Source organism: Chaetodon auriga, chromosome 8 (assembly GCF_051107435.1).
Source record: "Chaetodon auriga isolate fChaAug3 chromosome 8, fChaAug3.hap1, whole genome shotgun sequence".
Taxonomy (NCBI): domain Eukaryota; kingdom Metazoa; phylum Chordata; class Actinopteri; order Chaetodontiformes; family Chaetodontidae; genus Chaetodon; species Chaetodon auriga.
Window position 1 is genome coordinate 4,225,618 of NC_135081.1, and position 288,358 is coordinate 4,513,975.

Genomic DNA, 288,358 nt, shown 5'->3' on the forward strand with positions numbered 1-288,358 from the left:
ATTCAATCCCAGGCTCATCCAGTCCACATGTCGAAGTGTCCTTGGGCCAGATACTTAAGCCCCACTTGCTCCTAATGCTGTGTCATCAGTGAGTGCGTGAATGGGTAAATGTGGTGTGTTGCAAAGCACTCTGAGTGGTCAAAGTAGACTAGAAAAGTAATATTTCCACAGCTGGAACTGGGATACCAATTTAAGGTCACTGGACAACATTTTCACTAAGTACTCTTTATTTACTCACTATTATCTCTGAGACTTAAAACATTTTTTAGAACTCTATACATATGACTTGGTCTACATTGAAAGACAGTGTCTGTATACACCGTTAGATACAAATAGTTTTAATGCATTAAACTTATGCTATGGTGTGACTGACTTGAGTTTTTGATTGTTTGTGATAAGACCATTTCATCTGTAGTGGACACATGCTTTTATGATGAGCAAGCATTTGCCCCACCTCTGCCTGCTTCTCTTTCACTTTCCTCCATTTCTTTCCATGTTTGGAGACAAGTCGTAATGAGGATGGATCACCCTCTGTCACCTAGGTCAATGATGAAGCATATTCAGGCTCTGCTGAACTGGCATCAAGAAGAACACACACCTTTATCAGTTCCATTAACTTGGAGAGAACATAGAATGACAGGAGCTTGTGCAAAACTTATCAAACAGCCAATCAACAGACACACAGATGGGGTCATCAAATGCATTCTTGTCTTCTAGGTAGTTCCTGCTGAGTAGAGAGCCAGAGCTTGTCTGACATTACACTGACACCTAGTTCTACTGATCACCCAGGGCGTCTAAAGCTTTTCATTTCAGTCTTCATTAAAATTACATGGAGTGATGTGGTTGCTCCAGCGGATAAAAACTGGCAAGCAGTGACAGCAGCTCATCATCTGCAGCCTGTGGAAGGGGAAAAGACCAAACTCAAGACACAAAGAGTGATTACTGTCTGAACAGATCACATGTGTTTTCTCTAAAACACAATTTGTTCTCAGTGATTGCAACTAAATAGGTGTAGCCTCCCCCACATTCAGTCAAGTCACACCTGGGTTGATGGGTCTCAAGACTCATTTTCAAAATCAACACAGGCTTTTATTTTTGATCCTAGAGAAGCATTCTCATCCTGTGCCATCTGACAAATTCATCAAAAAAGGGCCATGGAAAAGTTAATTATATTAACTTATTATATCACAATATTAAATTGTGAAAATGTATGAAATAAGTAAACATGAATTTGTACACTAGATTTGCAGTAAAAGGGAAAATCACACACTTTGTATATTATAAGAATTTCCTTCACTTAATTCTTTCCTTTTCTTCAGAAGAAATTACAACTACAACCCACAATATTAAAAACAAGAAGAAGTTCTCAGCTCTCAGCTCTCTCTTTTGAAAAATTCCCTGACATGGGCAATTATATTTACAACCAGTGAATAACTGAAGTGTCTCTACTTACGTATTGTAAAATAATCCCATTGTTATTCCGTATTTTGACAGTTTACAACATAAATCCGAGCGAATGAGTGTACCTCTCCAGATGTAGAACTGTTAAGGCATCTTGCTATGGTGAATAAACTCAGAGGTCAAAGAAAAAAAGTTTACGTTTAGCTGCGTTTCAAAACCTGTTTAAGTGCGCGGGCGGTCATTTGTGTCTATTGCTAACAGCATAACTCCTCCCGCGCGGGCTGTCAACATTTTACCAAACGCGCTAACCCTAAACACCCAGGAAGTGACAGCAGCAGATACACATCCGTGATTGAGTCCAAAGCAAAACAGAGACAGGAGTCGTAAGCGAGAGCAGCGAGCTCAGGAGAAGCAAGCGTGTACTCTCGACGAGCAGACATTTAGTAATATAAGACGTAGTTAAACTTCCCAGCTGTTCTGTGGTTTTAACGATGTCTTTTAAAACCGAGAGCCAAACACTGACGACTTGGGTGTTTCTTTGTGCCGTTGTGCTGACCGTTAGCTTTGTTAGCCATGGAGAATGCCAAACAACAGCACCGCAGACGCGTAAGTTGAATGTTCGTTTGAAAAGCAGTAAAGTTAACGTTACACTCGCTGTTTCGGTTGACAAAGGTAGAGTTTCGTACGGTAGTAAAACATACTTTAATGTCAGTTTATAAATCAATTAGTTACCCTTACTTGTTTGAAATAGTGTTTCAAAAATACGTCACAGTTGAATGTGCCTGGCAGGCTGCTGGTCTTGACCTACTAGCACTGCTATCATGACTGTTTTTTTTCCTTCCGAGTAACATTAGCTACTTTTCTGCTTCTCTCTCTTTTCAGCCTGCTCTGCGCACAAAAACTGTGACACCTGTGTTCCACAAGCAAAGGTGAGGGTGCCGGCAGTCATTTGGGTGCAGTTTCTGAACGACGACACCAGACCTTTGCCCGAAACATTCAAATTGTTGTCATAAATAGTGTTTTTATGGTCCTTTGTTTGGCTGCACAGTCAGCGGCCTACTTTACCTCCCACATGAATAAAGATCTAATCTACTTTAATCACCAGGTTCCTTAAAACAGTGATCCCAAGGGGCAATTAATCCATTTTAACAAAATGTCAGCTTGTAAATACTGCTTATAAGTACTTCTACCATCAAATACTCCACTAAAATGCTGAATTTTCTACAAAGCTGAAGTACTGCTTGTGTGACATTTTTATGCATCTAACTAGTTTACGTGAAGATTTTTCCAGTGATTGATAGAAACGCTATTTCAGTGCGCATGCGCCGATAACCAAATATGACCTCTTTTGTATCGAGTTTGGTATGACGGTTTTTAAATGCAAATGTGAATATAATATATTAGGGCTGCAGCTAAAGAGTATTTTGTTTTATTGTTGATTAATGAATTAGTTGTTTGGTCTAGAAAATGTCTGAAAATGCTGAAAAAGGATCAGTGTTTTCCAAATTCAAAGATGATTTCCTCAAATGTCTTGTTTTTGTCCACAATCCAAAGATGTTCAGTTTACTGCCATAGAGGAGTAAAGAAACAGACGATATTCACACTTAAGAAGCTGGAATCAGAGAATTTTGATCTTTTTTTCTGAAGAAGTTCTCAAACCGACTAAATGATTGTCAAAATAGTTGTCGAATAACTTTATAGTTGACAGTTGATCAGCTGTCAGATACATTCAGGACAATTTTCATGACAATATTTGTTGATCTTCTAGTAAAAGCTTCTAAAATAAGGTTTTGATTTGAGTAATGCTGTGACAAGTTATTATTTTCATTATGGATTAATCCTGTGATTATTTTCCCCATTAACAGTTTGGTATATAAAATATCAGAAAAGTCAAAATGCCTCTTTAAAATGTTTGCTTTTTCTGACCAGCACTCTAAAGTCCAGAGATATTCAGTGTACTATCACATCAAATGCAAGACTGCAGAAATCCTTAGAAATGAAAAGCTGGCACCAGAAAATGTTTGCTGTTGTAGTTTATTTCCCTGCTATTTCTGCCAAGCCCACTCCCTTGGCTGTGGTTTCGCTAGATAGTAGGTAAGGACAGTGGGAATCTTGTTCATCCATACATGCACATCACTAATTAGATAACCAGGCATTTGGTGTTGCTTCTTAAATTACTTACAGATTATTTTATTCTTAATTCAATAAATTGACCAGTTGTTGCAGCTCTAGATTTGTGTATTGAATGGGAGATTTTTAGTGGAACCATGACATGTGGAGGATTGATGTTTGTGTTTTGTCTGCACAGTGTCTGTGGTGCCTTACCACCAACAACTGCACAGAATACCCAGTGAGCTGGTTGCTGCCTCCAGCGTCTGTGTGCAAGTTGTCCCAGGCCCGCTGGGGAGTGTGTTGGAGTGAGTTGATCCGTTTTATTGTGATACATCTACTTTGCTGTTTCATTTGTCACATTACAAGACTGAAATCAATCATCCCACTGGTGTTGTAAACAGGTCGTTCTTGTTCAAAAAGGAAACATGAAAATGGTTCTATTGGATTCCATCAAAGAAGGAAACTGGTGTACAAAAGTCAAGTACTGACTTATTTTGGTAATCATGGTATTGAGTTTCAGAGAAACTCAGTGCGGGGGACAGGAGGGGGACTGATGTAAGGAAGTTGATGTAATGGTTCAGTGCTCTGAAGATGTAGCACTTAGTTTCCATTTTAACATGCAAGAAAGACCGGTGACAAATATAATACATAAACTGCCTCAAATATGTATAGCAATAAGAAAGATGTCCTTAGAAATAAAGACAATGCAACTACAAAGAAGTAACACAACCAATGGGATGTTTTAGCTGAGCGGAGCTGTTTGAAAAGATACTATGTGAGACGAGTCAGCTAAAACTTCCTGTTGCTCTCACTTCATGTTGCTTCACTGTCATTGAAAGACTACGGCTTATGATCTGACATCTCATTCCTGTGTCTCTCTACCTGCTTCCTCATTCTTACAGAAAGTAAAATCAGCGTTTGGCAGGGCGGTCCCCTAATTTTTGAGTATCACCTTAGGGATTTTTATGGCTCCAAATTTTTCAGATGAGGTCATTTTTAAGTATGGTATAAAAAAGAACAACTAAATGAAGCTCAAGCGTATTTCACAAATTTTATCACAGGCTTGAAGCTCAGCTAATTCACGTAGATAAAGACAGAGGAGTAGCCCTCCTTTAACATTTACAACATGAACCATATAATATGTACATGTACGGGAAATAACTATAAATATGCAAGTAAATGAAACGTGAGAATGTGGTAAACAGACCTGCTTGCCCAAATCAGAGAAACTGACGTCATTTGCTGATATTAACTCTGGACAGTTCCCGCAGAATCAGGTCCAAATGTTGTCCAGAGTCATCATTTCAACAGTGTAGTGTAGCACACTTGTCTTTGTCAGACACGTTCTCGCGCTATGGAAATACTCAGTTTGGTTTAGGCCATGAGGAGCAGCTATACTGTGTGCAGCGTCATCAACATACCCACTTGCTCGCTGTTTAGCAGGGTAGCACTGCACACACTGCTACGGAAACAATATTAGCAAATCTACTACTGGTACTGGTGGACATATTTCTACCGCCACACAGTAAATCGTCATACTGCCCAATCCTAATCTGCATTAAGATAACCACAATCTCTGTCTGAAATCACAGCATTTTGTCTTTCATAAGCCATCCCACCCTCCTTCCATTATCATCTGCTGTTTCTTTTTCTTTCTGTTCTATGAATTTCACTTCTTTTTACACTCATCCTAACTTAAGTGGAATGTCCCCAGTAAGGCTCACAGATTCAACTGGGGCTTTTCAGAAAAGAGTAAAATTACAGAGGAAATGGGATAAAGAAAATGTAACCAGGGCTTCAACAAACACGTCATTGTTATTGGCCGTTTGTTGTGTTTTTTTACTGATTAGTCCAGACTCATGTGATAGTGATTGGTGGGCAAAGAGCACAAACCCAAGAGCCTCGAGCATTGAGCAGCATATGACTCGATAACCTGTTCCCTATTTAAAAAACTTGCTAACTGTCAAACTGAAAAGAATGACAGATCCAGGTGTGGAGACAGTAGCAGTAGTGGGGTGAAGGGTTATGGCCAACATTTTAATGTAGTGAATGTGCTCCAACCTTGTTATGCAAAGTTGTGGAAAAGTTGTTAAGGCCACAGTTGGACACCTAATTTCAGGATGAGACTGACCACAAAGTCCTCACTAGCTTCCTAGCTAGTACACTACACAGAAGCAAATGAAATGAACATACATGTACAAACCTTTCATTGTTTTAAAAGCTGTTCAAAAATGTTCAGCTTTCTGTAAAATATCAACAGAGTCACCGCCGTCAGGTTGCTTAGAATGAAAATATCTCTGCTCATACATGGGTTGATAAATTTGAATGCCTTACAGAAGTAGGCAACTGATTTGTATCCTTCGTCTCACTGTGATCATTGCTGCTATTTCAGGTGCTTTGTCACTGACTTGATAAAGAGATTGTATTACTTAAATGTGTCACCAGTCAAAACTGATAAACACTTAAATGCTGCTGGAGTTGTCTCTGGCCTTGGCACAAAGTCCATCACTAAGTCTTGGTGTCATAGTTATGTTTTCACTGGAAATGTGCAGCGCCTAGTTTCGTCAATAGTGTGATGACTTGTAGTGTTGCCAAGCAGTCAGCGGGTGGCACCATTGTCATACAAGATGAGTTTATATTGTCATTTAAGGAAAGGAGGACTGAAAGTGTCAGATTTCAGTTACTATATGATCCTAGAATAAATCTTTTTCTTGTAAAATATTATATGAATATAATATATTATTTTTCTTTTTGTGTGATTCAGTGAACTTTGAAGCCCTGATCATTTCCCTGGCCGTCCTGGGTGGAACCATCCTCATCAGCATCATTGTGTGCTGCTGTTGCTGCTGTTGCTGCAAGAAGCGTCAATCAGGGTAAGGTTGTATGACAAGTCAGTGGCAGTGTGGTGCAAATGGAACATATGTTTTTGAGTTGACAAAGTATCAGAAAGCACTGACAGTGTATATACCTGTAGGCTATGCAAACTAGACTGAGACCAAAAATCATGTGGTAATGATGCAGTCCAGTGAACAGCAAGTCTGATGACAGCCTCAAAAAATAACTGTACGGTAGAGTTAACAACTCTTTGACACTGTCAAAAAAAAAACAGCTGACCATGATGAGATTCATAAAGACAACGTTGAATATGTTTAGGTTGCAACATTTCATTTTAACATTAACATTCTAACATTTGATTGTTTAATCAAAGTAACTCTTAGCTTGTAAAGAAATGAAAGAAAATTACCCAAATCTGTTGTGTTAGCCATCAGAATTCTACCTCTGTGATGTTACTGCTGTGCTCAATTAAAATGAGTTCTTAATTACTGTGGTGAACAACAACTGAGCAGTGAGCTTGTAGAGTTGAGCACCCATTAATCAGGGCTACATTCACTCTTGTAGCTTCATCCTTTTAACTTCCTGTGTGTGTGTGTGGGGGGGGGGGTGCTCTCATTGTGCTGGAGAGAAATGAAAATGTCATGTCAGTCAGTCAACTGCAGACTGGCCTGTCACACACTGACAGTCCTGTGGGTTTAACAGTCTCGTTCATGTCTATCATCTGACAGAAAAAAAGGGATGAGGGGCATGCCTGAAACACAAACACATGAAGTGTCTATTTTACATTTACCTACAGGCAATTTAAGTTTCTCACTTCCTGATTTCTCCACTTCCATTAAATGAGATAATTTCATGATCAAAGGTGTCACACATTGTTTCTCTAGTAAAAGCTTACTTTAACTTTTGAACATCACTTTTCGTTTGTTTCTCAAGCTGCAGAGACAATCCATGAAGCAAATGTAAATCATGCTCTGGAGAATTTGAATCACTGTAACCTATAAGTTGTTACGCTTTGTGAAAAGAATATCCCTCAAGCAATTGAGGCAATTTGTAGGTGTATGCAATTTGTCACATCCAGAGGAGTGTGTTTTTGGTGCTCCCTGGTTCTGATACTCTGTTCATGCCTCCTTATGTCTTAAGGCCTGACAGAGATGAGGAGAGATTTGCCAGGAAGAGAGAGGAGATCAGACAGCGTGCTGAGGAACGGTAAGAACTTCACCCCAGGCTCAAGTGAAAGTGGGTTTAAGCTGCTGGAAAAAAAATAGAACTGTGTGTATTTGAACAGCAGCTTCACATGGCAGTAATTTCTCTGCATTTTAAAACTCTTTGAGTGAAACTAATATTATTATATGGTTTCATTGTCATGACTAGTATGACGTTACTCGTAGCCTCTGGTTCAAATGAAAACCACAAGATGCAAACGTTGTCGTGCTGGGAGATATGATTGAAATTCTTCTCACAATATCAGAAGGATGTTTTTTCTGAGATCTATATAAATTACGATACAGTAAATGTGAGCTAAATCACATATATAATATTGTGTACACTCAAATGATGCCCTCTTACTGTCCGTCACTAAAATGCACTTTAATGGGAAAACGGGCCTTTATGCTCTCTGTCCCTGCAGCAGGGAACCACTTGCAGAGAGATCTGCAGCCTTATAGACTCATCCTAATTAGGGCATTTACAAATGTAGTGAAGGCTTTGGTGGCAAATTCAGTTGGAATTTTTAATTGCATCCCTAGCTAGATCCTCTTCCTCCTGTCTGTCTTAGGCATATGATTCTGTAAGTTGATACTGTCTCTTTTGTTCTGTGTGTTTTTAATTTTTATGTATATGCTTGTCTAAACACTGTGATGCTTCCAGGTCTCCCTTGAAAAGGAGATTTTTTTTTTTTTTGTTTTATCTCAGTGGGACTCACCTGGTGGAATAGAAAAAAACTTTTATTTATTACTCCACAAAATTCTTCACTTCAGTAACTCATTTAGTTTGGTTTTAATTATAAATTTGATTTGGACAACAGAAATTTGTATAACACGATGTGATGATATCATTAAAATATAATGACACTTAAGAAACAATACTATTGAATTGTTGCCCAGCTCTGGAACATAGATGTAGTTAATTACAGTTTTCTAATGTATTGTTCTTCAATTAAAACAAGAGAGAGGAGCTCCTACCACTGCTTTAAAATTCTCTAAATATATTTTAATTATTGAAAATATATAGATTCATTCACATCTGGATCCAGATGTTTATCATAATACGTATAGTGATTTTTGGAGAGTGTCTAAACCCTGGGAATATCAAAGTATTGAAAGGGGCTTAGTAATGGCCACTTGAAGAAGCATTATTCCTGTAGCACCATCTCATCCCATTTAGCAGGCTGTGTGCAAGGGGATGTGTTACCTGAATTTGGTTTCACTTGGACATGTCTGTCATGCCTAAACCAAAAAAAGGAAACCGTCCATATATTTAGCACATTTGGTAGAGAGTGACAGAAATTTCTAGGATGGTGTAAATATGTTCAAATATCACTGGGCGATATGGCTGAAAACTGTATCACGACATAAGTGTTTTATATCGGTCGATATTGATAATAATATTCTTTAGGACCTATTTAAAATAAGGACCAGGAGAAAAATACATTAAATTTAAACATTTTTATTTTAAATTTAACCTTCCTCTGATTATAATCCCCTCAGCTATCAAGGCAGAAAGAAAAGGAAATGTCAACACAACAATGGAAAACACTCAAATAATAAATATAAATAAAAGTCTAAAATCACAATGAACACTTAACAATTAAGGTGCAAAAATGAAGAATACGTTACAAATAAGTGTAATAAAATAGTGCAAAGTGTAAAAATGTAAACATAGAGAAACCTGAGAACAAAGTGAGAGAATAAAGTGTTTTAAAATATGTGCAGTGTTTTGTAAACATAGCAGAAATTAAAATAAAACTGAGGTAGACTTTACATCAGTAACATAAAAAACAAAGCTGATACAGTACAGTTCTCTTCAAGTTATTCTTACTCTAAACATACTTGAACAATTCAAGTATATTTTCACTCCAGGTTTTGTGCTAGGAACACCAGCTTGTTGACCTTTGGTTTTAAAGCTGCCTTGGTGCATGTAACAATATTACCCCCAGTACTAAAAATTCTTTCTGAGGAGGTACTGGGATGCACAAGTACTTTTTCGCAAGCTGAGACAGTCGCGGGGTTATGTTCATGTAGCCTCCACCAATGCAGGCATTTAGACTCACTGTCTGCATCAGGGCACATCAGGTACCTTTCCAGCTCACTCTCCACTTTTTGTTTTTCAGTGAGAGGCAAGGCATCCTCTTCTTGACACTGTTTTATGAAGTAGCTCCCCAATGACTTCCGTTGCTTCTTCATGCCCAGTGGCAGAGGTGGTCCACTGGCTGCTCCCCCTTCTTCACCTTGGTCAGCTGCTCCCTCAGAAGGCCCTGCCTGTGACTGGCCTTGGTCTTCATCCATGATCTCAGACACTGCTCTCATTTTAATGGCCCCTACCTTCTCTGGTCTGATGTACTGGGTTTGAACCTAGGGTCCACAAAGGTAGCCATGTCAAGGAGATCATCTGTGTCAGGGCCAGCATATTTCTCATCGAAGTAGGCCATAATTTTTGTCTTCAGCTCTTTTGTGAGCTGAGTGTCTCCCTCGTTGACTTTCAGCAAATTGGTACGGAAAAGGTGGAGCACAGGCTTCACGTACAATACTGTCACATATGACTCCCCAGAAAGAGTCTGTAAACTCCAGGAGAGGAGTTACGGCCGCATTCATTGACTCAAGGACGTCAATATCCTGCCATGTTTGGATCAGGTGCCTGTTGTTTTTGTCAGAAGACAGAACTTCAGTGATGGCCTTTTGTTGCTCAAGGACCCTTGCCACCATCTTCTGTCTTGAGCCCCACCTGGTTAGTGACTCTGTGACCACCTGGTGTGTGGGAAGATTGAGACGTTGCTGTGCTTTAGCGAGCACACTCTTTTTCTTCCACGAACAAGAAAAGATAGAGACCACTTTCTTGCACACGCCTACGGCCCTGTCCACTCTTTTATCCTTTCCTGCGGCACCTGCAGAACGCCAGTGTAAATAACTGATAATAGATCAGGATAAGTCATGTGAGTGTGTAAAGCTGCTTTCATAGATAATAATAGTAATAATATTTATTATTATCATTATTATTATTATTATTATTATTATTATTATTATTATTATTATTGGAATCAACATGGATGACGAGCATTAAAATGACAATGCTACTCACCAATAGCAAAGTGCAAACGATGGCCAAAACACTGCAGCCATGTCCAGTCGTTCAGTGAACTTGCTTTCACTACATTTGCCCCGCTGTCGGTGGTGATGCACACCATTTTGTCTTCAATCAGAGTCCAAGACAACAGTGCCTCCTTCAAGCCTTCTGCTATCACTTCTCCTGTGTGGTCGTCGGAGAAATATGCGGTCTCAGGGCACCTGGGTTTCAAAACCCATTCATGGTTAATCAAATGAATGGTCAAGCTAATGTATGGCTCAGAAGTATGGCTTGACCCCAGGTCAGAAGTTGTTGCAAAGTACTTGGCTGACAATATTTCTTGCTGCACAGATTCTCTGCACATCAAGTGCAGCTTGGGAATGGCAGTCTTTCGGCCAGGTATGACATAGCATGGGTCAAGCATGTGTAAGAGATTTTTAAAACCTGGCTTCTCCACAGTGCTCAGTGGAAGCATGTCTTTAGTTGTATGATATGCTACTGCCTCCGTTATGTCTTTGTACCTTTTAGATGATTTGTCATAAGGCACTGAAGCAGAGTACCTCTTCATGGTGGTCTGCTGCTTGTGCAGTGGTGCTGCGGTTGCAGATGTTGTTGGACGTTGGTGAATACGGCTGTGCTCCAAAAGGTGAGCACAGCTAAGGTGGTAAAACAAGTTTGTGGTATTACCGGTCTTGGTGGGGATGACGGTCTTGCATAATTTACAGACCACATTGGTCTGACTACGGTCCGACTTATAAAATCTAAAAACGGTCATACTGGCGAGCTGACTTTCCCTGTTTTATCGACAATTTCTTAGCTCACTGCAGCGCTCATTTTCTGTTTCTCATCTCACTCCACGCGAAGGATCAAACACTAGACAACAAGATGGCGCAACCAAACTTGATACTGTTACATGATTGGTTATTAGCATGTTACTCCCACTGATCAGTGATTGCTCCCTACGTTGCTAGGTTACCAGAGAGCGAGTGCCTTTGTTCATGCAACCAACCTTGCTTTGCAACTTCTGGTTTCTTCTGACGAAGAAAAAAATTATCGAATGTTTTATCGAATGCATTTTTTATTGATATTGATTACATGTCTATCGCATATCGTTATTCTTTTATGGCCTAGTCCTACTACCTACTTTACCTCAGAGAAAGAGAGGAAGCATAAATTGTTATAGAAATGATGGTGTCATCTGCACCAAAAATTCATCCTTTGGGGTGCCCCTTTAGTCTAGAATCTAAGACTCTGACCAGGGGCTGCAACGTCCCTGAGGCGACTCCAGATAGGGATCTTCGCTTCATCATTCTCCCCCTCCTTTCCTGTCAACTCTCTACTATTTATTAAAGTCTTAAAATTTCTCTAAGAAGCAATTTTGGCTCGTGGCTTTTGACTAAATTTCATTGAAATCTTGGTGGTCTTTCAGAAGGGGTTTTTCAGATATCCTGCAAACTATCTGATAGACAGAAAAACAGGGTCAAATACATAACCTCCTTGGTTGAATTAATAGCAGTACTAATACTATGTGTTATTTTCATATTAAAAGTTCTGTTACAATCAAACTAACTCTGTCATCACATCAGGTTGAATGGCACAAACCAAAAAAAGATAATGAATGAATAAGAAGATAAGATCTGATCCTATTCTTTCAACAAGTTGGATGTTTTGGCCTCTTGGATATCCCAGCAGGACCTACAGGGGATTTTCCTGCAATGGAATAGCTTATAGTCCCCAACAAAAGGCCTCGTTGTATGTTTGGGATTCAAGCAACTGGTGTGTGTGTGCAGCCCCAACAAGTCCATGTCCCAGAGGAGGAGCTCAGTGTTCCTCTACTCACATCCCAAAACACCAATTGGATTGTCAAGGCCGAGCAGCTGCTCTTTGGTAATGTGGTCATAAATAGAGTGAGCTACATCCTGTGGAGTACCATGCACTGTCAAAGAAACAGTGTGTTAGTCACTTAATCATACAGCAGTGTGTTGTAGCAGTCAGTAGACCTGGAAGCCTTCCTCTTCCTGTGCTCCATAAATGTTTCAGCCTCATCGTTCTATTTAGTGCCTGTGTTCCCAGTGCCTTCATCCTCCAAGGATGGCTGGGTGATGTGTTGGTAAGCGAGGCAGTCGTGCAGAAAGATAGTCAGTAACTGTGGTTTATCATCGTCACAGTGCTGGGAACACGAGAGCTGTGGTTCTTTGTGTGTGTGTATGTGTGAGTGAGTGAGTGTGTGAGTTGAACTATCCAACCTCTATGAGCTTTTCTCTCATGTGCCAAAGAATCTAGTCAGGGTTTCCTGCAGCGAGCATGATCAAATCTCCGAAGTCAGAGTTAGTGCAGTGACCTACATAGAAGCAGTTCATGTTGTGAACAGGACTTTCAGAATAGATCGGACCCATCATGGCAGAGGGTAGTGCCTCTAGATGCTGCTGCCTTGCCTCTGGACAGCCAGCTCACAGCACTGAACCTTCATCCTCATCTGACTCTGGGGGAATTATTAATTAACGGTCTGTGAGGGATTGACCCATACAACTTTTTGAATGCTAAGTGATATTACTGCTCGGAAAAAACACAGGATTGTTTTTTTTTCTGATATTTTTGTTACAAGTTTGCTTTTGTCAAGGTAGGAAAGCCTTGTGAAACTGTATTTACTCCACTAAAACTCTGATTGAAACCCAAATAATAAAGCTTATTTTCAGTAGCTAGTTGACTTTGCTATAAGGCCTTCTTAAGCTACAGTTATGCTTCTCGGGGCTGCAAACATATATACGGGTGTTGTTTGTACATGATTGTGCCTGTTTCATTTGTACATGTTGAGGGTATACTGTTGATGTCCAATAGGAAGCAGACAAAATGCTACAACTGTGAAACAAATGGGAAAGAACTTGGATTTATCAACATAAATGAACAGTATAATATAGTTATAAGTTATAAGTAAATTCCCAACAGACTGTTAGATCAACCAGTCAGCTTGTCTGACTCAGTCTTGATAGCCTCAGCATCAGAGCACTCATGTTTGTTTATAGTTCCATTAATTCAAATTGAATTCCTCCGCCAAAATGCCACAACCCCAGCAATGCCTCAAGCAGGGATACAAGTTTAATGGCAATAATAATACAGAAGGCCACCAAATTACAGCATGTGACTCTTTTGTATCTGATAATAATAAAATACCAGTCTTATCTGATCCATTTTAGCTGACCTTGAGCTTTCCATTGACTGGATAAATGTGGCCTCTAAACCCAGAACGTCAACTGAACTTTCAGTTGCAGTGCAGTGAACACTCCCTCACCCTATCCTCAAGAATTTTGAGAGGCTCCTCTTTAGCAATGTTATTTTATGTATTATGGTGGCACTGTGTTGGACACCATCTCTGCCTCTCTCATTTTTTCCACTTGGAATTGTGTGTCCTGACACACATATAACTCGTGGACAGGTACCAATGATAATCTTGACTAGCAGAGCCTTAAATGTCTTCTGGAAGTGAAGCTCTCTGTTTCCTTTGTTCTAGTTCAGCATTTCCAGAGATGAGTGCTGGAAAAGATTCCATCCCTTGCTTATCTTGTTTCTGCTTCCCTTTTTTGTGCTTCCCCATTTCACTTGTTGAATGCAGCCATATTTATGTAGAGGGAGTGTGAACATGTCAGTCAATTAGCTTCATACAAGCCAGCGACAGGGCGGGGGGACAGATGGTAGGCAGAGCTCAGCCACCCTCATTGCTCACAGATCACTACCTGGCAATGAAACACTGACGGATTTACACCAGTTCTTTGTGCAGAGATGAAGTGAAGTGACGCCCCTGGAGGTCCAGAGTACAAAACCTCCTCCCATGCTTTTGTGGCTCCTCAGAGAGGCTGAGTGAGGGACTGACGGCAGGCCTGCGGCTCTGTTTGTGTTTGACTGCCAGCTAAACTGTAGCATCAAAGTCTGCAATGAGTCACTTAACGCTCCACAACAAGCCAGCGTTTAAATGCCATCATGAATGCAGACGTGCCTTTTCATACTTGGTTGGCTGTTATGGATGAAGAGATATTGAAAAAAGGTATTTTCCCACAGTTTATTTTTGCATTTTTCACCCTGCATGTTGTTGTGGCTCACATTGACGTTTTGTACAAATGATACAGTAAATAAATGGACTCTGTAGAGCTGGGTGATACAGTATATCAATATGATATTGATAGCATAAAATGAGTCTATACATCAAATGGGAGTTCCTGTAATTTTGTCTTTTCCTGGTCACTGGTGCAGTGCATTATGGAATGAAATCATTTCTCTACATTTTGTATTTTTTTTAAAAGCATAATTAAGTATTTCCTAAATATCATAGCTTCATCAATACAAAGGTATGAAGGGAAAAATAAGTCTGTTGTCCAGGCCTATTGCTATGTGTGTGGGAAAAGTGACCGCTTAAAATGGATACAAAGTCCAGTATGGTGGTCCTGCGAGCAGATTTGTAGTGGAAGCATAGCTTTAGATAGGTAAGAAATGTCATGTTACTGCAGCCTGCAGTTGATGTGTGTGTGACAGGTTATTAAAACCCTCATTTTCACTTCATCATAGCACCCCTTCCTGTGCCAGGGACTGTAAACCTACGTTTAACTTTCATTTCCCTGAGTTTCATTAGACTCTGATCTATCAAGGAGACCAAACCAGAGGTTTGTGACGCTGGGGCAATGGCACATGTTAGCTGTTAGCTGCAACCCTTTTTGCTTTCCCTGGTACGTATTTGGGATATGTGAGCAAAAGGTGTTCCTTGATGTTTACCTGATTTGGTATAACTGGTGTAAATAAGGTTGGGAAAGTGTATACAACAAACTAGATCAGCTGGTATAAATCCACCAGTACGTTCCTGCCAGTCTTTGAGTTAAAATCTGTTTTCACATCTACCATGTTTGACTCGAACAAATTGGTGCATTGTTTGCTAAGTTTGGTTCATTATACCTGCTGCGTCTCGGGCTCTGGTAGGATGTGAAACAAAAGCAGACCAACCACAGAATGGTATAATGGCAGATACAGTTTGAGCAGTAATTCAAAAGCTAAACTGAAAGTCTACCTGCTGACTGTAGACTGTCAAAAAAGTGATCTGAAGAAAGTGTCATCACCAAAACTTTCCACTGAAGAAGTCAGCTGTTGGTCCACATGACTTCATGTGCACACCTCTTGGTTCATTTGTAAAAAGTGATACAGATCAATAGTAAACCACACCAATTCATAAGTTGTCCTCAGGCCTGACCAAATGAACTCAACAACAGGTGTGAAATAACTGTGATCTTTCTTCTGTTTTTTTACAGGAAGGGGGAAAGAAAGGCAAGGCACGATGAGATCCGCAAGAAGTATGGTATGTATGAGTCTGCATCATATTACCATTTATTCAGCCTCTTTAATGATAGTCTGTCCCATCTGTCCCTGAGGTGTATACATCTGCTTTACTTGAGTTGATCAGTAAGTCTCGGCACAGTGCTGGATGTAGACGACCCCTCATTTCTGTTCCGTTCATGTCAGCTTTGTCTCACATGCATGTGAATCAGTTTCAGATTTTCCAGGACAATGTCATTGACTTGTCATTCCCATACCCTGTGCCCGCAATGCATTATTCAACAGTATATGTCTTGTCCTCAAGGTAATTCAGGCCACGTACAGGCTATACTAACTCCTGTCTGCTTAAATCAATTTAAGCATAATTTATCATACACTGGTGTCAAATGGAAGTCCCCTCATGGCTGTGAGCAGGATTGTACAGGTCACTGAAGCAACAGACAAAGAGCAATCTTGTTAGCATAGCTTGTACCATACACTGTATTTGTCTGTGTGGAGCAAAAGTGACATGCTGCAAACCTGGTGCTATGGACAAAATGGGGTGTGATGTAAAGAACCCCAAAAAGTCCATCTTGCTCAGAGGCACAGTGCCATTCATTTAAGTACTGGAGCACACCTGTGACACACACCTGTGTGCATGTGCATGGTTAAGTTGTAGCTCTTTTCAAAGGATGTGTAGCCGCTGTTCCAGTGGTGGCAAGTTTACATACACTGAAAACTGAGACTGACCACACAATCAAATGTTACACTGACTTCATGAGTAGTCATGTTGAGGATACTACTCAGCAGTCAGCCAAATATCTAGCTCAGTAGTATTAGGTGATACTATGGATGTAATTAATATAGCATTAAGCAAATTCTTAATTATTTAATGTACTTAATTGTGCCAAGCAACTGTAGCTGAATTTGCAGCCTGATCTCCTCATGGCATGTCTTCATCGAATATCAGCTGATAGCGGTCAGCAGCCAGTCGATCTGGGCATCCCTACTATTCACCCTTTTAAAGGATCAATCAGGTTAATTACAATTTGTTTCCTTATTTTCATAATTTTGACCATTATGATAACATTGCAATCATCAAGTTAATTCTGAAGGTCTTGGAACATGGCAAGACAAGGCAAGAAACACAGGCAGTTAGATATCAAACAGGTTGTAAACAAGCTAGCAATTTAGCTGGATTATCTAAAGCGCTTTGTGTGGAGGTTAAACTGACAGTGAGCTCACCCATAATGTCAAGAATAATCCCTCACAGGAAAACTGGAGGCATGCACAACTGGCCTTTGTTCTCTCCTCCAAACAAGTCTGGCTCACCCAGGGGGAGTGAGATGGGATGAGATGTGAGCTATCAAGTAAAACCCCTGACTTCAGCATCCAAACCACCAGAATTGACACACTGTAGCACTCGTTAGTGAGGATCATAGACTAAAATGTGTATGGAATGAAATCCCTGCCTTTTAAAAAAAAAAAAAAAAAAAAAAAGAGCAAATAAGACTTCATTTAAAGTATGTATTTAGATTTCTAAACCTGATAATTGTCTGCATGCTTGTGTTTCTTGCCCCATTGCACTTTGACATTGTCATGTTCTCAGAACAATGTTATTGTTACTGATGGGAATTGTGGCCAAAAACCAAACCCAAGTTGTAATTCGTCAGAATTATCTAAATAGTACAAGCTGTACGTGCTGCGACAGAATGAGGCAGCATTCAACATTTGCATTTTAACATTACACAGGACAATGATGGCCAATACAGTGGCAGACTGATCAATCACCTGAAGCCCAGTGTAGACATGGCTGGGGTTGATGTTTTTGAAATGCCCTCTTTCAGAGTTTTGTTAAAGGGGGGATTGCTCATTTTCTACCATTCATGTGGGAACATTTTCAATTGTGTGCAAGGAATTGCTTCCCATTACTTCCCATCCTCATCTGCTGATGTGTCATACAGTTCCCTTGCAGCATTAGTGAAGTTAGATGTCAGGTTACTTGGTTTTTATGTATGGACAACATGACAGAGTGATGGATGGCGATCCGTTCCTCAGGCCTCCTGCTCTCATTAGTTTACTTCCACGTGGATTGCAGACAAGGCTGCACTTCTTCTGTAAAACACAGTCCAGGGAGCTGCATTACATCCGCTGTGGGAATAAACACTAAGTTGTGTTATTTCCTAAAAGCAGTTGCTCTCAGTTGAGAATGAGAATCATTTAAGATGACTGAGGATTCTCTGAATGAGTGACAGGAGGTTTTCCACCAAAATGATCAGTTGAAATTATCCCAGCGAGGGAGTATGAATTATAATTCCAGTTGTGTAGTTCAGGAGTGAGATGACGCTAACCTGCACCCCTCAGACTGAAAGCAGTGTTATACTTAGTGAGAATTCCTTTTTGTCAAAGTTTCACACAGACAAAAAAGATGCACAGAATGTGAAATGGCTTGCCCACCAGGTTAAAGGAAGAGTTTCCCATTTTGGAAGTGAGATGAGAAGTTTGAATCAATCTCATGTCTTAGTGTTAAAGGCCTCTGAAGACCCCTCTTAACATTTATTGATTTATTGATATTATCCAAGAGCCAGAATCAGACACTGAGTGGGCTGGTCTTTCAGAAAAAAGAATGTTTTCACTTTCACTCTGGACATACTAGAAAATGCTCAATACAAAACCCACAGTTCAACTAGCAACGAATGAGTCCTTATCTCAACAAAAAACTCTTTTGGAATCCCAGGAAGCAAACAAAAATACTCTGTTGGCCAACAGAAATAAACCCAAATGAATTTTTCTCTAACTCACTCATTTAAAATATATTAAGGCTTAGATTTATGTGTAATTATGGGCATGGCCTCTTGAGTGACAGCTGTCTACTAGGTTTCAGCTACCAGGTTTAATTCGGCCTGTTCAGCTCCACCCATGCTCCACTTCTGCCCAATTTTGAAATGGCTGGGAGTTTGGCGGAGTCAGGCACTGCCAGATGGTGACAGCCGGAGCCTCTGGTACTGGGCTCGACAATTGCTCTTTAGAAACCTATGGGTGACATCATGGAGACTTCATCCATTTTTATACAGTTTAACGTTGGCAAGCTAATCTACCATCTAATCTCAGGATGGACTGGGCTGCTGAGTGATGTCAGATGCATGCATTTTTCCAATTCACTGATATTCTGTGGGCCAGACAGGGCTGGCGGGCTGCCACTTGACAATCCTTGATAGGCTGGGTCTGGATTGACTTGCCACTCGGTCTGGATGCGGACTTTGAGAAGGCCTGGTACAACCTCTCTATTCTTGAAAGTAGGAGAAAAGGGTTGCACACACTGGCTCCATCAACATTTCTCCTTTAGAATGATGTTTCAGCCCACAAACCTTCAACAATCATACAGTCAAACTATCTGACCTCTCCATGCTAACGTCTCGTGGTCTTAAAGTTTGCGTCAGCAAAATGAATTTGTTGGAGGAAGCCTGTATCTCATGACCAGTTGATAGTTTAGAAATCCTCAAATTCCCCTTGCTGCAGTTGTTAGTCCTTCAGCCCAGCTGTTGTTTTGTCAGCAGTATTTATGGTTTTATAGTTATTCATCATATGCCTCTACTGACATGGACTGACAAATAATATATACACACACGTCGATGACTTGACATATTGAACTGTGTTTCTGTTTCAGACAGCTTTGAGTTTGTTGTTAACATACCATAGCTCAGGGAAAAAAACACTCCATGAATCACTTTATTTGTCTTCCAACAAAAGTACACATTCCTCTTTTAGTATATGAGCAACATTGATAATAAATGTCTTTCTACTGGATATGGCAAGTCTGACAAAATGCACAGAGTAATGTCAACAGGGTTATCTCGGCTTGGGTCAAAGCGCGCATTAAACATGAGGCGTGGCATTTGAAAGATGTGGGCGAGGTTCTAATGAAAGACACAATGAGTTGCATTCTGGGGTCGACTGTTTGTGAGGCTTGATCCAACGAAAAGTCAGGACATCATGACCTCTACTAATGTCATTTAAAATTGTTTGCTAGTTTGTTTTTTGATTCTCGTGTCTCGCAAGTCTCTCAATATCTTTGAACTGCAAAAGTACATTACTGTAGGAGCAGTACTGTATGTGGTGTAGTATTACAAAAATGTGATTCATTCTGGGAAGTGAAGAAAGAAGGAAAAAGTGGACAGATTGAGGAAGAGGTTAAAGTGGGTAAATTCAGCCATGCGCTGAACATCCAATTTCAACAATGTAAGAATTTCTTGGGTGGATTTTCATTTAATTGTGTATGTCCTTGGACTAATGTGTACATGTGAGAACCCGTACCTCAGAGATCCATGGGAAAGTAGGAAATCTAAGCAGAAGAACGGAGCACATCATGTTCCCTGATCTGCCATGAGCTTTTGTGTTTTCATTTCGTGTCCACTTTCTCTTCCCTGTGCAGGTCTGATCGGTGACACGGACCACCCATACAGCAGGTTTGAGAACGAGTAACGCAGCTGCACTGGAGGAGTTCCACAGGCAGCACGTTGAGCTGTTCTTCAGTTTTAGCTTGGACTGACGCCCGCTTCTCACACAAGCCACAGTACTGCAGAATGATCCAATTCAGACAAAAATGACCATATCACACCTTTCAAACAGATTTAAAAACAAAAAATCTCATTTTCTTGCCTTCTAACTTCTTATTTTTGACAGGGCTGTATGTAGGTTGGATGTTGAAGCTTGTCTTAAAACTTCCTGCAAAAAGAACAAGAGGAACTTTCATCTTCTGAAATTTCATTATGAGTTGTCTCTTTTTAAATATTGTAGTTTCATATCAGTCTTTGCACTTTGTACATACAGTATTGATTTATGAAATCCAAAATAATGTTCGTAGCTACTGCATTTGTGTTCTGACACATGAATAAAAATCATCTCTTTTAACAATGAGGTTTTGTTCATTTGTACTGCAGATTGTTTTCCAGGTACCTCCAGGGTTTTGAAAGGTTTGGTATCTTTTCAGGGCCGAAACTTAAGACAAGGATAAATCACTGAATGCAGACTGCTGCTGCCTCCTCCTGCAGTGACACTGTAAAGGGCCATACACTCACAATGGCACAGCACAAGACCGTGACAACAATTCATCAATCTCCATCACTCCCCAGGCCACACTGATGGCATCACCTGTCTTGGTGATGATCATGTCTGATACTTATAGGTTGTGCAGCGCCTGAGCTGAGCTTTTCTTTATTAAAATGTGCAGATGGGTGTAGGAAGCTGAGGCAAGAAAAGTTTCAGCAGTTCAAATTTCAATCACAGCTGCAGCCATTTTCAGTGGAATCACATAAACACTTCAAAGAAATATGAGCATAACCTGATGACAGCCATCATTTTCTGTGTGCTGTGTTGACTTGTGAAAATAATGTAAAATCAGATAATGACTCATGAATTCTGTACTCCTGAGTGATGGCTTGGTTGATGTGGGAGTAGTTTGCTGCCCTATTAGTGAATTTTTATGGATTGTTCCTGTAAATCTATTGTTGTTTTAATTGATGTGATATACTGTGGAGAAATGTAAACAAGTATATTTATTCATGTGCCCGAGTACTGCTTGCATCAGCTTTTAGAGTAGTATGATATGTTATCACAGAGTAGACTACCCAGCATGATGGAAATAGTTAAATTAGGTGCAGCTCAAACTACTTTTTTTTTTTTTTTTTTTTTTTTGTTAAAGAATCCATTCTTTTAATCGTTTGAACATATATATACAAAAATGTAACTCACCTGCCACATCCTCCTACACCCACATGGTCAGAATTGAGACAGATGCACAGCTAATGTGATGGGTTTTAGTAAAGCACACTGAGACCCCTGCATGTAATGTGCAATAAATCTTATCCCACAGCTACATTGACCAGAGATCCGTCAACCCGGTGGCTCACGCTGTAAATGCATTGTGACGTGAACATTGGAGCTCTGCTCCAATCACGCATATCTGCTGCAGCGCCTTCCAATGGCATGGAGAAACAACCTCTGCTCCATCCAGTGTGATTCCAGCCACCCACATGTAAGGTAAGGCAGCACACCTTCAGTGTGGGGTTCAGTGTGTATGCTCTGGCAGCATCAGGCTAACCCTTGTCTTCTGTTTACACTGGCCTTGCTTCCTCATTGTTTGCGGTCCCTCTGACCTCACCAGTGCAGGAAGAAGCACTCATATCTTTTACTCACATGAAAATAACAAAATACAATGTTTGATTTTAGTTAAGCAAAAGTTCAACAGCATTATCAAAAAAAAATAAATAAATAAAATAAAAATAAAAAGTATAAGTATTATGTTAAAAAGGCCCAGGCTCTCCAGGACCTCAAACACAGCACAAGGGTTAAAGAGGAGCTCCTTAAAAGCACCATCATAATTACGAGTTCACAATGTGTAGAAAATGTGTCTGGTCAGAGAATTCAGCGGAGTGTGTGACTTCTCCAGCCTTTGTGTGGAACCAGTAAAGATGCTCCTCTCATTGATTTCTCTAAGATCTCCAAATGGCCTCCAGGGGGAAGTTACAGTACCAGAGGAGCTTTCTCCGCTTACATCAGCTGACAGGCTTCCTGAGCTGTGAAATCTTTCAAATGCAGTTACCTCACTGCCATCTCGTGCCTCCGGTGCGCAAAGTTACCTTGAACGGCATCCCAGCTCTAATGCTTGTGTACTTTTTAAAAAGCTCTCTTCAGCATGTTACCATAAGGCCCACGGGTCTGTATTCTGCCTTTTCAACACATTACATATTGTTGTGTTTCACTCCATAGACTTTTTCCACAGACTGTGGAGGTGTGCTGTTCAATTCATGCATCATTAACACACACTGAATAATAATTATGAACCAATTCATATTAATGAAGCCGCACGTGCGTCTCAATTATCACTGCGCTCCAGTCAAAGTAACGGGGCCGCAGTATTCAGCTCTTTGCAGTCCAGAGACGTCTCCAGAAAGTCTCTGAACGGTGTAACTGAAGACTAGATCCAGCACGGAGCCATGTTATGGTATACATACACTGCTACATTGTTCTTTTGATGCCTCTGAATTACTCATGCAGCTGCTGTGGTGACTGCAGTACAGACATGATCAAACTGGAGATGCCAGCCAGCACATAAGGACACATGACAGAGGCAGAACTGGGCTCATGAGCTCACTGCTGCAGGATTTAGATTATTGATGCAGGGTTTGAATACCTCTGATGGCTCTAATCCCAGAGCTCCCTTTAATCCCAACTATATGCTATTGTAAAGTAACTCACAAAATATGAGAGTTATTGCGACAGAAACGGGCTGTTGGATATTATCATCAAATAACCGTCTGCGGTGAGTTTTTGCAAAAAGGCTCCAGAGAAGATAAATATACGGATTTTTTTTCACGAGAGTTCTGTGCATAATTATGATGAAATCAAAAATGAGCGCTGAGGTGTGATTTGATCAGTCATAAGATCTCAAGTTATCTGCATGGTTAGAAAACTTAAACACACCAAACGCATGAGAAAGATGTGCACAGCAGCAAACATGTTTCAGTGGATTTTTTTATTCAGTAATTTATCTCCATTATGTTCAATAAATCAAACAGGGATCACACAGATTCATCTGGTTAATCTGGGAGGTTTAAGAAGTCTGAAAGATCATCTCTGACTCCCCTGGTGAAATGAGGAATACCGCTGATGAAGCTGATGTGTGGAGATCACCTCGACCTGCACGCAATGACAGGGTCTTGCAGAGGGCAGCAGTCTGAAGCAGGAGCGCTGGCAACAATCTGCTTCCCCATGAAAATATTCCTCCTCCTGCAACACATTACAGGGCGGTGCTGGCGCGTCAACGGACAGTTTCCGGGACGAATAGCATCGCGGTGCTCCCCGGGAGTCCTCCAATCCTCGCCTCCAGGGCGGGGTCTGGGGTCGAAACCAGAGAGAGAATCCTAAAAATGACATCTAGATTGCGGTGGAGCAGAGAACAACTGGGACGCTGAGAGAAAGAAGAAAGAAGTCAGAGCTAGAGCTCATTTTAGGAGCTTTCACCAAGCGAACGCAGCAGAAAGGCGCAGCAAATTACGCACGGCTTCCAGCGTGGATGCCTCTGCTTCAGCGCCCACTTTTATTGTGTCTTTGGAAATGTAGTTGCATTCTTGAGGGAATCTCAAGAAGGCATTAGCTGTTCCAGTACTAGTTGATGAGAGAAGTGAGAGCCGTTGAGGCTCCGTTTCCTGTTTGCCAGCGCGCTGCAGCTGGGCTGAAGAAGCCCCGCAGGGCTGCCTGAACGCCGGTCCTCCGTCCCCGCTCCAAACCACAACCAGTCCGCTGCCAAACGCAGAATGTGCGACCTGATGCCAGCCTCCCAGCCCGCGGAGAAAATCGGCAAAATGAAAAAGTTGAGGAGAACTTTGTCGGAGAGTTTCAGAAGTATCGGTGAGTAACGGGACGTGTTTTTCAATTCTCCAGCTCTTTGTGCAGAATCAGAGTTGAGAAATGTCTCCAGCAGCAGCGGCGCAGACTGCTGCTTCCTCCAGAGGTGATGTCTGCTCGCAGTTGGGCTTAGCAGCCGTAGAAAATGCACATTAACTTGGCCTGTCCACATTTCCTTGAGCGGAACAGTTAGCTGTTTAAGTTTACAGAGTCAGGAGGAGATGGAACGTTTCCTGGAAATGTGCTGGAGGATTGGAGGCTGATTTCACAATTTCTGATCCACAGTTTTCCACGAACATCATCATCACAGCTGCACACAGTCATCATCCATTTTTCTGTTCAGTTACAGTCTCATGTCCAGGCTGTGCTTGACCTCAACATCCATTCCAGATCATGTTTCTGCCTCTCGATGTGAGGAAAAGAAGTGAGCCATGTTGACTCAAACTGTGAGGACCAAAACCCAAATGAGTGAACTTATTTCACAAAATGTGCCAAAACGGAATTGAGTCTGTGTTGATGCCTTTTCACAGAAGTGTGATCATGTTATCAGCCGTGTAGGATGAGGATTTTCACGTTAGATCCACTGATCAGCTGATGAACTGATTCATGCTTTGCTCTCTAAAAAGACTGAAGGTGACGTCTGTCAGGTATTCTTTAGTCAGACCATTAGTCCAAGATATTCACTTTACTCTCACATAAAACAAGAAACAAGGAATGTTTGACTTGGAAAGTGACTTCTAGGGCTGATCAGTCATCAGGTGAGCTGATGATTCATTTCCTCCACATCAGCAAAGCCATTAATTGACTGATCTGCTTTGTTTTTTACACACAGAGTAGAACAAACTCTGCACTGGTCTCTCAATGACCACAAGCATATCTGTGAGGGTTCTTTACTGTGATTTCTTGTAGCTCATTAGCCATCATGCGGACACTGAAATATCTGTGATATTAGCTGGAATCATCATCATCATCATCATCTCCAACCCTGTGTTCCAGTCTCATGTATAGTTGTTTTCATCTTACAATACACTGATTGTAAGGACACGTTTGGACAAAAATAAGTGCCATCATCATCAATATGTGTATAAAAAAAGAAAACCAGTGAAACCAGTATCATTTCTGAATTATTTCACAGTAAAGAAGAATAATATAAGCAAGCCCTGCTGCAGATTTTGTTGCCATTCCACAGAAATACCAGCTCAGAGTGGAGCCTGACCATCATGCTGTAATGGTCAGGCTCCACTCTGAGTTGGTTTTTCTACTTGAGGCCAATATTTGAGAGCTTTAAAAGCTTTGAACAACATATCACCCAGTGTTGAGTTTGTAATATGAAGTCACAGGTAAATATTTTTACAAAGGATCTCATGAATGTGGTCTTTCTTTCGTTACTGTAGTCACAATACGTACTGCATGGGACACAGGACTTGTTACTTACTATTGGACACAGGCACCAACTCTGATACATCTGCGATAGCATAAGATTAGGGCTGCAACTGAAAATTATTTTACTTTTAAATAATCCACAAATACTACTTGAAATTAAGGAGCAGTTGCTCACCCGGTAGAATATAAAGGAAATTGTGAAAAAAGCCCATTCTGTGTGGTTTTGTCTGACATGTTCAGTCAAACATACAGTGTCACCCTGCAACTGAACACTGTTAGAATCGTTGGTTCATCTGCATGTTATTTCTGCATTTTATCAATAAATTGTTGTCTGATAAAATAGAAAATAAAGTTCAGCTTGACTGACCAACAGCCTAATACTAAAACTAAAAAAGCCATTAATAATAAGCCATTAATTCATTATCATATCATATTATAGTTGGTGCCTAATTATCTGTCAGTTGACGGGTTGATTAATTAGATTTGAATTGGTTTTAATTCCACATTCAGCAGCGTATGGGCTGTGGTTTTGTGCTGGATCTGTGCATCGTCATTGCCGTCATCACGTCTTTTCCCTCCTGCTTTTTGAATCTAGTTCTTATCCAGTGATGAATGCTCGCATGTGACTGAAATAAAATCATCACGAACATACAGTCACATCATTGGTCGTCAAGGTGCAACCATCACATCTCATTTCATCTCTCTGCTTCTTTCCCTTTTTGTGTCTCTCATACTCACACACACTTCCTACTGCTGACACACACACACACACACACACACAGTAGAGTGCCTTGGCATGGTCACAGGGTTCGGTGGCCTTTGAAGCAGTGTGTGTACAGAATGACGAGCTGGATGCGGCCTATGAGAAAAGATGAGAAATGAGCAGAAGTGAGTTTGGGTCGATGTTGCGGGAGAAGAAAGATTGGCATTGACTTTTCTGCTGTGCTGATGCTCATCTCCTATTGGCCATCTTTCCTCCCATCTAAATCAACACATCTGAGCATCGATCGGGCTCTCGCTCTGCTCTATGGATGCTTTAACAAAGCGCATTCGAGAGCCAGCTTTATTGTTTATGTCCTTGTAACAGTGTTGATCCAACCGGTCCCAGTGGGCAGGCCCGCATCACATGTCAAATTATGGCTCAGTGCAACACGATGCTTTGCGGAGGTTTTCATTTTAATAGCTTGGAAGCTGCTTAATGGGCCGATGCGCTTTTCTCAACCTTTTCTGAAACATGAGCCCAGGTTTGGCCCTCATGAGTCAAGTCATTAGAGTGCTGTCAGTTGGTCGTGTGAGTGTGAGGAGGGCAGGTTGTGTTTCAAGAAAGCATCAGATGGATGATGAGGAAATTATGCATCATCTCAACATCCCCTTTAATGCATTTTTGGAAAAAGGAAATCAAATATCAAGCAAATGTCCTGTTACCCCGTGGGTCGGGGACATGACCCCAAGATTAGATAGCTGTGGAGTCTCAGAGACCACGGTCGGTCTGATCCGTGGACCTGCACAATAAATCGGGGCAGTCACAGAGCATTAACATTACTGCCGTTGAGCAAGGCTCCTGAGTTCCTGCTCCTGAGTAGATGCAGATTGGCCATCTGATCAGAGCATGGCTGCGGCGTGTGTGTGATGAAGAGTGCGTCCACATTAAGCCGACGTGCTCTCTACCCGACCTCCTCGCTGCTGTTTGCATACAGGAAGTTCAAAACTCCGCTTCAAGCCACGGTCAGACCCTCCAGTCTGCCCTCGTTCCTGCTGCCGCTGTCACTCAGATGCAGCCTGCGGTGCTCCTGCTTGTCCAGGCTGCTCTGCACTGAAGTCAGGACAGCAGAGTCACTGTCCATCCTTCACACACATAGTCAGACTTTTTTTTTTTTGTCTTATTTCTAAACATAGATTAGGACATACGTTCTTCTCAGGTCTGAATGCATGTAAGTCACTTAGTCAGCAAACGTCATGTTTTCCTCCAACACGGAGATTTTCACAGCTGGTTTTGGAGAGGATAAGTCAACAGACTCTAGTTTGGATGAGCTTTTAGAAATTGATGACAATGGTAAGCCTGTTCTGGGTGTGCTGGATAACAAAGACAGCTTTCTGTCATCTCTGACCCTCTCTGCGGTCAATACCTGATAAGCATCAGTATAGCTGATCACCTGATAGAGGTGCTGACATCACTTCTGTTATTTCTGTTTATTTGTCAGACAGCATTGTGATTGGTTTTGTCAGAGGCAATCATAAAACAGTGATTCGATCAACTGTAGGGCAGGAGTGAGTGTTTATTTTGTCAACAGGTAGCAATTATGAGCTACGATCAAATCACTGTTTTATGCTCATTCAGATGTCTGAAAACAGAGTCAGAAAAACATGTCAGCGAGACATGGCAGCTGAAGTAGGACGAATAAGAGACGTGTACAAGAACGCCCTGGAAATGTGGACATACGATGTTTTCACAGGTAAAAGGTGTTTCTAGAATTATTGTGGCACTCCTGGGGAAGCGTTTGTGCTCAGTGAAAGTTTTGTGTGCGTTCTGCAGTGAAAACACAGGGTGAAGTTACTCCAGGATGAATTATCGGCACATTCGTTTCCACTGAAAACAGCGTCTCTTTGTGAGGGACACGTTTGGCTTCTTGATATTTTCCTCACAGCTTTGATCAAAAGGCGAATTCCTTCAAGTGAGAGATGCAGTGTGAAAAACTGGAGAAACAGTAATGAGGTGTTGAAGAAGTGCCATTCTGTGTGTGTGTGTGTGTGTGTGTCTGGTTCTATAGTGAGTTTGGACAAAACTGTCCTCTGTTCACTCTGTAATCGCTTATTTTATGTCTCCCTCTCATCGTTTCTTTCTGGGAGTGATTCTGTTCTTTTCTGTATGTGCCCAGGAAGTAAATATAGTCTAAAGATTATTTGCAGTGAAGAAGAACGCTGTGACAGCGTCTCACCAGCATTAGAATCCCAATGTTTTGACAGACGCGCATTCTTCCCTGAATGCTCCAAAGACTCTCCTTCAGCACAAACAAGGCATCTTTGATATTTCTCTTAAATTTCAGAAGATCTTTTTATTCACGTCACGTGCAAAAGGTCACAGGTGATAACTGATTTAGTCTTTCTGCACGGGTTGCTATGGTAACAGGTATGATTGGTAACGTGTCATTGTGAAATGTTCTCATCTCTATATGAGGATGCATTTTCACTTGTAGTCGTGTGAAATAATACTGAAATAAAGTCATATGTTGATCATTCTTTGAAAATATTCCTATCATCTGTCTTCCAATGAGGCTCTAGCTTCACACCAAGTCATCAAAGTGATGCTATGAAATGATTACAGCGTGCAGCCGCTATCATGCCACAGCCTGTAGTTTTTAAATTTCAGTTTGTGTATAAATGAATGGCCCTCGCCTGGTTAAGCAGGGAGCTTCAGAGGTGTTGGTGGGTGTATTTTTTAAAAAATAATTGCCTTCTGCCTCTACTTTCATACTTAATGGATGATGAGATTGGTATCGATCTTATCATCTCACTTTCTGCAAGACGGCTCGTAAGCCTGTTCCCAAAATGTAGAACTATTCCTTTGATTATAATTCCTATAATGATCTGTGGGAGGTGCCGCTTCACTCAGTGACCACTGGTTTTTCTCCAGCCGTAAGGTCAGCTGTCGCAGCTGTAGTTAAATTCTGTGAAGTGGCAAAACGATACCAAGAAAGTCTTGGCTGTCAGGTTTATAGTCTCTGTGGTCTCCTCCATATATGCCCTGTCAAACATGGTTTTGTCAAAGACGACCAGCAAGTAAGTTTGACAGAAGTATAAGTATGTGATGTTTGAGAGACGCAGGCTGTGTGCTGTGGCTTACAGACACCGACAGACAAGTGTGTCTTGCTGTGGTTAGTGAGCGAGGTGATGTTGCCTCATGCGGTGGATGGACAGAGTAGTGGAGTCCACTGTTTAACTTTGAAGCACATCACAGGGATGTCTTCAGCTTATTACGATAAGATCTGAGAAAGCAGAGCACGATTCAGGGCCGTCTGCCCGAGGAGCTAACGTTAGCATCAGCTGAAGCGGCTACAGCGCAAAGCTGTCAGCTGTGTCGATAGCAGTCGGCGGCTGATGCTAAACATCATCAGACATGATTAGTTTAGTTTCTGTGGTTGTAGCTGAAATCCATGAATAGAACATAAATGACACTTTTGAGTGAAATCTGAATGTGATTATTCACATTACATACAACATGCTTTAATATATCTAATGCAATTGAAATGATGAGAAAACTGTCAATATTTATTTGAATTGATATTTAATTTTTTTTATTATAAAAATGTAACACATGAATATAAAATGCTTTCTTGTCCAGTGAGCACTAAATCTCAGATGGCAGCCAGTGCAGAGGCTGTATTGTCTACCTGCAGTCTAATCCATTGTATTGAGCGTGGATTTGCGGCTGTGATGATGCTGTCTGGAGTGTCTGGGAAGTCTTTGGAGGATGTGTGCGTGCTGACCCTCTGAGGAGGAGGAAGCAGCAGTTTAACGGCTCAGTGGTCGGGCTGACAATGCTTCCAAACACACTCTGACATCAAAAAAAGTCATTTTAGCATGAAGCGGCCCCCAGAGCATCTGTACTGCCTTTCTCATTAGACAACATAATCACGATGAGGAGTTAATAACTGAAAAATCATCCTCTGCCTGTTAATAATGCTCTCCGCAAGCCTCTTGAGCTACGATAGTGATTCAGAAATCAAAGCTGCAGAGAGAAACAAACCATTTTATTCCCCCTCCTCCTCATAAATATGAAGAATATTGATGTCAGATTCAGCAGCGTCTTCCCCTGCAGTAATGTGTGGAACACAGTGGATTGTCAGTGTGAATGTAGACATAATTAATAGAATAGCTTTTTATATATTTGTACTTCTTGAACGATTCTTTTATCACAGGGCTTTTTTTTGTGCAACCTGCATTAAAACATTGAATGCAACACACTGTACATGAATCTGTGGTTCCCTGACCTTCATAAAGAACAATTGTGGTGCCATTTTTGAGGGAAATACAGCAGCATCAGCTCTCCCTCAAGGATTCGCTGATGTGCAGGACCAATCACATGCAAGATCACCAAAAGGTCCTTCACCTGTGTCCATGTGTCTCATGACCCTCTCCTTGCACATCGTACAGGTCTCTGCAGAGCATGGACTAATAGTATGACCTGAGATGGAGCAGCCCCGCCCACCTAATTTACATATGATCTGCTATAGCTTATCTGATCACAGTGAATGGAGATAATGGGAATGCTTAATAGCAGGTGTAACTGCAAAGGTTTCCAAGTCACTGTGCCTCACCAACGTCATTTCTAGAGCTCATTTCTACAATCAGTATTTTTATTGCTGTCAAATTTCTGCATCAGGCACTCCCCAAAACAAACCTCTTATTACAACAGCACAGTTAATATTCAGTCTGAGCGTGCAGACTCACAGCAACACATGTCTATCATGAAGTATTCTAAACTCGCTTTTTCTGGAACTTTTCAGCGGCATGGTCTCATTCATGAACGAGGCTGTGCAGTGTGTCAAGGCTGTCATGTTATCATTTTCAGCATGTGTTGTTACAGCGAGGGTTACTGTTTCAGGCAGATTTCATGCAAAGACATGATGTTATATTGTAAATAGCAGCTGAATTTGTGCTGCAGAGTATGAGCTAACTGCATCATGACTGTAGAGCGTCAGATTTATCAACGCTGGCAGCCGGTCTTGGATGATGTTTGTGGTTTTAATATTTTAATCATGGCTTGAATGATGATGAATTTTTTACCACTTTTTTTTGACACATACCTGTAAAAGCTAACATTCCTGCTTGGGTAGAATATGTTGGTAATCTTTCCATCCCTGCTGCTCTCTGCCCTCACCTACTCAAACTCTTGGAGAAAAGTGAGTTCTCACCTGGAACGGTGACCTCCTCTCCAGCTCAGTCCAAACCTGGACCCTCGCTGCTTTAATGAGCGCAGAATGAATTTCAGCTGAGTGACGGGCTTCTGTGTTGCATCTCCACCGTTAAACTTTTTATTTTGTTCATTCTTCAAAAGGTGTCAATACAGGCTGTATCTGATTCTCTCTTCCTTTCTTCTTTTTGCAGCTTTCAAGAAAGAGGACAGCGGCTTTGATGAGGTAGGATGAAAAAAAAGTGAATTTTCGGGAGCTTGTGACATTGCTGGCCCAGTTTCAGGGCTACACCAGTGTTGCACGCTGTATTTTTCACTAAAATTATTCATCAAGGTCTTGTTGGCCAGATGTTGTCAGGACTGCATTGCAGTTGATTTTCTTTTTCTTTTTCTTTTTTTTTTGGATGTGAATCGGGCTGTAACTCAGTGCATATGGTGTGTAATATATTCATGTGTAGAGCATGGTGCTTTTCCCTCTCATCTCAGAGACATCCCTCAGGGTCAGTCGCCATCACAGAGCTTCTCTGGCCTGCCAAATGAGACCCCACCAAATGCACCAATCAGATGCTCTCTGCATGAGTATACCCAGGGCTCCACACTGGTTTCAAATCCATCCCACAACCATCGCGCAACATTGTGCTCACTGACACTGACTGTGTCTCCATTTTACATTCTTGTAAAATATCTGTCTCATTTGAAATGCATTGCAAACAGTGTGGTCAGCTCATTTGAGGGTGGTTAGTCCACACATAATGAGCTAATGACCAAGGACGGGAAATAATGTCCACAGATTGACAGTTCTTTGAGCAGCAATGATCAGTGATCTGCTGAATTGAGTGTTTCTCCTGCACCACACAGTGCAGTAGAATGCAGACACGTGCCTACAATACCTAAAAACAGCCTCACTTTCCTGCCCCAGTGTCAGGAAAGAAGTCAAATGAAATGGATGAGATGTGGTGTGGAAAGGCAGAGGGGCAGCATGTTAAGAGCAGTTTAGTATTACAATGTGTTTCATGCAAGGAACTCCAGGCAGCATTCATGGTATAATGTTGGGAGGTTGATTAATTATGGATATTGTAATGCTTGGTTGAGTATGGAGGCATTTGTGCTCATTTGCTTTATTCAGTGATGATTTGTGAGCATTTTTTAGGCAAATTTATGTCAGTTTGCTGACATAAATTTGCCTAAAAAATGCCCAACATGTGTTTTATAGCAATAATGGAGGAGGCTCCTGTGACTTAGCACAGATGCTTTTTGTTTGGCTTACATTTGACTCTGCAACATCATGCAAGTTTGACATAGTGCTTTATATGGCTGCAAAGTGTGAGCAAACAGCTGCATGTTTGTGCATCTGGCAGACACAGAGCAACATTAGCATTGAATTGGAGCTGTGTACAGTATGTGTCCACCTCATGAATCCAAGTCTAATATTTAGGCTCTGTTTAGCTCTGTTTTAGTTTGCACCAACTCCTGAGAAACATGTCTGGCTGTCTAGCTGCTAAGTGCTCCGCTGTGTTTGTCCACCAGCTGGTCGCTCATTGTGTCTGTCAGCTGTTTGGTGCTGGACAGGTAGTGTTCAGTGGGTTTAACAGGGCTTTTTCACTGAGAACAGCTGCCTGAAGATGCTAGGAATGAGGTTAATGAGAACAGTGAATCAAAACAGCAAAGTTAAGGGCCCTAAAACCAGAATGAGCTGAAAGATGCTAAATGTTCAGTCGTCCTGAGGGAAATGACAGAGTTGGTGATAATTCTCTGCGGGTTTGTCAGCATGAGTGATAACCTTTCACTGTACTCCCAGTCATTTGAACCATTGTTAATATAAAACTGTTAATGAATGCAGCCCTAAGCTGTGCAGAGCAGGTGTACATTAGAATATGCAGCTGTAATGTAGCCAGGAAGGTAATTTGCTGTAGTCTTAAATAGTAAATGTGCTCCTCAATTTACCAGAAGACCATTATTATTTTAGTGTAGTGCTACAGTGTGAGTCTCCACGTGAAAGCAAGCAATTATTGATGGTGCTTTTAGGAGTGGCCAATAAAATCTGGAAAATCAATGGAGAAAATAATAATGGAGAAAACAAACAGACATGCAAAACTCACATCAAAGTCTAATATCGTCATTCAGTAGCCATGCTGTTTGGTTCTCAGAATTTTCCACTGTGGTTTAAAACAACCAGCTCTGAAAAGGACAGCAGTTACCTCTGTATAAATGGCAAAACCAAACAGTTGATATCCCAGAACAGTTTTTGTCCCAGGAACACTGGATAGTGATTTTGCAGCCCTGTACATTGTGACATGTTGACTCCTCACGTTCCCTCTCTGTTTGGTCCTGTTGATGACACAGTCAGGAGGTCTGAGGATCCTGGGATGGTCTGGATGTACTGACAGGGAAATCCTGCCCGGTTGCTCTTTTGAGTTAAAGTAACAGCGAGTGTTCAGCAGTGCTCAACCTGCACCTGCCGCAGTTGGCTACCTAAAGCTGTGTCCTTGCTGTAAAGCAACCACATGGTCTCTATGCTTTTGGAAGCTTGCCAGCCTATTGTCTGCGAGAGGCAGTGGCATTGCTTAATGAATAAGTGATAAGACACCAGGGTGCTTTGTGTTGATGTGGCTTACATGTTGCCGATGCTGTTGGTTGGTAGATTCCTTTCATTATTCTATCGAAAAGACCTGCTGAGATCCAGAAGTGTGTTCAAAAGAGACCTGAGGGCAAAAACATCAGTGCAAGACTGATTGCTTTTTTATTCACATCAGAACAATTCTGACTTTGTGTTCATGTCAGCCATTTTCTATTTTTTTAAATTTGTCCTTAGCAGTGGGTAGCGGTGATATATCCATCCCTCAGTCAGTAGTGCTGTAGTGTTTGCTTTGAGTTGTTATCTCTGTAAGTTGACTTACTGTACAACAACCTCAGCTGCATTCATGTCACCCAGGCATGTTGTTATTTTCATGCCAATTTTTCTGTCACTGTTTTTCTGTCTCGGGCAAAGCAAGACCATGCCCATTCTCAGGTCTGCCTACAAGGCTGCGATTGGCTCTGTCAGAGGAAACAGCTGTCAGTGAGCACAACAGCAGACCTCTTTGGATTGCTGGAAAAAGTCAAAGATGTGGGCAGCAGTTCAAGCCTGGAACCAGGCTAATTTCTAATGACGACAGGAAATGCAGAGTACATCAGTCACAATGAGCAACCCTAAGGCAGAGTGATCATTAAAGGCAGGGATTTGATCCTGGAAGCATCTAGGTGAAAAAGAAACTTAGATGAAACTGTTTTCTCTGGTCCTTCATAAGCAGGGCTATGTATTGAACCTGTTTACCTTCTGAGAGTCAGCCATATGTTGACTGATTTAACATAACGACAGTGATTAAACTGTTGTGATGATGATATGCGGAACATTTTACAGCTGAAAACTAAACTTGTCAGCGCTCTCTGCTGACAAGCCATTAGTTGACAGCACTGGTACTTCCAACATACACTCAGCTACCAGTTTATTAGGTCCAGCTAGCTAAATCATTAAGTTCATTCTACCTTCAGAAAGGCTATAATGTTCAGTTCTGTTCATTGTATAGTTGTGTTGCATTATATCGTCTCATTCTGATTAGTGTTTCTAATATTTTGTCTGACGTATTCATATCAATGAGGGTTGGCAAAGTCAGCTCACCTCTCAGGAAGATACAGTCCAATTCATCATTACCACAAACTACATCCTCAACAATAGTCACACAGTCGACTCATTAAGCAAACTGAAAGTAGCTTTAATGAAAGAAGGATCTGCTGCGGGACTCTTGTATTAGGCTGCATTCACTTTAGCTCAGTGGACTGGTGGCATTGATATCAAAACATACAAAACAAAACCCAACTCTTTTTAAAATGTAACAAAGGCACAATATGTGTATTTCACAGAGGCATCCAAATGTCTGCAAAACATGAAACAAGGTGCGGATACGAATGGACCTTCTGAAAAGTCGTGGTTCAGAAAAATGTTTAGCGCCAGTTAATACATGACATAGATTATAGAAAAAATAAACCCAAAAGTGGATACGTTCATTAGAAGCCCACCAAGTGGCTGAAATGAGTAGCTGTCATTTCCTGAGTGGTGAAGGAAACCACTTTGTACCTTCCCTAGCTTTGGGAATTACTGTCTCTAAGCTCCAGATGCTTTTATCTGAGTAAAGAAAAAAAAAGTGAATAGTTGTTGATAGAACTGACATCCTTACATACAACAAGGACTGTCAACGGTGCATACTTAAACCTCCAAGAAACCTCACATGTGCAGTCTTGTCATGAAGTTGTCTCTTTGTTGTCGGTAATGTCCACATCTCAGCTGGTCTCACCTCAGCCAGCTTCATTTGCAGCATGACTTTTTTCTTTTTTTTTTTTTCCTTTTCACTTTTTAGCTCCATCTGATTCATGTGTCCCATATTCACCATAACTAGAAGAGAAACTGCTCTCATACTGCAGCCTCAGCTGCAGTGTGGTGTTGTGGTGCAGATGGGGCTATGAAAGAATGCTGTAAGATTTTCCCATTAAGAGAACGCTGGAGAGGTCTTTATTTTTGTTGGCAAAGGGGACGAGAGAGCTCAGATATCACAAACGTCACATGTATTTGGTAACAGGGCTGTTTGTCAAGCTTCCTGTGACTATTTGGATAAGAAGATATAGCCCATGTTCGTGTTCAGGAAGGGACTTTTGTGGTGAAACAACGTGAAGCAGACCATTTCTAGAAGTCAGTGCCATGGGAATCCACTTGGACCATTTGCTATAAATGGGCCTTGCCGCTAAAGAAGAATGTAAAGAATCTAAGGGAAAAAGGCTCCTTCCTGTCCGCCAACATGATGTTTGCAAGAAACCCAATGATGGCCCACAGCTACAGTATCAGTGTGACTGTGTATGTGTGTGGATTTATACCTTCTGTGTGTGTGAGAGAGGCAGACAGAGCCTTAGGGTTTGTTTAGCACTCATGTCTGTTGAGCTGATTATCATTTGTCATAGTGAATAGGAAACAATGTCTGTTTAAAGCATAGAGATGGCTGCTCAGAGGAGAGGTCTGGGTCCACGTTCAGACAGCAGGAGAAGCAGTTTCACATTGTTCTTTCAGAGGTTTGATGCCTTGATATAAAAAAGTGTGCAGGGAAATTGACGTGGTGACATTACTTTTGAGTAGACTTGATATCGCAGAGAGCCAGCAGGTCCTTAACCTAGCTGTCATCAGGAAAACAGAGTTCATTTTGGGCTTTCAAGATGCATGTCACCATCAGAAAAAGAATTCTTCGTCTGTCTGTCCTGTTCTCGGGAACACGATATCTCTGGAATGCCTTGAGGGAATTTCATCAAATTTGGCACAAGCACAGAGTGATTAGAATTTGGTGGTCAGAGGTCAAAGGTCAGTGTGACTGACAAAATCCATTTTTGGTCATAACTCAGGAATTCACATGCTGATTATGACAACATTTCCCATAAATGTCTCATAGGATGAGATAATTAAGTGTTTACATTCTATATCCAAAAGGTCAAACTTCCATTTCACCAAAAAACAGACTTCACTACTATATGTTATTTGAATGTGGACAGGCATGGACGTAAACTGCAGCTGGTTGCTGGAGGCAAACAGCTGTGAGGCGGTAATTTCACTCTGATCTGCCACCATTTGTCAAAGGTTGCGGTTCTCAAATTGGGCCCCATTGAGCCATCACAGGGGGCAGCACACATGACCGAGGGAAAAATGTGGAGAGCATGTGAAGAATGTGTTTCATTTAAGAACAATAACCAAAACCTCAGTGCTCGCAATGCGAACACGTGTTAAGATTGCAAGATTTATTCAGACATAAAGGCGTGAACAAGATGGACAGTTTTCTGAGAGGGAAGAGAGGAAAAATTCAAAATGTCATTGTTCATTGGACAGAATACAGAGTGCATGTCACACCCTTCCATCCAACGTAATGTCCTTCAGCCGTTTTGCAGCACTGTAACGAGGTCATGCTACTTCTGCCTTTGCTTATCAGAGAAAAACAGTCACAAGCCACACGACCACAAGAGGTCACTTGTCATAAAAATGTGAGCAGAAGAAGTTTTCAAGGAGTTTTATTGCAGGACAGAGTGCTATTCAGCCTCAAAACCTCTGACCAAGGAAGGATATCTGTGCCCCCAAGTGAGTTATTACAGATGGATGAAAGATTTGAGAACACCCAGAGCTCTTGCCCTTCTCTCCGTCTGCCTCTCACTCTAATGGAAACAGATCCGGGCTTAGTCTGAATGTGTGGTGAAAGTGCTGCATTGCACAGAAAGAGCATGTGGCCGGCTTTGATTATTCAGAATGGTCTCTGCATATCTGCTGCGTGTGTGTGGAAGCGGTCCATAACACTTAAGTTCACCAAAGTATCAGGTTTTGTTCGAGGTTTGTGTCGTCTTTGCATCTTTGTTCTTTTTCTCTTGTGCTCTTTGTCTCTCTTTGTCTCTCTCCATTTTGCCTTTGTCACACTCAAACTTCATTATCTTCTCTCCGTCCAATTGGAGCTGAATAATTTCATGTGTTTGGTGGCAGGATCAAAAATTAATGCAAAGAATGTGTCTCTTAATTACTGGAAGCCCTTGGAGAATCAATTAAAAGCAAAACGCTGTCATTAGCCGCAGCGAGCAAATCGCTGTGAATTCTGCTCAATTTTCTTGTGAAAGGGAAAAAGATCAGTGCTTCCGCGTTACGATTCTTGCTGCTCTCATCTGTTTTTGTGACAGTATGAGCCTGGAATTCTAATGTTCCATCTGCATTCACAGTAGGATTAAAGTGGACCCAAACGAATTCAACCTTGTTCATTTTTCATGTTTTAACTCCTTGAATGAACATTTCCAATACAGCCAAATCTAATTTAACAGCCCATTTATAAAACTGCACCACATGAATAGTTTATTTTTGACTAAGATGTCAGATGAAACCTTGTAAAACCAAAGTCAGAAAACTGCCACCATCCCAATGTATTCAGGTTTGCTCCGTTTTAAACCTAAGGTCCCTCTAACAGAACATGCCACTGTGTATATGTTGCTGTATTGTCATCAGCATTGGTTCAGTTTGTTGCTGTATTACTCTTGAATGTGGCAGCGGCTGTTCTGGACCAGGTCAACTGTTGCTTCACTAAATGTTCCTCTTGGGTTGATTGGTCTGAGAAAAATCTTTCATAGAGTTTGAAGAACTTTGTTGGTTTCAGAAATGCTTTTTTATTTAAAGCAATTGCACTTATAATTGCAATTATATATAATTGCACCAATATATCAATGCGGTGGCAGATGTAAAGGCTGCACACAAAATAACTCAATCCAGACTCACTCCTCTTCACACATCACCTGAACCCTCCATGTCTCCATCGTCCCCAGAGTCAGTGCTGCTCAGTGTGCTGCTCAGCCCAGTTCCGATGCCCACTTACTGACTGGTTTTCTATGGTTCTCTGGGTCTCCCAATCCCACGCCTGAAAACGTCATAAGTTCCTGTTGTGTTCTAAACACCAGCTAACCCACTAAATAGACTAAATCTCTTCTCATCGACTAAAAGTGTGAATATTAGACTATTAGGAGGCAGTCCGACTGGCTTGTATCACTAATAAACTTTAAATAAACAAGTCAAGGTCCCAAAATTAGGTTGAGAAATCTGATTCCTCACCTGATTTTTCAGCGTAATGCACTTTCCTCCCACTTTGCAGCTCTTTTGTCTTGTGCCGATGGTCAGTGATACTACACTTGAAAAGATGATTGAATTAACCGTGAGCTGCCGCTCTCATCCTGAGCTGGTTTGGAGATAGAAGCTGAAGAAGAATCAGAGTGGACAAAATGGCTGCCATGGTTTTTGATGTGTTTTCCCTTGTGAGACCGCCTCACAGGGTGAATGACAGTTTTGATCCCATTTAGCAAACATCTCTCTCAGCCCATTAAACCCTGATGAATTTAGAAATGCCACCAGCATCTGTTCTGTCTGTTTTCATAAGCTATACTGTCTGTTTCCAGCCGGGGGAATGCCTGTGCTGATTTTCCTTCCTTGTATACTGTATGTCTTTTTGGTGCAGCATCAGTCCTTCTAAGAGCAAGGTTGTAAACGTGACTGGCTATTGGCTTAAGTATTTCCAATAGAAAATTAGCATGCACAGAGGGCAAAACAGCAAAAGCAAAGTCCCTTTCAATTGATTTTCTCCTGGTTGAAGTTCAATTACCAGCCATTATTTTGACAGCTTTGAAAATTCCAATCAGTGTGGCGCGTTGATAACGCTCCCTGAAAAAGGACAAAGAAAGGCTGTTGATTAAAGCGCTCTCTGGTTATCGTCGTGGAGATCCCTTGGCTTTTATGTCCTGCATGTTTGTTGATGTAAACCTTGACATGAATTCAATAAAGTGTTGAGCCAGAGAGCACGAGAGGTGACTGGGGAGGAAGAGAAAAAGCATTAGGAGCTATCAACCTGTAAATCAGCAGAGATGAAAGACCCTCTGATGAAAGAGTGAAATGAGTGGAGTGCAACCTGAACCTGGCGGCTCAGATCAGTCCACTTTGCTGTGGAATGCCTCTTCATGTCACCCTCTGTACTCTGGATATACAGTCTGCCCACATTACCAGACCGTCAGCTTGTATCATGTAGACACATTCTCATGAAAAGACTCAGGGTCAAGGGTGACATGGAATCACGATTAGAGATCAGACACAGGCGAGGGTTTAGGAATGACCTTCAGACAAAAGCAGGTCATTTTATGGTGAAACCTGTGTAATGGTTTGTCGATGATGACTTTTTGTTTCAGAGTTCTCAGCATTTAGGCCTGCAACCAATGTTCATGAGACATTTCTAAGACTAACCCAGAAATATTTGTTTGCTATGTTAAAATGCTAAAAGGATAACTCAAATATAACTGCTTATACAACATAATCAACCAAATATAAATCAATTGCAATTTTAATCACTGATCAGTAATCTGAATCATTTATCAAGTAACAAGACAAAGAGTTTACAGCCATGTTTGTGCAATATTAGCTAAACGCTAACACCAGCAGGCTCACAGTGATAATGTTAATCTGTGCAATATTGGTTTAGTGTGTTAGCATGTTAACACTTGCTAATTAGCCCTTTGCCCAAAGTACAGGTTAGGCTGATGGAGATGTCATTAGTTTTGCAGGTATTTAGTTATAATGTGAGTACTGGACAAATTTCACAGTAAACACAGTAAAAAGGGGCGAAAATTTGCACATTCATCTGGATGTCAGGTTTCCATCACTGCTGATTGGAGCTGGACTCGAGCATTAAACCCTGTCCCACTGAGGACAAAAGCCAGATGAAAGTGGGTGTAAGCGGGTTTTTGGTTTGGTGTGAAAAAGGCTTAAGATTTTAAACACTGGAAACACTATAGGCTTGCCTGCTGGTATTTGCATTGGCATCAATTACAGAGCAGCAAGCATGGCTGTAGACCTTTCGTCTTGTTACTACACTGGCTGTCTGAGAAGCTGGTAATGACTCATTTTGATCACTGACCATCCAACCATGAATGAAAGCAGTGTGCTGTTATGATTAGCATGCAGGAATTAAGTCCTACTTTTAGAGGCTTTCCATGCCTGACAAATTAACATAAGTAACAGTCAATAACATGGATTTTATGCCATGAAACTAGCTACATCGAAAGAATGTTCAAATATCTTCCAGTCTCAGTTAAAACACATTGAAAAAATGATTACCAGTGGAAGAAGAGGGCTCAGCTCACGTTCACCTTTCAAACAAAAGTGCTTTGATGTGATTGCATTGTGAAGGACTTCACATGACTTTGGTCTTCCTCCTCAATCACCACCAGCACCAGAAATATCACACTTTATATCTGCTGAAGGACAGGCAGCCTCTGCACAGACTGTAATTGCAGACACAATGCATATCAGATAGCTATTGTCAGACACTCATTGTCACTGTCATATCTCAGACACAACATTTCCAGTCGGTGGCACGACGTCAGCCTGCTAACTAGCCGAGGATTAGAACAAGCCACGGCCCGTATGTTACATTAAGAGAAATGAGCATCCACAGCAGAAAACACTTGATGTTTTATTCATCAGAGATTTTTTTTTTTTGTTGTTGTTCATTCACTCCTTTCATACTCCTGGGAAGTATGATTGTGTGAGGTCACGCTCTGACTAGCATATTGAGCATTGCTTTCAGAATTGTCTGGCAGTAATCACAGCCGGGAATTCACACATTTTCTCATGCTGTGCTTCTAATGTAAGCCCCCTTACACGCTATCAGTCACTTCCATTTTCAAAAATGTCAGCTATAGTAGAAAAGAGATGCCTAAGTGTTGAGTCAGAGTGAGATTAGTCTTTACTTGGTCAGAGGAACAGGAAATATTTGTCTGATTTTGAAGCTTGTTCCAGTGAAAAAAACAGAAGGATTTAAATTCCTTTTCACATAAAACACACTCAATATTGACTTTATTGGTTGTATACTGCTGCCTAAGCGGCATGCTTGATCCTGTGCCAGCCTATATAGCACTCAGCTGATACCTGGCAGTCTTCCATCAGGCCTATGGAGAGACAATCAGTGTCTGATTGATCGTAGCAGCATTACTGTACAAGAGAATTTATCCTCTTGCAGCCCTGTGGGAGCTATGTGCGGTCAGCAGCAACCTTTGACTCCTGCTCTTGTTTAGAGGTAGTGATCACGTGAATATAGCAAAGTGTTGAGTGTCTGATACAGTATAGGCAGTGTGTAGTGTGTTTGAAATGAATTCCAGGTATCGCAGTGCATGTCAGGAGTCAGCAGTGAGTGTGCATATACAATAAGCTAAGCTGCTCAGTTCTTTATATAACATACTGTAATGTTGCAGTAAGCTGTGCAGGGAGTCTCCTGGGTGTCAGCAGGCAGCATCACTGTGTGGGTTGTATGTTCTTTCAACATGTGTTCATGTTATCAAGTGTTAGTATCAAGCTTCAACTGACATGTGGTTTTGATGTTTTTTTTTTTTCTAATTCTGCCAGTATTTTGACAAATAAAATTTGGTGTTCTGATATGGCCATTTGTATTCTTGTTTCTTTGTGCTTTTTTGCAAACAAGCCTTCATCAGAGCACCATGATGAGTGTGCCTCCAGCCCCAGTGTTTTAACAAATAGACAATGGTATCAAAGGGGCGATAACCAGGGATGTGCACGATTAGTTCAGTTCAGTTTCATTTTGTTTGAATAGCGCCAAATCATAACAGAAGTTGTCTCAGGACACTTTCCATATAGAACAGGTATGGACCATACTCTTAATCTACAGAGACCCAACAATTCAATTCCCCCATGAGCAAGCAGAGAGGTTGAGATAGAGAGAGGTGGAGAGACAGTGAGAGAGGCGGAGGTGCACAGCAATAACAGCAACAATGACAGCTCTAATAATAGACATTTAACTAATAATAGAATAGGATGAGCCAGTGTTTGGTTTGTCTGTCCTGGGCTACTGTTGAAGGATGGAGGTGCAACATGGAGGACCCGCTCCTTCTGTAGATATAAAGAGCTCATTGTAAGGTAACAAAAACACAATGATTCCCAACCTCAACCCTATTGTCAGGTTATCATACACTAATGGAAACATAGTTGTTGTGTGTGCTCCTGAAGACCTGGACCTTCAGTCAATGTGGCTAATCAAGGCTTGACCTTGAGTAGTGACAGATTAATTGGATTGTCAGACCATGGAGTGGATGAGTGGAAATACATGGGTATTCTTGGAATTATGCCTGTTAAACCGTTTTGTTGTTGTAAATAGTATTTTGGGGGGAATTCATGCTTTTGTTTGATAGACAACAGCAGAGAGATGATGGAAGCTGGGGGGAAAGTGACGGGGAGCGACATGCAACAAAGCTCCCTAACAGGATGTGAATCAGGGACATTGCAGCTCATGGTTGGCACCCCATACCCTGCTCGGAAGTTGTGTTATTTCTGACATCTCTTAATCATTCATATGTTAAAATTAAGGTTGCAGGTTAATCTGATACCACTGCTCTCTCTTGCCCAAACCGAACATTTTCCTATCTCTCTCTCTGGAACTATTTTTTTATGTAAGGTAACATGAGGCCAGAGATTGCTGCAGTGCTAGAAACTGAGTCAGCAGCCTGTCGAGACTGAATGAATGCACAAAAAGAAACTGTGACCCCCTTTTACACCTTGCATTAAGTGCGTTTGGGTGATCAGATTGCAGTCAGATAGTGCTTGACGGCATGAAGGTACAGGTTTAAATGCACCCAAGATGCATTGAGGACAGATTGTGATCTGATCAGCCTCCGGAGGTGGTCAGGGATGCATTCTAACCACAAGCATATATGCAATTGCATTTTCAGTCAACATAGAACAACTGCACGGGCAGAAATAACTTCAATAACTGGATAGTACTGGTCACCCATGCAAAGGAGAGGATGGTGTAAAAAGGAAGAAGAACAAAAAGAGGACAATGTGTGGACAATGGAGACACATATTACTAGCAGGTGTGAATGTGATCAGATTCAGTCATATCTAAAAAACAAGCTGGTGTAAGGGGGATGTGAATCCATTACATCAAGGCCCAGCCTCTTTAATAAGCTCAGTATTGATCTGGTGCATCGACTATGGAAAATGTCAACAGTACTATGTTCTGTGAATTCCTGTGTACAAATTGCTAATTACAAAGCAATGATCAAGGAATTTGAAAGCACAATTTAGTAATTGTAATTTAGTAATAATAAATTGACATTTTGTTATTCCTTTGTCCTTTTGGACCTTTCTTCATCTTCTAAAAAGCACAAGATAAAAGTATACTCACATTCTGTAGATATCGCAATTATCAGACCGAACACTGTGGTGACTCCCTCAAAAAAAATAACTTGCATTTACATCATGATCGAGCAGTAAAATTCTCTGCTGAACTTAAATTTTTGTAGCTTTAGCAGTGCTGTAAAGCAGGATCTCCCCAACACATTAAAATTTCAATGAATCGAGAAACTATGGCATCACAGGCTTTAAATTAGGATTTAGTATACAAAAAAACAAACAGTGAAAAGACTAAATGAAATTGGTAAAGCAAATCAAATGTTTTTTCATTGCTTGTGGTGAGGTCGGAGCGTTTCATGTATCAGAGGTGGACCACACTGGATGAAAACAGAGTTTTCGTTTAACACCAATGTCACCTTCCTATGTGTTAGTCTAAAGGTGGTCTTCAGATTTCAGTGCAGGGCAGGTTCAGGGTTTCAGCTCCGTGTTTGATAATCACTTCAAGATGTCCTGTGTTGGTTCTTGTTTGACCTCTGAGCTTGTCTTTTCTCTTTTTCTCCCTTTTTTCCTGAGCTGGAGGAAGATGTTGATAGATATCTTGAATGCTTTTGTCTCTCTCATGTGTGTGTGTGGTGTGTGAGTATGTGTGTAGGGGTGCACCACATCATGCTGCTGCCCAAAGGACAGCTCTCCACATCCCTTTCTTTGGCTTAGCACACCTTGGAGGAGAGAAATGTAGAACCAAGATTACTCATGTGTTCTTATGTGAACTGTATGTGTGTGGGTGTGTGTGTCTGCTCTACAACCTGTACATTAGCATTAGAGTAGTGCTGGTATCAGGTTAATGAAAATGCTCAATTCATCAAGCCACCAGAGGCCATAGACTAATGACTGCAAGATACTGACTCGGGGTAAAGGCTCTGACTCCAGAAATCCACTGAAGAATGCCTTCATTCTCTCTTATTTAGGTTGCATCTCCAGTACTTTATTTATGCCTGTAATTCTTGGTCAACATCAGTTGAAGTTAAAAACTTCTTGACACGCTGCACATCGCTCCACACCAACTGTTACAGTCATCAACATTATGGCAGAGAAATCAAAGGTCTCTGCATATATGTGTCATTTACATGGTGAACTGACCCCGCAGTGGGTCAATTTTAACCCAGTGTTTTTCAGTTGTATGTTCATCAGCTGGGCTCTGTTTGCTGACTGGTGCTTGGACAGGTAATGTACAGTGGGTTTATGACAGCTTTTTCACTGAAAGCAGCTGCCTGCTGCTGGAAACGAGTTTGATGAGAGTGCTGAGAACCAAAATAGTAAAGTTAGAGCCTGTAAAACCAAAACAATGAGCTGAAAGATGCGAAAACGCTCCATCGTGCTGATGGGAACTGCAGAGTCAAGTGATGATTCTCTGTGGGTTTGTTGTTACTATCAGTACCTTCCACATTACACAATGATTTGAAATTAGATAGCAATGATTGATTAGTCCTTAATACTGAGTACTGATGTAACATTGCACTCCTGTACTACAGTTTGATGCGTGGATTGTTTAAAAAAGAAAAAAAAAAACAAAAAACAAACGATCAAAATTGAATCAGCAGAACCAGAGATACAGTCTTTTTTAATGTGTAATGATGTCAAAACCTGTCATCTACGTTACCCAAAATGCAACTCGATCACTGTTGGGTCAGGTCACCCATGCAAATGAGTTGGGGTCAGGGATTTGGGTGTGTTTGTATGCTAGTAGTGGCTAATGTATGCTGGAGCTGCTAGCCTCAAGCAGAGATGAGGAGGGAGCTACAGAGCTCTGATAAACACACTTTCTAATGCCACCCTCCCAGATTTCTATCATTTTTAAACTTGTAGACTTTAAGTTCAGACCTAACACTAACTCAAGAAAGATCACTTGAGGACATCTATCAGACTTCACACAGCTCCCTCTGGAGACACAAAAGGCTTTAAATAGAGTTCCACTTTCAGTATTGTAACAAGTTCTCAAATAGAAGTAAAAGTAGTCATCAAAATTTCTCTCGTCATTGCCTACATTAGTGTCTAAGCCTAGTTTAATGCTGAATACCACCACACATTAATGCATAAGTATCTGCATTATGAAATAAAACAGGAGTTGTTGAACTTTTTGATTAAGCCAGGGATGTTTTCTCTCCTCTGAATCTCCCACTAGTCCAACTGTTAAGAGAGAACCAAAGCAGATGTGGGATCAGCAGACCATCAGTCTCATTGAATTTTGAGACTAACGTGAGCAGAAACAGCACTGAATGAAAAATGGATGCAAATAGAAAAATGGATGTGAGTAAGCTGCATTAAAAATGCTCCTTGCAGTTCTAATTGACCCCTGGAAAGTTCCTGAAAATCAAACCTTTGCCAACTTTTGACTTGACTAGTTGACAGACTGCCCAAATGCACCATTGAGGCTTAAAGAAGAGTAGGTTTTGGGAAATGTCTACATGATTGACACGTCTCCTAATACAGTAAGTGATGGTAGTTTGTCCCAACTCAACTCCAGCTAGCCTGTCTTTCCCTTGACCTAATTTGAAGTTTCTGGCTGTAGTAACTAACAAAGATGGAGAGGAGTGGTGAATTACAGCTCCACACATCCATTTTTCTGCAGCCTACTGCTGAGGTCAGGAACATAGTGGTGAGGGTTCAGATTAGGAACTTGAAATGAATAAATGAATATACTCAGTGGAAGTTAAAAATATGCATGTGTTGATCTGCTGTCCCATTCCATTAGCCCATTTTTAGCGTATAGCTTCAGTGAACTTATTAACGCTGAGTGCTGTGCATGTGTTTGCCTCCATATGAGTCCCACTGTAGTGGCTAATCCTGACTGACTGACTGTCACAGTTCAAGTTGTTACCACTAGCCATGTTTATTTGGCTCTGTCAATCTGATTTGTGACAGCTGCTGGCTAATCTGCACGTGTTAGCCTGCGAGGGCCCAGATCAGAAATTCTCCCAATATGAGGATGATGGCTGAGCTGAAAGTGAACTGAAATACTGCTAACCCTCCATTTGCTCACTCAGCTCTCGCTTCCCTCTGGAGGAGTCCATATTAAAGAGTAATTTAATTTTACTCAGTATAACTTTCCCTTCTCCTATCCGAGGATTAGCACTATCTGTGTAATTTAGCAAGGATTTTTCTGCCATCACTCACACCAGCCTCAGGGTCCCTAAGAGGTAATTCTGGGAGATGTAGTATTGAGTATATTTATAGATGAGTTCTCTCAGTCATCATGGTCAGCGGGAGGCCGAGGTGTTAGCATAGGATAGCATCTCATTATAAATTTGGAGTCTTTAATTAACCCTCTACTAATCGGCCCTGGAGGAAACCTAATGGATTAAATATTGCTGAGGTATTAAAATGCAAATGGAGATGAGGAGCTGGCCTGGTGGGCCTCTGTCGTGAAGCATGCCGTGATGATGGTGTTGGATGTGATGTCACATCCATCATGTTGAAGGCTGTAGAGCTCCCCCATATGCTCCGAGGTTCTGTGTTGTTGGTGTGTGCAGGCAGGAAATGGGCCCTGACTGTGCACCAGAAGAAGTGATGGAGGAAGGTGATTCCAGGAAATGAGACATAAGAAGGGTAATGGAATGGGATATAACTGTGAATCAGCCTGACGGTTATGTTGTGGGTTTACTGGGTTAGACAGGCACTCATGCAGATTGCACATTACCTTTGCAGATTTTAGGTGAAGACTGAAAGTGGACACCCATGCAGGCCTGTAGAAGGTGAAATGTCCATTAAACCCAACAAAAGGAATGCGTGGCAGTTTCTCAAGCTGCTCAGCCTTTGGATATAAAAATGTGAAGAATGTGAACAGAATTCACCATCCTTTAACCTTCATAGCAGTCCAGAAATCAGTTTTTTGTTATGTTTTTCCATCATTGCTTGTCTCTAGCAATGAGCTGAAAGAATTGATGTCAGCTCCAAATGTCAAGGTAAATATTGTTTTTAATGAGTGGCCTGTGTGTGGGAGGAGAGAGGAGAAATAAGATCATGCTTTCTAACCTTTGGAATAAAAGAAATACCAGCTCCTCTCTTTTGACAGAATATTTCTCTTTCCTTGTGTAAATCCGGATCCTGTTTTCACCGCAGAGAAGGGGTCACGGCCTGGTCATGGTGAGCATGTTGGGTGTTTGGTATGAGTCTGTGTACCTGCATTTGGCTATGTGTAAATGTGTTTTTGCTCCAGCATTTCACCCCCATCGTTAGACCAAGGAGGCCCTTGGAGGGAAGGAGCATGACATTTTTAGGAGGCCAGAAATGGAAGCGGGACATGGGAACATTGTACTGTGATTGGTGGATTGCAGTCTGTGTGTTAAGGTTAGATTGATAAATCATTTTGCTGTTAAATTGGGCCAGTTGTGGCCTTTTGGTGCAAACTGAATATTATTCACTTGAGGTTGTGAAGAGATACGATGCAGGATATGTTTTCATTGTAAAATTGATCATTCCTGATGTTAAGCTTTAGCTTTGACAAGCCCTTAATCTAAAACATTTTTTCTGTGACATTGAAATGATCGAATGGTTTAAGTATTTATTGAGTTAAAGACACCAATATTGGACACTACCTGCTGTCTGCACAATGAAAACGATTGGTTTGTGCTTAAAAGTTCATTCTAGACCTTAGAAACTCTACTGTATTTGTGACAAAATATCTGGACTCACTTGCAAATTTAACTGTCTCAGGTGTTGTAATGTCTTTAAACAAATTACCGATAGTGTCGCAATAATTTTGGAGCTTGACTATGAGCCCACTTTTTTAGCTTTGCCATATATCAACAACTGGATTGCCAGGAAATCAATTGATGACTGTGGTGACTTTTCCTTTCACATCACCATGAGGTTCACATTTGTGGTTTTAAGTGAAATCTCTGAACAGCTCTGAGTTGGATTGCTATCAGATTTCGCACATTCACACCTGCACAGGATGGATTGTAATCAGTTTTCATCAACCTCAGCTATACATCATTGCAGAGTCTTAGTGGCTGTGTTGTGAATTAGCTAAGTTCTGGCAGAAAAGACCAATTTGTGAGGCATCATCTTAAACAGAAAACTTAAATTCAATGTAGTCAAAGACCATATTGCACAGAAAGATGAATATGGGAATGAGGAGCAGTGAAAGCAGGGAGCCTCCTGTAGGTGGCAGGCAGCCCTACAGAGCTGGAGGCTCTCAGCTCTCATGTTGATACTGGTGATTAAATGGTGTGCAGCAGCTGGTGCCTATATTAAAGCATCTAATCACCCTTGAATGATGGCGGTGGCACGCTCTGTCTCCTCATTCAAAACTCATTTGAATCAAAGCAACAAGCATAAACATGGATGATATGTGCTGGTGGTTCCGGACCGTTGCACTGTAGAAATGTGCCAAACACACAACGGAAAAATGTCAAGTCTGAATATTTAATCAACGCAGCAACACATGCTGACATTACTGCAAAATGCTGAATAAATGGACTGCTAATCAAGCAGCTAGTTAATTCAAACATCGTGTATGTGTATTAGCTTGCATGTAGGCATACCACTGTGAATTATAAAGGTATCATGTTGAACAAAGTAAATCACTGGCGCATTGAGTTTGAAACACAAGAATAACAACACATAATGCAACGTCATCTAACATGTTCTGTAACATGTTCTCAAGAGTCCTCTTAGAAGAAACTCTTTGTGTTTCAAAACAGCCAGCCATGGAAGTTTGCTTTGTAAATTGTGGCAGTTTCAAAAGAGACATTTTGATGAAAAACATGAAGCCCCAGGAACTTAAAAAGTAAAAGTTCCCCTTGAGCATTATCACTAACCGTTCCCCTCTGCTCCATAGAGCTTCTCAGTTTCTTTCAGCTCATTTTTTTGGTATTACAGAACACAACTTTACTGTTTTGGCTCATTCTCACAGCTCTTATCAACCTTGTATGTATTACTGTATCATGGCTCTGAACAGTTAAAAGGCAGCTAGCTGAAACTCCAGGAAGTTTACTTCTTCGAGCCAAGACAACGTATATCATATCACTGCTAACAGATTCAACTAATGGGATTTAACATGTTAATTAGTGAGCTTTAAAGTTGCTGATCGGCAGATTTTGGTACAGTAAGACAGGGCGAGGCTATCCGCATTCCATCCTTGACGCGTATTACGGAGCTGATCACTGCCATTTATGCAGTGAAGCGGCTGTCCGCTCTGCTCCACAGACAATACGCTCCAAGTCTTTTTTTGTTGGATGACAGCTCAGTCTGCAGGAGGTTGAGCCAGACAGGAAGTCAGAGACAGGAAAGGTGTAGAGAATCCAGTAAATTTTCAAAATAGGACACCTTCTACAAAGTCCTGATCGTACATCAACAATAAACACAAGTAAAATGGACAAAAAATAAATCATTTAACTACGAGGCATAGTTAAATGTTAAGTCATATTGTGTTTGGGTCAAATTTGACCTGTTTCAAGTTAAAATTTGTTCCTCATCCTTAGCCTGGGAACATAGGACATTGGGAACCTAGGGCTCTAGGAACAAAGACCTCTGCGAGAGCACATTTGTCCAACTGGGAAACAGAACCCTGAGTTATGTTCCCATTACGTAGCATATAAATCTGGGGAACATAGAACCCTTTGAACATAGGAATGCCTGAACAAATAGTGCCTTTTTGGAACCTCAATGGACAGCAGTAACTTTTTAAAAATGATGAGATATGAACAATACAGATGTATGGGAAATAACAGTTGTGAATATGAGAACCATATTTACTACACTAGCACCTCAGATATAGAGGCTAATAAACATGCCCACGATGGGGTTTCATGCATTGTAATAATTAGACGAAACGTCAGCATTAAATTATATACTAGTGTCTGACACATAGCAGTGGAACTACTGTGTTGGTACACTTAACTCACTGCCTGTTAAATACTTCTCATACGCCCAATGAAATCAATGTCTGCACATCATGCAACAGCACAATGAGCCCACAGAGCAGTGAGGCGGCCATATGACAATCTTTTTTTTTTTTTTTTGTGCAGAAAGCCAGCAAAAGCTGCTTTGTTGACAGGCTCCCTTGCTGAATCTGGGTTGGCAACAAAGGATGTCTTTCATCCTCAGTGGCTGCGTTGCTATCTGCAGGAGGCTGCAACCTTCCCTTATCTAGCTCCAGATAAAGCACTTTGTCATTCAACAGTTTACCGCTACCCAAGCTAGAAGATCCTTCCCTCTCAAGTGGAGAGCTGTTTGAGATGCAGCACTTCACATTTATAGCAACACAGAAATGAGCACGGTCCCAGTCAATGTAATTTTAACCTGAGCCATTTTTAGATTCTCTCCTGTCATCGTAATAAGGAAAATGGATGGTGTATTGCTTCAATTTTTTGTCCCAAATGGTATTTTAGATGTTTTCCCACATCTTTGTCTGGACAAATTTGGTCTTCTAGACCTTTTTGGGGGCATTGAGCTCTGCTTGATTGTGGTCTTTGGCAAGTAGGGTTACATGGATTCCCAGGGAAGAAAGTGTTCTCCCATGAAACCTCTCAAAGTACATAATCTATGTAGTTTTTTGTAGGTTTTTATTGAAATTTCAATATCATTTTCATGAAGCATTCTTGATTTTTATGTCTTCTAAGCATTTTGAGACGGCAGCCATTTTCCATGTTGATGTGTGACAGTTAAAATGGTCATTGGTATTGTTTATGGTTGGGTAATTGGATGAATACATTGACTATTGGTGATTGGCTGAACACACATCAAACAGTACACAACCTTCTGCCACCTTCATGCATAAGTACTTTATGGCACTTCTTTCTTTACCAAGAATGTAGTTAAAGTTAGCAAACATTACTGACACAGATGTAACATTACTGAAATGCTAGATACTTGTCATCAACACAGATCAAGTAGCTAAATTCATCCACATTATCATTTTTTATTATTTATAGCTAAAAATTCATTTCATCTTAATTTTAATTTTCTTTGCTTTTTATTGTTTCCATCTTTACATACTAAAATATTCAATAATTAATATTTTTTGTCACCTTTTGTTAACAAAGTTAACATTACTATGCTCTTATACTGGCTTATGTGGGTGTCCAAGAGATGAAAAAATGAGAAAGGCTTGCTTAAGGATGCCAGAATTACTAATTACAAAGGAAGCTTGAGTGTATGTACTGGAGATGCTGCAGTCATATACAGGAGGGTCCTCCATGGTGACAGCAGGACTACTCATATTACTATTGAAGCTCACTCCTGCTCCCAGATTGTCAGCTCGATGTCCAGTAAAATCAAGACTGATTGCTATCTGCTTGCAGAGGTGTATTTTTCATGCTGGCTAAAAAGTGGACCCTTGGGAGACACAAAAATATGGAATACCCTGCCACAAACTGTGGCTGTCACGATAATGAATCACTCTCACATTGTGCAGTTATTGGTTGAAGGCATGACAGAAGGCCCATGCATGCATGAGCTGACCTCATCGCCATAACTCCTAAAAGATGATTGATGGACACTGATTCATTGACACACCTCATGTTACATCACTTGCAATATTTAATTTTTTGGAAATTAGTCAGTTGTAAAGATTTGAAAGTCATTCTGAGAAGTCTTTCTGAGCTGTTGCAGGGTGGGTCAGGAGTGATGTCATCCTAGATGTATTTGCCCATGAGCCCTCCCAAAAGCTGATGGTCAGAGAACAAAAATGTTCTGAGAAATACTAGAGGATCACGAGACTCTACTTAGTCATATTATCATCAAGAATCACTTCATACTGTGTGTCCTGCATTCTATACTGTGTCCTATTCAATTACTACTAATACTACCACTACTATTGCTAGTGTTAGGACAAGTGCTAATACTATTTCTTAGTTTCTGATAGCCACTGTTGCTGCAAATTTACTGTAAATACGACTACTAGCACAGTAACACCGTTACCACTACCACTGACTGCTGCATTAATTGTAATTGGACACTTATATCTTACCTTGGATAAAAGAAATTGATCATATCTCTCAGATTTGTAAGCATCTAGACTGCCTACCTGTTGTCTTAAAGATTATGGGTGACGTCTGGCCCCAAATTATATGTGTGAGATGTCTTCTGTCAATCAACCAAACAACCACAGGACAGCCACCTCCTTCAAATTCCTACAGTTCTTTCAAAATCTGTCAGTAGACCACACACTGTTTACTTTGTTCCCATTTACCCTTGTCTAGATTATACCAGATAGTGCCAACATGATGCTGCTGCTCTTTCATACATTTTTTGCTGCATGGATTTGCAGATGTGCAAGGAAAGACCCCTGTAAATACTATTACTTTGATTAATCTACAATGCTGTCAATACAAGCCATCCAACCACAGCATCTGCAGAGGTCTGTCAGCCTTATAGGGTTTTGTCTGACTTGTCATCAGGCATGCAGGCTTGGTGATCACTCGTTGACTCTTAAGTTTGCTCTGTTTTGTTACACTGCAACCACTGTTAGTGACCAGGCTGCAGTAATCTGTGAGTTCAGTGTGAGTGATGTGAACTATGTTGTCTGACATGCCCTGCAAATAGCACACACTACTGGACAGCCTCGTAGGCTTTTCCATGTTTGATGTCACAGATGGAAAGTGATGGAAGCAGTTGAGTGAAAAAAGTGTTGAGAGACCTTGAGAAAGTGGTTCAAACCCTGCAAACTCTCACATCACTGCATACCTGGCCAATAGCTGCGTCGACTGGGTGTGATTGTCAGATATTGCGCTTCGTAAAAAGTCATAGAAATTGTCAATTCAGCCATTGATAGGGGGATTCTCAGATGGTCTTTGATAAACTGACAAGCACTTTATTTTAAGAGGGACATTTTACAGTATAATGTAGAGTGATGAGGACTTTGAGCTATGCCGCAGTATGCTATATGCCAAGAAGGTAACATACTCCCTCACCGTCAGCACCCTTGCAGCCCTCTGCCTGGTTTGTGTGTCGTGTTGGCTGACTGTTAGAGTTTATTCAATGAATGTCTTGAGGATGAATAAGAAGCAGATATGCAAAGAACCCTATTTAAAATATCTGTCTTGTACATAATGCAGAAGATATTTATTGTCACTCCAGTTGTTCAGTTAAACTCTTGTGAAATTCTTTGGCTGGATGGCTCTCAGATCATTATGCATCAATTTATCCAAGGTCTTTGAAGGCTCATTTCACCAACCTGTAGGAGACTCATTGCCATCTGCTGGCCAAGCTGAGCCTTAATCCTGCCTACACTTTGTGTCAATGTGTCACCATTTATAGCACTGACAACCAGCCAGTAAACACACGCCAGCCCTTTACATTCGTCTCATCCAGAGCAGCTCTTGCCATTATCTCAGCGCAGAGCTCACATGCCTGACAGTGATGCCTTTAGACAACAATCTGCTTGACTGATTTCCACAATGAAGGCTGTGTGAGACATTTTTGTTAGCGTCAGTGCCCCCGCAGCCAAGTCTTCTCCTTTACTTAAGTCTTAAAAGCTGCAAGGGTATGTGAAGTGAAGAGTCAAGCCAAGGTCAATCCAGCTTTAGATGTCACACTTTTACAGCTCCATCCACTTTTTAGACTTTGGCACTTTCTGCAGGTTTGCTACAGTAAAATGCAAGTGCTAATCTGAGGGCCTGGAGCAGTGTTCTTAGTGATGAATAGGGATTATAGCGCTTCTTTAAATTCTGCAGCAGCTCTGTCTGTTTCATGTGCTTGTGTTGTATCATCCTGCTGATTTGCATTCTGATGCTCGTCAGCAGCACAAAGCTGCAGTTTATCCCTCATGGCGAGCAAACAGCAGACTGATGAGCTGTTTGACCACCACTATGAAGAAGTAATTGTCTGAAGGCTCATCCCCTCAGGCCAACCTATTGTTTTATGAATTAGTCTTAAATTAATTGCAACACTGAGCTCAGGAGACAAAATGTTTTCCAATAAGCAGTTTTATTTGAGAGTCGTTGTGTGTGTGTGTGTGTGTGTGTGTGTGTGTGTGTGTGTATGTGTATGTGTATGTGTATGTGTTTGTGATTTGGTCTGCTCTTCTATTGATCTGCAGGGCCCAGAGGTGGCGGGCAGCATTGAACACACTGCAGAATAACAATGACAGAGTGATGGAGGGGCAACATGGAGGCTCGCTTTCTTCTGGAGAAAAGCCAGAGGCATCAGCAGGATCCTAAATCCTAATACAGACAGTGGGAGGGAAGGGCAGCGCACAGATGTGCTATCTGAGTTGAAGGGGAAATTAGGCCAGGCACGGGTGTGAATATCACTGAACATTTGTCCACATGCACAAGCACACATGCGCACATAAACACACACAGACACAGAAACCTATATAAACAGCTGGAGTGTTCAGAACGGCAGCTGGGTGCTTCATCCTCTCTAGGTCATTCAGTTCTCCGTCATGGCCAGCGTTAAGTGGATATGGTGCTTCTGCGGCATTATTCGCTTTTGTCCTTGTCAATCGATTGGCACTTTTCTCCGAGAGGTATGTGCCAGTTTGTTGTGTTTGGGCTTTATTTAATGGACAAGGAGGAGTCAAGGTCAACATCAGGCCGAAACTCCCTCCCACATATTCTCTGTGGCTGTACAGAGCTCACTCTTAAGGAATCTGACAAAATGCATAATGTGTGTGTGTGTCCATGCAGGGTGTATGGCCAATTACACCATGCAGGCAGCGTGAGGTAGGATTCAGCTCCGAGTGTGAACACACTGGGCTCATTTTAATAGCCACCTGAGGCGGACCCTGCCGCCCTGATATCACTGTGGACTTTTCCTGTTCAGGTTTAACTATGATATCCAGCTTCTCTGGTAGTTTCTGTCTGACCTTGTTGGCCAAGCACAAGGTTGATGGTAACTCAGTGAACAGCTTCCTAATGAACGTGTGAACATACAGCCAGTGTTCATGTGACATGATTTTCCCCAGAAATTTCCTCTGAAGTTGGTTTAAAGTCAAAGTAAAAATATTATTATATAAATATTTTAGTTCTTTCTTTTTTGGATGTCGTCTTGCTCTTGAAGTAGGACTGTATGTTGGCATCTATCAGATTATGTGCTTGTGTTGAAATATAAAGGCTGTTTGCGAACTATATAGTGAAATTTACACACTGTATGGTGACCCCAAAGATCCCCACCACAGAAACCAAAAAAGCAGTGTAAATAGCATGTCCACTGCCTTCTGCTGCTACTACTACTATTGATAATTCATCTATAAAGTGCAATAAAATGTGTTGCATTTGGTATCTCTTTGGTTTTAAAATGTAAAGGCTCTGCACAGCCCTCACAGGTGTTCTACTTACTCTGATGATTAGATCTCTGCTTAGGTTAAAGTTGGACAGACCTAAACTGGGAATTTGGGTTACATAGTCTTACTGACACTTACTGGACATGAGCCATAGTTAATGTCATGAGCTACACCTGCACATTTTCCTGCCCATGCCCATGACATGTCAACACGGCAGTGAAACAGGGGTTATCTGGTGACGGGAGAGAGAAAGAAATGTGCATCCAGAACAATATATACACACCCAGGCAGTCCTCGGTCTAATTACACACAATTAAGAAAAACACTGGTGTGTAAAAACATAACAATGTAGATTTAGTCAAAAACAAAGTTTTGATGGTCAGAGATTGGTTGGAAAGGACGCATTTATCAACCTCAAGGGCCAGCATACAAGTCTGTTTACAGTGCACCAAACTAACTGTGGGTTAGTTATGTTGTTTTTATAAAGAAGAAAGTCAGTCATTTCCATCAAACTGTGAGCAGATAACCTCAAGTTTCTATCAGTGGCATAAATTTACAATCAGTAACACACAGTAATCAGTACAGAGTCTACACAGTGTCAAAAATGGGGGCTTGATAAATGAAAATGTTAAGGATTAAAGAACTGAGTGTGTCCAGGTGATTTGGGTTGTGATTTACCAGAGTATGGGGAGAACAATGGCATGGGTGTGAGCTCAGGACCAGATTAAAATCAACTGGCACATGTAATATTCAGACTCACCCCACCTTCCCAAGAGAAGACAATCCTGTCTGAATGAGGCTATTCTGAGTGAAACCTCCCACCCAATATGCATTTTCAGTTGGCTGCATGACTACATTAAATGGAAAAAAGTTTATATAGTGTGTCTTTTTGGTGTCTTAAGAAGCTTTTGAATCTGAAAAACGGGCTCGTGGCACGTGTTTGGACCTACAGGTGGGCTGGACAGCAGAGTGATGTTGGGATATCCAGGTCAGAGAAATTCATCATTTATTTGAGGTCATGGATGTGGATCAGGAGTTAGCCTCTGTGATCATGTGACTCAGCTGAATCAATCCTATTATAAAGCTGATGAATTCACAGCACAAAAGCCCTGTGATGACAGAAGAGCCAGCCGAGACTTCGCCGGTCTGTTGCTCATTTTAGTTTTAAATGATGTACATTCAACTTGAGGCGCAGTGTCAAAGTGTTCAAAGAGTCCTTATCTGGTATTCCTCATTCTGTCACCATGATATGTTTTATACAGACTGGAAGACACATGAATGTGATTTTTATGGTGTGATTTGAGATTTTGAAAAAAAAAAAAAAAAATTCAAAAATAAAATAAATGAAATACTTTGACAGGACAAGGAAGTATTCAGGAGCGTTTTGCAGGAACCTTTCATTCATGCTAAAAATGCTACATTTAGAGAGAGAGACTGAAAAATACTGAAAAATGAAATAAAAATCTTGCAATCATTTATACAAGCATTTTGTTGAGTTTGGTTACCGTATAGCACTAAAATGCAGTAACTAGGAAAAACTGAATAAAAACTTTATTGTGGCTCGATATATAGAAGTTTTAAATAAAGAATAAAATAAATGCAGTTAGCAGTAATGGAAAGGCTAGAATATGCAAAAATGGCATGTTCAATCATTCACACTGATCCATCTTCTAGTATTTAACCATAGACAATAGCTTCAGAACAACAGCATCAGATTCCAAACAGTCACATCACTTAAAGCAATAAAGTCCTTTCGATCAGTCAGGTCACAGCAGACACGAGGACATGAGCAAATATCCAGCTCAGAGAAAGGCCCGTCACTGTTCTATCACATCTGCTCCATTTCTGAGCTGTGGGTTACCAGCATCAAGGACCAAATTCCAACACAATTAGCCTTTGATGGATAAATCAATGCGTCTCCTGCCATGCTGGCCACGTTTTAATGAGACAACATCTCAGTGGTCGGATTCTGTGTGGCCTGTGGCCAGACTGTTTGCACATATTCTCTTCAGTACCCGGCTCAAACACTTTTGGTCCTCGCTAATATAACTAAAAAATACAAATGAAATATACCCACCAGAAGTGTATGTTGTGTGGAAGAATATGCTTTGATTACATACATATAGTACCTGATTCCACCCTCATGCTAAATGATGTTCACAGATCTGACTGTTGGTGTTTGCAATCAGAAGGTCACTGTTCTAAAAGTATTTGTTATAGTAATGAAGTAAAGCTAGAATGAAACTCAGACTCACTCTCTCCTTTTCACCGCCTCCATGTTTGTTAATTGGGTTTTCTCACAGTGTGCATTTGCTTGTCATTGCAGTGCAGTTCAGGAGCCAACTCTGTCATCTCAGACTTCACAGCTTTTCAAAAGCACATTAAAGCACCGTACATCAACAGCAGACCTCCAACGCTAAATTGATCATTTGCATCGCCAAACAATGTTGTTTTCACAATATACAGCACACATAGTGTGATGGATGGCAAAGCGCAAGCAAGTTTCAAGCCTCTGCAGGTTGCTTTTAATGTACCGTAATTGGAAAACAATGGCTCCCTCAAAGATAGGAAAAAAAAAATACTTAGCAACAGCTAATAACAGTTATATATGTTTTTCCCCCTCTCTCGTCTTAATACTAAGCTAAGCTAACAGTTCCTGGCTCCAGCCTCATGTTTACCATACAGACATTAGAGTAGCATCAATCTTCTCATTTAATTCTCAACAAGAAAAAACGTATTTTAATGATTGTATCTCGCAAAGTGTCAAACTATTTTTGTAAGCAAAGAACAGCTACTCTTTTTATGTTTTCTTTAATATTTGGATTATATATTCTCTATTTAATAAATGATATCTCGTGCTTGGCCAAAAGTGCACTTACACCCAAACGTTACAATGAACATGTCTGTCATTCCAAAACCATGGGCATTAATGTGCTGCTCTAACAGCCTCCACTCTCCTGGCTCCAGGCTTTCAGTAGATCTTGGCCTTGATAAGGTCTGGCTCACAGTTTGCCTTCCAGGTGATCTCAAAGGTGGTGGATGGGGTAGAGGTCAGGACCCTGTGCAGGCTACTTCCAAAAAGCATTTTTTCATGGCCTTGGCTTTGTGCATGGGGGCATTATCATGCTGAAACAGGACAGGGACAAACCCCGACTGTTGCTACTGTTGCTATATAGTATATTTCACATTTAGATTTGGAAGCCCTTCTTACACATACTAAAAAGTACTGACAGTGGGTTGGGTAGTATATATGTAGTATGTGAAATGAATACTTTCATTTTAAGTGTATTTTCGAGCCTGGTTTGTCCTGGTTGGTGTGTCCTGTAACTTCTCTGCCTCCTCCAGTTCTCATTCTCTGCTCATCACACATCGAGACTGTTCATTGTCTCTCTGCCCTGTCTCACCTCTTCACTCCTAAGCACCCCCAGTCACCCCAGTGGCTGTATGCTGTGTGTGTGTGTGTGTGTGTGTGTGTGTGTGTGTTTTATCTGCTTCCGGACCAGAGTTGGTAGGGTATTGAATAATGAATGGACCCCCCCCCCCACACACACACACACACACACTCACACACTCACACACACACACACACACACACACACACCCACACACCCACACACACACACTATTCTGCACACATTTGAACCCTATATGTGTGTTTGTGTTTGTGTGTGTGTGTGTATGTTGACAGGGTTAAATCCTGTTAAAATGCAAATAATCTCCTCTGCAGCTTTCATGGTTTGAACTGATTGCTGTCTGCCGTGGCTTGGAAATCGACTCCGGTTTAGATCCAATCGGAGCCATCATATTGTGAATTTCACACCTTCCTGCCTCACTACAACGTAATAGACATGGTGTGGTTCCTGTAGCAACAAGCCTGTCAGTCAAGGTCATCCATGACAGAGAGAAAGAGGGAGCAAGGGAAAACAGGGCGGAGAGTGAGACTGAGTGAGAATGTGAACAAAGGAAAAGTCTCCTCTATCTGATGATTTGTATTTTGTAGCGTGACGGAGCGTGACATGATTTGGGAGGCAGCTTCTTCTCTGTGGGGACTGAAAATACTGATGAATTGAGGAAAGAGGTTATGGACGTGTACTCAAAATACACACTGGCACACACATTGCTGCCACACTACTCTTACAACCAGTTATATTTGAAATTATCATTATTGACATCCTAATTTTTCTGTCTCTATTTTCTGTCTCTATTGCACTCCTTGCTGTGGGGCATTTGAACTACTACCTCCCCATGTTTATTCATCTTCACCTAGTAGTTGTTTGAATAAATGCCATTGACAGAACAAAAAAAAAAAAAAAAAAAACTGATGCAGGATAAACCACTTGTTTTCTCTCTGCAGTGCTGCTGATCTGCAAAAGTCTCTGTTAAACATACTGGTGGCAAATATTTCAGTGCATCTGTAATGGATGCAGACTTTCATGGTGATAGGAGACAGGTGATGGTGTAAAAGGACAGTCGATGGGCTGGCCATAAGTGGGATCACTGTAGTAGCATAGTGGTATGTATTATTAAGATAACACCATGAAAAGCAGCATCAACAGGACAACCCAGTGTGTCAATGTTTGCATGTCAGAGGAACGTGTGGTGGAGTTCATAAGTGGTTGTGTGCCCGATTAAGTACTTTATACTATAAATTAACCAAGTATATTCTCATGGTAAAGTTTTGGCACATATCATGGTCATTTGATGTATGTCTGAATCAAAGGATTGGCAGATGGAGTCAATGATCCCCAGTTTTTTGTAGATTATGATATTACTCACTGGATTGAGGAGGCAGTGAAATGTGCTATGTGATATTAAGTTGATCTTTCACAGCCTACAGTGCATGTACCGTTTCTGTATGTGTGCAGGTGTAATGAATCTCTCTTGGAGTTGCTTGAAGGTCATGAGCAAGTTTCTAAAGAGGTGCTGCAAGGTATTACTCCTCTCTCCTGCCATATTGGGCAAAACACATTTCTACTGATAAGCAACATGACGGCATTGCAAAGTTAGGTTATGAATTGAATGAATATATTCTTTGTTCTCTTAATGATAGCATGCTAGAGCAATGTTCAATGCTTTTGGCCAGCCGTACACCCAGGTGTCACATTTCATCTGAGGTGCTGCAGCCCGGTGAGGCAGATAAAAAGGAACCCAGCCCAATGCAGCTCATCTTCATGTAGCTTAGCTCAGATTCACACTCATTCATGTCGGGGCAGCATCACTGTAGCCTCAGCCACTAGCTGCTGCTGCTGCTGCTGCTGCAGACACTGTTTGCTTCCTTAAACTCCTCTGGGCTGTACCATCTCAGCTGAGCGGGGGTCCTCTAGGGTTTCAGGATGTCTTCACAAGCAGACTTTTTTTCCTCCCATCTGCTGCATCGCACCCATTCCCAACCCCCCCGCACCCTCCTCCCCCCGTCCCTCATGATCCGCGAGCTCACAGTCTCTCAGGGCTGTTGGCCAGAAACAACGCAGCCTCCTAATACCCTCCGCCGCCTCAGATTTCACTCCCCCCTCTGCTTATAGTACAATCTCATCATTTCCAGCTTGCGAAGGGAGCGGAAGAGAGGGAAGACAGAGAGAGAGTCAGAGAGAGAGGGAGGGAGGGAGATGTTTTGAGCTGGTTTGCAGGGAGAGAGATTGGCCTGAATGCGTTCTGTCTGCTCTTTAGAGGCATCCAGGTGAGCTGTTTCCTCCTGGAAGGTAAGAAGAAGACTGAGATTGGTGCTTATTTTGTCCTGCATCCATTGTCATTACCCACCCACCCCCTTCTTCCCTCGTTTCGGATACATCGCTTCTGTTAATGTGTGTGTGTGTGGTTGAGCATGAATAGTATTCCCCAGACAGCACACACACGTAATACTGTACGAGGCAATGTGCAGATGTGTAGGCATGTCGGCATATGTGCATTTGTAGGGCAGATTTGGATGATAGATATGTACATGCATGGTGTATCTACGAGTGTGTGTGGTGGGAGGTTTCTTTTGGGGGGGTGGGGGGTGGGGGGTAATGAGCTGTCATGCTAGCATGACAGGTTGAAAGTGAATGACCCACCTGAGTTTCAGTGCATCTCAATGGTAAGGATGTGACGAGAGACTCTGAGGAGAGGAAGGAAGTAGCGGGAAAAGGTAGAAGGCAGTGTGTGTGTGTGTGTTTCTGTTTAGCTTTATCTGCAGTTTTTGCAACAAAGTCTCAGTGCTGCCTGATGCCTGAAACAACGTCAGCAGTGTCAGACCCCCACTCCCTCTCCACCAACACCACCACTACCGCCAGTCCCCTCTGTGCTAATAGGTAGCATTTCCGTTGTGGTGATGAAATGGGTGCTGATGTTTACTGGTCTAATGGACGGGATGCTCTGCTGCAGCATTTTTCTGCTCACTCTACAATATGTCGTTCCACTTCAGGCAAATTTGCAATACGCTCGGCTTTTCTGCGCCCAGAGGGATGGAATGTGGGCACTGTAGGGAGGACGAGGAAGAGGGACAGGCACAGGCCATTTACCATCTGTGGCACTGTCTCGTGGACGCGTAGCGAGGCTTTCTGTAGGGCCATATGCAGCTCCTTTGGAAGACAGCAGGCCTGGCTGTTAGGAAAGAGAGAGAGAGAGGGAGACTACGGAAGAAAGGCTGAAACTGGAAGAGTGGAGTATCAGAGTGTCATGTGTTTGAGAGAGGATAAGTGTTGTCAGGATACAGGGCCAAATCTAGAGTAGTGTCCTCTTAACAGAAGCATCAAAGGCTCTTTTTTGGCAGAGCTTCAAATCCAAAGCTTTTATTCAGTATATGCAAGAAATAAATGTAACCAAAGCTTTTCTTCTTCTGTGTTTTTACCACTTAATTCATTTTATTTAGTCTTAGAGGTATATTGTTTTGAGGTTGCTATCAAATCTGTAACCTTGCACTGCCTGCTCACAATTCTCGCTTCTTGCATTGTGGCATGGCAAAGCTCAGGAATCATTTGTGTGGGACAGATGCCATTGGCTTTACAATGAATAAGTGACAGTTCTTATCTTCAAGGGTTCAGTGTGCTTTGAACAAACTAGGTCGTGCTAAGTGTTGTCTGACCATGTCTAAAGGCAAAAGTGTTTATATCTGTTCCAAATGGCAAAACCCTACCGTCATTGTCTCCTCCTGCCTGCCTCCCACTGTCTCCCTGATCTCTCCATGATTTCTCCAAGAACTCTGTCTCTTTTGTGAATCTTTGTAGGCTTGATGTGATGACCAACACCAGTGGCGATAAGGGTACAGAATTCTGGACGGTCTCTCCTGGACAGTGATAGTGTTGCGGTGTTGAAAGGGGGCTGCTTGAAAGACAAGATCAAACCCTGCCTACTTTCACAGCTCCATACACATGCCCAACTGCTGCTTAAAGCAGTGCTGTGATCATTGGACAGTCTGTTTTGGAAAATGATGTTCCGCCATTGGAACGGGGGTTTCAGATGCTCTTTGACAATCTAACAAGCACTTTCTTTGAAACATACCAATGCCTTCACTTCATGGCTTCACTTACTGACATCAATACCCCGTCGTCAATCTCGAAAACACTGGTTTTCTAAAAAACATTGTAATTTTTTGGTAAAGAACACATTTTGAATACATCTATGGAATAAGGGGCCATTCAGTTGAAGAATCATGTTTCATTTCATGTCTAGAACACCTAGTTTTAATAGTTGTTCATGTGATCAGGACCCTTGACCCTTAAATGTGCCTGTCTGCAATGCAGGAACTTTTTCAGGAGCCCAGTAACCATTTCAGGAACTCTGGACCTTTACCTGCATTTAGATCAGAAGAGCCAGGGACTAAATTAAGATTCTTGGCAATAGTTTCTAGTGTCATAAAAGTCCCTGCTCTGGAGGAAGTACTTTTTAATGGTTTGTGAACTATTGGGCAGACTTTTCCATCTAACTCTAATCTGTGACTCAAAGCTGTGAGCAGTTTATCCAAAGGTGCCTAGACCCACTGAGTTACACATACCCATAGTTGACTGATCCAGTCCAGTTTCAGTCTCGAACTCAAACAATTCCAGGGGACGTTCTCTACACTGAAAAACATTCAAACTGAGCTCTGGGATGTAGGCTGGCTTCATGTGCCTGCATACAGGCAGGAGATAGTTGAAAGCAAAGGTTATCTTCCTCAGTATGCATATCACCTATTTGTTTTTATCTTGTCCTCAATGTAGTGCACCCTCCAAGGCCTGTTTTGCTTGTCTCATGTAGAGGTTACTACTGGAATACTTCAGCATCAAATAAATCCAGAACTTCTCTGCTGGTTCCTAGAAGCAGAGGCCAGGATGGAGAGCATCCCTCTGGTGGAAGACCTGCAGGCCTCTGACAGCAGACACAATGCTTTTATTCAGATGCATTTCCCCAGAGTGGAGTCGATGGTACACTGTGTGATTCATATCAAGTGCCTGCAAAATGCTTAAGTGGCTCTTGTCCTAATGAGTCAGCAGTGAATGCCCAATTAGACCTGAAATCCTCACAGTTAATGCTATATTGTTATACTGATTTCATGTGGACAATGAAAATTCTGAACAGGAGACATGAGTCAGACTTTTTTTCACCAACAGCACTACACAGAACTACATCCTAATGGTTGTCAAAATATGTATTTATTGGATGGCAGCGTTGGTCTGCCCAGACTGATATGGTTCCGCGAAGAGGTATGGAGATCCTCTGACCTTTCATTTAGCACGACCATGATGTTGACATTTTTATTATTAATTTATTTTTAAAATGCAAACTAACTACGGGATGGATTGGAATGAAATTTGGTAGAGTCATTCATACTTCCCAGAATATCAGTTGCAATAACTTAGGTGGTCCCCTGACATTTCCTCTGTCAAAATTCAATGTGTCCAATACTACTTTTCAGAATTTGAGATTTGTGGGAAATTATCATACAGGAAGTGTCTTATACAAAGACACCGTCAATTTGCATTATTGGCCATTATTTTCGTAATCTGTTTCCTGTGAGTCACCCAGCCTCATGGAATTGCAATACTAAATCACTGGACTGCACCTTTAATCATATATAAGTGTATACGTGTGAATGATTAGGAAATACATTGTATACTTGCATGTGTTGCTAACAATCTTTAATTAGGGAGCTAACATCAATAAATGCAAGTATGACAATGATGAATAGTTTGGCAGATGGCAAATTAAATCTGTTGTGTTGTGTGTATGTTTTGTTGTCATGTTTCCTATCTGGACTGAATATGTATATTTATATATGTTACTGTGAAAAGCTAAGCAAGTAACTGATTTCCAAACAGCAAGATATAAGCAAGATTACTTTTTTATTCGCATTTACAGTTTCCAAATATCAAAAAAAGGAAAAAACCCAAAGCAAAAGTTTCTGCACCCGGCATGGTCAGTAATTAGTAACAGCCCCTTTCAACAGGCTTCTTGTTCTGTGAGATTATTCCAAACATACCTTTGCTCATTGTGGTCAAAAAGTTCTATTTTAAGTTCATCGGTTCACAGGACTTGTTTCCAAAAATGCATCAGGCTTGTTCCTTTGCTAACGTCTGACACTGAATTTAGTGGTGAGGACATGGAAAGGTTTGTGCACTGTTTTACTGTGCATTTGCTGCACAGTAAAACAGTGCACCACCACTCAGAGTCTGCTAAATCTTCCTGAAAGGTCTGATTTGCCTTTCCAGTAATCCAATGAGCAGTTCTCTCCAAGTTTTCTTGGTCTTCCAAACCTCAGCTTGACCTCGACTGTTCCTCTTAACTGCCATTTCTTAATTACGTTATGAACTGAGAAAAAATCTGAAAATGTTTTGCTGTCTTCAAATTGCCTTCTCCTGCTTTGTAAAGTGCTAGGTAATGGCTTCAAAGAGCCCATGGCTACTGATGTTGGGACAAGGTTTGAGGAGTTACAGCAATTTCCATCACTTGGCCTTTCTTAGCCATAATTGTACAAGCCATACCCCTAACAAGCTCTTTGAGGTCTGAGACTTTGATAAAAGTTATTTGAGAGTTCAAATCTCAAACATTTGCATGGTGCTTCTTTCCTTTGATTCCCTCTTGTGATTTTTGTGTCCTACCAGTAGAGAAGTTTTAAATTCCAACTTTGGAAAGAAACACAGCATGGAATCAGACTCAGCTCAGCTGAAAATGAATATTCAGAGCAGCATTTGTCTTTGGGAAGGAATGAGAAACTTCCCACCAGCAGTTCTGCATTTTAACAAAGTGAATAGTCTCTCTGTTTAGTGAAGTATTTTCATTATATTACTGCACCTCTGGCTCAGGTTTCACAGCCTTATATGACAGTGTTTTTGAAGATGAATGAGGGTAGAGGTTGCCAGATCTGGAAAAAAGAGAAGTTGGTGGGGTGGAGGCTTAAGTAAGGAGCTGGCCCCATCACAGCCATTCTCCTCAGTGACTGTGCCTTCTCCAGAAACCATAACAGCTGGGAAGCCAGCCAATTTAGTCATTTATATGTCGACGCTTTCTATTCTCTAGAGTCCCAATCAAAGGCAATGGCCGGCTGTACTAATCAGGAGGTAGAAGGCTGAGTCACTAACTGGCCAGAACATTTCCTCCCCCAAGAAGTCTGCTGGACCTCAGAAACCTCCTTCACTCTGCTGAAAGAAGCTGGTTGGCTGGCACTTGTCACTGAGTTTGAATGGTGAAGCTTTTTTAGAGTTAGAGATGCAGATATGGTTGGGAACAATTTGTAAGGCATCATAAGGAGCTGAACAAGGCAGGAAGTGCTGTTGATGTTTGATAATTAAATTGTCAGAGAGTGGTTACATACCCTTCGTAATTGGAAAAGAAAACTTGATTGATAGGTGTTATAGCCAAATTTGGGTTTTCTAGATCTAATGACAAAATGGCAGTATGCACTGCACCCAAGATTTGTTGTTTGTCTGTCCTGTTAATGTCAAGTGTGCCAGTCTCTCCAATATGTAAATGATGCAGCATCCTGGTCGTATACTACTTTCTATGCTTTTTCCTTTACTTTGAGTTGACAATATCACATAGATCTATAATTTCAGGACTGTGTTCTGGTTTCTGCAATGGTGATGTAGGTATTTAATTCTGTAATGAGCCGCTATCTGGGACATCAGCTGGCTGTTGGGATGTTTCATTGCACCACATATGTTAATTAAGACGCTCATCACAATATCTTAAGGCTGGTGTTCAAAATGAGCCACAGCAGCAAAGTAACAGTTACATGTTTTATTTTGCTGGTGCACTTAATGAGAGTGAGTTGCAGGGAAAGTCACATTGGCTTTGACAGGAGGCCAGCAGAACTCAAGGATATGGGAAAGTAGGTTGGTCTGTGCCAAAAATGAAATTACAATATTTCATCACAGAATAGCTCCTAAAATATGAAAACTCACACATTAATCCTATTCATATGTATCTGTGTGGAGACAAAACTACTCATCACAATCAGTCATGGTCATTAGCTTCCCTAACCCCAAAGGCCAAGGTATAGGAATGAATGTGTTGTCTAAATGCCAAAGGTGGGGTGTAAAGCCTGCCATCATCGTTTGGGTGTATAACACAGTATAAAGACAGTCTCCCTCAGAGACATTCATGATGTTCCATACCAAAACTGACGACAGAGTAGATGTGCGAAGAATGAAAAAATAGCACTTGAGAGAGAGGTGAAGAGTGAAGACAAGAAATAACTCTCCTTTTCTTCTCCAAGACCCAATTTCAAAAGTAGGAACGGGATGAGAGGAGTGGGTTTCAGACGCTGTTCAATGATCCAACAGGAATTGAATTTGAAGCAAACTTATTCCGTAAGGATCGAGGGACCATTATGGTGTACAAGGCTGAGGTACCACTAGTGCTAGCTGGTTAGGCTACACAGTGCTTACTGTGCTTAGACACCCACAGGGAATTCTCACTTGACTCTGCAGTTTTCTTCAGCTCTTTACAGCATTTTAACATCTTTTAGCCAGTTGTTTACAGCCTGCAAATTTACTCTTTTGGTTTGCTCTCACTGCTGTCCAGCAGTGGCTGCTTTGCACCAAATGACAGACAGATAAAGTTAGAGACTAGCTGCTGCACATGAAGTCAATGGCAATAAGTGGTCAGAGATGGACCAGATATGACACTTACTGAAATGTCACCAAGCTGACATGTCAGCTGACCCCTCAATCAGATCTTCTCCTGTTAAACTGTGAGTCAGTTCATCATTCCTTTCCGTTCATCCATCTCTAGTTCATATCACTGTCAGCAGGCAGTGCCCAATGCATCATACAAGAAGCTGCTGTTTGAGTAGGCACTAGCTATATTAATAAGTGAATTTATGGAGTTTATTTATATAACACTTCCTTTACAGACATCACAAAAACATTCATAAAAGAAGAAAAACAAAAGAGCAAATAAGAGACAGTGCAACAAACAATAAAAGAAGACAACCAGTTAAAATCAAGAAGCAGAAACAAAAAGTTTAAACAACTGGATCTTAATCTGCTTTTTAAAGGTGTCAAGAGTGTCCAAAAATAATTAAGTTCAATAAGGGAGAGTTCCAAAGTGTAGGAGCTACAACTTCAAAAGCACTGTCTCCTTTTGTTTTGAGCCTGGAGTGAGGAACAGCCAACTGTGATCAGAGGACCTCAGATTCCTTCTGGTATTATACGGCTGCACTAGCTCTTTAATGTAGGCAGGTGCCTGACCACACAACGCTCTAAACGTAATTACAGAAATCTTCAACTGGAGTGTAAAGATATCAGGATTGGTGTTACATGTGACCTTTTGGAAGCCTTCGTCTGAAGCTTAGACTACTAAGATAGGTGAAATGGGAGTTGAAGATGTGAGGAAATAAATACATGTTTAATCATCTCCATCACAGCTCTGGGCACAATGGGCCTGAGTTTAGCAATGTTTCTCAGCTGGTGGAAAAAATGGACATGCTGGTCAAGACCGAAAGCCTAGTCCATAGAAACGCCCAGATTATGGAGAGTAGATTTAACAGAAGATGTGAAAGAGACAAGATTTTCCATCGCCTTCGAGACAGCGCTGTGTGGAGCAGAAAGATGAACTTCTCTTTTGGCAGTGTTTAACTTTAGACAATTATATGCCATCCAATCGCTCATATAATTAAGGCAATTCAGTAGAGTTTGGAAACATTTTGAAGCTTAAATGTATAATTGAATATTGTCTGCATAATGATGGTAGGACGCACCTTTAAAATTGCTTATTATCAGCCCAAAAGGAAGAAAGTACAGTGCAAACAGCATTGGGCCAATGATAGAACCTTGGGGAACACCACAAAGAGGTTCAGTTGATTAGGAATAATTATCAACTATAAGTGAAAACGTCCTGTCTAACAGGTTCAAGGAGAACTAAGTCAAACTAATCCTGAGACAGTCACTCACCGACAGCCTTAAATCCTCAATCAGAATACAGTTGTAGGATTTTTTAGCCAGGAATGCCAATGTATTGTCATTTATTTTACCAACAAAGGAGAAAATTTTGTTGTAACAACTGCTGCAACTGAAGACATAGGAACAGCAGTTGATGAGAGAAGATGTTACTGAAGGTGACCAACAGGAGTTTGGGATAACCTCAACTATCTGGTACAAGGTTAGAAAAGTATGTAGCTCTGGCATTCTTAACCATGGTACTGAAATCAGCTGGACGTTGTTTTACATACTGATGGTGAACTTGTAGATGGAAAGATGTCTTCAAACGCTAAATTCTACAACGGGTTCTTTTAAAGGAGCAAATTAGCATGTACACACATACACACATACACACGCGCGCGCACACACACACACACACACACACACACACACACACACACACACACACACACGTGCAATTCTGAAACAAAGATGCTGAAACAAAGGCTTGTGCTCTCCAGACAGTGTGGATGGGAGGAGGATGAGGTGTTTTTTCCAGTCTGTCCTCTGGTGTATCGTCTCACTATCGTCTTGAGCCCAGAATGATGAGCCCAGGCAAGCCGATAGCTCTGCTTTGTCTCGGTGAAATTGAAATGCGTTAACACAGTGGGTAAGCCCTGAATGTGGCCAGGTTAACTTGGCTGATAGCCGTGAGTAAGCAGAGCACATAAGTAGGCTTTATGGCTGATTGGTCTTTTATGGCTTCTGTGGTTCTTGTCATACGTCAACCTAATGTCATCAGTAACTACTCCTCTGGAGATAGTTGAATTAGCCTGGGCCTGCCCACTGTGCTACTGCCTACCTTTTCCATTACTGTATGACAACTCTAAGATAAGATAGATCTTAAATGATCCCTGTGGGGCAATGGGGTCACTGCAGCAGTACAGAATAAATTATAGATAGGAACACAATGCAGTTTATCATCATTTGTTTCAGTGTGTGCATGTTTGTGTTGGCATATCAGAGTGGCGGTGGTGGGGCAGGGGGAGGGTGTGCTACTGATTAAAGAGGCTGTCCTTCAACCAGAATCAATAAGGTGTAATTGCATCCGCGGCAGGGTTTTCCCATCTTGGCAACAGAGGAAAGCCAGATGTAGCAGGGATCCACATGTTGCCATTAACCAGTGAGCACAGCTGACCTTCCTGTCCATACACTTGACTTTAAATGCTTGCACTCTTATTTGCTGTATTTATTTTAAAATAATCTATTCAAGTAAAGCTTTAGTTTTTTCACCCTTTTATATATTGGAAATGATGGATGAGAGCAATGATCCTTCATACTGTTGATTTGTTTGTTTCTTATGCCTGTACACTGCAAGTGCATATAAATAAATCTGAGAAGACCGTACCATTTGTTTTTTGCACACGCTGATTATTTTGGCTATGTTTACACATTTAACAGTTCACCAGTACATAGAGTAACTAACAACAGAAAGAGCACAACATCTATCAGTATCCATGGTGACAAATGTTTCCTGCTTAGAGTGAAGAATTAATGCTGCGTGCCCTCAATAGCTGTTAGTTGACTTCACACGGTTTCCTTTTAGAAAGGGCCGTCTCATGCTTCCAGACATCAGCAGATCACTCTTAAGGCTGCCTTCTTTATCTCTGTGTGTTTGTGTGTCTGTGTATGTCTAGATGAACTGGATCAGCTGGAGCAGTGACAGTCTTGGCAGAGGATCATCAGTGGATAATCTGCTCTCTGCCTAAGGATGTAATATAGTAATTGCAGGCAGTGATGGCTTCACAGTAATTAATAGACAATGTTTGCCTTTAAATACTTGTTACTCACCATTCTATGTGTAAATGTGAATGAGTAATGATGGCAAGATGACGTAGTAGACTTGTGGGGGTATGGAGGCCCTGTCTGGTATTTCCATCATGGTGCTTCTGTTAGTGAAAGGTGTTGGATTAATAAGCTTGCTGCAGTGCAGTGTTGACTTGTTTCTGTAGGGAAATCCTACTACTACAGTGTACCGCATTTTAGTCTGTAGTGCCACTAATGTGGCAAAGGTTTGTGCATAGTCCTACCATGTTTCAACAAGACAATACCCCTGTGCACAAAGCCAGCCTCATAAAGAAACAGATTTCCCATTTTGATGTGGAAGAACTTGACTGGCATACAGACCTAACCCCTTTAGGATCAGCTGGAACACTGACTGTGAGGCAGCTCTTATCCCTGTAGGTGGGTTCAGCATCTGGAGAAAAGCCTCAGACCAGAACAGTGGAGGCTGAACAACACAGGTGTAATGTTTGGATGTCCGCAATGTTTGTTTGGGTGTCCACATAGTTTTATAAAAGATGGGTTGTAGAAAGCTCTGAGCAAGTGGCAAATGAAAGTAATTTAAAGTTTGGAAAATACCAACGTAAACATTTAATATATTTTTCATTACTTTTTCAAAATGGTTTGTTCCAGTTAATTCTAATAAAGCCTGATATAAGGTGGCCCATGGCATGAAATAAGGATTTTTGGCATAAAATTGCTGAATACCTCACCTTGATTCTTGATTCCTGCAGTGTGATGTTCTCAGTGCTAGCTTGTGTCTGCAGTGCGCAGCAGTGTGTGATGCTTTGGATCCACAGTGCTCACTTTCATCTCAGTTGTTTTGGAAGTGAAATGTCCCTGTCCTGTTCCTGTGAGTCTAATACAACCGCTGACAGCCAACGGGTTTTATGGCTCCTCATTTTAAACAGGTTACTTCCACATATAAAGTTCTGTGTGGATTCAGTATTGAGTATACTGGTGATCCATCAAGCCATCCATTTCTCCATTTTCCGATCCCTTCACCGATCCGTCCATCCATTTCAAGGTGCTTGTTCTGGTCAGGGTCGTGGAAACAACAAAACAACAGAGTAGCCAGTAGTCTTGTCATATCTATTCTTCGATACATACTGATTTTGAATATTTGAAAGGGTTTCATTGCACATTTTATACAGTATCGATGTGCTGATACCAGCTGCACTTTCGTCTCTGGTCCCTGACAGTGAGTTGTCCACATAGTCCCTTCTCCTCTCACTCTCTTATAGTGATGTCTTGCCCTAACCCTTTACATTTGAGGCAAGTGAACAAGGAAAAGCAAAGGATAAAAGTAAGCCCATGAGATGCTACAAAGCAGTGCTTACTAAGGAAAGAAAGAAAGAAAACAAATTTCATAAAGCACCTGAAGGACGAACACGTCAAACTTTCTAGAGAACTGTGAGATTGGTAGCAGCTCCCATCTCATCATCACTGAAGCACTGAGCAGGACGGCCCAGCAAACTGTTGATAAGTATGTTGTCCTGCTGTTGGTTCAACAGCCATTTTAATTGTCAAAGCTAAGCTCCTCAGAGGTATCAGGCAAAACAGACTATTTCAGAGAGCTTGTGAATGTAAGATTCAATAACACATTCACTGGCCACGTGGCTTGATAAATCTGGGTATTTTACCAACTTGGACACAGATCCAAAATGGAACTGGCAACTGGAATCCATCCCTGCAGCAAACACAACCTTTTCTTCCTCTTGGATCTTCCAGCTCCTCCTAGGGGCTGTCCAGCTGCTCCCTGGCCAGCTATCATATGCCTCACACACCACAAAGGAGTGCTACTCCTGCATAGCATTATTTGGGTGTTATGCTCATGACATGTTTTTGATATTTCACTCAAAACCACACAGGAAAAGTAAGGGGCCACCAAATGTCATTAGTATTCATCTTCTCTGAACCATGTGCATCTGTACAACATTTTGTGCCAATCCATGTAGTAGATGTTAATTTAAGATCAATCCTGATTCATCTACACAGAGCGGTTCATTATGCCAGTGAGTATGTTTCATAGATGTTCCCCGTGAATCTGCCAACTGCAACCAAGCACAGGTGTGTTTTTTAACGCCAGAGAACAGAAACAGCGCATCTAAGAGGGGGTATCGACACACAATGCTCAGCACATAGGCTGTTAATGAAGAAAGACCTCACGGCACAAGACCAAAGCCAGCTGGGACTGACATTCACAAAAGAAGCTTCTCAGTGAGGAATCTTCATTCATGCCAGAAGCCGTGGGAAGACTGCTTCTAGTTTTAGTGAGGCAGAGGTGGAGTATAGTTTACCTATGAACATGACGATAAAGGATACGTTTGCACTTTCTCGGAAACCTAATGCACACCGACAGGCAGGATGTCCATGTACTCCATTTGGCCAACTTAGATCATTTACATCTAAAGGGACTATCATGTGATGTCCAGTGGTAGAAAAAGCATTCAGATCCTTTACATGTGTAAAACTGGCAATACCACAGTATGAAAATGCTCTATTACAATCAAAGACCTGCATTCAGAATGTGAATTTGAAAGAATTATAAGTAAAATGTACTTAAGTGATCAAAAGTAAGCAAGTGCTCATTAGTGTTATTGGATTATTATGTCATGTGTTATACATTCAGCGTTTTAGGGTTGTAGCTGGTGGAGGCGGAGGTGATTTCAGAAACGTGTCACTCTTCATCAGGAAGTAAACCTCTGTGTATTTCTAGTTCTGAAGATCTTTGGTGACCTTTTCATTGTTTGTGCCTCTGCCTCTGATGACTCTCTGAGGTGGAGTGCCTGGAACATAAGCCTTGTTGAACACATCCTTCCCAGACACTCTCATCAAGTATTGATGTCTTGCAGTGTGATAGGTCCTAAGTGACGTTATTTGTTTTTGTTTATGTGTTAATGTGCTGTTCCAGATGATAACTACTGTCAGTGGGAATATGCGTGGAACTCAAGTTTATGACAGCTTTCCTGCCTCATTACCTCATTACCTAACTCTTCTTTTCTTTTTGCTTCTCCAGCATCTTTCTCTTGAGTTTTACCTGGCCCGTTGTGTGTGCTCATGTCCTCAGGCATATTCCTCTGTTTCTCCTTCTGTTGGAATACATCCATTTTATTTATTGCTTGAAATGTTTTGATGTATAGATGAATAGAAGTTGAAAACATTAACGTTAGCCTCAGTGGCTCAAGTGCAGAGTAGTCAACTGTATTGCCATTATTACCATTACCTACCCAGCTGTTATGACTAATGAGTACAATGCTCCTTTTCATTGATTATATCTGAATATAACAATGTTATACCACTAATGTAACATCTTAATATGTGAGCTAAACTTGTACAGAAAATTAGCCAAGTTTAGGTAAAAGACTTGTTGGGTGAGCAATATATGAATACATAAAAAAGCAAATGCATTATTTTAACTGATTATTTTCAGTTATATTTTAGTGTAGGTTTTATTGTTTTATCATAAATGTTATGATTATCTTGTCCCATGTTATAGCAGTTTGTTGTTCTTATCAGCCCATGTGGGATAGGCATATTTGTATGCCTGACACAGTAAGAAAAACATTGTCATCATTGCTTAGATCGTCATCTACCACACTATCAATCGCGTTTTGAAAAGAAGTTTCCACACACAGAAGTGAGTAACGTAGTGGGAAATGCTCTGGTGTTTCCAATGAAACCTGGCTCATGTTAAAGAACAAGCCAAAGAGCTGCAAGATGACTCCTCCTTGTGTATTAGAGTAATTAGAAGTTCTTCCTGCAGGGGAGCCCAGGCCTAAATATTTAATCTGAAGGGAGCCGTGGCAAAACATGTCATGCCGCCTGCGTCTTTTGTGTCCAATATGCACAGACTGTGGTGGAGGAGCAGCTGGTAAGGTGCTTTGTCTTGGAAAATGGATTGGGAGTGTGGAGAACTATGTTTGTGCCTGATGGGCTTGTAGGAGACAATCTGTAGCATGTCTGCACAATTGTATGGATGTGTAGATGTGTGTCAGAGATAAGGTGGAATTGTGTAAATGCAGTATGGGAACAGCAGCAGCAGCAGCAGCCGGCGGTGTGTGTGCAGCAGAGCCGACAGAGGCTGGAGCTGTTTTGATCAGAGAAAAGAGAGATGGAGATAAAAAGGCTCTCATCCGAGCTGAGAGGTAGCAGCAAGGCTCTACAGGGAGGGAAGAGACCCAGGCTGACAGAGAGATGAAAAACAGGCAGGATCTGGAAGGCGGGGGCACAGTCAGTTTTTGGCTGAACACTGGTAATCGCAGATGGATTTTTTTCTTTCATGCTCACTTTTATCTTCGTCCTCTTCCTTTCCCTCTTCCTTTTTGATAGATATGTGTCACAAAGATGTCCACACGCAGCTGCCAGGGAACAGACTCGGTCATCAAGCCCCTGGACACCATCCCTGAGGACAAGAAGGTGAGAGTGCAGCGCACGCAGAGCGGCTTTGACCCGTTCGAGAAGCCCGCCAGCCAGGTGAAGAGGGTCCACTCTGAGAACAATGCCTGCATCAACGCCAAGAGCTCATCCGCCGGCAAGGAGTCCCCCAAACTGCGTCGGCACTCCAGCCCCAGTTCTGTAAGTACACCTCTCACACACTGGAGGAGCCGGCGTGTTACTTCATTGATTCACAGTTACTGTAGAATTTGATTAGTCAATACACCAAAACATGTGTCATCCTTAACTGTCATGACACACATTGCATGTTTATAACTATACACTTGGCAACAACCATCCAAAACCCTCCACTTGATGGTGAAGTCATGGGTCAAAGTAGCAAGAAAGTATCCTTGCTGCAAAGTATCACAAACAGAAAAATTACCTAATGTCTTATCGCCAAAATGAGTCTGTCTTGCCTCTGATTGGCTGGTGCTTGCATCACCAGGTGCTGGCTGTGCAACTTTGATTGTAGCTTAGATCTATTAAAAGCTCATATTCCACATAGACTAATCATCAATTAGACAAAGCTGTCTAATCCTTAACTATGTTAAGAAGGCCTAAATCATCTGGGTAAAGCTGAAGCCAGTTTGTGTAACGTTTGAAAGACCAATTCTAACTCTTTCAGATGAAAAGTTGACATTATGAGTAAAAACATGCATCCTTGCTCAATTTAAAAAAAAAACAAAGAGGTGTTGCTGCTTGGCCTGGTATGCCTCTGGTATTACTTATGGAGACTAATGTTAGCAAACTTTAGGTAGTAGACCTGTGTGTGTAACAGTAAACATACAGTACATCACCTGAGACATATTTGCTGTTTCCTGCCATTAGTCCCATTTTCACTCTCAGTCAGGCTGTCAGTGATGATGACTTTAAAGGTATACTTCAGTATTTTGAAAATTGTGCTTATAATTTGCTTTCTTGTCATGAGTGACATGAAAAGATTGATAATTAATCTCATGTCCACACAGAGCTGGAATCTTACAAGCTAGGCTCATCACTTTAGGCTACAGCATAAAGACTGGACACAGAAGGGAAGGGCTGGCCTGGCTCTGACTAAAGCAGTGTTTTGGTCTTTCTTAACAGACAACAAACTGTCGTGCTGGTTGTCAGATACACTCAGTGTGCAGAGGTCTTTCTGTAGGTCTCCATAAAGGCACAACAATACCAGACAATGATCACAACCTCACTGTGGCAACAAGCTGCACACAGCCACAGTGCCTGGCTGCTGTTCGCCAAGAAATAGTCACAGTATGTGACACCGTGAAGGGCAAAGAAAAAAGACTAAAGCAGAGGAAAGCCAGCAGCAGCAATGGGACTGATGATACAGTATCATCATCGCCGCGGTAGGCAGTCACCTCTGTTTGAGTTGATAAACAGTGGGTGAGAAAGCAGTCAATGGTTGTGCCAGCATTGCCATGGAAACACAGCTTGTAGATCTGGGATAGGATGAGGGTAGAGGTGCTAATTTTCTTTTTCTCTGTCTCCTAATTAATCACTCATTATATTTGTGGAACTTTTAAAACTCATATTAGACTTGTTTGCCATTTGTACTGTCCTGCACAGGTGAAGGAGAGAGTAATCACTATGTAATGCTATATAGTATTAACATTATCATAGCCATAATCAGAAATAAGTAGAGATAGGGTTGACATCGGTAAAAAGGACTTTTAACATTAAGTAATTAATATTATGTTCGCTATAAAGGCAATAAATATAGTCAGGCTAAATCCAATCAACGCCAATCAGATGCTTCAGAAGCGTACCTGAGAGGCAAAACCTAGGGCAAACAGTTAGCGCTCTAGTTGCTCTTTATAATGATGCCTTCAGTCGGGCTTTCGTCTTCTGAGTGCTTAAGGAAAAGGCAGGCCGCAGGCTGGAATAAAAACCAGCCATATGTCTTGAAAAACACCACTCTCACCATTTTGCTTGTCAAAATTTGATCAGATTGAATTCCGCTCCAAGCGATCCAGGCAGGGTCAGATGTGTGCCTGGAAGTGAACGTAAGTGAGTCCCCAGCCACCTTTTCCCACACACTTTTTCAATTTGTGTACACAAAACTGAGGAGGAAAGCAGAAATTGGAAGTAAAATTTGAAAAATGGCAAAAAAAGGTTTAGTGCTGGGCTGAGGTGGAAAGGTGAAGTTGAATGGCGTCCATGGAGCACGGCAACGCCTAATCACTTCATCTCGTGTCTTCTTCTTCTGCAGTGCTTTAATGGCACCGACAGGAGAGTTTATCCTCCCTAACCAACTCTATATTCACATAACAATAATAGATGAAAATGGACATTCATTTTTGAATTTTCTTTGTCATATTTTCAGGAAATTCAGTTCAAATTGTGCATTACATTGGAATAGAACGCTGGCGTAGGTGCCATTCCTTATTTCACTGGGGAGTAAATTTGGGTCTGACTGCACTTAAGCTTATTGCAGTGAGGTCACAGTAACAAGAAGGCAACCGAGACAAGATTATGAACATTTTTAGCAACTAGCTGAACTTCTTCTATCCAGATTATGACAGCAAGACACTGAGATGAGACTGTTTATGATGTTGAGGAGTAGTTTGTGGGCGAATGAGTGGAGCAAAGGGTTTTGAAAACCCACCCTGACCAAAGTAGTTAGGCCTTTGCTTGAAACAGCAGTAGTACTTACAGCCAATAAAAACAAGGGAATCACCAGATGCTTCTAAATCTGTTTCAACATCAAACTCCAACAGTGTCGACTGTAGCATGCTCTTGCTTGCCTCTGACATGGTTGCAGCTTTTCAAAACACCACTTCCATCTGTATTTCTCAGGTGTTTTGTGTTGGCAGCCAAGCTCTTTTCTCCATCTGAACCAAATTTTCCAGCCTTTGTTCCTTCACACGGTTAATTGAAGGCTGTTTACAAACAACATGATTTTCTTAATCATGCAAATGAGATTTTCAGGTTTTCTACATATGTGGTTCCTTTTTTAATTTAGCACCGAATGTGAAAAGCCTAATGAGTGTGCGCACAAATGCGATTTAATAAGTGTGATATGAGGCTTGACTGATTGCCAGCATCGCTGCAAGACACTAATGGAATGTTTCACCATGATTATGAAAATGTGTAATGTCCCTTTCATGGTGCTTTTGTTTAGACAACCCGGCCAGCCCAACTCTCTTAGCGTTCACACACAACCTCTTGGACTGAAAAATGGGACAGTGGACTTCTCTTTGGTCAGACATGGCTTGTACTTGGAGATAATGGCTTTTCATTTCAACTCTTTTTCCACTTTGGATTCAGCTCTCACTTGGTAAAAGACCCAAAATTGCTAAACTGTGATGCTAACAAATCTCTTTTCAAAGCTTTTTTTTCCCTTCTCAAAGGTCAATGGAGAAATCTTTCGGGTAGCAGGTATCTAATTTTTAGTCACAGCTGATCTTGATCTGATTAAAATGACAAATGTCACCTGCAGCACAGTATATCAGCTGTAGCTAACAAATGTGCATGAAATGCTCTCTGAAAGCCATTTTCTGTACTCAGCCAAATGTTATTTGTGAAGGAATACGTCACTTTACAGCCCTCGGTGAAATGTGTGTTTTTGTAGTTCAGACCAACACAGTGGCAGCTCTTCTCTAGACGAATGATCTACCTGATCATGTCATGTCAGTTGCAGGGGAATCTATGAGTTAAGCTTTCATGCATGTCATATGTTTTCAGCAAAAGGGAGTTGCTCATGAACAATAATCTGTAAAAGAAAGGGTGTCCTTTCATTTCTATCTTGTTCACTGCATGTTCAGGTTATAGCTACAGGTTGGTGATTTGCACATTTGACTGGATTCCATTAAGATGTGATCAACCCGAAACCCATATAAATACTCAAATATCTCTCTACACAGTCTGAACTGTTATCTGCTATAATAAAAACTTTCTCCTATTGCACATTCCCCTTTTTCATTGATCGTGGCCAATTAATGGTAAATAATCATTGTTTTCATTTTATGACACCTACAGTAGGCAAACAGTTATGTCTTGCTATTGGTCAGATGAGCTCCTGTATGGAGGAGGAGTAGCCATTTGTTGTAGAAAGGGAATCCTTTCATGGAGCATACAAAATCAGTGCAGGTACAACACTGGAAGTCATGCTTGTAGCTGTTTGGCATCAGTTGCTTAATTCAGGTTTAACCATCAGCATTACACATGTCTGAGTGTATAGAATATTCTTTATAGCCTCTCATAAACCAATGTCAGACATGACGTTTTGTTGTTTTGCCTCATTTTTGATTTGAAACAGTTGCAGTAATCGTTATTTATTTTTATTATTTGCCTTCTTTTCTGATTTAGTTGTGCTGCTGTTGTGTAGTTCCATGTGGATGAACCACTGGGATGATGCCTCATGAAAATACAGAATATATTTTTTAAATGAATGCAAAGAGGGACAGGTGTGAAATGGTCAATGCAGAATGCCGAAGACAGAAAAAAGGCTTTATTTGTGGATGAAAAATGCATGAGGAGGGAATCTCTTTGTAGTCCAATCTCACCGTCACTGAGAGAGAAGCAACATGAGTCTCTCTGAGAGGTTCCTCAGGCCACCGGGAGGAGAATATCTTTCTGGCCAACTGAGCTGCTTCACAGATAGAGTTACACTTCCTGCTTTATCCCAGGAGGAAGTCTAATTTGTTTAGAGTAGCCCTCAGAAATGCTGAGCTTATTAGAGCTGCAGAGGATGGTGAGATAAGGGAGGAGATAAAGCAGTGAGGACAGTGCAGATGTGGCAGAAACTGCACTTGGTCACATTCTGTGGAGGTGTGTGTGTGTGTTGTGATATCAGAAGCCAAATTTGTGTGGGGCCTTTTATAAGCAAATGAGAGCATGAGAGACAGTGTGGGACTTCGCTGACAAATCCACAATGCTCGATGGTGGCATTGTGCATTTGTGTATTGTTGTGTCATTGTCAAATGAACACGAGAGCTGCGTGCCTTCAGACTGAAGCGAAGCAGGTTTTCAGGTTGGAATGGTGACTGAAACAAGTATGTCCCTTAAAATAAATAAAGAATAAGAAAGCAAGTGTTATACTAAACAACGCTATTTTTGCGCTGACCTCGTTACCTCATTGCTGCCACCACGAGGTACCAGGAACCAGAATGACAGTTATTGAGTCATTGTTGCTGTTTAAGTTTGTGTGCTTTCACACCTGCACAGTTAATTTGGTTTAAAACACCTTTCAGTTCCTGTTCGTGTTTACACTGGATTTTTACAAAGGGCGTAAGAGCCATGAACATGAAGTTATACAGACTCCTGCATCATCAGCAAAATCTAAATCTGGTGACTTACAGCATGTGTATATTTACCTTGTGTGAAGCCACAAAGAGCTCATGAAGAAATAACTTACCAGCATTATTATTATTATTAGACTGTAGCCCAGCGACCATGTTATGAACAATGACTAACAGGTAGAAACAAATGAAAGAGAGGTATGTGGTACTGTATTATTTTGTGTGTGCGTGTGTGTGTGTGTGTGTGTGTGTGTGTGGAAGCGGGGCCACTGTGAGATCACTGTGTCACACATGTTTTAATGGGCTTAATGAACTGCCAGAGTGCACAGAGCAGAATACAGGCTCAGCAGTGACCTGCCAAACACACCTGGCTTCATTTTACCTGAACCAAACAGCTCTGGTATGAAAGCACCAGTTCCTGATCATCATCTGGTGATCAGTGCCGTCACTTCCCTCCAAAACGCCCAGTAAGTTGAAGTTTTAAAGTTGAGCTATTTTCCTCTTTTCATGCCATTTGGGTAAGAAGCCGTTCAGTTCTGGGCCTCATTTCCTCTGAGCTGCAGTTGTTACCTCTTTCTCTGTGAACTGTTGACAGTGAAGTGTCTCGAAGTTATGAGCTGACGATTAAATGAAAGCACTCTTCAGAGATCTTACATGAAGACTTTGTGAAATTCTCTCTCCTCCTCCTCACTGACATTACACCTTCCCGATGATGCACCGGGGAGCCTCCAGATTTTAATATGTCTCATAGACTTCTAATGTTTTCTCTGAAATCCTCCGAGAGTTTTCTTTTCTGGGTTACTGAATTCATACTTTTATATTACCTTTTCATATGTCTTTCTTTTTCCTTAGCCTACAAGCCCCAAGTTTGGGAAGGCAGATTCCTATGAAAAGCTGGAGAAACTGGGAGAAGGTTCATATGCTACAGTTTACAAAGGAAAGAGCAAGTAAGTAGCGCATGCATGTCGAATCAGGCCTAATCCAGTACTCTTCTTTATAGTTCATAAGAGCCACCCGTGCAGGCAGTGAATATTACATTTAATTATACAGGAGCAGTGCTGTAACTGAATGAATTAATTAAATGGAACAGCAATAACAGCCACGGAGTCTAGTTTTATGTAAATAATATTTTCTCTTTACTGTAGAGCTGCAAATCCCACACATGCAATGCAATTTCTTTTCTTTTAATCACTATAACATGGATGTTTTTATTCATTGATTCAATAGTTGTGTTTTTGTGGCCTGGTGCTTTCCGTCTAGGCTTTACTAATTAAATTCCAGAAAATGAAAAGTTCACACACTGTAAATGTATGAAAGTCCACACGCTCTAATCTCCTCAGTAATGATGTTCGTGTGCGTTGCTCCTCACCACAACAGCTTTGATTGGTGAGCTTCATTCAGTTGTAATCCTGTGGCCTTGTACCGGGGTCTCACTCCACTGCTGCTAAATTACATTTCATTGACTTAACAATCCTTACTGTTCTCCAGCTTGGCTGATTTTAATAGAATCTTTTGTCATGTTGCTAAAAAATCACAGGATTACCATACTCTGTCTGTCCTGTGTTGTTGCCAGGGTGAATGGGAAGCTGGTGGCTCTGAAGGTGATTCGTCTGCAAGAGGAGGAAGGGACGCCCTTCACAGCCATAAGAGAAGGTAAGAGCCTCAGACGTGGAAAGAAAACTCTGCTTAAATATTGTTGGAGCACAAAAACAGTGAAATTCTCATGACGAATTTGTTGGAAAGGACATCATTGGTCACAGCCCAAATACTGGTCCCATTCAAAGTCTGCGTTTAGCACGTATGCTCAAAAGTCCCATTAATATTCTTCCACTTAATCGCGGAAATAACTGATTTGTATGTGAGCTTGAGGCAGACATACATCCCAGAATGGATTTTGCATCAAGCAGAGGTGGCAGAGGACAGTCAAACCTCAAACTTTTAGAATTTTCATATTAAAATTCCTACTGTGTCCCCAATAATGGCTGGTAATATTACCTCAGAGCCCTCTTGTACTTTATATGAAAAATATCAGCTTTAGCCATCAAACAGAGATCTGGAGTCCCACAGGCTCCACCGAAGAGACAGTAGAACTCTTTTGTTCCTCCGTCTGTCAGAGTTTGGGTTCTAAGTAGGCCTCGCTGTTCCCGTGTAGATTAAGCTCTGCTGTTCTGTTCTGCTTTCCCCTCCTTATATCAACCCAGGCCATCAAATAATAGTGTCCCAAACGTACAGAGAAGTTCCATCATGCTCTGTGCTCATGTGTCTGACATCCTGAGACTTAGCTGTTGTCAGCACAGAGCTCGTCCTGCCTTGTTTGTCCTGTCAGTTGTGTTGGTGAAGCACTGAAGCTCTCCACTTTCAAACATTCACCTCCACGCGCACAACTTTCTTCCTTCTTTTGAACTTAGATGAGAAAATGATTCTGTCTGTTTGATCTGCGTATGATCCAGACCTGATGAAGTGAGAGCCTACGCACACACACACACACACAGACACACACGCACGGAGTCCTAACTCTCCCTGTGAACGTATCAGAAAGGCACTTTGAAATTGAACTAATTCAGCAATTACTGAGCAGGAAGCTCCCAGCGTTGATATGTGAGCAGCATTACAGACTGCTGCTGAATAAAGTAATATATCCAGAGGAGAGGAGAGTTGAGCGCGTGTGTGCGCGCGTGTCCACACTTAATAAAACTACACACACTCATGCTCATTACTAGAGATGAGGTGGGTGTATGTGTGCGAGGGAGGGGGATGGATCTTCAAACAGTGACAGGATCTTTGAGGTATCTATAGTGCTAACCTCCTGCTTACTGACAGGAGTCCTACTTTATCTGATTTTTTTTTAACAACCTTGAGGTCCTCGTACAGGATGAATGTATTCATGAGGCTTCATCACTCGCCAGCTCTCTCAGCATTTGTCCATCAAAGCTCCCCTGTGACCTTGGAAAAGAGCTCTGTGTTTGCTAAATTAATCGCATTGGCAACTGTCTGAACACCCCATTTAGGTCTCATAATAAAAAACTGGGCTTATTATGCCACTCTCACATTCTGTCCTAATGAAAGTATTTTCTGTGTTGCCTGACTATGAGCTGACAAGTTAGTCTGTCAGCTGTTTGTTTGCCTGCAAATTTGTCTCTGTGATTATGGAGAAAGCTTTGCAGTTTGTTGCCAAAGTATAATCACACCTCTGGAGTCTTTTTTCTAAAAGATATTTGTTTTCCTGTCTCGGTCAAGTATAGTGCCTTCAGAGTCCTCAATATCACCACTGTGGGCAAAAAGTGGTGGGGTATTTCTAACGAATCAGTGTCGTAATGACGAAATAGAAATGTTCATTGTTGAAGTAAATACTGTCTGTAGAAGAGCTGGTGCATGCAAACATTTTGTGTAAAACAATTTTCAGTATTGAAGATTCGGTCAGTATTTTCATGTTGGACGATGCAGCTGACTGCCTGACTTGGATGAAAATGAAAGTGTTACAGGTCGGCTTTCTGAAATGTCCAAACATTTGTCATCCTCCATTCAAGCCTTCTTAAGGAGATCTTCTGGCCATGACTCATGCTAACTTTGCAGTTGTCCCCTCTGTTATAGTCATTCAGGAAACTCTGACTCTGACAAAACAGATAATGCTGAATGGGCCTCATAAAGATGTTTAAATAAGGTTAAATTCCCTAAATCAGTGGAATCTGGTATATGCCAACATTTTTATGATTGTCTGACTTTACTTCAGCTCTGGTGAATGCCAAGTTGAGGTTGAGGCTTTATACTAACCAACTGCAGCTCTCACTTTCTCTTGGTTTGGTGTTCTAAAATGTACCCAGAGTGGCTTTGTGAGAATTTAGTAATCTGAGTCAACCTAATAATCAATTTACAGGTCATCATAAGCAAAGAGCAGGTCAAAAGTTCTCCCTCTGAAAGCTGACTATTAGAATAGAACTGAATTTAGACATTTTCCTTCCAAAGCTCATAATGTTTTTCCTTGGGTGAGGCGAAGCCCTTCCAGCGCATAGACTCCACAGTGAACTATTCAAACTTGGGACACGGACAGTTTTGCTTTCAAGCCCCAACTCAGTCAAGCGCACAGGTTTTTAGAAGTGGAGAATTTTCCCACGCAAAACTCTCATTTTTCAATTTCTGCAAACCTGTTTTCACAAAGCATTGCTTTTTATTTCTTTCAGTTATTTGCACAATCCTCCCACACTGTACTCGAAGCAAATTACACATGAAAGTCTTAACAAATCTGTCCCACAACGTGCTGATCACACCCAACCTCCTGAGTAACACTGCAAGAAGCTTTGTCAGTAAAGTAATGGGCAGTTTGATCTCCTCAACACATCATTCCGCTGCTCTACTTATTAACACTGTCTGTTTCATCATAAATGTGTTGACAAATGAGTGTGAGAACTTAGATCAGTAAATCCAGCCTGTATTTTCTTTTTTCTCTTTTAATCTGTTCCTAATCTCCTGTATGCATGTAGTGAGGCTCATAGAGAGCCTGTGATGCATTCTAATGATCCGGCTAATGAAGGCATAGATCATAGCAAGTCCTCTGGTATCTCAGTATGTGCTCCCCATTAACTCTCTGCCTGTCCGTCCTCTCTCTGCAGCATCTCTTCTGAAAGGCCTGAAGCACGCCAACATCGTGCTCCTCCATGACATCATCCACACCAAGGAAACCCTGACTCTGGTCTTTGAATATGTGGTGAGGCTGCACACTGCCACGCTGAGATCACACATTTGGACCCTTCATGGGCGGACTGCAGACCAGTCTAAAATTAGGTCGACAATCTGTTTTTAGTGTTTGTTCAAACGGGAAAAAACCCACAGTTTTAAAGGGCGCAGGGGTCACTGCTCGTCTGTGCGTCTTTTGTTTGATTGATTTGACCTCAGCGTCTGCTCGCTGACTGAGCTTTAGTTTTTAATACTCTTCCCACAGAAACATGAGCTGTGGATATTTTGATTGGCATGCTCTTGTTTATAGGGCACTTGGAGAATGTTAAAGCAGCCTGGGCTTTTTCCACTCTTTCTGCGGTGCCGTAGGATGGCAGCCAGAAGCACCAGAGGCTGGTGTGTCTATGCCCAGAACAGGAAGTCAAGCGGCCATTTTATTGGAAGGTCACTGTTTTAGTAAGTTTCCACAACTGTCCTGTCAAGTGCTGTTGACGCAAATGACAGCAAAGGATTTCTGTCCATGTGTTTATGGCCTATAGGAAAACTTCTGACCAGGAAAGGCAATTGAAATGCATACAGTGTTCAGAACTACCCTTAACTCTTCGCATAGTACCAACAGACAGCCAGTTTTGGTGGTCACATTGATATTCAGGTAATATTTGATCTTAAACTGCTGAGTGAGGCCAAATCTCTTCACCAGAACAAGCTTAGTCAGCATTCCATCACTTTTGCATTTAATGTGACTGAAGGCAGTGCAATGCCCCCTGTTGGTAGATATAACGTGTCAGAGGTTGTGCTTTTGAAGATGTGGTGAGGTGTGAGTGGAGCTCAGTGGGTTATGTTTGAATAAAAAATAAGAGCAGAGATCAGTTTGGCTTTGGAGTTTAAACACAGAAGTCAGTTAAGACTCCTCATAAGACCCTCTCTGATTATTCATATCTTTATCATATCATATCATATCATATCATATCATATCATATCATATCATATCATATCATATCATAACATTAGTACATTTATTCCGATTTTGATGGAGCACACACCTTTTGATTTTGAGGTATCAGTTGTTTTTCCATTTATGAATCCAACCTGGTGCCTAATGGCTTTGTATTTGAATGAAATGTTAAATTCCAAGCTGTGCAGCTGTGTTGGACTACTGGTTGGTTTCATGTTGATCCATCATCTTTCGTTCCAGCTGTAATCAGCCTGTGCTGTTTTACATACAGAGAGCTTTTCAACCAGAAAAATCAGTTCATTGTTCTCGTCTCAAAGCCTAATGATGATTGACAGGGAGTGGGTGACATACATAGGGAGAGGGGGCACGGAGCTGAGGGGAAAAACAATGAAATGTAGAGCTGAGAGATGGAGGAGAAAGTGTGAGATGGACAGGCAGGTCCGCGTTGGAGCATCTGTCTGAATTATTCAGTAGAGGAGGCTCTGCTGGTGTGGGCAGCAGGAGATTGTTGAGATTGTAAATATCAGTGTGATTTCAGAGCCACTGCCTCATCCATCCTCAATCTGCTTCCAAAACACAGAGGTGAAGGGCAGGCCAGTGTAACGCTGCATGTCTTATGAGTCAGTAGATGGTGGCTCTCTGATAGAGGAGACGTCAGCTCAGCTTTCAGACAAATCACCTCGCATCTCATATGGTAAACACTAGTCGAACATAAAGCAGATTCCTGGATGTCAGGAAGGAAATGCACTTTGCCAAAAGTATGTGGACACTCCTGTCCACAAATCATGGTTTATTCCTGTATGTGGAAATATCCCATTGCACTAACATTTAAAGATGTCCTATTACAGACTATTCTGCCTCACTGTGAATCATATTGACCACCACGATGTCCTGAGCTTAAACTCTCACCCTTATCCAGAACATGTTACTATTTAACACTGTGCTCTTTTGCTTTTATTTTACAGCACACAGACCTGTGTCAGTACATGGACAAACACCCTGGGGGTCTCCATCCAGACAATGTGAAGGTACAGTATGCATGATAATGCTGGACACTAGACATTTGCTAATGAGCAGCATAGTTTGAAAATGCTAAAAAGGTGTGGATGAAAAACAGGAGTGATTTTCTAACCAAGAACAGATCAGGTGGATTACGTAACAAGAAACAGACAGCAGTGGAAGAGTCGAGTCGAACTGGAACATTTAAGTAGTCCTTCTGATGGTCTACTCTAGTGGTTATCACCCTGGGGGTTCAGACCCCCCATAGGGTCACAAGATAAAACTTCAAGGTTGCATGATGAAAAGAAAAAAAAGATTTGCTGCTCAGCTATAAACCAGAGTTTGGGACACACTGGTCTACTCCACATGGTCATTTTAGCTCTTCGGTTTGTCTGCGTTTTGAAGAATCCATTCTCATTGGTGGTTTGGTTTTCATCAGCCCATGTGGAAAGAGACCTCTTGCAATAAACCACAGTAGCAACCAAAACAAAGCGCTTGCAGCATTAATAATGTGAGCATTTGTAACTTATGGTGCAGTTAAACGGGATGTTGCCAGGCAACATTTGCTGGCACAGTGTGGTGAAAAGCAAACAGGACAAAAAGTAATGAAGGCAGTACTGCAAGCATAAACTGTGGGAAGCTAGTTTGGCTAGCACGCTGACAACAGCTTTCCAAAAGTAATCAATTCTACACTTAAATCTAGTTTATTTTGTTGCATTTTATGTTGGGATGCTCATGCTTGGGAGAGAGATCCAACAAAGGTCCCCTGCCTGACTCAAAAGGGGCATTGCAGTTTATAATCAGCATCTTAAACCCTAAGCCATGGGGCCACCTCATATACTCTATCCTATCCAAGACTTAAGCAGCATCCTCCTGCTATGCTGCTTGTGTTATTTTACCGTACACTGAGATAAACAAGATTAGAAATCGTCATTTTTTTTTTAAAGAGGTCAGTTCTAGCCCCTCTTACAAACTGCCTGGACAATGGAGAGCCTCATAGTTTCATGTGTCAAGTTCAATCAAATTGAACTTAAAGAGAGTCAGTGCATGATGGAAAGCAAAAGCATCTGGCCCTGTCCCTGATAGAAAACAGTGGGGAGTGAAATGTGGCTGCAGGGTCAGGGTTAGAACCTTTAGCTCTTAGTTTCCCAGTGGTTTGTGCTGACACAAAGACCAGCAGTATGTGCCAAGCTGCAGTAATGCACCTGCAAACAAAGGGCTAATTAAACTGAAAATAATGACTCAGTTGTCTCTCTTCCAGACATTTTAGCCATTGAGCTAAGTTTTCTGAAATTTTATGTTGAAATATACAAATGACCAAATTACACATGTGCTGATTTGCATACATTTCCAGAACACAAGTCTGATCGCTGGATTAAAGCCAGATTCAGAACTCTTGTTTCATTTTGTTGATTTCGATTCAAAGGTTTTAACAGAGGACATTTTGGATAGCTCTTTTTATCATGCCATAAATCAAAAAATACTGCAAGCAGCCATAATAAAATCCATTTTCACCTGCGGAATAAAATGTTAAATAAATCAGGCTATGAATGATATATGAACAAACCCCTAAAAAACCCTGTAAAAACTTTCAAATTATAGAATAAAACTAATAGAATAAAACTGGAAAGTTTGGTGTCTGCAAGTCATGCTGAGGGGGAGATTTCTGGTTCAGGATCAGAAAAAATCTCATTTTGAGAAACAGCTATTAACGATGTGTAGTAAAATTAACTACACTACAGGTGAATAGGTGAAAAATTGGAACTAATAGATATAACCATGACACTTCCCCAGTTGCAAGACAATTTCTGGTTTACTGATTTTATGTTGAATGTTATGGAAGTTTATGTTTAGATATGCAAGTTGATGCATATTGTTCTAGATTGCATGAAGGGACTGAGTCTGTCTTGTCTGGAGAGGGGCTCAGGGTCTTCATTTAAACTATTGCAGCATTGGCCGACAGTCTGGTCACTTTCAATATTAATCAAAAGACTTTTTTTCAGTCAGAGCAGGCAGCTCATGAAAACATTATGAAGAACATTATGCAACAGGTCTTCTGCCAGCAGTCGAGGTTTGGCTACATAAAGATTAAACTCTGAGCAGCCTATATTTAAACCTGACCTAAACCTCAGTTCAATAGTTGTTACTTCCTTACATCAACCTCAACTACAGCTCAAACCATAAAGAAGCCTTTTGATTATTTTGCCATTGCTGTCATCCTAATGCCAGCCTAAAAACTGTCCCTGGCGTTATGTGGGACACGAGCCTTTGTGAGGCCGGTCGATAGTCTGATGGATCTGTTCTCTTTAGCGCAACATGAGTTAACCGTCACTCAGCGGTGTTCCTCCTGTTTGTTAGAGGTGTTGGTAACCTAAATGAACAGGTAGAGGGAAATGATGATGGAGTGAATGAGGCCATGTGATGTTGGTGTTGGTGGTGGTGTTGGGAGGTTCCATCATGCAGGAAGGTGACAGTTCAGGCTACATGTGTTATGTAACACAGCTCGTACCTTTTGCCACTGAAGATTTACATAAGTAATATGTGTTTTTCCTGCTGACTGCAGCCTCATTTAGATTCACATGAATAATTTAGGATTATTCAGAGCGAGCAGAGCGAGGTGTTGCTTGGCTCCCGCTGACTTTGTTACTTACAGAATTGGTGCGATGCCTGAGTTGTGACTTCTAATCTGTTGATAGGGCGTGTGGCTTTGTTCCTGTGCAGCCATGGAATGGAGGCTGCTGTGGTACTAGCCAGCATGAAGACAGTGCTTCTAATACTCCATCACAGTGAGAATAGCATCTGTATTCTTTTGGTATTGTGTAGAAAAGGGTACATTTAGCCTAACCTTAACCAAAAACTGGAGCTTTTCGTTATGTCTGTCATTTCTCAGCTTGTGCATTGGATTGTATTTGAAATGTAGTTTACAGTATAATGTAAATGAACATATGCTGAGATACCAGTTAATGCTCAGAGCAGCTGACAGTAATGTAATTACTCAGTTTCTCACTACAGTCCTTGTTTTGATCAGGCCAATTATGATCAGACTAACAAGGTGAAGTGGATGAGAAGATGAGCAAATGCAGCACAGACTGAGGGTGTGTTCTCCAAATGGTTCTCATCTGCAGCCCAAATACATCTCAGAAGCAGCTCAAGTGATGACCAGTGCTCTGGCTTTTCTTTGTGGAGGGGTGTTTCATGCAGAAGGCTCAGAAAAGACAGGCTTATAGTAAAAAGCCTGACTGTAGTGAGCCATAATGAAACAAGATGAAGCTGATCAAACTAATTTAACTAATTGCAGCTCAGGGATTGTTAATGGCTTCAACTAATAAGCCTGACAATATTCTATATTTTTCTAATTGTCAGCAAACTCCATGAAAAGAACCAAAATCATTTAATTGATTTCCACACAATATGACTAATCTGTATCCAAAGCCTGCGAGACAGCCCTGCAGGTGGGCTCAGACTGGAAGAAACCGCTGTCACTGCCTTTAAAGCTGACAATTAAACACAATGTTTCTCATTTGCTAAATCCATACTTCAACAGAAAAACGAAAAAGACAACTTGTGGTTTCCGGGGGAATTGCATGCTGGAATTATGTCCTGACAAACAGCTGAAATGACTGTGTATGTCTTGTTGTCATACTGAGGTTGCTAGGTTTGCAGACAGAGCAGAAGAGTGGGTGGAGGGGTAAACTGTTGTTTGTTGAGAAGTAATCCTAACACATAACTTCCCCTACAACCACAAATTACAGTACAGACTAATCTAAAACATACGTCCCTTTTAATGAGCTTCAGCTAGCCAGAGGCCAGAGCCAGGCTAGCTGTTGCCTCCTGCTTCCACTCCTCACTCTAAGAGTCCATATCTGTACTTAACACACAGACATCAGATCGATATTGATCGTCTCATCTCACTCAGAAAGTGACTACAGTGTTTTAAATGTGTGTATAATCAGTGTTGAGGATGTAATCAAACCACACACTGAAAGAACAAAGCTTATGGGTGTTTCACTGATGTGAGGTCAGCACTGATTGGCTTCTGATAAGCATCATATAGAGGTTTAATGTCCATTATTAGTGTGTTTTATGACTGAGTGTGTGGAAGTGCAGTCACTCAACCATCCTCCTATTTACTAATCAGCAGCATTAAAGCTATTAGTGCCTCCACTGGTGCTGGATCAAATTAACATTCAGAGGCACACACTCAGAAGCTCACTGCTACATAATTATTGGTCAAGAACCAGAGAGCTGCGTGTGTGTGTGTGTGTGGCTGTCTGTCTGTCTGTGAGTGTGTTCCTGCAGTTTAAAATTGAAAGTGTACTGAAGTTTCTGCTTGAACTCGATGATCTGTGGTAAAATCTATTGGCGACTGTCTTGTGCAGCACCATTAACTTTTCTCGCCCCGTGTACAGTACTTGACTGCAGTTTGTTAGCAGCACTGCTGTAATTGAACATAGTGAGCATGACCTCATCTAGACTGCTGCTCAAGTGCTCTCCTTATTAGATTATATGCAGTCAGCTGAAGGGCCGTGTCTCAATGACATTTCCATAGATCGGTTTGAAACTGACACCCACAAACCATGTCTACAAGCCCAGCAACAAGCTAGCATTTGCCCTTACAATTACATTACAGGGGAAGCTGCTGAAGGCACATTAGTCGTCAGTGTCACGTCAATATAAAGGTCCGGTCATCACAGCAAGCATCATCTGACACATGGCGGTTTACAAAAGAACAAAACAATAGTCAGGGTCAACATCAGACAAATAACCAATTCATCTCCACCTTATAAGATTATGTTGTGATGAAATTTAAATTTTATTTGGTTTTTCATTTCCTGTGAGTTTCTCAGTTACCTGGAAAGAGCTTCGTAACTTGGTACTGATTCTAGGAATAATAGAGACGCACTTCTACCAGTTATTTAAGGTAGAATTTAATTAGCTTTGTAGAGTTTAGAAGCAGTAGTTGATATGCTTGAAAAAAGTGTTTAGTTCAAGTAAATACTTCGGAACCTTCATATATATATATATATATATATATACGATCTGCAGTATATGTTAAATTTTATGTTCCCAGGAGACTTTTTTGTATGTTTAGCTGATCTGTCGCGCACTGATTAAAGTACTCTTTTGTTTATGCAAGCAATAAGAGGATCAGTTGAATCCTCTGGTTACTTATACGAAGTAACAACACATAACACACATGGTAAATGTATTGAGTTGCTACATTTTGGTGCAGTGACATTTATCTTGCATTGCCTTGCTGTTGTTTATGCAAAACGTAGCTATTCAATAACATTTCCTGTGCTGTAAGTGACTGTACAGGAGCTGACGCCTGTGACTCGTTACTCAGCACCTTTATGTCCAGGTGTGGAAAGATCACTCTGCTTTTATGTCCCTTAAAAATGTTTTCCAAATTACATGACATTTTCCTGAAGTTCCAGGGCACTTCATATGATTTCAAAACATGATCTTTAAAGCTTTTAAAAGCGTTGTTCTTTGAGAGCAGGAGGATGACGTGATGACATGATTTTTTTTGTCATATTTAACATGTCGCTTCATCGCTTGGATTGTGTTCACTGGTCTCTGAAAGTAGCTGATCTGCACACCAACACACATGCTCATGCCACACTCTGGAACACTACAATGAGCAAGGATTTATATAAGCTGTGGAAAATATTAGGGGTCCCTCTCCCAAAATCACATTTCAAACCAAATTACATCATCGCTGGTTGGCACGGCAGGGAGTTCTTTACAGTCCAGAATCCTGCTGTGTGTCCTTCAGGTGTTTATGTGTGTCCTGTCAGTTCCTGCTAACCTTTAAATTATCAGGCATTATCACTGATCATCAGTCTCTGTGTTCATATGTTAATATTATCATTACTGTATTAATAAATATAATGTAGGCTGTATAGCAGAAATATTTGAGGGGTTGTGAGAGGATTATGGTAAAGGAAAACTAAAAATATGTTTGCATTTATGTGTATTTTCTCGCAACCTTTCTGCCGTCTTTGCATTATTCTTGTGAAATTTGGAAACTTTTTGTGCAGCAGCAGTTATTCAAATTAAACAAATTCAAAAGTTTAGAAAGTCATTCTATGTCACTATTGATCATATCCTGTTTTGCACGTTGTCCTCTTCTCTCAGCTGCTCTCTATTGGGGGTCACCGATCATCTGGTAACTGGCAGAGCGGGCCCCACCCAACCCAGCACGGAGGGCCACATATTTGATTAGGCATAAGCTTTTTACGCTGGATGCCCTTCCTGACTTCCTCTGTGTATATCAGGGCTTGGGACTGGCAAATTGAAATGCATTAGACAGGGCAGGTTCAGTGTCTCAACCAAGGACACACCGACACGTGGACAGGAGGAGGGTGGGAATCAAACGGCCAACCCTCCGATCAGTAGACATGCGATGCACTGCTTTAACACTGCAGTATTGGAGAAATAAACAATACATGGACCTATTTACAGTACTCTGCCATTTGTCCATCTGCCTGAGGTGAAACATCACAACTTGTAAACCAGACTGTGAAGGAGCGTGTCTGAGGTTACGCTGCTGTTTACCAGTTGTCGGCTGCAGTGCAACATCCTTGTAGTTAACTCAGAAATTCCTGACTTTATGTCTACAGTTGTGCATGCAGCTCCGCTCTTGGCTTTCACTCATGAATGGAAATCAACAGTCTTGAAACAATAGTAAAAACACCAACATGTTTGCCACAACAGAAGTCTCTTAAAAAGCCAGAGGAGCCATGTTTGCTGAGCAGCAGCTGCTCCAGCTTTTAATTTCGTTGTCTTGGCAGTGCTTTCTAGAATCAGAGTTAAGGCTTTAAGAGGCGTATGATTTGGGGTGTGTCTGCTTGATTGACAGGTCTTTCAACCTATCACAATCAGCTGTGGTGGTTACACTTCGCTTGCTTCACCAAATATAGATTTTATGGCTTAGCGAGTACCAATATACCAACAAGCAGGAAGCAAATCCCAACTTCAAAACATGTCTATAGAAATGTTTGAGTGGCATCAAAGACAGTCCGCATGTCGGTTTATGGTGTGCGCAGTGGTGTTTCAGCAGTCCTATATTTACACACAGAGGCCCTGCAGTACAACACAGCTGCTCATTAAAACATAAGCCAAAGACAATTCTGGGCATATCTGGAACTTTACCGTCCTCTGTGGCCATTGCCACAGTGCAGGTTGATGCTGTCTCCTGATTCAGCCCATTAAGGACAACACTGTACAGATGCTTAGTGGAAAAGATTAGGGCTCTTTCCATGCCTGCTGGCAGATGGTACACACTTTTCACTCCATTTAACACTGCTTCATTTTAGCTCTCCCTCACTGATTCCACCACGTTTACTCATTTCAGCAGAATACGGCTTTAGAGATCTGTCAATGAATCCAAAAGTTTGTGTTTTGAGTCCTCGTCAATGTTGAAATCATCCTGCTGTGATGATCTGAGCTATAATTGGTTGCAGTTTGAGTTCATAGAGGAGCATTTACATTTCACCAGGCCAGAATGGATGACCGGGACAATGTTTTGTCAGTTTCTTGGTCTGTCAGTAGGCTGTTGAAGAATGTCCTCACCAGGAAAATGACTCTGTTTTTGTTCAAATAGCTAAAAGGACTTAAATTTACCTGACAAGGACCTGTCAGGCTGTGCAGTTATTTCTGTGCAGTAAAGGTTGGTGTAGCATGATGTTAGCGTAGCGTGATGTTGACTGCTTTCTCCCCTTAACCTTCACCAAATACTTTTTCCAAGTGGTCCATCACTTTGTGCCAGACTGAAACATCTGCAGCAGGGGTCAACAGTGAGGTTCAGCCAGTTTTTTCAGCGTGGTTCACTGCGGGGGCCCTGTGGATGAGCATGTATGTGATCAGTTTTCAGGGTATTTTATTTTTGAGTATTTTATTTCTATGAGAATAAAACTGATTTATAATTAGGATTAGGGTGCATTAGGGTGCCATCTTTCCCTACTAATGTGGAGTTAAAGCAGCAGATGTTCATACCCATCTAGTTGTTGCACTTTGAGACTGGAGATGTAATTGCTTGGTTATCCACACGTGCTAAATAGTGACCTGTCTCATTTGTGGTTGAAGTACTGTTGTTGTTGAAGAACGAGCTCATCAAGCCATCACTGACTGCATCTGTTTGTTTATGAGACACATATCACTGATTATTATTACTATGTGTTCGGAGGTCAGATTTATTGGGATGCACATAAGGCTTGTATTTATATTGTTATTATTGAGATAAATTATGTAGAAGTTATTGTGCAAACTCTCATTGGATAACCACAGAGAAAATTTTTGACCAGTTACACACAGAGTACAGTAATGCCAGAGGGAGAGAGTGTGATGCACGCTGGTCTGAGGCCGTCATCCAATAGTGCTGAATGAAGACAGAGTGGTCGAGAGCTAATTCAAAGAGCTAGTTCAGTAATTTAACCACGTAATACCATCGAGAGTCACTGTGACTAGACGCACTGAAAAACACTTTGAGGAGAAGACAGATTAGCTGAAAGTCAAGCAGACAAGCCAGCTCTGACCACCGACTGCTGGACAGCTCTCACCTACGAAAGCTACGTCACAGCTACGCGTAGCTTCATCAGTGTCTATTATGCAGAGTGTAATTTTACTGAGCATGCTTGTGTTTCCCAGCGGATGAATGCATCATTTGCCTTACTGATAAGACTTCTCTCTGTCAACCCTTTTGTATTGCTGCTAGCGGGACTAAGACTTTTAGACTCGTTTTGTTTTGTCCCAAATCAGTCAGTCCTCATGTCTGAGTATCTTGCAGCTTGTTAGCTTAAACCGTGTTCCATATTACCATCACATTAGCACACAGTGTCTTTCCTCTCCTCCTGTGTGCTGTGCTGTTTTCTGTCCCAGTGAAACTATAAGAACCCCAGTGTGCCGCTGTCACTTTGATACATTGCCTCATGCTTTGCTGCACATTGAATATCAGACAAAAGAGCCACATTTCACTCCATCGTACAGATAGATAACAGAGCCGATCCAATCCACACAGTTTTTTCATATTGCTTATCTTGATGGAGAGTTCTGCTTGCCCTGAGTATGATGGCACTGAGTCTTTCATCATTAGAAGAATGGCAGTGTGTTTATTGGTGTGCCGGTGATGGATTGTTGTTCAGGCAGTAGGGTCACTCCTCAGGTGATAGATTATGTTAATGAATGAGTTAACTATGATCACACGCTTTGTTTCTCCTGCAGTTATGAACTAATAATGCATCATGATTAAACAGAGGCTCTCTCGCTCTCTGTCACACACACACACACACACACACACACACACACACACACACACACACACGCCACAGATTCTGCAGGGTTTTTCTCTTCAATAAAAGAAATCTAAATTGTGATGTAGGATCAGAGTTCTTTTTCTATAGATAATTTTATGTGAAGAATGGCCGCTGGAGTATTTCCAACAATAAGATGGGCATTAAAGTATCCTGGCGGGGTACACAGGATGAGACATTTCATTGTGAAAATTAAAAAGTACAAAAAGTCAAAAGTACTCGGCTGTGGGAGGGAAGCCAAGTCCCAGAGCGCATTGCAGTCAGAGGCATCCATTGACTGAGCTCAGCTAATGACAGGGTGAAGTTAGACATTAATAAGGCACTGCACTGATTGTACATATGAAGATCGCTTTACTCTTTGTGAGGATCACTCACCAGCCTGTGAGAACAGCTGAGGAGCGCTGAAGGTCCCTTGTCGAGGCTGTCACCAGAGTTTTCTCATCTCTGGCTTGGAGGCTGCAGATTTCTAACAGAAAACCTGTGATACCAACTAGAAGTGTGGAGTTTGAAAGAGGTGCCACAGTGTTTTCCAATGTCTTCATCATTGCAATGCTGAATTATATCCATGGGTGCTGTCGTATTTACTGCCATCAGACAAAGCTGAATTATGTATAACCAGTGGCCCTGACACACATGACCCACATGAGCATTAATGAATCATCACGTGTGCGTTCTTTGTTAACAAACATGCAGTTTATTATTAAAATGAAACTGCCACTATTACTGCAGTGGCTTTTTACTTGTGAACAAGCCCAATAGTGCTGTAATTTATGTGAAAGCTGTCTAATCGTTAAGGCTTTGTCAAAAGACACACCCAGGAGACCCTGAAGGACCTGCTACATGTTGACATGTGGCCATGAAAATGCCATCAAAAAACAGTTGTAATTTAGAGCTGTAGTTAAATGTTTTTCAGTAGTTGTTGAACAACCTATTTATTGTCATGGCAGGCTTACTAGACTGTGCTGTTATCAGCTTCACTGACAGCACCTTATAAGATAACACAAACACTCTAAGTCTTCCCATTAGTAGTTATAGGTAATGTCCAAACTTGATTAATATTTTAGAACACACTATAATGTTGTTGTATGTAGCGATAAGTATTTTTTTTTTCATGTAAGTGTAAGCTGTCTAAATGTCAGAAAGAGTGAAAGTGATAAGTGACCACTGTTCTTGTTGCATCTGTATATTTTATTTCCGCTTTCCATTTCAGCCATCCTGCAGGTGCCATTTTTCACTTGTTGTAGTTCTTTTCAATCTTCTTTCCACTTTGTTCCATCTTTGTTTTCCTGCTCGCTCTAGTGGTTAATTGGCGCGGTCACACCTTTAACTGCAGGGTTCCTTTCAAGACATCTACACAGATGGACATCTCATACTCACTTATTATAGTTGGGTGAGCTCGTCTGGCAAGCAGATGTCTGTGTCAACAAGCCAAATGTTCACCTCTCACTAGCCCGTTTGACTCGTCAGGAGAATGGTGATGTAGACCTCCTTTTCATGTAAGTGGTCAGAAGTCTAAATCTGGACCTACGTACATAATTTAAGTTGAAAACTGTCCATCTTGCATACGGCATGTAGTATTATTATTGTTGTCAGAAGGGTCTATCTGAATAACCTCCACACAGTGCTCGCACTCAAATACTGGAATGCAAATGGAGCTGAGCTGTTTCAAAGCCAAAACCGAAAAAGGATAAGCTACTTTAAAGAAAGGTTTGATGTTTGAATGGAAGAGCTGACTAAAGAGAATAAAAGCATGATTTTTCTTTCGTTTTATTGCCGTGCAGTTGCGCTCCTAACAAGGCGAGGGGCTTTTCAGAAGAGTGTTTTGATATACATGAGTAAACACACATTTCCCATGCTAATTTTCAGCGCCGCAGTTCATCTCTCACAAGCTGAGTGCAGGAATAGTAAACTGTTGACCCGGTGACTCCAGATGCCAGACAGGGCCCGTCCCTGATTGGACTCCACGGTGCTTCAATCAGCTTAATTGGCCGAGACTATAGTGTTCGTGAGAGGAGAGAAATGAGAGGGGAATGCTGGAATTGGAATAAAATTGAACGCTGGATCGTGCACGCCTCATTATTCCGTGACTGACACGTCTGCAGGGGGGTGCAGAACTGCCACATCTCAGGAGGGAAACAAAATAAGTTTACTGTAGCTCTGACTGTAGGCTCATATTAGGATTTTGTTGATGTTCATTTTGGAATACATAGAGACAGCAGAAGCTACACTTTGTGCAGTATGCATATATTAAAGAGTAAATTTGTTTTGGGAAGGCAGTTTGTGTTTATGAGCTCCGTAGGCAGGTGTGGGAGCTGTGTTTAATTTGAGCAGTAAGATAATTGGCTGTAAAAATGTAAATTTAAATGCAATTACAGTAAATCTTTATTCATATGACACGTCAGCAAAGGTGCATTCATGCATTTTCATGAGCTTTTTTTTTTTTTTTTTTTTTTTTAATGAATTAGCTGTTATTATATTTGTGCATGAAACCCTCCAGTCTTTAGAGCTGCTTCCTTTAAAATCCTCAGATTGTTGTAAAGAACTACAGTAATTGTTTTGGATCTGCAGTTTTCCACAGACATCATCAGCTCAACAGTCTTAGGCCAGTCAAATGTACTCTGAGAAACAGGGAATAGACATTTTTGCACAACTGGGATTACACCTACCAAGCTGTAAAGAGGGCATGAGTGGATATCATGTCTAAGAACAGCAGTTTCATTTCACGGGAGATGTAGCTTAATTGCTGGCTCACGTTACTAAAGCTGCATAATGTGTTTTTGGCTACTTGTGGGCAGTGCAGTAAGCTGTTAACACAACAATGACATTTTACCGCCTTATAAAGTTGTTGTGCACATAAGTAGTTGTCTATATACACATACAGCAGACAGAGTTGATATTAGCATTCTTTTTCAGTTGTGCTCCTATTCTTTTTTTTAAGTTTCACTCTCCTTTTAGCTCTGCTTTGGTCTCTTTAGCTGCTAAAGGCTCCACTGTGCTGACTGTGTCTCTCTGCTGTTTGGTGCTGAGCAGGTGCTCAGTGGGTTTTTTTAGAGATCTTTCACTGAAATGAGGTTGATAGTAGCGTTGAGGACTGGAAAACCAAAGCAGTGAGCTAAAAGAGGCCTAAACGCTCTGTTAAAGCAGGGGAACTGCAGACTTGGTGATAATTCTTTGTGTCTTTATTACTACAAGTGGCCACTTTCCCATTACTCATACTGATTTAATCCAGTTTTTATATTTGAAATCACAGCTAACACCTTCCCTCTGCTTCATAGCGGAGACTAGACCAGGAAACATATATTGTTTGGTGAGAGATGAAATTGTGTGTTATTCCAGCTCCTCTGGGTCAAAGTTAGCTGATGTGAACTTTTTCTTGATGTGCTGCCTTCCTGCCCCCTGCTGTCAGCCATCCCGTCATGCTCTGTGCAATCGATTCTCCGCTCTTCACAGAAAATGAAAGGGAGGCAGCCGCCCCGCCCAGCTCCATATGTTTGCTGTGATTTCAGCAAAGTCTGTCACACCTCCATACATTTCTGCTGTCACCTTCCTCTTTGCTTTTTCACTTTCTGAAACACCCCCACAATACACTACTCCACACCAAGCAAAACTGATAAACTATATCATAAGCCGCAGCTTCTGTAGGCCTGCTGATGTCATTTTGAAGGAGGAATAAACAGTTTAATTTACTACTTATTTTCACTCTTGCCCATTAATTCAGCAGTTCTCAGTAATTCAGCTGTGAAATCAGATGGGCCTCTTAATGTCTCATCTGTTTGATCAGTGTTCAGTAGTCCAGGTGGAGGAAATGATGGTTACAGCCTTGACCGACAGCTCCACACATCTCTGTAATCAACAGCTTCTCAGTTTAATGTGAGACATGTAGACAAATGGGAGAGCAGTTATGAAAGAACTATTGATATTCATGTAGTTTATCCAGTGATATAAAAAAAATATTCCCTCTTTATCAGATCTGTCTTTGCCATGTTGTTTGTACATATAGAAATTATAGTTAAATTGATAAAAATAGTTCTTTCCCTTTGTTTTCCAGCTGTTCCTGTTCCAGTTACTGAGAGGCCTATCCTACATCCACCAGAGGTACATCCTTCACCGTGACCTGAAACCCCAAAACCTGCTCATCAGCGACACTGGAGAGCTCAAACTCGCTGACTTCGGTGAGTCGTCCGGACACCAACACCCAGCTCTGTTGAGAGTGTGTGTGAAATGTGGAAGTAGTGCTGAATGTGCTTCAGTTCTCTTATGATGGCAGACAAGGCAGTGATGTCTCCTGTGGAAAATCGTTTTTTGTGTGTTTGTGTGTTTTTAGTTTGCGATCCCTCTCTTTCCCAGTAAAACTTAAAAATATTTTTGATGACTCATCTTGAGCTCCAGGGTGGTCACATAAATTTCTCCAGTCAACTGTGCTTTGGGATGACTAGCTAACCTCACCCATCATGTAAAACCACACTGGGTAGCCAGCAGAGGAAGACTGTGGCTGAGGTCTCAATGGTTCATTTCCCCCTTATCCTCCACCTCCTGATGGATACTTGCTGTATTCTTCAATCACATCTGAAGGTTTTGGTTTAAACCGCCCATCCGGTCATGTGCTGTTTCCCTGGTAGATATGTCACATGACTGAGGATAAAGATGCTCTGACTTCCATTTCAATGTGACTTCAATGACTCTGTTTGTATCAATGAGCAGGTTTTTGTTCAGTTTAAAACTGCTTGATTTATGCCTGCAAGGGGAATAGTATGCAGCAGCTCCACACAGTTGATAAGAAAGAAAAATACTGTCACTCACTAAACTCAAAGCAATCAGGTCATAAGATTAGATAAGATAAGATAGACTTTATTCATCCCACAATGGGGGAAATTCACATGTTACAGCAGCAACAAGACAGAGTGCAAGAAGTCAGAGGACAAGAGGACAAGAAAATATTGCACAAGTGTTATATACCCTATGGAATTTACAATATATACAATACGTACACACTGAGGTAATTTAAAAATGACGATTTCACATGAAAACAGAGGAAAAATTTGATCAGGTTAACAGTTCAACTTGGATTTGAGTGGATGTTATTGTGCACTGTTATACAGTCTGATGGCTGCGGTAGCGCTCCTTCCTGCACTGGGGATGTAAAAGTCTTGTGCTAAAGGAGCTGCTCAGGGTCCTCACAGTGTGGTGCAGGGGGTGGGAGGAGTTGATGGATGTCAGTTTGGCTAACATACTTCTGTCCGCCACCTCCTCGATGGAGTCCAGTGGGCAGCCCAGGACAGAGCTGGCTCTCCTAACCAGTTTGTTCAGTGTCTTCCTGTCCCTGTCCATGCTGCCCCCTCCCCAGCACACTATGGCATAAAACACTGCAGAGGCCATCACAGTGTCATAGAAAGTCTGGAGCAGAGCTCTGCACACACCAAAGGACCTCAGTCTCCTCAGCAGGTGTAGGCGACTCTGGCCCTTCCTGTACAGGGCGTTAGTATTGTCTGTCCAGTCCAGTGTCAGGTTATCAGGTTAGAGTCATAATAACTAACACCTGATGTATGATGTATATGCACTGCTCAAAAAAATTAAGGGAACACGTAATCATCACAGTATAAGACCCAGTCAGTTGAACTTCAGGGATATCAATCTGTCCCTTTAGGAAGCACAAGTGATTGTGACTCAATTACACCTGCTTTGGTGCAACTGAAAGTGACAGCAGGTGCAATGGAGAGGCAAAAGGAATGCAACCCCCCCAAAAGGGAATGGTTTTGCATGTGGCGGTCACAGACACTTGCTCTCTCCTTATCCTTCCTGACTGACTCTTCTCTAGTTTTGAGGTCTGTAAGTGTCCTTGTCACTACTAAATAGCATGAGGCCTGCAGCCCAGTCAGGTTGCAGAGGTAATCCAGCTCCTCCAGGATGGCCATCCATACGTGCAGTCGCAAGAAGGTTCGCTGTGTCCCCCAGGACACCATCCGCCGACTCATCAGGAGCATGCCCAGACGTTATGGGGAATGCATACAGGCAAGCGGGGGCCGTACACACTGCTGAGTCACATGATGTGTTGCCGTGATGAAATTCATGCAAGTTGGATCAGCCTGCGATTTCTATTTCTTACTTTGATTTTCAGTGTGATTTTGAATCCTGCCCTCAGTAGGTTGTTGATTTTGGTTTCCGTTGACCATTGTTACATCATTTTGATCTCAACAAATTGTACAATGTACATCAGTAAAGACTTTCAACTTGAATAATTCACTCATCGTGATCCGATGTGTGATTTAAGTGTTCCCTTAAGTTTTTCGAGCAGTGTATTTTACATTGTTGTTTCTACATAACACCAAAAATATGGAGATGTCTGCTCATTCTCACATAGAGAGCTGGCAGAAGTGTTCAGGCTCAACTAGGATCAATATTATATTTTTAGTATTATTAGTCATTAATATGATTTATTGTTCCACTGTCTAAAGGCTGACTGATAGTTTTCCAACAACTAACAATAAGGCCAAGATCAGACCACATGACATCAGGCTAGTAAGGCATGACGGCTGCCTGTTTTATGCCACTGTAGAAGATCATCTCACCATGTCCTGACTTCCATAGCATGATCTGGGATGTTGAGCCGACAGAGTGACATTCATCTTCATTGTAAGCTTGAAGATGAATAATGCTTTTGGTGCTGTCAAGTGGAACAATGTGTGCGTGTGTGTGTGTGGGAGCTTATCTGTCAATTTTATAATATCTGAAAGAAAACATTACCCTATTTCCCTGTTTCTAGTAAGTTGTTTCTTATTTCACCTTTTTAATTCCACTTAGTTGTCCACCTGAGTGTGATCTCACAAACTACTTTAATCCGCTCACCTTGCCTTTCCCTCCACACAAACACACACACACACCTACATCTCTGGTCTGCGCACACACTGGCTTGCCACTGCCTGCCTCTTCCTGTTTCTCTGTGCCTCTGCTCTGTTGACTTTCTTTGTCAGCTGTATGTGTCACCTAAAAAACACAACTTGCATTTTGGCATTTTTCTCCCATCATTCCACTCTCACAGCAGCAGGTGAGCTGTGTGTCGAGGAGGCTTGTTGTTAAGGATGTAGCCTATCAAATGATTGAGACCAGTGTGGTACTAAATGACATTAGCACCAGCCAGGTTTCCCTAAACAGGAAAGGTACCAGTGTATTTACAAGAGGGACATAAATCAGAGACTGTCCCTCTCTCTGTCCCTCTGTCTCCGTTTCTCTGCGGGGCGTGGGCTGTTGTCAGGAGATGGGCCGGGTTGAGTGAGGGGAGATTGTCCACTAGTTAATCGGTGCTGTTCTCTCGGACGGATAAAAAATACAATTAAAAAATGCTAAAATGGGCCTTCAGGCATACTTTGGCAGCTGTTAATATATCTGGGTTGCCGACCCAAGTAAAGTCTACATGTTGGAAAGAGTGCAGTCTCATCCCAGGATAATGGGACTCTTGGAGAGAGACCTGCCATTTTGGGAGATTAACTTTTTGGCCTCAGCACTGGGGTGGCTTTGGATGGTCTGTTGGTCCATCCATCTGTTCAACACTTTGGTCAAGATCACAATATCTTGACAACTAGTTGACCCCTTGACCTTTTACTTCCCTAACGTTTCATTCAGTGCCTGAAAATCTACTGATATACAAAACATACATCAAAATCCAGGAGCCACCATCAAAGTTACTCCCATCTATTTTGGCCAAAGCCTAGTAGATGTGCGTGTGTGTGTGTGTGTGTGTGTGTGTGTGTGTGTGTGTGTGTGTGTGTGTGTGTGTGTGTGTTAGGAACCCCTCCTGAAGTGGCACCATATGGCTTGGATCCATGCTCAGTAAACACTGCCTACATGGTCTGTCTGGCATCCTGAGAGGAGACAAACAGACAATCCAGCCTTCTGTACAGCCCATCCATCCATCCATCCATCCATCCATCCATCCATCCATCCATCATTAACCCATCCATCCATCCATCCACTCATTCATCCACCCATCCAACCTCCATCCACCTGACCATCCATTAACTCATCTATCCATCCATCCATCTGACCACCCATCCATCCATTTATCCACTCATCCATCCGTCCACCCATCTACTCAGTGTCTGTAGTCCAACAACGGTCTTTCTTTTATCCGTCCATTAACTAAATCCCTCAAACCTTTCTTGTCCTCCACCATCCCTCTCCTCCATTCCTCTGCCCAGACAGATGGGGGGAGGAGGAAGGTGGCAGCTTCATCAATAATGCAAACCTTGTATTAGTGCTGAAACATTACTGCAAGGGAAATGAGAAGGAGAAAATAATGGACAAAATACCAAATGAGCAAGAATGAAAATCCCCGGCCTATTAGTCTGTCGCTGGAGCTGTGCTCATCGACAAACACGCACAAAACACAGAATCAGCCTTTGCCTGAGGGATGCCAGATGAGGAAAGTGAAGGCTGTTCAAGTGTGTGTGTGTGTGTGTGTGTGTGTGTGTGTGTGTGTGTGTGTGTGATTGTGATTGTGTGGCCGCCAGGGCTCCCTGTGGTCCCAGGCCTTGGCAGCAAGAATACTAACGGCCGACAGCTGAGGCCTGTGGCGCTGGTTGGGGTAAATGAGAGAGACTGAGGCAGAGAGTCAACAAAGGAGGGGCTGAGAGGTACAATAAGAGGTGGCAGAATACTCAGTGGGCGTGAGGCTGTGTAGTGACAGGATGGAGGGTACAAAGAGGAATAGATATGGGACAGCTGTAATGGTAAAATGTGTTGAGATGGGTTAAGGGTGAGCTGGCAAGTGTTCTTCCTGTCAGTCCTTGATTTCCTTTCCTCCCTTAGTGCTCATCAGTGCTTTTGCCTTCGTATTGGTGGACTGATCCATCAGTTTGTTCATCCAGGTCTGTGTTCCAGAGCAAGACAGACATTGATTATGGATATTCATTGTTCCCAAACAATTAAACTGAAAGAGAAACTTCAGGAGTGTCTTGGTAGCCAAGTGGTTAAAGTGCATGTCACGTAGTCACAACTACAGGTGTAAATCACATTTCATCATGATACAGCTTTACCATTTTGACCAACTTTTGACAACTGTAATGCCAGTTGATACCCTATATTTCATTTTGTGTGTTTTTAATGTTGCATGAATGTGGCTTGAAACACTGCAATGCTGCTATGGCCAGGACTCCCTTGAAAAAGAGATTTTGTGATCTCACTGGGAGTTAAAGGTTTAATAAAACAAACAAAAAATCTGATATAGCTGATATCACAAAGTATGCCATGATACGATTTCGACTAGACTCAATTCAGGAGCCGGTGATCGATATGAGATGATATCATATGCCCATTTAACACAATCAGTTTCATGATGATCGGGATAGCTGAGTGTAACAGCTGTCTTGGCAATATTCAGGGGGAGGAGGGAGGAGAGTTAAGAGACAGTCAGTCCTCAGCGGTCCAACAGAAAGTCATCCCTCGCTGTTTCTGCGTGGTTGATCACTGCCTCTCTTCATACAAGGCAGAAAATCAAGTTAGGATATTTTTACCAGCAGCAGCCCAGCCCTACCAGAAGTTGTAAATGAACCTCTGTAACTCTTAATTTGCTTTATGAAGGACAAACCCAGAGTTCAAATACAATGATATAAGCACATATAAAACACTATTTATTGTCAAGAGTTCTCACCTTTAATTACAGGTGCTTTTTTAGTGAGCAGCAGGAAACTATGCAACTGATCTCTTTTCGGAACTGCAGCTGAGGACAAGGGGAAAAAACAAACTCCCTGCAGCAACAAGGTTGTCTCCACGAAGAAATTCAACTCAGTGAAGCTGTTGGAAGCGTAGTTGCGTCCTTTTTCCAATGTTTATCCTAAAGATGATGATGTGGTTCAATGTTTTCCATTTCCATTTTATCCAATAAAGACAAAAAATGTCTTAAGTCCAGGACAAGGTATTCCAAACACAGCTGAATTTACAGGAAATTGTTAGTACATAGTATCTAGTTCCCAAAGGATGGATCCTGCTCCTGCATTGTACCACCACCATCAGCCCAAAATTTCCACTTCCACCCAAGACATATCAAGTCAATTAGCAGATTGTCAGTAATAGGCAGGCTCACATTTGCAAATCAAATTCACGATCCAAAGCGGAAAAACACTTTCTAATGACCTTATGGGGTTACTGCTGGTAAGGTTCTATTATTTCAAAATCCTCTATATGAGTTCTCAGTTGCCAGAGCTCCATATCCCTGCTGCTGGTTGTGGAGTTGATTCAGATGCTCCCCTCTGCTCCTCTGTGGGTTTACTCACTTTTTAATGAGCTGCACAAACACCCTCCACACAAATGAGGCTTTGACGATCCTGTGTTTCGTATCAAGGACATAACTAATTGAGGCCAACTTAAGCAGTGTGTGGGGGCTGATTTGTATTGTTTGTGAAGTTGAACTGTAGACTACAATCACTGCATCCTTCCCTCTCACACACACATACGGCACTTATAAATACTTAATGTTATATAAACCGGCCAAAGAGTGGAACAGGCATTTCTTACATTATCAGTCACACTATGTTGCCTAATTCAAATATCTAAAACACAGACTGAACAGATTATTAAACTGGTAAAGCAAAAATAGAATATCATTTAATTAAAAAAAAGTAAGTACTAGACATTAGAGTTTAGATGATGAAAAAGAACTGTACCAGTGGTTTTGTGTGTTTTAGCCTTTTCTTCCCCTCCTGATTACATTACAATAAACTAATATAACTAACTACGTACTGTAACGGTCTTCCAAGTATCTGCTGATTTTCATTCATATCATGTCAGTATGAAAAATTGTTATCAGACTCTTGAACCATTCTTGAGTTGTGTAATCCATCCCAGTGAGCATCGTTTGGAAGGAAATACGTTCACAATGTTTGCTAGGCGTTAATGTCTTTTGGTGAAACACTAAATGCAAACATACTATAACTCTGTTTATTTACAGGAAAACTCTTCGTAGCCACCATACACCCATAAGCTTCACCATAGACCCTGTTTATAGCATTTTAACCAATACCCCATTTAAATTGTGATCCCTTGTCAGCTCAGGACAAAATTCGCTCACATACATTTTTTTTTTTTTAAGTTTGCAGTACTCTATTAACAACAAAGTTTTTGCTACTGCCGCATTCGTGTCATGTGGGATGGGTTGTTGATAATTACCACAGACAATTTAGGGAGGTAATCAAAAATGACATTAATTGCAGATTAATTACAGTCATTTTGACATTATTAAAAACTTGTATATATATATCCGGTGACCTGGTCAGCCAGCGCCACTCACTCACAGAATGGTTGGTTGGTTGATCGACCACTTTGGTCCAGACTGAAATAATCTCATCAACCGCAAGATGGATTTCCATTAAGTTTTGTACAGACGTTAATGGCTCTCCGACAATGAATCCTAATGACTGTGGTGATCACCCGACCTTTTGTTTTGGGCCACCACAAGATTTACATCACTATATTACTAAAGAGCAGCTAGCCTGAGTCTGACAACCATCCACTGTCTCAACTTCAGGACATTTCTCTCCTTTTATCTGTTGGTCTGTAAGCAACACCGTGTTTGCTGTCAGAAACTCTGCCTTGACTCCACGTTATCCATCCCTGTGGGGACGAGGAGAAGATGCACCAGTGGACGATATAGCGAAGATGCAGATTAGCTGCACTGACTAGCTAACAAGCAGCACAAACATTACTTAGTTGTCTGTCTAGATAAGCAGTAAAGTATTACCTTAAGTATTGAAATTTGGTACAGAATGACGAGGCATTTTTGATAAATACTATTGAAGCAAAAAAGTATTGATCAGTACACAGCCTTAGCCATGGAATGTGGTACAGACATTCGTGTCCCCTTCAGGGTGAATTAGGATTATTTTAATAATCATCAGATTTTTTTTACCTTGCGAGGCAGCTTGATTCCAGAGATCACGCATGAGTCCGTATTGTCAGGCTTCAAGTTATTCACTTGTAGTAACTATCCATGTAGTTCCATTGAGGAGCTACAAGCAGCGACAGGCGTGGTTTAGGTGTGACAATAGTGAGAGAAGCAACTGTTCACTCAGCAACAACAACGGCAGGTCCTGAAGAGGTAATAGATGTTGCTATAGCATCAGTTATATCAGAACTGGAGAGTATTTCTTCTTTTAAAGAAAATTAAAGAATAACACTTTTCCTAATGGGAAAGATGTTTTCACTCATCTCCTCACTGGCTTTGACACGAGTCTTACTACATCATATGCTTGGTTGATCTTATTAGTTCAAGTTAGCCTGTGATAGACAGTAATAGACAGATGGTTCATACAAAATTTTGAAAGTGCCAAACAGTTTCCAAGGACAACTTTACAGATGGTTCTGTCTAACAAACTGTCTGGCATATCAGGTTACTGACTGTTTCTTTGGCATCATCATTTCTCCAGTACTTTGGTTTATGACTTAATACTAATACAATGACATTCTTATTAGCCTCAGTTGTACTTTGTGTTTAGACCTTCGTAGCAAATGTTAGTAACGTATTAATGGAAATGGTGAACATGGTGAACATTATACCTGCTAAACACTGTCATGTTGAGCAGGTAGCATGATGGTGTTATCATTTAGCATAAACCACAATTGTGCATAAGGACAGCATCACAGAGCCACTTGCATGGTTGTAGATTCTCTTTTGTATTCATAAAAAATTAATAGTTCCATTATTGATTCATCTGCTGATTATTTTCTCTTAAAAGTGTCAGAAAATATAGAAAAATGCCCTGTACAATTTCTCACAGCCTGAGGTTATATATTGATATAGCTTGCTTTATTCAATCAAATGTCCACAAGCACAGATACTCCATTCGCTATCACAGATCATTTGACGAAAGAGCCATCAAATCCTCACATTGGAGAAGCTGGAACTAGGGAGTTGTTTTTGCTTGAAAAATGGCAAAATAAATAAATAAATAAATAATTGATTATCATAGTTGTTGCAGTTAATATTCCATTGCTCAACTGCAACAAGTATGTAAGGCAATCATTTTCTTGTTTTTAAAAAGATTTGACTGGTTGCTGGTGTGCTTTTAAAGGAGGCAGAGGAGAGAGTCACTAGCTCACGGTTACCACAGACCAACGAGCCAATCATCAACAATAATCCAACTGCAATTTTGTAATTGCAGAGGTTTTCCCAGTATGGCTGCCGTGCAAATCATGGAGGTTTTTTCTTGTTCTAATGGAAACACTAAACCTATATACCAACATATTTGTGTCTCTATAGTGAAAAAGATGTGCAGGCACCTGCAGTAAAATCGAAATTTGAGCTCTAAAAGCATTTATTGTCGGAGCTAAGTGTTGGATTGCACTAAATTGAACAATAGTTTCTTTTTGCAGTCACTGAGCGTAGCCATATAGCTAAAGTGTACTGATGTGTGTTGGTGTTGCTGTGCTGTGAAGTAACAGCTGCCGAGATAATGATGTGTGAGGAGTGAAGCAATGTGACAATGGAGCTGGAGGAATGTCGCAGGCACCCGGAGCAGACTGTTTGCCTCTCCCCAGTGGGCTGTTCCACCCAGCGCCTCGTCTCAGCACGGGGACAGGTGGGCTGGTGCATATGTGTGTACGTGTGACTGGGGTGTGGATTTTTAGAGGTTGCAGATGGTATTTTGAAGTCCGTCAGATGAATCAAGGCAATGGATGTGTGTGTGTTTCTGTGTGTTTTTCAGTCTAAACCTGAGACCAGACTGAAATGAACTGTATGGTTTAATACACCAGCAGCAGGAATGTGTATGTTTGTTGGTGTGTGTCTAGCTAATGACCTGACTGGCTTCATGTCGACTACTATAATGCAGAACTCATTAAGGGTCCACTTTGTGTTGGATAATGAGCTGGGTGATGGCATGTGTACTGCACAGACACACACACACACACACACACACAGATGGAAATGAAAGAATGCTGGATGTAAACGAGGCGCACATTTCCTATAAAAATAAAAAAAAAAAATTCTTCTCCCTTTTAACAAAATAATCCTAAGTGTACAGCCCAATTAATTAAGTATCTGCATGTTTAAATTGAACAAATGTAAAGTATTGAAATCCTCAGTGGAAAAGGTTATATCAAAGAACTAAAGTGCTGATGACGGAAATCTAGTCACAGTTTGCTGTCCTTTTCCATGTAACCTCAGCTTCTCTGTCTGACTCTGTCACTTCAGTTTGACCTTCTTAGGAAATACGGATGTTCTTTTCCACTCAACAGTCAAGCAGAGCAGTATTTACCTTCTCTGGCCTCATCCATATTAAGTGTGTGTATTTCAGCTGAGTGAATGCAGCAGAAACACTCTGCCAAAGGAAGCTTTGCTGTGCAGCCGAATCTGTCTCAACTTTAGCTCTGTGTTTTTGTGACATCGCAATGCACCATTATGTTTTCGATCTGTTTATTGTGGGAAGGCTGAAGCCACAGCCTGCTTTAAATCCAGTGCCCAGTGAGTGTTTTAAAAGCACCTATATATTCTACCTTTGATTTCTTAACTATAATGAAAACAACAAATGTGCAATTCAATGGGCAAGCAAAGCACATCACCCTATAGACAGGTACTGAAGAGTGGAGAGATGTGATGAATCTTTTTTCAGTTTGGATAGATCCAAAACTAAAGGAATGATCATTTCATCAAACGCATAGTCTTCCAACAATTATTCATGGTGTAAGTGTTGAAATCACCCATATCTACTGTGAAAACGCAGCTGCCGTTGTGGAAAAGGCTCAGCAGCTTCTGCAATCAACTCAAATGCTGATAACATGTAGTCCTCTGATGCAGTTCAACTTTTCACTTGCTGGAAAAAATAAAAGCATTTGTCCATAAATATGTTAAGAGGCTGAGAAGAAATGTGATTTCTGACAAGCTGCCTGTAATCCCAGGGTTTACAGTAACTAGGTTAGTGCAGTACATGTACTAAAATGTATTATCTGATTTCCTGGTTTAACCTGATTTCTTCCAGATGCCCCTGTGCATGAAAACACAGTGAAAGATGCAGGATCTTTTGTGATTGATACATAAATCAGGCTTTGAAATTGTAGACTTGAGCTGGGATTGTTTGCCTTCTGCAAAGATACCTGTAAATGTCTCTGGGAACCTGTGCTGAGAAAGGCATTGTTAAGGTTGTTAATGTTAAGGTTGAGCTTTTTAAGGTCACAGAGGCTCGCAGAGGACCCACTGCCCAGTCCTCTCAAATTTCAGTTCAATCGATATCAGTTGATATCAATTTCATGTCTGCTCTTAAGTACAGACTTGGAGTCGTTAGCATAGTTTAGCATGAAGACTGGCACCAGGAGGAAACAGCTCTCCTGCCTCTTTCCAAGTGAAAAAAAATGCCCACTTATACCTTTAAAGCCCACTCAGGCTGTTTTCAGGCCTGTAGTTTCTTTGCTTTGTTCCAATTCAAGCACTAAGTGGGTCCAAAAGTTGTCAACAAATGCCATGCACAAGCAAGCTGTTCTCTCATTGGTCAGAAATATTACCAGGAAAATTAACAACACTTCCTCCCCTTTATTTATTTATTTATTTATTTATTTGTTTTCTTGTTCATTATGGAGCAGCAGCAGATTGTACTGCTAATGGTTGTCATTGTGTTAATGTGGTTAATATACCATTACACGAATAAAATATCCAGTTCTAGAGAGCATCTAGCCTGTGACTATAAAACAGTGTCCTGATGCATGTTATGAGAAGATGATGGGTGCATGCCAACACACATTCATGCCACAGTTGTTCTTTCGATGGCGTGTCAGGTAAACTTGATTAGATTTGATGTTGCTTTTTCCTGCCAAAAATAAAAAAGTAAAATGGAAAAAAAAAGAAAAGAAAATAGCGGAACCGATGTGCGTCCCATCAGGCAATGCTCAAGCCAGTTGTTTTGGATGGAAGGGTTGATGTGTTCTGATTGCAGAGTTCAAGTGGAAGTTTCTCATTTGCAAACATTCACAGACATGAATGCAGTTGCTATGGTTTCATCGCTTAAAGGGCTACAGCTAAACGTGGCCATTTTCGGTTAGAGCTAAATTTGTATAGAGAAGGCGTCCTCATATTCATAAAAACTGAACTACATAGCAGCAAGCCCAATTAGTGCAAAATAATGACAGTGAAGCGTAATTCACAAAATATCGAAAACTAAACTATTCCTTTACATGAGTTGTGCAAATTGAGAACAACAGTGAAACTGGTTCCCTCCATTCTGGACCAGTTGCTGTTGTCCTGTTCAATGCAATTACACAGATTTTTCCTGTGCTGTCTATAAACCTGTGACTATTACAAATAATGCATTTTGTGTTGGGGTCAAAACTTGTTTACAAGTACTTTAGTCGTCTCCTGTGGAATTGTTTCCCAAAGTATTTTAAATACCTTCTTGCAGGATGTAGTACATCTCTCAATTGAGGAGGAGGAGAAGCAGGCAGACGCTACAAACTGCCTTTAAAATCCAGATGAACTTCAAAAGAACAGCAGGCTGTTTCCCCGGGGACAGAGACTATTTTAGTCCTTCTCTTTTTCTGTGTCCTTCCTTCCTCCTGTTTCCAGCCCACCTCTTCCCATATATTTTTTGTGCGTGAGATAGTGATTTATAATTCAGTGGTGACCTTCATCCCAGAAGCTACCTGCCTGGGCAAGATAGCAAGTCAACTGGTGAACCAAAACTGGTGCCTGAAGGTCTGCAAGTGTGTCACAGTGCATGTGCATCTGAAGCCATAGGTCAGGTCTTTGAAGTTGGACCCTCCTCTGTAGTCAAACACGTTGGGGTTGTAAAGGAGAAGGTCATGGCTGGGTATCTTCCACGCCACCATCATGTTGCAGCTAACTTACAGAACAATGTACAAGGTGATCTAGATGAACAAACACATAGAAGCCACCAACTAAACCAATATCAGAACTGCTTTTTCACCCATTAACAGTTTGGAGCTGAGGAGCACCCTGGACTGCATCTGCCAGTCAGAGTTTTCATGCTGGTCCACTTGTCTTGGAGGATTTCATTGTCCTGTACAAAGTGGACCCTATTTTCCCATGTTTTTGTGTCCAAGTGACTAATGGATTGCATTAAATCACAGAAGCTCTTGATGGCTTAAAGGCTCTGAACAGTACAGAACTAGCTCTGATTGGCTGCATATGGGTCTCAGTCATTTGGCACACCAAGTGGGTGATGGCCTTCGACCAGCATGCATCGTGTGTGTGTGTGTGTGTGTGTGTGTGTGTGTGTGTGTGTGTGTGTGTGTCCGTGTATGTGTATGCAAATTACCTATAGATCAACATGCATGACCTGTCAGAAATGCTCATGGTGGTTGACTGATTAACGGTTAACTGATGACATCCATACCTCTTCCTGTCAGCGTGGGATTTGAACCCATCACTTTTTGCCTGGGAACCCAAACACTGTTTATTTACACACACAGCGGTGAGCAATCAGTAGAGAACAGTAAACAATGACAAACAGATCACAGTTGTAGCACATGAACACGGTGAGCTGAAACACTCCGGTCACCTCCGAGCTGTCTGTGGGTGGAAAACTTGACTTCTATATTTTGTTTGTAAAGCGAGAGATGGAGAAGGAACAGCTGATTAAGGTCTTACACAAGCTTGTTGTTTGGACAAAATGCTATTTCTTTTTGTTTGTTCTCCTTCTTCCTTTTTGATTTAGATATAATATCATTCCATAGCCAAAGCTAAGAATTCAAATTGTTTTGTACTTGCTTATATTATGAAGGCACTAGTCCTTAACTATATGTGTGTATATGTGTGTATATATCTCTATATCTATATATTTACACACATACACATATATATATGTGTGTATATATGACAGATTGTCAACATCTTCTTTCAGTGACTCATTGATGTGTTTTATTGATTGATTGATTGATTGAAGACATTCAGCTCATAGTGTAAAGTGTTTCTATTTTGCCCTGATAGATGTCTGGCAGCTTTATGCTGGGCTCCACCATTTAAACTGCACTTCATACCAAGACCATTCAACTGAATAAATGAATTGAGGAATGTGTTTCAGTTTTGGGTGTGATCTCTCAGTGACTGACAGACCCAGGGTCAGGTCAAAGTTCACCTTTGTTCTACTTTGACTGTGCGAACTTTTGGTGGTTGGCCAATGGAGACATGAATAAACTCTGTTTGGGGATTGACAACTGATGCTCTTTTGGGGCAGAGTGTGTGACAGTTTTGTAGCACTGAAGGTAAATATGACTTTACTGATTAGGTTACATCCATGGTTGGGGCTGTGCGGTTCAATCCAGCCAGTGAAACTGAATTTCAGGCAGAGGCTGCCGCTTCTAAGGCTTTTGGAGCGAGTGCTTGGTTGTGGTGGAAATGGGAAAATCTTGGGTTTCTGTGTCACTGTATCACTCTGAACAGGTATTTATTTTTATTTATTTTATGGGTGTTGGTAATAGGGATGCTGGGAAAAAGTAGGAAGCTAAGTGGTGTGCAGACAAACAGTTTTGTGTTATTTCCTCCAAACTCTCCAGACATGCTTTGTTCCATTTTAATTTTTACAACACCTCTCCATGTCACAAACAGGCCAACCTCCTACGGCTGCATTTTCTTTTATGATACACACACACACATGCAGGACGCCTGCAGTGGAAATGATAGCCTCTCAGTGTGAGTGGGCTGATGGCGTCTATTCCACGTTAGATCAGTGTGTGGAAATTACAGTGCTCGGCTGTGATGAATGCCGGTTGAAACTCCTTTCTCCTGTGGGTGTTCCAACACAAGGAAATGTTAAATACCCCCTCCCTCCTCTCATTTATTCTCCTCTCTGCCCTTCTTCCTCCCACACACAGGGGACTAGCATCAGGGCAGGAAGTCCTTTTTTACCAGGCTAAATGCTTTAATTAAGCCCTCCGACCACTTGGGAAGAGACAAAGAGGTAATGCCATCAGCCTCATTAAAGCTCGCTGCATCTGCACTCTGCTCTACCATTAGCTGCCATGGGAGCACTGTCACCAGATACTTAACTAACCTGGGTTTGTATCATCGCATAGATAAATGTTAGAACAGGGTTCAGAAACCCCGGAGGAGGATTTTTTTTTGTTTCTCATAAAGCTAGCTGTAGCATCACTGTTGATTAACTGCATTCGATGTAAAAAGGGCCAGTAATGTCCAATTCACTCGATGGAAACACGAGTTTTGGTCCTTCGGGTTCCTCTGACTGATATTCACATCATGTCATCTCACTGAAACCTCAAAGGTCTTCCATCATGATTTCCATTTGAAAAGGCAATCTCAGGCTTGTTGCGGTTGAATGTGCAGAAGTCAGGACAAAGACAGGTCTGCCAAGAGGAGTTTGCACACAATGCTGCGAGCAATATTGCAAGCGCCCGAGAATATAATGAGGCAATGTTTCAGTCGTTAAAATCTTTGTCAGGTGCACATCAATGATTTGGAAAAGACAAAAGCTCTTCATGGTTAAAACTTTTTGGATAATGTGGTTTAAACAAGGACTCGGATATTAATCTCCTCTAATAAAAATAAATGTCCTTTTCATGAGCAATTTAATTTAACTGAAACTCTCCAGTGGTTAAACTTCTCACCTTGCTGCAGTGATGTAGAGGTGTATTCCAGGGTTATTCAGTACAGTGTGACATCGCTGAATGTAATGTGCACTTCCGCTCTGAATGTAAATAATTGCGATTGTAATTTTCCAACCTGGTGTCCTCATCCTGTCTGATACTGTTTGTGATACTTTCACTTCAGTTGTGGTAGTCGACGGCAGAATTAAACTCCATCTGCTCACTAACATGGTCAGCAGTTGCAGCTGCAGCAGTAGCTGTGACACACAGCTCATGGAGGCCGTTGAGATTCTTGAAAAACCCTTGGTGCCTGACTGTTGCAGCATCATGCTCTTTCTCTGAAGGAATCTCTGCAAATATCAAAGTAATCCAGTCAGAGTTGTCATACATATGTGGGTACACTCCAAATTCAGAATACTTTTAATTGTACCAGTTTGCTGGAATGTAAAAAATATATGACACAAGTAGCCCACAGCTAACTCACTGACTCCATGGCAGTGTTACACTTCCTGTTTACAGCCTCCAGATTATGGTTGTCACAATTCTGTCTGATGGGAGCCCCCATTGTCAGACTTTGGAAACCTCAGCTCTACTGTGGGCACTGTCCTCTCTGTGAAACCTGTGACTTGATTAAAAATCGCAGAAGATACAAATCATGATTGTTATCTGATACCACCAGCCATCTATTATGTGTTACTATGTATTATCTATCAGACAGACTGCCCAGGAATTTGCTGAGCACATTCAATATCCAACATTTCATGTCGGTCCTTTGAGATCTGCCAATGGGTCTCAATACCTGTAGCCTTTTGTCTTATGTTCTTCTACTGTGTTGCTGTAACCACATATTTTTCATTTGCCATTTTTTATTTTATTCAAAGTGCTCATCAGAATTCTAAGATGCGCCTTGATTTTCATTTTCATGTTGTATCCTAATTCTTACAGTATGCTGCACTAACTTAATTTCCTCACACAGGACATTAAAATCTCCTGTTATCTTGAGTGCATTTCAAACATTGCTGTGTGTGTATGACCACATATCACAGTGCTTACTACAGGAAATCTGGCAGCTCCTCTCTCACTCCTGCTTTGTTTTCAGAACCCTGCTGAAGGTCATTCAATGATAATGCTTTCTGAGACAGTGTTGTTGTGTTGCTCCCCTCAGGCCTGGCCAGGGCCAAGTCGGTCCCCAGCCATACCTACTCCAACGAGGTGGTGACACTGTGGTACCGGCCTCCAGATGTCCTGCTGGGATCCACGGACTACTCCACTTGCCTGGACATGTGGTGGGTACTCCTAACCCCTGACCCTGAGATCCCCCAAAACTCTCATCATCCACTCTTTGTGTCATTTCTCCTTGATTTATTCAGGTTGTCCCATTAAGCTCTAGATGTCTCTTTTTTCCACAAGGAACTCAGAAAATAAATCATGAAGTAGACAAAAACACATTAAAACCCACTTATCTGTCGCTCATCCCAACACGAGGGTGTGTTCCCTGAATATGCTGTAGATTGTCCCTTGGATGAATATCTATTCATATTTTAGCTTCTTCTTTGGTCACGCTTCACCTACTGTATCCCTCCTCCCACTGACAGTGTGGATCTGAAGAGGCAGAATCACATTCACACTTCTTACACGCAGAGATGGAGCTCACAGATAAGGATGAAGCAATGACCAGAATGCAATGTGCGATTAACATTTGACTGAACTCTTACCAGCCTTTGAAAAGCACAGCAATAGACTCATTAGCAGGGGTGCACATAACTAGTACGCAGGTAAACATGTGTGACAAAGTCAGAAATGCATAACATCCAGCACCAAAATGCATCTTTGCATACCAGGCAGCAACTGAATTGGGTCTGTATTATAGAATTGGCGACATAAAAGCTGTTACAATCCAGCAGATGGAAGTAATGTAACACTTCCAGGGGCCAACCACCATAAAACTCAGCAGAAGAAGAAGAAGATGACAACAACTGTCATTGGTCATCAATACACTCTTATCATCTGCTTGTGTATCTTGTCAATACATTTTACCCCCTGAAGTAACCTGCTGTGACAGATGTCCAAAAACAACCATCAAGTCACTACTTTGCGTTCCGTCTCTGAAAAGCCGTCCGTCTTGAAAAGCTAATGATGAGCGTACAGAAATGTAACCGATATGTTGTTTACATCCACATCTGTCAGACGAAACAGTGTTTTATATGAACATCGTGAATTTCAGTCATCCATTATTTGATAAACACAAAAATGAACGTCAGAGGTGCGTATTGACATGAAGGGGAAGCATAGATAATGTAGAGCAGTGAATCAGTGGGGAGTCAAGTGGCTGTCTGCTGAATTTTGGGGCCTGCTCTCTGATCTATTGGAGGACATCTCAAAAACTACCTTACAACTTGACACAGACTCCCCAGTGAGAGAATGGATGTGGACTGGAAAACACTTGGCAGTGACCTCTGAGTCTAAATAGTTAATACAAGTAATCCAGATGGTATTCACACTTGAACAAGGTGGATAAATTGTCTCTTGACTACAGACACACTGGATGCGTTGCAAATATTAAGTTGATGGATCATCGTCATTTTCTATGGAGAGTAGGAGATCCGGCTGTGCAGTGCATGATGGATACAGCACGGTGAGTTGACGGACCAGTCACTGTATCTGAATTTGCATAATAACGACTCATCTTCAGCTTTATGCAAATAAGTCTGTTCAGTACAAGGCACCAGACTCATGAAAATCAGTTCAATCTGAACACACCAGGCCACTGAAGGCTCGAGCTGGAGGGTGACGTGACGAGTTGGGTGGTGCTTGGTTTTGGCTTGTTGATTTTCAACATGGCCGCTGGATCACAAACTTTCTCATATTACAGCAAAACAATACAGTAAAAACACTCAAAACATGAGGTAACAGAATCTTGATACATATTGATCCGAGCTGCCTACTTTGAAAGTTGGATCTAATGCTCATCAGCCCAGTGCGTCGCACCAGATGGACTCATTTGCATAAAACTGAGGTTGACGCAAATTCAGATAATGAAACTGGTCCGTCAACTCACCGTTCTGAATCAATCATACAACCCACAGACAGATCTTCTGCTTGCTATAGAAAATAAATAGGACACTAAAGTAAAATTATAGAGATACTGCATGTTAATGTACTTATTGTAAGAGTGAGCTATTGAAATGCAGCTTGATTAAAGTTGTGTTTAAGTGACCTCGGCCCACGGAAGATGTGTTTATTTTTTTCACAGTTGTGATCCAGTGCTACTTCTTATCAAAGAAACGCTTGGCTCGGTATAAAAAGCACAGATATGGGCACGCACAGTGGTTATATACTGAACAGCAGAACATACAGCAGAAAGATTTGGCCAAATCGCACAATGACGTTAATTAGCGGCAGCTGAGTAGAGCTGTCATATCAGCCAACTAAAACTTTCAGTTCTTACAAATTATTAAGACATTTCTGATGTAATTTAAACTGCAGCTCTTGCTGTTTCTGAAAATTCTACTCATTCAAATTGTGATTTTGATATTAAATGATTCATCAGCCCTAGTTTTAAGAATGAATGTGATGTTTTGTGAGACCAGTGTGATCTGGCTGATTCTGCTTTAATGTTGAATCCGTGCAAGAGTGACAGGTCGGGTGGAGCTGCTCTGCAGGACATTCCAGAGAATGGGAACACCTTTAGACCAAACTTTGGGGTTAATACAGTCTTTTTTGTTGCCTTATTTTATGTGTACATCCTGTTGAAAGCATGTTGTAGAACTGGTCAGCACTACTCGATGCATCTGATAACCGTGCAAGCTGTTTGTTCTATTAAGATAAGTTTTAAGATAATTATAGTTTAAATCATTATTGATGATGTTTGAAATTGGCCTGATGTGTAGCATTCATACACCAAAAAGATACAGGAAAACCAAAAATACAAACCGTAATGAATCAGAATGACTAAAAATCAAAACAGAAGAACACAGGTCCTACTTTTTACTAAAAAAAAAAATGATTTATCGACAATTATGTTCAACCTAAAATTGAACTGAGACATATATATGAATATATATTTGAATATATATGAAGTTACATCTGATTAATCTTCTGGTCTTTTTCAGAAAATAAGATTGTAAATCAAGTTGAACAGAACTGCAGCAAATGCTCGAACAGGAAATAGAAAACATGGATGCACCTGAGGTGGTGCAGTCCGTTTCCCCTTCTAGACCGGTGATTGTCCACCCAGTGTCCCACACCTCTGATGCTTCCTTCCAACAATACTGCTGCTGCACTTGCAGTCAAGCCTTGGTGACCTCCTCTGTCTGCACAGGCAGTCAGCAGGGACATCCCATGAACCCCAGCTGCATTCTCCAGCATCCAATTAAAGAACAGTTGAGGGCTTTGGGGGCCCATGAGGTAGTGTGTCTGCTTCAAGGGTATTTGCAGGTGGGCAAATCCACAGGGTGCTGTTCCGTCCATCTGAGAGTCTCACACACACACACACACACACACACACACACACACAGCACCCCTGGTCACTTAGGAAGCAGTCTCCCATGAAAAAGCATCTCTTGCAGGACCAAAAGGTTGCGCTGATCTGTCTTCCTGCCATGAGAAGCATCCATCACAGCAGCCTACAGGTTACAGGCTGCCATCTGTGAGGAGGGAGGATGTGATGGAAGACAGGCAAGAAACTGCTCTATTTTTACCTTCCTAAGCACATCACCCAGATGCAGCTCTCACACGTGTCTGTCAATCAGAGTCAACGCTGAAATCACTCGAGTGTGATCATGCACAGATTAATGTACGGCTTCAGTCGTGGTAGGCTGCGACGCAGAACGTCTCCAATTTAAATGGCAAGGCTGCTGTAGTTCTGTTGTTCTTATTGTCAACAAATCCCATGAAACTATCAAAGCAGCAGTATGCTGGTCTGTCTCTCAATACTTTCTGACTTCCCTACTACTCAGTTCCAAGCCCACCGGTTCCTGCTCAACATGTAAATCTTTAAAAATAGCTCATAAATATAGAACAGCAATGCATTGTAGTTTTTAGCAAACATTACTCAAACAGCACTGAGCACTTCAGGCAGTGGAGCTCTACGACACAGAGAAATATATCACACTTTGGATACACACACAGTGAATCGAATATTACACTTTGAGCACAGTGAAGAAATAAAAGTCTATAAATTATATTTTGTAGAGAAACTAGAATGTCTCCGTCCCCTGCTTCTCCTGGGGCTTCTCCCTGTACCTACTGACAGATAATCCAACTATCAGAAGTTCTTATTCTCTGATGTGAAATTGTGGCCCACTGTAACACTCTGTCGGGTTGAGCGGCAAAGCCTGGAGGTGCAGAGAGGAGGGATGCTGAGAGAGCCAGAAAGGACACTGTGAGCAAGTGTGCAAGGGTGTGAATGCGCACCAAGTGGGGAGAGATTATTTATTGTCTTCTTATGGAGCTAAAAGAAAATAGGAAGATAATCATTTATTGAGCACAGATGAGATCTTTGTTAGCTCAAAATATTTTCCTCTTTGTTGCAAAATGTCCCCATGCACTCGTCAGAAATGAGACAAATATAACTGTAGGTAGTGAGATCAGTGCATCGCTGTTAATGGATTTGTTGAGAAGGCAGATATTATGAGACAATGAATCATATTCTCAAACTGATTCTCTAATTTCACCTTAAAAACTCCCATTTGTTGGGTCACTGTGAGTGAGATGTCCAGCTCTCTCTTCCTGGTACACAGCATGTTGGTGGAGTCTTGTTATTTATGGACTCTATGTCACTCCCACAGATGTGTTTTGTGGTGTGAATCCTACAAATGTGTTTGTTGGCTTTCCTCTCAGCCAGGTCTGCTGCCATCAAAAGGGTTCATTAGCTGTCTGTAAGCAAACAGGCCTGTATTTACTGAGGCTAATTTACTGTGTGCTAAAAGTTAAGGAGCACAGCTGGCCACAGCGACTGACTGATTTACTGAGATCCAACAGTCACACTATCTCAAAAACTGTGCAATTACAATAACAGCAGTGCTACTCTATGCCAGACACATTCTGTGTGCAGTGTGAGACAGTAATTGCATTGAGCAATAGGAACAGAATCAGAGAGAGGACATTTCCATTAGTAATATACATTATTCAAACAGTGAGTAAGAAGCACTGAGAACAAGTCTTAGTCTGATGTCTTTGGATTTCATGTTGGTTTTCATATTTCTAGCAACACCATGTTGATGTGACAGTATTTTAATCATCACTCTCTGGAATTTGAAGAAGGTGATTTTGTCTTGTAGAACGTTTTTCATGTGAGTGTGTCTGAGACAATAGAAGACAAGATCCCATCACAATCCCTCTTCAGTGTACAAGCTAAAGGCTGCTGTGTGTGGATATGCACATGTATAAATATATATACAAATGCACAAATATACATATGTGTGTGCATTCAAACTGAACAGAAATACACCCTCACACATTATATGAGGATATATATTTAACAAAGTGATTATTCACTTTTTCAGTCAGTTTTTCAACCAATTTTCAACACGGTCTGCCTTCACCACATGTTTTCTGGCCGTCCTTTGCTCTGAATAAATGATAACCAACAAAGAAACTGTGATGGAGAGAGCCCATGCAGGCTCTGTGATTGGACAGCAAGCAGAGTACACTGATACTGTGCCTCACCACAGCCACTAGCTTCACACATTCCCTGAATTCTCTGGAGGTTTGGATTGGATTTGAAACCAGAGAGGAAAATATTTCCAGATCACATGAAATAACATAGAAACTGACTGATGTGATTACAGAAAGCAAATGTTAAGTTTGTATGGGTTGAAGTTGTATTATATATATTATGATATGAACAGTATTTAGTATTTAGTTACAAAATACTTTTCCTTTCATTTAGAATATTTCCATCAAATTATTTGTGTGTTCTTGTGAAATCTATGACAGACTGAAAACACATTTAATATTTGTCTATCCCTAAAAATGCTGAATTATTTTGAGATTAGAAGCTCTTTGAAGCTGCTTTAATGGATATTGTTAGAACAGATCACATGGCTGCTCATAGTGACAAACCAAAAAAAATAATCTTACTCTACAGTTTCAAGTTCTACAAAGTATTTTTTCCATCTTTCAGCTTGTTATTATTATTATTATTTTTTTTTCCTCTACAACTTAACTGCTGTGGGTCTTCTTTGGACTGACACAGAGCTAAATGAGAGTGGACACCCTTTCTGCTGCCCCCATGTTGCCAATCAGGTGAAAAAATGAAGGTTTAACTTAAGGTGACCCACCTTTTCTGCTTAACATAGTCACACAGTCACATTATTATCCAAGATCAGATATAGACCGTATGGCTGGCCTGACAGCAGCTGATAAAGGTACAACCCTATAGATGCAAACAGAAGTGTTTTCGAACTGACCTTTGTCCATACTCGGCTAACAGAGGTGTTCTGTTCGCTCCAGTATAAATACTGGATGCTGAGGTTACAGCTGTGTCATGGAGATGGATGGATCCCCATGTCGCCATGATACAGGAGGCCTCACCAATGTTAAAATAGATGGAATATAGAAATTTTAAGGGATGAATTTCTAGCACTCTCTCTCTCTCTCTCTCTCTCTCTCTCTCTCTCTCTCTCTCTCTCTCTCTAACCCTCTCTCTCTGTCCCCCTCTCTCCCTCCCTCCCTCTCTCTCTCTCCTTACATTACTGGTGTTTCAGCTCAGAGAGGGAATGTGCACTGAGCCAGAAAGTGAAAGTGTCAGGCAACAATAGCCTTTTGACAAATGAGCGCTGGCAACAGTTTACACACGTGTGCGCGCACACACACACACACACATACACAACCTTTTACTTCTATCCATGTGAGGACTCTCATTGACATGATGCATTCCTTAGCCCCTTACCCTAACCTTAACCATCACAATTTAGATGCCTAACCCCAACATCAACCTAATTCTAACCTAAGTCTTAACCTTCAAACAGCTCTTTGGCCAAAATGTCCTCACTCTGTTTGTTAAAATCTTGTTTGGCACACACACTCACACGTGCACACAGACACACACACATCCTTTGTCCTCACTCTTTAATGGACTTGGTATTTCTCATTGTAACAGCTCCTCACAGGTTGCACTGATCTACTGATTTACTGATTTCAACCTTCATTTACAGTCTAACAACCTCTAGGAAGAAAACAAATCAATACCTTTTCAGAATTACTTTTACTTTGAGGCTTGTTAAGGTGCATAAACAGTTAGTGGTGTCTAAACTGGATTTAGGTTAACGACTGTTAAATGCCGTTTGGGTCTTTCAGTAATGATTATTCTGTTATGTTTGGCAGCAAATCTATAAATGGTATCAGGACAAATTAAAACGATCCACTGTACCTGGAATTCTTAAAGTTCCTCTTCTGGCATTGATGAAACTGCTAAAAAGTATAAAATTCTTTCCGTGAAAACACCCCCAAGACATTAAAAATGTCCTGTCAGTCATCAGTTTAATCACCAGGTAACGTTGGCTGACATTATCGAGCGCACTGCAGATTTGTTTGGACACAGTCGATGGATAGAACACAGGAAAAATAAATTCACCAACGCGTTGGCTCATACTCGCTGTGTCTCCAGGATAAATGGATGGAACATCGGGCTTCAATAGAAGTTTTGTGGCAAAGCCCATCTGTTTGTGTGAAATTTTCAAAACAGAGCTCTGGAAAATGGCGACAGCAAAACCAAGTTTCCTCTGCCTCAGATTTTCAGATCCTTTGATACTGCATGGAGGCTAACCATTTTTCCTTCAGCATCTTTGCCACTGAAACTAAAACATGTTTCTGCCATCTTTTCGAAAACAGTGAAACTTGGCTTGCAAAATACCAATAAATAGCTACACCTAGCTTCTCCTCTGATAACTCTCATTTCACTGTACACCGTCCTGCAGATCGGCAGGATTTGTTCCTCAGATATGTTATGTATGAAAGCTGGCTGTCTATTTTTGATATTGTCATTGGTACACTGCATTTCCGAGGTAGAGATGCTCAGCCATGGTGGTGACTGCTTATTTCGCTCATGATATGTCTTGTAGTATATAAAAACTCCAAATGGACATCTTCACAAGGTTAAAAACTACATTTTCATTGGAGTTGTCTTTAAGTTGATCAAGCATTGGAGCCAGTATTGAATGGAAGGCCTTATCATGTGTCTTTCTCCTCCAGGGGGGTGGGCTGCATTTTCATTGAGATGATCCAAGGAGTGGCTGCCTTTCCTGGGATGAAGGACATCCAGGATCAGCTGGAGAGGATATTTCTGGTGAGTCACTGAGGCTGCAGTGTGCACTGGGTGTGAATGGGTTCTGATGGCAGCTATTGTAGAAAAAAACCCTCTACCCTGCAGCCTTCATCAGTGCTGCTGGATCTGCTTTTCTTTCAGTCCACTAACAGCAGAACAGAGCTGAGTAATGATAGACGTGTGAGTGCAATACCTGAGGTTCAGCATTGATACCTTACTTTAAGAAAAACTAATACTTTTCTTTTTCCAAAGCCTCTTTTGGTCATTTAACAGCACAACGCAAACTTATCAACCTCATACAAGAACATCCATCTGAGCATAAAGACAACCTAATTTTGATCCTGCTCTGAATAGTCACTGACATTCAGTAGTGGCTGTGAAAGGACATCTACATTTTGAGCCTGTTCTGAGTGTGGGCTGATGGTCAGTGGTTGAATATTGAACCTGGCCCCGAACGACCAACATGAAATTGTTTGCTGAGTAGTAAACACGTTTTGATCTAACTTAGATTTACATACAGTAAGTATTCAAAATTGTGCAACGCTCCTGTTTTTGTCATCCACTAAGATCTCTTTCTGCCCAATTAAGATGCCTTAAGCTTAAATATTGTTTTGTGCAGACACTGCCAGAGGCAAAGCACAGCGCAGGTATAAACACACCGACAACAGCTACAGTTGCAGACGTATGATGCATTTGAATTTATTTCAAAAGAAGGCCCAAGCAATTGTTGTGTGTTGTACAACTATATGTGTATTTGTGCCCTGTTGATACAGCTATGCTTGGGATTCAAAGCATAGCCCCTGTCACTGTGTCTGCCTGGCAGCTAGTGTATTTGGACAGCTAAGCTAACTTTATCTTAACTGTATTCCTATTCAGAAACCTGGTGGTCACATCTGATATGTATCACTTTTCCTAGAGAGATTATGGTATGTTTTTAATGCTGTGCCATACAGTTCAGGGAATTCATTGGAAAACAATGTCACAGCCAACATAGCGCTGTTTTGCCATCGATCAGGTGAGGACACCTTTACACCTGCATGGCACTTCCTAAACTTCGACAATAGCTTAGAGTAGAGCTGATGTTTTACCTGACAGACTTACAGTTTAGTGCCTTTAGTGGCATCTAACATGATCATCTCTAATGTGAAAACCATTCATGTCCGTATAGTCAAAGAAATAAAAAGCGTAGTCACAGATCACTAATGAAATCCTAACGCGTTGCAGACTGTCTCTCCTGACAGCACCGTCAGCTGAAGTGCTGATCACACTGGACAGCAGCAGACGAAGCAATGCCAGCTTCTGATCTGGTGTCGAAGTAGTCTAGCATCCATCAGCAGAGCTGAACAAACAAGAATGAAGAAACAGGGAGAATGTCTGCCTTTATTTTCCATCACCCTTCTCCCTATTTCCATTACAATTACGTTTGCAGTTACTGTAGGAGGTTTCGAGACAAGACTCGCTTTGTAAACCTCTTTGTAGTCTGCCATGTTGTTGTACCTACCGGCCATGTAATCTCGTGTTGCTCGGCGTACAATGACACAGCAGCAAATGATGTTTCAGTCAACAAAATAAAATCAGTGGCTCCTGCACTTGTTTGTGTGTATTAGCTATGAAACAAAACATATTTCTGTGAGGTGCACAAATGTTACCTGGACGATGATTCTTGCTTTCTGTTGCCACTTGCTAATGGTAAGGTCACAATATGGCATTAACAGCATGAATCGTTGCCTCCATCCTTTCTTGTAACAACGGTGCAGGCTGGTAGTGTAATGATGTGTGTTTTCTACAAACACACAGGCCTGATAATACAAGTCAAGTCTCATTTGAATGCCACAGCATACACTGACACAGCTGCTGACCGGCTGTATCTAACTGTGGCCAGAGTCTGTTTCAACCTGGACAGCCCCCAGCAGGATATCACAGCATGTTACAAAGCACCTACAGCATCATCTCAAAATGCTTCCGTGATTGTTGCAGTCACATTAATGCAGTGCTTTTAAATGGGATGAAAACACAGGGTTTGCAGCATATTGCAAAGTTGAAAAATCAGTAGGACCTCTTGGTATTGGCTGGAACATTACTTGTACAGGTGAACAAATGTACAGTGGCCATTGAGTGATTTCATGTGTGTATGTATCTCTGTACTGGATTGTATGGTGGCATAAATATTCTAAGGCTGAACTCTCATGAATCCTGTAATCGCCTGATCTGCTATCCCCCACCCCATATAATTTCATCCCCAATCTCTTAATTGAAGTAGAATGTAGCAAGGCAGACCTAATGGATTCATGTTCATAGGCTGGAAGGGCCTGAATAATTAATGTAGAAAATTACAGGGAAGAAGTCAAATATGGAGACAAAGCATGTTCACTGCTGTTTGGCCTCTGGGCTGAAGGCTAAAGATATGCATCTGAGAATGGATGGATTTTGGATGAAGGGATGAGGAGAGGTGGAGGAAGCCCTGCAGGCGGGGGGTCTCTGACAAAGCGTGGAAGCACAGCAGAAGGAGAGGCGGGTGAAGAAAATGCTTCTTATTGATTGTCTTTATGCCAGAAGGGAAATGTGGGGCTTCCTGAGCACATCTGTAAGAGGCTCCAGGCCTCCAGGGCAGGTGATCCAAGCTCCCCTCTCAGTCACAGAGACACACCATGATAGGCTGAGAGAGGCCCAACAGTGGGATGACCGCTAGCCAGACTGTCAATGAGGCTCAGCTGCACACTGCTTGGCTTTCCTTGGCTTTTTTTCTTTTGACTTTCTTTCATCATGGAGGTCCATGATGGCGCTGTTTGAGAACTGAATGTAATAAGTTGCACATAATGTCTGCATACACAGCTGAATACCTGAAGGAGAGTACGGATAAAAATGATTTGTTATAACTGTTCATCCAAACCAAGGCATTCTGTAACGACTTGGAATGACTAGTCTGAGAAGGCAGGTTTGTTAAACCTGATCCCACATGGCTGAAAGTAACACAGACTTCACCAATTTTCACACCTACAAATGCATAATTTGATTAATTCTACACATGGAGACCTTTTCCAAAACACTATTGCACAACATTTAGGGCCATATTTTAAAGTTCCAGGCACAACAACCAGCACTAAGTAGTACATAATGTGCTACCACCAAAGATGTTATATCACCCTTCATTCATTTATAGGTGAATGCTTTGCCAACATTCCTGCTTTAACCACCATTTCTAAAGCTAATTTAAATGCATTTAATATGTTAATTAACATTTTTTACTTTTTACCTCAGTCCTAATTACTGAGATCATGTTTTTTCTGAGGAATGATTGCCATCATTTCAGGGGGTGTTACTTTCACTTTTACCTTCAAGTAAAGTGGTTTAGATAATCCAGCTAAATGTTTGAATTGACCTGACTGACTGCTCATGTTTCTTGCACCTTTGGACCTATTTTTAACAATGTCACAGCATTCTCAGACATCAATGATTGCCTTAGTGAGTGGCTGGGCAGAAGTACAAAAATTTAAATTTAGAAAGTTTATTACCCATAGTTTTCCTCTAAAGTCAGTGCTGCGGATTCATACAGCATTATAAAAGCCTTTTCAAGGATGCAGGACATTCACATGCAAATGTCACAAGCTCCTATGAACCTAACTTAGCATTAACTTACTGTTCTTTGATATCCTGGCTATTTTTCCCTGGTATTTTTATTCAGATGTACCTTTGTTTATAACACAACACTATAAATATATTCCATTGCCTAGAAAATACTGATGGGCCAAACTGAGCCTTTTCATCCAAATCACATTCTCTGTTTTGTGTTAGTGTGTATTCAGCTGTCAGCCAGAGGTAGAAGAGACAGATGAATATGGAAATGTGGAGGTCTGGGGCTTGGCGAGGCAATGTGTGATCACAGAACTAGCCCACCTGTCAGAGTGAGCCTGATGTTGACATTTCCATCCATCCTGCCTGCTCTGCCCTGTGTGTCTGCTGCTGGGCTGTCAGACGGGTCAGAGTTTGGATGCACAGCCTCAGAGACTCATGTGAAGGGCACCATCAATGAATTATGCGGAGTCAGAAGCATCTTAAAGGCCATGTTGTTTGAAGAGAGGAAGAGAAAGGTCAGCTTCCATCACTGTTTGAGAGGCACCCTGCCAGGAGTTGAGTCGGCACATTGAGCACAACGTCCGCAGAGCTGGAATGTCACGAGGTGGCCTGGAGTTTTTCTCCTGTTAGCCAAACCGTCAGTGTAATGGGGCATTTGCATTCTTGTGGAAAAACAAGCATGAGCTGTTGTTCAGTGCAGGATTCATGGAGGCAGTGTGAGTATACTCTCTCATATATATGTGGGAACTATGTTAGCGGCAAAGAGCAGGAGCTTTGCAACTTTTGTAACCTTACCTCTTGCTCTTTATGCTCCGTCAGCTGACTTTCTCCTTCTCCTGTCATAATTACTATGACCACCAGGGGTCACCACCTGGCATTTAACCTAAATGCGGGTCGTAATAAGCTCTGTGCAAAGTAAACCTATACGGTTGTTTTCTGGTGAGGATGGGCTCAACCTGATGCCTGCATTACCCACAATGCAACGCCCAACAGTTCAGACGGGCAGAGGCCATTGTTTTCATTTTCAGACTTATAGTCTTCAGCCCCAACTGACTCCGACTCAAGTGACATCATGCGAGTCCATCAGGCTTCACACAGCTCCATCTGGAGACAAATGTGTCATAGTACCTATAGACTGATACAATGTGTAAAATCAATGGGCTTCCCCCTTTAATTCATCTGTCATCTTTAATTGCTGGACAAACACAAACACAGTCCACATCAGTGCAGGACAGTTGCCACATACAGAATAACGGAGGAGGCACAGGCCAGCGATGCTTCCATTGAATTTCATTTCAAACCTTTATTTAAAAACAAAGAACCATTATGATTGCCTTCAATTGCAATGACATTGAGTTACAGACAAGATAAAATAAAAAAACACAGAGAATAAAGAAGTCTTTTATGAATCCAGAAGTTATCCTTTAACACTGGTGTTAAAGAATAATTCCAGTTTATTACAGTCTGAGTCTGATTTTCATGCTTTTGACCATCATTGCTATCAGTTAAGATGGAACTGAAGTCTCACCAAGTTAACTGCTGAGTAAACTAACTGACATCTCCAAGTGCTGTGACACTGTCCACCTGGACAAGGACACAAGCTGTCAGAAGATCAAACCTGTTGGAAATAAACCTCCAGGATAATCTTACATATTTGGAAGAGAAAATAAAGTACAGTGGGGAGATTATTACCCAGATTGCTTGATAGTGTCATGAGGGCAGAAGCATCGTTCACATGGGTGAATATTGCATGTGCCATTAGGTGATTTCAGTCCTGTCCAGAGCACACGTGATTTTTCTTCCCCTTTTCCGGTGTTAATTAGAGCTTCAGATACTGTACTTTGTATCTTTCAGTGCAGAAATTAGCCCAATGATAATTAATGGCCTGTAGAGTATTTGTGCTCTAGTGGTCCCTTCCCTCGTTTTTGATCAGTGTGTAGTTTGAGTTTTGTTGGGTGTACACGAAGAATTTGTTGTAATTTGCATCTTGATGGATTTCTACCAATGTGCAGTCCACAGAGGGAAAAGAGAAACCTGCAACACTTTTCTTCACAAACCTCTGCTCATCACTAATGAGCCCATTAACAATTAAACATTGAATCAGACTCATGTGCAAATGGATGAATAAATAAATCCTCAAATAGCTTTTCTGCTCTTTAACCAGATTTTTTCATGGGCCAGCTTCCCTCTGATACCACACACCTCCACAGTGTTATTATCCTTGACAGCTTTAAGGCTGTGCCACTTCCTGGGCTTATCACCATTCCTTCAGAGCTGCATGTGCACGCCGGGGTGAGCGAGGTGTAAATACATGCTTTTGCTCAGTCGGGGTGTCTGCTTCAGATGCACGCGGGCATCTTTAGTAATGAAACAGCTGTGGTTGTATCCAGACATACAGTCTGCATGCTCTGGCCTGTGTTTTTCTTTAGATAGGTGTTAACGTGGCTTTGTGTCTCACTTTACCGCTCTCTGTCTCTCTGTCTCTCTCTCTCACACACACACACACACACACACACACACACACACACACTCTGAGCATGTCTGTGTGAATTAAGTTGTGGTGGATGAAGCCAGGCTCAGGCGAGCTGGTTAACTAGCTGTCACCGCATAAAAGATTACATCCACTGGAGGGACTATATGAATATGGACAGGTCTATCTGCAGGAAATGGCCTGTCAGGCAGAGGTTAGTGTGTTGCTGTAGAAGCGTGTGTTTGTGTTTCTACTTAAAACACAATGAGGTGCCTCCTTATCTTAGTGTGACTGAAATAGCTGTTTGTGCTGAAATATGAACACTGTCATGGATGATATGTAAGCTTATGTTTCTATACATAAGGCTTGTTATTAACAGCTACACACTGGTTTACATGATCATAATAATGCTATTATGGTCATTAATCAGAGTTGGGCATCGCTGTAATTAAGGTGTTTAAGTGTTGCTTATAGGACTGTTTCATTAATATTCCTGTTGGCATGCAGCAGAGCACAGTCTGATTAATGGCTAAAAATGCTGCCTCCACATTACAATGTCACAGTTTCCTTCCAATGCAATGCACATTCTTTCAACTTTCTGCCGTGATGCTATCATACAGCATACCCTTGTGATTATCTTTGTGTGTGTGTGTGAAACTGTACCATTCCTTTCCTGATACCTTCAGTAGCACACATACAAAAAAACGTATGGCCGAAGGACACCGTGGCTCTGTCAGCGGCCACTCGAAACAAGAAGCACAGGAAGTTAGTTTTCTACAGCACAGAGCATTTTAAAAAGACCAGAGTGACCGTCTTTGGCATTTACTCCGTCCTGGCCTTCAGTACTGTCACTTAAATGGGAGGATTCCACATATCATACTGTGATAATGCTGCCTCTGTTCATGTGTAAAATCACATTGACATAATGATCTGTGCTTGGAGTAGGTTAAAATGATCTGAAGGTCAGTTTTTAAGCACAGTCGTGGCCAGCGTTGGTCAAGTGGTACACCACTTTGGTCCAGACCGAGATATCCCATCAGCTATTGGATGGACTGCAATGAAGTTCTTTGCATCTGTGTCCCCACCAGGATGAATTGGTCTTTCATGCAGTGCCATCATCAGGTCAAAAATGTAATTTGGCCGATATTTGTCCTGTACTTTCCAATGCATTATTTATTACAACTGTACTTGTGTTTACTACAAATTAGCAAATGTAAGCATGCTAACGTGCTGAACTAAGATCGGGACTATGATTTACATTACCAGCTGAACATCAGCATGTTAACATCATCACTGTGAGCATGTCATGTGGGTGTATGGTTATACCATGTCCTATGCTTTTTCATTCTTTAGTGGAAAATTGATAAAAGAAGGAATGAAAAGCATTCAAGGCTCAGGCTGGTGATCAGCAAACCCCATGTCTGTGGCTCGCAGCCCATTCCAAAGGAAGATCTTTAAAGATCATAGCTCTTTAAAAAGAGGTCACAAGTATGTTAATTAATTTATGTTTAAAAAAGACTAAGTGATTGCCTAGCTGCTGTAGTTCTTAACAAAAGTTACTGCAACAGGAGTAAACAGTGCATTTGGTGGTGACTATTTTAGGCAGATTTGCCATCCGGCAGCAGGATGGTGTGTGGGATTGATTCAAAATCATGGTAATGGAGAAACATGTCACTCAGTGCAACAGTATGACATGTTTTAAATAGTTTTTGGACAACAGTAGAGCTCTGTGACACAGGCTTTGGATATACACAATTAATACTCATTCATAGATATATTCACTGTTGGTTTTGGTCTTTTTATAGAATTTGTTGACAGGAAGACTGACCCATTAAATGGTCCCTAACAAACTGTAAGTTTCTGCATTCATTTTCTGCTGAGAAGAATGTGATGCTGTAAGGAGCCTTTGTAAAGGACATAGTGCTTCATGGACCAACTCTGAAAGGGTTCATTACAGCAGCAGAAGGGTCCTGCATGGTGCTGGCACGCATGGTGCAAATTCCCATTTTCTCTCTACAGAGACCCTATTTATTTAGAGTGTATTCCTGCTATGAAGAGTAAGCCAGTGCACATGCGAGCTGATCTTCCCTCAGGAGAGAGCAAGAGGCTACTGGGGAGATAAATAATACCATTTCACCAACAGCCGCTGTGTCAGTGACATGAGCATCCATCTGCTGAAACCCAGACAGGATAGACAAGGCTTACTGAACGCATTCCACCAGGTCGCAGTGGGAGACAGCTGATCCACTTGGCTCTGGTTCTGATCCGTTTGACCCCTGCCTGGAGGTGACCCCAATCTGCTTGGCTGTGACGGGGTTGGAGAGCAGCTAGGGGTGGGACAGGGATTTTCAGAGCAGAGAAGGAGATGAAGGCTGGGGTCAGAGTTAGGACAAAGACAGAGAGTAGAGGTAGGAATGTGGATCAGGCAGGGCAGGGGTGGGATACAGCTGGGACTGGGGTCAGTACTGGTACTTATGTTTGGATTAAGGGATTGATCTCTGAGGGAACAAATACAACTGCACCTCCCCAACGGTGCCTAGAATAAATAATACTCAACTTTAATACTAAAGCCAGTGCTGATTTGGATAAAAGCCTCTTGCAGAAATGAAATAGCAGGAAAAGCACAGGTGTCATTCAAACGCTGAATAATGGCTGCATTCCAGCTAGGTTTTCTGTGCATGCTGTCTTACTGTCAGAACTCAGTGCAGCCTTAAAACTGGAACACAGCTGTCATTAGTGTTGTTAATCACAATTCAGGTCCTGGTGAAGAACATGTCCACTGTTTCACTGTCGGAACCATGAGCATTGTTCATGGTATGAATTTTACCAATGACAGGTGAAAATGTATGTCATGAGAGAAGTCTTTTACTTTCACCACTGTGAATTTTCTTTTTTTTTTTTTTTTTTTTTAGTTTAGAGCACTTTAAAAGGGAATTTCTCTCATTTTGCATGTGAATATCAGTTTACTAGTCAATGGTTGGTACTTCTCAGCCTGTGAAAACAGTTATATAACATCCTCTGTGGCTCTGGAGGAAAGACACAGGCAGTTACTTGGCAGGGGGTCTCAAAAGATGCTTTCAGCTTGCATTGTGGGAAGTGTGGGATACAGCTTTTTTATGTTTAAACCATACAAGGGACTGATGCCGTATCATGCCATGTAGGCACAACGGGAAGAACAGGAACACAGTCATGCAGAATATTTGAATAATATTCAATAAATGAATAAAGATTTTTTTATTCACATATTTGTTGTTGGTTGCAAATCAAACCAAATACAAACAATGTGCAGCTCCTTTTTAACACTTATTTAACACTTAACACTTACAATTATTTGGACGTAAACACCAGTATTTATTGATTTGTGGCCATTTTGCCTCCAGTTTATTGAGATTTTTGGAGTTCGATTTGGTTGTTGTAGCTGTCCAGCCCTACAAATAGAAGACTGACATGGAAAAACTGAGCTTGTAATTGTGGTGTGGCTGATATGCAAATACATGAATGCCGCATAAAAGTCTGCACATCTGAGCCTCTGCTGCATTAACATGCAATACTAAAAGCCACTTTTAACACAAAATTTCAAGTTGTCTTTTTATTATTTTAGGTTATTTAAATCACTTGCTTTTGGGCCAACAGGGTGTTTTTTGGGCTAACCAAACCAAAGCCGAATGCCTGATCATGGTGGGCAGCAGCCTCTGAGTTAACAGAGCTGTATGCCCTGAAACACATAGACTGTCACTTGGAAATAATGTGTGTCACATTGTTTGCTATGAGGCTCCTTATGTCTGTCAGCTGTGTTCACTGTGAGGAGTCTGTCTGGCCTGCTTTCTGTGCATTGACTACCCAGATCTCTTTAATCTCTTCATTCTCTCTCTGGCAACATAAATATAATGAGGGTGAAGGTCAGACGTACTGTTTGTGTCTGGCTGACTGGGTGGTCTGTAACTGAGCTGGTGGGGGGTCAGAGTATCTATGTCCAGCAGAATATGCATGCAGAGCTCAGGGTCATGACCTGTGACCTCGCAGGAATTCCTCTGTAGCAGAACTCTCTCTCTCTCTCTGATCGCCCGTCCTCTCTACACACCCTCCATCCACTCACTCGCACACATTGTGAGATGAATTCTGACCCAGCCGTGCCCTCCCTGATGGATTACCATGTCCTCCCTTTCAACATGCTGTTTCATATTCCGTTGCCCTGTCTGTGTCGGCTTTGGAATCCACTGTCCTTGCAAAGTGATTTTTCCATGCAGGATATGCAGAGAGGAGAAGAAACAGCAGCGTCAGTCATTTCACTCAAAAGTCAAACATGGCCCATCTTTACATATAACTAACGACGACAGCAGTGTGAATGAATGCTCATGAAGAAAAGGCAAGCAGTAGCATGACATTGCTTTACAGCCACTAATGTTTGTATGAAGGAAATGTGTGACTTTGAAGGATAGGATCACAGTTTTTCCAGTATGTTTGCATTGAGACAAACAGAGTTGATTTGTCTATTTCAGACTTCTGAAGCCTCATATTAGCTTCAGAGAAACTTTTGAATATCTTGTCCTCCATCACTTACACTGAAAGCGCATGAAAGGGATCTTGTAAGGGGATCAGTTGACGAAGAGCGAGCGGGTGAATTCAACAAAGTCGAAATCCGACAGCAGCTCGCGGCCCTTGCTGTCGAGGTAGGGCTTCATGTGTGAGAGGCAATAGTCTGCCTGCTCCTTGGTCAGGTTCTGGTAGAGCTCTTCTTTAGTGACATAAGGTTTGTTCTCTTGTCCTCTCAACAGGAGGAATAGCATTAGTGTTAATCATGTTAATATCATTCCAGGTAATATTATTAAATGATCACATCGATCCTCAGTTACTGTGAATGAAGTGTGTGCTTCAGAATAGCTTAATATGACAGGAGCTCTTGCTCTCAGCTTTATTCATAAAAAAATAAGAAAAGATAACACTTTATTAATCCCCCATATGGGAAATTAAGGTGTTACAGGCAGGCAGGCAGAAGCAATAGTATCAGGAATATAAAAAGAGACACAGAAGGGAATAAAATACAAAATGGAAAATGAGCAAATCAACTGTATGTGTATATAGGTATACAGTTGATTTGTTGCACATTAATGCAATATGTTGCAATACATTATGTAAATGTTTCAAACATGAGTCAAACAATACATTTCATCTATAGCTCATGTACCAGCTGTCAGGCGCACCTCATCAGCCTTGTTCCACTGGCATTTTGTAGACAGGGTACAGTATATTGTTAGTTACTTGCTACATACTTTTAGATTTGTTCTCATAAAGTTCATTGAAAAAAAAGCAAATATGGAGGAAGGTTCAAATATGGGCTCCCTCCACCTGTGGAGCAGCTCTGCATCTCCAGTCAGTCAGTGTAAGAACTTGAGTGTTGAGAATTGTAGAAAAATACCTCTAAGATGATTGAGTGAAAGCCTTTTTTGAAGGCATGTAATTATAGCCATTAGGATGTGGGATAATATGTCATTAAATTCACAAACACAGTCCTGCTACTGCTTACTGAAATAGCTAGTTTGATATTAACGGGCGTAATAGCTGTGACATTCTAACTAACTACTGACAAAAAACCTTGAGGAATTACATATTTTGCTATGGTGTGTGTCCAACAGTGTCCATCACTGTGTTTCATGTCAGGATTTTCAAAATGACAGTAATTTAGCTCAAGGCTTGTTGCTGGTCAAAACAAGAGATGATACAGAGCAGTCAGGAGACAGTGCTGCGTTGGCTCTACTCCAACACGTTACATTCAGAATGAAAAAGTGATGCTCAGTGCTGACTGCCCAGTTCAATGTGTGGGTGCTCACCTTCACATCGCATGTACGCATGTCTCCCAATATGAGTGGACAGAATGTGCAACACATATTCACAGCAGTAATAAAGCAATAAATAAAGTAAAATATATTTTTAAAAGGAATTCTACTGCTTCTGAGGAAGTTGCACATATCACATTGCTAATTATCCTGACCCACTTGACCACAAAGCTTGTGTCATTACTCAAGACACTGACCATTAGATATTCCACTTACTTTTTAAGTTTAAGTACTGAAAATGTAAAAAGCTACAGTAGCACTGAAATAATAACAGCGTGAAACACTGAAGCACATTGTACATCATAGTGACAGTGACTCAATATTTTACAACATTACCACATTTCGACAGTAAAGGAAAGGAAAGAAAAGCAGAGCAATGATGGGGAATTATTTGAAAGGATGTTGCTCCCCTGGATAAAGCTGGTAGCTGATATTTGGAATTATTTTAGTGATCTCTGTCTTTGGATAAAATAGATAAATCATTTGAACTTTAACTTTGCGCTTTAGTGTGTTGCACTCAGCACTTTATACTTACCAGCATTGCCTAATCAAATACACTAAGTGAGCCGGTTTGATAGCTGCAGTCGGGGTGTGCACTGATGTTTCAGCTCTTTTCCTTCACCCTCAGCTGCTGCAGCTCCCCACCCCCACCCCCTGATGTCCTCATAAAGACTTTGACATTCATACCCAGCCCCAAACCCACCTTCCATCCAGCACTCCCTCCCTTTACTTCAAAGGCCACTGAACCTTGCCATCAATAATGCAGGCCAGCTTCAGCTCTGAGGACCAGATTGAGATCCACCCACATGTGTCCTCATTCCCCGACGTCACCTCTGGAACACTCCCATAACCTTTCCACACAGGTTGTGTCAAAGCCTCATTCGCTTTCTGTTTATTTTGTTTTTACATTTGAGCAAAAGCACAAGTCTAATATTAAACGACCCAAAGCAAGAAACTAAACAAACAGCACACAAAAAAAATGCTGTATTTGCATCAACTCTCCAGAACCTATTTTTTTTAATTAAGCAAAAGCACAGTTGATGAAGGCATTGTATTATGTCCCAGTCTTATCTATTGTCTTTGCAGGCGTATTAATGTCCTTAAAAACAAACATAGAGACGAGCTTTGATAACAGAAACCAGTGGTAATAACTTAGTGAAGAATGACTGAATCTCCCCGTCAGTCATTTGACCCTCTTCCCTGTGGTTGGCTTCACATTTTCTCTGCTGCCGTGTCAGTATGTACTGGAATATAACTTCTGAACACTGATCATGTTGATTACATCGCAACTTTTTTAAACAAAGTCCAGAATTTGCAAGTTGATCTCTCTCTTGTTGAAGGCTCCCTGAGGTCTGCCTCACAGTGCTTTACTGCCCTCCAGTGGTGGAATTTCATATTACATCAGCTATGACTAACATTTGAGTCAGTAACAGACAAACATAAGCTAATCAAGCCTCTGACCTTTTGTAAATTGCGCTGGTTTCCATTAAATGTCAGTTTGGTCATGGCCCTTTAACCACATTATTTAGTATTTTCTGACTTGGGATTTATTTGTGTATGTGGCCTAGATACTCTGTCATGGAAACCTACCCTGTGATTACCTCAACCTTTGCTTTCATTCTTCTTTTTCTTTGTCTCTCAGTCATGCCAACATGAGCCATCTGAAACAGATTAATCCCAGTGATCCCACAACACACATCCAGCCAGTGTTTGTATAATTGTCCTGTAAGTTGCAGTAGAAATCCAGCAGTTCTCTGAGCAGCCCCTCTACTGTAGGAGCGTGCAGCAGACCAGAGACAACTGGGAAGTCTGGAAACTATTATGCTTCTTAGCTGTGATGGATCATGTGTAAGGCATGTCCGCTGCTCTGTGTTTTGTCATCATAAACCAAGGCTGTGTGCGTGAGAACTCAGCCAGCCTTTCCATGAAAGATGTACTAATCATGACTATTGCACAAGTAGTGGAGTGCCTTTATGCTGCAGGTTTAAGTTTGTCATACAGCCTATCACGGTGCCGGGTCTCTCTGTCTCTCTATTACAAGTGCTAATTTTTTTCAATAGGCCTATATGCTGGTCACTGGATTTTAAATTATGATTGATAATAATAAAATAACTTCATTAGCTCTGAGCTTGTTAAAAATGGAAGCAGTGAAGGTTTCAATTATTTTATGCCTCATGTTCACTACTATAATTCGTTTATGATGCCTTCTTATGCTGAATATCCAAATACGATTCTCCACTGAGCAAGAAAGGTGGACGATATCTCAGAAGTTTATCTTCACTGTCTCTTATTCTTATTCTTGTTTTTTCTCCAGGTCCTTGGCACCCCATCTGAGGATACCTGGCCCGGCGTTAACTCTTTGCCTCACTTCAAACCAGGTCAGACCTTTATAGACAGTCATTGTATTCATTCTTTAAGTCTTTGCTATCTTCTTTAACCCCCATTAAACTGAATCATACTTAACCCTAGACCAAAATAAAGAACATGCACAAGCAAAGAAAAACAAACAAAGAGTATGCTGAATACTTTTTATAATAGTCAGAATGCTGTATGATAACGTATTAGCATGAGCATTATACTGTATAGTCAAATGTGGACATGAGACCTAACATTTCTGTCTCTCACACTGTGTATGATGAAATGTTAGCAAGAAGCCAGCAACATAGTATATGCTAAAGTGTTAGCATGGAGACAGTTTTTATTAAATATAGTATGGGCAGTGCTAAGTGATTAGCATGGGGCTGTCTGCCACACGTCATTCTGTATGACAGTGTGAGATGATAGCATGGACTTTATCAACGCTATCATACACACACGGAACTTATTATGGTGCTATTGATGTTTCAGAAATTGGCACATATAGTTGATTTCTCCTTTTATCATTGTTGTATGCTAGTGCAAAAATACCTGCTGTTCGATTCTCATTCTTCAACGTGTATCCTAAAGGGTTAGCGTTGAACGTCTGAGCTACAGGCTCCGTGCTGGCACAGTCTACACAATGCTGAGTAACACCAACATCTTTCACGCTGACACTTCAGCATACACAGTTTTTGAGGCATCTATTGTCCCTCAGCATGCTTGCCAACACTGAGCACCAGAGCCACTGATCACATTTGTTTATATACTCAGTACTCCAAACCTGACCATCAAAATGAACCAATGGGACAGTCTACCAAGAGCTCACTGCACTCCATTAATGCAGCAGCAGCCGCAGCAGCAGGAGTGGGGGTGGCAGCTCTGCCAGGGCAGCCATGCCCGCTGGGAGCTCATTAGGGCTTTTTAGAGGGAACATGAATAGAGGGACTGCAGATTAGTGTTATCTTATGGAGGGAAGACAAGCCGGAGTGGAGGAGAGGGGACAGGCAAAGATGGACATAAAGAGGGTTAGAGTGATGGTGCAGGGCAGTGAGGCATCACAGAGCTGTGTGACCCAACCTCCTATCTCCAGTGGCCAATTAGGGACCAACTGGGGTGACTCTCATGGTCATATGCACACACAACACATACAAATGTAATCTCTCATCCTGTGGCCATGGCGACAGTTGGCTCTTGTTTGCCCCTCACACACTGTGTTGAACAGCTGTGCAGCTGTCTGAGCCACAGACACACACACACACACACACACACACAGGCAGCTTTGCCTGGTTCTAGCCTCCAAGCGTTGCATCTGTTCATGTGATGTCTGCAGATCTGATGCTGTTATGGCTGGACTTTCAACAGACGCAGTGAGAGTGAGACATTACCAGAGATGATCTGGTAAATCTTGACCACATGATGATGCACTGAAAGCGTCTCAAAGCCTCAGAGTAACAGTAGAGGCTCAGTCAGAATGTACAGCAATTATTACAGTCAGAGAACGGTTCAGTCAACACAGGCACATTGTGACTGATTAGTGATGGGCCTGTTTTAACCTTCCTGTTTGCTTCCTTCTTATGGAGTTTGTTAGTGAGCACAGGAAAAGGAAGGTTCAGATGTGCCAGAGTCAGTGGTACAAAATAGCTTAACGTTACTGTCAAAACTGAATATTAATCTGAGGAATTCACTGGACAGATTGTTCTCTGTAGAAAGTATCTGTTGCTTCCAAGTCCTTGATGAGTTCTTCGAAATATTCCAGTTGCCTGATATTTCTAAGAAGATCGCCTTGGCCAGTTTGACAGACACAGTAAAATCAAGCTGCTCCAGAGGCTGCAGCCAGCAGCAGATGGCAGTATTGCATCAGCCTGGAAAACCTCCCTGTGACTGAGGCTAAGTTTCCACAGCACTGAGGTCCTCTGAGCTGACTGTTATCTGCACGCTTTTCCAGAACGCAGCGGCTGTATCACTGTTCTGGCTGTCATTCATCACATTTTCACTAATACTTCAAAATACGTTCCGTCAATTTTTGTTTCAGCTCAACTTTTGCAATGTATCTTCAGAGTCTGGATTTGAGACACGACTGTGTGGCTTGACCTCAGCGGAGAGGCGCCACTTATTTTTCACATTTCTGTGGTTGTGCAAAGGTTCCACAGATACTTCCTCATTTCCAGTCATATCTCACTTTAGCTCTTTCCCTCTACTCTGCTGTCTTACTTAGGTACGAGGTCGGGCTTTTACATCGCAGCTGAAGCAGAGAACAGAGACCATGAAGCTCTCATGGTTCTGTTTCATTGTGTAACTGAACATAAGACATCCAGCCGCTGATCATATACAGTATTAAATCAAATGGTGTTTATCTATATGAATTAAAAGGTGGAAATGGGAAACAACTGTTATTCATACAGTCTTTATTGAAACAGGCAGTCTGAGATCCATAGACAAGCACACAGAAAATCAGAACCACAAACAATTCGCATACCTCATAGTGACAGGTTAAAGAAAACAGTTACACCAAGTGGCCTTTCCAAGTCAGTGTGATGCCTTATACGGACCATGGTACATCTCTTTGCTGAAATCTAGTTTTGATCTTCACTTTGTTTGTCAGGTGTTTGATGTTATGAGTAAAAGTCCCAAGTAATTAGAAATATTCTAATTTGAGCACCCCAGGAGATGGGATATGGACAATAGGCAGGATACTCCTCAGCGACCTTGAAAATGGCATACATTTTGCTTTGTTGGCATCTGAAACAAGTTTATGTTTATCACATTCATCCAAGCTGATCATTTCTCTCTCTTTCGCCTCCACTCTGCCTATTTCTGGGTACTGTGGCTGGCAGCCTTCACCTCTGGTACTGAGGAAGCTGTGGCCAGTTCAGGCCAGCTCTGGCGCTGAACTGGGTGACTGGACCCACTGTTGGCTAGCTGGCAGGCTGAACGGCCAAATTGAAAGGCAGTTGAATGGTTGGCGAGTAGGATTAGGCTGGCAGTGTGGGAGGTGGGCTAGCTCGCTGGGTGGCTGGCTAGCTTGTGTGGTGGCCAGTCGGCTGGCAGCTCAGCCCGACTGTGTGTCCACATGGCAGTTTTGGCTGAGATTAAGAGAACGGTGCAGAGACTCACACACTCACAGCATAATAAACATGGCTGTGGAAATATGGAGAGACTGTCACACCAAACTCCTCTCAAAATTATGACAATTTAATGTGGTCTGGCGTTGGAGCAGAAGTACATAGCTCATACAATATTACTCAACAGCATTTCTGAGATGATAGCCACTCCTTAATTTGGCAAGATAATATACAAAGCAACACACATTGCAATGCAATTTCAGCTATTTGAATTGGTTTGTCCTGATGTCCCATAGTCATCTTTAAAAATCAGTGTGGTTGAAGCAGCCGGCAGACATTTTAAGATGGCAAAGCAGCAAAATCAGGTGTAATCAATTACATTAATTATGGCTACATTCCTTTAAGATGAGGCGTCACACTTGCTTGGCTTTCTCATACACTTCAGTGGAACAGCACATCGTTAATGTTATTACTTACACCTGTTCCTCTCCTGCTATGACGCGTTAAAATGCATTTATGTTAAGATAACAGCTCTCTTGTTTTTTTTTGTTAAGACAAAAACATCAACCTTATCACCATAGTGCACTCACTTTAGTTTTGTCTTTGTGGCAGTAAGATTGAGGGGGCTTCTCTGGGATGTTTTGTACACATATTGGTGAATCTTGTGTTTTTATGAATAATACAAATACAAAGTTCATGTTATGCATAGCAGTACTTTATAGCTTTATATTTATATTTTCTGATTATAAGCCTACTGCGAATTCTCTAACTATTCAGACCATAGAAGAGGCCTGAATACTGACCATGACTGGGTTGAAACATGTTGAGGAGAGGTGGAATTACCCGCACTGTAATGGCTTGTCTTGTAAATCCATCATAATGGATGTTTCCACTGCACTTAACTCCCTCAGTGTCATGTCACACTCCTCACAGAGTTTCATTATATGGCAGAAATACCATTTTCATTCTCTAATTAACTCGCATTTAAGTTAGTGTCTCCTCCTGCAAACACTTCCTCCATGTCAAATGAACAGCCTTTGAGGAATGGAGGGGACATGTCCTTTCTGTTGCATGTTGGTATTTAAAGTACTCCCACAGAAAAGACAGGAGACAAGTAAAAGTCAACAGTTTTAATGAATATGCAGTGTACAGATGAATCCAGGAGAACCACAGAGCTTGGAGATGGCTGAGGAGGAACAGGCCAGACGAGTGCTGAATCCAGTCCTTTCGGTAGATGCAGACAGAGGCATGGATGGAGGCAGCTGAGGATTAGACACCTGAACTTAAAAAAACAAGGGTCGGGGAGGCAATTAACAGACTGGAAAAAACAGATCAAAAATATTTAAGAACATTGTTGAATACTGGGTGGAAAGATCTGTGCTTAAAGACTGTGGCAGCAGGTGAGTCTTGATTGTTCGATTGTGAGTAGCCGATGAGAGGAAGAGGCCGGACCACAGCTGTCAGCCACGCACTGCAGTGACACACACACATACGCAACAGACAGGAGACAGACAGGAGACAGAGAGGAGACAGAGAGGAGAGGGAGACACAAAGACACAATAGGAAAACTGCAGATCTCCACACTTTGAGCCACTGTAAGCTTTCAATATAAGGGAAATGATGATTTTTATTGATGATGAATTAGCAGCAATTGGGGGAAAAATGACCAAATGAAGCAACAGAATATACCCAGTGAATGAAAACAGTATTTCTTTTAAATAAAGAAACTCAGAACAGCAGAATAGCAGAATGAGATGACTGTGAATTCATCAAGAAAACCGGTAAATATGGAGAGTTTGCATGTACAGCAAACAGCCTCAACTGCTAATTAAAGCAGATCAGACAAGAAGGAAGCTTGTTACAAAAATATGATCAAATTTGGTGTCTTATGTAGGCTTGTACTATATGTCACTGTGAAAACTTAGGGTATAACATATGAATGTTCGCAATCAACCAATGCATCATTTAATTGCCAGATTTTTATCACGTGATGTGTCTGTATTCAGGAGTTCAGTCTGAGGGTGTTTCGGAACAGAGCAGCATGTGTGTGACTTTCATGTGATGAGAGAAATGCACATTAACCAGACGCCAAGTGTTACTTCAGTGACTCAACTTTTGTTTTGTTGTCTTCCCATCACAGATCGCTTTACAGTGTACAGCGCTAAGAAGCTCAGACAAGCGTGGAATAAGTAAGTGAACTGTTCAAATAAGGGTTTTGCATTTGTGTTTGTGTGTGTGTGTGTGTGTGTGTGTATGTGTGCCTATATATGTATAGTGTTATGTCATAGGGTGTTGTAGCTGACGGGAGCATTATTATTCTTGTTTCTGTCTTTAAAGCCAAACTCCCATGGGTCATGAACACGCTGTTAGTGCAGCTCACACTCTTTCCACACTGTTTGCAAGCCACATGCTCCCTCTAGCCTACACCCTTCCTGCAGCACACGCGTGTGTCATTCTGCTGTGGGACATGAGACGCATATGGCGGGGAAAGGGCACGGTGGCATCGTCGGGTCTTCCCCCCCCAAATGTGTGCCACTGTTTGCCCCAGGCATACATCTGGAGGAGAGACCAGAGAGGGCAAAGGGGAGTTTGTCTCTTTTCCAGAGGGAATTTTAAAGCAGCACCAAGCGAGTGATTTATGTAAAACTCCAGCTGTTTAATCAGCTGGAATCACAAAGTATAGCTGCTTCAGCGGAGATCCGTCCCTGCTAACTAAAACCCTCGTCACTCAGGACTCCTAATACCTGGATTCCTCCTGTGATTTAGAATAATTACATAGGTCATCTGTGTCCTTAATCCAAGTAGAATCCGGGAAGAGTATGCTGTGGCTGTAATCTGTAACGTAAGAATCACACCGCAAATTACTGACCTTAACATGCCAGAAATTCCATCTCTGTATGAATCAGCAGCTCAGTCATTTGGGGTTGTACTTTTCAGTCCCACATCGAGACTAGTGGAAGGTTTTGATAACATTTTGGACAGAGCACTTCAGCAGCAATCCTGTTGGTTTGGTGTTTGATTTATTGATGGTGTTTGAATGAAAGACTGCTTTATTTATCCTGAGTAAATTAGCCTCATTTACCAATAAAGAATCTCTTGGTGACTATGTCAGATATAGTTGGCCATTCAGTTGAAAAGTTGTGTCCCACCTTGTGTGTTTCTGCAGAGACCTTTGTGCTCACATTGCTGATTGTTTCATGTGATTATGGAAGTTTCAGTGCAACCAGTTTACTCATGGCTGAGAGATCTGAGTGGCACTCATATGAAAACTTTGCCAACATTTAAAGAAGTCTATTGAAAACCTTTGATGCCAAATGGCGAGCAGGGTAACGTGAGTTGAGGTGGATTTTCCCCTCCACTCCCTCTCCGTCTGTCTGTCCCCTCTCAGTCTCGTGGCCTCGCTCCAGTCCAGGAGGAAATAAAAATGTGAAGAAAGAAAGTGAGGTGGAATGTTAATGACCATCACTTCCTCTCCGCTGTCTTTTATCCCGGGCCAGGGAACGATGAATTTGATATGAACCTGTACACTCACTTTGTCTCTGCCCTGGGAGTTGGCTCACCCTCTCCTCCTCTCTTGTTTCTGTTCTCGGTCAGTCATTTTTCTCTGTACTGTTTTTCTTCGTCCGGCTGTTAAAAAGTGAATGATGGGTACGGAGTAAATCGTTCAGGGCACAGTTTTTTGATGTCACAGAAGCATATATGGTGAAATCGTTCAAGTTTACTTCTCGATCAGGCCATAATGTTATGTGTCCAGTGGTGTGGTCTTATTTCTAAAACTATGACTTAAGCAGGGAAACATATGCTTCCAAGCATGTGGTGAACTTTGTGTGAGCTGTATGAACAATATGCACTTTTTCCAGTGATTGCTTGGTTCAGGCGTGCCAGGCCGTCGTCCTGTTGCCTTAATGCTGCGGTTATGTATGGTTTTTCTTTTTATCCCTTGTAGTTTTAAGTCAGATCATTTCTGTTTAATATCAGTCACAGTTCTGTTCAATTCAGTTCAATTGTACATGTTACCTGGCTTCAGTCTCCTCTACCATCACCACCATCTCGTCTTCCATAAAGTGTGCTTTTCTTCTCTGGTCTGTTCCTGACTAAACTCTCATTTGTGCTGGCTTTATGGAAGAGGAAAACATCAGGCGCCTGCCTTATGTCAGTTTAAAATGATTTGAGATTATAGATCACAGATATGTAAGTTACAAATGGGATTCTCAGAACCTGCTTAAATAGGTATATTTACGTTCAGCATCGTTTATGAATCGAACGTAATGATCTTAAGAGTGAAGAGAGGCTGAATATTTTTCCAAAATGTACCCACTGATTTCAGTGAATTTGGTGGTAAGTGGACCATGGATCAAAGGGATTTTTACCCTTTTTTTTTTTTTTTTTTTAAATTCCTATCAACTATCACACTCGATTGAGCTGGTTAAGCAGGTTTGGTCAGAAGTTTGTCCTTTTGGCTCTGTGAATCTGTGTCATTCACCTCTAATATGATGGAAATGAAGCAGTTTGATTACGCACATACTGCATGATTGCTGATCACTATGGCATTTAACAGAGATGAATTGTCATGCTTTTTGATCAGATTTGACATAATATAGGCACAAATACTTTTTTTTTTTTTTTCATTTTTCTTAAAGCTGCTAATGAGAGTAAATATAGTAATAGTAACTACAGTGTTTAAGTACTACAACAATTAGTTGATTAATCAAGATCAAGAGAAGATCAGCAACAACTTTCTCTGGTTCCCAAATGTGAAGATTTGCTGCTTCTCTCTGTTTCATATCACTGTACATAAAATATCTTTCATTTTTGTGGTTTTGGTTGCGGACAAAACAATTTGATAGGTCACCCGGCGTCCCAGTACTTATGAGGAGCATTTTTCCAGTTTTTTAAAGACCTTTTTAGACTAAATAATTGAGTTAAAAGATGATCAATTGATAACGAAGATAATGGCTCATCACATTGTTCTGACATGTCATGTCAGATTGTCCTCAGTCTTTTCCACAAGTGCCCCAAAATGCTATGTTAATGCTTAAGTGACAAAGACCTCTAGTGGCCATAATAATTGTTTATGAGAACAAAGGAGGAAGTCAGGTGACATTATTATAGAGCAACAAAGTCTGTGGAGGAGGTGGGTTAGGGAGGAGGTTAATGCTAACCACATAATTATTATTGTCACCACAATGACAAAGGTCCACAAACCTTAGCCATGTAATGATTCTAACCCAAACCACCATCTTCCCCTTAACCTCACCAAGTGGTTTATGTGTTGAAACCAAACCTTAACCAGAGCAGGGTCACATCATAAAACAGTGAGTTGTGACAGTTTTGAAAGGCACAAACAAAGATGTCATCCTGTTGACAGAGGCATTAGATCACAAATACAACTACGTGATGTTCCTGAGAGCGTGGAGAAATTACATACTTTGTCATTTAGTCTGGAGCACTTGTTGACTTAAACCTTGAAATTTCACAGAGAACCAGGCTCTCTGCAGGAACCCCCTCATCACAGTCGCACACATTCACACCTGGAAGCTGCTCGCACACAGTCACAGTCTGATCCCCTGGGAGTCTGGGGATTGGATCTGTGACCTCCGAGTTCCAAGCCCCGCCGTTCAAACGTAATAAGAATACATTTGTTCTTTGTTTTGACATAAATAATTGACTCTCAGCAGCCATGAAATAGAAATGTTGGGATCAGCTTTTTCGTAATCCAGAGCTGTTAACCACTATACAGAACTTGACAGCTGTGATAGTTGCATGCTAAGGCCTGTTTGCCATGTGCAGTTCCAGGTTGCCCTCACAACACCCTCATCGTCAATGAGTCAGACGTGATGAAAGCTCTTTGCAGGATGTCTTCAGACTAAAAACACAAAGGCTTTCTTCCAAAGCGGCTCCTGGTTGCTGCTTCGCTCAAACAAAGAGACTGTTCTGCCACTTTCAGCTGTGATTGGGGGACAGTGCAGGCCTCACCTCTACCAGGCCCTTGGTTTAGTTTCCTGATTGGTTACCATGAAAAAGCTGCGCCACGCACCAATGAAGAAGGAATGTTTTCCTGTGCCCTGAATGTGTCATCACCTGCAGCGCTTTGATAGTTTTGGGAGATGCTATCGATCTTACTGCAGATGTGTGATTATTCACTCGGCCTAGCTGACAGCAATAGCAGGAAGGAATGTACACCAACTGCACATCAACACTTCTGCATGGCCAACATGCTCATATCCAGGTGATTTCACACCCACACAAACAGGTAGCTGTTTGTCTGTATGCCTGCAGAGAAACTTCAAAGTCAAGCCTTCGTCGAGCTAAATTCTCTTACAGACACACCCACTGTTACTGAGAACATATCATAAGAAGATTTAGTTCACCCCAATAATGGTAAAGACAGTAAAGGTACTCCCGCTCACTGCTGCTTGGGCCTTAACTTTTGGCTGATTGAGTTGCTTCTGTCTGTTGAGCGCAAAAGGCCCTGAACCCATGAACTGTTCTTAGCTGCCTTTAACAAACACCATGTCCCCTGAGCCGTGACATAAGGAGCCATGAATCCGTGAGTAGAGGGGTCACAGTGAGCTCAGCCATGTCTGTAGTAACAGATGGATACGAAATACAAGCTGAATGAGAGATTGCAGTTACAGAAGCTCCTGGAACAGAGGTTAGCCCTGACTGTGCTCTCTATAGCAGGAAATCTTCCTCTTGCTTGCATGCTGAATTTAAGGTTAGGTGCAATGCAAAGAGTGCAGGATGTCTAGGTATTGAAACTCCATAACAACCTGTCACCGTCATTTTGTGCCACCAGTGGTAGAAGCCATCCCGGTGTGGCTTAAAAAAATTGAATAGCGGCAAAAAAACACTGTCTATCAGCTGCTTCAAGCTTAAGCTCAGCATTGACCTTAAAAACCCACGTCATTAAACCAGTAATCGAGGAGGCCTTTTTCCATCAGTGTAGTTTCACACAAAGACTAGTTTGTCTTTAAACTTTGCTGTGGAGTTATAGAGTGCTCCAGCTGTATGAGAAAGAGGCAAGAAGAGGCCCTGATGGACTTCATTAACTTTATCTCTGCCTCTTTGCTGAGTGGCGTTGATGAGTTGAACAGAGATTTATCCCCCTCTGTCTCTGTGCTGATAAGTCGAGTTGAGATCCCCATTGAGAGCCATGGGAGTGGCTGTCAGAGTGCTTGACTAGGGAGCCAACCATGAGAAGCCTGCAGAACATGAGAGGCACTCTGAGTACTGCGAGCGGCAGGCCAGCGAGCTGCGCTGAATAACATCATGTTTATTTAATGCAGTGGATGCCTAATTACTGACTGAATTTGTTGCTGTTCGTTTATTTTCAATCTCTTCTCCCACTCGGCGCTGCTAGGTAGGACTGGTTCAGGAGTTCAGTAGCTCCCAGTACGAACGCACACTTGCACGCATTCATTTGCGCGCGCGCACACACACACACACACACACACACACACACACACACACACACAGATGCACACACTGTGCTTTAATGAACGCTTTCCGTTTCTCATGGTGACCCAGTCGCCATGTGCGAGGCGGGCTCAAAAGAGAAAGGTGTGAGCATGTGTGCGCGCTCTTTCGCATGTGTGTGTCTGGAAGTGTTTTCCTCTTGAGTCAGCAAACCTTCAGCATAATTAAAAGGCTTGTTTTTTTGTTGTCAGCAGCCCTGTGAATTGGAGAAAGTGTTGAGAAGGAGTTGCTTTCTCAGAGGGATGAATGAATGTTATGAAAGGTAGCTCATATTTTATTTGGTTTTAAAAGACGCGGGTGGTTCCTTGGGTCTCAGTAGGTTGTTTGGCTGTATTCTGCATTCAGTGTGTGTATATTTCTGTTGTCTCCCTCTCTGACAATGTGTGTTTATGTGTGTCAGGTTGGGCTATGTGGACCATGCTGAGGAGTTGGCCTCCAGGTTCCTCCAGTGCTTCCCAAAGAACCGGCTGTCAGCCCAGGCAGCGCTGAACCACGAATACTTCAGCAACCTTCCTCCACGGCTCTGTGAGCTGCAGGACAGTACGTACCACAACACACCAGTTACTGAAGCTCTAACACCACCTGTCTGTGATGGCAGCTCACATTAGAGCTGCTGCTTAATGGCTCTTGGGTCATAAAATTGCAATATGGCAACCAGCTTTTGGCAGGGCTTTACTTAGAGTGGTGCTCAAAGTCCATCGTATCTACATTGTTGGTATTTTGTGTTTCTGGTATAGCAGAGGACTTCAACAGTGAGGCACTCATTCCCATGGGGGCAACACAGAATGAGACACTTGAGACAAAGATACTGTGAGAGGGGGAAGGGACAGGTGTATGTGGGGGGTTCTAAAAACAAAAGATGATGTCTACATGGTCTTTCCAATATCATTGTCTCTGATCTCATCTCTTGTAAATAAAGTCTACTTAGAAATCATGGAAAACAAGATGCTCCTTATGAGAATCACATTTTTCTGTTTTCTTGTAATACTAATGCAGCATACTTTCAGTGGTGCCAACTTGTAAACAAATGTCGGATAAAGAAGGTCTCAAGTTGTAGTCACAGAATATATATAGTGGTATAGAATAGAACTCTGTAGCATGGTGTGTGTTAGCATACAGTAGAACAGTGCAGTGTAACGTATGTTGATATAATAATAGTGTTGATATAGTCTGGACTTTTTTTGTTGTTGTGCAATTAAACAAGGTTTAAGAATTGCAAGTCAGCAGAAAAAATAGCAGTTGTTTCACAAACTCAGTGGTAATCATGACATTGATTGCATCCAATATGACTAAAAATATCTCTAAATGCGCAGATCTATTTTTGTTTTCTTAAAACTAGAGTTACCTTGTCAGAAAGTTGGCCTCTCCCTGCTTCTCTCTCCCTGTCTTTCACTCCCTCTCTCTCCTTTGTGTTTTTTCTTCATCTCTTTTCTTGAGCTCCCTCAGCTCCACTGGATCATACAGTATCCTCCTCATCTCTGTCTCTCTGCAAAGAAGGCGGCGAGCAGTGACCTGGGGTTGTTTTTGTTCATGCAGAGAAAGCCTGTCTTATTATGTGGATGCCGTTGGGACAGTAAGCCCAGCCGGACCTCTGCTGGCCGCAGCAACACGCTCAGTTTGATTTTCCATCTTCCTGACTTGTTCGCCCAGAGCAACAGCACACTGAGGCGCTCTTTAAATAAGAGCCCCAGCTTTGAAAACACTGCACCTCAGAAACACACAGCATCTTAACTTTCAACACATCTTCAATTTAGAAGCAGATTTTTATTAATGCTGTTGATTTCCCGTGTGTATTTTGGGTGTAAGAGTCAGAGGCTTTCGCAAAGCTTCACAGTCATATATTTCAATTAATCCTACAGAATTGGGTTATTGCATGAAAGTATGTCAGAGATGACTGCATATCCATATTATTTGACAAGCTACATATACATACATCACCAATCCCTTAAGCTGTTATTCATTAGTGATGTGAAAAGCCTCCTCAGCAGACCTGAGTGTGCTGCCACTGACATGGTGGTAATATTAATGGGAGAATTCCATTTTTAATTCCCCCGATTAGGATTTTTCAGCATTATTAATCCTGTTATCAGTGCCCAGCAGGTTGTCACGTCTGAAAAGAATCAGAAAGTGGCGGTCACTAAGACAGGGAGAGAAGAGAGATGGCTCATTTTGATTTTTGTCATGCTCGCTCTGTCTTTCTCTTGATTTTCCCTTTATCTCTCTCTCTCTCTCTCTCTCTCTCTCTCTCTCTCTCTCTCTGATTCTCTCTTTTCTGCACGTACATGTGACACACAGGCAAAGCAGCAGAGCCACCGAGGGAAGAATGGGAATGAATTAAAACAGTTTCATAAAATGAGGACAGGAGTGGATAAACACTAAGTATCGTCTGTGTGTGTGTGTGTGTGTGTGTGGAAGACAAGTGTGGATTTGCCGCTTGCACTTTTGTGGGGGAAGGATGTGTCAAAATTATGCAAATGAGAAATGAATGGGAGATAAAGAACTGGCTAATTACTCCAGTTGTGAATATTTGGCGACAACTGCAGCATGGTAATCATGTTCTCCAACCAGGAAAGACTGTGGGAGCAACCCAGTCTGTGGCTAAAAGATGAAGTACGACCAGCACTCCAAAACAAACCAAATAAAGGCTCAAATGGCCAAGAAAAAAATGGAATAGATGACTAAGAAGTTGATGAAGCTTTCAAGTAAATGACCGATGTTATTCCTGCGAGGATGAACAGTATGTTGTCTGTGGCCAACTGTGCACTCTATTGTCATGTGTATTATGGATTTATCCAGACAATACGCAGACAGATTACTGGGGACAATGACAGAATTATTGAGACAATAGGGCTCTTGAGGTTGCTGTTACTGTGTGGATTGGATTGTGACATTTTTAATTTGATTTCATTGAGAGTGTGTGGGTGTCTGGCAGTGTAAGAAGTGAGAGCAAAGGCCTTGGGAAAACCCCGGTCTCTCTGGACTCGATGTAGATTTACATGAATATGGAAGTGAAACAAAAGAAATGTTTAGACAGAGCATTTGTCCTCCAGTTCGCCTGCTCTCATGGCAAAACCTACTGCCTTTAGTTAGAGAACAGACATCTGGATTTGGATGCAGAATCTGTAGGAAAGGGTATCAGACACATAGAGTAGTACTGACCATTCACATTCGAGTGGTCTTTGATTGCATGCAGGTTAACAGGCAAACAATGATTTAGCTTTTTATTAGTATTTTTTAAATGCATCTGCTAATATCTGTTAATGGAGATGAGCCAAAGTGTAATCCTAAAGCGTCCAAATTTGTTAATCAGACTATAAACAATGGAGAAGGGTCTATCTGCACTCTCACAGACTGCACGTCACACCCCCTGAGATCTTTTCCAAACCCTAACCAAGGAGTTCTGGTGCCTGAACGTAACCATTTTCCGGATTTATCGTGTAATAGCCATGACCTGTAGCTGCTGTGGGTCCTCATATAGACCTGCTTGAAATAATTACGGGCACACGGAAGAGGAAGTGTTGGCCTAGATATCCGTTATCCAAATATCCACGGGTTATATCAGAAGCTCTGAAACACTGGCCGTGGCCCCCAGAGGCGAAATCATCATCGGAAGATAGCTGATAGGTTCCAGGATTGGAGAGGAGGATGTGCTGAGAATGGAGCAAGTGTGTGAATCCATTTGCCCTAATAAGAATCAACTATTCCTATTATCCTCATAGTTCCGCAGAAATACAGGCAAACCAACAACGAGCCAACGGAGCTGTGAAGCAGGAGGAGCCAGTGGTTCTGGAAGTACTTTCCTTACATGGAATTAGTAATTCCCCTGAGGTGAAAGGGACAGGTGCATGCTGGTAAAAGAGCGTTACTGTAGTTTGACCTGCTCACCAACACGGTCAGCATGTGCAGCAGCAGAGGCTGTGACAGACAGCTCATGGAGGCGAATGGAGCCATCACTCCAAATCTGAACACACAGACATGATAGACATGTTTTTAGATTCAGCAAGTGTATAATCATCTTTGATGTTCATTGTGAAGAAACGTTCAGAAATCCACTTATAAATTCTGGCCGAAAAATCACTTCAGAACTTGGATGGTGGGCTCATGGCATCAGAGTCTGAAAACTCTGCCTATAGTGAAAAAGCCTGGCTGCTCTGCAAATCAGAGCAGTAGCAAATCCAGCACTCTATTGTCGTAGTAAACTTTATGCCCGTCTGCTTATTTGGAAGTGCTCCAGCTGTCACTGTCACTTAAAACGAAAGGAGACAACAGAACGAACAGGACTTTCACTTCCAGAACCAGAGACACCTGAAATAACCCCTTCCACATTGTATCTCTATTTAAATTAGTCACTGGTGACATGCAAGTATTTGAACATAAATTGCTGTCATATAATCAATCAAGAAATTCATCAATGTTAAGTTAATACTGAGTTATAGAATGATCAATGATGGTATAGATTATATTTCTTTTCTGGGAGACAAAATGTACATTTCTCCAGATGCCATTTGATACCAGCAGGGAGGAAGCTCTTTATATTTTTAGGATTGTAACAATAGGTTTCTGGTTAAAAGTGTGGAGCAGAAGTCCTGCTGAGAGCCACAGAGGAAAGCAGTCAAAGCCTTTGTCCACTGCAGGAACTTAACAGTAATAATGATAAACATGAGGTGCAGTCTTTTGTTTGTTCTGGGGACGTTGCAAGAGATGATACCAAGTGCAAGTGCTTAGGTGTAGGCAGCAGTGCTGTCAACTGTGATTGGTCAAGCAGATGTGATGTCACATGGCAACAAAAATATCACATGTAGCAATTAAAAATACATTTTAGACACTTCTCCTCATGGCAAAAACATGTAAAACCTAAAAGGACTCTCGCTGCAAATAAATATTCAAATATTCACTTTTTAATAACCGTCTCTATCTTTAACAACTCACTTGGAAACGTTCTCCTTCCTGTCAGCCTACATACCTCTAATCCGCTTGCGTCTTCTCCCCCTGCAGTGTCTTCTATCTTCACTGTACCAAATGTCAAGCTGCAGACAGAGAGCGGGGACAGCATACAGGTGTGTGCACGAAGGAACAGTCATGGAAAGGCATCCTCTGGCAGCAAACACTGACCTGAGGCAGCATCCTGCACACGACTGCCTGACAGGTACGAGCTCATTACCATGCAAGAAGCAGACACAAACAGTATGCAGCCGGAGCAGCATGCCGTTCCACACACTCACACGCTCGATATGAAAGCAGAGAGAAGCATACATGAGGTGAAACTTTAATGATCCAGACTGTTTCAGTGGAGCATGATTACTGCAGGTCCCAGAAATGTATTTTTGCCTTTTCTTTTAAAATTCAAGGTCTTGTCAGGAATGAGTGGCATTCAGTCTGAAGTGTGGAGCTACTACATCAACTTTTTGGTTTAGTCCTGTTTCATTTTGTTTTTTTATTGAACAGCTTCCCTTTGGAGAAGTGTCTGCTAAATGTTTCTGGTGTCATAGTGATCTACGTTTTGACCTTGAAAAAGAAGAAGAAGAACGTGTATCTGTTTCCTACTTGAGGGCGGAAAGCATGCCAACATGCTAACAAGATTCCAGGTTCGGTGGATTAGCCTACATTTGGCTGCTGCAACCATTCAGAGATTCTTATAAAATGCGTGCAGGAAATGCAAAAAAAAAAGACATTAAAACTCAGTGCTAATGACGTTGAAGTAGTTAAAGTTATTAAAGAAAACGTATGCAGGCGGCTAATAACAAACTTAGGTCTCGTTTTTCAAAAAGCAGCAGAAGGCAAGTTCTCCATTTGTACAAAACCTTTTTATACATCACAGCTCATTAAAAAAGCAAAATAGAGTCAAATAAGAATTAGAATTAGAATTTTTTTAAAAAACAAAACTCACAGTAAATCAAAATGAAGAAATGATGAGATTGTATGCAGAATATTTTACACTATAATATTTTGAAATGGGATCTTAAAATTTTGACCTATAGACAAAATACTTTCCATGGCATAAGGATAAGATTAAATTAACCTGTTGCTAGTTTTCCATTTAGCTATAACATGTAATCTACCCAATGAGCTGATAAAACATTCAAAGTTTGTTTTTCCTTTTGAAGGTACTGAAACTTAACCTGAAAAGTCAAAGTAGTTTTGAAAAGTGACATATGAAGTCGTGATATAACACGAGAAAACAGAACATAACTAGAAAAGTGTGAGAACAGATTTATATTGCACAACAGGCTGAGATTGTCCATATGTGATCGTTAGCCCTTCAGCTCATCAAGCGGTCATATTGACAGCTTCGTGCGAACACTTATCTGCATCCCGCCAGCCACCACAGTCTTTCTTTTCACACTGACGCCATGAGATCTGTGCTGTCTGCATTGAAGCAGAGAATGCAGTAATAGATGGAGGAATGGCTTTGAGTGGCCGAGGAGGGTGTCCCATTCTTTAGAGATGGGGGTCTCATTCACTACTCAGATAAAGCGGCACTATTTGCATGTAATAAGAGGTGCAGAGGCCAGGCATGGGGTAGTGGTTGAGCTAATGATGGACTCGGGATTGTGAGGGCCAGCACAGGGCCACAACACAGCACCACATAATATATATAATTACTGACAGGTGCAAAGACCCACCAGACACACCAGCTCTTCAACTGATAATCCCTTAACTTCCAAGAGAACCTTGAGCATCGTATCTTGTTTTGTTTCCTCTGTAAATTCAAGCTCAAACATGGAGTAGATGGAGGTTGAATAACACGTATTTACTATTCCAGTGAATATGTTGAAGTGTGCGTACCCTGATCTGAAGGCTCATGGAGTTTCTGTGTGTGTGAGTGTGTTTGTGTGTGAGAGAGTGTGTGTGTGCGCACATGTGAAGGGTGGAAGTCACCCCACTGAGAGAGCTGTGTCCTCTCAGCTGCTGCATTTACATTGAAATCAGCCTCTTTGTCCAGACTCGTCCTAAAGCCTGACAGGCTGGGAGAGCTTCACTGATAGCAGCCTAATCCCTGTGCACACATTCACATTAATACACTGATAAATTACACCAACACATGCACACGGCCATTCATGTGTTCCCACAAACATACAGTGACTCATGCACATATTTGATCTGGGTTTCCCACCAAGTATTTATAGTTCCGTTAGACAGTCAGTTAGAAAGAAGAAAAACTAATATTGATGTGTTTGGTTAATATGTGAGTAAGTAAGAGAAAAGTATGAAATAACCAGCTTTGGAAATACATAAATCATTGCATAGCAGCCTGATGTATGATATCACATCATTATGCAACAGCTGAGAAGTTGCCTTTGGCTTTCTGAGATGCTTTTTGTAAGACCAACCCCCAAAATGTAGGACGTGGACCAGAGACTGTTGTCCTCATGCTGCACCCCCACGTCTTGTTAGGTAACTAGTAAACGCCATATTCCATCAACACAGTATTCCATGTCCATGAATTTGAGGGACTCACCAGGGAAAGATCGAAGAAGCAGAGATCTCCTGTCTGTCTGTATGTCCCTCCGTCCACCTGTCTGTTGTTATTTTCTGTAACACATTTGAGCGCAAATCCCTCGCACAGCAGACCGTGACCACCTACTTGAGTGCAGTCTGTTTTGAAATCGTCCTCTTTGTCGAAGTTTGTGTTACTTGGTTTAACCAGTGGTTAGGGTAGTTTTGCTGTTAAAGAAATAGCATTGACCATGGATGTTGATGTTGATTTACCTTATGCAGTGTTTTCAAAAAGTGGTCAAACCACTGACCCGAGCTACGTTTGACATGTTCAAATACACTTTTAAGACTAACACTACTTATATCATAGCGCACGCGTCTTATAAAATGGCAAAGTAGAATGAGCACAAAGAAATTCCATAATTTATTTCATGTGATATTTAACTGACTCTGCCTGTTCTTGAAAGTACTGGCTTTCTGGTTTAGTAAAATCAGAGGTAAAAGAGGTGAGGAGAAGGGAAACAGGGGAAGGACAGAGGGAGGGAGGGAATAAAGGAGAGATGGAAGCAGAGGCTTGCGGGAGCGGGGCAGGGTTTCTTTTTGTTGAGGCAGCGTTGTATTATTTATAGGAGGTGGTGGAGGCAGGCCGCTTCAGACGGAGCAGAGCAAAGAAGGCGAGCAGCCCCTTTCTCTTTTGTGGGTCTATTCCCAGTGGGCAGGCTTTGTGCTGGCTGGATGGCTGCCTTTGAGGAAACCCAGGCAGCTATTGAGCTGAGAGTGAAGGCCGGGCCTGACTCGCCCGCACTGAGACACAGCAACACTACAGCACTACAATGTCTGTCACTGCTGTGGCCAGAGAGGAAAAGAAAAGGACGGAGAGAGAGTGACAGAGGATGGGGGAAATAGTGGGAGTGTTTGATTTTGGCAGAGTGGGAATAAAAAAAAAAAAAAGTGTTTTGTGGTGAGAAAAGAGAAAGCCAGAAAGAGATAGAAGGAGAGGGTTGAAAAAATGGAGCAGGGGTGGAGACAAGAAGAAAGGGGGAAAGGGAAAAAAGGCAGGTCTCCTTTACAGTACTGCACTGCATTGATTTATGTTTATTCATGATTCTGCATTATTCACAAGATTAGCTGATGCAACTTGGTGCCGAGGGTAGGCAATGGCTCCCCCCATCAATCCACTCAGTGACCACACAGTTCAACTCCGAGTCCCAACAACAAGTGGGAGACAGCTGCCCTGTCTCTGAGCTTCAACACACTTCACTGCTACTCTAGGCTAGAGTGTATGAAGAATTGGACGCAGTGTGCTCACAGTCAGAATACATAACAAAGCATAAAACATTGATTCAATCAGGGAGCAAAAAGCAACATGAAAGAGGTAAAATCAACAGCTCAGTGCCTCAGTCCAAACAAGAATCTGGTTGTATTTTAGAGCAAATCTTCAGAGGCTTTAAGCATTGTTACTGATCCATACTCAGATATGATATTTGGACATTTGTGTAATGCAGTGCGACCTGGTGTCATTCTTTCTGGACCGCAATCATGGATTTAGATGTTAAAGTTGCAAAATCTGTATTTTTATATGAACAATGAAACTAATGACGATGAAGTCATGAACGCACTGGGAATTTTCTCTGCAGTTCACCTCAGCTTTACGGAGCGTTTTAGCTTCTTTCACCTCATTTCACAGCAACATCACATTTTTGGTTGACTCCTAGAATTCTCATCAACTTGTGTTCACTGCAGAAGCGCTGAAAAAACAGCAGACAGACACACAGGTGAACATGAGCATTTAGCAGCTAAAGAATCTGATATTTCTGTCGAGATTTGGTTGAGACCAAAGTATGACAGAAACACAACTTTCCCTTTTCCACAATTATTTTACAAGGTCATAATATTTCAAATGTGTATGATATTAGCGTACTATGGAGTTTTCTTCCCTGGTGGCCAGGAGAGAAAAGTAATGCTGATTTCAGTTTGTAGAAAGTGAAAATGGGGAAAGCTAAATTCCATGACTGTGATGATTGTTTTTGTGGAAATTATTGGTATTTCAAGGGGCCATGATGGGTTTAGATGTGTAAGCCATAGTAGGTCAGAAGATTGGTCACTTCTTTCAAGCTAGTTCTGTCCAGTCGAGTGTTAAGAACAACACAAAATCAGTCATTTGCAGGGGTGTTCAACAGTTTGGCTTTTAGATTCTCAGACCTGATGCAATATCCTCTGCAGTGTACTGCTGCCTGAGGCTGGAGGAATAAAAATGAAGCTGGAACTAAATGTTCCCAAAGGCAAATTGTCAGGTTTGTGACCTGAGTGTAGCAATTAGCTTTCATTACAGTGAAAGCAGCAAAACGTTTTTCTTCAAATTTCTGCAGCTCGTCTCAAACACAGTATTGGGAAGAGTAAAATGTCTTTGTGATTTGATGCCTAAAAAAAAAAACGCAGGGCCAACCTGTCCCTCAGAAATTCTGTCTATATTTTCTCACTGTCACGCCCAGTCTGAGGCCAACTCTTTTTGTGTGCTTTTATTCTGTGAAGCACTTTTTCCAACACTGTTATGTATGAAAAGTTTAGCACAAGTAAAGTCTGATTGATTTATCAGAAAATAGAGTGTCAGTGTCACATTTTGGATTGCGTGTGTGACAGTGCAGTACCAGCAGGGGGCAATAATGATAACTGTGAAGGATAAATGTACACAGGACTTTCACACAGGAAATGGGGGGTTCATTTCCCACCTGAAGCCAATAGTCAGTGCTGATTGTTTTCAGGAAGTAGTATTATAAGCCAAACCACGATCTGCTCCTAAACCTAACCAAGGAGTTGAGGTGCCTAAACCCAACCAATCTCTGAACATCACCTAAAATGTTTCCCAGCGAGCTTTATTTTGAAAGTCTAACCAGACGTTGCTTATTTCTAACTTGACTACAGAATGAAAACGTGTTCTTTTTACGTCTAGACGAATCAAAAACATGACACTGATGAGCTGGACCGGCTCGTCTCATCTGTCATGCTTTGTTGTGACACTGTGTCGTTTTTTGCATTTCGCAAGATACGGAAATCAGCATTTCCCCATTATGTTAAGAGAAAATGTAATGTGGTCAACATTAAAGTTGGATATGGACGCTATAATCAAACAACAACCAAACATGAATATGTTACGTCTACTGGTGAAAAGCAAACACTCTTGTGTGTTATTGTTGGATGGACGTTGGTGTTGGACTCTAGAGTGAGTAACATCCCCTGGTACCAAAGAGACAAAATACAAACACTGGTCTCCAGTGTTGTAGTCAGACATTTAGCAGTTATGGCATAAAATGCTACTTAATTGTTTGTTTTTGAAGAAATGACATTATTATTTGCAGGCCCTCAAGAAATCACTTCAGAGAGGAGGACAAAGAAACGAGCATGCTGTTTCTCTGCTCTCCTTAATTCAAGTCAGACTGCTGCTGCATCTTGTTGCCTATTAGCCTGCATGACTCACAAACAGCAATCAACAGCTTTTGCTTTTTCCAAATCAAACCAAAATGTCTTTTTTTGTAGCGAGCTGTGACAGCTGATGTCATGTGGTTGAGTGCTGTTCTCTGTGCGTCGGCTGGTCTCGTGGCCGGGCTTCACACAAAGCAGCAGCCTTTCTACAGCGTGTCTGTGCAGTCAGCCATCACAGGTCGGCAACAGGACACTCCGGCCCTGAAGCATCGCTGTGTTACTTTGAAGATAACAGCTGCAGGCAAAGCTAGACTGAAGTGTCCACAATGTGGAGGTGCCAGCTATTTATCCAACCACATACACACACACACACACACACACACACACAGTCATATTCGCCTAAGGTATCATCCTAGTGACCATGCTACATTTTTGGGGGATGAAATGCAGGGAACCTTCACAGCTGTGCAGGCATTTCTCTTGAAAGTAAAAGCACTATTTGTCCCCTGGTGTGTTTCTACCCTGGTGTCTTTCTACTAAAGCCATCAGTGTCCAAAACTTACAAAGTCAGCGGGACAGAAAAGAATATTTTTGGCTCTGTAACAGGAAGAAATAGATTTGTGGCGTCCACAAAACGACCTGTCAGAAAGTTTTTCTAGGTAGAGGACAAAGTGATTTAAAGTATATCCCTGCTGTGAGCCGGAGGGGGGAAAATAGGAGGTGGGGGAAGGAAGGATAACCGGAGGCATAGCCTTGAGAAATGGAGAGCCTTCAGTCAAATCAGCCAGTTTTACTCTCCCACTGCCTCTTATAACTTTACAGCTTCAGTGCCTGCCAGTAGTGTGGGCTTTCATTTCATCTTATCCTCATAGAAAACCATGGTGAAGGCAGTAGATGTTAACTGCAGTGCTACAGAATGTGTTAAAATGTGTCTGCAGTCACTTTCCACCCCTGTTTACTTCATTTACCATTTCCAGCCAGCTTTCATGGACATGATGTTTGCACTGCAGGCTCTCATTATGAACTGTGAACATGCGGGGAGTAGAAGCATCAGTTAAGTGTCATTTTTTTTTATGAAGATATATTTATGTTGTATGTGCATCTTTCAATATTAACTTCTCAAAGGCTCCATGGAGTTCTGATTAAAATGTGCTGCAAGGCTCCACTCTTTTCATCTTTACTTCTTATCAGTCTCTCTTCACTCCTTTCCCAAATCATCATGCAGTATCTCTGTCATTTGCCAACACCAACCATACTCCCACAGTCCTAAGCGGGGCATCATCTCACTGGCATCACACCTCACGATCATTCAGTCAGTGTAGGTCAGTAATTAAGCACTGTAACGAGGGTGTGAAGGTGAGGATGGGTGTGTTATGTGTCAGACTGGCATGCAGGAGACCAGAGATTGTGTCCTGTCACAGACCTGCATTTAACCATTTCAACCCTTTTAACATCATTTGTGGTAACCTCATTCCTTAGCCATGACATGCCATAGTTGCTATGCACAGGTGCTGTATGAATGTATCTTGTGGTTTTTCAGGATCGCACAATATCAGTGTTCTTGTGTGATGGTAATGTTAGGACATGATAAACCGGACAGAGAGAAGAAAAGATGGAGTGACAGAAGGAGGAGGGTGGAGGGAGGGAGGAGCCCTCTCAGAGGTGCAGGAATTGATTTCATGTATAATTTGTTGATCAGTGGAGGCAGCAGATGCCATCAGGCTGACACGTAGGAGGAGAACTGACTCCCATTATCAGAAGCTCCCATTCAAGTCACAATGACACTTTTTTTTCTCTCAGCCCTGACCCCCCCCCATCCTTCCCCCTTCATAACAACTTTGTCATGGTACCATTAAGAAGGTGATCTATACATTTCTGTATGTTTCAGCTTGTGTAATCTTCACTTATGAAGTCAGTCAGACACACAGGAAGAAAAACCCTCAGTTCCTCTCTGCTCTTTGTTGAAGTGAAAAATGTATACTCGGCTTGCACACATTTACCCTCCTGAGGAAAACTAAAAAACTGACAACCTGTTAGTAGAGGAGCAAATGATGTGACAGCGGTGAGGTGGAAGCCTCCAAACAGCTGTAAAGACATCTCAACAATGGAGGATGTTTTCCAGAGATGCAGACGAAGCGCCGTACCTTTCTCACTCCATCTATCCATCTCCCAGTTTTTTGCCTCTCCTCCTCTTTCCTCCACCATATGGCTCTCCCTAATGAGCATTGCACATGTACCTCCTTCCTTTTTTGCTCCTCCAAAAAGAAAAGAAAAACCAATTCTTTCTTATGTGGTGCAGCCAACAGTTCCTCTACAGTAGCAGATCTGGAGCTTCTCGTCTCAGCTGAGTGAATTAGTGTCAAATAAAGTATGCTAATGAGTTTAACTTTGTCAGTCTGCAATTTGAAGCATTGTGGGATAATGAGGAGAGCTCAGATGGTACACAGAGAGGGATGGTCAAAATTTCTATGCATATTCTTTATGTACGTTGCCTCCTTCCCTCCATCATATCTTCAGTATCATATATAATGACAGTGGTAGAGATGAAGGAAGCACCATCACTTTACAGAAATAAACCTGCAAGCTTTAGTTGTGGGGGAGAAGGAAAAAGGTATTCAGTCGGGTACATGGCACATAAAAATTAGGACTTGTCTATGTACACTAGTAGTAGTAGTAGTAGTAGTAGTAGTAGTAGTAGTAGTAGTAGCAGTTTTCAACATAACTGCAGAAAGCCTAATCGAGATGTGACCCACTTTGTGTTTGGATTTTTCTGGCTGCTTTTTCAGGGACAGATGATCTCCAGTAAATGACTTTAGTGTTCTTAACAATATAGCTGGAATGCCCAACTATGACTCCACTACTAAACTGATAAGCCTCTGATAATGCTCTGCTCACCAGTGGATTGGAGTTCTGTTAAAGCAGAATCCCAAACTTGGGATATGCCCACATTTTTAGTACCTGACATGACTAAGTGTGACCAGATTCAAGAGCTGCACATGACCTGAGATCTGAAAGTCATGTTTTTGTTATTCCTTCCCCAAAGATGAAGTGATCTACACAGCACAGACCGTCTGTGAGATTGGAACACTGTAATGTAATTAGTGACAATTGGATAAATGGTGCTGAGACAAATTTAAATAATATCCACCGCTCCAGTGTTTTCAGCCAGTGTCTCTGCACAGCCAAGAAACATGTGTGGCCTTATTCAAACCAATAGACCAACATCTCACTGAGTCACTATCAGCTTCATCAGGTTGTGGCTCACTGGTTCGGGTTATAGGTATAAAGACTCCAAACTGTGCTCACTGTCTTTGCTGACAAAGTGTGGCTCAGTTCTGCTGTTTCTCTGTTTTTGCAGCCAATTTGAAATGCACGTCACGCCAAATGGCTTGGATTGTCAAACTGCAGCTGTAGTTAAAGCACTGAAAAGATGCTTTCTTTTAAATATGGAAGGAAATAAGATCACGTTCATTAGGGGGCAAAGAATTTTATTTTAACTAAGTCAAATGTGCCACATTAACTATATTATCGCACAGTGGAAATTTGGCCTGATGGTGGCACTACAAGGATCGTTGTTTTATTCCCAAAATGCCAACCTGCAGTTTGTGGACTGGCGCCACTCAGTTAGTTATATATGTATTCTTTTCATTGAGAGCAAGGTGGACTCCTTCCTGTGCTTGCCCCCCTAAAACCCACATAAGCTGAACACGTAAGAACAAATTGCCAAGACTAGAAATGGAATAAAACATTAGATTAGAAACAGAATTTTTTGAAGAGGTAAATGATTAATGGAACATAGAGAAGGAGAGACATTCGATGTACTTGTTGAAACAGTGGACATTTTTCTATTCAAGCATAACAGCAGTGGAGCTGCATCAGTGAGGTTAATTAGTAGGCATCATCAAACAGGAATTCTTTTTTTTAAGCCCCTGTTCCCAAATGAGTTATTTCATGCTGAGTGTCTGCCAATTCTGAGTCCAATCTCTATGTTAATCTCTATATTTTAAAATATACTGTGCATGTAGAGATTTTTTTTCCAACTAGAGAAATTACTTTTGGACTCTTAAATCCAGTCAGAAAAAGCAAAATTCTGATTCTGAATTTTCATTTTCTAATTCTTATTTTTGTTCGATAAAAGGAAAATTTAAATATTGGTAATTCCACACTTTGATCGTTTCCTTGCAGTTGAGACACACACAGACCCACAAGCACATCCACACACACTGGTATGAAGATGAGAGGACTGATGAATATGCAGAGCTTCTGGATGCTTATTATCCAGGAGACATCGAGTTTTACCCTGAGAGAAAATGGCCCTGCCTCTTCCTGCCATGTATGGCCACCTCTCACAGTCTGCAAGAATGGGATTTTCCCTCCAGACCCCATTGATTCTGACTGTGTGTAGCAGCACATATTTCCCCATAAAATCAGATTGAGAAGCTGATCTGAAGAGTGTAGCATGTGGACAGAAGAGCTTTTGTCCAGTGAACACGCAGCTGCTGAACAGAGCTTTTGTATGAGGTAGAAAGTGTGTGTGTGCAAGCATGTGCTTGTGTCTGCCTCTGTCTGTGTGTGAACATGCGTGTGGGCCTGTTTACCATGTAGAAGAGGATTATACATATGAATCATCTTGCCAGTATAGAGAATACTCTATATGCTGCTTTCATTAGCAACGTTCAAAGTGTGAAGACCCTCAAGTGGTCCCGAGTGATTCCAGTGTTTATTGCAAACGACATACTGATGCTTATTTCCAGTGGGGCCGAGCTGTAAAGTTTATCCTGAGGGTGGTGTCAGAAAAGGTCATAAGGTCATCGAAATCAAAAGGGTTTATCCCCTTAATGTGCTCTGCAATTATCTTGGTGGTTTGCCCGTTAGATCATGATCTTGTGTTCAGTCTTGGACTGAAGGATGGCACAAGACTGAAGGTCATGAAGTCTTTAACGTGGATTGGGTTCATCCTCTGGGCAGCATTAAGGTGCTCAGTGAACGTCATGGCAGTCTGTCCATTAGATTTTCACAGTTACTGTTTCCAAGTGAAATTTTCACTGAACAGCTGAGCTAAAGGAAAAGTCAAGGGGGGATTAAAAGCAATTTGGGAGTATTTGACTTTCTTTGTCTTCCAATGAAGGCAGTAAAAAGAAGACCAGGGGGTCACCAGAACGATAAGTCACCGTCTTCTTAGAACCATGAAGAGATATCTTGTTTTGGATCAAAGTGTCGGGCAGATGGACCAATCAACTGGGCAATATCATGATCCAGTAGCATCGTTCAGAGAGTGAGCACTTATCACTTCATCTGCCACCCAGCAATGTTTGTGTTCTATATTTTGAATGGGAAACTGTACCTCTGTGGATTCCAGCTACGTCTGATCCCAGTACTGATCGTACGCTACGAGCTGCTGCTCTCCACCTGCTCTAACCACATCATGTAGTTATAGAGTGGCTTAGTGGAGGGAACTGCTAGCTAAATGGCACAATTGCTAAAGCAAGTTAAACTAATATCATAAACATTGTCTGTTATGCCAGACCAGGTAATCAAACTTGGAGGTGATGTTGCTTCTGTTTTCAGTCATATGTTCATTCTGCTGGTGTCTAAATCAAGGAACTCACTAGATCAAGTACAATTAGCTTCTACATTGTTTTTGTTTGTTTGTTTGTTTTGTTTTGTTTTTGTTTCTTTGTTTTATGTGTGTGTCTGCGCATGTTGTTGCAATGGTCACATGGGAAGCTATGGTGGCACGTTGTTGAGCACATGTTTGTAAGTGTGGCAGATGTGCCCTCTCTTGGCTACCACTGCTGCCTAAATTCAGGGTACGGCTGCCATCTTGTTTCTAATGCAAACACCAGAGGTGACGGCTTGCTGTCTAAAAGCACCTTTAGGCTATATTCAGACAAGGGATAGTGCTGAGTGCTAAAATGAAGCTTCCTCATTCCTTTCAACAAGACCATTGTGTTGGCCCATTGGCGTTCATGCACAGGGCACCAGCAAAACAGCGCAGGGTTGTCGGGTAAAAAATATGTGCAAGCCCACATTCCTGCTTTATGATGATGCATTTTATATCATAAACCAGCATGCATTGTTTTGGTGTCTGATAAGCTAACTGATGGATCTCTGACTCAAACCAACTTTTCTGGGTCGTGTTCCATCACCTTGCGGTAGCTGAAGCAGTGTGCCCCCACCAACACAGTCCCTTGTTTTTTCTCCTGTAATTAGATTAGATTAGATTCAACTTTATTGTTATAGTCAGAGTGCAACACAGAGACAACAAATGCAGGTTAGCATCTAACCAGAAGTGCAAATAGTCATAATATCCAAAAAAAAAATATATGAATACATGTAAGTAGTGCAAGTGGCATGAATTATAACCAGTATAAGCAGTATGAGGTGGGTGCAGGAAGTGCAAGTAATTTCTATGAAACCTTGTGCAACACAGTATGTAAACAGGTGACATGTGCAACAGGTGGTAAATGGCAGTGCAGTAAAAGTAAAAAGTACAAATGAACAGATGAAGTATACAGTGTATATAATATATAAAGTGAGAAAGTGAATATATCATATAATATATAGGGTGGGCTGTAATTGGTCAAGTATTTGGGGGAGGTATTAACAATTCATTTTTGAATACAGCAAAACAAAGACATCTTTAACACAAGATCTACTGACTTGTTTGTTCTAGAGCTTCTACTCCTCATCAGTAGTTGGGGAAGTTTTCTCAGTTGTCATAGAACTTTACAGCCTTGATTTGGTTCTAAAGGATTACTGCATCTAACTCTGTAAAACTGTGCATGTCTTATTATCCTGCGATGTGAATAGAGACTTTCCAATGATGTTCTTTTTCCACCACGGCTTGAATAAAACTCTGGGAGAAAAACTGAAAAATTATGAGGAATAAAATGAAAAACATTGCAGCTTTAATCCAAAAAAGCAGAGTCATTCTTCAGCCTTCAGCATCTCACACTGGTTTTTGGCAACAGCATGAGGGTCTTGTGACTGCACTGTACCAGATCTGTTTTCCCAGCGTTCATCGGCAAGCCGAAGCAGGAAGTCAGCAGGAGACCGACTCGATCCGAATTGGACATGACTCACAAATTATACACTCGCCGGGGAGTCTGCATGTTAACAGCACACTGCAGCCCTGTATATGAGCGGCCTGGAAACACTGGGCCCAGTATACATGAGCCCACACTGCAGGAGAAGAGAGTGGCAAGAAATGAATGTCAGTGCATGAAAGGGAGGAGTGTTAAAGGAAAAGCAGGGGGAAAGCTTCCCCACCATTTGGCCTGTTTAGATAAACTGCAAGGAAATATTATGACTATTGATACGCTTTTGAAGTTATGTTCAGTTGACCTGCCCCTGCAGTGAGATAAGTGTGCTTATTCTGCCAGCAGGATAGGTCAGCCTTCACTTCTGCACTGTTGATGAATACTTAAACACTTCTTTCCATGGAGGCCCTGTGCCTGGTTGACCTCGGGCTCTCTGCAGTTGTCTTTAAAATATTGCTTAGGTTATACGCAAATTTTCTGAAATTTCAGCAGAATAAAATGGGAATCAGTGCATTCTTTTATGCAGATATGTCCAAGACGATGTGATGAGGTTTTATTATTAATCAAGCACCAGTATTTCTGATGTATCTTAGTATTTCATCACTGCCTCCCTCATAAGACTGCATTTGTGGGGGTTTTTAGCGAATGAATTTGTTTCCACTGATCCACACGTGGCCTGTGGTGTTTTTTCAGTTGCTAGTGGTACAGAGGGAGGTGACGTCCAACAGAGGCGACAGTCCTGCTACCGGTACAGCTACAGGTGCTGACAAAGTATTGGGTTGTCAAGTTGTTCAAGTGTGGTTATTTTCAGATTTTGTGTGTATCCAGCGCATTGCAGTAGACTGGCTAGCTAATTGTCAGCAATGCATCAAAAAAGTCAAAATATAGCTTCAGCTCACTCATTCGGTCCAGGTCTCAAATGAACCCGTGTTGATTAGGTTCAGCAGGGTCTCAGTGTTACGCCCGTGCAGGACAACAGACCCCTCTGGACTCAAAGCAGCGATGTTAGTTACACTCCTAAGAGTCCTGCTCTTCTTATCCTCTTTAGTTTGGGCTTTCTGGTACAGTGAAAGAACTGTGATTGGCAGATGTGCGTGAATGCTGTGTGTGTCGCTGTACAGTAGAAGAAGAAAAAGAGGCAGGTGCAGAAAAGTGTGGAGGTCAGGCTGATGAATGAGTGTATTGCTTTTCTGATTCTCATGCTGGGGTCCACAGTTCACAGCCAATGTTTGTTTTTCCAAACTGGAACCACAGCCTGTCTCTAACCTTAACCATGTGTTTGAGTTGGCTACAGCTAACCATACCTTCTCCATGCTTTAATTACCATGACCGTGATCTTTCCCTGACCTTCACCATACCTAAGTTGACATGCACCGATATTGTAGAAAGACACAGTCCATTGGGTTGTTTCCTGACTTTATGGAATAGATAGACAACAGAAGATTGATGGAAAAAAAAAAACTTGTCTGACCTTAGCGACTTTTTTAAATTAAAGCAAATCTTTGAATACTTGATCATGAAAGTGTTCACATTTAAGAACAAATTGAGCACAGAAATCTCTCTCCATTCAGCGCTGGCCTTCAGTCACCCTCATACAGTAATGTGTCCTTCCCCACCTGCCCACAGTCCCCACACTCCGCCACCCCCGGCATGGTGCCTAACTATCTCATCCAGCAGCCTGACAGTGCAGAGCTTTATCAGGGCCGTGCAGGGCTGTGCTACTGGCTGGTACAACACACGGCCATGGCTGGTTGGCTCTGCTGCAGCAACACATTCCTCTCCAAAGAAACACCCCGCTTCTCCACCCCCTCCTCAATCTCTCTGCTCTCTCTACTCCTCTTACCACTCTCCTCAAAATGCTGCATCATAATTGCTTGTTGCTTGCTCCTGAACTAAATTCTGACAGCTTTTCTAAAAGTTGTCAGTTGTCTATTAACAGCACTCTACCTGTCCAAGCATTGCTCTTTGCAAAGACCTCACATCCTAAACTTTTCTCGAACACACACACACACACACGCAGGTGGAGAAATGCAATGAAATCACTATTTATTGAACACCAACCAGCTTTATTCCTGTGCTGTTTCCCACACAACACATTCACTGCTTATAATATGCCCTGAATGCCTCCCAGTGGCACCTCATCTCTAACTTAAACTCTAAAAAATTGAGCCCAAACATAATTTAAAAGTTCCAGTGAAATAACATTGTAGTGGTTTTGAAGCAGAAGTTTTGGATACAGACCTTTGGCATAGACCTGAGAGCCAAAAGTGTCTGCATGAGTAGACACAGTTTGGGTGAACTAACACTTCAATCAGTAGAATGATGCAGGAACACAATGTTTGCTTGTACACACGTTGATTTTAAACATGTTGTATATTGCAGTTTCCCCTCCTGCAGGCCTCCTGGTTAACTGCAGCCTGTCTGGGTTCAGTAGAGTCTCTGAGGCCAGAGGTTCCCTGGCAAAGCCTCCTCTGCTGATCCTCTCTGGGCTAAATACAACCCAGCACCTCCCTGCAGCCCTCTCCATGTCTTCCCATGCCCCAGCCAGTCTGCCCTCTAATGGGTTCACTCTCCCATACAATCCTTTCACTCCTCAGTGCTCTGAATATCCCTTTTGCTGCCTTTCTCTCTGACCGGCAGCCCCCTCCTCCTCCCTCTCGGCCCTCTCACCCTTCCTCCACCCCTTTCTCTATCCCTTTAGGAGTGTGTCCATGAGTTTAGAAGAGGGGGACTGATGTGTTTCTCAGCGGCTGGTCTTGTCTGATGCGGTGAGGCCATCTCTCTCCCATGGGGAACATGTTATGTTGGACTTTGTCTCCATGAGCGTCACACTGAGCCCCTTGCCCTTGAAATAGAGGCTGAATAAAGTTCTGAAGTTATACCTGCCTTTCAGTTGGAAGTGGGAGTGCTTTTTGAACAACAACGTGTAAACTTTGTACAACATACTTCCCACCATGTTGGTTCTGACACATTCTAAACAAAGTAACAAAACAAGACGTTTTATGCGTACTGCACAATCAGAAAATCCAATCCATTTCTGCTCATTTATGCACTGGCACTTATTTTTTCCCTGTTGGCGTAACTATAAAACATTTTGTATATTTATTATGTCGTGCAGCAGAAAGAGCAGAGGCTTTTTTCTCTGCTATTCCTCTGCCTAATGTATGCATGTGACTGGGTGAGATGGTTGAACACAGCGTGGTGAGCAACAGAAAGGAGACGGTGGATTGCAAGGAAGCTGTTGCATTATTCATCATGTTGGATAAGGTTTAATTAAAAGTGCTGCTCGGCATTGTGAGAGGAATGAATGTGTGTTTTGCCTCGCCTGTCGCTGCCTCATTCATGTTCGCCATGCTCGACTTATCAAAGCAGCCCTTTGGCCCCTCCCCTTTGCCGGTGTAAGTTAGCATAATGCCGCAGCCGAAAACCTTGTGATTAGTGGAAGAGAACGAGCGGCACAGAGCTTCAATGCAGCAACTGCTGGCCCTCGCTAGGCTCTGTAAAGAATTCCAGTGGCACAGAACAGGGAACTATAGCAGGAAGTGTTTATGTGTTGATGCAGTGTTTCTGTCTGACATTGTGAATCTAGAAGTGAGTTGTTGGTGTTTGCATCCGGATGGTATCAACTTGTTTGTTCCCATCCAAATGATGGGACTCTTTATTCCAAAAAGTCTGTCAAATAACAGATTTCATCAGCTAGTGTAAGTGAGTGTTGTCAAGAGAGCAGAACAGTGTTATAGAAAAAAAAGTGCCTATTACTCTTCATTGCTGCCATATTGCATTAATGTTACTTTCAGGAATATTTTTCAACATTTTCATGTGTTGCATGCCTCAGTGGAGGCTTTTTGCGTCACAGTGGTTAGCAGAAATGGAAAACCAAACTGAGCTCTTGGGTTCTCTTCCAAAAGGACAAGGTTGGTGGCATTCTAGTTTCTTATTGTCAACAAATGCCCTGAAAAGACGAAAACAAGAAGTCCGTCCCTCTCTTAATACTTTCTGACTTTTCATACCCTGTCTGTGGGACTCAGCCCCAAAACTCTGTGGATCCTACTGGAGATGTAAAAAGTTCAAGTTTATGTAATGTAGTATGTAATGAAGGAGCACGTCACACAGTGCAACAGTGCTGATGATCACTGATGTGTTTTTGCTTTTGGACAACAGTGGAGCTCTATGGCACAGAGGAATAAGACATATCAGCCTTTCATATACAGACACAATACTTGTTAGTAAGATCCACACATTAGTGGTTTGGGTCTTTTAATGAGATATGTTCCAAATAAAATAATATATACAATATCACCAGCCTTATCCCTAAAAAAAAATATTGCACTGATGGTTAGAATAATACAAAAATTCAGCCCTGCAACATAACTTAGCAATATAACAAATGCAGTTCATTCTTTTTGTCCAGACAGCTGTGATAATATTCAAATGATCATCGAGTATCATTACTGAATATTTTTTATTTTCAGCAGCCTTTAAGAAGCACCATTTACTACCCACCAGCAGAGAATGGACGGGGCTGAACAGTGCATATATTCTCTAGACGGCAGCGATTAGAGCAAGAAAAGTTCGCAAAATGACATTAGAACAGAGCACTGGTGGCTGGGAGGAAACAGTTACCATGGTCTTTTCAATGCCAACAAATACATTGGTGTTTAAAGATCCCCTCCACACATGTTTTAAAATGAGTCTATGATCATTCAAATATGTGTCATTTCAGAAGTTGAGCTGCTTCACAGGAGACATCTCCTACTTTACTGTAAAGTCCATTCTCAGTGTTTGTGCGCTGGAGGCTTCAAGTTTCCACATCACACTTGTGTAAGTCGAATATTGGACCAGGATTGGTGGAGGGGACTTTAACCATCAAAATTACAGTGGATTCAAATTCTAAAATCAATTATTGCAATAAATACTCATGTTTCTTAAAGTGTAGATAGTAAACACCACAAATATGTTTCAGAAAGACAATGAAACCCTCAATCAGAGACAGCATTGAGATACACAAGCCAATGGAACAGCAGCTAGCTAGCCAACAGTTCAAGAGAATAAATCAAGAGGGTGAAAGCATGTCATACATGCTGATTTTATTTTATTTTAATTGGTTTTTAATCTCATTTTCTCCTCAACGGGCTAACGATACGTAACAAACGGCAAGGGAAAAAAATATTTACTTGGCGTGGATGGATTTTTTTTACATGACAGACATTTTCCCTCAGCTTTTTGATGTGCGGATTCAAAATGTGCACAGTAACAGGTGTATGGAAACGTTCTCAATAAAGACCTTCTCATTTAAAGTCGGGAAAGTTAACTTAATCCTCTGATATTGTGTTTAGGATGCACAGCATGAGGTGTGTTTTAGAGCTGAGCTGTAGAGGAGTCTAAACAAAAGACAGCCAACCCAGTCAAAGATAGAACTCTGCGTGGCCTGGAGGAAAACCAGCAAACACACTCATCTTCAGCACACACACACACACATACACACACACACACACACACACAGAGGCATGAACAAAGAGAAACAGGAGGTATGGATTGACTCATCGTGGTGGGAGTACGGTGCAGTGATTTCACGCCTGGTTGTTGGCTAACAAGGCCCTACGCTTTCTGCACTGCAGGGCCTGTTATTAAGCGTGTGTGTGTGCGTGTGTGTGTGTGTGTGTGTATGTGTGCATGCATGCGCCTGTGTGCTTGCACAGCTATCTTTGTGAGAACCAATTTTAGTTTTAGGAGTCACCTTGGGAGTGAGGACATTTTTGGAGAATGAGGACATTTTGGTCGGTCCCTAACCTCAGACAGACCTTCACATCACTGTGTGAGCATTAAGACCTGGTTTTAAGGGTTAGGTTAGGTTTAGGTTAGGGCTCAGCTTAGGGTTAGGCCTTTAGTTGTGATGGTTAAGGATAAGGTAAGGGGCTGGGGAAAGCCTTATGTCAATGAGTGTCCTCACAAGGACAGAAGCACAAAAGTGTTTGTGTGTGTGTGTGTGTGTGTGTGTGTGTCTGTCTGTCTGTCTGTCTGTCAGCAGCTGTGTGTGTGTGTGTGTGTGTGTGTGTGTGTGTATGTTACCTGGGAGACGGACTTAAAGCCCCAGCACTCTGGGACAGAGCGGTAGTTGGGGGAGGAGGGTGGGGTAGAGCTCCCCTTGTTCCCAGTGGGACACAGGGAGGTCCAGCCTCCTCCTCCTCCCCCCCGTCCTCCCCCCCTCCAGCCCTGCTCCCAGTCCCAGCACAGCCCAGACTCCTGTGAAGCCCAGCACCGGGGGTGTTTGGCAGCTTATTAACCCTTTGTAGTGTTTACCCAGTTGCAGCTATACGTCTGTTCTCAGCAGGACATCACATCTCTCTTCTGTTCAGGAAAAACCAGCAGCTGATTATCCCTACAACACTCTTTCTCTTTTTTTCGCCATCTAGGGTAATCTGATTCGGTTGTTATGTTATTAGTCTGTTTATTTGCTTAGCTGACTTCCTGATCCGAAGAGAGAATAGTTAGCATTTTTCACATGCTATGCCTTCAAGCCGCTCAGCTTCTTTTAATGAAAGATTAGAGCTTAACAGTTATTCTGTACTGCCCCGCTCTCCATCGCTACCTCTGCTCACTGTAAGTCACCGCTTCACTTTCTACTCTGATGCCATATTAAGCACCTACAGCTAATGTAAATATGGTTGGGATGGCTGACATGAATAATAAACGGCTGTAAGATATTCCTGTTTCTTGTTTCGAACCCACAAAATGTCTCATCATGATGGTAGTTATTTTACTGTATTATTTATCATTTTGTCATTTGAGCCAGTCAGTGTGACCTACTTCTGTTATGATGGATACAGTATGAAGCAGTTTGATTTATCGTAGAAATCAGTGTGAGGATCCAGTCTGTATCAACAGCTAAAAGACATCACACATTATCTGTGTTTGACAGAGAAGCTACGATGAACGGAGGGGATCTGGGTGGATGATGGGGCATACAAAGCATAGGACTTGGCCCAGGACTATGATTGGACAGTTGCTGTTTGGAGGAGGGGTTTAGTGAAGGGTCAATTCAGGTTGTGGTTTTGCTTAAAATGAATAGTCAAGTCAACATGACGTGTCTAGTTGGAAGTCAGTGTTGACTTTCTCAGTATTTAACTTATGTTAGCCAAGTGCTTTGGCATTTAGTCCAAACTTAAAGCGGCTATAACCAATATTTTGCACTAGCAATGTATTAAATGACTGTGAAAATGTTACAGTGCGAAAGGTGTCTCTCTTTTGATAAACCTACAGAGTATTATCAGCTGGATTTGCAGCTTCCCTTGGCTTTACGGAGCCTTAAAGTGAGTTTCAACCCATTGTTTAGCTGTCCAGCCTGTAAATTTACTGTTCTGGTTCACTCTCAGTGCTCTCATGAAGCCATTTTCAGATGCAACAAGCAGCTGTTTTCATAGAAACAGCTTCAAAAACCCACTGTGCACTACCTGCTTAGCACACAAACAGCACCAGGCAGCAGATTTGTTCAGCATTAAACATTTTACACTAGCAGTTGACAGTTTACAGATAGCTTCCAAGTAAATGTCTCTTTGTTAATACAAACATATCATCAAGGTCTACTCACAGGCTTTTTCCAAGGCTTTCAACTGCAGGCATTGAGCTTTAGTAGCCATGGATGGTTCAGTTTGCACACAAGTGTGAAACTTTGGTGGTGTGATAACAGGTGGTCATATATGGATGCAGATCAAAACCCCAGACAACTGAGCAAACTCTATTTGTAGGTGAAGTCCATGAGATGCAGTTGAAAGTCCAGGAAAAAGCAGCAAAGTAAGTGGACATCAGGGTAACATCATTTTGTGAAATTACTGGTTCTAATGTCAAGGATGAACTTTCACAATCAGAGATTTGCTATTACAACTAAGTAATATATTAACATAGTTTTTAGGAGACGTTGGTTGTGTGAGCCATGCGAATCAAAACATCCCAAAGCTGACAAGCTGTGCCACTCTGTGCCCTTACATCACATCCCGCAGGGTCATAGGAATGTACTGCCTTAACCTCAGGACTGGAAAAATAATAGTAATAATAAGAAGAAGAAGACCATTTTTTTGATTTAGGGATTAAAATTTCAATGTTTCCCCCTGTCCTCTGTGTCCATGTGCCCTCAGTAAACCTACTGATAATTGCATGCATTTGTAGGTATACTGCTTATTGAATATCAGCAGATGCTCAGCAGCACCTTCAGCATTGGCCTCAAACCCTTATCAGTGAAAGCCCGGTGTACAGTACAGTACGTCTGCCTGTTCACTGCAATGCAGCCTGGTAATTAGTCTTTTTAAGTGTAAATGGGATCTCTGGTGGTTTGTCATGGACTGTGAGGTTCATAGAGATTATTCACTCTTCAATCTCTGCTCATCTACTGCGTGTGTGTGCGTGCGTGCGTGCGTGCGTGCGTGCGTGCGTGTGTGTGTTTCAGTGCAGGAGGCTTTAAACAAAGTGGCTGCTCTAACCGAAGGCACAATTACTGAATGATTTCTTCTTTTTTTGTAAGCCAAAAATATCTTCTAATTGTTTGTGTAAGCAGCCTCAGACTGACTTGTGGGGGTCTCAGCAGGGGTGTATAGATGGAGGCAGGAGGCAAGAGGCAGGAGCAGGAGGGGGAATGGGGGAGGCAGTAGTAGATCCATATTGTCATCCTCAGAAAATCCTCCTATTACATGATGTTTAGGTTGGGCTCTATTGATATAGTCCAAGTCTTCAGAGTATATGGCTCCAACTTCACAGGGAGAAAGTGAAAATATTACATTTAGAAAAGCTCATCTTAACAGCCTCAGTGCCAGACCCCATGCTTAGAAAATGAATTATACATATGCTTGATTAACCATCTGAGTCCCTGTGCACAATCCCTGAGCAAACACAAGCCTTTTGGAATAAATTAAAGACCAAAATTTCAGTTTCAGCATCGGCAGGAGCTTCTAAATAATTATGTAAATATGAAACAAATTTCCCAAGCAGATTTCCTCCTCTGCAATCCTCCTCCATCATTCTTATGCATGCCTCGTAAATTAACTAAACTATGCAGATCGTTATACTTACACAAAATAGGCTAATTAATACACTTGACAATAGTGTTCTCCAGAGGGGGCGATGCTGAACTAAATCTTCATCACACAGAATTATAAACTGGAGGCCAAACAGCAGCATGCTGAACTGCTCTCTTGCAGAAGCTGCGTAAGGACAAAAGATGAAGGATTTATAAAAGAATCACATGCCTTAATGTTTTCCTATTTAGTCATAACATGGTGTTTCTTGTACAGTTAGACGAAGTAAAAAAGAAGGAGCGAGGATTTGGATCAAGTCCAGCTTTGCAGTCTCTCATTTGGTTGTTTTTGTGTTTGTCTGCATTTCTATCTGCAAAGAGAGGAACACAGAGCTCATTATCCAAACCAGTGGTCCTTCAAATTACAGTCCCTACCCTTCCAAATCCTTCCAAAAACCCCACAACACATCCCCAAGGCCAGGGCCGAGTGCTGAACAGTGCCAGTGGTGCTCTTTGGTCTTCACAACTCTGTTTCTGTGTCAGCGCTGCATTTGAATATGGATTATGGAATGTACAGCTGGTGGGGAGGAGGGGGTTAGACTGCCTAATTACATAGTGTGTTATAATGACCATCCCTATCCCATCTCAGTCTCTTCTCTCCTTGAGAAAATCTAATGAGGACAGAGCATGAATCTAATGTAAATCCACCAACTCTGTTGCTGCTCTTGTTTTCTTTAGGGAAAACATATAAGGATATTAATGATTGCACGATTAGATTCAGTGGAGTGTGCTGCAGTCTTTTGCCCTTTTGTTGGCACTCTCTATATGAGAGAAAGTAGACTTTAATTATTTTCCTGTGGGAGAAAGGTGTTGAATGGTCAGACCACACATTTATTGTTATTGTTTAGTCTGCTCCAGACCACAGTGCCTCAGAGCTGTGGAGCTGTTTGAAATACACCAGTGCACAGCCACAGAGCCATGCAATTTGTATAGCCTCTATCATCAGAGTGAGTATGTATATACAAATAGGTGACAAATGAAAGGAAAAACCATTATTAAGTGTCTTTGTAAGCTGTTGTTCCACCATGATTCTCAAGAATGGCTTCATGATGTCATTCCAAAACCCTAAACCCTAACACTGGGCAAGGTACTTGTATCTTTAGAGTGGATGACATATATAATTGATGTCTGATTGAGTTGTATGCACAGGCTGCAATGTGCTTTCTATAGAAGTTGATTATTTTTTTTATGGACATCAGGGCTTTATGACACAATTGTGTATAATGTTGACATTTAATGCAGTCTATTTTAAGGCATTCTTTGATTTAACAGCATCATCATGTAGCATTTCTTCCCCTCCTTTTAAAAATGTAATTCAATCATATTTACAGTCATGAGTACAGTTTAGCTGACCTACTTTTTACTTCAGTACAGTTTTACACAAATACATTTACTTTGATTTGAGTGAAAGTTTTTTAAAGTTAAGTACTATTGGGTACTCTTTCCATCCCTGCTAAACACCCATCCACCCCAATCTTCACACTCTTGCTTGTTACATAAAGGATCAAGTAGTTGCTGTGTTGACAGTGAACACTGGTATGAATGTGCAGAATTGCTCTATATGGACAATTTCTAATGATGCTAGATGACATTTAAGCTAAAAGGTGGTACTAGAGGAACATCATTGAGTATTGTAAATTAAAAGGGTTCATCCTCTGAGGTGCATGAATGTGTCACATACATATCATGGCAATTTGCTTCGCCTGTGGTGTCACTTTTTTTGCATATCCACAAACATACATACTATAACAGACAGGCAAATAAATAGACACATGCACATGAATTTATGCAGATGTAGGCTGTTACTCACATTCTCCCCCACAGCCTAAATACCTAAATTTTCTCTATGTGCCATGCCCTCTCTGTCTCTATTTGCCTATAATCCCATTAGGAGGAGAGAGGAGAACGTACAGAAATAGAATGGTATGTTCAAGCTGATTTCCTCACTAAATGCAGCCGTTTAGGCCTCAATAAAGCAGCTTTCACAGGCACCAACAGCAGCCCCTTCACTGTGATGGAGGAAGACTAACATGCTTAGATGGCCCATTTAGTATTGGGTACATGCTCACAGGCCCATGAATGGTAATAATGAAAATATACAGTGGCTGCCTTATCCTTGCACATTGTTTACTGGTTCAAGCTTGATTGAATTTGAAGCACAATATGTACTTCAGTGGCAAGTGTTGTTGTTTCAGTCAAGCATTTGGTGTAAAATGCGACATTGTACTTCTGTTTTCAACTGTAAAAATACCCTCTGAAAACATAGGATAATCGCTTTTACATGTGCTATGTATATTTTCTCTACGCACTCCTTCAAGCAGGGACAATGGCTTGTCGATAATATCTCCAGCCAAACAATCCAGAATGTCAGGGTGGCTTTCCAAACAAATGTTCTCTGGAATCGGATACAGAGTTCATGTTCCAGTGTGGGCAACACCCAGTCTTTTCAACACAGACTGTAATTCACAGGAAAGTGACACCACAGCTGCCAGAGCACCACCACAACTATCCTATCTCGCAGTTGAGCTCTCAAGACCAACCACCTATTACATAGTTCTGAAACTGAGAAGAGAGTGATGTATGAAATGTATGCAGAGTGTGTATGTGGCGCTCGAGCAGGCTTGCCTGAACAGAGGGGTAGCAGCAGACTTCCAGTGACACCACAGAGCTCTAAAATTAACCTACTGGCCTCTTGGCTCTTCACTTGGCCATACAACCCCAACTGTTGGCTGCAGTGGGAGTCTGCTCTCCACTCTATCATTTCAAAGCTTTATGGAGCCCAGAATGCAACCGCCCAGTATTTACATGCACCTCCTGTGAAATATTGTGTTTTTGAACTGTAGAATCAAAACTGTCCTCATCAGAAAAATGACAGCATTGGTTGTTAGCTCAAACACTGACAGTGAAATGTTTACTTTGTCTTGACAACCAAGAGCACAAGAAAGATGTTGTTAAAACACCACAAAATCTCTAAGGGAGGAAGTCAGAGTTAACTTTGACATCAGAGACTAAGGTGTGCGTCCTGTCTCCTACCAACAACAGACAACATTGGTTTCTTTTAACCATGACCACAATATTTCCCCAACCCTTAACCAAATTGGGTGAATTGCCCCTTGAGAGCATGAATATGCCCTTGAGAGATTCTGATATTTGGTTTGTACAAGTAGAAATGATAGTGATGCCAAGCAGGGGGTCATTTTCTAACATACAGTGTTCTCCGTGCCATTAATTGTCTGCAAATCTTTAAAAAGTCTCTTAAATTCAAATTCATCAGGCCTTATGAAATATTAACCGGTCTTAATTTGAATTTGTAAAGTCTTCAGTTCAATATAAATATTTTATGATGTTATTTGTTTTTCTTCTTGTCAGAATTAATGAATTTCTTCAGCAGCAGAATCGCAAGTTTTGATGTTCTCTAAAACAATAAGCCAACCTAATGTGGGCCTCTAGGCTCAACTCAACTAACTCAACTGTACTAACATTGATTCTTACCTTCTCCCTGCTGAGTAAAGACCTTATCTATATGAGCCCAAGTCTCTTGATTCTTACATACTGTTGTACTGTCCTACAGAAAGGAATGGGACAAGTTTCATAGCTTTACTCTACAAAAGCCCTAAAAATCAACATGTCTGAAGTTAAAAAGCCAATGAAATGAACTTACAACCTCAGTCAAACACTGCCCCATGCATAATGAAGCTAAAAATATGACAAGAAACCAATGATGTTGATTTAGTTTTCTCCTGTGAAGAGGAAGAACATTCCCAGCATCAGATACATGAAGTTATTTTCTTTTTAACCAGCAACATGCACCTCCTATGCTTAACCAGCATAGACAGAGAATTTTAGGGATCTCTGTTCCTGAATCAAATTCAATATTACTACTCCTTATTGCATTCTCACCAAACTTCACGAACCTGCCCTGTATGTGACAAAGTGTGCCTTCCTGTCTTGCCTGTGATGCTGTTTTAAGACCAGTTGTCACTGAGCGTATGAGAATTTAATCTCTAGATGCAGGGAATGGTTGGCGACACTGAAAAAGATAAAACAGGATGGAAAGCAGGCTTTTAAAGTAATACAAATCTCTTTTTTTCTACTATCATTTTCATGACAGATTTATCTTGAGAGAGATTAGGCTAGCTGCGGTGTGTTGATGTCTTCATCGTGAGCCTCGGTTGGGTGAGGGTTTAAGCCTAGCTATATAAATAGCCTGTCAAAGAGATCAAACTGTGCAGTGTTTCTACAATGTTCAGGCTTTAATGTTTTAACTGGTCATAGAGAGGCACTGAATTCTTCCCTAGAATATTTTATGAAGAGTAGGCAGAAGATACAAGCGTATTTTAAAATCCTCAAGTTGTAAGTAGTTATACTCACAAGGTTTTTTTTTTTTTTTTTCTTTGCCTTTTTGACGGGAATCTAAGGATAAAAAATGTTGGCTGGTCAGTCTGTTCAACCATCATTTGGATGTAGAGCAAGTTATCTCAATAGTGCTTGGATAAGTCTGACACATCATCAGAAAGAAGATGCTTTTGCCTACTTTGTTCCTTCATTTTAGTGCTTAAAGTCACGATTGCACTTTCTTGCAACTTGAAAATTCTTCTTGACATTGTGAAACCTCCAGATACCATGTTCATAGACTGGTGATTGATTGATATAGGTCAATGAGAGGGGGGAAGAGAGGTGCAAGATAAGCCATATGGATATAGGGGTAGGAATAGATGAATGTATGCCAGGAAAAGCATTGATCAGCCCTTCCACCACTGGTTCATCAGAGAACAGTGATGGATATGGAGATGGGATGTGATCACAGGTTTGTAGCTCATCAGTGTCATCCACTGATGAATAATCCATCAGCTGTATTGTCATAGAGTCCAATGACAGTGTAATTTCAGCAGATGTTGTCAGTACACAGGAGCCGTGCAGAGGTACAGCTGCCTACTTAGCTTTTTCTGGTAAAACTTCCAATTAAGTAGATCTTTGTAGTCACCGACATGCAGGAACGCTTTGTGCAGGAGCAGTCTAGTGTCATTTACATGAGGTGGAATGCATCATCGCTTGCTTTCCGTGTGGCCTTTGGACTAGTAAAAAATGCAAGATGTTCCCCGGATACTTACTGGCCTTTTAGCTGTTTTTGCCTGTGCAACACTTGCCATTAAATTTGGCATGCATTTTCATAATCCCCAAAGGATAGATGACCCCCTGAGTTCATCCTCAGGACTCAGGGTGAGTTTCGAGCATGAACCCATCACATTTTGGACAGTCCTGTGGCTTTCATGTGTGATGTGGTACATCAGGTTTGAATGATCAGACGTTTATGAAATTAGCTGCGGATATTCATCACCCCCTGAGGATGAATCCTTTTGTTTTTGCTCACCATGGGTCCTCTCTGTAATGCCTCCATCAGGCCAAAATTTCTAAGGGCTGCTTATGATCCAATTTAGTGAGTACATTTGTGAGTCTCAAAGGATGAACCTTTTCAGTTTCAAGACGGAGGAGTTTTCTTCTAGTGCCATCCTCAAATCATAGTCTGAGTTTTGAAAACAACATATCTCGTAACCTCATTGCCAGGTATTTGACTGAGCCCATTTCCACTCCCAAGAGGATAAACCTATTTAATTCTTAAAAGAATTATAAACTTATCTCGTTTTAATAAACCCATCCAACGCTTAAATTATGTGGGGTGTGATGAGCATTGCGGCCTCCAGGGGATGCTAGCAGGGCCTTAGACTTTGTCTTGCTACTGTTTTTCTTGGCACATTTGCCTGATGTGTGGAGAGAGACACACACAGATTTTACTTGCAAACACCCCGAAACAGCTACTGAAGCTGTCTTGGGAATGATCATGAATTTAATAGAGCCTTTCACCATGAGTTTGGCAAACGCTCAGCTGGCTCACCAAAGCTAGCTGCCCTCAAATGAAACACCCTAACTTGTAATCAAGCCAAGTTTCCAAACTGCTTTTTTCACCATCATTTGGCTTCCAAAGGCATGCAATCAGTCACAGCTTATAACAGGGAATAAAACACATATTCATGTTATTACTTCAACATACTTAAATTGAAATCACTGTATATCAGAGATCTATTTATGTCAACTCTAAGTTGAAACAATTTAAGACTTGTGTAGTTATGACTCTGTTTCAAACTTGCAAGACAGTGGCAAACAACACTGTGATTAATGTTAATATTACAGACTTCCATAACATCCCATGAGTTGCAATGAACCAGTTTCCTACAGAGAATCGTGTGAATAATGTATAGAGTATTTTCATTTTAATTTTCCGTTTCTATACACTGATCTACACACTGATCATACTCATTATCTAATATCTTGTTTGCACTGGTTGTGTCTTGATGTCTAATGTGACCTACATGAGCAACCTACTAATACAAATTATGCAGTACAAGCTTGCTTGCTTCTCATATTCTCATATTGCTTTTTGATTCTGTGCATTCGTTCAGCTTCATTCTAAGTAAAAGTCCATGTTCTACATACTTATTTGTAGTCATTGAGGTCTAAGATAGAAGTATAAATTGAGGTGTACAGATTTCTTTTTAAGGAAAAGTCAAATGCATTGGCCTAGCCACACTAGCAGTATGGCTTTAAGGATAGCAATGTGAAAGTTTTCACTTGTCCAGTAAAATATTCCAAGATATACCAGATGGATTGGCACAAAATATGATTCAGACATTCATGGTTTTCAAATGAGGGATCCCAGTGACTTGAGTCCCCTGCTTGTGACCTTAGTGCCATGAGTAGTTCGACGTTTTTGGGTCAAAGTGAAATGTCTTCAAAACTCCTTGATGGACTGACATTCATTATGTCATGGTCCTCTGACTGCTCATCTAGCGCCATCATCAGATCAAAATTTCAGTTAATCCAATACTTACTTACTTAGATGTAGAACTGAAGACTATTCTATCAGCCTCACCTGTGTTTGCGTTCAGCGATAAACGGTAAATGTTAGCAAGCTAACATGCCAAAGACAGTGACTGTGGTAAACGTGCCTGTGTCTGTATAGCCTCGCAGAGCTGCTGGCATGTTTTGAACTCATGATCTCCTTAAAAACTGAAACAAGATTTCATGATACATTTCCAAAAGATAAAAATCACATGTGTGCAATATGTTTGTATGTTGAGGTTTTAACAAGTATGTGCTTATCCAAGCCTTTTGGTAGGACTGACTTAGGGTTCCAATGTGTAGATTAATCAGTGTCAGTGTGTGCTAATGGAGGGTGATGGTGGTCTCCGTGGTGGGGCCCAGCAGGAGACCAGCTGATTTAGAGTGGCCAATCACATTAACAGTGAAACCTTGACTGTAGATGCCAGGCAGCAGCCTCTCATGGCTCATAACTTTACAACTGAGTCTGGTATCTGCTCTGCTCTTCTCTTTACACTGTCTGTCTAAGCCTCCCTCCCTTACCAATGTTTCACTTGACAAATACATTTACCAAGCTTTTTCTTCTTTGCTTTCCTTTCCCAGTAACATTCTAATGCCCTCCTCCTCCCATCTGTGTCCTCCACCCTCTCTCAGTGTTTCCATCACCTTACATAAACCCCAGTGAGGGGGAAGTCAGCCAGGCCCCAGACAAGAAAAACATACCCCCAAACAAGGATTTATGGAATGGGAACCTGGCGAACCCCAGCGAGTGGGTGTGTTTGCGAGTTCGTGGATGAAGGCGTTTCCACCCGGGGCATTCTCTGACCCTCAGTGTACACTCATTACTCCTCACCGCAGCTCCACACAGCAGAACACAAGCTGAGCTGAGGAATGGTGATGAATTAGCTTTAACTGCGCTTTAAGTGAGATTCTAACATGTCATGTAGTTAAAATGGGTCATAGTGTCACTCCACATCAGTGGTCTGGCTTTCAAGGGAATGTTTTTCAGTCCCATCAAGGTCTAACTTCCTTGTGACAAGCTCCTCTGGCCTGGCAGGGCAGATAAGCTCTGTGGAAAGCACTGAATATTTTGACTTTTAGGATGAAATTTTTGCTACTTTTAAAACATTGTAAGCGGATGATCCATACTGGTTGAACCTTATGAGCAGAAAGTCTGATCTACAATATTCAGTAATGTATTCAAGGGCCACCTGCTGCACCAAATGAGGAGTGTTGATTGACATTTAAAATAACCAGCGGCTGGTCATTGCTTTGGAAATGTTATTAATACCCATGGCTCATGCTACATACTACTACACCATACTGCAAAAATAAGATCCCACTTATAATAAACTTAGATTATCCTTTAACTACAGCTACACTGCTCCATTTCTTGAAAGGACCTTGTTTGGAGCATTCCTGGAGTGAAATGATGATTACAGTGACTAAACTAAAGAGGTCTCCGATGCAGAGATTGGCAGACAACACTGCAGATGAGCTGCCTTTCAACCCAGTGACCTCAATGCATGCAGGAATGTGTGCATAATAATTTGCACCTGCACTAGCAGAGTCAGGTCTCAGTGAGATAAGAATGTGTAATTTATGTGAGCAGTGTGTTTGTACCTTAGTTTTACAGTTACAAATGCTCCTGAGGTACTGTTTGTCTGTTGTAAGTTTCAACAGTTGTGAAGGTGGGAGTGCACGGTGTCTTTGTGTGTGCAGAATTTGGGGCGGTGTGATTCATGCTATTAACTGCTGATTCTGGAGAAACTGAACAGAAAGAGTGTGCTGCCAGGACATGGGGTAATAGGAAACACATGAATGTGCAGCATAGTGTAGGCTGTCTGTGGTGGTACAGAATTGTGTGTGTGTGTGTGTGTGTGTGTGTGTGTGTGTGTGTGTGTGTGTGTGTGTGTGTGGGATTGTGTCTATGCATGCTTTAAAGACTCATATTCACTGACTCTGGCCCAGACAACTGAGGCAAGAAAAACAAAGAAGAAAGTGTTTGTATTAGAGCCGAGAGCTGGCAAGTCTGCAAGCTGTGGAGCTGAGTGTTCATTTTCCCTTTTCCTACCAACTGGATCTGGACCACTATTATTTCACAGCCACATTACTGGGTAGCCATGCACAGACCGAAATACACAGCAGTCCCACAATTTGCTAAACCCTTAAGTCGTCGGGGAGGACTATGATATACATTCCTGTGCATTTACACGGTTTGGGTGTGGTTTTGGCATGTTGACATCGTTCTTAGTTATTCTGCAGATTTGGCCAACTTTAATCCATAAACAATATTGCGATCAGCCTTGAGATGGAAAGTCAAAATCAGTCATGTAGCTCATGTTATCCTGCCATGTCCAGAAGTGAAGCAGCTTCTATGGTGCCATTCAGAGATGGTGTGTTAGTGCTGTAAGCCGTGAGCATGAAGCTAAAACAACTTTCCCAGCTAATGCAGCAACGTGTAGGTCAATGGGCAGAGCCTCTGTGGAATCTCCTGCTCATGTAGCGGGAGGCCCCTGAGGTCCACCAGCTGCTCTCCAGTATACCAGTTCATCGCAAATCCTCCTGTTCATTCTTTGTTGTCTCACATTGAAAGCAGTGTAAATCAATGGCACCGCTCTCCTTTTTGGTCATTAATTTGTCCAGTTTTCACACCGTATCTCAGATAGCCATTCACATCACTAAATTATTGATCCATCAGATTTCTTTGTAAAAGCCCTGCAATTGGCCTGTTAGACCAGAAGGCTGTTCTAGGCATACAATTGTTTAAAATGTTTCAAATGGCATGAATGACTTTTTAAGTTAAGGCCACAGAACAAGCTGTAACCACAGCGTCTGACATACTAATGCCTGGCAAAGTTGTCATGTTGCACTTGTTAGAAATCGTCCTATTAAGACACCCAACAGACATGCAGCATTGTGTTTGCATCTACCTAATGAATGTACAGCCATTATTCAATCTCCTTTTACCTCTGATTTGGTCTCCACCAAAAATATCTTTCTTTGGTTGCTCCTCTGTGTTCACCAGCAGCTTGTTAACTGTGTCTGTCTGCTGTTCCGTGCTGAACAGGTGATCCATGGTGGGTTTATCATGACTGCTGCCTGCTGCTGGAAGTTTATAGAGTTTACAGGATTAAAAAAAATGGGAAAAATGGTAACTACAGTCAGGTCATAATAACCTGTGGGTTCTTGAGCAGCTTCACTCACATTGCACAGTCACTTGATCCTTTGTCAATGTAGAAATAACGATTAATGCAGCTTTACATATGAAGCATGCTTGTTATTGTTATGTTACAAGTTAAAAATGGTACATTTTATTTGAGGCTAGAGATGGTTGGGTTGAATATTTAAGAGTCTGGTGTGGCTGACATGTTAGAATGTACATTTAGGAGGCATGTCATTTGCAGCCTTCATTTTCACAGCCACTCTGCCTTTTCTGCAGACCCGTCGTCACTGCAGAGAGCAGCGAGCTGGGAAAGCTCCAGACATTAGCGTGAACTGACACACTGAATCCCATTGTATTGTCGATTAATTCTTTTTACCCTAATTTCTTAACTGAGTTCTCTTTTTTGAGATTACACAAATTTGCCAAAGCCAATATGTCTTATGTTTGTTTGCTAATACACACATATTTTCAGTTCATGAACGCATCATTAGCAGATTCTCATACTCCATGATTGTTGTGGCTGTGGTTGCAAAAAAAAATGTATTGGCCAATTATTTTGAAATGATGTGTCCATTATTTTGCATACTTACACTAATAAAGTATTATATATTTCAATATTCTATTTAGGCTTGTTTTTAAATTTTAATTGTATTGCTTAGAAGGCTTAGAAAATTGTGCCATTACATTACATAAGCCCCAGTATAATTCTCTGATTCTGTATCTCATCACCAAACCACTTCACTGTGTTCCTCTTTTTCACTCAAATGAAAAAGTGTTGCTAGAAGATCACAGTAGATAAGATGTAATGTTAATCTCCATTTTCTGAGCTGCACTCCTTTATCAACTGTGTTAATCATATAAAATCTCTTATGTCAACACAACATTTCAAAACAACTAACATGAGCTAACCGCGAATTTCAAGGATCACAAGTTTCAGCAAGTCTCACAGTTAAGGCCAACAAGCGTGCTTTCACATTTCAATGCATTTATTCTGAACCACATGCAGTAAGTAAGTGACGCAGTATCACCAAAGCTCTATACATCGTTGACTCACCACAGTAAGTGAACATCAATAGAAGTAGAACATCAATGTGTTCCACCGACTTTCAGATGGCACAAATTAGCTCACGGTGATGCTACAGTGAAAGGTCAAAACAAGGTAACATACCAGAGATGTGATTTTACTCTTATTTAGTCTTCACAACTTTTAAATCTCTTTATAGCATTTTTTCCCATCTTCCTCTCCTTTCGCCCCCGTGGTCACTCTCTTTGTGGCTACTGTGTTTGATTACAGATGGGCTGTATGAATGTTCGTTACAGCACTGGTACAGTGACCAGGCTTAGTAGTGCAGCAGGCTACAGGTGCTGAGACGTTGTTACTTTTAAAAGTTAATCCAGACTGGATTACCTGAGAAACCAGATCAAACAGGGCCATTTCCTTGTTAAACACATTTAAGTACCCTCTGTATTAAAGGGTTTCTACTATACAAACACTGAGTTTCGTCTTGACTAATGGACACCGTCAAAACATCCCGCAAGCTGCAGAAATTCACTGTGTGTGTTTGTGTCACTGCATGCGGAAACGGTCGTCTGAGATGTTCTAACAGACTGCTGTTAATTATCAGCACTCTGTAGAGACAGTGGAGTGTTTGTTGTGAAAGTGGCAGCCCAACACAGACTTGGCAACACAACACAACACAACACCCCCCCCCCCCCCCCCCCAAAAAAAAAAAAAAAATCACTAGAAAGTCAAGTTCCAGTGGGAAGATTGAATAAAAATATGGAAAAATATCTGTATGTAAATTAAAATCATTCCACATACATACATGCAAACAGAGCTGTAATAAAGCAGCTTATTAAACCATCAGCGTCTTCCCAGCTCGGGGTGTTCAGAGAGTGACATTTAAGGGCAGTCTGACTCAGTTCATTAAACAGGATCAGACATAACGGGACCTCCCTGCAGGGGGAGGGGTCAGATGTCATGATCCCTGAACTTTGGGGGCATGGGTGGATGGGCAGAGGGGGTGCACGTCTGTCAGTCTGATTCAACCAAGCTGGTTTGAGAAAGTGTGGAGCCATGCAGCAAATGACTGAAACTCTCACATATTGTTTACATATTTCAGAAATTGAGTTGCAGTAGAAAGCCAACAATATCCAGGTTATGGAAGTGGAGGTAAAGGTAAGATGTGTCTGCAGCCTCCCTGCTGCCCACCTGAGGCTTAAGAAGGGTTCAACAAGTGTTTTTCCTGATGATGATAGACAGTTGTGTGTTTGGGAGAGCAGTGCCTGATGGAAACTTTGGAATGAAGAGATGATTTCTGATAGAACATGGTAGGAGGATGAGGGGAAAGAGTGTAGAGGAAGGCAGAGATTGCTGAGTTCATGTAGTATTTTTCCACAAGTAGTCAAATTTTAGTTCATGAATGAGCTGCCGTGTCTACAGGTCTGCACGCAGAGTGTTACTTCAGTACATTGTCTCCCCTCTTACTGCCACTGTAGAATGTTTTGAAAGAAAAAGCCAAACTTGTTTGGAGATACATATCGATATATGTCCAAAACTGTCCTCTGTGGTTGAACCAAACAGGAGAAATGTGGTGTCTTCTAAGTTAGAGTATGTGCTCAAACTGCAGCCCAGTCAAGAGAAAAGTTTTGTTTTAGCAGAGCAGGTTATAATCAGCCCTGAAAAAGATCAGGTCTTACAGTTGATATGATCAAGTGAAACATGGCAGTAATCTACCTCTACTAATCGAGAGGCATGGTTTGTTTGCTAGATATAATGTTTACCATGTCCTTATTTAAGCATGTAACATTGCTAACATTTGCTATTTAGCACTAAAAACACACTGGTTGGTCTGAGCAGGCATGTCAAACTCATTCCACAAAGGGCCGTGTGGCTGCAGGTTTTTCCTCCAACCAATCAAGAGCACGCAGTCTGACCAATCAGCCCAATCAAGTCAAGATCACCAGTCAGTAGGACTCTCTTGGGGCCATGAATGCTTGTACAAAATGTCTTGTCAATCCATCCAATAGGTGTTGAGAAATTTTAGCCTGGACAAAATTGGTGGACTGACTGATGGACATTGCCATGCGCCCAATGTACTTAGGCTGTGTCCTCAATGCAGTGGCCTGGGTTTGCCTCCAACCTGCGGTCCTCTGCTGCATGCTGCATGTACTGCTGTCTGAAAATAAAGACAAAAAGGGAAACAGTCTGAGAAGGTGCAAAATAACAAATAATAGTGTCGTCTGCATAATAAAATATTATATTTGTCAGCGGAACATCCAAACCAAGACTTTTACTGTAAGTGGTGTAAAAGATGTAGCCCCAGAATTAAACCCTGGGCTGCAAAATGTCTCTGATCAACATTTAGCATCTCCCCACTTCATATGTAATGTAATATTGTTTTTATTAAGACAGAATTTTTGGCAATTCTTGAGCGGAAAGTTTGGGTTTTAGGGTCTACTATGACACCGTTGTGGAGGAGTGTATATTTAATAACTGTTATCAGTGATTTTATGCAAAAATATTGCTATCTCTTCAAACATCTGTGTAACTTGCTTTTTCTGTTGTCTTGTGTTTCTCCCATTTCCCTCTTTCCCATTTGCTCCTCTTTCGATTGTTGTGTATGTGTCTGTTCCAATATGGAGTATTTTAAGATTTTCATTTTTGGGGGGGAGGGTGAGACTGTCTCTATTAAAGGACAACCAGCAGCTGGCCACGCCTGCTAAATCCTCCCCACAAAACCCACCCACCAGCTCCATCTGCTTCCCAAGTGGAACCCCCTGACACACACACACACACACACACACACACACACACACACACACATCTTTGTGGTGCTCTTTGATCCCAGGCAAGCGGAAGCCTACATCTGTTCTTAGCACATTAAATCCCTTTAAAACAATGAATGCCTTGTTGGCTTGAAGAGTGAATGACAGTGAAGTGAGGAGTGATGACACTCATTCATTCACACATGGCTACTGTATCTCCTCACACACAGAGGAACAGTCCCTCAGTGACCTTGACCTTAACAGATGAGCGAGACTGCTTCACCAGACTGAGTGGCCATGTTCAGACTGTGCTTGACTGCATCTATCTCACTGTCCTGTCAGCTTTGGTGCATCTCTTAGAGCAGGAGAAATTACACCTTTATTATTTTTTTTAGTACATGATGTCTGGTGACTACTCAGCCAGAATACCTGTGTGTTTACCTGTGTGCATCTGTGTGGGTGTACAGGACCATAAAGGCAAATTTAAAACCAAAATAAGGTAACAAAACTGCAAATGGCAGCTGGTTGACCTTAATGACTGTACACATGGGTGGAAATAGAAAACACCACACACCAGGGCCTTGATAGACTGTTAATCTTAACTTGCCCCTCACACCTCACTTTCTTTCTCTGGAACACTGTTTTACATTTTAGAATCATTCCTCCAAACATTTTGTCCCACCTGACACATTCATACATCACAAGGACGTCAATGTTCCTTCAGCGCTGCTGACTTCAAACCTGCATAGCCAACCCGACAAAGCTGCCGTGGTGCACCAGACATTAAGGTTTTCTGTGTAGTAATTGCTTTGATGACAAATGTGCTTGCTGATATAAAGAACAAAATAAATTGAAAGGAGAAGAACCTCAAGGTTGCTAAGGCATGGGTCCTGTCTTGAAGAAAGGCCCTATGTATGTAAAATGAATGTAAAAATGCGTTTTTAAACGGCTTTTATTTTTTAGTTAAAAGTAGCTTCAGTACATATTCCTGAATACAGTCATGTTTTATTAAATTGGAATAAGCTGGCTGAAAACAGCGCTGCAGCTCATCTTTGCCCCAGGCCGTGTTCCAGGTTAATCCAGACCTGCCTCCTGAGTCATTTGATACTGATTTTATTTATATATACTCATGCACTTTCAGTCCAGAAATACATGTAAATGCATGTACATGGACACATAATGTATGTATGCTTGCATCCAGAAAGCTTCAGGAGCAGCAGATAAACGAGGCGCTCATCCAGCATTTGAGATTCCTGGCATACATGAGGGGGTAGAGGAAAAGTCGGGGTAGAAAGGGACCTAAGAGAGGCAATGAATTATTCATTAGTCCGCAGCACACTCCTCTTCATCCTTTACTCCTCTTCCTCTTTTTTCTTCTCACTCCTCCTCTTGTTCCTCTGCTCCTTCTTCCTCTTCATCCACTCCTCCTCTTCCTCTTGTGCTCTCTCCACTTCCCTATCCTCTACTCCCTCTTGTTCACCATCTTCTAGTCCTTCCCTTTCATCTTTCACTCCCTCTTTCTCCTCCTCTTCATCTTCTACTCCCTGTTGGTCATCTTCCACTACCTCTTCACCCCCTTCAATCCTCTTTTCTGTCTTTGTTTTCATCTCCTTCGTGTTTGTCCCTATCCCTTGGCTGACCCTTAAAATGTTTTCTGGAGTGTTGTAATGGTAGTTTCTATTGTACCATCAAGATATCATACAGTGAAACTTGCACTAGTTGTCATTGAACTGAAACCATTGTTGATAGCTATATGTTTCCACATTGGAGACAGCCAGGCTAGCTGTTTCTGTCTCCCTCCAGTCTTTGTCTAAGCTAGGCTAATCATGTCCTGACTCAAAGCTTCTTCTCATCTAACACCAGGAAAGAAAGCAAATCAGATGATGGCACATGCGTGCAGAAGCGTGCTAATTGTAGCATGGTGTCATAAGTCACAGGTTATGTGTTAAAGAGGTGTATTTCATTGTGCCAGAAATGATGAAATCTGTAATTACGAAGTCCAGTAAGCAAGTCCAGTAAAACGTCATCTTCCTCTCAGGGATGAGTTAAACAGTTTGATGGCCACTGGCAGCAATATCTCATGTGCAGCTTGGTGGAGCATGTTGAGGGTATAAGTCTTTAGCTGAAGACGCTTCTCATCTCAACCAGCATGTTGTGAAGGGTGCGGTAGAGGTTTTTCAGGATGCTTACCAACTTGGCCAGCGTCCTCACCTGCTTCCAGAGAATCCACCTCAACACTCACTGAGCACAATAGCCGCAGTATAATTCTCTCATGTCTCAGAACATCATACCATTGTTTCGTGACTCATGAGCAAAAGCGAAAAGCTCTTCACTAAAAAAAGTAAATGTGACAGCTGATAAATTGCTCAACTGAACAAGCACTCATTGTATTACTTTCACACAATGACAGTACATGTAATGAACTTTACCACATAATGCTCTTTGCTGTGCCAACTGTTGATTTCAAGCTGCAACAAGATGTAATTGCTTTAGTATTTTTAGTGTCTGCTGTCACTCACAGGTTTGTCTTGTGTCTCTTTGTGTTTCAGGTGGTTGCTGTTAAAGAAGATGAAGACAGAGATGCTGAGATGGAGGATCCAGACGAATGAAAGAGCCCCAGTTCTCTTTATTTATTACCTTCACAATATGTGTGAGCGTGAGTGTACGTGTGTGCGTGTGTGGTGTGTGCATGAGAAAGAGAGCGAGCATTGAGAATAGATATGAATGCATGTGTGCATTATGAGCGGTACCTAAGATTTCAGGCTATCATTTGCAAATTTTGTTTACTTTTTATAAGGTTCCAATAACTCATATATCATTGTCACAGTATAAACAAAAGGACTTTACTATTGGTACATATTGTGTTTTGTGTTTGTAACTAGCCTCCTATTTAAGAATGTATATTTGTATGTACGATATACTCATCTAGAAACTATATAATGGACAATTTTAATATTGCTTCATCTTCTCACCATTATACTGCTCTTGCCAAGACACACAACTCTACAAACACATACAGGAGACACGTATACATGCAAAAGTACATCTATGAAACAAAAACAAAACAGTCAATTCAAAGAAAAAAATAAATCGTATAGAGTTTGTTTATCATTTCTCTCTGACCAGGTTCAACTTTAATTTGAACCGCAGACAACAATAAGAATAATAATGGAGGGCATTCAGGTGGTGTAACACATCCTCTGGCGGCCATACTGGAGGTCCTCACTTCTTTGGTAGCAGAGAAAAGCTGCTGTTATTTTAAATGTACAATTCTGTTCACTCAGTAGTTATTACACGGTTAAGTTGCACCGTCTTTAAAAGTTGAACTTATTATGTCCTATTATTGACTGGTATATGTGACTGATTTTGTGTTAAAATAATGTTAGCCTGTTAGCTGACTAACTGTGGTATTTGTCAGGTCACTCACCATTATGGTATCGACAAATCTGATTTAAACACTAAAGCGCACATCTAGTAGGTCGTAGTAAATAGAGGTTAGTACCTGTATTTTCATATATTGATCTTTGTCAGATATTTCTCTTTCTCTCCTTATTTGCAAGTCTGGGTGGGTTAGGATTGCACATTTGGACATTTTCAAAGAAAATACATTTTTCACAACCCTGTTTTCACAGTTTTGACCATCATTCCCATCAGTTATCGAAGTATTTCACTCACAAATAGCACTGCAGAGATTTAGAGCCTGCACTGTAAAAGTTTGTGCAGCAAGTAGGCATGTCAAAGTCGAACCAGGAAGTAGCTTACGTTAACATATTGAGCTCAATACAACCTGCCAGTCAAGGCTGACATATACTTTTCTGGGCTGCATCTCAGTGAATGTACACAGGGATCATTCGGAAAACATTTACTTGGCTGTTTCTTTTCTACTTGCATATGCAACTTGTATAATCAACTAGTACAACTAGGCCACTCAATATGTTGAGATTGGTGAGTGCGCTCAGCGGCTTCTCAACACTCTGCTTTGCACAGATTTGCAGAAATGTTTACATGTATCTTCACAGAAAATAATCCAAGCTTTAGCCTTGCTGCCACTTTCAACCTTTGGCCAATTTAGGTACTGCAATAAAACATATCCCCAGTGGTCCAAAGGGTATTTTTCCCGTCGAACATGATTATTAAAGAGACACCTTTAAAACTGTTGACAAGACACTGTTTATGGCAAACAAGGTCCGTTATTCTTAATTATTTTTTCTATTTTAAGTCAAGTCAATTTTGATGTGTGAGACATCATCTTCGTATAAAGTCAATGACAGCTGGGCTCAAGGGTAGATAGTAATGCACATGCGCAGTGGAACACAGCATGTAAAAACAGTATAACGTTTCATCACGTGCTGGACGCCATCTTGGAGTCTGGTATCAAGTTTTTTTTAATACAAGCATTATCTAATAATTCTCACATTTCCCTCATTTTCACTGTTTAGACATATTTCCAGTGCAATGTAATGAAATATTATACTGGACTTTTCAATATTTGCACCACAAAATAAAAGTTTGCGAGTAAAATGTTATCATGATCTGTAAGAAGGATGGCCAAAACTGCAAAACTAAGACCTTGGTTGTAGAAAAATACAAGGAAAAAATATTTCTCATTTATTTTTCAAATGGACCTCCATGATGGAACCAGCTCTGCTTGATATGAGTTTTGTGTTGCAACTGAAAAGCCTCTCTAACATAAATGATCTCTGCTGGAGATGTTGACGGTGCACACATAAACCCACAGGGACAGCACCAACCAATGTGCATAAGAAAATAGACGCAATACTGTAATTGACTACAGCTGTATGTGAGCATGTATGATGGAGGTGTGTGTGTGAGTGTATAAACATGGGCAATAGCTAAGCATTGGTGCTTCCATCCATGCATATGAGCTAATGTACAAAAGGTAAAATGGCACTGCACTAGGCTGTGTGGCCTATTGTTTGATCTGGCCCACGACAATCTGCCCTTTCACTTCATCTAATACCATCACAGGGTCTGCAATACTCTATCAGAAACAGATGATCTATGTCAATAACTGTAACTTTTTGTTCGGATAATGAGTCAAATTTTAAGACTGATATGGAGCTTTTCTTATCTGACAAATTAATCAAGTGTAGGGATGACTGCTTGCAGTGTGTGGTAGCGTGGTTGCAGTATGTGTACTGTAGGTGATGATTAACTTTGATCAGTCCCTTGACCACCAACCTCTGCTCTCATGCAGACTCCCCCCATATGTGTGCCCCTCAACATCCTACTTTTTCTAAATGTTTTGAACTTTTTATGACTCCATGGTGAGGTCAGCTGTATAACATAGTATCATCTGCAGAGATGTTTATACAGATTTTTGGTCTTTCTTTTGATGTTTTGTGTGAAAATATCTGAATATTACAACTTAGACGTGTGGTGATAATTGTGAAGTACTATCAATACAATGGCTTCCTCTTCAATCTCGATCAGTATGAAATCAAGTGAAACAATAATATTGGCACTGCACTGTTGATTAGCTGAAGAGATGAGGCTGTAAATGTGATGCCATGGAGAATTGGAAACTGTGCATACTTAATGCCATTTCACTGCCTCCTAAACACCCTCAAACACACACACACACACACACACACATTTCTAATATAGATGTCTTGCCTGCTAGGATAAACTTCCCGTACCCATCTTGTCCTATCAGCTACAGTACAGTACAAACCTGCTGCCCCTCCATGCCCCCCTCCAGCTGGTATTTGCTTTGCAGTCTGTCACATTCAAGGAAACGTTTGGATTTTTTATGTCTATTTTAAAACAATGTTTACAAAATGTAATCATTCCTCTTCTGCATTTCGGCCATGAAGTGATACTGTCCTAGAGTGACTGGGGTGTAAGAAATGGTTCTGAGCCAAAATGCATTCCAAAGATCAGTGAGCTTCAGCAGTGTTAGCCGAATCAAGCTGTTATCTTCGTCATCTGGGCAGTGGCATGTAAGCTGTTTTTCTGAAGAGCTGGTGGACCAAAGCAAAGCTTAAATGACAAGCAATACTGGAGCTGGCTATTATGATATGCCCATGTTGTTCTGTTGTTGGATATGAAAACTGGAAGTTGTCAATGAAGGCTCTTTGTTGACTTGTTCTTTTCTGTCCTCCAGCTGCTAGGCTTAAAATACACTTCTTACCAACTGGCTAAAAATGATTGTCCAGATAAACACAGAATTTCATCGAAGAATTAAAAAGACTTCCTAACTTCCTAATCCTCGATTTGGCTAACTTGAAGTGTGTTTCCATCCACCTGTTTCTGTGCGCTTTTGAAGTTTGAGTATGAAAAAAATGAAAGGAAGCATTAAGTTTTTATGCTTGGCTGAGGTGGAGGAGTTAATGTATCAACAAAAAGTGCAATAAACAAAAATGAAGAAATCTGGACGTGCATAAGCCCTCAAATTGCACATGAAACAAACAGATATGCCATGTTTCTATCACGTTTTCCCACATGTTTTTTGTTTGAATTTGACATTAATGGCACTGGACTGGAGAGTTAGCATCACCAGCTGTTTATCTTGATGCACAAATCTCTTAATATTTGCATAAACAGCAGTGGATGGAAATGCATTTTGTTGTGCCCATTACGTCCTGGTGAAGGAGGAAAGTAACTGGGGAGACATTTGTTTATTTATGGACAAGCCCTGACAATCACAGTCATTTTTTTTAGGCTTGGATCCAATACGTCAATATCACAAAGATTTATATATTAGAGAGCTTCCGTGATGTGCTTATTTATTATTGTAAATAAGCACATCATTGTAAATTATGTACTATTGTCATGACACATAAAATACGGTTTGGCCTCTATGAATTATGTCAGGTCTGGCCCAGTTTCAGGACGAGAACTTGATTCAAACTGTCAACTGAATTTTGGAATGCGTTTTGGATTTTGTCCCATCTTTTACACAATCACTTGACAAGGGATCACTTCACAGCCATTGTAGAGTGATGATTATAGCGACCCTTTTTCAAAATATATGTGATGTGCAGCACATGTACATACTGAATTCAGTTAAACTTCAAATATCTGAACCTCTCCTTCAAAGGAGGAAAAGCAGTCAAAGAAGTCTTATAGTGCTTTGACTTGTTACCATGTTCCAGTCCAGGTTCCTTGACCATAGACCAAAGTGGCTCTGAGGCAAAATAAATAATTATGGGCTAGACTCGACCCAATGGTGTTTTGAAAATGCACTTTAAAGGAAAAATCAGTTTGCCCTACATTCCAGCCTGTATGGTCACTTGTATGCACTTGCTTTGCCCTTAATGATAAATATATAAATATGCATTTATTTATAAATATATACATAATATATCGATCTATATATATAGATCGATATATAATATATATATAAAACCTTGCTTTGCCTGACGGAAAGCAAACCAGCCCTTCATACAAATGTAAATATCATCCCTCGTTTGGAATCTTTACCACAGATTGGGGAGAGCTCGTAGAAATGCTGTACTTGAAGTTATCTCGCGGCTTTTCAGTGTCATCCCCAGGCTGTGATTGTGCGGTGGAAAAAAGGGGAGGAGAGGGGGTGGGTAATGCCAGTAAAGCGGCGTGACAGAAGAGGGTTAATACCATCGAGCTGTGCTAAGATTGCCCAGCCTCATGTGGCTTTAAGGGATTGCAGGCAGTATTAGCAGCTGAATAATTATTTTTGGGATGTTTCTCCTTGTGCACACTTTTGGTGTGGCACACATTGCTTCCTTTCCCCCTCAACACTTACTTCTGTGGAGCTTTGGCAGCCTGCAGTCTTGTACAAAAACTTATATTTTTGAGTCCTGTGTGGGCAGAGTTCCTGAAGGTGCTCTGTTCAAACTTGAATGTTCTTCATATATTTCAAATAGAGTCCAGAGAAGGAAAGACTAGGTGGAATTGCACATTTAGCACTGTGACAAGAAAAATGAGAAGTAATATCAATAGAAATGGCAAAGGTGGAAATTGATGTACACCTTGTATGAAGTGAAATAGTGATGCTTCCACTATGTTTGTGAACAGGGTTGCAGATGTCCCCTTAATGCTATTAAAGAGAAATCATATGTGATATACATATATGAATATAAATAGAAGGCATCTATTTTTGGCATTCTTTATCATGTGCACAGAAGTGGTATAGGCAGGAAAAAGCATATAGGTTGGATCCATCATGCATCCTTGCTGTGCTGAACAATGAATCTGTGTTTGCAACTTTTCTCAACAAAGCTTCTCTCGCATTTTCTTTTTCTTTTTGTATGCGGCACTGAAAATACGTCATTTTCACAAGTGGTTTGGAAAACAGAAGTGTCGTCAGTCACTTCATCAAGTGAAACAATATAGTATACAGTAGAATAGCTGTTGCATTATTTGTTACGACCTGTATGTAATGTTATTATGGAAGATGTAATGTCCTTCTGTAAATGTTGTTTAATGTTGTTTTACCTGAAATAAAATTTATTAATGCTTCAGATGTGTTTGTGGAGCTCTGACTTTGACTGATCTCTACCGGGTGCTGCTGGCTGCATTACAGCATCTAATGCTGTCCTGTCTTGCTCTGTTCCTCGTCCAATTTCTGATACGTCAATTTCATGGAGACAAGGGAAAGCCAAGAGTCCTGCCTTGAACACCAGCACAGTAACAGGGTGTGTTCTTCACTTCCCTGTGCTTTTGGACCTTATTCGGTTTCTCCAGGATCATACACATGGCAACATTTAAAAGGACAATGCTAGTGTTTTTGCATGTTTCTGTCTTTTTATTACAAACATAATGTATTCAAAAGCAGACCCTTGTGTTTTGGATTAATTTTCAAACCTTCCAGGCAGCTATTGGCTCAACGGAAACCTTTTGTTGTTGTTGTTGTTGTTAAACTTTTGCTTTTTGTATGGCGTAATGCAGCGCAGGCCTTTCAAATCAGCCCATCAATCAATCGCTTACAACTGCATAACCATGTAACAGTAATTAAACTGACAACAGTAAAAGTACAGATGATTCACTGTGATGAATTATAACTCAATTAAGTTTCAAATCTCCACAAGTTCATTTTCCTAGTGCAGTGACATGAACTTAAAATTGGTGTGGAGCTGAAGAGACAGAAAAACTTACGGGTTCTGATCCAGAAGTGAGAAAACATCAGACACCACAAATTCAGATCAACTAAATGATTGATTCAAATCACTCATTTCATACAGCTCACTCCATGTCAGAGCACAGCAAATTTCATTATACTACGTCCGATGGCAATAAAGGCATCCCATTCTGTTTTAAAAGATTTTGCTCTGAGGTCAAAGAGATTTAATTACCACTATGTCTTATGGCTGTACTAACAGATCATAACATACTCTAAATGCCTCCAGTTGCCAGCCAGGTGAAAGGATGCTGGCCTTACCTGAACCCCGCACATTCAGCGTCCTCATGACCAGCTCTGTAATCATACAATCATCGTCAGTTGTCTGATTACATGAATGCTAGCCAGCTGCAAACATGGATCTCTCCCATCTCTCTGGTATGACGTGAACATAGCATCGTTGTCACCAGCTCATTAGATATACAGACATGGCTGAAGCAAAAGCAGATAATAACTAACATAAATGCATTATACAGAGTGTTTTGTTTCATATTCGGCCCATAAACTCCACAGATCATTTGCAGGTCATATATCAACAAGTCCTTTTTGGTATATAGTGATAATGCTGTACTGTAGAGCCTAAGACAAAACTCTGGTACCATTAGTTTGGCTGCAGTTCTTAGCCCTCTCTCCTCTTCCAAGCCCAAGGAAGAAAGTGTAGCATTCCTATGTCAGTGTGCATTTTACACCCCTTGCTTTTCTCCTCTTGTTAACAGACAGACTACAGCGCCAGTTGGAAAGCCTTGCTCTCATCTTGTCTACATTAGGGATCTTATGTATTTTTCCATCTTCGGCTGATGTCTCCCTCTTTAGTAATAAACAGATTTTTCGTGCGAGGGCTGATTACAGGAAGTTATGTCTCAACTGGTACTTGGAAATGACACAAAACATACTCTTAAACTGCATTCTGTCTCCGCAGAGCAGCAATGCATCACATATGTTTGATTCCAGTGGAGTAGATTCAAATTCATGTCAAGAATGAACCCTGTGAGGATTTGAACCATTTCTGTTTCACAGGGGATGATTAAAACATAATTAGACAGAGATGGACAATGATAAACACTGAAGCACATCAAGAAAAGAGACAAAAGTCAAAATACAAGTACAAAGTTCTCCATCCTCGAACAAACATTCCCTGAGCTCAATGTACAATAGTACTCACATTTAGTCAGCTGGAAGGAAATCAAATTATTTCATGTCAACATAAAGAAATCTTGAAAAGACTCCTGATTTAGCATAAGAAGCCTATAAGAATGAATGCATTGATGATGGTTTGGCCATTTTAGGGAACAGAAACAAGCTATAAATACAATGTCAACATGCTGTTTTATCACATTTTAAAATAATATAGCAAGTGTGTCAGCAAATAGTTCACTTATATACACACAAGCATTATCATTCATTTGGAGATGTATTTCTGGGTCTTCGAAGAATGTACTGTCAGTCCAGTATTCATTCAGTGTTTCAGTCTCCAACTATGCAGAGAAAAACATTACAGATGCACAATAAAACTTCCTCATTCCCAGTATCGATGATATCAATACTCGTACTTTGATATTGGCCCATATTGAGTACTGATCTGATTCTTTTATGTGTATAGTAACATCCAGCTCCACTTAAACATTTTTTTTTCCCTTTTTGTAAAAAGAAAAATTAACAAATGCATAGATAGAAATAGACTGAATAGTTATTTATTGAAATCATGATATCTGATATCGGATCAGCCCATTCTCATTGATACCCAATTCTGCTATATGAGTCACATTATCTGATATCAGTACCGGTATCAGTGCTTCTCTGAAAAATATCTGGCTGTGTTGCTGCTAAGTGTTCTGCTGTGTTCTGGAAACCAGGCTGAAGACAATGCTGAGATTGAACCAAGCAATACAAGTGTGGGCTATAGTATCATGATTAGTTATTTGATTCATCAATATTAAACTAGATTAAAGCAGCTTTAAATAAGAAGGATAGTTAGATAACTACCAGTAACTACATTATAGTTCAATACACACCTAAGGCAGGCAGCGTTGTCAGTGTAATCATGTGTCACCAGTCACCTGCCACAGACCTCTATGGAAGCCAAAAGCAAACAGCAGACAGCAAACAGACCTGAGAACACAAGTTTCACACCTCGTTATCTCGGGACAGCGGGCCTTTTCTTGTGATAGCAGGTGTGTAATTGCTTTTCTCGAGATAACTGAATAAATATGTGGTTTTCATGAGAAAACAAACTTTCATTGTTTTAAGTTTCGAGATTATTAAATAATTTGGTAAATTATAATTTCAAAACAACAGTTAAAATACACTTTTTTGTAACCATCTGAGCCATTGGAAATAGCATTTATTGAAAATAAATGCTAATTATTTGAAATAGCATTTAGTTCTATTTCAACCATTTAGTCCAATAACAACTATGAGTGCTCTCAGCTTCTATACCCTCCACTTAATTTTTAAATTCTTCGGCTTCTCCCCCCTCTATCCATCCAGCATTATACTCTATATGTGCAGGTGATTATATGTAAAACATTTATTCCAGGAAACAAACAAACAAACAAAAAAAACCTCTCAGAATTGTTCTAGCCTGTCACCCAGTGATACGGGGGACTGGTTTCCATTCATGGTTTCCATTCATTTTTGTATTATACAAAAATCTATTAGTACACCATTGAGACATGCTTGATTTCTGTAATCCTTCCCTGGGATCACCTCTGCTGTGATGCAAAACATTTAAGACTTTCAAATCAATCTGTGATTAACCTGCATTATCGCAGAATTAAGGCAGCTTTGACTTTCACACCATACAGAAATGAATGTGCACCAATGACCAGCCAAAACTGAAAGCAAAGCACGTGAAGAAATCTAGAAGTTACTGGCTTATATCTGAAATGGTCCTTTAAGGTGCTTGGCATAACTGTATATCCTGCATTCATGCCAATATCAGTGCAGAGATGAACTGAAGTGAACCTCTGCAATCCAGGCAAACATTAGGGAAAATTCAGGTCCTCCCTCGCACCCTCCATCTGTCAGAGGGGGTGGGGGGAGAGAGAGAGAGAGAGAGAGAGAGAGAGAGAGAGAGAGAAAGAGAGAGAGAGAGCTGTAAAGCCAGTCAAAATGAGACAGAGGTAAACAGGAAGTATGTCAGTGCTGCAGTAGTTTAGTTTAGTAATTCTACTCATTGAGTTTTAACAGCTATTGATAGTACTAGGTACAATGTAATATAATGAAGGCATTTTTAGTGCCACATCCGGACCCTTATGTGGCGAAACTTTGGGGAGCCATTCATTGACATCACTTATTAAATTATGTGAATAAACATGTTAATATTACAGAAATGTTCACTTTTTATCTATATTTTAATGTTTTCAGACATTTTGTATGATTCTAATCGATTGAATCTTTCTTATTGTCTTTGCCTTTATTTAACCAGATACATTTCCGCAATTAAAAGTCTCCTTTTTCAACGGACTCTTTGCCAAGAGGGCAGCGCAGAAACGTTTGTTTCCACACTGAATACAGCGGTAAGTCACATGCTACTAAAGAGAATTACTGATGTCTAATTAAGATACATACAGCCACGAAGTATTTGAGCTTTCAAACCGATTTCAAAACTCGTCCGTATAATGTTGCATTTGGGACTTGTATTTAGAAAGTTTTGACCGGAAGTGCTATCGAATCGTGGTTGACTTAACCTTCCTGGGAACGCGTGAGGGAGCGCAGAACAGGTTTGAACGGCAGACTGACACTGTGTCGAGCACACTGAAGACAGGAGCTGTCCCTTTGCTGGAGGAGCACGCTTTATTTTGTGGATTTCAGCCGGAGAAGTCCCGTTTGTGTCTAAAATCTGGGGAGTTTTTTCGCATTTTCATACCACCTGGGCGCGCTGAGACCCTGGGGGAAAGGAACAGTGAAATTCCGCTGGAAGAAGCTGCTTTTATCTCGCAAAGAAACGCCAACAAAGAGCAGTCAAGGAAGTAGCCTGCTGTCTGGCAAGGTAACGCAAGTTAGTTCAGCAACAAATAGAAAGTGCGGCAGCGGATATCTTCTTCACCATGGTTTACAACAGACTCATCCGTGCGGGTTTCACTTTATTGTTTTTTATTCTGTGCCTAAACGGGGGATTTTTTCGAGTAAATGGGCAATACGGCGGCGGCGGTGACCGAGGAATGTCTATACCGGAGCACGGATTTTGCCAGCCGATTTCCATTCCGCTGTGTACGGACATCGCGTACAACGAGACTATCATGCCGAACCTGCTCGGTCATACCAACCAGGAGGATGCGGGGCTGGAGGTCCATCAGTTCTACCCGCTGGTCAAAGTGCAGTGCTCTCCGGATTTAAAGTTCTTCCTCTGCTCCATGTATGCGCCCGTGTGCACGGTGCTGGAGCAGGCGCTGCCGCCGTGCCGCTCTCTGTGCGAGCGCGCGCGGCAGGGCTGCGAGGCGCTCATGAACAAGTTCGGCTTCCAGTGGCCCGACAGCCTCGCGTGCGAGTCCTTCCCGGTGCACGGCGCGGGAGAGCTGTGCGTGGGCCAAAACATGTCGGACCGCACCGAACCTGACAGTCCCGGCCCGTACCCCACCGAGCGCTCACTCCCTGACCCCATGAACGGTCAGTTCAGGTGCCCGGCCTCGCTCAGGGTGCCCCCCTACCTGAACTATCGCTTCCTCGGGCAGGAGAACTGCGGCGCTCCGTGTGAGCCCAAGAGATCTCACGGGATGATGTACTTCAGCGAGGAGGAGCTCAAATTCGCGAGGATATGGATCGGCATCTGGTCAGTGTTGTGTTGTGCTTCCACGTTGTTCACCGTGCTGACCTACCTGGTGGACATGAAGCGCTTCAGCTACCCAGAGCGGCCCATTGTCTTCCTCTCTGGCTGCTACACTATGGTGTCCATCGCCTACATCGCTGGATTTTTACTGGAGGACAAGGTGGTTTGCAATGACAGGTTTGACAATGACATCAGGACTGTGGTGCAGGGCACGAAGAAGGAGGGCTGCACCATCCTCTTCATGATGCTCTACTTCTTCAGCATGGCCAGCTCAATCTGGTGGGTCATCCTGGCTCTCACCTGGTTCCTGGCAGCAGGGATGAAGTGGGGCCACGAGGCCATCGAGGCGAACTCTCAGTACTTCCACCTGGCAGCCTGGGCCGTGCCCGCCATCAAGACCATCACCATTCTAGCTGTAGGTCAGGTGGATGGAGACGTGTTGAGCGGGGTTTGCTTTGTGGGCATCAACAGCGTGGACGCCCTGCGGGGCTTTGTCCTCGCGCCTCTGTTTGTTTATCTATTCATCGGAACCTCCTTCCTCTTGGCGGGCTTCGTGTCCCTGTTTCGCATTCGGACCATCATGAAGCACGACGGCACCAAGACGGAGAAGCTGGAGAAGCTGATGGTGCGGATAGGGATCTTCAGCGTGCTGTACACTGTGCCGGCTACCATCGTCATCGCCTGCTACTTCTACGAGCAGGCCTTCAGAGAGCAGTGGGAGAGGACGTGGATCAGCCAGACGTGCAAGACGTACGCCGTGCCGTGCCCGGTCCAGAACCACCCCAACATGAGTCCCGACTTCACCGTTTTCATGATAAAGTATCTCATGACGCTCATTGTGGGCATCACCTCTGGCTTCTGGATCTGGTCTGGAAAGACCCTCAACTCCTGGAGGAGGTTTTACACAAGACTGGCCAACAGTAAACAGGGTGAGACCACAGTGTGATGTGGTCTCACCCCGTCCCCCACACAGACTGCTTAGTGACAAACTGAATGATAATCCTCTTTGTTATTTTCTTTTGATTCTTCTCGGACTTACAGGAGACACTTGGTATGTTTTTAATGTACATAATACATTTGTGAGATTTTTGTAAGTATATATTTGTATTTAAAGATTTAAAAAAAAAATTCTTTCTTTTTTTAAAAAAACAAACACTTTTTTCATACTTTGGACGTAATGGAATTGTACTTAATCATCACAAAGAGCCAGCTGACCATCAAGGATCCGAGGTCTCATGACCTGACTTACTGTGGACACCACTGGGAGTATTTCACATTGAGTGTTTGTGTCTTTGATCAGTGGACTGCCAGTGAGCGGTGGCTCTATTCTAAGCAGAGTCCCGTGAAACCCAAGTGCTTCCTCGTGGCTCCCTCTCATCCTGATTAACCAGCTGTAGTTTGTTGTCTGTTATACAGTTGAGCAGCAGTTGCCCGGGTCTGAAGGGAAATGTCAGCAGTCTGGGACAAGAATCGGTGCACAGGTTGTGAATGTGCGTCATTGTGACAGATGGCTGTGGCCTGTAGCTCAGGCCCTGACAGTTGTAACATTCCTTTCCAAATAAAGCACACGTAATCATGTCAGGTTAAAGGACCATACCAGTGTTTTTGCATGTTTTAGTTCTGCCAATTCTGTATATTTTACAATTTCACCTTCTCTCAGGCAATACAGATCCTCAGCTGTTCTCATCCTGAAAACACTTTTCCTTTTTATTCAGCTACTATTTGCAAATCAATTTAGAGACCCTGCAAAATTGCTTTGGTTGCAGCACTGTGCCCATCCTGACGGTGCTTGTTAGTTATGACATTTTACATAGTGCAGTTCCCCGCAATGTGACACGTTCATTTCACGACTTTGACCAAAAGAAAGCAGATTCACTGATTTATTGACTGCCAAGTTCCAAAACTCTGCAACTTGATTTTCATCTGCAGTAAAATGAACTGAAGCCAGGGGCTGGAAGGAAAACACAGTGGAAAAAAATCTAGATAATGCTAATGGTGTTAAAAAATGGCCAGCTCTATACACTACAGTCATGTGTGCTTCGAGGGTCGTCAACATGCAAAAATACTCGTGTGTCCGTTTTCAACTGTGATTCAAGGCACCACGGACATGAGCTGTTTGTGTTTAGTAAACTTAAAATAAATCAAATATGCCTGCAATGGCAATTTGAGTTTTTCAACTACAAAGCTGGAACACATCAAGCGGAAGACCTGTGTGTGTATGTGTGTGTGTGTGTGTGTGTGTGTGTGTGTGTGTTTAAGCACATTTTTAAATTGAAACCATTTTTCTGTACACATTGGTGTGCGCAGTCATCGGACACCCTCTGAGCCTTCGTCTTTCTGTCTTTCTTTTCCTTTTTTTTTCTACCTGATAATCCCACTTTTTTTTTTCCCTGAGAACAAAGTCTGGTTTATTTTCCTGCTTTGAATTCAACAAAATGAAAAAAACTGTGAGTGAAAGTATATGCATCCTTTGTGTCATCAGAGTAGAGCAGAGACAATTCGTCGAATGATCGATTTAATGTTTAAAAGACAATTAACCAGCAACTTTATCGATAATTAATTAACCATTTCAGAAATGTATCGAGCTGAAATGCCAAATGTGAAGATCTGCTGCTTTTTTTTTTTATTATTGGTCAGATAACACACATCATTTCAGCATGTGACCCTGGACTGAACATTTCTAATGAGCATGTTTGTCTATTTTAAAGAAAAAACAATTAGTTACATGAACAAATAATCTGCAGAGTAGTTGATAATAGGAAATATCGGTTACTTCGTCAACTGTCTGATGAGTAATCTAAGTAGAAGGTAGGTTTCATTTATATTTTATTCTCTTTGTACATAAAACCCTGATGGCACATGGGATGTAAATTTGCATACATTAGTTGGAAAATTGTTCTTTTCCCATTTTTGTAACATCATTAGAATCCACAGAATGTTCCAGTAGAGCAACACATTGCTCTGACACTTAGGCATCGACCTGAAGCGGTCATACCTGGAGCTGATGGTGGGAGAGGCTGTTTGTCATGCACATATCAGAAATGTAACAAACCATATTTGTGGTTGACTTTTACTGCCACGTTTTTTTTTTTTAATATGGAGGTTGAATGTGTCAGTTATTGCTGAGAGGGGACTCGGGTTGATGTGCAGAGTAATGTGATCCCGGTGAACGTATCTGTGTCTGCACTGTGGGACTGAAGAGCAGCCAGCTTGCATGTCTTCCACTGCAGGAGAAAGGAAGCGTTGTGTTGAAATGCAGAGCGGCTGCTGTCAGTGCAGCTCGGCTCACACACACATCATGACTTGTGTTCTTTTGAAATGCTCCTCCACACGGTGCTTCCGGTTCATAATAATCCTTTTATTGTGTTGACGGCTCTACAATAGTCACAGCTTTGAAGTAATTTCCTTTGCATTTGCTATGAAGAGAACCTTTATATTTATAGAAAAGAATCTTATATATACACTACATTGATTGCTTTATGAGAATAAAAACAATCTCACCGTTGCAACTGTCAAGCCTTTGTAAAATGTGTCTTTTCCTTTAAGTGTTAAATGAATACAAATCTGTTTGCAATTGAAGGATAGGTTCAGATTTATTCAGCCTATCTTAATAGATACATTGAGGACGGGTTTGCTTCAAGGCCAGTCAGGAAAAATGACCACAGCCAACTCTGTCAGTGTACATATGGGCATGTGAGTGTTGAAAAATCAGATGAGAACATCAATACAGAGCGAAGGCCTTGGCATCATGTCCGGGCTCCAGCTTCTGTAACTTGGTGCGATCTCTCAGCATTTCATCCATCTTTCTGGAAGAATGATGGTCTTCAGGTTTACTTTCCATATTCTCAGACATCAGCGTGCGCTCCAGTAGCTGTGATATGAACTTAAAACCTTCACGATTTTAACATCAAACAATTACTTTTTGAACAAACTACAGCTATGGAGAAAACCCTGCAGCGCTGCGACGTGGCTACATTTGTCATCATAACAGGGTTTTTTACATATCCATAAAACTCAGCAACATTTTTCTGCCGTCTAAAGACCACAGTGTCCAGTCCTCTGTGTCCAGCTGCTATTGCAGACATGTCTGAGCTAAGTGCGACCCCTCACCTCCCTCATCCGCTCAGCTCTTACGTCGAGCCATGACACAAGAGGCGACTCCTGCAATAGTGCAGTGCTCATGGCAAATGTGTTCATCACAGGCCACTTAAAAAAATCTAAATATGATATAAACAAAGATATCAGATCGTTTTTCATAAAATTGCCATCCTTATCTAAACATATGAAGCAAGACATACAATACATGTTGAGAGAGGCTCTGTTCCAAGGCTGGCTTTTTAGTTTGAAGCATAGTTACGAATGTCAGTGGGATTTTCAGGGAGGTTTTCTTATTCCTGGAACAGAATCTGGAAGTTCTGGTTTCACTTTGGCTCTCAGCAGCACTGTTGGAAGAAGTATTCAGGTCATTTACATACAAGTGGAAATAACAGTCATCTGAAAATAAAACTCCTGCAGTCAAAGTTTTACGAAAGTAAAAATAGAAGTATTAGCAGCTAAATGTAGTCAGAGTAACACAAGTTAAAGTACTCATTATGCACAATGGACCCTTAGACAGACACTGTGTAATGGATGGTTATTGCTGATGCTTTAACAAAAGTGCAATGAATACAAAAAAGTGTATTTCCCTCTGAAATATAAGTAGAAATTCAAAGTATCATTAAATGGAAACACTGAAGTACGAGTACCTCAAATATGAGTACAGTTCTTAAGTAAAGTGTTTACATTCCACTGTTGTCTAACAGTTTCTCTATGCTCCCACTGTTTGTGCTAAGCTAAGCTAAACACATCCCACAGATACAGTATCTTTGTATTGAACACACAGAGATGGAACAGATATTAATCCCCTCTGACTCCTGGAATAAAAAAGCAAACAAGCTCAACAGAATATGTTGCAAGGAAACAGCATCAAAAGAAGGAATCCTAGCTTTTCTTGTTTTACCTTTTCAGTGGGCTCCGTTTTCTAACTCATCGTCTGCATCTCAGGAATGCAGCCTAATCCCTACGAGACCTCGCATGTAGCCGCGCTAATAACTACAGCTCTTAAAAAAGCATTTGACCCTCGTGCAGCAGCCATGTTCATGGGTCAGCTGCCACCGTCATTGTTCCAGGCTGCTCCTCACACCACGCTGCTTCTGCTTTTATCAGTTACACAGCTTTTAAATCCACCACCGCACGGCCCTTTCACTTCTGACATGGGTTGTCGTATGCATATGACAACTGTGAAGACCGGCTTTCTTTGTCAGGAGCTGGAACATATTTTTGACACAGTAATAGTGAATAGTCAGTGTGTTTCTCATGGCGAGTCAGTCACTGATTTAGTATATATTACAGGCTTACCACGAGTTTTATTGTATGGCATCTGCAGAGGGCTTCTTGTGAATTTCGTCTCCCACATGGACTTTAGCATCAGTGGTGGGAGAGAGAGAGTGTGAGACAGGAGACAGAAAGCATGGAAACACTGGAGGGAGTCCGTAGATGTAATGCTGACTTTTGTGCAGTCTTGTGTTCATTATAAAGGAAGCTGTGGCAGGGCCGGGGGCTCACAGTCCTGCTCTGCACAGTAGCTTTTAATGCACGCATCTGGTTCCGCTGTATGATGTGAATATGAACACAGAGTGTATTACTTTACATATGTTATGCTTTTGGGGCAGCTAGAGATAAAATCAAGCAGCAACAGTGTTTTGGCTTCTGTTGCAGAAAGACAAACATTTCTCCAGCAGTGGTTTATACTGTAGAGTGTTTTTTTTTTGTTTTGTTTTTTTTTTGCATTTTGTACTGTAAAAAGCAGAATCTTAACACACTGTTTGGTCTCAGATTCAGTCTTCAGGATCAATTGTTGTGAAAGCAAGTCAGAGGTTATACTGCTTGTTCCAAGTGTGATTTCTTGTATCATAATAATCTATATTTTTTGAATTACCATAAAATATAATAAGATGAGATTGGAAAAAGAAAAAAACAAATAGTCTAAAAATTAATCAGTATGTTAAACAGAGGCAATGTACAGGTCACCGCACTTGTACCAAGAAAATCTGATATGAGTCGCTGACTGTATTTAAAATAGGTGAAATGATCTCAACCCATTTTTTCCCTTCATCTTTATGTTTCACTTCATTGTTTAGATGTTCCTGTTTTGGTTAACTCTCATCACTTTCGTAGTATCATTTTCATCTACAGGCAGCTGTTTTTGGTGAAAAATGTCCAAAAACCCAGCGTACACTACCTTCTCTGCACCAAACAGCAGATGCAATCAAGTTGCATTATGGGAATTGTAGAATTCTTGCAGCTCGACCCAAACTAGGGATTGAAAGTTGCAATATCTGCTGTTTTGATTTTGACCATTCCTTTTTTCTAACGTGTCTCTTGTGAGTCCCCTTAACTTTATTGACATGTAACACTAAATCACAGGAGCACCCCTTTAATTAAAAGAACAAGATATGCACATCACAGTATAAATAACTTCTCAGCATAACTCCTGTGCCTCCAGATTGGCACCACCTTAAGAAAAACGCATATTTTTCCACAATTACTCCTTTTTTTAGCCCCCTTTCCCCCACTGTGTTATTATAATATGACCTACACCATAATCAACATCGTATCAGATCATTTTGTGTAGTCTGAGCTGAATCAGCTGCCCCACAAGATATTTGCAGCATTCTTCAGCACAACCAGACAGACAGCCAGTTATGATCCACATAAAAAGTCATTATGTCATTATGTATGAAGATAATGACTTGGTGCACAGCGAAGGGCTTCTATGGGGAACACATGGAGTGCAGAGGAATGTAGTCAGACAGTGAATATGGTGGAAACGTTATGCGCATTAAGAAAATCGCATTTTCTCCCACATCAACATACTTCACCCTGATAGAAACTTCCTTGTATTGTACTTTAGTTACAGTTTTACTACACTACCCAAAAACCAACAGGAGCCAGCAAGGTTGGAGTCAGGCCAATTTGTTGCATGAAGCATCACGTGGTTGGCAGCTTGAGTTTGTATTTTGTAAAAGTTAATGAATGAAAAAAAAGCCTGTCCCTCTTCCTCCTCCATGACTGTATCAATCATCTGTGTCCATGCATGTCGTGTGTAGCGAGTCAATGAACAATTGCCAGTGAGAAGAGGGAAAGGCAAAGACTACATGTTGCATTTTCTTGCAATCTTATGGTCAATAATGGATGAAATAACACAAAAATGCAGCTTTAGGTCTTGGGTCAGGTCTCAGGTTTTAGGCCAGTCCTGAACTCGTGTAGTAGATTGTAATGGAGTGACTCTGTTGCTCCTTGAGGTCACAGAAGGCCACAAGCGTACTTGTGTTTTGTGTCCTTTGTGCGTCTTGTGTGTAGGTAGCAGCTGTTATCGCTGTGGGTCTTAGACCTGCCTGTTGTCTTCAGCCTGCTCTGATGAGCATCACCTTAGGGTGCACTTTATGAAGAATGTTAAACTCATTGGCTGTGTCACTTTTCACCTTAAATAACCACTTAAGATACTACAGTACCAGTTTCGCAATTTGTTCCTCCTCTAGGCCAAACTGAAAAGCATTGCTACTCCCAGCAAGATATGCACTGCTGCTGCCACATCATTCTGTTTTTAGCTGAATCATAGCTAAATCTCAGCCACTAGACATGTATAAAGCTACATAAAAAAAAGAAAAAAGATCTTTTCAATTCCCAGAAGTCCCTGTTTGAGCCTGCCTCTGTGTTTTGCCGTGTCTGTTGTTGCCTTGTGCAGCCAGGAACGGTTTCCAATATCATCTACACAAGAAACTATCACGGCATTTAAACACAAACAGCCTCGCTTACCTCTGCTTCATGGCAGCTTTAGCTTCGCCCTAAATGCTTCTTATGACAAAGGTAAAGGACCATACAAGGTTTTTTTTGCAGCCCATTTGTTATAAATTACAAACAGTTACACATGAGTGCCGACTGCTTTCCAAAGCATGTTATTCCTTCCAGGCAGCTAGAGGTTTCACTTCATTTAAATGTGATATGGAAATCAGCCTGCAAAGTGAGGTAATCCATCACAGTGAAAATAACGTCTGCTCTTACCGTCATGAGTAGGTTACTGTAGCATGATGGTGGAAATTGAAAAGTATTCTTCACCAGGATTACTTACCTGCCATTGTAGAGAAGGCTCCGAAACAACATTTAGATCATAATGTTGAGGGATCAAATTTACAAAAATATGTAACTGAGCAGGCAAACGAACAAAGTGTTTGGTGATTAAAAAATCCAAACTTTAATTTACTCTTGATTTTCTTTTTCTTGATCCTTTTGTAGGGTTTGGTTGGTGGCTCATCACAAATTTCTAGGATGGCAGGGTTCTGCTGGGGCAGCTGCACTCATGGCCTCACTCCTTCCAAAATTCAGCTCCTGCCCTGCTGAAATGTAGTGAGGAAGTATTATCAAATGGAAATACACTAGTAAAGTACAAGTATCTTGAAATTATACTTAAGGACAGTACTTGAGTAAATGCAATTTTCTACCACTAACTTATGCAAGTGTTAATTCACTGGATGTTGTTTTACCGTGTTGAACGTGGCTGTATGGAAGGTGGTAAACATTTTGTATATATTGTATATATATATATGTGTAAATGTATAGAACAAAATGTAAAATACACATAATTTGTAGTCCATGGGAGACTCACTGAAGTATTAGTTTGATGCTTTGAGCTCTCATCACTGCAAATAGCAGGTGTAATCTCTGACAGTATGCTTTTCACTTGATGTACACACAAGCTATTTGTATATGAAACAGAATTTTTGAATACAATGTGGATACTCTTGGCAGTGAGTGAAATATGCTATAAATAAGAAGTGCAGGCCTCAGGAAAATGGACCTCCACTGTTCTTTTTTTTTTTTTTTTTTTCCAAAGATTTCTATTTTACTGCTCATTGTTGAATTTCAAACTGCCTCTAGGTCAGCAGCGCCTTTCTGCACTTCTTACTGCAGCAGCAGCATCTCGCCAAATGAGCTGGCACCATGCTGCCTGACACTGTGAACTCCACCTGCCTGTCTCCACCTGTGGATGACTGATGTGTTGTTTTATATACTTCTTAAGCTGTCTCTCACTCATACACCCACAAATGTCACTGCCTGTGCTGCACAAGTCAGATCACTGCCTTTCACTTGTTCCCTTTTTATCTCTTTTCCTTCCCTCAGCTGTTGCTTCCATGCACTGACAGACAACGGTTACACGCATGTGTTCACATATCATTTGCATTACAATTTAGATAAGGTCTGCTGAATCCCTAAACCTATTTGGCCTTGTTTCTGTGCTAATGCCAGTGTGGAGATTACAACACAGTGGGAGCAGAGAGAGGCCCTGCATTTCTCCCTGAGGAGCTGTTGTCAGTTCTCTAGCGAAAATCATAATGAAGGTTTGTGATAGTGTGTGACGGTGTTATCAAAGATCGCACTGTTAAGCTTTTCTCTTGAGAGACAGAGAGTGAGCAGCTCCAAACACAGTGTCAATCACAGGGGCACTGTATCTTTAGATATAGAGGGGGGTTGTATGATTATCTTTCACAGCTCCCACCGTATCACCGCTCACCACATCTGCCCAGTGTACTCGCGCTCTCAAATGCTTTCTTCTTCAAACCAATGAGTGCCATCCACAGTTCATGAAAATTTCAATTACTGCACCGCTGCCATGTGTGAAGCCACTGCACACCTTCAGATCTCTTCAGACACTTCTCACAGTCGCTGAGTACAGTTTATTTAAAGCAGCATTTGTTATTTCTGGTGGAGACATATGACCCCACTTAGATTAAATGGGATACTAATTCGACTGCCAACGTGCTTTAAAATGGTACACAGGGGACAGATGCTCAGACTTGCAGGACATGGTTAGCCTTGCTTAGCCTTTCAAGCTTGGCTCTGTCCAAAGTGAAAAAACACACCCACTAATTCCTCTAAAGCGCACTAATTAACACACTGCGTCTGTAATTGTTGAATCTGTACACAAACGGGATTCTGTACGTTTCAGTTCACAGTTAAGCTGTCTGCCCACCACTTCCTGTGCTGTGTTTACATGTAGTATGATGTAGTTGACCTCCTGCTGAAGCCAGTCAGGAGAGGAATGACATCTTTTCCATCGAGAAAAGCCTTCAGTGCTGTTCTTTGCAGCATCTGCAGTAGCCTCTTTATGAGCCGCCATTGTTGTTTCTGAACAGGCAGTCGCTTCTCTCACTGTCATCACTCGTAAACCACGCCTGTGACCACCAGCAGTTCCTCGTAGGATGCCGATTGCTCCGAATGACTGTTGCTCCAAGCACGTAACACGAAGCCTGGCAAGATGGATTCTCTGCTTGTGGGATCTTGTGGGATCTCGTCTGAGTGTTGATGAAAGAAATGAGAGGCAATGTGTTAATTAGTGAGCTGTAGAGGTGTTAACAGACTTTTATTTTAACTTTGGACAGACTCAGCACCTCCTGCTTCAGTCATGATGCCAAGCTTGGCTAACCACTTCCATTTCTGCGTTGAACGCTCTGACATGACATCGATGTGACCTTAACTCTTAACTCTTCCCCTTCAGTTTCAATGCCTTCATACCATCTGTGTTTATGTATGCAGTATGTGTACAAAACACATCAGTGTGAACCTGAGACCCTCTGCAAGTACAGAGCAGCAGATTAAAGAACCATAGTGGTGGTTTACATGTTTCAGTCCATTAATTACAGCTTGTGTATACTTCACATTATTGCTGAACATTTTCTGAAGCGTACCATCAGTCTTTCAACCAATATCATTGACCTGCAGAGCTGGAGCGCCCACAAAGTTCCAAACCGACAGTTTTAGATGTTTAGATGTACACATGCACCACCAGTTTTTCTTTTTTAAACTTTATTAACAACACAGTAATATGACACAACTAGTTTTAGATGAGTCACACCTAAAGAATAATAATTATTGTTATGTCTGCTTCTTTGGTAAATGACAATTATTAGACTGAATTTAGGCCAAAGACACAGTGCATACACGAAAAGCAAAATCATTTTATGTATTAAACATGCCAAAATATGCAATAAAAATGTGTTTATAGACTAACATGAAAACTTGAATTAGCTGACATCTTGTTATGTATAACCAGTGGTGTTGAAAGCAGGGTTAATCCTAATCATCTCTCTACATGGCTCTGGGTATAACATTGACTGTTGTTGAAACTCATAGAAGCAAATGTCTGAAACTGTGCGTCTGTAACTGTTGCATCTAGAACTGCAGGGGCTCTGTGGGTCTGCAGGCCGATGTTTCTCCTTTCAACTAATTTTCTACTTTCCAGGCAGCCAGTGGTTTAGTTGATTTCAGTAATGCTATAAAAACCCACTTGCAGAGGCTTGAAAATCTGAATAGATTGGTATGTTGTCACCATTTTACCATACCAACCCCAGACCATTTTATTGGTCTGGAGTTGGTATTAGGTTTGGTTTTTTCCTGCTGAAGATGCATTATTGTTGTGCTTTGAGCAGGTGTTGTTCTGTTCAGTTTAAGGTTCAGTTTGGATGCTGAGGTCAGTATGTGATGTGACATAGATGTGTGTTGCATAAGTATGTATGTTCAGACATTCACCAAATGATCAGTTTGAAATCCAGACTTTTTATGCATTCGTTCGCCTAAATGCATGTTCCATTAGTTTTCCCCTGTCATCAGCTTCATTGCTGATCCATCACTTCAACCTACAGTTCTGCCTCCAGTGCTTTATGAGTCCAGATTCTTTAAGAGAGATTTCAAGGATCTGCTTCAGTTTAATTCACTTTATTCATCAACAACAGCATGTCATTGACTGATTTGTATTTGCTTCATAAACCTCTTCCAGCTAACTCAATCTCAATCTAAACTCAATCTATCTTTTCTGACAAGAAAGGGCCTCAGATGTTTGCCTCAATTGAATTTCTACTCTGTTTACTAATTCTGTAAATGAAAGCTTTAGAAATATACACATTACTGTTAAGAGCACACAAAGATGCCGATCAGACACATATATATTCAGAGGTAAAGTCAAAATCGGGTTTCATTCTGCCTCCAGTTGTTTGATACTGAGTGTCACAGCACCTTAACTGCTCCCCAGAGGACAGAAGGGAAGAAAGTTGAAGAGAGGAAACCTATCAAATTCAATTTCTGTGTGCCTGTTCTCTGCATGTCTGAGGCTGAGGTGAATGAAACTATGCGAGCATGAAATTCCCTAATGGAAGCCGTCTGTTTTCAACCTTGACTGTCTCTTAAAGAGCCACCGATAAGAGCCACGAGGAGAAGAAAGGCCTGAGCCGTGAAGCTACAGTTTCATGCCTTTAAGAGCTACAGAGGGAGAGGAAAACTGTCACTGTGATGAACCGAAGAGCCACATGGTTTTACTGGGTCAAATCAACTGGTGTTCATATCATCGTCTTTCAGAAAGACTTTATGGGTTCACAGTAACCAGGGATGTCGTGAGAGGTAGAACCCTGTAAACATACCTCTTTTATTTTTGGAACAGAGTTTCATAGTGTTCAGTTTAACAGACCAGGATTTAGATTCATCCAGCGGTGGAGCTGCAGAGTGCAACCAAGTGAATATCCCCTAAATTCCCCATGTCTCTCAGCCAAAGAGAATCTACAGTGGACAGTTCGGCATATGATTATTCTATGTACAAAACTATGTGGTGAACACATGTGCTGTGATTGTATGTTGCCATGAGCTTTATTCAAAACAGAGGAGCTTTTTCATACGCCCACTTTCCTCCTCTTTTCTCAAATATTTTATCAAGAACCTTCCCTCGTAGAGGCAACATGTGACTGGTTAGTTTGAATATCGCTCAGAGTGTAGCTTCCTTTTAATAATGAGTGCTTATTTTGGGCATTTTATGCCTTTAAAAGGGAGATGACAGGGAGTGATAGGAGAGAGAGGGGAACGACCCTAAGCCCACCAGGCTGCCCCTGAATGTAGCCTCTATTAGCTGTATTAGGAAGACCATCTAAAGAATTATAGAGGGACCACCAATCAAAGAGCAGAACTCTGAGGTCCTATGAATCTCAATCTTTTTTTTTATTATTATTGTATTAAGACAATCTTTTATGATAAAATCTAAATGTTTTGCAATCTGAAACAACCTTCACAGCATCGAGCAATTTGGTCTGTATTGGAGTAATCAACCCTTAAGTTCACTCAGTCAGTTTTCTGTTATATATTTCAGAGGTATTTCAATTACTTGTAAGTTTAATCATTGAAAATACAATAAACCAATACTGTAATGGGAGGAAGAATAAACCGCAAGCCAAAACTTACACTACTTGCTGTCAGAGAAACTCAACACATGACACTTGGGCAGTTAACAAAAGGTAAGATATGTTGCAGTGTAGAAGTGATTTGCACTTATGTTTCACTGCTGTTTGCCTGAGTAGTGTTTCACTGATGCACTGATCTGTATGCTTAGTGATAAGCATCAAATATGAGATGTCTGTATTCTGAGTACTGAGCATGGGATTTAGTGTTTTGCACTTCTTGTGAAATGGCAACATTTTGTATGTAAGAATTTTCTTTGCAACTCTTTGCATGAACACTTTTTGCATATTGAAAATTAACAGTAAAATGCTAGAGAGAGTTTAAAACATGGCAACTTGCTTGTTATGTATGTTGTCTTTCTTTGTTGCACAGCTGTTCACTTGCTGTATGTGATGTGTTGCTTGCTTTTACCCTTCTAACACTTATGTGATGTGGAAGCATGATGTTTAGGGGTCAGTCACTTTAATGTAAGTAAACGGCTGCACATATGTAATGTATGTTGTTGTTGTAACTGGTTTTATTGTCTTGACTAGTTCTGATTGGGTTGGAAAATGCAGTGAGCTAAGCTAGTAACTCTTTCCATGCAGCTTCACTACGGCAAGAGAGTGATGTAACAAGCGAAGCTACAGGAGGCCAAAGTAGTTTACGACATCAAAGCCATTTCATTTTACATTGAACCAACTTCATTCAAGTCAGTGCTATCAGGTCGAAAATGTTCAGTTCAATTGCTAATTAAACAATAAGCTGTGCTCTCTGCTCTCAGCTCCAAAACCAAAATGGCAACGAAAACAAAGAAACATGTAATCCACATAATAAAAAAAGCAGGTGTCAAGAGTGTTTGTGTGTGTGTGTGTTTGGGTCTGCACCTGTGCTTGCTTAGGTATGCTCAGTTTCGACTTGGGCACATTTGTAGGACAAACCGTTCACTCTGTCCTCCCCCTCTGTCATATTTCCATCAGGCGATCTCAAGCTCTCCTGTCTGCAGCACACTGAGGTACGTGATGTCACCGTCATATGGAAGTGCTTCTGTCGGCTACACATACATATCAATGTACGGTGTCACTTACTGATTCTTAGCAGTTTGATTTCAGACTGTGTTTGAGCTTCAGAAACAGAATCCTTGGGCAGATTCAGCAACCACGCTACTAGATCAATAAAAGAGCCGAGCTACTGAAAAGCTATTTTATTCAGGAAACAGCGACGCTACCAATACGCTACGGCCCAACCCTGCTTACATCACAGCTGCCACCATCTGCAAAGATATATATATATGTATGTATGTATGTGTGTATGTATAAAGGTGATTCCAGCTCAACTTTGACTTGTAGCACATCCTGCTCATCACGCCTGGCACAAAGCGACAAGTGCCTGCTGTCAGTTTGTACCTTTATGTCGCCAGCTTCCACTGAAAATGACTTGTTGCTTTGTCACCAGTAGTCTGAACACACCAAGCGCTGGACTGGATTTAGAGAAGGTCATTTGGAGATTTTGGCAGATTCTTTTATTCTTGAATGTTGTAAAATGAGCTACTTGCATTCCACTTTTATTTTTCTTTCCCTCTCAGTTTCAAACTTGCCTCATTACAACATTTGGGTCAGCCAATCTGTTTGCTGACACTCATTACATTGTTGAGCTTTGGGAGATGTGCATGAGCTCATCCAGTGGACAATAATGACAAGATGATGGAGACAGGAGATATGACAAAATGATAAAATCTACAAAGTTGACATACCAATACAAAATACATGAACTAGAAGACTATAGACTATGTTGGACTATTTATAGAGTGTTATCAACATGTCATAGTTTGTGAGAAAGGAAATCCACGCTAAATGTTTGTTAAATATAGTATATGTGTCTATCAAATATCCATATATTTCCTCTTTGTGGATTGTCTAATGAGTCATGAGAAAGCTTTGTGCTGTTGTGAGTGTATTTAAACAGTGTGGGTCAATTTGATCATAACTTAAAGGATGTTTTCAAAAATTGTATGCATGCCATATTTGCTTTTATTTTAATGCTTCAGTATGTCTTTATACTACAGGATACAACTTACCGCATCTTGTTTTATGATCACCCTTCTTTTCAATGTACCGTTCCATCATGACTCATCCACAGAGCTAAGTCAGATAGAGTGGGTGAAAATAAGGTGCCAGCAGTCTTTCCTTTACACCGCACGATATCCCTGTTATTGCATAAATGTTGTTGAGGATTTCCCTCATCAGTGCTTTATAATAAGTGCTGGGACTGTAGGCAACTGTCTGGGAGGTGATTGAACCCAGAGTTTCATTTTCTCCAGTGAGCTCTGTGTGGTGGAGCAGAGATGGAGGCAGAGCCATCCTAATGGGAAACACAGACCTGGGTATAAATATCTACACTGCAGCGCTCTCTCTCTCCCTCTCTCTCTCTCTCTCTGTGTGTGTGTGTGTGTGTGTGTGTGTGTGTGTGTGTGTGTGTGTTCCCAAAGGGGAGGAGCACGGGGGTTTATGCCAGCACACTCAAGGCTATGGCAAGGGTAATGAGAACCATGTTGGTGGGGGTTAGACCTAGCTAAATGACTCATTCCATAACAATGCTCCACAACCAAAATGGAGAGTGGGATCATACATGTGATCTCACAGCAGTCGCTTCACATCTGCATCAACCTTTGAATTTAACATTTTTTATGTGAGCAACTGTTCACAATTCTGACCAAAAAAACAAAATATGTTGCTGTAGACGGTGTGAATATACAGCTGCATGCCACCTATTGACAAACTCATGTCCTGTACTATTTATTATTGGCCAACCAGTACAACACTAGTGATTCAGCCAGTGCATTGGCAGTAGTTATGTATAGAATGGAGAGTATTTTCCCCACCCCCCAATTGTCTCAGCTGTCCACTGACTTGAACCAACAACCTCCCAGACACAGCTTTGTTTTGCTGTGTCTTTGATGATGATGTTTGGCTTTTATGGTCTTCGAGTTTCCAATGTGTTGTTTTATTTATGGTTTTTGCTATATTTTCATTGTATAGAACTTTATCATCCTTTGCTTATAAATATATTTGGATTGGATTGGATTTTTGTAAAGGAGGTCACTTCGTCTTTAACATAGCACAGAGGGCTTTCCAGTAGGAAAACAGTACAGGAGTAATGATTCTAGATGTGCAACGAAGGTTAGTTTATATATGGTTAGCACTGCTACGTTAGCTGTTAAATAAATACAAATATATAATAAGCGACTATTGTTTATTTGGACAGAATTTATTTTTTTTAAACAGAGGGTGAAAACAGCCGTACCTGTGTGGTCAAGGCCTGTGATACCTGGTGGATATACTGTATGTACAGGATACAGCAGAGTCTCCCAGATGCACAAAAATACAGACACAAACAGAGATGGAGAGGTTAGCATGAGCAGTGTACACTGGTTCCATGTCAACATTTCTACCATAGTTAGTTAATTAACCTTAAAACCATGTCATTCAGGTTTTGCAGTGTCTCAATAAATGTGCGGAATCTGCCAAATACTGCACACTGCTGTTTTTCATAGTATGCAGCATGAAACTGTTCATCCATCCATCCATCCATCAAGTCTTTTGCGGCCTGCTGGGCCAGGTGTAGCTAGTTTCTGGAAGTAAACAGTAACAAAGCTAATGGCAAACCAGCACAACTGTGCAGCATCCCCTTATTCTATAATGAACATTTACCTGAGAGGCAGATAACGCCTATCTGATGTTTTGAAGGAAGCAGATTCACAGACATTTTGTCACTTTATGTCACGGCAAATGTGACATGAGTTGGAGCTCGTCCTCCTGGTGTTTCTGTTGCTTTGGAAGTGGAACGTTAACCTTGTTATCCTTGCTTCTGTCAAACTGGAAGCCTTTTCATAAATCCTGTTGATGCTGATTGATGGTATTATCTGATTTGGTCATATTGTGAACATTTCCCCCTTGGCAATAGCTGCATAGGTTGAATAAAATAGATTGAAATGACAGATTGACAGTGGTACAAAAATTCAAAATATCTTTCACTCATGGGCCTGGCTTTCCTCTGCCATTGTTACTGCAGTCTGCTGTGTTGGCTGCAGTGGGTGACTGTGGGCTAAGTGGGGTCTATCAGCACGACTGGCTGGCTGGCTGGCTGGCTAACCACCCCCCAGGCCCTTATGGAGCTTCTAAACTCTGGAAACATTGGAGCACTTTTTTGATTTGTCATCAATTTTCATAAAGCTACCAATATTCAAAATCTGCTGATTTCTCACCACAAAAAAAATCTCTGGATTAATCTAGTGATGAAATAGCAAATGAAAACACACAGTAGATGAGGTAGAGTGGTCGGATGCATACTGGAGAGTTTTGCCAAAATAGCATGACATTCAGGTATTTTTGGCATATTGCAGATTTAGCTTTTGTTTGCATACTGTATACTAAAACCAAATTGTACCAAATCAGGTAGTTTCAAATACAGTATGTCTTAATATAAACACTAATATTCATCTATTATTCCAAATGTTTGTAAGTTGTAACTGGGAAAACACAGAAGACAAGTGGAAGACAAGCACGTCGCCTGCTAATTTAATGATTTTTATTGGGTGAATGCAAAGAAATAACCGAATAATCAGTCATCAGAAAGTCTACCAATAATAGGCCTAGAAAAAATAACAGTTAGGCCAACTGATTGATGTGACATTAGATTAGCAGTTTTATTAGGCTATTTAACAACATGGTAGACTGACCTGTATGTACCTTGTATATCCACTTGGAGAAAGCTTGAGTTGCTTGAGGCAGGGATCGAGGGCAGAGGCAAGCAATGCTACAATTCCAGATCTCTCTTTGGCTGTTGGACACATTCATTTCTCCGGCGATTCTGCCACCGTGTTCTTGATCTCAGCCACTTTGCTGGCATCGCCTGCTGAGTTAAGATACATAGTGGAGATAACTGAATGGATTGCAATGGTATAATCAGTTGAAAAATGCATTGATGATGAACAATTAGTCCTGGTCATAAGTGAATCATCTGTCGTGTGGTCCTTATTTATATGTTTGTCTTATTTCATTTCATCACTCACTCAGTCACTCTTTCTGACTCTTGAGCTGCTTTAACAAGTGAATTTCCCCATTGTGGAATCAGTAAGGGTCATCTTATTTTACTCAGATTTTTACCATCATCATCATCATCTGGTGTTAATCTCATTATGAACCCATTATTATTAAATATAACATATATCCACTGTTTGTGGATGAACTCTGTCTCTAGAGTTCAGAGTTCCAGATGTCTTGAGGGACTGTGTGCTCCTGCTTCTTCTTGCACCACAGTGGCCACAGTACTGTGGTGGAAATGGCTCACCACTTTCATGCATACACCAATCAGCTGGCTCATGGCGATTGCCTTCAATCCATCATTTATGGCTAATTGTAGTGAATGAGCAATAGAAGGCGCTGACTCCCACTCCAGCAGGTCACGTCTGGAGCACATGACTAACTAGGCTTTCTTCAATCACATCATGACATTACTGTCATGTATGACTCGCTTGTCATGGCAGTCCAACAGTTTGTAGTTACAACCACATATTCTGCCTTCTCCATGTGCAGTTTAGTCTCCTCTGTCATTTTTGATGGCTATTCCTTCGGGGGGGTTTTTTATTAACTTTCGGAAGAATTTGCCTTCACAAAGTGAGTTGAAGAATATTTTGTGCAGTTATCTCTTTGATGTTTCAGACTGAGCAGGAACACAGCGGCTGTGGGTTGGGGTGGTAAGTGATGTCACATGGGTTTGCTAGCACCAGCACTGCTTTCCTTGCAGGTTAACTTCCACATGCCTCTGCTGATGTGGTTACACATTGCTCCAGTTGAGCGGTGATATATACCAACATACAGCTTTATTTTCATCTTCTAGACAGGTGATTTATACAAGATGTCATTGTGGTTCTATATTCCACCTTGCTGGTTTAACTTGCAGTGGTTGCCTGAAGCCCCCTCCTAGTGGCGGGTGGCTGTCTAATGTATTAGATGTGACGGCCAATTGCATTCAGATGTAATTTAAATGGTGACTAGTGACTTAAAATCTTTCATTGACTAATCACCAAATGGAGCTTTTTCCAATTCTGACATGGGATATGGCGATATTACTTGAGTTTTACAAGCATTCTTTGAACATGTACAGCACATATGGCACACGCAGCATGTAACATAGGGCCTCTTGCCCGTTTACGGTCAGCTCTGTGTGTTGCCTAACCAGCAGTTTGCATGGCTGGAGTAGAGATGCATGCACATTTATAACTGGAAGGAGAAAGACACCTACTTCTAGGCATTATGAAAGACTTGGATATCAGCAGGTGTTTTGATGCAGAACCAAGTTTAGTTGACATACGGCTGGAAAATGTCCCAACGTTTTGTTAAAAATGTCTTTTTTTGTAGCCACACATGGCTAGGACAGTGGTCTGCTGCTTGGCAGTCATCTTGCTAACCTGACATGTCATCACTGTCCTTTCCACCTCCTGTTGAGAAAACTCACCTCATGTACATCTACTGGTAATCCAAACTATGTCACTTTGATAGCTATTAAAGAACTGTTGATATGATACATGATACCTACAAATATAACGTGGTTTGCAGAAACAAACAATGGCAACATTTTATTCTGGTGACGGGGTTGAGAATATTCCATTTGTCTTCTTAACCTTTGCAGCTGATTATTGTTTCTGTAGGACATATCTTCATGTTTCTAAGGTCATACGTGTTGTTGTATTGGGTGTTGATGACATCATGGACTTTCGTAGTGATGTCACACATGGGAATGGACCTAAAAAGAAGTTAGGTGAGTTTTTATAGCAGCGTAATAACTTCTTATACCTACAAAATGGGTGTGTATCCTCTGTAGATGACATCACCCAGTGACTGAAAGGTTCGCATAACATAATAAACTGAGCTGATTCTCATCACATAGTATTTTAAAATAGACTAGAGCTAAACTTTGTATCAGGTTACATTTGAAAACCAATCTGCTGTTACAAATTCATATTTACTGTGTGTATCTGTGTTGAATAAGTCTATTTATTCATGAGTAAGTCAGCAGAAAATGAATGGACAGCTATTTTGATTCTTGATTAATGGGTTTAACCTTCATTAATAAACTATGCTACAGACACAAACACTACATTCTCTGGTACCAGCCTCTTAAATGAGAGGATTACCTGCTTTAATCTGTGTTTCTGCAACTGACAACTGAATGTGTTTGAGTTATCGACTGTTAGTCAGCCAAAACAGTTTGGAGACATCACCTTGGATTCCTGATTCCTGAGGCATTTTCATCTTGACAGATTTATTGATAATAAACATAATCATTAGTTGCAGCCCTACTACATATATTGTATCTTCCAATCACATTTCAACATTGTTTTTCAGATATCTCCAGCTTACTTTTGATGTCCCGTATTTAGATTCTGAGCATGAAACATGAGTTGAAAGCTCCAGAAAAAAGCTTGTAAATTGACTTTAAGTTCATCTTTTTAGGTTCACTTTTATAACACTATTCAGAAATAGTTTGCATGCAGGCTGTTCTCTAATAGACCTCAATAATGTTGCTTGACACTGATAGTTGATTTGTGATGCAGACACTCCACAGCATTTCTGCAGACTGAGATCAACACCACCTTGTGCACCAGCCTGAGATAAGCCTGCCTCCTTCAAAAAGCTTTATCTCTCAGATATCATTTTTGGCTGAGCGGGAAGAACTTGGATGGAGGGAGATGGATTGTGTGGGTATTAACACTGTGTGAGGCCTGAGCAGGAAACTCTGCCAGAGTGTGGCTGGCAGCTTCATCACAGGCTTGGGAAGTGAACAATCTGCACTGTGACTGTTGTGATTTATACAGAACAGCTGTCAAGGGGGGTCGAATCATAGCACAAGTAGCAGTCAGTGACTTTCAGCAAACAGAAAAAGACCTATTTATTTTGTTGTGTCTTCTCTATTGGAGATGGATGTGCTTTCTGATGAGCCCCAAATACTGCAGCCCCTCTATGAGAGAAGGGGAGAAATAAAGGGAGAGCTGGAAAGAGAGACTTCAGAGGGGAAGAAAAGAGAGGGAGAGAGCAAGACGTGGAATCCCAGGCCGGCACCAGCCTTTATTAGTGGCGTCCCAGTAATATAACCACCTCTCAGAGGACAGCCATAGAATTTCCTGTTCCTTCCAAATCTCGGCCAAAAATGAGGCCATCTTTACCTCTGGTGAGGAGAAACCCTGCCACAGCCTGTAGAGAGGAGAGAGAAAAACACAGATTGAGCCAGGCCGGTTTCACACCAAACCTGCAGCCCTGCAGCACAAGCAAGGAGCTCGGTGTTTTTTTTTAGCCCTCTACCTCCATAGTTTTTTCCGTATGACGTCTTCTTTTATTCAGTCCAAATATTTAATGCCTCAATTTCCCTTTGTCTGTATACTATGTTCATTTGCAGTCAATCTGTTATTTTGTGGGTGCACACAGGCATTTCCTAAATAAACAGTTTATTTAAGAGCGTTCTCAATTCAGTCCTTTGAGACACTCTGAGGCACTTAAGAGAAATGGAGTAAATGAGCCAAAACCATAGTATGAAATGGCTTCACTGGATAGTTGAAGAGACCAGAAACTACATTACAGACTGCAGAGACAACAGTAACTGTTGGTAAACAAGATATGAAATGCAACAAATACATTTAGCATCATTTTATTTTGAAATCAGGGCCAGATTATTCTGCTAGGGGGCACCAAGGCAAAGGTAAGTTTTGGGCCTCCATTGAGCCCTCACATGCATTTTTCTACAACCCATTGTGCTCAGAGACTCACAGCTCAGAGCCTTTTTTGGTGACACTTTCTATGCAGAAAGTTATGGGTAACATACAGTAGTGTGGGAGCATTCATAGTGAATTATTATGCATTCATAATGCTTGATGACTATCCTCAGAAGCACACATTTTGCTGTCTGATACACTGTATATCAACAGTCATGAAACATAAATGTTTATTTCTAATGTTGAGGAAAACATGCAATTAGATTCCAGACTGTATCAAACCTCTGACATGCAAGTGCATGAGCTCCTCTCCACATGACGCCCTGCCTCAACACATCTTAGCACCAAAACACAGGCGCTACAAATATATATACAGCAAGAGCAACAAACAGGCAAACTATGGATATAAATGTCACCGAATTAGACATGTTATGCCTTCTAGAGTCAGTCAAGTAATGAGGACAATGTTCTAAATACCTAACACATTTGAGATTTGAGATTTTCTGTTAGCAATAAGACAGTTTTCCATAAGAATAATAGAGAATACAAACAAGGATGAAATGCCTCTTTCCAAAATGTACCTATTTCTGAAAATTGTACAGAGGGCAGAAGTCAGTGTTTAACCAAGCCCATGACCTGCACTTGACCCTGGCTAGATTCTTTTTGTGGATACATCAGAGTAACCCGCGATTTATTGTCGAGCTGCATGCCTAGTCGTTCATCATAGTCAAAAGAAATTAATTAGTTACATGAAATATACCATTAGCCTTAATGAATACCATGGAATACGAGCCATGCTACATCATACAACAACGTTCCTGTATTGAAGGAGTGGAACTGCTTACCATCTCTGCTAACCAATTTCTTGCTTAATAAAAAATATTGTGTTGATTAAAAATCATGCTCAACAATAAGTTATAAAAACAGTGACTTGTTTGCCTCAAATTGTCTTTTGAGGCACAAGTAATTAAAGTATTTTGTATCAGATTTAATTGAATTATAGCCTAGCTTCAATCAAGTGTTGGAACAATCAGATACTGTACAGAATTTAGTCTCAAAGTATGACTTACTTCAAACTATATTTGGAAATGTAGGGGTGGGAATCAAGAGTTAGGCACGTCATAAATGTACTGCTGTCAAATGGCTCTAAAACCCTTTTTTTATGTGTTCCCTTCTATTGGTATATGATCAGCCTGTGTTGGGTGTGGGGGTGTCCTATCCAGGCTTTGTTGTTGTTAGACTTACCATGAATGGATGAGTGTTGTGTTTGTTTGGAGCACAGGCCCTGAGGCCCTGGACACTCACAATGACAGGAAGCTCATTCATCCATCTCCTGCTGAAACCTGAGACCTAGGCCACTGGCACAATACCTCAGCCAAAATCTCTGCACTCACTCAACCAGCCAATTACCCATATATCTAGATTAGACCATTTATAAAGAGAGGGAAGTCTGAATCAAACTGTGCCAGCACTATTTCCTCTCATTATCCAGTTGTAAAATGAGCCTGCTCATTTGATATTTTTCTGCCCTGAGGGTCAGGTCTTTCCAGCCAGTTAAAGCTCTATAACTTTAAACTGTGGCTGTGGCAATCTTCCTGATTCATGAATAGATGACCTGGACACCATGCACAATAATACCTCAAAAATGCCCATTGGTTACTTTAGAAACACCCACTGGGTAAGTAGTTCTAAAATTTTCCAGTGTTTTGGCCAGGTCTGAAGTTTTTAAGGTGATTTCTTCCAGCCTGCCCACTGTTTAAGTTCCAGCAAACCACGTTTGCAGAATCTTTTTTTTTAGACTTTTGCGTTGCTTGCCTGATTCTTCTGGTAACCTTTGTTTCTACCACCACCATGTTCTCTTTGACAGACCTCGACTAGCTGGAATTCCATGAAAGTTTTAGTTTGTTGCCATACAAAGAAAACAATGCATCTCCAGATTTGCTGATTGTTAATTTTTCTGATAAACTGGAGGACTGAAGGCCCTATTTCCACCTGCTATGAACATATGATCTGTAACTAGATAATAACAACCAACCCAGGGGGCGTTGCATTCATCTCTGTATGTAAATGCGTTCTCATTATTGTCATACAGCCCACATTGTCATTATTAGTTCCACAGGGCTGGTGGACTTGTCAGAAAACATGGTGCATCCCAGGTCAAAGGAAGCAATGCCACAGATTGAATTTATGTGACCTCTCAAGTTGTTTGACAGATTCTTCTCTTAAGAAAGTGGGCACGCTGCACAGATGACATTAGCACCTGGCTGAAATCTGATCACAGTCAGGCAGAACACCTCCAGAAGTGGTCTGGTCAGTATGACTGCATCCTGATCACCATTAATGTGTTCATTTACACCTTGCATGAACATGTTTTTTCTATCCAGAAAAGTTATCCAAAAATGGACTGCATATTAGCATCAGATGTAACTTGGGTTTAAGAATTCCTTTATAGGTTGTGAAAATTATCAACTTCCACTGAATAAATCATTTAAAACCCAACTGGATTGGCTGAAAAACAACATTGTCACAAAACTGCAAGCAAGGTTGTTTTTTTTAATCTTTGCTAATTTGGATTCAGGATTTGGAGATACATGGTTTCCACATGACAATGACAAGCTGACATTCAAATTCACCTGAGGACAAATCTTAATTTTTCTTGACCTACTGACGCTTCCTGTTGAGCAAACACCAAACATTTAGTCTTCTGCTCAAAAATCGACTTTTTCCTTTATGCCACCCCAGGAAATCACAAATGTGTTTATTTGTTTATTTATTTATTTGCATTATTAACCATGGCTTGCAAAATGTTCCATATGTTTATGGCTCCATCCTTTACTTTTAATGAACTTTGTGTGGTGTTTTGAAGAGCTTTGGGTCTTGTGTGCTGTGGAGAGGTGTGGGGTTGTGTTTCCTGTGCTTCCTTTTTTGGCAGAGGCTGGGCGTGGTTCTCCAGGTGGCTGGGAGCTGGCTCCTACTCTGCTGGGACTCATCATAATCAGCACAGTATAAAGACTGTGGACTGTTCAAGACTCGTCATTACATTGGTTCTGCTGCTCAGTGGTATTGTTGGCCAGTTACCAGTGTTACTAGTGTTAGTTATCATTGAGTGTTTTTCTCCAGTGTCTATTCCCAGTATTTCATCATCACCTGTGTCTTTTTCTTTTGTTTTTGGATCAGTGATTTCACCAGCACCGATCTCCAGCTCCAACGTCTCTGCCACCATGCCGCACAACCTCTTGCCTATCACCACCTTGCTTAACCTGTGCCTCCATCACCACGTGCCCTCCACGCAAGTACTCACACTACCTGAGTGCTGTGTGCTCCAGCATGTATATGAACTGCTTACCACCTCAGTACCTCGTGCCTCACCTGCTGTTCCCAGGTCTTCCCAGATACAAGTTTCCTCTTTTGCACATTCAATAAATTCCTGTTTTCCCTTACTCCCTGTCTGCGTGTCTGCTATTGAGTACAATTCCTTCCTGAAATGTAACACAATGCAGTCTCTAGCGGGCGTCTAATCCTGCTTCACATTAACTTAGTTCTTCATTCTGCAATGTAGCATTCATCTACATAGCTGATAGCAGAGTGATTGTGAATGCACTCAGGATCTACTTCAATGAACGTGGAAAAGAGTGGACCAATCACGTGTTAGAAAATTCTTGCCAGGGAAATTCGATTGGTTTTTGATGTAGCTAAGCACAGAAAATACATTATGTACATTACAGCCATTTTAAAAGTGTCTGTTCTGTTTAAAGCATTAAAAGGTTACTGGACTGCGGAGACTCCCTGCTTTGCCCTTATAGCAAACACATGCTGAAGCTGAGATTTTAATGATTTAGACTGTATTTGAACCTGCCACGACCACTGCTGTAAAGCTATTTCTCATAGTCCATTTTAATTAACCAAGGAGCTGGGCCACTGCTTCATGCAGTGTCATGGCAAAGCTGCTTGAACTGTAAACCACGCTGGCAGGATTGGGTTTCCAAGCTTCCTGGATTCAATTATGTTCTTCAAAAACTCTCACAGCCACACAATTCCAGCTCGGGTTGGTATGTGAAAATAGTAAATTCAGTTCAGTTGAAATACGGTATGTTGGTCAGCATTAGAAAATCATTGGTAATGTTTTTTTGTGTGGTTTTATTGTGTACATGTGTGACTGTGAGACTTATATTTCTTATTTATTCATTTATAGTGTATATGTAATACTGCAACATTCGAGTTGTACTTGAATGTACAGCATTAAGGCAGCATTCATTTTTTGGCCACCTTGGGGGCAGAGGTATAAGCTGTAAACACAACACAATCATATTATCACCTTTATAATGTAGTGAACAGTTGCCTGTTTAAACATCATCATACATTGGCGACATTATGCATCCACACTGAGAAGAAAAAATTTAGACAAGAATGAAAAAATTGCAGAAATCGTGTTGGGAAGTTTTCATTATATTATTCTCAAAGTGCTTTAATGCTGTCAAATCACAGTGTAATTCAGTTTTCAGTTCAGAGAGTGGCTTATGAAAAAAAAAAACACTTCAGCCCAAACCATATCATATCATTCCCTTAACACCAACCACACCAACACTCCCCTCCAACACCTCTGACTATGAACAGTGCAAAGTACCAGTAACAAAATAATAATTCATAGCACATGCACAATTAACACTGAGAGTTCTTACCAGAAAGTAATGAATTAACAGAGAAACAGAAATGAGAGAAAAGAAAAATACAAATAAAAGACACTTAAACATATGCTTATACGCAAACAACATAAACCTACACACATGCAGCTCGAAATAAGTCTGTCACCAAATATTTCAACAGTTGATATAAATAACTCGACAATTAAGAACATTTACTTGTAGTATGACAAGAATATATACAACCTAAGCAATGAGGGCTGTACTATGTTACAAATATTACAAAATAGATTAATGTTCTTTTGAACAATTATCATGTAATTTAGTACATTTTGAAAGGATTCTTTGATGTGTGTGTGATTTTTGCTACTTTTTGGGGGCCTGTCCAGTATAAACACTGACCCTGTGGACTCACCGGGCCCGGCTTGATGTCCTCATGGGGACCAAAGCCAGTTACCATGTGAGCTTTTTAATTAAGATGAACAGTTCAAGTTTCCATGAAGGAACTCCATGTGTTGTGATACCTGAGGCAGGGTGGGGTGGTGGTTCGGGGGTGAGCTTTAAACAAAGTCATCCATTCTGGCTGTTTCCTCTTTGGCTCAGGGAGGTGCAGGGTGGAGGGTGCGGGATGGGTGAGAGGGCAGCTGCAGGGGGACGTGGGAGATGAGTTGTGTTGTGGCTGGTAGCCCCGGGCGGAGCAGGTCCCAGGACGGACTGAGAAACTCTCCTGTTACCAGTCTGTGGATAGAGATGAGTGAGTCGGGATCAGAGGTCAACAAAGCTTCCTTCTCAGTGTGTAGTGAAGAGGGAGGAGACAATGAGGTCTGATGGATCCATTTCAGCCTTTGTTATTGTCCCTCTGAGAGCTTGATGGGCTTTTATTCCCACTGGACTTAAAACACAACACAGACTCATGGGACGATCGCTGCTTTTAATGAGGTAAAACAAAAGAGATCAAGGGTCATCAGCCATCACAACTGAACCTGGAACAGTATGCTACGTATGGGGAGTGTGGATGTGTTCAGTGAGCTTACACTGAATTTAAACATCTTAATGGAATACAATGTTTATGATTTAGAACTGAAATCTAGCTGAAGTTCTAGAGGAAAGTTAAAGGGGTCACCAAAACATGAATGTAGTAGTTAGAGAGCATGACTGTTCACAGTAAATTGGAGGAAATTTCTTTAGAAATATTTTTGGTTTGTTTTATTTTTTTGGCATTTGAGTTACATAGACATTCCCTATCAGTGCTTACTGGAACCCATTCTGAGAATCCTGACTGTGCTATCTCCTAATAGTCCATGCACCTCATTCAGATGACCTGAAAATGCCTGAATATTACTAATACATTAAGCCCAAGTGCCGACCTGAGCTGGGTGTATTTGCTTAATCCTGTTAATCTAGTTGATAGCGCTGCAGGGAGGGGCCCTGAGGTGCTGTGGGAGACCCTGATTGGGTGTGATGTCATCTGTTTCTGCTGCTTAACTGTGCTTTGCCTTTAAGTGCTTTCCAGTATGTTTGGAGATCAAAAGCCACACTCGCCAGAGCAGCTTTAATCACCTCCTCTGCTAGGGGCAGGTGTGTGTTTGTGCATGTGCGTGTGCATGTGGTATTGGTTGTGTGGAACGGATATGCAAAGGGTTGCTGGCATTTCCAAAGATAGCCAGGCTGACATTTCTATTGACTTTGATGTTGATAATCCCTCACAAGTTCCCCAAAGCTAACTGATATTTTATGTGTGCATGTGTGTGAATGTGTGTGTGGACTGCCACAAAGTATGTGTATTTACTAGCAGGTTGTTGGGTCAGAATCAACATTATCAGTGTTTACCTATGAAAATGTTGCAGATTGGAAGGTAAACAGGTTAGCATCTTTTTCATGAGATTAAAAATCCGGAGTAATATCAAGGATTTTTTATTTACCTTCTTTGATCCTTGTGATTCCCCACTGACAAATTATAGTTAAAGGGCATGACATCACAGTTTAAAGGGCACTTTATTGCTGTGTTTATTTATGGTCAGGTGTGGGAGGTCAACAGTGGAAAACACCTCATTAGGATCTGTGTGCTTAAGTGGAAAAAAATGCAAAAGTAGTATTTGTTTACTTTGGATTGGTGTGGGCAGATGTTTGACATCACATTGGGAACTTCATTTGACAAGCCTGACCTCTTGACAAGGAAATGTGACTCAAAATATAGTTTTATTTTAGTTTCCTGGTACAGCACAGACAAGTTTAGATCCCAGTAATGAAGCAAGCATAAATAAGATCAGATGAAGAGCTCAGCTAATAGTCACCTCGTATTTGAGTCTCTCCCTTTTGCCTTCCTTGCTGCCTTCTCTACTTTTTCTATATCAGTGGCAGAACGTTGTATCAGAGTCAATTGACAGTCATGCATTGCAAAAGTTAAAGTTTATCGCTCCTCACATTATGCAATTCTCGGTTTGCAAAACTATTAAATTGGCAGTAAATGCATGTCTTGGTATACACTGGGACTGGAGGACAGGTCGAAGTTATCAGCCAGAAGGGAAGCAAGCTGATAGTCAGAGTAATGACACTTAATTTCAATAACAAATGTGCCATGCTCAACATCTAATGGCACTCAAACTGATGACATAAAGTTAGCTTTCAATTCTTCCACCAAAATAAGTTACAGATTTCAGCCTTAATCATTGTCTGGGGACAAATTTTGCTGAAATGTCTTTATTTTGACAAGTTGCATATTTAGAACTGTATGTTTGACATCAATTCTGATGATTTATCTATATAGCATAAAATATGCATACATTACATACATACAGCTTTTGTTTCCAAACTTAAGGAACAGTTTAAGCACTTAACTCTCCCTACCTAACCACAAATTGTTATTTTAATCTTTCAGTTTGTGTATGGATTAAATAATCAAGTCGCAACATGTGAATCTCAGGCACTACGTGGATCTTTTTGTGTTTTATTTGTTTTGTTTTTATGCTAATCTAGGCTAACCGCATCCTGACTCAAGGTCCACGTTTAAGGCACAGAAATGAGGATGATATCATCTCTGCCTTGGAAGGAAAAAAAATAAGTGTATTTGCAAAAATATTGCAATATTCCTTTAATTGCACAGCAATAAATGTGCTGAAGAATATAACTGAAATCAGCACGTCTGAGCAGTACAAATAATGAATAACAAACAGCACGCAAAGGGAATACATCCACACATTAAGGTCATTGCAAAAACAATGCTCAATATATTGTTATCATTCAGATCACCACATATTAGCAACAGCATGTTCATTTGGTATATTTCACTTGGAGGAATCTGTCTTTAAAGATGCAACAAGGACAGAGTAGTTGTCTTTGCATTCCCATGACAGCAAACAGACACACCTGACAAGTATCATCCAGCTCATGTTTACCTTGTAAACTGATGACATCCTCTGACTTCCAGAGCTGTGTTTGTCTCTGTCAGAGGTTAATGGAACTGTGTCATTAGCCCTGCAGGAGAGCGAAGGGCTAAAGACTTCAGAGGTCAGGCTCTGTCACTGTCTGAGTACCAGACTGTATATCTGATCATCTGATGGCGACAGTGATGACAGGCTGTTAGGAAAACACACAATCTTCTCCTCCAGCTTCCATTATCTCTGGATCAGTCAAGATTCAGCTGTGCTAAACGTAGCAGGACGACTGCATGCTGCATTGTTAACTCCACACAAACTGTGAACATGCAGAGCGTAGTGCTGGATCAGGGCTGCAGCCAAGACACTTTGTCCTCTTTGGCTGAAGTACAGCTGTGGGCAAAAATAGTCTTTTTATTTCTTTTTAGCCATACACATATATACAATCTGCCCTGGTATACATTCAAACAACAATTCAAGAACCCTGAGAAGCCGCTGACTTTTCTATTCTGTGTTTCAAATCATTCTCAGTCTTCATTTCAATTCATTTCATCACTCCACACTCTGAGTGAACTGTAGATTGGCTGTCTGGATATAATCAGGATTATCATAACTAGAAACAATAGTATTATAAGATTAATAGAATTGTTATATTATTATGATAAAATTATTATTGTCACTTTCTGTATCATTTTGTCTTACATTGATTATGAGAAAGCCTGCTTTTTCAACAGTGATTCTGCCATTGTCCTGTGCAGACTTCCTCTGCAGTTATGGTTGGTTTGCATGTTTCTCTTAAATAAACTTACATGACCATTTGTTCTTACTCAGCTCTCTTTAATCAGTTAATGCAAGACCATACATTTTGCTGAATAGTGGCCAGTGTTAGTCTGGTTCCTCCTAATCACTGCCCACATCTCAGATTTGCTGTGTGATTCAAATGTTGTGCTCATTGACATTGTTTCACTGATTGAAACAACCCAGCTGATCAGAGTTTAGCAGGTTGGGAATAGAAGTCATCCTCCTGCATAGCAAGCGACCAGAATTCATGAAATGAATATGAACATAATGTCAGGCTGAATGAATAAAAACAAAATGACAAATCAGTTGGAGTATTGGGCCATAAATGGCATACTGAATTTACCTCAATTTCCCAAGATTCTCTTGGGTCAGTTCCTTACTTGGTATGACCAATAGGAAAGCTGACAGCAAACATTAGAACATTCCATCCCAGAACAATCTCTTCCAGAACATTCCATTTGATAGAGTTCCCTTCTAGAACATTCCAGAGCATGAGAGAACAGTCATCCTACACCAGAACATTTCATTCCAGAACATTCATACATTCATTCAAGATGATTCTAATGCGTACAGTTCTATTCCAGAACATTAAAGAATAATGACATTCCATGCTGAAATCGAACATTTCATTTTAGAACATTTCAATGCATAAAGTCCTATTCTGGAACATTCAAGCCAAAGATCATTCCACATTCAAACATTTTTAGAACATTAGAGAAAAAGGTCATTCTATATTAGAACATTCCAAGCTGAATTTGACAGTTGCACAAGTAGTTTAGTCAATGTAACAATTCAGTTGTAGTTGTGAGAAACAAAAAAAATTAATTGACTATCATGAATAAAAAACTTTTCTTTTCAATTTGCAAGTTACCTTATAAAGGCAAGGTGAGTTCAGAGAGTAAGATGTTGGAGTCCTTAAAGTTGTCCTGTAGAGTTTACTTGACAACAGAGTCCTCACCAATACACACTGTGAGTATCCTTGATGTATAACCAACATGCTGAATACATTTCCTTTCTCATCGAACATTTGTAAAAATGAGTTTCCTGCATTGTTTCCAGCCATGTTTACTTAACAGTGGTATTGTTCTTCCCTGCCTTTGCTGATGCATTGCTTCTTTTCTTGATGCGTTACCACCACCTGTAGATCGGAAACCACTGGCAGGAATGTGGATCACTGTATGTGTGCATGTCCATCAAACAGAACAGGGACCCACCCTCAGGGACGGACTGACCATCTGGCATAATGGGCATTTTCTCTCTTTTTTTTTTTATATTAAATATTGGTCTGACAGGCCTAAAACACCAGACAGTTGATCAGCAGTCCAACTGACATTGGGCAAAAATTTCTGATACGTTTGCCACGGCAGGGCCTTCATCAGCTCCCGTGGCTGATGACAGTGGTGGTGGTGGCGACATTGAACAGGACATGCAGTAAAACCTGCGGTAAGCTGGACTGCTTTCAGAACACTTGTAATGAGTAATGCAACCCAAGGACTTGGTAAATCTGATAATGATAAAACGTCAATAACATATTTTTGGCTAATGTTCTATGGCCAGGTTAGTTTGTATTCTAGTTAGTTTGTAATACCTGTATACGCAGGTATTCCTAAGACATTGTGTATGTAGCCCTCTCCCTCATTCATGTGTCATCATCCCTCTTAAGTTTTCAGTTTCTATACTGCTATTTTTATACATACGCAGAATTCAGAGTTCATTCAGGAGTTCAGCTACATTCATCCTTTTGGACTGGGTAAGTTCACAATGTATTGAGTACTACTCTTGGAACAGTTAGCATCTGATCCATCATTTCTCATCTCTATTCTTTCTCTTTCTCTTTTCTTCCTCCCTGAAGATATAGGTACACCCAATAGGATGAATTCTGCTTAAAGGTCCATTACTGTGATGGAGTGGTGGAGTATACTTTTTTGTCGTGTTAATAAATTACACTTTTTGGAAATATTTAATGTGTCCACTCTCACTGATTCCCATTAACTCACTGCATGGCTTAAGGTACGTGGTTTAAAAGAGTTGCACAGTTGGTATACTCATTCAAGAGACCGAAAAGACCGAAAAGGTGTGCGTTATCGAATGTGGTGGGTTGGTCTGGTCCAAAATGCCAGGGCCAATTTTTTGTCCAAGTCCGCCCCTGCCCATGCTTAAAAACAAATGTAAATAATGGTTAAAAACTCAAGAGTACCTTCAAATATTGAAAACGGTACGGTTTCATCTGCTGTCTCTCAATAATAACTGGCCCAGATGAGTCAGGAAATAACATTCTGACATAAAAAGCACTTTGTATAATTGGTGATATGCACATTTAGCTAACTGTATGTAAAAAAAAAAAAAAGAGAGAGAGTCATCCTTCATGTGATTGTCTTCAAACACCTTCTCTGTACAGCCCCTTACGAAAATTCACTGGCTTTAGTGACTGTGACAGATACAGAGGCTGTTCTTATTTTGTGTTATGTCTTCCACTCTGCGTGCACCTTGATGCTGACTTCAGTACAGTAAATGCAACTAGGCAATGTTTTCCAGGAGAGGTACTGACAGTACATGTGTGCATGCTGGGTTTGCATTTACATTATCATTAGTGGCTGGCTGTGCAGACAGAAAATAAGCAGTATTACAAAGAGGAAGGAGAGTGCAGTTAAACAGAGTGTGACCACCTATGCACTGTACCCTTATATTAGTAAGCGAGGCCTGACAGCAGTCACGGCTAGTCTGTGCTTGTCTGTTGATGTCTGCCTTCCATTCTCCAGGGTGAATGAGCAGGTGTTGGAGTCAGTCAGTGACACCAGCAGGCTCTTATCAGAGCAGAGTGAAGGCCCTGCATCAGAGCAGAAATGAGTGGTTTCCTAGACAGGTCATCTCCTGCTGGAGGAAGTCCTGTCATCTGATATGCTCTGTCCCAGCCTCTCCTTCACCCCTCCTTTATTCCACCTTCCCTCCCACTGCCCTGTGCACTCCTTTACTTGTAATATCTTCAGACATCTTCTCCCCACCCACCACCCTTCTACCTTTCTCTGCTTAGTTCAAAGGCGCTTCGCTTGTCATGGTATAGAACACTATACCCAAGTGATTCAGTAGACACGAGAGTTCACAACTACACAATTTACAGTGACATATTAACCTGTGTGTAGAAAGCACATAATCAAACCTCCCTTCACTTTAACTTAGAACGTTACTGAATACAGTCACATCACTGTATTCTTTTTTCAGGTCTGTATCCTCTTTTTTGTGGGATTTTATCAGCCAGAATGAAGTGTTTGCATTGTATGTTTCTGCGCTCTATGTTAAATTTGTACATTTCATAAGATTCATGTCAACAGTTCTACAATAGAAATACAGTAAACCCATGTACATTTCCTTTTCTTCTTCCCACATTTCGTACCTCTAAACAAGAAAGCCTTAAAATGCATATTACATGAGACCAAACACATAACTGACTGTGCATCGTCACAGAACCACATTTCAAGCCTGAGGAGCGTGTGTGAGTTTAAATATTAGATGCAGCATCCTGCAAAGGGTGCTACAGGTGCATTGAACTATCACAGATGCCATCCATTCTTGGTTGCAGTTGGGGTAAGTGATTTTTAATGAAATCACTTTTAGTGAAGTTTTAGTAGTAGACATGTCATATACCACTGTGAAGCACTCTCTCTCTCTCTCTGTCTCTCTCTCTCTCTCTCTCTCTGTCTCTCTCTCTCTCTCTCTCTTCACTTAGAGTGAAGCAGTGATCTGTTCAAAGGCCTCTGCTTTATAGAGCACAGGGTGCAGCTGCCCAGACTCAGGTTACAGCCAAGCATTTAGAACTGCTCTGCGCTGTGGATATAGTGCAGGGGAGGAATAATAGGGATTGTGGGTGGAAGTGAGATCAGACACCAGTGCTTGACTGTGCTGGACATTTTTAACACTAGAACAGCCAGGACTTCCTCATGTGACGTTATATAAATAAATATCTCTGCTTTCTTTGACTACAATCAAGGTGCATGTAAGCAAACACAAAAACAAATTAACATGTGATAAATTATTGGCTTGAAGCAAGAACAAGGACAGATTAAGGGGTGAGGAGGACACCAGGCACAATATCTTTGAAGACCCCCCTCCAGTATCTCATCCCATTGCTGCAACATTAACCCTTTACCATCAACAATCTTTTAGGGGTGGTTTGCCTGAGTAAATAGTTTTCAAAGATTCATGAAATTGCTGGATGGTCAGACTAAGGTAAGGGAAATGGCATACTTTTAAGGTTTTGTTTGTATTGACCCAATGCATTTAATTACCTTTTTTTTTTTTTTTAACTTCCAGTCCATTGCCCTGGCTATAGAGGACACATAGAAAACACTAGCCAACGGTCTCTGTCCTGATCGGTCCACACAGCCTGCTAAAGGTCGGGAGAATACGGCGAAGCATCTGAGGAAGTTGTGTGGCCTCATCCCACCAAATCCACTGTTGATATTGGATTAACTAATATTAATATTGTTTTTTTTTAAATTCATCAAAGTTCTGATGGTGGTATTTTTTCATGGGTGGAACAGTGGTTGGCAATAGGCTAAACCAATCCAAACCAAATTTGGTCAATAACAAATGATCTCACCCCTGGAATCCAATTGAAACCTATGACAATTGTCTACATTCTTTGGAACGTCTTCTGTTATGGTTGCAGTGCCCTCTGGGATTCCTGGAATCTCTGAAACTTCACCAAGTACTCATAGAAAACTGCTAAAACCTCTTGAACACCCCTCCCAGGACTCCTGTGGGACCTGGCTGTCCTCTTTGAGAAGCACTGATCAAAAGGAATGTTTGTATAAGAGCATGAACAGGTGGGCAGTAACCATCAGTGGGCCGTCAGGGTTAAATCCTTCCAGTTACATTTAGAGAAGGCGGCCTTTCTGCTCACAGCTGTTGCACCATTACTGCCCCATGCATACTGCAGTAATGTAACTTCTCCGCCCTCGTCTTCCCACACCTCTCACTGGCCTGCACCCCTCTCTCGCTCATTTTCTCACGCCTCTCCTTCCTCTGATCAGGCCTCTGGCAGTAACCCCAGGACTTCTGGATATGCAGTTATCTTTCATCCCTCCGCTCTGGGCTTGCTGCAATGACAAGTATCCTTATCACATAGCATGGCGCCGGGTGTTTCAGCGCACAGGAGGAAAAGGTTTCCGTGTGTCAGGGTGTGTGTAAAGGCATGAATGTCTCTCATCAACTTCATGGCTCCGGAGATGAGGCCACGGGCAGGATGTTGTGTTAGGAGCTTATAGATGTAGGCTGATGATAACTGACTTCCACTGCTGTAATTGTACTCTAATTACACTTCACTCTGTGTGTGTTAACATGCGTAATTACATATCTGTGTGTCCCTTCATATGTGATGTTTATAGCTGACCTGGAGAAGAGTACAACAGTAAACTGAAGCAACACTGGAAGTGAGGAAGTTTTTCTCCCTGTATAGAAGCAGATCAGTGTCTGAGGCAACTGTGATCCTTCCCTGCCAGTGATTTATCCAGCTCTGTTGTGCTGCTTACCCCCGGGGCTCAACTCTCCATGTTACAACACAGCGATCCATCATTCTGTCAAACTAGAGAGACAGAGCCAAAAGACTATATCCTCTGTCTACCAAGACCAACTTTCAAACCTGTTCTTCTGAGTACATAATACATACTCTCTGTGTTTGTAGCCGTCATTATTTCTTTTGTTTAGGCTTGTGACATACTAATTTTGTGTTGAAAGGGAAAGCATTTATGTTTCGAGCAGAAATTGATTTGAGAATGTAAAATGAGCAGTCCCCACGCTCTTTAGTGTCATTAAAGTTAGGAAGCCTTTGTTGCCATCATTAAAATACTGAACACAGGTTTTTGGTGTCTCCAGAGGGAGATGTGTGATAAATGTCTTCAAGTGATGTCACTCAAGTCAGCATTGCTCTGGGTTGAAGACAACAAGTCTGAAAATGAAACAAGTCTTAGGGTGTGAGTTAGAAAGAAATTACCTTAGCTCTGTAGCTTGCTCCTCTTCTCTGCTTGAGAGGGCCAAGACAACATTAGCTGCTACTAGCATAACACACCCAAATCTGAGACCATAATGTTCGTGGTTGAGTTGCATTTTGGGTCATGTAGATACCAGATTTTTAAGATGTCCATTTTTAGTCGCGAAGTTTTAAAGGAGTGCACCGATAAACTATTGGAGTACTTTTAAAAATGAAATTTTGAAAACCCTTCAATTTCGAATGAATTCACAACAATTTGTGGAACTGCTTGTGGGTGAAGTAAATCCATACAAATTGTTTGCACTCAGTTAAACTTTGGTCCTGAACTTTGAGGAAATGGGGAGCCAGGTAGTCCAAAACATAGACAGGTATTGTAGCTTATTAGCTGTTGCATCATCCACTTCTATAAATAAATGTCCTCCATTAAAGAGACATCTTTTTAGACAGTTATGAGAAGTCAATGTTACAAATATATCTCTTGAATAAACTGCAAAGCTGCAGTTATTCATCAGTTAGTCCTGTAAATAGTCCCTACATCATTATGCTTCTGGCATCAGCCTCAATAGCTTTGAAATCTGGGAAGGGCTACAAGCAACTGTTTTTGTAACTTTCCTAATCAATCCTACAGTCACGCCCACTTTATGCAACAATTATGCACTACATGAAAAGTCATGGAACGTCTAAAATAGAAAGGATTCATCCCCTTGGGAGCGTACTGAATGTGCTGCATCTGCTGACAAGTTTTTAGTTTTATATTTAAGACAAGTCTTATGTGAAAGTGTTTTGTCCTGATGATGGCTCTGGATTAAAGGTCAGGGGTCACCAGAATCATTAGCATTCATCCTCTTGTGACCACAGGAATCTGTGCCTGAATGTCTAACATCTCATGCTCCACAATTTCCCTTTCCCTTTCATTTTACACCTCTATATTATACTCTTTCCCACTACCTCTACCTCCCTGTGTGTCTCTCAAACCATAGTAATCAGGTTCAGGTTCCAGCAGAGGAATAATAAGATGCTTGTGAAACACTCCCATGAGGCGTCACAAGGCTTTTGTTTGTTTTTCTTCAACAGGGCAGGGCACCAGCAGGCAAGACAAGAAGAGATCTAAATACATTTGAAAGTAGTTATTCAAAGTGATTAAATCTATACTGCATACACTACAAATTTACATATTTGAAAATGTTGTAAAAATTACAATTACAATTTCCATGGTTGTACTTGATCCAATACTGTTCTTTGGCAGTCCTTACCGGTACAGTATATTGAACATACTGAAGAAATAAGTGGCGTACAGTTGAGTGTTCTCTGTACTTTGTTGAATGATATCATTCACAGTAGGCTCCTGTGGGAAAGGCTTGTCCTAGATTTAGTCCAGCGTTTTGTTTCACTTGATGTTGTTTATGTCCTCTCTCAATTCACTGTGGACTGCTGCCGCAGTATTATGTACGGATACCAGCCTCAAACATAAGGTCAGCACTGCTGTGTTCTTTCTGACTGGCTGTGGGTATGTTAGAAGGCAGTCACTTAACATTAATTAACCACGATAATTTGCACCAATTCCTGAGAATAGGACCATGATAGCTGGTGAATTTACTTGTGACTGTGAAATAGGTAGCTGCTAAACTCTTAGCCCCAATATTGGTGAGCTCTGCCACACAACTTTGCTCCAGTGACCAATAGAGCTACTCTTTTGGCTTACTCTCATGGCTCTCATAGTGTTGATCTCAGCTGCAGCAAGCAGAAAAGAAAAAAATGTAAAAACCCACTCTACACTACTAGCAGATAACAGCAATATTTCCCTCAGGAGTTGGTAGGCAGCAAAAACAGAGCTAAAAGAGAGTGAGTATTGGACATTCATTCTCCAGGTGGCCAGAAACACTGCTCCAAATGAATGCTAATGTTGCTCTGTAGCTGCTGGATGTGTAAATAAGCAATTGTTTGCTAGTACGTTCACTATAACATCTTAAAAGGTGATGACATATATAATAATAATAATAATAATAATAATAATAATAATAATAATAATAATAATAATAATAATAATAATAATTTATTGGTAGAGCATATTTCATACAAAAAGGTGCAGCTTCATGGACATCTTCCAGCATCTTCGCTGACCCACAGTCAGCACTGTCCTGCAGATCTCGTTGAGGAAAGGGTCTAGTTTATGTGCATGGCATGATCTGCTCCATGCTGGGCAGGCATATTCAGTGGTGGAGAAGCACAAGGCTAGTGCTGATGTATGCAATGTACTTGGGTGAGCCTCCTACTTTGAGTTTGTTAGTTGGCGTAGAAGGCTGTGTCTGGTGGAGACCTTGGTTCTCCTCTTTTGGATGTGTGTCTTGTAACTGGGGGTGCAATCTAAAATTACTCTCAGATAGACTGGGTGCTGGTGATTTTTGAACCTTTTGCCATCCCAGGTTATGTCCAGGTCCAATTCAGCCTCTCTGTTTCTGAGATGGAAGCTACAGATTAGGGCTTTCCCAGGGTTTGGGCACAGGTGGTTTTCCAGATAGTACACTGACATATCTGAGAGGCCTCGTTCCAAGGTTGACTGAGTTTCTGGGAAGTTATGCTTCTGTGTTGCTACAGCTAGGTCATCTGCGTAGATAACCCTCCTGCATCCTTCCAGTAGGGGCTGGTCAGTGTGGTGTGGACACTGAAGAGAAGAGGGGCCAAGACACTGTCCTGTAGCAGCCCATTAGTCTGGTGAAACCATCTCCTTTTCCTATTGTTGAGTGTGACATAGAACATCTGGGTGCTCGGAAGACATCTTATGATGTGACATCAGTTGTCTTGTCAAAGAGATTTTTGATCAGCAGCCTGTGTTGGACTGTATCATAAGCTGCTGACAGATCGACAAAGGCAAAGTCCCTTATCAGCTTCTTCTTATAGCGATATTATAGCTAATGTACGTTAAAACTGAACCCACACAAAAAAATGGATCCATTGAAATATATTCTATTCATTGTGTTTCTATCTTTTCTTCTTTTTCTTCATTTCTCACTCAGTGTAAATATCCATAGAGCCTGTCAGTCTCCTCAGTGAATACACTAATGTCTTGTATTGATTTATTGATGTTAAGTCCAACTTTCTCTCCTTCGGGTCTGTGCAGGCCTCCTGATGGCCATAATAATGTAAAAACTAGGCAGCACTTTGAAGAACAACAGTATACTGTGACATGTTTGAAGTTCATCATCAGGTAAAATACAAAGGAGATTTGTCACTGGTGTGTTGAATTACTTATGCTGTGTGCTCTCCAGGCTCCACACACTGCTTTTGGATCTCAGACATTCCTGATCAAGCGTGTACCTGATGCATGGGTAAATGATTGTTTTACATCACAAATACATGATTAGAGAATATCTAGAGTTTGAAAGCTCAAGATGGGAATTCAGCATCAAACCCCAGCTGAAAGCTGCGTATACACTCAAGTGATGACTGAAGTAAGACAACACTTGAGTGCTTGGGATTGTTTGTTGGCTTGTTCTACTTCTTTCCTCTCTGAACGTGATCATGAGGGACCAACTGAGCACATGGACTCACAGACAAACCATTCTGATCATTAATCATTTCAGTCATTTTTCAACAAAAATACTGAAGATTCAAGTTTTACCTTCTCAAATATGAGGATTTCATGTTTCTTTATCGTTTCTATCATATGTTTGCCATATGACATATTATTTTTTGGACAGTTTGATTTGAATAAATTGCATTTGGCTTCGACTACTGGTTTTCCACAATTTCTAACAATCTATAGATGAACGATCGAAGAAAGAAAAGAAAAGAAAAAATGCAGATTAAATGATAATGGAAATCATTGCTCATTTGTAGGTGTTCTGCAGGTATTTTCTCTGTTTCTCTCTCAACAACTGTTGGATGAATTGCCATTCAATTTTGTACAAGCATTCGTGGTCCTCAGAGGATGTATCCCAAAATAAACATTATAACAATAATTTTGATGAGTGAACTGTTGGTTGAATTACAGTTAATACATTCATGTCCTCTACAGGATGATTTTGAAATTATTACATTATTAGTAGTAGTCCTCATCTGCACTGAGAGATGAATTGAGGTTGTGGCTACTGTATATGCAAAAATGTTACACGCCTGTAACCATGACGGCCGTTCTCAAGTGCTAATTTAGCTCAATAGCGCTCTCTCACCACTCAGAACTTTGTAACCCAGAAATTAACGATAGCTAAACTACCATTTTAGCATACAAGAACATGAATTTTGCAGATATGTTTCTCTTTGGACTTCAGAGCATCTTGAGTCAATTTTATTCATATAATATAAATGACAAATTAGTTTTGGCTTTACATTCAACACCATCTTCTATCCTTCAATCCTTAAACCCACGATTTGGATAAAAAAAAATGTTACAAACCCTCAGAAAGAGCAACAGAAGAAGGATCCTTCTTTCAGGATGGACAGACATGGAGCAGATGCTGTGGTATTCATTTGATTGGTTCCGCTTCCATTTACGTGTTGATTAAAAAGCAGTGCTTAAGTTGCACTTGTGCCTGATTACATTGAACCAACCAGGGTCCAGCCCTGTCAGCAGTATGACCTCTGGATCAAAGAAGGCTACCGGACTCAGGACACTGCTCATAGTCAGTGTTTATCAGCACTTAGACCTTGTTCTTTTTCTGTTGCTGTTGACAGGAACTAGTGGTATGCTCTTGTGGAGAGATAACAAGGTAATGTCAAATGCACATCTAATTTTAGCAACAGGTCAAGAGAGCAACATTAAAATTCCAATGCAGTTCTTAACATCTCTAGGCAATTTAGTTTCCAGTGGTTTCCAAAGTAAAATGATTGTAAACTTACAAGAAGACAGTCAGTATCAGTGGTGGAAGAGGAAATCAAATCCCTTAGTCAAGAAAAAGTCCAAATTACCACAATGTTAAAATATTGAATTACTAGTAAAAATCCTTTGTCTCATAGCCAGAATTAAAAAAAAATGTATGACTGCAGCGGTAATGAGCCCCGCATTAGCATAAGAATTGCGCTAGTAGTGTTTATTTATTTATTGTTCTAATTTTATTTAGTTCTAAAGGTCATATTTTCTTGAATATAATACAAAAATGTGTGCATAAAACAATAATAATAATAAAAACTACTACAGCTACTACAGTAAGTGAATGGTGAAGCATACCACACCCTGTTAATCTGCTGCATCCACACTAACGCAGTTTCGTTTAAAAGCACAACTTTTGCTAACATGCACACTACTTGAGACTTGTGGGAATGCTGATGATCCCAGTTTTGTTTGCAGGATTGTGTTAAAGCCTCGGACTGCTCTACTGAACAGTAAATAGCTACTTGTTGGTAAATAGCTACTTGTTGTATTTGATTATTCCATCTTTTACACATTGTGTTTGATACAACATGATTTAAAAAAAAAAAAAAAAAGAGACCAATATGAACAATAAACAACAACAACAACAACTTGAATGCAAACAAGATAAGGAACTGGGGGAAACGTCTGTCTTTTTTGAGCTGAATTGAATCTTCATTTAAAGTGATATGTTGATATAAGTTGGTATAGTGCATTGTAGAATTGGACCTCATTCCAGTATTACTGAGGGGTAAACTCATGACATAATTAAAAAGTATTTGTACCAACAATGTAACTTGAATCTAATGTGTTTTTTTGTCTCTACCCTCTTTAATGTGCGTTAATCCTTTCTGCCAGGAATGTTATTTTCCTTGGTCTCTTGTTTTCACTTCCAGTGTATTTCCATGTTTGCTGCCACGTGTTTCTTCTTTGTTGTAGAATTTCTGCGTCTTGACACAAGTCTTACACTGGAATATTAATGTGATGAGTGACAAAACCTCCATGAATAGTTGATGCCATTGCCTCAGGAAGCTGATAGGAACTGTCACCGCAAGAGATTAGGTGTTTTCTAATTTGTGTTTCAGGGCAACACATCACAACACAACACAACAAGTTGAGTAGAGTCAGTAGATGAGTCCTCCACTTTGGTCCAGACTTAAGTGGCTTGAAATGCTGTGCAGACATCCATGATCCTTTGTAAACCTTTTGTAACCAGCCTCTTTCCTCATTTGCTCCAGACCCCCCAAAATGATATGTCATCGGCTTAGTTTTCACACTAACTTATCACAGATGAACAAATAGCTCTAAGTATGACGTCATGTGGACTGACATGTGATTCGATGGTTGTGGCAAATGTCAGTTGATTATGAACACTATATATCATATTGTGTATAAATAGTCGCAAACATATGGACACAGGACAAAAATCAAATGTTTGGTACAGCAATATAATTTTTATTGAGGAACTGCTGAAAGTATGACACAAGCTCAGCAAATATTTCTTTTAACTCTGTTTCACTTTCTCACGTATCCCTGAGAATCTCTTTATGATCAACAGATGGTTTACAGTGTAATACTATTTTTGGCTTAGAATTAATTATAAAATTACTTCTCCACTATGACAAACCCTGTGATTGCTTTGCTTTCACACCGTTAAGTAACACCATAATCCATCGGGAACCAGGCGGTCTCTGTGCTCGTTTGATCTGCTCCAGAATGAATGAACTGTGTGAATGAACTTACTGTATCCAGCTCAGTATCACTGCTTGAATCAAGGCTCGACTACTGTCAGTCTGCCGTCCAACTGCCAGAGCCAGAGAGGACTGTCTGAGACTCTTAATATGGCTCCTCGTCCTGATCTATCATTCTCTGTTGGATGGTCAGGTATGATCTGGGCTTTACCTGGAGCTGAATCAAACTTCACTCTTTATGTGTTTAATGTTCTACTTCTTTGGGACCCTTATCACACAGGTTGCTTTTAGAGGAAGCTCAGGAGTGCTGTGCATGTTTTCCCAGTGAGACAGCTAAGTATGTGTGTGTGTGTGTGTGTGTGTGTGTGTGTGTGTGTGTGTTCTCTGCCCTGTTTAGAAGCCAAAATGACTGTAGTCTCTCAGTGGACATACTCTCATTGCACGTGTGGACAGAATCCAGACAAGACTGGAGATATGCTGTGCAGTGGCTTAACCACAAATTGTGCATATGTGTGTGTGCTGGTGCTCATATGGTGTACATGCATGCACTCACCGTATTGGTGAATGAGTGCGGCTTTGTGTGTGGCAAATGTCATGTGAGAGTAGAGAGAAATTAACTCTGACCAGAATTATAGTGTATTGCTCAATCTAGAAGTGCTGCTGACACAACCCTCTAATTACTTTGACTAAATGAGTCTCAGGGCGGAAGCCAAAATAAAAAGCTGTGATGTACTACGATGCTGAACCTCTGCACAGTGCCATCTCCATGTCACCAAGATAAAACTGTTGGTGGTTACATGTTGGTTGACTTGAAAAATTCCAAAAACACAAGTCGAGTGAAACAACACAAAAAGAACACAGGAGTGTGGAGGTTCTTAGTCAGTGCTGTTAATCAAAGAAAAGCAGTTAAAGAATGAGTACTGAGTCAGTGCTAGCAGACAGCAGTCAAGAACTCCAGTCCAACAATCTGCACATGCTATGAATAACCAGAGCCATAATGTTGAGAAACCATATCCAACATTTGCTTCTTTTCACTCTGAAAAGAAGCAAATGTTGAATATCAAATGGACACAAGGCCATGGATGTATTAAAAGGGCTGGACACAACACAGTGAGCTACAATTGCTGCTTTGTTGCCAAAGCTGTGAATGTATGTATCCAATGACTATAGGCAGTATAACAGGCTTGTTTGAGATGAGCCAGGCCTGTGCAGAATCGATCACCAGCGATCGGCATATAATGCATGCTGGTTCCATTTGTGTCCAACTTGATCCCAACTTGCTCTGATTTCAGGTCACATGGACCATGATCGCCTCACGAGACCGAGGTGCCTGCAGTTTCTCCACTGACACCAAAACAAAGGGTATGATGGGAAACACCCAGCTGTCGCCTGATCAAAAACTTGATTGGCTCTTTGTTTTGACCACAAACACCATGTTTTGTAGGAAATCCTAAATGTCTGTGTTGTAATAATTAGCACTAGATTGTGGGCTAATAGAACCACATTATGCAATAAGGTTTAGTCAAACATATCTGTGTGCTTCAGAAGGCAGACATACGAAAACTAAGGATAGAGTACAATGCATACATTCCCACATATACAATTACAAACAAATGTAAATAAAGCAATAAATTTAAAGATGGTAAGAAAGCCTCATTACAACTTGATGACATTCGTTAGCCATAGAAGTGGAATATGTTTAGTCCATGAATTTCATAGGTTATAACTATTGTGAAGCATAAGCAGAAGAAGAAGAAACTTATGTCTTGTGATGATAATTGTTGCTGTAGGAATGTTTAGAGTGTCTCTTCACTAGTTTGGTTTCGTAAACTTAGGGTTATATGATTTTTAAATGACAGAGCCTTTACAAAAATTTGCTATGTGGATGGGCCTCCAGGTCTGCAAAGCCAGTGTGGAGGTGCCTTAAAGCTGCATTCCTCCTAATGTAGAAAAAGTGAGTATAACTGTCTATAAGATCATGAAATTATTAGAATACTTCTCACTTGAATTATTACCTCAGTAGACAGTTTCCCAGTGAGTGTTATCTATTTCTGTTTAATCTTGTATATGTGTTTGCAATATGACTTCACAGGTATGCCATTATTTAACATGTAAATCTTTCACATCGAGTCTAACTTTGGTAAACAGCATCAAGCAAATTTGCATCGTTGAACAGAGGAAGCTGTGACAGCTTTTCAGCTGTGTTGCACCAATCATTTTTACGGATCTCTGCTCTGTGGACGTGCTATTCTGGCTAGTTTGCCAATTAGCCTTGTGAGCAGTCACTATGTTGCAAGCCGCTACTAGGCCTACTATCTATTTCATGAGGACGTGATGAACTTTGCTGTGCCAGTGTGTGAGCTGACCAGGCCTCGAAACATGTCCAATCACACTTTGAGAACAACGGATGAAAGAAGCAGAAAAGAAATGAGCCTCTAAAACCGCAGGAGGATAACTGTTGTTTTTATTTAAGGTTGAACTTTTTTATTCATTATTTTACTTCAATAACAAACAAATCTTGGGCAGGTTTATACATTAATAGCTATTTTTTAGCTACACCGTACATTACCAGCATTGCTGTGTACTGATTTGTTATATTTATGCCACTCGTCTGTTAACACAGACAACATCTATTGCTCTCAAAACCAACCATACACCCACACAATCATCTGACACACACAGCCATATTGTAATCATTGAAGACGGTGATATGGCAGGGTTGCATTCTTCCAGCCCCGCTGAGCCTTGCCTAGCAGAGCAGCAGAGAAATGTCTTAGATCACTGTACTCTGACATGCTCGGCTGACCTGATAGGAATTCACTGATAAGACAGAAAAGATACAGCACACTGAGAGGGCCGAGCCACGGGTGTGCAAAAACACACAGGAGTGTCAGGTTAAGCAGAAAAAACACAAACACACCGTTGACGTTACAGCCGCTCCGTCTCACACGTGAGCTTAGCGCTTTTACATGTGATGCTTATGAGCCTTCACATGCACAGGTATATGTTACACAAGGATTTTTCCCAGTGACTACCTGTGCGAGATAAGACCAAATGGCAGTCAGAGGACGGTGAATGATTGAGTGTGAGTGTATGTATGCACACGCACGCAGAGTGTGTGTTGGTGAGGATGTGGACAGCAGAGCAGCATTGAGAGCGTTGATGGAATCTGTCAGCACAGCCAGTCGCTGCAGGGAGACAGACAGGGAGATGGAGAAACCTGCCCAGTGAGACATGGCTCCTCGGTGTCTCTGAAACAGGAATTCCTGGGAATTCCAGCCAGCTAAGATTGTTATCAGATCTGAAGACACCCTGCCAGTCAACCAATTTTGTTCTTACTGAGCAAGAATCTCTGTGTACTGGCAATGAATTAATCATTAACAATGAAGTCTTAATAAATGTTTTTTTTTTTTTTTTTTACTTTTGTTAATTAACAATAAGAATGTGAGCTGATCTAACCTTTTCAAAGCACCGCTACACAGTCCAGAGGCAATGTTCTTGAAATTCCTGCAACACTGAGGAGACATTTTAACCAGAATAACAAAGTCTTTAGTGTTTTAAGACAAATCTGATCCAGCCTCCGTGAGGAGCTGTCGTGACCTGGCCATCTGGATGTGAGCAGTGCATTGTTAAACTTGTATGAACTGTCCATAATGACCATTAGGATGGAACATGAGGAAGTGATCTGGCATACTGGAGTACTTTGGGCCAACTCTCGGCAGACTTCTCCTGTGTGTGGACTGGATCCTTTTCAAAACCTGTGTTGTCTACGTGGACAGTGGTGTTCTGATTTTAGAGCTGTCAAGGGATAAGTCTGGTGACGTCCAATATTTTGTGAACAGATTCCACAAACAGTGACAATGAGTTGATCTTACAACTGTACTAACAACTATTGTGTGTGTGTGTGTGTGTGTGCCTGTGTGTGTGTGTGTGTATATCAAAGCCGGATGTGTCTCATTCCTCTGTGCCGTGGAGCTGTGTTATTGTCCAGAAAGTATTAAAAACACATGAATGAAACACACTGTTGCACTGGGTGACATGTTCCTTCATTACCGTGAACACACACGGTAGTTTGTTTTGACTCAGTCAGACACACACCATCCTGCTGCCACAAGTACTCATTAGAGCACCAAATGTGGATTAATTTGCTGCTGAAAATAGTACCCAACAATACATTACTTCCTCCTGCTTAAGTAACGTTTCATAAAAACTGCAGTGCCAAGCTGTTGTGGGAAACTTAAGAGTCTTTTTTTGTTTTGGTTTTTTCTAATGAGTTTCATCTTCAGTAGTGGGTTCAGGGTTGAGTGCCACCGACAGGGTGGGGAAGTCAGAGTGTTGACAGATGGACTAATGCATTGTTCTTGGTTTTGTAATGTTTTTTATGAGATCAATAAGAATGACGCAGAATAACACGTACCTTATCATTTAAAAACCATTTACAGAGTCAGCATAAACATTAAAAAGTCAGCCAGAGTTCCCAACCAGCTCGTGGAGGTGACGTTAATTACCTGGTACCTGCCAGCAGCAGTCTTTGTCGATTTCTGTTTGAAATCAGGGACTGATTTTTTTTTTTTTTTTTTTTTTGACTTTGATTGCCATGGTTGTAACTGTAAACTGCATATGTGCAGTAGTGTGATGTGCAGAGTCCATGGTCATGTATAGATGGGGTATGTGTGTACGGGTGTGTGTATGTGCACATGTATATTGTCATGGTTCCCACTAATGATAGCAAAACAATCAATCACTGTTGGAGGCTTAACCCTCTAATCTATAATTCATAGGCATCTCCACAACATTTTGACATGCGGGCAGATTTTTGAGGTGTGCACATGTTGCTGTGGTAACACGCACTTTGCAGTCTAACTGCTCAGTTCAACAGATCAGAGGATTGGAAAAGAATGTCTGTTTGTGCTAACCATCCCCTTCTAAATGAAAATAAGTGGTCTGTTAAGGTTAAACATTATTGAAATTGATGTACTTGCCAGTGATTCCCCTTCCTAGCAAACATACGATGATCTTATTTCATGATGCATGATTCTTTTAAACCAGTGACCTTTTACACCGATGCATGTAAACTATGTTATTTGAGCCTTACTGCACAGTTAATTTTTTCCCATCAAATATCCTTTGATGTCTAAGCAGCTGAATGTGTGTTTACCTGTAATGGATTCCGTTTTGGAAAGACAAATGAAAGGACTCTGAACACATGAGGCAACATTTGAAAAAATGATAGCGGATGGGATTCCTATACGCTCCAAGATTTTTATCCAGGCTTACCTTTGATAAAACTGACAGACAAAAGGAAACATTTACTCCTCTGCACAGCGTCCAAACATTGCTTCGTCTTCCCAGCTGCAGCTGCATATGTAAAGACACTGAGTGACTGATCCAGCCTGCCTGTCTGTCTGGCAGCAGATCTATTAGTTCAGTTACGAGGCTGACTTAGACAGATGACATGCAGGCTTCTCTCTCTCCACCTTTGTGCCTTTCTCATTCAGTATGGACATATGCACCAGTACATCTGAAAGCAGCCCCAGAGCTTACAGGTTTGCGCTATAATAGAGACCTTACTTCAACATTGGACAGGAATGACGTCAAATAAGACCATAATTGTGACTATAACATGAGAAAATGCATATATGGCATGGGATTATATGCAGTGAGCACTCAGCTTTGGATGTCACTCAGCTTTAACCTTGTACATATGCATAGGTCACCTTCTGCCAGAGATAATTTACACTAATATTAATGTCTCCAGAATAAAAAGAAATAAAGCCCCAATAGTGGCCCAGAGAATAATGCCCCCTGCAATGTTCATTAGCCATAATACAAAAGTTCTGATGGCTTTGCTATTCTCATGGCTTTACCAGTAGCAAGGCTCAAAATGTCAAGTTTGATGGTAGTGCTACAAGAAAGGTCTTGGGGTCCTTTAAATCAAAGAAGGTTCATCCTCTTGAGGACATGTCCGTGCTATTTCTTGGCAACCTGCCAATTAGATCAGTATGGATAAGATACAGTATCTTATGTGCAAAGTTGACTTTGCAGAGAGTCTGTCCCCGAAAACAGAAGGATTGATCATCTGGTGACATAAACAGCAAATTCCAGAGCAGGGTTCATCCCCTGGGGAGTATCTTTGCTGAGTATAATATAACCAATAGATTGTGCTACAGTATTTCTTTTGGAAATTGGTGGAATTTTTGACCTAATGGTTTGGTGGGAAGAAATGGTCAGGGTGTGGCCAAAGGACTCAAGGAGTCTCATTACACTATGATCCACAGAAAACTTTGGCTTGAGTGTTACTCAAGCCAAAGTGTGCACATTTCGTTTCTCTGCAAAAGGTCAGGGAGGGTCACCAAAATAATAATGAATCATATGAAAGGGCCATATCTCGCTCTAACAAGAGGCTCCACAAGATAAGATGTATATACAAACTTGGCGTAAGCATTCATTATTTATTCTTCAACTACACATCACCATTAGAATGTTTTTGCTATCATAGTTTCTTTACATGTTTAAGACAGGGCTGAAGATTTAGAAAATCACATTTCCATTATTGCTTCCATCTTTCTTTTACAATACCAGAAGAATATGAGATCAGTTTTCTGTGTTATCTTCAGTGTAGCATCTGCTTGCCATCTATATGAGCTCTGGCATGGTTCACTATTAGTTTCTTTGAGTGACATTCTATAATTCTTAGCTTACTCCAACTCCAAGAAGAACCACGAGCTCATGAGATTTTATCAGGGAGGTACTGAACTCTCTTGGGTTACCTAAGTGCAGATACACAGTGTAGATATGGTGTGATTTAAAATGACTGTAATTTTTGAGAGTTGAACTCTACAAAGGATAAAAAGCAACTTGTCTTCCAGATGTTTGATTCGGTATGATTTTCCTAATCACATGCTGCTCTTCACGGTTCTAACAACAGGAGCTAACTCAATAAGCATAGTGCTTGTAATACAATATCCCACTTGTGTCTCATTGGTTTATCCTTAAGGACAGTTTTAGCCTGCATCTCAGTTCAAGATGTCATCGCTACTTCACACAGAAGTCTTTATGAAATTGAAAGAAACTATATTATGCAGCAGCTTGGACATAAAAATTCCGTGCCACACACCTGAGCGCCATGATTTATTTATCAGTTAGCTCAGCTCAGGTCTCATTAGTGTTATTCAACTTGTCAGTCACCATGAGTTCATGGACCGTAAGGTCGAACCGAAGCAGATCAGCCAGCGCTATGGTTTCATGGTCTTTTGCAGTATCTCTTAAAAAAGAAATACACAAAAAGCTTGGACTAGAAAGAAGTCCACAGCTGTGCATATTTTGGGAATTTTCAAGAGAAGATAAAACAGTTTTGGACGCATATGTGGAGACATTCACTGTTCTAGTGAACAAGGTTTCCCCAGACGGAGCCCCTGACAAAGGATGTAGTGTGATAATGCACTAAGATGTAGAAATGAAACACAATAGAATAATGACCAAGACATTTCCAAACACAGTGCATAAATGTTTCTATTGGCTGACTGAGAACATCCACTCAACATTGAACAAACATGAACTCTGACCTGTGAGTCTGCCAGAGCCAGCTGGAGATCATACTGAAACAGGAAACTCTTGAATTCTTGAATTTTCCTGTTGCACAGGCTTCAGTAGATGTAAATGGGAGAAAACATTCATCAGCAAACATTCATCAGATGGAAATGTAATGTGACCGTACTCGAGCTGGCATTGCTATAAAATGTACTGTCTGTATTGCTACTGACTGAACCTCTACAACTCTTCCTCATTCAACCGGTCCACCATAGGATTCAAGTGGGTATGGCAGCTGACTGAATCAGTTTAAAAGAATAAATGAATAAATTTCACTCGCATTGCTTTAAATTGATTATTTGTGCTCATAAATCTGAGCACAAATAATTTGTGCTCTGTGTAAATAAAGATGTATTCATGTATAAGATACATTAATTGTATATAATATGTAGCTAACATATGTAGCCTATTAATAGTGCATGTTTTTAGAGTGTGTGTATGTGTATGTGTTTGTGACTGTGTTATGTACTACGTAGCTCAACTTGTCAATATCATTCGGGGTGGGAATGAAAAATAAGAAGCTAGCTAGTTTGCATTTAATGAAAGAAACCAGAAACAAGATTATTTTCTATTTAAAAAGTGTCCAAAAGCTCAGAACATCAATGACCCAGATTGATACAACTCATGCTTACTGTATGGATGTGGAATCCCCTCTGGTAAACTGTTTGCTGTATTGTTGGCTTTGTTAAAACCTATTGATGTTACATTAGAAGCAAGTGATCAGATATAAAGATAAAATATGTATTTTCCTCAGGTGCTGTTAACTAGATAGCAAACTAGATAGTTTATCCTGCTATTATTAGCAGTGCTCCTACTTGTACTTCTTGTTCATGTTGTTATAAGACTGTATTCATAGCCCTGCATGAAAAAACGCAGCCCAGTGGGGATGCCAATGCAGTGTTGTCCGGCAAAAAAAGTTGAACCAGTCTCAACTTTTGCTGCAGTGTGACGTCACCCAGCATGCTGAGTCATTGGCAGCTCCTGCACACTGTGATCTTCCTGAATTGTGTTAGAAAAAGTAGGGGGTCTAGCCATTTGTTAGGCACTTAATTAGCTGTATTTCTTTCATGGGTCAAATGAGCAGACTGTGGAAACTCATAGCAGCAGGTAGTCCTGCGACCTCAGCACTCTGTATGTTACTCTGTGATTCAAAGCACAGAGTAACATACGAAGGGCTGAGGTCAGAGCTGGTGATAGGAAACCCCCCAGTTAAATACTTGTGAACCCGTAGGAATCAAATTTATAGAACAAATCCATGTCCACTGGAGAACACCCTTATAAGGGGTACTATCACTGCAGAAAAAATAATATGTATGTATTTCATTTAGTTAATTCCAATTTTAACTAAATAAGTGGACCAGTCTAAACAAACACCAAGGTTGTATTGATTGTAAACTGATTTTTCAGTTCAACTTTAACATAGTGATAGTGTGGAAATCAGGGCAGGTGGATGGTTGGATACATTGGCCAGCAGCTCTGACCTGCTATGTCCATTACTTAACTCATGCCAAGAATCTTCCACAGTGAGTGGAAGGAGAAGGAGAAGGAAAACATCAATTTCAACATTATTCATTCAGAATAGTGTGTCAGAGGTTGAGTTCTAATGTCAACTCCCACAGTGTGTGCTCTTGTTTTCAAAAGTGTCCCTTGTGACAATGGCAGCAATGCATGGTACTGGAAATAGCACTGAAGCCATGACTTGTACCCTTCTGGAGTTGAAAGGTATGTGCTAATTCATCTGACCTTCGCAGGGCAGCAGAAGGACAAAAACAGAGTCACTGAAGGGGTTAGGATGCCAACTGATCTGGCAGAAGTTCAGAGAGACTCAATCTCTGCTACAAAGCAGGCCAACGGAAACCAATTTAGCCCACCCAAGGTCATGGCTTCTAGGCAGCTGGAGCAAAGACAGGTCTGGAGCTTTCTCCTGCCATGAAACTTCAACAACCTCAACTAATGCTAATCCCCATCATATATACAGTGGAGGAAAATGATTTTCAAAACTACATATTTACAACTATCTGTATCTGTCCTTGTGTAAAATTTGTTAAATCCATTATGTTATTTGGAATGTTAAACCTGCAGTACCATGGTTTCTCATTAGTCCTAAGGTTTCTATTTCCATTTGCCTTGACTTGTATAATGGGGAGTAGAGCTCACGGTCAGTGGTGACTTCTCTTTGATGTCCACTGTGGTTCCTGAGTGATGATGTGAGATGGAGGGTAAAGCAGCAGTTTCCCAGACATACGTGCACCACAACAAACACACTGGGATTAACGGACAGCAGGGTGACACACAACCGATGGCCATCAATGTACTCAGTCCCTTTTAGTTATCCCCAGAGGTCCCAAGGAGCAACAATGCAGCTAAAAAGATACTGTTGTCAGGGTGGCAGTAGAGGAAAATCAGATCGTTATTACATAACTTATCAAACACATAAGATAAGGGATAAGATATTCTGCAAAAGCCAAAATTACATTACATGGCAATGATTTGGCAATAAAATGGCAAACAGTTATTAATATATATTCAATGTCTGTGCACAGTAACAGCAGTATGGTTAGTATTAGCCGACATTAATTGTTTGTCTGAGAAGGGAACACTGGTCTCCAGCATCAGAGTTAAATCACAAGTTTATTCTTTATTCCGCAAACATATTATAATAATGACATATTTTGACCATGTATCTAAATTAATCATAGAAAAACGAATAAATAATGATTTGTATCTAAGTCTCATTTTAAAAAGAAATGGAGGTTTAAACAGTTGGAAAAAAAACAAAACAAACTATACTGTGTGATTTATCTTGAAGTGAAAAGGTATGCTGGTGAACACCTACATCCAAATTTCAGGATAATTGGACTTGGACACCACTTCTAATGAAGTTTAATAACCAAGTTCAGAAACAAGAACGAACCCCACTTCCACACCAAAGTATGTAAGCGCTTCTGATTGATTCATTTCAACTTTGACTCGTTCACTGCACGACTTGCACCAACTCCTGGAATCCTCTCCATCTCCACAAATTCAACCCCACCAGCAAACTCAGCTGTGCTCAGAAGTCCCCTTCTCCCAATGAGCAGAGCAGCAGAGCCAATTCCAGACCAATGTGTCTCCGTAACCCAACCAAGCATAGCCTGTGTAAGTACCCCAGCACCCCCATTAGCCTCCACGCCTTAGCCATTGTCTTAAAGAATCACCCCGACTGCCAGTTTGTTAATTACCTAATACAAAGCTTGACCTATAGTTTCCACCTGGGTTTGCAGATTTGGCCAGATTCCCCATACACATGCAACAACTTGCAATCAGCCATCTCAGAGCCTACTAGCCATGGAAGTCAAAGAACTTTCCTGATAGGCCCCTTTTCCAGTTCACCCTTCCCCTCATTCAGAATCAGTCCAGTTGGCATGGCCAGCAGAAAATATTCAGGAATAAAGAGACTCATCATAGACCTATCATCCCCCCACAGCTCCTCAGTCCCACGCATCAACAGCCTAATCCCTAGCCCAAAATTCTCCATGCGCTATTCCACAATCGATCATGTCATCTCCCTCACACGTCTTGCAGGCCAAGGAGCTTGCTTGTCCAAAGAAGACAAACCAGAAGGTCCCAGCACGTACTTAGAATTTCTTGATTTCACCATCAACTCTCACTCTCACGTCTCACTCCAAGCATCACTGCCCACTGAAAAAATTCAGCAAATCTCCTCTCTCATTTCAAATTTCCTCCTGGTCCACAGATGCACAAAACACCAACTCCTTTCACTTCTAGGATACCTCAACTATGCCATTCGCATCATTCCACAAGGCCCATCCTTCGTGTCACACCTCCTCTCTATCACCTCCTCCATCCCATCCCTTCACAGACATGTCATGCTTAACGAAGCATGTAAGATGGAGCTAAAACTGTGGCACCAGTTCCTATCCTCCTGGAACAACATCTCCCTCTTCTATGACATTTACATCACCAAGCAAGAAAACATACACCTGTACACAGATGCTACTCCTTCCATCACTTTCGGTGGCTACTATGGCAGAAAGTGGTTCTCAGCTGAATGGCCATGCGAATTCGCAACACTCCCCCCTTCCACCGCTATATGCGTACTGTATTCAATCATCATTGCAGCCATTCTTTGGGCGCATGAATGGTCAAAAAAGATAATCAGCATCTACAACGACCACAGCACCGTCATTGACATAATTAGTAAAGGATGGTCAATTCGTGCAAAAGCTCACCTTAGTTTCAGCGCAGGACCAGTTCATCATCCGTGCATCCCACATCCCAGGCCACAAAACTCAATCGCAGATTTACTGTCTCATTTCCAGACACTCAGGCAATTGGCTCCAGCCTCCGACCCTCTTCCAACTCCAGTCCCACCATTTTCAGCCACTATATTCAACTCACCCCAGGCTACAAAGTTTACTAATCACTTTGCAAGGTACCATCCTTAACAGCATCTCCCCCAAACACTCTCATTTTATCTGATTGGATGGAACTGCTTCAAAGCTTTCCACGCCTCCCTCAGCCTTCCTTTCCCATCTCTCAACACCCTAACCCTCTCTAGCTTCATCATATTCGCTCACCTGATCTTCCACCATACAGGCTTATATCAGCGGTATAAACTTCCTCATTAAATTATCAACGGGTGTGCCTGCCCCACCTTATCCCACTCCCACATCAGCATGTCTATCAGAGGTCTCCATAAGACCGAACCACACTCTACTCCTAAATGTTTGCCCCTCACCTCCAACCTTCTGGTCTGCTGCATAACTACGGTGTGCTCAGGTTATCTGTCTCCATTCATTGATAAGGTCTTAGAAATTATGTTCTTACTAGTCTTCTTCGGCTTGCCACTCTGTTCTGAATTCTGATGGCATGCAGTCATTTCTAATATTTCCATCCTTTTGTCTGACTCTCTCGTCTTCCACCTCAAACACAATAAGAACGGCCAGTCTGGTCTGCCTCATCCCATTCGCTTCTTCAGATTAAATTCATTTTTAAGTCCATACGAACCCATCAGCGACTACATAAGCATAAGCTACATAAGACTGGCCAATCGAGCTTCGCCCCAAGACTCTTGTTTATCTCAGAAACGGGCCACGTAGCCACATGCCTCTGGTTCCACCATCATTTCTGCCAAATCTAATTCAGGTCCAGAATTCAACCAAACTGTACTCAGGCCACTCATTTCATATCGGAGCTGCCTCTACTGCTTCCTGGCAACATCATTAAAATTCTTGGTCATTGGTCTTCACCTTCATACCTTGCATACATCCGCAATGATCTGAGAGACATCCTCGCAGCCCAAACATTCAAGACCCAGAGTTCACCCTCCATTCTCTCACCCCTTCCCTCCTTCTCCTTTCATCCCCCTTTTCCTCACCCCTCATCCCCTCATCCCTGCACCCCTTCATCCTTTCATTCCTCAACCCACATCCCTCATTGCTTCCCCATTCACCCTTCCACCATCTTTTCATCCCTATTTTCATTCCCATATACTACTGGATCCTCCTTCATCATCCCTGCTATCCTTCATCCCAAAATATATTAAATGATCATAAATCTGTATCTCAGTGGCTTGGTCTTTGTTAGTGAGGTGGAGCCTTGTGTTTTGCTTTACTTGAGTGGAAACGGAACTTGCAGCAAATACAAGCAAATGAAAGTCTTTTTACAAGTCAAGGTAGAAGTTACACTGCATGAGTTTAATCAAGCACAATATATTCAAATCCTTGGTAGAAACCTTGACCACATGCAGGCTGTTTATAGACAAGAGGCAGTTCAGGGATCATGGGACAAATCTAATCAGAGTACTGAATTAATTGAATGTTTGGAGGGGAAAAATTTAGAATATTAGATTACTTAAATATGGATAAACTGGACTGCACTGTTAGACATCCAAATGAGGTGTGTTTCCGATTAGATATATATAAAAAAAAAAGGCTTTGCCAGTAAGTAGGACAAGGACAGCTTTTTCACTTTTGAACACTGCCAATGCACTGGAACACAACAGCAAGTTGCACGACCAGGAATAAAACTTTGGGTCTCTGCGTAAATATCTATCTATATCTATATATAATGTATAAATAAGAAAAGCTTGTCTGTTTGTAAACAAGATTATTATATTTGATCTTGAACTAGTCATTTGATCATGTTTAGCAGCTTTTGTGAAACACTGTATAGAGAAATCAGGGCCAGACAGATCCCCTGTTGTTTGCTTTTCTTAGGAGTGGAAACTGATACAGCCATTATTCTCTTTCAGTAAAATTATAAATAGACACTGTCCAGCTTATTGAATCAGTGAGATTGGAAAACACCAGGAACATTTTAAATGTATAATTCATTTGTGGCAGAATATTCATCCCAGCTGCTGCAATGGGGCCCATGAGAGGGACTTGAAGTCTGTTCCAGTTTTCTAACTGTTGTAATACTGAGCTCAGTAATGAATCCAAGCCATGTGGGGTTAGTTGTTAAAGGTGGACAGGAAGGCAAAGAGCATGGCCTTTAGTGCTTGGGACAGATCATTCACTGTAAAAGGATATGTCCAAAAAATTAAAGGAAGGCTTCTATCAGACATTTTGAAAGCCTTTATTATAATGGTAATTACATAGTGAGATTCTTTAAGAACTAGGCATGTCTATGTCTGTCGGTCAGGCCATCATTTTGGTTTAGACCGAAATATCTCAACAACTATTTTCATGGTCCCCTCAGGATTAAATGTAATAACTTTGATGATTCCTTAACGTTCCATCTATCCTCAAGCCAAAACCAAATATCTGCCATACAAAGGACAAAAGACACATAAACTCCTGTTAGCCTCAGCTGGGGGTGGCTGCGGTTCAGGAGGTAGAGTCGTCTGCTTATCAGAGGGTCAGCGGTTCGATCCCCAGCTCCTCCAGTCTGCATGTCACAGTGTCTTTGGGTAAGGTACTGTTCCAAGTGCTGTGGCATCAGTGTGTGTTAGCATGGGTCAATGTAGCATCTGTCATAAACTTTGAGTGGTTGGTAGACAAGAAAATTGCTATATAAATGCAGTTCATTTACCATTTGCTGCACTGTGTTCAATGCTAATTAACAAATGTTAGAATACTAGCACAATAAACAAAGATGTGAATGCAGTAAACATTACACCTGTTGAAAATCTGCATGTTCGCATTGTCATTGTTAGTGTCACACGTTATTATGTGACAGAAAAGAGTAATTAATCTCAGAATAATTCATCTCCAGGTGAAGTTTTTGATTTAAACAAGGTTCATTTTATTCTTCTTTATTACAGTTAGTACCTCCTGTTCATTAGTCACCCGTTAGTCACCTGTATTATTAGTTATCTTTAAGATATACAGCCAGCAAAACACATAGACGGACACAGATAAAAGATGCAGAGTGGTTTGATTGCTCTGTGATCTGCTGGTAATGCCTCGGCGCTCCGTAGAGGGAATCGCACTCTGGTTCCTCATTCAATACAGGTGAGTGAGTGCAAGAGCTGCATTGTGTGGTTTCTCCTCATTCCTCTCTTACTATTATCCCCCTTATTTAAGGTAATTACTGTACACAAAGCACTGTAAATTTGAGAACACACATTATCAATGCTTTTACATGTGTTATTGCGATGCTGTATGAGAGAAAAGTTATGTTTTATATAGTTACTGTTAAAAAGAGTTTCTTGCTAATTTTCACCACATGTAAGCTAGCTCCTGGGGACCGCATGGTGCTGCGGCCGTATTAGACTGTTGACTTCAGCAACCGTTTAAGCTACTTACTGTTCTGTGCTTACTGCTCTGCTGTAATGTAACAGTTTATTTTTTTTAATAAGTTAGTGGGTTAAAAATGCATTTCATAAGTCACTTACGTCACATAATAAGTTAAAGGTGGTTTGAATGATTAAGAATAAAAAGACATTTTGGATAATTTAAAGAATGTTAAAAAGATGTATTTGTGGTGATGTCTGCTATCCTGATATTGAGTATGTTGGTGTGATTGCCTGAACATAAAAAAGTTTTGTTTTAATTATATGAAACAACATTCAATACAGATGAGTGAATGAAAGAGCTGCATTGTGTGGTTTCTCCTCATTCCTCTCTTACTATTATCCCCTTATTTAAGGGCACAACATTAGCATGCCAATGCTATCATTTTGCTTAAAGCACTGCTAAATACAGCATCAAAGAGCTGCTCTATGACTGCAGACGACAGTCTTATTTCCTGTTCCTGTATAATTTTCACTGTATGTATGCAGAGGATGGGTGATTACAGCAACAAATACGTCTTTTGACATTCATATGGACATGATCAGTACTATGTTAAGACAGACTTGATAAAATGAAAACATGCTTTAATCAAAGTGCTTAAAATCGCAAATCAGTCCACAGCCCACACATAACAGCAAGAACAGTCATCTGCACTCAAAGCCTGCCAGCTACTTACGAACAGCTAAATGGGAAACAGGTGAGATTATAGGTTACACATGAAACCATTATAAAGACTGGTCACCAGATGGCTACAGTCCATAGCCAAATGTTATAAATGTACTCTTCCACCTGGAAAGTAGACCTCAAGTATAGACTAATTAATTGGGTAGATTGATCATGAAACCAATTTATTGGTGAGGCTGTCTCTAAAAGTGAGGTTATCTCATTTTGTAAGAGTATCATCTGCGTAGAGTCTGATTTCTTTTAAAAGTGTGAGTGGTAATTCCTCATTTGGTTGTAAGCTGAATAGCTGCCATTGTCCAGTGACACTGCAAATAGGAACAGAGGATGGACAGTCTTATCCACTGCCATGATTTAGTGTCTGTCGTTGGAGGAATTTGTTATGTACAAATATCAGGACAGAACAATGTTGCCCATAACACTTCATAACATAATATAAGCAGATAACTTACCTTTTTACAGTTGAAAAAACAAATTGTCAGTGCTCACTGACAAGCAGTCTTTATACAAGAAATAGCATTCAGCAGTCCACCAGGCTTTCAAGTAACAAACCCAGAGCCTCAGAACACAGCTGAATAAAGTCCAGTCTCTCCCAGCATGTCAGTAGTGTTATGGAATTACTCTTCATATCTGGTGTGTCTTATCTTTCTACATCATGGAGTATAAATAACTTGTTTAGCATGGATACACAGTAGACAACATGACTTCATACATTAGTGATTTGCATGTTTGGCCTGTAGACAGCACACTGCATGTACCCTGAGTCATAAACTGCACCACACAGGGAGGTCAAGCTTTCTGCTTTTTCTTGTTCCAGCTCTAACTTCCACACACAAATGCACGTTTTCACAGTTTTTCCTTTAACAACATTTTTTCCTTTGATATGATCCAGGGTCAGGCCCCCTGTTGCTATTAAGACCCTATAAAGCAGTGGTGATGGTGCCAGTTTGGCATGCCATATCCCCCTTAAACCAAAGCCTGAGCGCTGCAGCCTCACTTGCTGTGATGCTCACTTGTGAAATGCATGATTATGCAAACCAGGCTGTTTACCTTGGATTACAATCAATATCTAGGTGCCCTGTGAGATTTGTATTAAAGCAAGCGGCAGCAGTCGGCTTTACCCTGTGAAGTGGGCAACGGCTGTGTGGAACAGCAAGGAGGACTGTGACTGCCAGATAAAAGATGAATTATAGATATCCAGCCCCAGGGCTAAACGTGGAGGTGGGTGGAGTGGGGTGGCGGTTTGGGGGGAGGCAATGCATGTCTTGAGTAATGACTCTCAGTGGTAGTGCTCGAAAAGGTGAAAAGGTGGGCATAAGTGTAGAAAGCAGATAAATTACATGATGTATTTTGTAGGTAAGAGGAAGAGATGCAGGCGCATGGCTCACTTACCATGCTGTGAATTAGAAAAAAAATGGTTCAAGAGACTGTTAAAGATGTGTCAGGGACAAGGATTTTCTCCGGTAGAACAGAATTACAATTTGGAGCTGCTCAACTTCAAACACATCGCAATACCTCAGAGAGTGACGGGCATGTAATTTCAACACTGTGTTAGATGTGCTGGCTCCAACTCTGATGCTGCAGCTGTGCAAAAGTTGTTAAATGTATACCAGCTATTAAAATGACATGAGTTTCAGTGAGCTCTGCACAGGATGGTGCAGTCCAAATTCCCAGGTGAGCTTCCATAGATCCTCTATAAGTCTTTGATTTTTCTGCAGCCTGCAACATTAGAGGCAGCTATTTAGTAAAAACTGTCAGCAAGCCCTAGCACTCATTTGTTATCATTGCAAGAATTGTATCCAACAGTATTGTATTTTGTATAATACATCACGTAGTGTTAATAGTGTTGTTTATAAGAGTATATTTTTATCATAATGATGTGTTGTGACGACCCCTCCTCCCTGCACCAGCTTCTCTTGTTCTCCTTGCTGCTGCTCTCTCCTCTGTCTGCAGGAGGGTCGTTAGTGGGATGGGCCACACCTGGGCCCGGTGTCCTCTTCCCCTTCAAATACCTGCCTCAGCCTGCAGTCTTCCTCTTCTCCTGCCATCACCAGAACAGGCAGCACCTCATGAAGTTCTTTTGGTTTCTTTCACACACACCCACATTCACACACACCCATACATGCATTGCACCACTATCTCTTAATTTGCTTGTGTTTGTGTCAAATAAATTAAGTTCTTTAGCCCACCACCTCGTGTCTGTCTCCCTTTATGTTGCAGCCGGTAAGCCGGACTGTAACAGTGTCTTTGGAATGGTTATGACTAAGTAGCACGGCTTGGTCTTTATTTATAAAATAACACAAGTGTATCAGTGTTCATGCATGCACCTTCATCTGCATTGCTCAATCTGTGAAAGACATGCATATAAAATATGGCCACCATTTCACCACACTAATTAAACTGACTCTTTCCCACAGTAAATTACAGGAAGAAACAGACTAAAGGAGGTGCTTTCATTAACACAAAGCATGTGGACTGCTGCCCATAGTATGTGCATGTGCAGCTAACACTAATGCACGTATTAATGTGTGGAACAAACAACTGACACTTGCAGTTTCACATTTTCTGTAACTAAATCTGAAACTTGTGGAAACATTACAGCAGGATGAGCAATATGATCAAGCATATGGAAATCTGCAACAAGCTCAGCTGCTGTCAAAACTGCAACACTGAGAAGATGAATCTTAAACACATACCTGCACAGGCTTAACACGTACTTATGTTGTTTTATTCAACATGTTGCTAATGATGCACCATGTTTCAGATGTAGACGTCCACTCTGTCTGTCCTCAAAATCAAAAGCTGTCAGCACTTTCTCTGCATGGTGTTTGATTTTATCTTCTTACCTCCACATAGCAGGTTAGCTGCTGCTCTGTTAGATTCAGTTTCAGCAAAACAAGAAAACACTGAATTTATAGGAGAAAAGCTCAGGCGGTGTGAAAAACTGTAAATTCTGAATAAATGCACCTGTGGATGTACAACTAACATGTAGCCTCGCTGTCACTGCTGGAAGCTGTATGTTTTTTCCTTTAGACTTTGAAATCTTAAATGAAGAAATATGCTATTTTTTCTCTGCCATGAATTTGCTATGGCCAGTTTTGTTGAGCAGCTCCTCTCAACTTTCAGCTGAGGTGAGGGCATGCAGTCACATCAAAACTGTGAGTCAGAAAACCAAATTTATGATATTTTTCATGCTAGAACACAACAGAATAATCCACCCATGAGCATTTACACAATTACGTTTTGTCAGAGATTATTTAAAAAGATCAAATTATAGCCTCCTCAGCGACTCCTCTGCTGTGCTAGCAAAGGCTACTAAAGAGCACAAAACACAGAAGTACATTTTATGTGTATGTGTAATCTTGAGATCATATAAAAACCTTTATAATTACTGTTTTTTACCATTTGAATACCAAAAATTGTTGTATCCCGTTGCCCAACGTGGAATCATCCCAAACCTCATCGTGGCTTATGGCCCCACCGGTTGTTCATTTTACACTCATATTACAAATAAAACTTTATTTCCTTTTACTTTTTCCTTCCTCTTTGCTCTTTTCTTTCTTTGTGGATTTGAACCACATCATTTGCCACCATATGTCACTGTAAACCTCTACATCTTGAATTCACAACAGTGTGCATAGAGTACCGTTAACTCCATACATCAGTAGAAATATACACAATCCTCTTCCATGCCTCATAATTTTTAATTGCTAATTCCCAATTCATAATAAATTAATTAATCAATTCAAACACAACCTCTTAAAAACACACTGTCTAAACACATCATTTTAAACACAACCATAAAAGGTAGCCCTTGTATTACAACATACTTGCACACACTATAAGCTCCCATCCTATAAATTTGTGTAGCTATTCTTTACATCACCATAAACTGTAGAAAAGTTTTATGTATGGTGGTTTAGAGAACAGAGGTAATTTTCACCAAACTTCACCAAATTGCATGAAAATTGTCTTGTATCACCAGATATTTGCATGTAATCTTTTCCATGACCATAGCAGTTGCATGACAACTCCCTAAATTACCACAATGTTTCCTTGCAAGCTCCAGGTTCTGCATGTCTCATCTGTGCATGTAATGCCTCACGCAGAAAACAAAAGTTTCACCCCGAGGAGCAGATTCATTCTTTCACTTAACAATGTCACATTGGCACGGTACTTCATGTTTGCTAGTTACATAGCAGCCCACAGTGCATAGTACAATGTCATATCTGGCCTGAGGTGGCCACAGATGAGGTACACCTTCTTATTCCATGTTTTTTCTTTGTTTTCATTATTTTTACATTAGTACAAAATATATACATGTATGACCAAATGCTCCTCTGCTGACAGGCAGCAGCCTATGCTGAGGATCTCATCAGCTCAAAGTGTAGGAGAGCAGCTGAACAGTTGATACCATCACTGACTAGCAATTGCAAAAAAAAAAAAAACAGAAAAAAAAAAAACACCACAGAACAAGAGTGTCCAAGAGTGAGGCAGCATCTGCTGAGTATCAGGGGCATGGATACCAAGTTTACACTGTGCTGTCTCTCACTTTTTGTCTTGTAACTTCTGGATTTCCTCACTTATTCCGAATTGAGTCTGGGTGGCGTAATGAACACATATTTGCCATTAATCCACCATCCACAATAAAAAGACAGACTGCTGCTGACTCTTTGTCCTGATTTGGATTATATTGGTGATAGAAGTCTCCCTATATTTATGCTTTTTTTAATGGCTGTGTAGGACTTACTGACCTTCCTCTCTCTTTCCTCTCGCCACAAAATAACTACAGTTCTAAGATAGATGGAGCGTTGCTGAAGCTCTGACTGGAGACACCAGTGAAGATGGATAATAATATGCAGTGATTACCTATGCACAGTAGACCGAGCTGCTGCAGGATTAATGCTTTCGACGTCTCACATGTGCCGAGCAACACTCATCACTGTTTCACTTCCCACTGTGCCTATGAGAGGCCTGCGCAGGGAGACAGTGTGATGATTGCTGCTGTGTTCTGCTGTGCACAGATGAGATATGATGTGTGAGTATGTGTGAGAGAGACTGGGAGATTTTCCAGTGCTGAGGAAAAAGCTGAGCTCAGACTTCAAAGGTGTGTCAGGGCAGTGCTCCACCAGCCTGTCGTAGATGCCAGCTCTGTGTGGTCATGTAAATTTCATGACAAGTATCTATCAAGCTATCTAGTTATCAGTCGAGCTTCTTGCACATGCACTGTTTTTTACACTTGCATACAATTCTCTATGGGTTTGTTCTAACAAACATTCAACCCAACCACAAACAGTCATTAAAGTGCATATTACACTCATACATGTGCGTTCACACATTTCTTTCCCTCTGTGGTCATCCCATTGGTGTATTGTGTTTCTCTTCAGCTTGCCAGCTGTCAAATGCAAGCCAAGGCTTTACTCCACCTCTTTATTTTCCCCCTCCTCTGCAGCTCTTTCACCCTGTTGGCCCTGTGTCTTCCACACCTCTGTAGTGTTCGCCTCTCCAGCTCTCTGAACCCAGATCCTCTCTCTGGGGCTGGGCTGTCAAGGTGAACTGAGCCCTAGCTCCACTTCTTTCCGCCTGAGAAAGCTGGAAGCTCACCGAACACAGCAAGCAGGGCTGGAAAGTCTAAAAACATGATTGCTGAAATGGAAGTCCTGCTTTATGTTTACTGAAGTAGAAATCAAAGTAATGAGCTACTTGGGTCAAAGTAAGAAACCACACCTAACCCTTTAAAACCAAGCTTTTCCATCCACTACCATTATGCCATTGTTAGGAATTTGTTAATTGGAATAAGCAGTAGGTGGTGCCAATTCTCCAGCGGGGTGTGATTATGCCATGAGGGTGCAACAAGATGATGTGAGTAAGTGAGTGCCAGTCAAACCCCAAATGATGAAAAACAATGTAAAAAAACATGATGGGTATATGGCATTAGTTTGTTTCATGTATTATTTGACGAACATTACATTCTTTTCATCACTCTACACATGTTTTAGGCTGCTTTTTTTTTGGTTCACCTCTTCAGTGGAGTCACATGCTTCATGTAGGTCATGATTTATTTGGTAAGTCTGTTTCTGAAGTTTTCTTTGCTCTTTGTTGCATTCTGCTTTTATTGATATACTAACTTTTCCACCTCAGCCAAGCACAGAAACTGTTTTGCAATATTTCAAAATTGTGTTGTGTTGTGTTGTGTTGTGTTGTGTTGTGTTGTGTTGTGTTGTGTTGTGTTGTGCTGGGCAGAGGAAATATGGATGGAAGACTTGTGTCTGTTTCTGTACTGCTGTTTATTATCTGGACCAAAACAGAATATGAAGTGAGTTAACTGTAAGCATTAGCTACGCACAGTTCGTCTTTGCACTGTAAGAATGGTGCTGAGCAAACACTGGATTACTTCTGATACTAAAGAAAAAGTCAAAATTAGACCCTTCTGTCCCATACAGCCCTCAGAATGTGTATTTTGGGGCTAAATCCATCACATCTGTTGTCACTTAGAAAAGTATAGATTTGGGCATTTTGCTGTATGGACAAGCAACACAGTGCTTGTCAACACTACTGTGGTTTCATGCTGAGACTTGCTATTTGGCATAATGTAATGCTGTAAGGTTAAGTTATTACTTTGTTCTAGTATCAGATGGAATGGAATGGTTTTTGGATACACTTCAGCATTTGATATCTATTAAGCTAGTGTGTGTGTCTTTGGTACGTTTTAGATGACTGAGGAGCTGATTTGTAGAGCTATCATACTTTGGTTAGGCGTAAATATTTGCATTGCTTTTTTCCCTTGTTTGGAGTAGAGTACACAAACTGAAACAAAGCAGTTATCTCAATGGCGATAATATTAGTGGTCTTGTGGTGTACATGTGCAGGATTGTCTGAGCCAGAGAATTCTTATGTTGAGAGACCCGTGGAGAGCCCACAAATTTATGAACTGATTAAAGGAAGATATTTCAGTGGTATTGTTATTATAATTAGATTTTGCATTTCTAAGATTGGAGCAAAAGAAAGGTAATATTTATTCAGTCAGTCATCTGTCCAACACTCACAACTCTGTCACAACACTGTCTCTACAGCAGCTACAGGCCTGAAATTTGTGTCCCAAGAAACTGATTCTTAATGATTTATCCTTTAAACCTTTAATTTGTACACGAGCACTATCAGAAACAGTAGGCAGCTCATCAGGGCATTTTCACCTGGTATTAACAAACAATCTGGATTTGAATCTGATAAAGAGCCAAGCTTTCTCATTATCTTCATTCCTCTGCATTGTCAGTCTGTAAGAGGAGCTGACAGGCTGAACAAATATGGCACATCGTAGACCACCTCCAGATAAGGTCCAGCCAATCGCATTCTGACTGCAATCTGTACTGCATGCATTTACACAATATGCATTAACATGCATATTTTCTAAGTCCAGATAAGACATCTTATCCAGGCCAGTACCTCAGATCACTGAGGTTCCTGAGGTCTGGACCGTGGGAACTACTTTTTGGTTGCTTCTATGATTTAAAGCGAATTTTGCAGTCTAAGAAACAAATTTAAATGGATATCGAGTTAGGCGTCAGCTGGAATGAAATGGTGAAATAGAGCTCTGCTGTAGATGTCAAAATCAATCTTGGTATCCCAGTACGGTAGGTCTACTCTCCCAGTAGATCTGCATAATGTATATAAATGCAGGGAATAACATTTTCCCCCAGGCTCACATTCATTAGTTGTCATGGCAACCAACCGCAAAGACGTAAAAGTGAGGGAAAAAATTTGACTCCCACCTGCTGCTGTGCAGACTGTTAGCTAATGTTATTTCACAGATTTAAAAAGAGCATTTACTGTTAAAGTCTGTAAAACTTTCATTTGGTTAGACGAGGACAGGGGCAGGTGTGTAGCAGAGCCTGCTAACTGAGCCTCTGGTGAATGATACAGGTTTTGTTTTGTTTTTTTCTCCAAAGATCAGACTGCGTTTGTTGACTTGCTTGCTTGATTTTGTGAGACTAAGCACATTGAGATGGATTACTCTTTGACCTTTCTCCTGTTTTAGATAGTGTTTTGAAGTCTGGCTGGTGCCTGCCAGTCACTCAACTTTGGTTGCAGCATTGGGCTGTTTGTTTGTTGTCCTTAGATCTTGTTTTTTGCTAATATCATAATTTCAATCTGTAAAATCATAGTGTCCAAAACACTTTACTGTCATATGGCACATTGGAATATCAAATACTACGGGATTAACTACCATATTTATGTAAGTTCTCCTAGTACTAGCATTCTGTAAAAGTAACTAAAAATGTATGTTTTTTTTTTTTTGTTTTTTTTACTATTTTTAATTATCTGTACAAATGTACATAGACATAGTTGTTTTTTCTATTCTGTATCTTACACACTTCTATATTTTTATTTTGACCTCTTTATGCCACTGTGCTTGCATTTTGTAACCTGCTTGCTATAACGATTAAATTTCCCCGGTGTGGGATCAATAAAGTCCTATCTTATCTTATCTTATTTTATCTTATCTTATCTTATCTTATCTTACCTTATCTTATCTAACCTAACCCTACCATACTTCCCCAGCATTATGCAGAACTTTTGTTCAATGAAAAGATATGTGAATATGTCAGCTAAATAACATATTCATGGGTGCAAAGATCACATCACCACACTGACTGTATTAAGGGCTCATTAACTTATGCTACCAAAGTGTGTTTCTTTCAACACTGCCATCTGTATCTTTCCCTCTGCATACTCCCCTGAGGTCTCTGGATAAGCAATCATGGCGTGATAATTAGAAAAGACTGCATAGCAACATTTGCAAATTGACACCCATGATGCAGAAATTCCAATGACACCACAGAGTGTGTGTCTTATCATAATGTTACCATAACTACCTTTGCTTGGCTGTAATGTGCAGTCTGTTAATTGGCTGTGGCTAAACTATCCCTAGCTTGCATGAAGGTTCGTAGATGAGCAATAAAAACACAGCAGGTTTCCAGCTACTTCCATTGCTTATGCCTCTGATAGGTAGTCTTCAGAGAGGAGGCAGAGTGTATGTGTGTTGCTCCACATATTCAGTATTAGCACCATATCCCCATGTCTGCTCATTAGCAGGCTGTGAGAGCACTCTTGGCCAGTTCTCATATAAACAAAGTTAGAGGGTTTTCTAGAAGTGTGTAATTACATGCAGAGCAAGAGACTAAGATGTTAGATTCTTGTCAACACAGTCTAACTATGAGTGCATGTGTGTCTGCCCAACCAGTGACAATCTCAGGATATTGAAGATGCTACGTGCAGCATTTTGTGTCTCTGAAAAAGATACTGTGTTCCTGAAAAACAAAGCTGTGACGTGCCACACTTTGCAGTGACTGGTTATGAATAAACAGTTCTTCCTGTCAGTCTTCAGTGTGTTGACGCATTCAATCACTGGAGCACAGTATCCCCGACTGATACAGCAGAGGATGTTTGAAAGAGGATGATGCAGTCTGTGATAACAGCCAATATGGATTCAGATCAGGTAATCAAGTTGAAACTATGCAGTTAGAAAGGGGGACCTGTCTAAAATTTTCTGTCAAAGTAGTTTCTGATATGTGCAGTAAAACAATAGCCATTGAATGTTATTATAGATTTCCCTAGAAATACTGGAGTTATTTCTAGGGAAATAAGGGGTCATACAGTAATATTCAGTGTTGATGCAGGAAGACATTGATATAGCGCTGTGAAAAGTAATGTGCAAAATTAAGAGTGGTCCAAGAGTGTATAACTCGTTTACCATCAATAGCAGATGCCTGTACACAGGTTTCTGTTGACTCTCAACGATGTGTTTGTTTAACATTTAAAAGAAAACCAAAGTTACGAAAGTAGCTATGGTTCCATAAATTTTGAATTATGTCTGCTTAACTTTCCATCAGTCACATATGCAGGGGACCTTCTAACTTCTACTGTTTTAGCTCTGGCCATTAGTTCGAAGACTTACAATTATGTTGCCAAAGTATTTGCTGCAATCTCGGAATGTAGCAACATTGCTAGAAAAAAAAAAAAAAAAAAGTCCAAAACGGCAAGAAACATGACCAGTCAGAAACTTTTTAAACAACAGCTTAACCACATTATCAAAGCAACTTTATTATGAGGTGAAATGGAATGTGATTGCACCCATAATAATGTTAATAATGTCTAATTGTCAGGAAGCTGAGTGTGCAAAAAGACAAAAATTACGGTCGATCAAAGTTGAGCTTAGGACAGGTCTTTAAACTGTGGTGGATGTTTACCTTTTACCTTCATTCCTCCAAACAAGGTCAAAAATGATGCTTATGAAATGTCCCTGGCCAGTGTGTGGTAGGTTTGCAGGTGTGGCAGCTGTCACATTAGGAGATTGTGTCCAAAATTTCTGACACTGTCAACCAAAGACTCTCTTTGGTTGCCAAAGCTCTAAATTGTCAAATGGTGGACGCGTCTCACACTACGATCTAAGACAACTTTTTTGGATTGATGGCCAAATGTTTCACCATGTTCTCTCACAATTGTCAAGTTGCGTCTTAGACAGCCCAAAATTACACTGTGCAAAGGGGCCTTAATTTTTGGCTTTGTTTGCAACAGTCTAGTGGTGTGCAGATTCAATGGACTATACCAATGCACCAAAAAATCTTAAGATCCACGTACAAGATTTTTCCAGAGCTTTAAAGGTGCAATATGTGAGATATGGCCAGGAGTAACAGCTGTGACATGTCAATGACTCTTACCTAGTATACCAACCAGCTATCCCTGACACGTCCTGTCTCATAATACCACTTTGTATATCAGAAGGTGATAATCCGATCATCTCCAATAGTTTCAGCTGGGAGATGTTTGCAAATGGCAAGTTTTCTACTTTTCACAAACTTTATTTAGAGATTTTCACAGGTCCCCCAACCCATCTATTATTTGAAAACTGGGAACCAGATCCATGCAAAACCAAGAAATGCAGGACCCAAATCCAAACCAGACTCGTCTGTTATTTGAAAGCTGGCACCTGGATCCATGCAGAACCAAGAAATGCCAGAACTGACAGCAGCCAGCAGACACAGCTGATTGCTAATAACAAATCAAAATTCATTTATAAATTGTCAAAAGAAAACGCTGTGTCTTAACCTAATGTAATGTTGATAGCATTTTCCTCTGTGGCTCGCTGTGATGCATAATCCGTCCTTCTTGCCGAGAAAGTTGTTAAAATTCATCCAGGTGTTCTCATATTCCTCTCTTGCCACTCATTATTTCCCCTTAACGGTCAACTTCTTGTCACTGTGACAGATGCCAAATGCAACTTGTTTAGAGTCAGCTTTGTCATTTTGTTGCACCTAGTGTAATAAAGATAACTTAGACTGTTATGAAGTATAATAATGATTGCTCATTTGTTGGCATGGCTACTAATGTTAGCATTGCTAATATACTATATACTGTGGGTCTTGTATTTTTCCCTTTATTTCCATGCGTGCACTTTCTCATCCTACATGTTGCAATGTTGGACACACACACACACATACACACACACACACACACACACACGCACACGCAAATACACCACTTCCATCCTGATCGAATCTGTGAGATCACAGCTGGATCTTCTCAGATCCTTCTGGGCTGTATCATATAATGTTAAAAAAAACATGGATCAGAACCTGTACAAGTCCAGGTTGGGTCTCGGGTCCTCAGGTTGCCTGTGAAGCCCTCAAGCTCTCTTAGCTTTTTTAGCACAATAACTAACAAAATAAACTCACAAAATGTCAAGAAAGGAAATATTTGACAAACATTTTCCTTATTAAACACACTGTTCATGCCCAACCGTCCTCTCACTCCCCTCCCACTTCAGGCCTCTCCTGTCCACATCTGCCATGATCCCTATAGTCTGACTGCTGGTTGGAACCACTGTAAATCATCTCCAAATTGCAATTCGCTGTTGCCAAAGTGGCCTCCCTTGGTCTCAGAGGCTGGTATCAGCCTCAGTTCAGCCGTGTTTGCTGGGAGGCTGTTGAGCACAGGTCCACTGCCCGCAGTGTAAACACCAACAATTGTATAGTGGCAGGAGTTAGCTGCTACTCTGGTGATATGCTGCCCCCATTTCTTTGCCGTGACCTTCCACAGGTGGCCATATCCTGCACATTGCACTTTTAAACCAAGCGAAAGACTGAATTTTTACACTTAATTTCTTATAGCTGTTTAAGTAGTAGTAGTAGTTGTACCTATAGCTTGTAGTAGCTGTTTTTTGTGCTCAAATTATACTCATAGTTTTAAATGAACATAACTTACTGTTCTAAACAACCATTTGTTATGTTAGGCAGTATTGAACTGCATTTAACTAAAAACTTTTCCTGTCTTGTACTTTCTCAATTGTTTTCACAGACTTAAAAAGGTCTAAATCCTTCAATCTCAAACTATGGCATGTTTTACTTGATTTAAATGACTCTGAATGTGAACATCTTTGTAAGCAGTTTGAGAGCAATCGAAAGAGCAAAATAACCAGGCTAAAGAAACCACCGAATATAACTTTTCTCATATGAAATTTCAGTCTTTAGACATTGAGCTGAAACAGATATGCGTTAGTAGCCTCAGCACATCCAGTTGAAGCAGCTCTCTTTTGACAGGAGTAAGAAGTAAAAGACAAGGAAATGGCAATGTGATATGCAGACTCTTCAGACCAGTAATCCCAGATGACTTCATCCCTCAGGGCATTTCTCCTGTCTTCTGAGAGTCACTTTCAGCTTTGGCTTTGTGTTACTCCGGACCTTCAGGGTTGCAACAGAAACCAACCTTAGCTGGCATTGACCGTACTGAGAAGAAGGTCGAGTTTGAATCTGTTTTGACTGAACAATGCATAGTCTAGCCCACTTCATGTCACAAACATAAGCAGGATGCATTTCAGTCGTCCCCTTTTGCAAGCTGTGGAACATTTGATATCTTCTTTAGCCATTTAAATACAAGTTGCATGTGTAAAGCAGGAACTACAAGGCAATTATTCATTTTATTTGTGCAGTACTATTCACACAAACACTGACACAAAGAAATCTAATCTGTAGTAGGATCAGGGATGTACCCATGTTTGCCATTTAGCGTTGGCCTGTCATTTGAGCCCCATTCCAGCTACCCAAATTGTTCATTTTGTAGGTTGAAAATTGCAGTATGAGAGGAAAAGGGAGCCATTTGCTCAAATAGGGCCCCAGCCCATTGCTAACTTCTATGGGGCCCACATTGACAGACTGGCTGAAACTGAGCAGAGTGGATCCTCACTGGATTCCATTTTTTGTTTTCTTTGTGTACTGTCTTCATAAAAAAAATAATTGGACTAATATAATTAGTCTAATTTGTTAACCATACTAATCTTGACTTTGATCAGAATTTAGGTTTATAAAGGGGACTGAAATTTTTACAGAAAAAATGCAGGCCACATAGGCTTGCCTATGATGGATCATGATATACACTATACTACATGGATCCAACACGGTGTACCCAGTTTCAGCCCATGGCCAAATTCATTTTAGCCCTGAAGGGCTCAAACAATTTGTCTATTGAACTAACCCACTTGATACCCATGTGGTCCATATTTCAACCATCTATCCATCCATCCACCCATCCTTTCATCTGGTCGAACTCCCTTTTCTCCCAGTGGTCCAATACAATGCCTGCATTACTGTTGTTGCCATACCAATCTATCTGTCCATTTCACACTCCATTGTACCATCACTTGTGAACAAGATCCCGAGATACATAAAGGCCTTCTCTTGGAGCAGCTCACAAACCAGACAGGGGAATTCACCACTTTCCAGCAGAGAATCATGGTCTCACAATTGGCTGTGCTGATTCTCATTGCAGCAATTTCACATTCGGCTGAAAACCATCCCAGTTGGTGTGCTGAATGTCACAATCTGATGAAGCCAACCAACCACATCATCTGCAAACAGCAGAATCACAAGACTGAGGTTCCCAAACTTGTCACCCTCCTCAACCTGGCTGGGTATTGGGATCGTGTCCATGAATATCACAAGCAGGATCGGAGACAAGGGGCAACCTTGGCAGAGTCCAACACCCACTGAAAATGTGTTTGACTTTGTGCCAAGAATATAAACACAGCTGTCACTTTGCTTATACAGGGACATACATGGACCAAATGGCTCATAGCAATGGCCCCAGTACCCCATACTCAAAATCAAAGGTAAACGAATGTGACACCACAGAGGCTCAGGGGTTAACATTGTTGACTGACAGCAAGGTCTTATGTTTGATAAACCTTTGGTTGGTTTAGTTTCCACTAAACACCTGATTTAAATGTGCATTTATAGTTTTTTTTTTTTGTTGTTTTTTGTTTTGTTTTTTTTTACCACTGTCAATGCAAGATCATTGTCATATTACACATTGTTATCTGATGTTTGTTAAAATATTAATTAGAGCTGCTTTTAAGTCAAATTGACATAATGTTTTGAGCATTATATAACTTGCCAATGTGAGATTTTGCTACTGCGGAGGCATATTGTATATACTATACCATAAACATAGTATAGTAACACCTTTTGATCAGATCTGCCTTAAGTACGGCATCAATACCTTACTTTGTAGATTACTTTATTTTGAGTTGGGAGTACAAAGCCAAATAATGTAGAGTAAGATCACTCTTCCATGCATTTATAGGATACATGACAGTTTTACCATTTGTAGTCAGTAAATCAGCAAGAACTTGAATCTGATATACTGTTAAACTGTGTAAACATAACATTAACAAATACATACAAGAATATCAAATCCACACGGGATAGGGGTCAGTTTAATGTGTATATAATAAGTTAATGATGACACAGCACATATTGTGGTTTGTAATGGTACACAGATAAACATCAGAAATGCCCTTTATAAATATTCACGTGTACACCCATTTACAATAAATGTTCCAGGGATCACATACACTTTAACTATGTATTGTGTGTAATCTACACATACACTCAATGTATAGGTATGTCTAGGTGTACACACATATACAATAGAGTGGAAAATGGTTTTGTATGTGCAACCCATGTTATGAATTACAGCATGCTGTGATGAGGTGCACCATAACCTGGAAGACCTCAGGAAAAAAGGGAGACACTCAAATGTAGAAACAGATGGGCTCTCCCTTGTTTCTCTCATATACACACACACACACACACATAAACACACACACAGGCACCTACACACACTCACTCACACACACTTCTCCCAAGATGCAGCTTTAATCCCTTAAGATCATGAACTCATGATTTACCTCCCCACAGGCCGACCACAGCCGGACCTTCGTCTCCTGACTAATTGTGAACATATGTGACACTCAGAGGCCAAAACTCAGCGTTAGATAAAATATGATCTGTTTCTAATCATACAGCAATCTCCATGCAGCAGTGGAAGACCAAATATCCTATTGTTTATGTAATTTACAAGTTTGCATGTGGGACAGGCTGAGGGAGGAATGCAGAAACTTATTGGAAAATATACTTAACTTCAAGGGAACGGCTTGTCACACATGGTGTGTAATGAGATAAAATTGGACATCAGCATTTGGGTATTTACTGCCACATTCCTACTGCAGATACCTATGATTGCAGAAATGAAAGACCACATTTATGGTGTACAGTTCTGTTTTTCTACATTCTTGTTTCAGTGTTCAGGGATAACGATCAAGACCAGTGATTCACAACATACCACGCTGGGTATCAGGTGCCAACAGTGTTATGTGACTAAAACAGAAGTCTGGAAACAGACATTTCCGAACAGAATGGTTCTCAAAGTGGGTGCTACAGCACTCTGGGGTGCCTTGAGGGTGGACCTCGGATGCAGCAATACATTTTTAATAACAATAGACATAACATATGAAAACTGAATAAATACTGAATTAAACATGCATTCCTCACACTGCATATCCCTGCTTCAGCCAAAATAATTAAAGCAGGCTGTACTGTTAAAGTTACCCAGTTTACCGATTTTTAGTGAACTGAAGTGAGGCTCTCTGTCCCGTACCATAATGCCTCATCCAAGGAAAAACCTCCTGAGGGAGAAAAGAAAACACAAGACTAAGACTCTACAGCTATATTCGCTGCTCTGTGGGGCTGTACATAGACACAGTGGTGCTTTAAGCTACATACTTGTCAACATTGTTATGTTGCTACACTAGTGTCCAGGGTGACGATGTGACAGTTTTGCCCTGACAACCAGGATTTCCATCTTGTCACTGTTTATCTGTAAAAAATGACATCTAGTCATCAATATCCTTGCTACATATAAGGCTCGGGTCATCAGGAGATGGAGAAAAACATAATTGGGTCTCATCAGGATAATTTTAGTAACACACATTATGTTTCTTGATAAGCTGGCCGAGAGGCAGCAAGTACGAATTAAGAAGTAATGGGCCTGAAATTGACCCCTGAGGAACACCACTTGAGGAATACCTTTGAGGTATCATAAAAACGACCCAGTGCTGAACCAGATTGGCCAGTATTTACAGTATCTTAATCAATAGTGTAAAATCCACTAGTACGAAGACAGAAACTCTGCCATTGTCACTAATTATTCTAATGTCATCAATCGCCTTGACCAAGGCTATTTCTGGTGGTGAAGCTGGATTGATAGAGCTCTTGTACTTTGTTGGTTGCTTGGTGGTGGATTAACTACTTGTGGATGACTTTTTCCACAGGAGGAACAGGAGGTTAAAAACTAGTCTATAGTCACTGATAATAGGTGGGTCTAGAGTGGGCTTCTTTGAAAGTGGTTTGTTGAAGATTTGAGTGAGCTAGGAAATAAACCAGATGCTAAAGAGGTGTTAACAATGGCTAAAATATCCTGAGATAAACAGTTAAAACACTTTTATAAAAGAAGATGGGGACAGGGTGTTAAGGCTCTGAACTACTACTTTTCTACTTTTCTAATCTGAGTTATAACTTTTTAATAGACTTGTAAATATCAAGATGCTGTAGAATCTGGGTTTTCTGACATTTACTCTTCTGCGGTCGCTTTTTTCCTTCTTGACAATTCATCCATTAGCCAAGAACTTTTTTTTTTTATCAAACAACCCTTTGATTTTAACAGCAGCAATAGCATCCAGAACTAGTTTAGCACCTTAAAGGTATCATCACAAAACAACATATTAGACATTACAACATTACAGAATTTGTTAGCAAGATATGAGCTTAGTGAGCAGACAGGTCCATTTTTGGACTGTTTTGACAGAGCTTACTTTTAGATGTTCAAGACTGGTTTTAAAAAGGTTACAGCAATGGCCTGATGAGCAGTGTGAAGTGCTAACAAAGAAAATATATGAACTCTTTGGGACATAATTAAGTGAAAGTTGTGGCCCATTTTATGAGTGGGTCCAGTTACATCTTTAGAGAAACCATAGGCTTCCAGCCAAAAGTGAGTCGTCTGCATAAAAACATTTCAGAAAACAGTGCTGCTATACCTCTACCTCTCCTGTCAGGTGCTAATGTGCTCAAAATGATAATGCTAATGAAAAGCAGATATAATGTTTGACACTCTAACCATCTTAGTTTAATGTGTCAGCATGCTAACACTGAGAGCACTAAACCCAAAGTGCAACTGAGCCTGAGTTGGTTGAGTTAACTTTTTGAACTAGTGATGATGCTAGGTGAAAAGTAAAGAGAGGTCAACAATGTTGTTCCATTTCATCCTCAGGGAGACCCACCGGTTGTGGAGATATGTCACTCAAAAACATGGATGTCGTCTTCTTGGTGGTGCTAGAGGTAAAGTTAAGAGATCATCACAGCCATTATTTCGTTTAAAAGACTTTGCAAATCATGTTCTTTTACCCTGTGTTCATAAGCATATTTAGACAGATTTCACCAGCTACATGTGTTACGCTGGTACCAAATTTATGTTAGCTAGCATTGTTGCTAAAAAAAAAAGCAGACATTCTTGAACAGGTCTGAACACATTCTAACAGAGCAGGAGGAGAAATGTGTCACAAGCTAAGAGAGATGCAGAATGGGTGAGCAGCTCCTTTCTCATATTGTTCTTAGCAGACTGTACACAGCTTGAGCCTCTGGCCATCAAAATTGTGAACAATTTTGCCATGAGCTCGTGCTTGCCTTTGCACTTGCTTACAGTTTCATTAAAACAGAGCCGTGAGTCTGAATACCACTCAATATGTTTTTTTCTCCAGTCTTTTGTTCTAGCTTTCTCTTTCTAGGTCAGTTTGATGTAGCCTGCAGATGCTAGTGTGCAAATAGGAGCAGTTGTCTGTTTTGATATTGACCTGCAGTCCTGTGGGAGCTCTCTCTGTTCTTCACTAACATCCCAGGTGGCTCAATCATTTCTCTCCTCATTGGAGGTGCAGGGGCTGTTCTTGTTGTTTAAATGGAGATGGAGAAGATGCACCATGTGGCTCTGCTCAGAAGAGTTGCTTCTGACTTACCCCACAGCATAGCTGCATGTTGAAAGAGACTACCCTGCTGCTTTGGGTTCTTCTCATGTCGCCACAGTGCCGTCTCCTCCAACAACCAGCGAAATGTAAAGCAGGTGCCAGGGAGGTGGAGTCGAGGAAAGCTTTCATTTGTGTAACTGTGGTGCTTGATGGAGCCTAAGTCAAACTTGGTAATATCAAACTTAGTCATTATGTTTCCTTTGGCTTAGCAGGGTCATGTTACTCAACAGGTATGTGTTGTTAGCTACATGAGATGAGGTTTGAACTGAGTTTCAAGATTTAAAATATGTGAGGTGAAGGGTTCATAGCGACATATGATGGCAGGGAAGTTGAGGCTCGTCAACAGAAAAGACTCATCAAAGCTTTGAAAAGGCTGTGTTGGCGTCACAGCAGGCTGCGACAAGCTCATTTTTCATCCGAAGGCAAGACACAAACTGAATAAGTCAACACAACACAACTGACTATGAACTTCAAAATAATAAAAAAAAATGTATATGAAGTAATTCAAAAAGAAATCAAATAGCCTGCCTGGTGCTAGATGCTTGGTGACTGTAGCTAGTAGTATGGCAGTAACAATGAGTGTAGCTAGCAAGCTAACCTTAACACACAAGCCAAACAGGAACATGTTAGAATCATTTATAATAGCTCACCAAGCGAGCTGGATAGCTAATCAGATATTAGCCTATGCAGTTCAGTGCCACTGACTCATGTCTAGCAATTAATAAATTAATTTGCTTCTTATGCCGAGCAGCTGCATCACTTTTTATATCACTTTGAATATTAAATGGTGATGATATGACTGTTGCTGGCTCAGTTCAGGGTGAACGAAAGTATAAAAAACAACATATTTCTTTCAGACAACTCGCTGATTAGAACTGTGAGATGTGGTTGAAAGCCCCAGAGAATGCCAGCAGGTGGGAACTTAAGGTTTCAAGATTTCAAGGTCTTTAAAAAAGCCTTTAAGAAGCAAGAAATATATTGTATATCACAGCTGAGGTGACAGCAGTGAGGAGAGCATACAGCGAATGATAAAAGCTACAGATTCATTCTATGACAATGATGATTCCGTTCACTCAGCTTAGCCTGATGTACATATTCATGTGCAGAACACATTTGTTCCATGAGCCCTGTGCTCCTCTTTGTGATTGGATAATGTGCAGGTCTTTTGCATTGCTGCTTAATTCAGCTTTAATTAGATCCTTCATTTTAGTGGTAAATCACTTTAAGCAAATCAACGGTTTAGGTGAACTGAAGTCCGGCTTTTCACAGTAAGTCTAGTTTTTCTTTACCTCCTTTCTGGAACACCTTCCAGGTCTCCAGCCTGCCCATTTAGTCAAAATCTGGAAAGCTTATTTACATTCCTCCATCCTGCGGGAAGAGCTGCAGAGGCGAGGCAGTCGAGAGGATTCTTGCTGTCTCTGTCCCTGTCCTCATTAGTGCAGAGCTGGTCTGTTTCCACCCCTCCTCTCTCTCTCTCTCTTCCTCTCTCTAGCTCTCTTTCTCTCACACATGCACACACACACACACACACACACACACACACACACACACACAGAGCAATCTACAGCTCTAAACAGGCTGACAGTTTGAAGATAGGCCCACTGTGCCGAGCAGAGCAGAGCAGAGGGCTGTGAGATGAGAAAGCCCCTGAGTAAAGGAGAATGCAGGGGAACGCTTGTAATTGGGCCCTGAGTATCAGCTGCCAAATATCTCCTGTTAGTTCTCTGCACTTTTTTTTTTTCGCTATTACTATGCTAATACTATGCCATCCATGCATGCAAATGAGACAGGGCACACTTGGCAGAGTTCCTGCCCTCAGCTGGTCTCTGTCGCAGGGAAAGCAACGCTCACGTTTCTCCAACTGATTGCTGACACAGAAACACATGCATACATTGCACTACCTTTAGCAGGTGTTCTCACGACATCCTTTATATGTTACAGAAGTGTCAGACACAAATGTTTCGCAGCCTAAACCTGTATTATTCCATCTTCATGATGGGCTGTGACATCCAACAACATGCATGGATCCATGATTTGTTCCTAGAGCATGGTGCTTAGTGTGTATTAGGACATAAAATTATTAGTGTTTATGTTTTTCAATGCTGGAATATCGATTCATTACAGTCAAGAATCTGCAATTAGTCTACAGTCACCTATTACTAAAGCAACAGTTTTTAATGCTAAGCTGTCAAATTCATTTTTTTTCTTCTGGGGTTTATTTTTAGCAGCTGTCATATCTCATATATTTTAGAGGTTTTTGTTTTTTTTATCAGAATGTTGATGAACCATCCATCATAGACTTTACAAGTGGCCTTTAGCCCTACTTTCTACTCAGAACGGAGCCACTTTCAGGTCTGTTTCCTGTTCATACAAACCTTTTACAAACAAAACAAACAAACAAACCAAGAGGAGTGAACATAAAATTGCAGAAATGAGTTTCAAAGTTGAAATAAAGCACAGAAATCCTGCTCAGTCCTGTTCACACAGCCACATGTGGAAATGCAATCAGTTGTTCAGACTCATTGTTAACCTCAGAGCAGAGCACTGTTAATATGGTCACCAGGGTGCTGTGTCACAAAAGCTCTTTGTTGCTCTTTCTTATATTTCACCCAACTATAATAGCTCTTACAGTTTCCCATCCTGTCTCTGGTGTTACATTGTATCTGTATACATCCTCAGGATGAACCAGCAGTCTTTCCCACCCCATGTGTGTGTGCATCTGTGTTTGTGTGTGTGTGTGTGTGTGTGTGTGTGTGTGTGTGTGTGTGTGTGTGTGTGGTGAGTGTGTGCTGGGCCAGCTGGTGAAGCTAAGCCTACACTGGGAGAACTTCTCTGCAGAGACAGGGCTGGCTGTTCTCTGAAGCACTCTTGTCTTAAGTAAATTATGACATGATGTGTTGACAGACCAAACAAAGGTAAAGAGATATTCCCATGGTGTAGGATGCCTGGCCTCCAGGCTGAACACACCACACACTGTGCTTTCCCATACAGACAAGCCAGAGCTAATTGCAAGTTAGCCAAGTTAGGATTACATCAATGAAAGTAAAGGCTGTTTACTTTGGCTCAGTGGAGCAGTTCATCCTGTCTGTAATTTGCCCAGATAAATACATGTTGTACATGTGCAGTATTGTGACTGCAAGTTATTGAATTATAATCAACTTGATTGTTTTCTGCAACTATAATGGTTTCACAGTGACACACATGGATATATTTTGTTAAATATTTTTGTTGATTTCATAATGAAAATATTTTGCACTAACATCTTTTTCTCAGTAAGTCGGTATGTTTGGCCTTCATGGTGATTCTGAAGGAAAAACAGTCTGTAATCAGAAAAAAATGATAGATTCTTTTTTGTCAGTCTTATAAACTGAATGTTTTTTTTCTTCCTTTTTTTTTTTTTTTTTTTTGCTTTTGGACAAAACAATCATTTGAAGTGAAATTGCTCTGTATAAAACAGAATTCATCATCACAGCATGACAGTTCCCAGACACTGTGTGCAAGACACCATAAATATGAATGTGTGTGTTTGTGCAAAAGCTTAAAAAAAGAACATTTTGTACAAAACTTGGTGTCAGTCGTGGTTGTATGTACTTGCTTACAGTACATAGTGAACATTAGTTGTATTCTGCCACATATACTTTTCAGAGAAAAACGCACTGCTAATATCAGTTTGACAGTGAGGTGCTGCACAGTGAACATCTCAAAATGGTTCAATCCGGTCCATGCAAACAATGTGTGACCTTGGCTTGTACACTAGTGTCTGTCAGAAATATGTTTACATTTTGTCTCCATGCCCCTGTAGTGTTTTAGCTTAACTAAAAGCTCAACTGGTGACTAAACATGAGAAGCATTTCTGATATGCCCCCAAAGATCTTTTTCTCTTCATTTCAATAATATAATGACAACACATTCAAAACCTTTGTACAAAAAGGATGATGAATTGTGACTTCAGTTTGTTTGAAAATCTCTAATATTCCCACAGGAAGCTGGAAAGTTTTTACACATTGCTACATCACAACAGTTCTCTGCTGTGTTATCTGTGATATTGACCAAAAGGCTCATTGACTTTCAGAAAGGTTATGGTGCAACAGTGAAGCAATAAATGAAGACATGTTGAGGCAATAAGAGTAAGAGAAAGAAACACATACTGCGTGATGCTGAAACAGACTTTGGCCAGGCCAGATAAACATTTAGAAATGTTTCTATGATCACAGTATGCTATAGAGTTTGAAATACAGGGTGATTGAAGAATGTGACTATACACAGGCGGTTCCATCCCATGTAAACCACAGGGGCCAGACTGGGGTCAGCTGTTGTTTTACGGGGGCCAGTTGAATCAACTCTGACACCAGGCTCCAGCAGCATTCACATATCACAGATACATGTATGTAGTATGATATTGCGAGTGTTGTATTTAATCCTGAGGAAATTCACGCACGTGTGTCCATGTTTTCATTCCAGTCATACAAAGGATGTTTCCACAGCCGAATAAGAGCAGGGAATGTGGCGGGTTGGGGGGAACTGCTCTGATATCTGGCTTATTTGAAGTGTTGATAGGCGAACAGCCACAAAAAGCTGAGTTAATAAGCAATTTAGAGCTTTAAACCCAGTCCATGATGAAAGTTTAATGATATCAACACAAATTTGCTGTCACATAATCTCCCCTTTTAATCATTTCCCACTGTCAGCACAGGGGCTAACAGAAAAACAAGCCTAATCCACCTGATTGACATCTCCCACTAAATTGGCTGGGAGAAGGGTTGGAAAATATGTCAGGCAATTAATTAAGTGCTTTTTTCTTCTTTTCATGTTTTTGTCTGGAATGCAGAGTGGCATCGCCAGAGTCAGAACACACAGAGGCACTGTATTACTGAGGTCAGTCAATGGTCACTTGTGTAATCGGACAAAATGTGCCTGTAAACTCGAGCTACACATGATCAGAATTTCCATCAACCCTGC

The 288,358-nt window shown here is 41.2% G+C and overlaps 3 protein-coding genes across 5 annotated transcripts; all 3 read left to right on the forward strand.

The window, feature by feature from the left end:
- The first annotated feature begins 1,749 nt into the window (after nt 1-1,749).
- Nucleotides 1,750-20,828, forward strand: LOC143325211 (pituitary tumor-transforming gene 1 protein-interacting protein). The gene is made up of 7 exons (XM_076738156.1): nt 1,750-2,007; nt 2,284-2,330; nt 3,710-3,818; nt 6,278-6,386; nt 7,489-7,554; nt 15,915-15,961; nt 20,351-20,828. Exons 1-7 carry the CDS (start codon nt 1,893-1,895, stop codon nt 20,398-20,400), a joined length of 543 nt encoding a protein of 180 aa, XP_076594271.1. The 5' UTR covers nt 1,750-1,892; the 3' UTR covers nt 20,401-20,828.
- Nucleotides 20,829-23,852: 3,024 nt separating this feature from the next.
- cdk14 (cyclin dependent kinase 14) lies at nt 23,853-194,783 on the forward strand. Of its 3 annotated transcripts, XM_076736408.1 has the most exons (15): nt 23,853-24,327; nt 31,813-31,844; nt 76,059-76,304; nt 82,256-82,350; nt 82,977-83,056; nt 86,011-86,105; nt 87,995-88,057; nt 101,391-101,514; nt 118,041-118,161; nt 126,071-126,164; nt 140,335-140,398; nt 145,581-145,629; nt 151,320-151,459; nt 155,915-156,065; nt 194,243-194,783. In XM_076736408.1, the coding sequence occupies exons 1-14, from the start codon at nt 24,234-24,236 to the stop codon at nt 156,028-156,030; spliced, it is 1,413 nt and encodes a 470-aa protein (XP_076592523.1). In that variant the 5' UTR covers nt 23,853-24,233; the 3' UTR covers nt 156,031-156,065; nt 194,243-194,783. The 3 variants fall into 3 exon arrangements, with proteins under 3 accessions (XP_076592523.1, XP_076592524.1, XP_076592525.1); XM_076736409.1 differs by lacking the exons at nt 23,853-24,327; nt 31,813-31,844 and adding an exon at nt 62,007-62,270; XM_076736410.1 differs by lacking the exons at nt 23,853-24,327; nt 31,813-31,844 and adding an exon at nt 62,019-62,248.
- A 9,770-nt stretch (nt 194,784-204,553) lies between these two features.
- On the forward strand, nt 204,554-209,087 carry fzd1 (frizzled class receptor 1). The gene has a single exon (XM_076737691.1). It carries the CDS (start codon nt 204,864-204,866, stop codon nt 206,526-206,528), a length of 1,665 nt encoding a protein of 554 aa, XP_076593806.1. The 5' UTR covers nt 204,554-204,863; the 3' UTR covers nt 206,529-209,087.
- Nucleotides 209,088-288,358: the final 79,271 nt, after the last annotated feature.

Excerpts from the sequence above, each read along its gene's own strand:
- LOC143325211 (XM_076738156.1), top strand. The coding sequence starts at position 1,893 with ATGTCTTTTAAAACCGAGAGCCAAACACTGACGACTTGGGTGTTTCTT. Across the intron at positions 3,819-6,277 it reads CCGCTGGGGAGTGTGTTGGA|TGAACTTTGAAGCCCTGATC; the intron begins GTGAGTTGATCC and ends TGTGTGATTCAG. Across the intron at positions 7,555-15,914 it reads AGACAGCGTGCTGAGGAACG|GAAGGGGGAAAGAAAGGCAA; the intron begins GTAAGAACTTCA and ends GTTTTTTTACAG.
- cdk14 (XM_076736408.1), top strand. The coding sequence starts at position 24,234 with ATGTGCGACCTGATGCCAGCCTCCCAGCCCGCGGAGAAAATCGGCAAA. Across the intron at positions 101,515-118,040 it reads GCTCAAACTCGCTGACTTCG|GCCTGGCCAGGGCCAAGTCG; the intron begins GTGAGTCGTCCG and ends TGCTCCCCTCAG. Across the intron at positions 145,630-151,319 it reads CTCAGACAAGCGTGGAATAA|GTTGGGCTATGTGGACCATG; the intron begins GTAAGTGAACTG and ends TATGTGTGTCAG.
- fzd1 (XM_076737691.1), top strand. The coding sequence starts at position 204,864 with ATGGTTTACAACAGACTCATCCGTGCGGGTTTCACTTTATTGTTTTTT.